The sequence below is a fragment of the Pongo pygmaeus genome, chromosome 22 (assembly GCF_028885625.2).
Source record: "Pongo pygmaeus isolate AG05252 chromosome 22, NHGRI_mPonPyg2-v2.0_pri, whole genome shotgun sequence".
NCBI classification, from domain to species: domain Eukaryota; kingdom Metazoa; phylum Chordata; class Mammalia; order Primates; family Hominidae; genus Pongo; species Pongo pygmaeus.
In genome coordinates, this window is record NC_072395.2 from 44,923,728 (window position 1) to 45,142,921 (window position 219,194).

At 42.6% G+C, this 219,194-nt stretch overlaps 1 protein-coding gene across 3 annotated transcripts; it reads right to left on the reverse strand.

Annotated features, from left to right (window-relative positions):
* Positions 1–23,592: 23,592 nt before the first annotated feature.
* Positions 23,593–210,367, reverse strand: MIS18A (MIS18 kinetochore protein A). Of its 3 annotated transcripts, XR_010125265.1 has the most exons (7): positions 208,007–210,367; positions 204,177–204,243; positions 199,742–199,864; positions 175,713–175,792; positions 30,215–30,710; positions 28,675–29,418; positions 23,593–24,342 (listed from the first exon to the last, which is right to left on the reverse strand). XR_010125265.1 is itself a non-coding variant. In XM_054468494.2 (5 exons), exons 1-5 carry the CDS (start codon positions 208,335–208,337, stop codon positions 86,185–86,187), a joined length of 783 nt encoding a protein of 260 aa, XP_054324469.1. In that variant the 5' UTR covers positions 208,338–210,367; the 3' UTR covers positions 83,949–86,184. The 3 variants fall into 3 exon arrangements, 2 of the variants coding, with proteins under 2 accessions (XP_054324469.1, XP_054324470.1); XM_054468494.2 differs by lacking the exons at positions 23,593–24,342; positions 28,675–29,418; positions 30,215–30,710 and adding an exon at positions 83,949–86,366; XM_054468495.2 differs by lacking the exons at positions 23,593–24,342; positions 28,675–29,418; positions 30,215–30,710; positions 175,713–175,792 and adding exons at positions 198,102–198,438; positions 199,019–199,115 and having other exon boundaries at positions 208,007–208,437.
* Between the last annotated feature and the right edge of the window lie 8,827 nt (positions 210,368–219,194).

Consider the following 219,194-nt stretch of genomic DNA (forward strand, 5'->3'; position numbering starts at 1 on the left):
AAGTCATCAGCTTAAAGCAAATATTGTTAATCTATAAAATTCCTATGACCATGGGTCAGCCACCTTGCTATCCTGTAAATGATAGGGTATTATCTTCCCAAACTCAATAAAGTTTTCAACCTATTTGGGAGTCAGTGACCTCCTTGACAATCCAATGAAAGTGTGAATTCTGCCCACATAACAAAAGACACCTATTCATATTTAATATGTAATAGCAAGAATGCCCAGGAAATCTGTGGATGCCATGTTGAGAACCCCGATCTACATGAATACATGAATCTTCCCTAAACTGAGGTTCTCCCCACCCCTCATCTCTTTGTCTCTTAAAATTCTCAGTAAGAAGGGAGGCACACCTAGGAAAATTATTTGATTGGAGTCAAAGTAATTAAGGCACAAATTTCCTTCCCTTTGGTACTTACAAACATCCATCTTAATTAAAGTGTTCATTATGAGGCCAGTGCTCGGGGCTGCCAGGAGACTGGATAAGATAGAAAACCCCTTAGGATTATGAGAGGTCACTGCTTATTGAACCTGGGATTCTCATTACTGAAGCGACCCTCTGCCTTGGGTAGCTTAAAGAAGATTCTCTCTGGCAGCAGACATGGGTTCTTTGAATTTTCTTTGAAGCCAGTTTTTACCATAAACTGTAGAGTTACCTTATTGCGTGTTATTCAACAAATGTTCTTTCCCTACAGTTCTACCTTGGGTAAGTAGGTTAACCAATTAAGAAATGTTCTGTGACAGTTAGTTTTATGTGTCAATCTGGTGAGACTCTAGTACCTAGTTATTTCATCAAACACGGATCTAGATGTTGCTGTGAACATATTTTGTAAATGTGGTTAACATCTACAATCAGGAGACTTTAAGTACAGGAGCTTATTCTCAATACTGTGAATGGCCCGCTCCCAATCAGTTGGAAGAGGCCTCATGAGGAAAGACTGACATTTCCCAGAGAAGAAATTCTGCCTCAAGACTAGAGGATCACACGCTTGCCTGAGTTTCTAGCCTGCTGGCCTAACCTACAGATTTTGGACTTGAAGGCCTCCATAATTGCAGAAGCTCAGTCCTTAAAATAAATCTCTTTAGATAGATGATAGATAGACAGACAGACCGAGAGAGAGAGAGACAGAGAGAGAGAGATCTGCATCTATCTCTACCTACCTACCTACCTACCTATCGATCTATATCTACCTAACATCTATCTGTACATATGTATCTCCCGTTTGTTCTGTTTCTCTGGAGAGCCTTAACTAATATGCATCCCAAAGAGCACAGTCATCTATGTGGATGACAATTGCTTTGTAATAAATAAAAGAGCTGTATGTTATCAAATGTCACTCGATTACCCATATCCCCTGCTCACAGCCCCTGGAAGGAGTGATGTGAAGTCAGAACGGTGAGCTGGGAGCAAGCAGTCAACTTGGTACTTCTCAGCTTGACTATGTATCAGTGTCACTGTAGTGGGTGTGGGAGGTATGGGGTAGGAAGAGTTTGTTAAAAATGCAGCCTCTCAGAGTTCTACCCTCCAAAGTTCTGAATCTACGGGTCCGGGTCCAGAAGTCTGCATCTTAACAATCCCCCTAGTGATTCTACTTCAGGCGGCCCTTTGGGAAATACAGCTTACAGGATGGCCCCCAAGCCTCCAGACCAGGCCCAAATCCAGTCTCCATTTTCCCATTAGGTCCTTCAAGTGCTGAAGCTAAGAGCAAGGGGGGCCAGTTTTGACCCCCTGGTTAGTGCCCTGGCCTGGCTGTGCCTCTTGAAGTCCAAACACTTCATGCCAGGAAAGGTACATGTGAGGCCTTCTAGCTCCCATGGTGTACTGACTAAGCTGATGGACTCTTTAACCAGACTGTGCAGCGTTCAAATCCCAGCTTGGTCTTTTAATGACTGTTTTTACAACTGCGTGTCACACTATTTCTTTCCTTCTGCAATTGTGGTATCATCTTCTGACTTGACATATGGTGGGCTTGCTCCACTTGCCAATCCAATAGCAGATTTGATTTTACCTCTTCCCACAATTTCAGGTTTAAACAGCAAAATATGAATGTGTTGGTCTGAATACCCTGGTGGCTTCACAGTTTGATACTATCTGCAGCCTCCTTTTATAGTACAATCCTCTTCGAGTCAGTACGATAGGAAGAAACTCAAGACGCACTGCAGGCACTGGTCCTACAACAACCCCCAGCTTTGAGGCTTTCCTTCCCTCCCGAAAAGCTTCTCTGGGTACACACAGAGTAGCTTTGTTCCTCCTCCAACAAAGAAAGCTGGCCCATCCCTGCCCAACCTCAAGGTACATTCCCATTAGCTGATGTGAACCTTGTTTGCCTGTGCTTGAGAATCAAGAAGAATGGGGCCGACCTTACAAGTGACTGGATCTTTATCGAAGTCTTTACCAGGAAGCCAGCAATCAGGATCCTATGAAGGTTACGGGGGCAGAGCAAGGAGGACAGCGGGGGTGGTGGTGCTCATAAAACTTAAAGATAAGGAAGCAGAGGCCTCTTGTTGTGTTTGTTCAGAGTATCTTCCACCCTCCACGGCCTTCCAGTAACTGATCTCCCCCACCTTCCGGCACTTGCCGACCTGCCCTCACCTCCTGGCTCTGGCCTCTTGCAGACACAGACCTGCAAAACATCTGCAAAAACAGTGCTGGGCTGCCCTGGCTGGTAACAGAGGACTCGCAGAGTCTATTTAGTTTTCGAGTTCTGATTTTATCTTGTTTATAAAATCCATACGGAGAGAGAAAGAAAAAGAGAGTAGGGGGAACAAATAACTTCAGGCTATCAAGAGTAGGTTGATAATCAAGAGTAGGTTGGCTTCTGGCAGATGTGGTGTCTCTTTTGGGCCTGGGGTTTGGCTTTGCCGATTCCATTGCTCACAGCTTCTCCTCCGGTCAGTCCAGCTGCTTATTTGAGCATTTTGCAGAAGAGGAAGTTTAAACTCAGAGCTGAACTCCAGGATTGAGGTTGCTATTAACCTTGTCATCTGAGCTTGTCCTCTCTCATCAACGGAAGAGAAGTTGGCTGTATCTAATCTGGACCAGGGCTCTGAAGACCCGATCCGGGTCTCTGGCACCTGCTGGCTGTGTGACTGTATTAGTACGTTTTCACACTACTGATAAAGAAAGGTTACCCAACACTGGGTAACTTATAAAGAAAAAGAGGTTTAATGGACTCACAGTCCCATGTGACTGGGGAGGCCTCACAGTCATGGTGGAAGGTGAAAGTCATGTCTTACATGGCAGCAGGCAAGAGAGAAGTTTGTGCAGGGGAAACTCCTATTTATAAAACCATCAGATCTTGTGAGACTTATTCATTACCACAAGAACAGCAGGGGAAAGACCCGCCCCCACGATTCAATTACCTCCCACTGGGTCCATCCCATGACACGTGGGAATTATGGGAACTACCATTCAAGATGAGATATGGGTGGAAACACAGCCAAACCATATCAGTGACCTTGGATGAGTCCAAGGCCAAGCTCTCTAAGTCTTGGTTTTTCATCTGGAAAATAGAGGTAATACCTCAAGAGTGTTTGTGAAGATCTGACACATAATGAGAGCTCAAAAGATGTTAGCTATTTGGTCTTACTCTTTGTCCCTTGTAATGACTTCATCTTGTAAGTGCCACATGTCCTTCCCTGGCATCACCTTCCCTAACTTATATGGCTGTTGGAGAATTAATTGCAACAAGGGTCACGAACACATCTTGTAAATGTGATTCAAACTGCACACTAATGCCCAGATCACCATAATTACCTCCCTAACCTTCATCTTGCTTTAGTTTATCTTTGCCTCCATATCTGGAATACCCTCCATTCTCCCCTTTTTTCTGCTTAAAAAATTCCTACTGAAGATCCAATCAAGTATCCCTCTCTCTAAGAAGCCCTCTCCAGCCTCCCCAGGCCTCTGGCTGTTTCCTTTACTGCATGCATAGAGTATATTTATAGTTTTCCATCCTGATTCCATCATTTGAATCCAAGTTCTTCTAAGGTCAGAAGCTAGACCATGTTCTTTCACAAATCCTGGGGTCTAGCAAAATACTTTACACAGAGTAAGGACCCGGTAAATAAATGGAAGGGTGGATGAATGGATGGGTGAATGGATGAAAAGATGATGAATGGACAGATGGACAGAAGGATGGGTGGATGGATGGATGGAAGGATGGATGGTTAAGTGGTTGAATGGGTGGGAGAATTTTGTAGACATGTCTCAAGAACCATCAATAGTTGATATCCAGGCTCTCAATGTCTCTACTGTGCTAAAATGATTCCCTTGTCTTCAGCTGACATTTATCAGTGACTGGTACAATGAGCATAGGAGGACTGATGGACTTCTAGCAAAAGGTTAATTCACTCAACTCCACATCTAAAATATGATCTTAGGAGATTTTGGCCTGCAGTTGGTCTTCTCCAGGGGAGTCAGCCTATGGCAGGTTGGATGCTTATCCCAGTTAGAATCACGGTGTCTGTCCAACTCTTCCAACTCCTATAGAAGAACTGCCATGGCAAACCCAACCAAATATGTCACAGCCTTTGTGATCAGGAAGGGTTTCTCGGCATCCTTTACAAATCTCTAAAGCTATGGAAGAAAATTACTACCTCTTGTTAAGATGGAGCGTGGTATTTAACAAAGATCGCTGGGTTGGAAACCAGGACATCTATGCTCTTGGCCTGGTTCTGCCACTAATTTGCTCTGGGATTTGGGGCCAGCCACTTCACCTCCCTAGACCTTAGCCTTTTTGTGAGAAAAATGGGGACTGTATGATTTCAAGGCCCTGTTCGGCTCTGCAAGGCATGATTTTATGTTCTGCAGGGCCGCAGGCTCTAAGATCCCAACTTAGCCCTGCATGATGAACTTCAGAGGCCCTTCCCTGCAATCCTCCTGCTTGGCCCTGCTGTCTGCCCACAGACCTCCCATGGAGAGGAGAACACAGCCCACGGTGGTTACCAGCACGGAGCTTGGCTCTGTCACCCACTAGCTCTGTGGCCTTCGGCAAGTTCCTTAACCTCTCTGTGCCTCAGTTTCCTGATGCATAAGACGAGATAACAAAGGAACCCACCTGCTAGGGCAGTTAGAGGATGAAAGGACAAAATGCACAGAAAGTGCTTATCACGGTGCCAAATGCAGAGGAAGTGCTGGAGAGATGGGAGTTATGACGATGGTGTTTATGACACAGACTGATGGCAGAAGCCACAGATTCTGGCCTCTCATCCATTGAGACCTCCCCCGAGAGCCGCCTCAATACCAGGACTCTTAGATCTGCAGGTCCTGGTTCTTAAAGGCACGTTCAGCCTCCACACTCCTGGTGTGTGCCCGGGCCAAGGAGAGGGAGCTCCAGCAGCTTGAATTAAACCATTGTCTGGATAAAGGGGGAGCCCACATGGAGCAGGGGCCGTTCCTAGCTCTCTGGGCTGCCTGAACGCCCCTTCTTCTATTTTCTCCCCTTGTTCTTGTGGCCCTGAGGCTGCTTTTATCTGAGCAGAGGGGCTCTGACCCCTGACGGGGAAAATGGCCGCCCTCCTCCCCGATGGCAATTATTCTGAACTGCATCAGAGCCAGAGCTCTGGGCCCAGGAGGGCTGCTTTAGCACAGGGTGGGCTTGGAGGAGGCGGCTGTTCCCCATCGGAACATTTTGAAAGTGGCTTTGTCTCCAACCAGCAACCCTTTGGCTGCCGGACTCCTGTGCACCTTCGAGCAACAAGGCAGCAAAGTGGTCCATCCACCCACAGAGGAAGAAAATGCGGCCTTCCCGCCGATGCTGAGAAAAGGAGCGCTCAGCGGGCCTTTCGGTCTGCGGGGGCTGCCGTGACAAAACACCACAGGCCGGGGGCTCACACGGCAGAAATGGGTCGTCTAAGTTCAGGAGGGTGGAAGTCTAAAATCAAGGTGTCGGCAGAGTTGGTTCCTCCTGAGGCTGAGAGGGGGAATCTGTCCCAGGCCTCTCATCTACCCTCTGGGGGTTTCCAGCAACCTTTGGCCTTCCTTGGTTTATAAATGCATCACCATGGTCTCTGGCTTCATCTTCACATGGATTTTCCTCCTGTGGGCCTGTCTGTGCTCAGATTTTCCCCTTTTATAAGGATACCAGTCATATTGGATTTAGCACCCACCTTACAGCAGTATGTATGACCTTGTCTTAATTAATTACATCTGCAATTACTCTATTTGCAAATAAGGTCACATTCTGAGGTACTAGGGGTTAGGACTTCAACATATGATTTTGGGCAGGTGGTGGGGGCAAAATTCAACCCATAGCATTTGGCATTTGGCCTTTCCTTAAAGAAGGAGCTTTTTTCGTTTTTTGAGATGGAGCCTGGTTCTGTCGCCCAGGCTGGAATGCAGTGGCGTGATCTTGGCTCACTGCAACCTCCGCCTCCTGGGTTCAAGCGATTCTCCTGCCTCAGCCTCCCGAGTAGCTGAGATCAGAGGCAGACACCACCACGTCCGGGTAATTTTTGTGTTTTTAGTAGAGATGGGTTTCACCATGTTGGTGAGGCTGGTCTTGAACTCCTGACCTCAAGTGATCAGCCCACCTCCGTCTCCCAAAGTGCTAGGATTACAGGCGTGAGCCACTGTGCCCTGCCTCAAGGAGGGGCAATATTGAGTCCACCTGTGTCTCTACGCTCATGAGAGGCAGTCAGCAGGTGTTTCCTAGGCCTCTGGGAAGAAGGGAGCCTGGAAGTTCAAGATGATCCATCCTCTATTGGCTGGCTACATCTCTGGCCCCCAGCTGGGGACTCTCCATGTGGAGTTTGCATATCTCTAGCAAGAGCAAACTGACTACTCCCCTTCTCCTTGGGCAGCTCTTTAATGCAGAGCGGCCTTCTATGTAACACTTTTTTTTTCTTTTTTTTTTCCTTTTTTTGAGACGGAGTCTCTGTCACCCAGGCTGGAGTGCGGAGGTGCCATCTCGGCTCACTGCAACCTCCACCTCCCAGGTTCAAGCAATTCTCCTGTCTCAGCCTCCTGAGTAGCTGGGATTACAGGCACCTGCCACCACACCCAGCTAATTTTTATATTTTTAGTAGAGACAAGGTTTCGCCATGTTGGCCAGGCTGGTCTTGAACTCCTGATCTCAGGTGATCTGCCCACCTTGGCCTCCCAAAGTGGTGGGATTACAGGTGTGAGTCACCAAGCCTGGCCACACTTTGATTTCTTACTTGAGCTCTCCAAAGTGAGACAGAGTTGAAGGAGAAAGAAAAAGGTGCTGTCAAGGTAGCTGAGACAGAAGCCAAGCAGCAAAAAAGTCAATATTCGCTTTGCAGTCATCTTATTCCACTAAATTTGTTTTAAACTAAGATATTGGTTTACAAGTTCTCTCCAGAAATGACAGACTATTTATTCTTCCATGGAAGGCAAGCTGTTTGAAAGGTTTTTTAAAAAGCAAGGATAAAAGAACAATCTAATGTGCCAGAATACAAGGCTAAAATGATTTTTTTTCCTAGAACAACAAAAGATCCCAATCTATTTATAGTGTATAGCTAATGGATATAAGGAAATCTTTTCAGGAAAATTAATGACAATGTGAAGAGTCATTCCTTCATTTGAAAACTGGGTTAGCTTCCTGAAGGTGGGGAGACAGGCTTTCACACTTTTGGTTCACTGAGAGCCAAGCTGGCTGGGACCACCAAAGCCGTCCCACCAACCCTTCTGATGAAGAGACTGTGGTCTCAGTGGCAACTGCCATTGATTGAGAGCCTCCCACCTTCCAGGTGTTTGACATGAGCTTGCTCATTTAGTTCAACAGCTCTGCCCAGAGGCTTCAGTGCCCCTACTTTGTGGGGGCAGGGCGTGAGAATGTCTCACTTTAGAAGCTGAGATTCTAATGTCTCACTTTAGAAGCTGAGATTCTAAGAACAACTCAGGTGCAGCAGACTCCCTGGGCCTTGCTCTGTGTATCCAGCTGTGTGTGCATCACAGACAGGACTTGAGGTGACTTCTCTCTCATCACGGGCTCCATGCTCCAGGCTGCTTGAGCTAAGCCCACTTCTATCCTGGAAAGCTTTGGGCTGGGAGCTGATAGTAGGAGACACAGGAGGAGGCAAAGAAGGGCAGACACGTGGGCTGCTCAGACCGTGATCACAGGCCACCAGGAGAGGGGCTTGGGGACAGTCCTTGTGAAACCTCCCTGCGAGGCCGGCGAGGCCCCAGGGGTGCATTGGGCTCCATGGTCCAAAGGAGGCGTGAGGGTCCCGTTGGGTCTCCAGCTCCCCAGCTCTAGTGTCTGTAGGCTGCTCCCTTCCAACGCTCCAGTGTCACCCTGTCTGGGAAACTCACAGCTCCTCAAGGTCCCCGGTCCCTCGCAAAGGGTCACATCCAGCCCTCCATGATCTCTTTCAGAGACAGCATTATGACCCATTCGTCTTTTCTCCCTGCCACGGGACGGTGGGCTTCTGCGGGCTTCCATACGTTCTCCACGATGCTGAGGGCCTGAGCCTGCTCCACAGCCTTGAATGTTTAAGGCATCCTCGCTTCCATCCCCCGTGTGGCGAGAAAGCAGTAAAGGAGAAGAGGGAAGGTCTGGAGCCCCACCGCCAAAGGAGGCACCTGCGCAGAGCACACAGCACCGGCTGGCACCTGACTCTTCTGTGGCAAGCGTGCGGCCCGCAACGGCAGCCCAAGGGCCCGGATTCGAGGCCGGTGTGGACTCAGGAGCTCGTGATCTTGGGCCAGTCGCTCCACCTCTCTGGGATTCTGCACTCTTCTCTTTGACAATGTGTGGGTGTTCCCCAGGCACCTTCAGGGCAGCAGAGAAAGCCAAGATGACAGATGATGGAGAATGACAGGAGGCATGGAATCGATGACTTTCTAACACACACACACAACACACACACACACACACACACACACACGGCACTGCCCGCAGCGCCTCATTATTCCCAGATAGGATCGGGGGAGGGAGCCAGCTGCTCTATTTCTCTTTTAATTAAATAATTAATTTGGACTCTGCCTTGTTCTAGAAATTATTAAAACCAGGCAGCCAAAAATCTCCAGTAACATCTTTTCTTCATTACCAAAGCAATTCACTTTCAATGTAGAAAATTTTAAAAATACAGATAATTTTTGAAAAAAAACCAACCCACTCATCATCTCTCCAAGTCTCCTGCACAGTGAAATATTGGATGCTTCTGCTGTTTATTCTTCTGGGCTTCTTTCCCGAGCCTCAATACACTTTAAGATATTTACTTAACAAACTTGGGATCTTACCTGGTTATTGTTTTCCAACTTTATGCTTTACCTAATTGAGTGGTAAATATCTTACAGTATCAATCAACATAACCATACATGCAAATTTGCAATTACAATTTTTAGTAGCTCCTAGTATTTTATTCTAGGACTGTGCCATACATTAATCATTTGTTTTTCATGTATTGGATTTTTCTAACTTTTCACTACTGAAAGTATTAACATTAGATTGAACATCCTTAAACAGAGTGTCAACAGACTTGAAGACAACAGTGAAAATATCATGATTTCTTAGTCACTTCATTCCCTTGTCTCATTCAGATGAAAAAAGAAAACAGCAAACCATAAAGAAAGTTCAACAAAATTCTGGTTTTTCTATGATGCCTACTCCAATCCATTTTTGAAATGTTGAAAATATAATTCTTTTAAAAAACTGATTCTCTCGTTTCGCAGCTATCTAAACATCCTTATCTCTTTGTGCTTTTAACAAACAAAAGGACATTGCTGGGTCAAAGGACATGCATGTTCATATGACTTTGGAGACATAGTGCCAAACTGTTTTCCAGAAACAACCTATCAGTTTATATTTCTTGAGGGTGAACTGACTTCTCCACACTCTCTTTGTCAACCCGGTAGGCAAAAAGTGTCTCCTCCTTGTTTCGTGTGCATTCTATTCACTAATGAGTTTGAATACTTTTTTTCATCCATTAATTGGCTATTTGTACTTACTGGAAGAATAGTTGGTTCTTATTCTATCCTATTTATTTATTTATTTATTTATTTATTTATTTATTGATGGAGTTTCGCTCCTGTTGCCCAGGGGAGTGCAGTGGCACAATCTTGACTCACTGCAGCCTCTACCTCCCAAGTTCAAGTGATTCTTCTGCCTCAGCCTCCTGAGTAGCTGGGATCACAGGTACCTGCCACCACGCCTGGCTAATTTTTTGTATTTTTAGTAGAGACGGGATTTTGTCATGTTGGCCAGGCTGGTCTCTAACTCCTGGCCACAAGTGATCTGCCCGCCTGGACCTCCCAAAGTACTGGGATTACAGGTGTGAGCTACTGTGCCCTCCTATTCATTTTTTTATAGGGCTGTCTTTTTCTTGTTGTCTGTCAGAATTCTCTTTATTTTAAGGATATTAAACCCTGTCTTTGTAATTTGTCACAGCTATTTTCCCAGATGTAATTTACCTTTTGTGTTTTTATTCATGTTTTCTAAAAATTTACGGGTAAAATAGTTTTTATAATCCTATTTCCCAATATGTTACTTTATTGATTTTTCCTTTGGTGTTATGCTTTAAAAGTTTTTCTTACTACAAGTTAACGTAAAATTTTACTTCTTTTTCCTCTCAGTACTCTTATGTTTTTAAAAAATATGTAAATCATATGCAAATTATTACCACATGTTATGAGGAGGGAATCTCACTTTTTTTTTCCAGTTAGCTAATTATTCCAAATCCATTTATCAAATGGTTCATTCTTCCTCACTTAATTGGAACAGCATCTTTAGCTCATCCTCATTACTTATACACGATCAGGGATGTAGCTGTGCTTTTTATACCTATCTGTTTCTAAGATAGTATCATTTTATTTACATTTTCTTTTAAAATATGTTTTAATATCTGGAAAAACAAATACCCCTCTTTATTCTTTTTATTTTTAAAAAACTAACCAGTTTCACGCATTCTGCCAAATTAACTTTAAAATCATTATCAAGTTCCAGAAATAATTTTACTGGGATAGAGACTGTAATTGTAATGAATATATATAGTTAGTTTGGGTTGAATAAACATGTTTACAATGTTCAACTTTCCCAATGCTATTGTGTCTACTTTATGAAGTAGATTTTTAAAAAATTAAAAAATTATTATTCAATAAAGTTTGTAGATCTCTGGTTCTAGATTCTGTACACTTTTTTTTAACCCCTTAATACCTTGTATTTTTGTGAGCAGAATCTTTTCTTTCTGTTTTCTTAACAGTCACACAAATATTTGCTTGTCTCTTATATTTCTCCTCCATTAGGACAGGGTCTATAGGCCATTTAAGATCATCTTTTTCCCCATTAATATCAAAACTAAGAGTTCTGATAGAAAGTTTTTTATAGACTCAAATTTGTCTGAAGCTTCTGGGAATTTGGGGAACACCCTCTCGGAATCTCTCAGTACCCCTAGATGTGACAGCAAAACACAGCTGTCCTGAACATCCTTCATTCATTTCCCGGTGCCGACAGTTGGCGCTCACTTCTCTTTGGTTTTTCCTTAAAGGAAGACCCAGACACCCCAGCCCCACTCTAGGATGTTCAGACTGAAAGCTCCCAGATGGTCTGTTTTACACTTCTGAGCATGTATCATGACTACCGAGGATTTTGTAACAATGGTCACAAAATTAGGACTCTATAAAATAAATACCTGATTTGGACCACCAGGAAACCAAACCCATTTGGCGGTTCTCAACCCTGACTGAATATTAGAATCACCTTTGAAAATTTTAAATACTACCAATGCCTTGGAGATGCTGTCAATCTGTCTGGGATTGGGCATCAGTACATTTCAACCCCTGGCCCCCTCCACTCCCTTGGAATTTGATTCTGATGTGCGGCCAGGGCTAAGACCCACTTCTTTAAATGGTGCCCAACTGATTCATCAAATGCTTATTTATATGCAACAGAAACAAATTATAGGTGATTTAAGCAATAAGGGGGTTTATTTAAATGATATTTAAATACATATCTTTGGCCTTTGGGAGAGCCGAAGAACTAGCCTTGATGTCTACATACCAGTACCAGTTCCGCACATCACACCATAGAACTGACACAGCGATGACACACTGCCTGCTGCTGGGCATACGCACCCAGAGACACAGCTGGGTTTTGGGAGCCATTCTAATGAAAAAATAAAAATCATAAACAGAAAAGTAGGCACCAAAGTAAATATTCATAATGAGAAAAAAATCCCAATTTAATATCATCAAAGTTAAATCTTTAGACCTCATCTAAACCAAATTACCTCCCAAATGCCCCATATAAGCATTACGAAATTTAGAAATATTACATAATATTTTAATTTTTTGCCTGACACCACTCTACAACGTATTTTTCTCCTGTTTCTTTCTTTCCCTTCCTTCCTTCCTTCCTTCCTTCCTTCCTTCCTTCCTTCCTTCCTTTCTCTTTTCTGAGATGGAGCCTCACTCTGTCTCCTAGGCTAGAGTGCAGTGGTGCAATCTTGGGTCACTGCAACCTCCGCCTCCCGGGTTCAAGCGATTCTCCTGTCTCAGCCTGCGAAGTAGCTGGGACTACAGGCACACGCCACCACGCCCAGCTAATTTTTGTATTTTTAGTAGAGGCAGGGTTTCACCGTACTGGTCAGGCTGGTCTCAAACTCCTGACCTCAGGTGATCCACCTACCTCAGCCTCCCAAAGTACTGGGATTACAGACGTGAGCCACTGAGCCCGGCCTCAATGTATTTTTCAATTTCGCTTTTGGCTGTGTCTTAGTCAGTTTCGGCTACTATAACAAAATGTCATAGACGAGGTGGATAAAACAACAGACATTTACTTCTCCCAATTCTGGAGGCTGGGAGTCGAAATTAGGGTATCAGCTTGGTCAAGCTTTGGCCCTCATGACCTTGTCTACACCAAGTTACTTCTCGAATGCCCACTTACAAATATAGTCACAACAGGGGGTTAGGGCTTTGATATATAAATTTTGGGAGGAGAAACCTTCAGTCAATAATAGGCTATGTAAGAATATGCTTATAAAATGTAATTTTATAATATTTTCTGTAGAAAGAATAGATAATTTGGTCTTTCTTTTAGCAAGGTTGATCCAAATTTCTTTTTTAAGTAATCTTTTTGTTTTGTTTTGTTTTTGAGACAGAGTCTCACTCTGTCGCCCAGGCTGGAGTGCAGTGGCGCGATCTTGGCTCACTACAAGCTCCACCTCCCAGGTTCATGCCATTCTCCTGCCTCAGCCTCCTGAGTAGCTGGGACTACAGGCGCCTTGGCTAATTTTTTTGTATTTTTAGTAGAGATGGGGTTTCACCGTGTTAGCCAGGAAAGTAATCTTTTTAATATAGAATAGTTTTATACTTACAGAAAGTTGTGAAGATAGTACAAAGAGTTCTTTCATATTTCTTACCCAGTTTCCTCTGTTGCATATTGGTTACAATGAATGAACCAATATTGATAAATTATTATTAACTAAATTCCATATTTTATTTACATTTCCTTAGATGTTTTCTCATCTCTTTTTCTGTCCCAGGATCTCATTCAACATAACATACTACATTTAATCATCCTGTCTCCTTAGTCTCCTCCAGACTGTGGCAGTTTCTCAGACTTTTTGTGTTTTTGGTAACCTTGACCGTTCTGAGGAGTGCTGGTTAGGTATTTTGTAGAACATCCCTCCATTTGGGTTTGTCTGACATTTTTCTCATGGTTAGACTGGGGTTATGGCCTTTGGGAGGAAGGCCATAAAGGCGAAGTGCCATTTTCTTCCCATCGTATCATATGCTGTCACTGACAATGTCAATCTTGATCATCTGTCTGAGATCCAAATTTGTTTTACATTAATTATGATTTAGAAAAGTCTCCTCTAACTTCATACCCACTATGGGCATTGTCATGTAAAGTTATAGGATTGTCGTTAAATTTGGAACAAACTCTATCAAGTTTCATCTGCAATCTGAGGGTCTAGAAGGGTTTCCCACAGACTAGCTTCTAGCTCTATGCATTTTGGATATTGTTTCCCCTCCATTCCCCACATAATTCCACAGCCTGGTACTCAGGACATATTTATATTGCAACTCAATTTCTGTCCCAGAACCTTCATATCATGAAGTTTGTTAATTTGGCACAGTGGACAGTAGACATTTCCTGGCAGCCATTCGGACCCCAGGGAGGCTAGCAAAGACTGTAGAAGTAATTAGGAACCACATAAAAATGAGGCCACACCGAACTCAAATGAAATGTATCCTAATGCATCTTCCCCTTAGTTTGTCCCCAAAAATGCCAGAGCCACTCCAACACCACATGGCATGAAAGGAAGTGTGACAAATGGTACATCGGAGTGGATGGAGACAATGATCAGCCTTAACAAATTACAGTTCAAATATCTTGCTTTTGCAGCTTTTATAAAAACATGTGAACACATTTCTGGAATACCCTCCTAGGCCTTGGAAGAGGCTTGTTATAGTAAGGCACCTCCAAATTTAAGTCATTAGATTAACCGTTAATCTGGCTCTGCAAATGCCTTAGTGTATGCTGCAGACCCCCTTGACCCTGAACCCAAGACGCTGCAGCTTAAAACACTAGCACTGCTGTCTCTGGAAATCAGATATGGCTGCTGCTGCCCTAGAGAAGATTCTTCACTATGTCTGCTTCGGTTTGTCACCACCTTTCAATTCAAAGTCTGGGGAGGGTGTTTTGCATTGGTTGAGCCTAAATCTTATGCCTTCGCCCTAGCTGCGGGGGAGGCTGGGAATGTATCTGTTAATTTGAGCTTATGGAGTGAAGACAAGTTCTGCCTTCTAGTGTGGCAGCCCTCAAATCAAAGCAGAAAGTTTATTGTTTGTAGTTGCATTAAAAAAAAAAAGCATGAAATGATATAAAAGGAACTGATGAAAGTAGTTACCTGTGGGGGAGGGTAGTGGGAGGAGATTAGGAGCCAGACTTCTTAACGTGAGCATTTTCCTATCATTTTGAGTTTTAAAACATGTGCATATATTATCTAGTCAAAAATTAAAAATTTTAAGGGTGATATAATCATATTAACAAATGTCACAAATCTAAGTAACTTCTCTCTTTAATAAACATTCTGAGCAAGGATTAAAAACATTATACTACTAAGTGCGCTGCTATGCTTCCATCTGTGTTATTTAATGCCACCAAATCTATCAGGCCAATTTGCTTTCCTCTTTTCTTTGCCTATTTTGGCATCCTCCCAAATGGCTCATTTTCACAACATCCCCATGAATTGGCAGTGATTAGCCTTACTGGTAGGGGGAGAAATGGTATGGATTTCCCATACAATGCAAAATAACGTGACTCACTTTCTTGTCGGGAGATTTCAGAACAGTTCCTCACACACAAAGGAGGCTTTTCAGAACCAAACACTGCATTAGGTGCTGAGCTAAAGTGAAGCCAGTGAAGATTTGCTCATTGTCCAGAGATGAATCCTTAGGGTTTGTGAAGTTCTGGGGAAGGAGGCAGGGGAGATCACCATCCAAGGAGTGGAGTGGAAGATTTCATAAAGTGCTTCTGGAGCAATCGTTGTCTATCAGAAAGACCAAAGATTCCTCTTTGAGAAGAGAAAGCCCTTGATGGGGAAGATAAAGAAAGGACCCAGCTAGAAGTGATGTTCAAAATATTTAACCACTTGTATGGGATGGACCTGACCAATCAGAACCTGACAGGTTTGAAAGCTTCAGAGAAGTTTAGAATCCCTGGTGACCAAGAGAAAGTGATCAGGAATAGGGCCAAGAAAGCTGGAAACACACTTTATACGAAAGTCATGGTTGGAGTCTGTTCTGGTTAGGAGGTAGAGAGACAACTGGATCCTAAGTACTAATTCACTATTTATTACAGAGGTTGTGTTGGCTACAGTCTCTGCTGAAGTCTTCCTCCCTCTCTCCCTCCCTCCTTCTCTCTCTCTCTCTTTCTTTCTTTCCTTCTTTTCTTTCTTTCCTTCCTTCCTTCTTTTCTTTTCTTTTCTTTTTTTTTTTTTTGACAGGGTCTCCCAGGCTGGAGTGCAGTGGTGCAGTCTTGGCTCACTGCAACCTCCACCTCCCAGGTTCAAGCGATTCTCCTGCTTCAGCCCCCCAAGTAACCGGGATTACAGGTGTAAGCTACAGTGCCCAGATAATTTTTTGTATTTTTAGTAGAGATGGGGTTTTGCCATGTGGCCAGGCTGGTCTCAAACTCCTGGCCTCAAGTGATCCACCTGCCTTGGCTTCCCAAAGTGCTGGGATTAAAGGCTTGAGCCACCACACCCAGACCTGAAGTCTTTCTAGAAGGATTCTCCACCTTATTTTTGTCCTAGAGACACTCAATACTCAGTAATCTCATCCTGATCCAATATGGCCTACCCTGAGGAATGGAGGAAGAGCTTGGTTCTGGATTGGACTCTTCTGGCAAGGCAGGCATGACAGCAGACCTTGCTATTCATGAGCTTATGAATAATCTTGAGGAAACTTGAGCTCACCTGTGGTCACTCCTTCCCACCCCAAGGAGAAGAGAAGCTTGTCCTCTTGGAGGCAGTTGGGAGCCTACAGCCTACTCCCACACCCAGGCCTCTGTGGCTGTCCAAAGTCCACGTGTCCCCAAGACCATTCTCACTTGGGGAGGACATTGGCACATTAGGGGTGTCAGTCATTCTAGATATAACTGTCTTCTCTATGACCGGGTCAAGCTATATATAGCTTAGAAATTTTCAGGTGCTCAATTAGTAATCACAACCAATGTGATTCAAGCATCTATCTGCTTGGATTTTTAAAAAAAGTGTTTTCAGTCATCCCAGTCCTGGATATTTTAAGCAGAAGGACCCATCCAAGCATCATAGGATAAGCACCCAAATCAGAACAAGCTCCTGGTATCTCAGCCCTAGGTGCAGCTCCTTTCTCATTACTGCCCATCTTCCCTGACCAGACTTTGAGCCTTTATCCCCTGTAATGATCCTGAGATTACCCCTTGGATACAAGGACAGTTTCATTTCGGTCTGATATTCTGCCACAGATTTGATCCTCTGGTCTGCCCTGGGACTAGATCTCCCTGATCAAGAAGGACTCTTGTGCAGTAAATAATTCACCTTGTCCAAAAGAGGTTTGACTTTTGCCCTCAGCACATGGGAGGTAACTTCTAAGCCCTTGAAATGTTTCTGCGGCAGGAGAATGGTGTGAACCCAGGAAGCGGAGCTTGCAGTGAGCCGAGATCACGCCACTGCACTTCAGCCTATACGATAGAGCCAGACTCCGTCTCAAAAAAAAAAAAAGAATGCCTTTGTTTATATGGTTATATGGGGGGCTTGGGATAGCCCAAAGGGTCTATGTTATCAATGTGATTTATGGTGGGGATTTTGAACCACACAGTATCAACCTGACCTCTGGAAGTGCTGGTGACCAAGGTCAGCCCAGCAGATGGTCAATCATGTCTACATGAACAAGTCCCAATAAAAACTGTGCACACCAAGACTCTGGTGAGTTTTTCCTGGTTAATAATACTCTGCATGATGTCAAATGTTGTATCTGAGAGGTCTCTGCACGAATCATGTTTAATGACTTCTAAAATCTGACCTATATGCCTCTTCCCTTGGAGGATTTTAATCTGTATCCTTTCATGGTAATAAAGCATAATCATGAATATAATGACTTTTCTGAGTTCTGTCCATCTTGCTAGCAAATTATTGAATCTGAGATGGTCCTGGGGACCTTCAATTTGTTGTTGGTGTCAGAAGTGAGGAGGATCTTGTAGACACCCGAACTTTGCAACCTTCAAAGTAGAACCCCAGTATCAACTCACCTGGCCGGAACTCCCATGAAAAGCGATTAGCAATCTTCATCCCAGAACCTGGGGACATTCTGTTTTTCCTCCTTTTTTGGTCAACCGGTCTCTTCTCAGCCACTGCACACTAGAACAGTCTGATCTTCTAGTTTCCCTTTGGAGCCTTTCCTACCTCAACCCCAAACCAGGTTAAACCCTCCCACTTTCTGTTCATCCTCTTCTAGAGATATCTCCCTTTTCTGTATCATTACCTTCTCTTATCAGGCACATACCCCAGGTTCATACCTGCCCAAATGAGGTCCTCCTTCTGTCAGTCAACTCCTGAATTATCAAAGCTCACCACATCTTCTGAGCTGGTATTTCCATATCATATCAGTCTGCTGAAAATAAATTCCAATATACAGACACAAGAAGATCCAGTTAAAAGAGCCCAGGAAATTCTCTATTTATTACAGAATGACAAGTAGAGGTCTTGATGTAAATGCAGAAAAGCAGGAGGCCCTGGAATCTCACAGAAAGAAATAACATGAGAATTGGGAAGGACAGTTCTGCAGCTTTCATAAGACAAATCCATCAGACACAAGAGAGAAAATTAGATTTCCTATTCTGCTTTTTCAATAGTGATCCAATTAATTCTTGAGCTAAATACCATCTACAATAGTATCATGTTTCTTTAAATCCCAGATTAAATGTTGGGGAAGTACAATAAAAACACAGTAATTTGGATCCATTGGTAAAGAGCTTGATATGAGTTAATAAAAGTTAGAATTGCAGAATATAGTGGAAGAAACACAATAAAATTACTTCCAAATATTTACGTAGATTTTTAAAAAACAAGTAACCAAGTAGAAGCCTTATGGGTCAATTGTAATAAGTAGACAGTTTTCATGTGCCAGTTCACATTATTTTAATCCAATCAGTGCTACTCAAGTGCTTTAATAATGTGAAAAATAGTTTCCATTCTTAATCAGATCAAATATTTTCCTTCCAAGGCATCTGAGATTGTGTTTAGTAAATTTGTATAAATAGTAATTCTCATCTCTCATTAAGGCAAATTTGAGGGAGGAGGTGGGATGGGAGGAAGGCCTAAGTTAGTGAGGAATTACTTGATTAGAATGAGTTGGCATATTACAGATCTATAAAATCGAGAGGGCTTGTTTTTCGTGGAGAAAAGTAGATTCATACTAACAAATGTGTGGTCCAAGAAAGTACTATTAATACTTCATTTCATTTATTTATGTATTCATTCACACATTGATTTGTTCAGCAAACATTTCTTTAAGACTTATTTCAGGCCCCATATTTGGTTTTGGTGATCAAAGATATGCAAAACACTGTTTCTGCCCTCAAGGCATTTGCAGTCCACTAGGACTCTTCAAATGACAACAATTCCATGTGGCAAATAACTCCTGGTGGGTTCTCAGAGATCACGGAGTGAAGGACACTCCCCTTCTTCCTGAGTGTAGAGTTCAATATTTCCCAGCCTCCTCTGAGGTTACATGTGGCCACATGACTCACTTCTCCCAATGGCATGTAGAGAGAAGTCATGTCTACCTCTGCTGGGTCTAGGCTTAGGAGATGGGCATACCTCCTGCCTCTTTTCCCCTTGTAACTGGGGCAGAATAGTCCAACATTGACCATAGATGAGGACAATGCCATTGGGTCTAGAAGATGATGGAGCAAAGACTTGACAACCTGGAAGAAATTGAGTCCCTGCCCACAAGCCTGGCACTCTTGAATGGGCAGATGGAACAGAACTGCCCACAAACCTGGCCCACTCACTTGAGAACTGTTACTTGAGGGGGAGGAGAAACAGCTATAATTTTAAAACCACTTTATGATGGGGTATTTTTATTCATTTTTATTATGAAAATGTTCACACATATAGAAAAGCTAAAAAAATTGTACAATAGACATTTATATATCCACAGCTTGAATTATACCATTAAAATTTTACTGCACTTTCCTTTTTAAAATTATAGACCTACCTATTTTTCCACCCATCTATTCACTCATCAGTCCTTCTTAATTTCTGAACAAAATTCAAAGTATATTACAGACCTCTCTACATTTCAACCTATATACTTATATACAACGAAATGCATAAATCTTAAGTGTGTAGTTGTTAAGCTTTGACAAATATTACACCCACATAACCCAAACCACTATCAAGATCAAGATCATTCAATTGCCCCAGAAGTTCTATTAGGGTATTTCTGTTACAGCAGCTTAGCTTTACCTTAAATCATATACAGAGTCATAATATTAATAATAGTTAGAAGAGCTGAACATCTTTTATGTGTCAGGGATTATATAATGCATATTTTATTTTTCACAATAAAGTCATGGTGTAGGCATGATTAGCTCTGTCATATTGATAAGAAAAATGAGGTTTAAGAAATTGCCCATGTTCACTCAGCTAGTAAGTGGCAGAGATGAGCTCTGCGTCTAGATCCCACTGATTATAACACCTGGCATCTTTCCACTACTCTCTTTGACTGACTCTGCCTGAGGGCTTCAGGGGGAGCTTAGCTGCACAAAGGAAGAATATTTAAGCTACATCTTGAGCCTCAACCCTGGAAGATTGAGCTGAATCCACTTATCAGAAGGACAAAGCAGGGAAGGGCCTTCCATGCAGAAGAAACATCACATTCAAAGCAAAGAAGGATGAGATTGTAGCATTTGAACAATAGCTGATGTCTCCATCTGCTCAGAGCTTAAAGTAATAATGCAGGGGCAGCAGAAAATGAGAGTTAAAAACTGACCAAGATACTAATGCTTTGCTAAGTGGATTGGATTTGATCCTACAGGCAGTGAAGAGCCACCAAAAGGATTTAAGCAGGGAAGTGACGTAATTAGATTTGCATTTTACAATGCAACTTAGAATGCTGTTGATGCAGAAAAATGGTATCAGAAAGAGACAGGGGCTAAGGAAACCAATGATGAAATAGGTGAAGTAGTCCTTCGGCTTCAAGATCCAAATAGAGCAGTTACTATGGAGACCATGAGCACAAGCTGGAAGACAGGTCAGCTGGTGATTCCCACTTCCAGGACAAGCTTCCATTTTTTCTGTATGTGCTCTAGTTAAGAAATCTTTAAAGGCCAGGTGCGGTGGCTCACGCCTGTAATCCCAGCACTTTGGGAGGCCAAGGCAGGTGGATCATGAGGTCAGGAGATCCAGACCAGCCTGGCCAATACGGTGAAACCCCGCCTCTATTAAAAATACAAAAATTATCCGGGTGTGGTGGCATGCACCTGTAGTCCCAGCTACTCAGGAGGCTGAGGCAGGAGAATCACTTGAACCCAGGAGATGGAGGCTGTAGTGAGCTGAGACTCTGCCACTGCACTCCAGCCTGGGCGACAGAGTAAGATTCCATCTCAAAAAAAAAAAAAGAAAAGAAATCTTTTCCATTTATTGTGTGGTGGGGACTGCTATTGCCTCCCACAATATCTTTCACTCCCTTCTATAGTAATAAAAGTTTCAGCTTGATCAATCCAGCCAAAAACTAAGTTATCCAGCCTCTCTTGAGGCTAAATATGACTAATTGTACGGCCAGGTTCAAGCCCACTGGGATGTGAGCAGAAACAGTGTGTGCAATTTCTAGGGTGTTCCTATAAAAGGAAAGGGGTATGCGCTGCATTCCTTCCTCTTCCCTCTCTCCTGGGTTGGAATGTGGAGGTGGTGGAGAGTCATCTTTGGTCATTTGAAGAAGAAGCCTGTACAGATGGTAAAGCAACAAGATGATAAGAGCCTGGGTCCACATAGAGTTCACCTGCGACCCTGGGCCTCCTGCCAGGACTTTTTCAAAGGGAAGAAACCTTTATCTCATTTAAGCCATTGTATTATGGAAAAATTTTGTTATAGAAGTCCAATGTGTAGCAATAAAATTCTTCAGAGTAGTAAAGGAGATGGAATCTCTCATGCAGGTTCTGACCTGGATGGCTCCCTAAGTGTAAGACATGGTGGGAGACTTTGTGGCAAGAATAGCTATCCTGGGACTTAGAAAGATCGGGATTTGTACACCAGCATGCCACTGGCTAAATGGCCTCGAGCATATTATTTTACCTCTCTGGACCTGTGAGTTTTTTTCTTGTTGCTGTTTCTTTGTTTCCTTCTATAGAATGGGGAAAATGGTAGTGCTATTATAAAGAGTCGAGATGGTATTTACAAAAGTCTGCACCTTAGTCCCTGGCACATGGTGGGCCTCCATAGTGGCAGCCATTGTCATTATGAATAACTCTGGGTGAAGTTGGCAGGGGCAGCTAGCTCACTAGGGAGGGGCATCCCAGGAACTTGAGCATATAGATGCACTTCTCTCTCCAATCTGCATCATACTTGCTCTTTGATTTTTCAACGCTTTTTTTTTTTTTCAACAGAGTCTCCCTCTGTCACCAGGCTGGAGTGCAGTGGCACGATCTTGGGTCACTGTGACCTCCACCTCCCAGGTTCAGGTGATTCTCCTGCCTCAGCCTCCTGAGTAGCTGGGACTACAGGCACGCACCACCACGCCCAGCTTATTTTTGTATTTTTAGTGAAGATGGCGTTTCACGATGTTGGCCAGGATGGTCTTGATCTCTTGACCTTGTGATCCACCCGCCTCGGCCTCCCAAAGTGCCGGGATTATAGGTGTGAGCCACTGCATCTGGTCTCAATGCTTTTATTTCTTTTTGCCATCTCCATAAGAGAGTAGGATTTGTACTCCTCTCTTGAGTCTCACGTTTTAATTGCAGTCTTGTTCCTAGCAAGATAGGCAATCTTGGACAAGATCAATGAGGTTTGTGATCATCTGAACATTCAGGAGTTCTGTGAGACCAATAGCCCTGGTTTGGAGTTCTTCAGTTTGGAAACTGAGCTGCTTCCTCAGTCAGATTTATTGCACATGTCAAGAAGCAATTGACTCCATACCAGCTTCTTTTCACCCTTGTAAGGGCCATGGTTCAAACTGATGAGACTGTTCTTATCGATCCTGCAACCCTGACTAATTGGGGGAAACTTCTTGACTCATAAGCTACAAGGAAGAAAAAGGGAAACAAAGTTTTCCAGGAGGCCAATGGGTGAATGTCTTTTCCTTCTGGGAAGTGTTGCTCTGTATTCCTGCTCTAGAAAAAATCACCTTGTTAAGTAAGAGTTCTTCCTCTCTTTAACTTTCTGTAAACAGACCTTAGACCAGTGAATTTCATGCTCACAGTATATCAGAGTCACCTGGAAAGCTTTTAAGAAAACTCAGATCCCTGCACCCTATTGGCCAAGAAATTGAGACTCAATTGATCTGTGGAGGGGCTCAGGAAATGGTATTTTGAGAGAAGGACTCAAGTCAGTTTTTATAGAGAGTATTTTAGATAGAGTGCTTGGGCTTGATCCTTGGTTAACAGTTTTTATGGTGATTGGCACTCAAACAACATTTCTGATGGACAGAATGGGACTCCCATGCCTTGCCCTGGCATCTGGAAAGCTCAGAGCTCCTGCTCCACCAGTGCTGCTGCTGCACCTCCACCTACACCCCCACTTCACTTGTGTGGAGGGATTTTCAACCTATTTTAGAAGCAGAGGCTTATTAATGTGAAGGCCACTGAATAGCCGTGAAGTCAGAGTTTCCATCCAGATGAACATCTAAAAATTTTCAACCTGAGATTATTTTCCTGACCACAAGAAGAAGGAAGACATAATTTTTATGGTTGACTTGAGAGAGGCAGACTGCCTGCCCCACCCTCTCCTCTCCTTCCAAACTGATCTTTGTTTTTGGTGTCATTTGGCTCTTGGTGGGAGGAGGGGGGAGGAAACTCTTTCCCAGGTGAGAATATAAGCATCCCATCTCTTGCGAGGAGCAAGTGCATTTTGGAAGAAGAGCCCTCCTTCCCTTCCAGGGAAGACTGTGGGAATGTGAGCCCCTATGTTTTTTTTTTTTTTTTTGTAATTCCTGTGGTCTTTGATTTATTCTCCGATTCTAATAGACAACCAACGACTCTGGAATTGGCCGCAAAATCAACTGTGGGAGAGGAGATGAGAGCTTTTGTGTAGAGAGGTAGAAGTGGAAGAGGCCAGAAGGAAGGGAGTTGAAGAGATTCCAAACACATGGCCGCTCCAAAGCTGCAGGGCACTGTCCTAGTGTCCACTCGCCACTCTGCAGCAAGGAGCATGGTCAGCTGACTGCTCCAGCTGCGTGGGATGTGAATGGTCCATCACCTGCCCATGCCCTCGCTCTGGGCTCACACTCTTCTGTCACCTCCCTACAAGTGGGCTCTTCACTGAGCACCATTCTTGTGGCCAAAAACCCCCAAGAGGGGAGGCAATGCCTGACCAGGATCTCCCAGCTCCATGACGGGGTCACCTTCTTCAAAGCCCCCAGCTCTCATTCCAAGAAAACTGTAAGATTGAAGATAGTCAGAATACCTGGTATCCAGGTTCCCTAGGGCTGCCGTGGCAAAGGTACCACAACCTGGGGGGCTTAGACCAACAGAAGTCTACTGCCTCCTGGTTCTGGAGGCCAGAAAGCCAAAATCAAGTTGTCAGGAGGGCCATGGACTCTCTGAAACCTGTAGGGGAAGGGTCCTTCCCTGCCTCTTGCAGCTTTTGGTAGCTCCAGATATTGTTTGGCTTGCAGCAGCCTCACCGTAATCTCTGTCTCCATCCTTACGTGGCTTTCTCCCTGCACCTCTGTGTCTTTAAAAAAAAAAAAAAACAGTCATATTGGATGAGGAGCCCACTCTGCTCCAGGATGATTTCACCTTAACTAATTGCATTTGCAGTGACCCAATTTCCAAATAAGATCACATTCTAAGATATTGAGGGTTAGGGCTTCAAATACCATTTTTTGGCAGGGAGGATGTAGTAGTCTGTTTTCACGCTGCTGATAAAGACGTACTTGGGACTGAACAATTTACAAAAGTAAGAGGTTTAATGGATTTACAGTTCCATGTGGCTGGGTAAGCCTCACCACCATGGTGGGAGGCAAGGAGGAGCAAGCAATGTCTCACATGGATGGCAGCAGGCAAAGAGAGAGAGCTCGTGCACGGAAACTAGCCCTTATAAAGCCATCAGATTTCATGAGACTTATTCACTACCATGAGAACAGCATGGGAAAGATCTGCCCCATGATTCAATTACCTCCCACCAGGTCCCTCCCACAACATGTGGGAATTCAAGATGAGATTTGGGTGGGGACACAGCCAAACCATGTCAGAGGGAGGCACAATTTAACCCAGAACACTTGGGATGATGAGGAGTATGAACTGGAAATGCCTGAGCCCCCTAAACTGGGCTAAGGAGACAATCCCTCCCTCTCTCCTTCCCTTCCTCCTCTCCCTCCCTTTTTTCCCTTCCTCCCTTCCTCTGCTCCCTCCCTCCCTCACTTCCTTCCCCTCTTCCTTCCTTCCCTCCCTCCCTTCCTTCCTTCCCTTACCCCTTCCTCTTATCCTTTCCCTTCCTTCTTTCCCTCCCTCTCTCCTGTCCCCTCTCTTCCTTCTTTCCATTACTCCTGCCCCCATGTCCTCTTCCCCTCCATCTGTCCATCTCCTTAGAAGGCCGCCAGTGAGGTGCACAGATGAGGAATGTCAGGCTGCCCAGGATGGCACCAGCAAGCTGACTGCTTGCAAGCGGCTCCATGGGCCCTAGGGAAGGGAGGAGGCCAGACTCCTCAATCTGAATGCCCTTCTGCTTTATGAGCCTTGCCTCTGCTGCCATTTTTAGCAGCAGCTTAACTTGCAGGGATACTGCCCTGGTCCTCAGCTGCCATCCCAGACCTGCAGGCAATGCCTGGGCACTCCCTCCCTGCTGTCACGGGACACTCACCACCCACTGACAGCCAGCCTGCTTTTTTGACATTGCGAGGCATCTGCCTGGACAGCTGAGGACAATGCTGCAGTTTCTGTGGAAACCTGAATGCCTGTAAGGACTCTAGTGGGGACTCTAACCCACCATTGGGCAGGCTCTGGGAGAGGCTAGAGAATGGTGGTCAACCACCTGAGTGAGGTCTGTCTGATCTGTGACCCGAGGGATGTCACTCACTCTGCAGCAAGGGGCCCTCTCTGGGCCTCAGCTTGCTTCTCCAGTGAGAAATTGCCAAGCCTGGCCACCTGCCTGAAATGAGGGTAAGAGGAGACAGAAGCAGCACGAACACAAACTAACACTTAAAGGGATTATTTTGTCAGTTGCATGGGACTTTCTTTTGCTGTCCATGGAGATAGCTGTAGGAAGAGGGATGGAAAGGTGGAGGAGGGAGTGGGGCCTGATTCCTTGATGTAGAGAGAGGTACAAGAAGAAGCAGAAGGCTTGGTTTTGATAAGAGGCATTTTAGATTTGGCCATCCCAGGGGCCCAGATGATGCAGTAGTGGAGGAAGCCAATCTTGGACTCCCTCTTCTCCTCAATTCTTCCCTGGGTCATGGTGCAGCTCAGGACCTCTGAAGGCTTTGGCTGCTCTCCGTGGAAGACTTTGGGACCAGTCAGCACATGGCCTATTGGCAGATTCACAAAGGTCCTCTCCCATCTCACTCTGCTGTGCAAGTAAATGGTTATGAAGCCTTCAGAGGTGCCACAGAAAGGCCCCAAGGCTGAAGACCATGCATGAACTCTTTTAGCGTGGAAAAACACTCACGAAGGCAGTTATTAGTTATAGCACCCTATTTAGAGACTTTATAAGACACAATTTTTGTTTTATCAATTTGTAGGAACATAGATCATTTACTGTTTGCTGACTATGGTTCTCCCGTGAGAACCTCTCTCTCTCATGCTTCCTTCTTCCTGGTAGTTATAGAACCACTCAGACTACATTTCCCAGTTCCCCCGGCGCCTAACCATGGTCATGTGACTAAATTCCAGCAAATGGGATGCTATGGAAGTGATGTGTGTATAGCTGCCAGGGAAGCTGCTTGCCCTCCACATCTTTTACTAAGGCTAGAAGGTGAATTTGGGGTAATGAACCAGTCCTAATGAGGATGTAACCAAAGGGAACAGTAGAACAGTGAAATGAGAGGAAGTTGGATCCCTGCATGACCTCCCAGATCAGAGCAGCTGCCCTCCATCGTCTTTCCCGAAACTGCCCCGTTCAGCTCAAACTTTATAGGAGAGAAAAATGAACATTCCATCTTGTTTAAGTCACTCTTATTTTTATCTCTGCTAAAGAAACTGAACCAACATATACAAACTGGATCAATAAGTAATTTGCGCGGTGATTTTGCTTATTATCATGCACGTATATTGGTCTCCAAAAAACATGAGTGTGAAATCTTGTCAAAAGTTTGCTCACATGTTACCTGTTTTTTCCTGCCAACCAGCACCACACACCACTTTCTCATAAAGGGCTTCTTAGATCCAGGAAGCTAACCCAGAACCCTTTAAAAATGATCATATTCTCAAACAGCTAATAGAAAGGTCAATTCAGAGTGATTTACCTTCAGAGAGGGACCCTCAGAGAGAACCTTGTTTTGGGGAGTTGTAAGAAACCCTGTGGGCTCTATGACCTTATATCTCAGATTTTTAGGACAATTCTAATTTAAACTATTCTGGCCCAGTTCCCACAAACGTATTTGTAAGTGTACTTGCCATGGTTTTTGTTGAGAAATGTGGTCGCAGTCCCTACGGGCCCCTCAGCTGATTGTCATCCCTTCATGTCATCTTGCCCTCTGGTCTTCCTCCTGCCAACTCAGGAAGGTCTAAACTCAGGGGACAGAGGACTGCTCCCTCCGAGCTCCTCCCCCCGAGCTGCTCCCTCTGAGCTGCTCCCCCCGAGCTGCTCCCTCTGGCCCCCTCTCTGACGGACTTTTTCTATTCTAGGACTGAACTGTACCGCACTCATTTGTAGAGAAACTTTTTTTTTTTCCTTTTTGGAGAAGTTAAGCTTCTTTAGAGATTAAAGTTGGTTTCCTCTAGCTTCCTTGCAAACTCACAGTGTTAAAACTGGGTCATAGAGACATGGTTGTTCCATTTTCTAACCAGACAATAGCTTCAGGCAGTGTCAGAGTTCCCCTCCTCTCTGCCCCCTTTCTGAGCCCCAGGAAGCCGCTGAGCAAGTCCCTCCTGCTGGGAGTGGACAGACCTCCTTTGCACCTGCCCTCCTCCCTGGGCCAAGGGCACTTGCCCTTGTCACCAGCTTAAGCTGTCCCCTTTTCCTTTGTCTCTAATTTATGCTACTGGCCTCCAGGGGGCTCCCCTCTGCTCCCGCTTCCCTCTCCTTCCCTCCTCCCCCTAGGATGCATTCTAATCAAGGGCAAGGACATTTTTTGGGGTCATGGTGCTAGGGGTGGAATTTTTGTCTGTCCTCAAGGGCTTAATGCGTTGAGACTGTCATAGATAGTATCATCATTCGAAAATATTTCCCGGCCCTTCCTGAAGGAGAGGATAGTTCCCTACCCCCTGCCCCCTACTGACATCAGATTTGACATTGTGACTTGCTCTTACCAAGAAATGCAAGCAAAAGTGATGTGACATGTGTCACTTCCAGGAAAAAGCTTTAAGAGCTAGTGTGTGGTTTGCTGTGTGTCTTTTCTCTCTTCCACAAGATGGACTATGGTCCAGAAAGGGGCTGTTTCATCAGCCTTGATCCCAAAGAAGATAACATGAAGCAGGGATATAGTTGACCCATGACAGATGGGCAGCTTGAGCAAGAAATAAACCTCTCTGACTGTAAGTCATTGCAGGTTGGGCATGTTGTTATTGTAGCGTAATCTAACCTGTCCTGACTATTTTAGAACATACATAGAAATGATCTCAGACTCTTTTTCTATGAAGCTATGGTGAGTTGGGCTTGGGTTGGACACGCAAGGAGACTGCTGCATCATGAGAACATAGTGTGGATAGATTAGTCTACCTTTGCTCTAGGCTTAGAAAGAACCCCACCACTCCCCGCCCCCTACTCCACTCTCTTTTCTGGCCCTGGAATGACCGTAATGTTATCTGTTTCCATATGTGCCTGTGTGTTAGTCTGTTTTCACGCTGCTGATAAAGACATACCTGAGACTGGGTAATTTATAAGGAAAAAGAGGTTTAATGGACTCACAGTTCCACGTGGCTGGGGAGACCTCACAATCATGGCAGATGGAGAAAGGCACGTCTTCCATGGCAGCAGACTATAGAGAATGAGAGCCAAGCAAAAGTGGAAACTCCTTATAAAACCATCAGATCTTGTGTGATTTATTCACTACCATGAGAACAGGATGAGGGAAACCACTCCCATAATTCAATTATCTCCACCTAGTTGCTCCCACGTGTGAGAATTATGGGAGCTACAATTCAAGATGAGATTTGGTTGGGGACACAGCCAAACCATATCAGCCTGTTTTTATCCCTGGTCCACCTTAAGGCAGGATGCAGTCTCTCTTCCCAAGCACCAGAAAGAGGCCATTGCATTAGAAGAACTGATGATAAATATCGATTTTACTGAAGATCTCACAGGGAAGACAGAATGTTTATATCATATCCTCAATGCCAACTGCCCATGCATGTCTTCAGCAGTTCTCCATGATACAATGAGCTCTGGAGCCAAAATACTTAGGTTAGAATCTCAGCTTTACCACTTACTGTGTGATCCTGAGCAAGTGATTTAAATTCTATGTCTGAGTTTTCTCTTCTGCAAATTGGAGACAATGACACTTCCTGTCTACTAGCGTTGTTATTCTTGGTCTCTGACAAGCATGAAAGTTCGACTCGAACTAACATCTTCTTGGTAACTTTATTCTTTACCTGTCTTCTCCGCATGACCAGAGATACCTCTGTAAAATGAGACTGAGCAGGAATATCAAGCCTGCCACACAGCAAATACATAGTAAATGTTAGTCATCATCATAATCATTATCATCATTGTTATTTCAGCTATTAACAATCTTCATCAGATATGCTTGCTTTTCTAAGTCCCTTCCTCCCCATTATGCTGTTGGTGGCTGTGACTTTCTTTTTTTTTCTTTTCTTTTTTTTTTTTTTTTTTTTTGAGACGGAGTCTCTGTCACCCAGGCTGGAGTGCAGTGGTGTGATCTCGGCTCACTGCAACCTCTGCCTCCAGGGTTCAAGCAATTCCTCTGCCTCAGCCTCCCGAGTAGCTGGGACTACAAGCACACGCCACCATGCCAGGCTAATTTTTCTATTGTTAGTAGAGATGGAGTTTCACCATATTGGCCAGGTTGGTCTCAAACTCCTGACCTCATGATCTGCCTGCCTTGGCCTCCCAAAGTGCTGGGATTACAGGCGTGAGCCACTGCACCTGGCCTGTGCCTTGCCTTTCATTTGATCTTCTCCTGTGTCGTGTCCAGCCTCATGGGCTCCTGTCCCTCCCCTTCTGAACTGAAGCTCCCCGACCACAATTGAGTCCCTTGTGTATTTGGGATCTGGCCTTCGTGCCCTCCTCTCTCTCTTCCCTCCTACACTCCCCCTCCACCACCCCAACCACAAGCCCACATATCTCTAGCTCTTAACCATCCTACCTTGGAGACATTACTTGCAGAGAATAGCCTGCAATGCTGTGAAGTTCTCTCCCAGGGAGAAAGAGGTCATCTTGACAACTTATATCCCACAGCCCCCAGCCTCCCACGCTGGGACCGTCTCACCTCTTCTGTCCTGGCAAGCAGCCAAGTGTGGCTCAGAGGCTGAGCAGAGGGAAAGATGTTGGCCCTTTGCTCCTCAGCATCAGTGGGCTTAAGTCCGGGCACAATCCAGACCTGGAGTGCTTGCATTTGAAGGCTTAGTTCTACTTGAATGAAACTCTGGTTCAAGGCCTCCCAAGCCAGTGAAAAATTCCAGCCAACTGAGACCAAGCAAATGTGGCTGTATCCACATATTCAGAGCCAGGCCTTGGGCAGGGCAGGTGACAAGGAGCATGTCATTTGGGGGAACCTAGCACTGAGTGAAATCATCACAGTTAATTCTTTACTAGCTGTGTCACAATTTCGGCTCATTTTAATCTTGGTATTCAATGAAGACCCTGAGGTCTTCCTCATGGGTCCCCTGCATTCCGATGAATTTGCCTTTAGTGTCTTAGGAGGCCGTGTGGTTCAGCGCATGGGTGTGGAGTTGAGAGATGTCCAGTCCACTCCAGGTTTCACCCTAAAAAGCAGTGTGAGGTGGAACAAGTTATTCTGAGGCTCAATTTTTTCATCTGTAAAATGATCATTATTACTATCACCGTCACCATCATAATCATCAATCGCCCTGCCCCTGCCTCACAGTCTTATCAGGGTTCAACAGGATAAGGGATGTAAAGTGTTTGGCCCAGGGCCTGGGACCTGTTGTTCCTGCTTCTGCTGTTGTTATTACTATTATTATTGTTTCAGGTCACCTGGCCCTCCAGGGCCTCTTTGTAACTCTTACAAAATGATCTCTGACACTCTGAGCCTGTTCTTATTTGGAATCTTAGGGAAAAAAAGCATTTGTGAGGTCCAGGATTTAATCTTGTTTGTCCTCGGGGCATGTGGCTATTAACAAGGGTTGTTTACGAAGGGCCTGCCCATCCCACTGAGCTTACACACAGCGCCTTGTGTGATCCTCACAGCGGCCCCGCGAGGTCAGCATTATTATTTCCATCTCATGAATGAAGAAGAGGCCCAGGGAGGTTGAGGCACTTGCTCAAGTTCACACATCCAGAAAGGAGCAGGATTGGAGTGGGAACCTGAGTCTGATTCATTTTGCAAACTCTTTTCTAGCACTTTCTATGCTCCTAGCACTGTTTCAAGTACTTTATAATAAGCATTAATTGATGTCATCCTCTTAACAACCCTATGAGGTAGGTACTATGACTGCCCCCCTTGTGTAGATGAGGAAACTAAGGCACAAAGAGGTTAAGCCACTTGCCAAAATTCACACAGATTTGCATGGCAGTGACAAATTCACTTCGGCAGCCTGGCCCCAGCTGCCCCTCAAGGCTGTTCTTTCCCATACACATCACTGTCTCTCACAGGGGTCCCGCTTTTTCAGTGGGTACATAGCCTGCCTTCCTGGCACAGACATAGCCCCCCTTCCCTGGTCCCCTTCAAGCCTCTTAAAAGGGGAGCTGCTGCTCTGTATTCATCCCTCCGTGACCGCGTCCTCTTCTGCTTCCTCCTCAGAAGCCAGTGGGTTTGTTCTGCAAATTGCTAGAGTCAGAGGAGGCCAGGCATTGTTTAGGCTGCTGGTGGTGAGGGTCAGTGCCAGCTACCGGACCAGAGCCAGACCTGCCCCCGTGCCAAACCCACCGCAGGGAGGCCCGCTGCACCTCCTCCTGGGAGGTCTCCCCGGGGTATCACCTGAGAGCACGCAAAACAAAAGCCACACAACCAAACCATTTTTCCAAGGAGGGCCTGCTTGCCCAGCACAGTAAAATCCAACTCCTATTGGCCTGTATTCCAGTAGATGCATTCGGTGTGTCCCTTGGCAAAATAACGTGGTCATTGTTGTAAGAGACTGCCCGCTGCCTTCCCCGGTGGATGCTCTATCCTTCACCAGTGCTCATGGGCTCATGGGTCCTCTTCCATGGCCAGCCAACAGCCCCACTTCTGCACCCTGGCTCATACCATTCAGAGTCTGCACCCTGGACTGACTTAGACTAGGAAAAGATTTTAATCAACTGGTTCCATCTCTCCAACCCACACGGATATCTGGGGACTCCTAAAAACACCATCTCTGCCTGAAGAAATTCCCCTAGCATCTGCTAAAGCAGGCTAGCAAAGAGGGATGGGGGCTCACTCCATCTTTTAACAAATTGACTTATTAGGAAGCATCCTCACATCCTGAGTCAAATCTACTGTATTAAAATTTTCTCCCATTCTCTTCGTGCATGTTCTGGAGCAACAAGATCAAGACTGCTTCCTCCTCTACGTGACAGCCCTTTAATATTTAAAAGCAGCTGTTCTTTTTTTTCAGTCTCTAATTCCCTAGGCTAAATATATCCAGTTCTTCCATCTGTTATTCCAACAGGACGGTTCAGAATTCCTCACCATTCGGGCTGTCCTGATAGGAGAACTCTCAAGATTGCCAATATCCCCTTTAAAATGAGGCCCCAGGAACTGAACCCACTGTCAGAGCTGACTGTCATCTGAGTTCCCTGGGCGTGAGCTGCATTTATTTTCATTAAGAGCCAGGTTGCCCTGTTGGCTCACTCCAATCTGCTCTTCTCACATAAGCTGCTGCTGGTTATGTTTCTCCCACATTCTAAACTTGGACAGGAGGGATTTTAGATCTAAATGCAGGCTTTTATATTGATGACTATTTAAAATCCTCTTAATCCTTTTTAAAGGAAATTCTAGTCAAATTCAACATGTTCCCATATCAACGGCATTATTTTATCTTTTCCACTTCATATAATCTTCAAATCTAAAAAAAAATTTCCCTTCACACATTTGCCCAAGAAAAATACTGAAAAATTCTGCCAGAGCATCTGGGTTATCCACTAAAGAGAATTCTCCAGAAGAAGGTCAGCTGAAGAGATGGCCTGCCACGCTAATCATAAACAAATTCTAAGCAGATGGCTTGGAAATTCGTTAGAAAATGGATGATGTGATCACCATCAGTCAACCAGCTGGTTAACTCAACCAGCTATTAATACTCTGAGTAACATTCCATCTCACCCACAAACATATCATGGTAGACTTTGTCAAATGCTTCGTGGAAATCAAATCATGTCAAGGATCAGTCTCCTGACTTTAAAAACTAATACCCTTGGCTGGGCGCGGTGGCTCATGCCTGTAACCTCCGCACTTTGGGAGGCTGAGGTGGGGAGATTGCTTCAGGTCAGGAGTTCGAGACCAGCCTGGCCAACATGGTGAAACCCCATTTCTACTAAAAATACAAAAATTAGACAGGCATGGTGGTGGCGCACCTCTAGTGCCAGCTACTCGGGAGGCTGAGGCAGGGGAATTGCTTGAACCCGGGAGGCGGAGGTTGCAGTGAGCCAAGATCGCGCCATTGCACTCCAGCCTGGGTGATAGAGTGAGTCTCCATCCCCCCCTCAAAGAAAAATCAAAAACAAAACTAATACCCTTAAAAAACAACAACAAACGATGTTGGTTTGTTTTAAAAAAACATATGCTGATTCCTAGTGATCATTTGTCCACAAACCATCTGTTTCCTACTCAAGTCCAATGGGAGTATTTTATCCCCTTGCCCCATTGATTGAGTCAGAGATGGGCATGACTCAAGCCAGAATAATCAGAGTCAATCCAGAAACTTGTACTGGAACTATTTGGAAAGAATCTTCTTTCCACTGAAATTGCTAAGCTTGGAGGATATAAGCCTGGGGATGTCAAGAGCCATAACATGAGATGGCTGAGAAGGAAGTCAATAGAGAAGCTAGCAGAGAAACTGGCTGGGATGCTACTAAGTCCTCATGGTGATATCTGACACCTGATCTAAATGTGCCTGAAAATAGAACTCCCATTTGGATTTTTCAATTACAGGAGCCAATAACTCCCCCATTTTTGCCAAGCCTCAATCTTTTTGAAATTTGCGTCTAGGCCATTTTTTCGACCCCTGCCCCAAATATATCCATAGCTGTCCCTCTAAGCATGGCTTCAGCTTCCACAAGCTCCAATATGTCACAACTTCATTAATTTTTAGTTCAATATATTTTCTAATGTCCACTGGGATTTCTTATTAGACCCATGGATTATTTAGAAGTGTGTTGCTTAATTTCCAAGCATCTAGGGCTTTTCTAGATATCTTTTGTTAGTATTTCCAGGGCTCTCCAGTCTGTAAATATATGCACAGGATCTCATTTCCCTCAAGGTCTTCCTCAGTGAGGATTCTGCAGACTCCACATGGGTATCTTCCTTACGGCTCCTCATGTGATCATGACAGAGTTCATCTCCTCAATGCCACCTTGGTCCCACCACATCCTTCACAGATTTTCAGTGTAGTGCGGTATTTGCTATCTCCCATGGAAGCAAGGCCTCTGGAGCCTTCTAAATGTAAAGCTGCACCTCATTTAATAGTGGAGGGAGAAGAATGTCCTTAGTAGACATATTTAGTTTGTCCGTCCAGCAGCTCTTCCTTGGAGGAACTATACTTCCTCTCTTCCATATAGTTCTAGTGGGTTTGTCAATCACTGTAAAGTCCCTCCCCACCACACATGCAGAAATGGGCATGTGACTCAAAATGGCCAATCAGAGTTTTAGGAATTTTCCGTACAGCTATCAAAGAAGACTGTCTTTTTCAACTGCAAGGTTATGTGTGGAGGGTTTCTAGGGGCCACCATCACAGCCCATCAGAAAGGTCTGCAGAAGAAATAAAGTCAAACTGAGACAAGCAAAGCTGAGAAACAAAATGAAAGATAGAAAAGAAACCTGCTAACATTGTTCAAGCCTTCCATCCATTGGAAACTTGAACCTCTCTTATGCTTTCCATTTTCATGAACCTGCAAATTTCCCTTTGGCTTATTTTAACTTGGGCAGTGGTCTGTCACATAAATCCAAAAGAGCCCTATATTGTTTGCAAAGGGTTGAATTGTGGCCCCCCAAAATGTATGTCTATGTCCTAATCCCCAGAACCTCTGAATGTGTCCTTATTTGGAAAAAGGGTATTTGCAGATGGAATTAAGTTAAGCATCTGGAGATGAGATCATCCTGAATTACCTGAGTTGACCCTAAATCCAATGGCAAGTATCCTTATAAGAGACACACAGGAGAGAGAGGAGAAGATGGCCGGGTGAAGATGGAGTCAGAGACTAGAGTTTTGCAGCCACAAGCCTAGGAACACTGGCATCCATCAAGTTGGAAGGGGCAAAGAACGTTATCTCCCTTAGAGCCTCCTGAGGGAGTGCAGCTCTGCCGACACCTTGACTCTTGGCCTCCAGAACTATGAGAGAACAGATATCTATTGTTTGAAGCCCCCAAGTCTGTGGGAATTTGTCAGCAGCCTCAGGAAACTAACACGTTGTTCCACTTTTGTATCAGCTGAGGGGAGGGTTATTTGGCCCTGATGTCTTCTAAGGTAGACTGGTACCTGTCCGCGGCCTGTTATGAACCAGGGCTGCACAGCAGGAAGTGAGCAGTGGGTGAGCAAGTGCAGCTTCATCTGTATTTACAGCCGCTCTTCATCACTCACATCACCGCTTGAGCTCTGCTTCCTGTCAGATCAGCAGCAGCATTAGATTCTCATAGGAGCACGAACCCTACTGTGAACTATGCATGTGAGGGATTTAGGTTGCATGCTCCTTATGAGAATCTAATGCCTGATGATCTGTCACTGTCTCTCATCATCCCCAGATGAAACCGTCTAGTTTCAGGAAAACAAGCTCAAGCTCCCATTGATTCTACATTATGATGAGTTGTGTAATTGTTTCGTTATATATTACAATGTACTAATATTAGAAATAAAGTGCATAATAAATGTAACGCACTTGAATCATCCTGAAACCATTCGCCCCCAACCCCTGGTCCATGGAAAAATTGTCTTCCATGAAACCAGTACCTGGTGCCAAAAATGTTGGGGACTGCTGTTCTAAGGCTTCAGATAATAAAGACGGATATGGGACATACCATGCTGTATTCCAGATTCCCTATCCGCTCTGACAACCAGTTTCCTAGCTGGCTTGGTGTGGGCATGCCTACCACGTTCTTCACTCAGAATGAGTTATCTCCTGGGAGATATCACAATCCCCTTACAAACGGACTCCTGATGGGTCCATCACCTGTCACACACACACACACTTTGCCATAGGGTAATGTTAATACCTCAAGCATTAGAGTCAGTGAAGCCAAAATTAGAATTCTACATCTGCTAATTCCTGTGAGACAGTGGAGACAAATTGGTTTACATCTCCAGGTCCCAACTTTCTCAGCTTGCAAATTAGGGATCTCTAGCTCACAGGGTATTATAAATGTTAGGTAATCCACACAAAGCACAGAGCAGTCCATGGTCCATCTTCTCAGCAAATGCAAGCTAGGGTATGTTGCTAGATATTTTTAAAACCTGGCTTTGGGCTTTTTTCAGATATTGAGCAGAAATATGTTCAGGAAAGGTGTACGAAGCTTCATTGGGGCGAGTCATGATTTGCAAAGGATGGTTTAGGATCGGGCATAGGATCTTATTTGGGCCAATGAGATGAGAGGGGAAATTTTTGCTGGGCTTTTCTGGGAAAAAATGATTTAAAAAAATCAGACACACAAAGAGACACCCACTCAGACATTGTGTTTTGGACACTGTGATGTGAAGATACAGTGCATAGAGTGCTGGCAGCCGTCCTGTGACCACGAGGCAAAAGCCCAGAAAATTTCAGTGAGCAGTCATAGAGCCTTGATATCAATAAGCTGCTAAATTCACCGATTCTGCAAATCCAGGCCTCCAGAACTCTTGATGTGTGAGGTCATAAACTCCAAATGTCTATGCCACTTTTGCAGCTGATAGCCTCCTGAAATGTTCCTCAAGGACTTTGTGTGTTATATAGTTGTTTTTGTTAGTGATGCAGTGTTTTTAGACTCAGCGAGTGTATTAGTCTGTTCTCACGCTGCTAATAAAGACATACTCGAGACTGGATACTTTATAAAGAAAAAGAGGTTTAATGGACTCACAGTTGCATGTGGCTGGGAGGCCTCACTATCGTGGTGAAAGGTGAAAGGCACGTCTTACATGACAGCAGGCAAGACAGAGTGGGAGCCAAGCAAAAAGGATTTCCCTTTATAAAACTATCAGATCTCGTGAGACTTATTCCCCACCATGAGAACAGTGTGGGGGAAACCATCCTAATGATTCAGTTATCTCCCACTGGGTCCCTCCCACAACACGTGGAAATTATAGGAGCTACAGTTCAAGATGAGATCTGGGTGGGGACGCAGCCAAACCATATCAGTGAGCAACACCTTAAAGTGGTTTCATGACACCTATTACCATTTATGATTCTCTCCTCAGTGTAAAACCAAATGAAATTTCATCCTCAGGGTTCTGCCTTCTGTTGCAACACTTTCACATCACCTGTGGAAAAACACCCTTTTTTAACCAAATTTATTTGCCCCACAAATCTCAACACATGGGTAATCAATGTCTGCACTGGAAATGTTTTTCACATTAAAATTCAAGCACAACATTTGCTCCATCTGGGGACAGAGTGAGCAGGAAAACAACTTTGAAAACTATGTACCATGTGAGATACAGGGGCTTGGCTGTCTGGACCCTGAATCCTGTTCAGCTCTGACAGTGAGCTTTGTTTCATTTCTTTTCACTCTCTCCTACATTAGTTCTCTTGAACAGTGGCCAGGTTCTTCCTTTCTCCTCTCAGCAACAGGCAGGCCTTCCTGAAAGAGCTCAAGATCCAGGCTGCGGGGTGACTAACGGTCACTAATTTAAAGAGGAGAATCCTCTTGCTCTTTGGTGCATAAATTCTGTCTACTCTGCCTAATGCAATCACTAAGGGGTCATTCTCCCTGCCTCCTAGGAAAACACAAGGAATATGTTCTACTAGAGTAACAGTTAACCCTTAACAGCCACATAGAATATTAAGAGAGTTTAAACTAAAGGATGCTATGGCACAAATGCCAATTTTTCAGAGAACCCTTCCCTTGACCACATAATTACAAAAAGAACTCTGGTCATTCTCTGGTTCCTTACCTGACCCTTTTCTGAAGTCACATTTACTGAAGTATAATTTATATACAGTAACATTCACCCTTTAGGTGTACAGTTCTCTCTTAGTGTTGGGCAGCTATGCAGACCCCACTGCAATCCATCTGGAGAATTTCCTGTACACCAAAATATTTCCTTGCACCCGTTGGTAGAGAATCCCTTCCTCCATTCTAAGTCCTTAAAAACCACAGATCTGATCTCTGTCCCTCTGCTATTGCCTTTTCCTGAATGTCACATAAAAGGAATCACATGGTATGTAGCCTTTGTGAGTTGCTTCTTTCACTTAGCACAGTGCTTTTGAGATTCATCCATGCCGTGTGTATCCACAGTTCATTCCATTTAGTGCTGGGTAGTATTCTTTTACATGGTGATATCATAGCGTGTTTAACTGTTCATGTATTGAAAAGCATTTTAATTGCTTCCAGTTTTGGTTTTGTTTCCAAATAATGATTGTTTCCAAGCTGCTATGAAGAATCATGTACAGGTTTTTGTGCTCATACATTTTTATTTATTTGGGAGAAATGCCCAAGAGTGCAACTGCCAAGCCATAGGGTAAATGTTTGTTTTTTTTCCAAAAATTGCCAAACTGTATTCCAAAGTGGCTGACTGCTTTATGTTAATTTTAATAAAGGCCAATTTATTGATAATTTATTTTATGGATCAAGCTTTTGATGTCATGTCCAAGAGCTCTACCTAAGCCCAGGTCACAGACATCTTCTCCCACATACTCTTCTAAAAGTTTTAGGCTGGGCTTGGTGGCTCATGCCTGTAATCCCAGAACGTTGAGAGGGGGAGGCAGGTGGATCACCTGAGGTCAGGAGTTCTAGACAAGCCTGGCCAACATGGTGAAACCTGTATCTACTAAAAATACAAAAAATTAGCCCGGTGTGGTGGCACACGCCTGCAATCCCAGTTACTCAGCAGGCTAAGGCAGGAGAATCACTTGAACCCGGGAGGTGGAGGTTGCAGTGAGCCCAGTGAGCCGAGATCACACGACTACATTCCACCCTGGGTGACACAGCAAGATTCCATCTCAAAAACAAATACAATTAAATTAAAATGGTTTTAAAATATTAAACTTTACACTTAGATCCATTTTGAGTTAATTTTTTGTATGTGATGTTTAGGTTGATGTTCATTTTTTTTTCTTATAAATGTCCAGTTGTTTAAAAACCATTAGTTCTCTTTTCTCCATTGAATTGCCTGTGCATCTTTATCAAAAATCATTTGGCTGGCATGCACCTTTAGTCCCAGCTACTCAGGAGGCTGAGGTGGAAGAACTGATTGAACCCAGGAGGCAGAGGTTGAAGTGAGCCGAGATCGCGCCACTGCACTCCAGCCTGGGTAACAGAGTGAGATTCTGTCTCAAAAAAATAAATAAATAAATAAATAAATAAATAAATAAAGTGGCCATCCCAGCAAATTATTTTGTGGATATAGACAAACTGATTCCAAAGTTTTAATATAGAAGCAAAAGATCCAGAATATCCAACTGAATAGTGAAGAACAAAAACAAAGTTGGATGACGGATACTACTCACCTTCAAGACTTCCTATAAAGCTACAGTAATCAAGACAGTGTGGTACTGGTGAAAGAATAAACAAATAAATCAACGAAACATAACAGAGAGCCTAGAAATAGATCCATACACATATCATCAACTGATCTTTGACAAAGGAGCAAAGGCAAAACAATGAAGCAAAGTCAGACTTTTCAACAGCTGGTGCTGGAACAACTGGACATCCACATGCAAAAAAAACTGAATCTAGGCCCAGATCTTACAGTCTTCCCAAAAGTTAACTCAAAATATATCACAGATCTAAATGTTAAATGCAAAACTATAAAACTCCTAGAAGATAACACAGGAGAAAATCTAGATGATCGCGGGTTTGATGATGACTTTTTAGATGCAAAACGGAATACATGATCTATGAAAAAACTAATTGTTAAGCTGGACTTTAATAAAACTAATCATTCCTGCTCTGCAAAAGACACTGTCAAGAAAATGAAAAGATAAGCCACAGGGTGGGGAAAATATTTACAAAAGACCTATCTGATAAAGGATTGTTAACTGAAATATACAAAGAATTCCTAAAATTCAACAAAAACAAAAAAAACCTGATTTAATGAGATATACAGATGACAAATAAGCATATAAAAAGATGCTCCACTTCATAGTCATCAGGAAAATGCAAATTAAAACAACAGTGAGCTACTACTACACAGTCCAGAACACTAACAATATCAAATGCTGCTGAAGATGTGGAACAAAATGACCTCTCATTCATTGCTGGTGAGAATGCAAAATGGCACAGCCAATTTGGAAGACAGTTTGGCAGTGTCTTATAAAACTAAACGTACTTTTACTCTATGATCTAGCAATTGTACAGCAAGTGTACGAGGGTTGCTTCAAAAGACATTGCCTTTTGAAAAGACATGTTGAAAATTATGTCCATGTAAAAACCTGCACACAAATGTTTATGGCAGTTTTATTCATAATTGCCAAAACTTGGAAGCAACCAAGATGTCCTTCAGTAAGTTAATGGATAAGTAAACTGTGGTACATCTGGACAATGGGATATTATTTAGCACTAAAAAGACACATCTATCAAGTCATGAAGAGACATGGAGGAACCACAGATGCATATCACTAAGTAAGGAAGCCAATCTGAAAAGGCTGCATATTCTATGATTCCAACTACATGATATCTGGAGAAGGCAAAACGATGGAGATAATAAAAAGATCAGTGGTTGCCAGGGGTTGTGGGGGAGGAAGGAATAAATAGGTGAAACACAGGGGGCTAGGGGGCCAGTGAAACTACTTTGTATGATTCTGTAATGGCAGATACATGTCACCTTACATTTGTCCAAACCCACAGAATGTTACTATAAACCCACAATACTCATAGTGAACCCTAATGTAAACTATGGACTTTGGGTGCTTATGATGCATCAATGTGGGTTTGTCAATTTAACAAATGTACTACTCTGATAGTGGATGTGGATAATGGGGAAGGCTATGTATGTTAGAATGTTGGGGGCATGTGGGAAATCTCTGTACCTTTTGCTCAATATTGCTGTGAACCTAAATCTGCTCTAAAAAATAAAGTCTGTGAAAAGAAAATCACTTGGTCATATTTACAAGGGCCTATTTCTGGACTCTGTATTCTGTTCCATTGATCTATATGCTCATCTCTTCACCAATACCACAGCATTATTTCTCCAAATTTGTATTTCTTTTTAAAAATTGTTTTTGCTATTCAAGTTCCTTTTGCTTGCCATATAAATTTTAGAGTCCAAGTTACAAAAAAATCCTCCTGTGATTTGGATGGAAAGTGTGTGAATTCTATAGATGAATTTAAAGAGAATTGACATCTTTGCTATATGAAGGCTTTCAATCCATGAACATAGTTTATTTATTTGCTGCTTCTTTGCTTATGCTACCAGGATTTTTTTTTTTTTTTTGTAACTCTCAACATAAAGACTCTGTGCAACTTTTGTTAAGTTTCTGTTGTAGTATTTTATTTTGTGGAGGAGGAGCTATTGTAAATTTTCTTGACTTTTAAATTTCAATTTCCAATTGTACATTGCTAGGATATAGAAATATGATTGATTTTTGAGTGTGTTGACCTTGTATCCCACAACCTTACTAAGCTCGGTTAATTTTTCTAGCTTATTTATAGATTCCTTGGGGTTTTCTATGTAGACAATCATGGTGTCTGCTAGTAGGGATGGTTTTCTCTCTTACTTTCCTATCTGGATGTGTATTATTTCGTTTCTTGCCTCACTGCACTGCCTAGAGCCCCCAAAATAATGTTGAATAGGAGTAGTAAGAGAGGACAACCTTGTTCTCAACCTTAGGGGAAAGCATCTCCTTTCATCATTAAGAGTAATGTTAGCTGTAAGTTTTTGTAAATACCACTTATCAGGTAAAATAAGGACTCTTCTGGACGGGTGCAGTGGCTCATGCCTGTAATCCCAACACTTTTGGAGGCCCAGGCAGGTGGATCATAACTTCAGGAGTTCCAGACCAGCCTGGCCAACATGGTGAAATCCCATCTCTACTAAAAATACAAAAATTAGCCAGGTGTAGGGGCACGCACCTTAATCCCAGCTGCTTGGGAGGCTGAGACAGGAGAATTGCTTGAACCCGGGAGGTGGAGGTTGCACTGAGCCAAGATCATGCCACTGCACTCCAGCCTGGGAGACAGAGTGAGACTCCATCTCAAAAAAAAATAAAATAAAATAAAAAAAGGACTCTTCTTTACCTAGTTTGACAAGCTTTTAAAAAAGTCATTGATGCATTTCAAATATTATCAAATTGTTCTTCTACATAAATTGATATTATCATGTGGTTTTTCTTCTTTAGATTATTCATATGATGGAGTATTTTGACTGATTTTTAAAAAAATTTCAATGTCATGATCTTTAGTTTATTATTGCTGTGAATACAATATCTTTGTATTCTCTGGGGATATAAAACGTATTTATTCTAAAGTTCTATTCTTACTGTAATAATGCTCTGTCTTTGGGTATAAGTAAGTTTTTTTTTAATTTTGTTTTTTTCCTTTCCATCTTTTATTTTATGTTCAGGGGGTACATGTGCAGGTTTGTCACATGGGTAAATTACATGTCATGGGCGTTTGCTGTACAGATTATTTTCACACCCAGGTAATGAGCTTGACTTCCTAGGATAAACCCGCTTGGTTGTAGTATATTATTCTTTTTCTGTATTATTGTATTCAATTTGTTAATACCTCAAAATAATTTTTGTATTTATGTTCATGAAAGATACTGGATTTTAGGGTTTTTTTGTAACATTTTTGTCTGGATTTGGTATCAGAGTAATGCTGGGAGGTTTTCTCTCTTGTTCCTTTATTTTCCTTCAGAACATGTACATCTTGGCCTCTCTCCATAGGAATATAAGCTCCATGAGGGCGGAGGTCTCCTCTCTTTTGCTCATTGTTCTAGCCTAAGTGTCCAGAACCATGCATGGACACAGTAAGCAATTAATAAATATTTGTTGCTGAATAAATAAATGTCCTCTGCTTCAGCCAAGCAAAAAGAAAAAGAAAGAAACTAAAAGGGAAAACAGCCAGGAGGATCTACCAGGAGGGCTTTTGCTTGAATGGAACTTGGAAATGTGATGATATAAAAATGATATTGAAGACAGTGTACATCAATAATGGAAGGGGAAAGACTGCTTTGGAGTCAAACTGCCTGGGTTTGGAGCCTATCTCTACCACTGCCCAGCTGTGTGTCCTTGTACAAATTGATTAGCCTCTTGAAGTTTCCATCGCCTCTTCTGCAAAGTGGGGATAATGATAATACCTGCATAGCAGGGTTGAGATAGGTGATGATGTATGCAAGGTCCCTGGCAGTGAGCCAGCACTCAACAGGTGGAAGATAGAGTAGCAATAATAGTAGGTTCTTTATTGAATGGCTGCTAGCAATCTCTTCTACAACCAGAAGTGGATCTGAGCTGAGAATGATCTGGAGCACCCTGGAGGGAACTATACCTAGCTTCTTAATACTCTTGAGAGCTAAGAAAGATTTTATTCTTCTTCAGTTGACCCCAGGTAAGACAGCAAAAGTCACTAGAAAAATCTGAGCTAAGTTATTGACAATCATATCTTCTCTCAGGCCCTATCTCTGACAATTGACCCACGTTCCAGCATCTTGGACCTCACCCAGACCCACTTCTTCAGTAGCCTGTCAGGCAACTGGGAGAGCAAACTGCTGCCTTCCTGCAAAAGGGAGCAAAACCAGGCTCAGAGACCCTCAATAAGAATGTCTGCGTTTTTCAGTGAAAACTGAAAAAGGGTTGGGACACTAAGAAATCTGAGCCACATATTTGGTCATAGTTATCCTCCAGCTCTGCCGGAAGTCAAGAGAGAAGACCTGGAACAAGACTAAGTCAGACCGTTCTTCTAGCCTTGGATCTGAAATGGATGTGGTTGAAGGAAGAGCAGTGGCCTAGAGGGAGAATGCAGGAGACAGGGAATCCATAAATCCACTGGCAGCATTTTGTGAAACATTAAGCCCATGTCCATCTCATGCTGATCCTCATGGAAACCCCAGAGGCTGGGCTGAGTTCCTTAGCCACACCATGCTGTCACCAGCTCTCACGGGGACACCCCCTCCCAGCCCTCTACCTCACTGGATCCTGATACCCAGCCTGGTGTGAACCCCTCTGCCACAGCACACACTTGTTTGCCATTTTGCCAACCAGCATGGTCAAAGCCAACTAGAGAGCAGAGTGTTAAATGGTCATTGCCCTTTTGGTTAGGCCGAAACATCAAAATGACTTCTCTGAATACATTTGGCTCTAATGTAACTACTATTTCCCATGAGCAAAATCACAAGTAAAAGTCAACATCACACCAGGACTCTTTAATTTCCAAAGGTGTTTATTTTTCCTCTGAGGACAAGCAGTAGCTTTTTATTTTGTTTAATTACATACACAGGAGGAAAAAAAGAAACTAGAGATCACTTGAGGTTTCTGTGAGAAACAGGGCTTTCTCCCATCTAAAATGTAGGTTGCATTCCTGGCTTGACATTTAGGCTCTCTGAGTGTGAAACAAGAACCTTGGGAAATTATTGTCCATTTGATGAAGAGCCGGGCTTCCAAGCTTTGGAAGTAGCTGCTGGTTCACTGGAATGGGCATACTTGCTGCTCATCATCTGGGAAACAGAGATAAAACTGGAGTTGACCTCCTCTGCTGTTTTTGGGGCGGCAAAAATCACCGTCTGCTCTAACTCAGTCTTTCTTCTGATGCACACATGTTAGACCAGACTCCTAGGTCCTAGCCCAACTTGTTACAAGGAAGATATCTTTTTCTTTGTGTCAATACACCTTTCCCTGGTTGATTATTTTAGACTGGGCCAGGCACGGTGGCTCACGCTTGTAATCCTAGCACTTTGGGAGGCCAAGGCAGGTGGATCACCTGAGGTCAGGAGTTCCAGACCAGCCTGAGCAACATGGTGAAACCCTGTCTCTACTAAATACAAAAAATTAGCCAGGCGTGGTGGTGGGTGCCTGTAATCCTAGCTACTCCGGAGGCTGAGGCAGGAGAATCGCTTGAACAGAGGTTGCAGTGAGCTGAGATTGCACCATTGCATTCCAGCCTGGGCAACAAGAGCCAAAGTCCATCTCAAAAATAATAATAATAATAATAATAATTTTAGACTGGACACAGGAACTTTTGACTCTGACTCTTACAGAGGAGACTACATAAATAAAGGTATTGTAAACAAGTATTTTGGAGGATTGTATGTGATTTCATAATTTTCCCTTTATGTTTTAACATTATATTACATTCTATCACATCTAAAACTATAAAATCAGATGGTTTCCCATTACCGTCAGCAATGGGAAGATCTTTTCTAAGCAATGGAATTTGTTTTCCTCAAGTGAAACTTTACACAGATCTCAAATGTATAAAACAGATAGAATTGGAGCTTAAACTAAACTCTTCAGAAGTCACAGAGGAGAGATTGGAACCTTGACTGATTCAGATATTGCTTAATCTCTGCTAAAGGAAGAACTAAACATGTGGCAAGATGGGAAGCTTTAGTTGAGCCTAGTTGCTACCATGTTTAAATGATTAGAAGGCCAGAGAGCAAGCAGGAAGGTGAGCTGGGAGCGTGGCCAATGCATTCCGGGCCGAAGACCCCACCCCCACCCCTACTCAACATATGGAAGATCCTTCGTGAAGCTACATGCCCGCTTCTGGGTTTTGGTCATCCTGTGGAGAAGAGGAGGGGCCCGGTCACATTTGCACATGTGGTTCCAATGACTGAAAACCCATGCAAGCCGAATGAGTTGAGTTTCCCAGAACAGCTGCTTCCCTCCTTTTCAGTCGAGAAATCCTTCTCTGCTGCCCATGAGGAAGGGAAGCAGGCTCTATAGAAAATGTGCTCTCAATAATGTTTGCCCATCAAATGAAAACACGACAATCCCTGTGTTCATGAGAATGAGAACCACTCACAGTGAAGTTGAGATTCTGTTCAAACAAAGTACTTCTTTCCCCACTTGGCCAGAGCAAACTATCATTTTGGAACCCATCACACTCTCTAAGAAAGACAAGATGTCTCACTCCCAGCAAAGATTTGAGTACAGGCTTATGGTGGGGGCCCCTACAGAGTCAGTTAACCTTTCTGCACCTGAGTCCTCTCCCCTGTCAAACTAAGCACAAGGTTGGGCTCAAACATTTCAGAATTTCCAATAACAGAAACCAAGGCTCAGTCTGCAAATGCTTTAAAGCACTTAGCTTTAAGACGTTCAGAGAACGAGCTCACATTCAAAAAACTACAGAACTGAAAAGAACCATGGATGTTCCTGTATTCAAATCCCTACATCAGGTTGATGGTCTTTCCTATGTGTCACCTTGGCAGGCTGTAGTATCCAATGGTTTCATCCAACACTGACCTAGGTGTTGCTGTGAAGGTGTTTTGTGGATGTGATTAACATCTACAATCAGATGACCCAATATAATGGAGACTACCCTTGATAATATGAGTGGGCTTCATCTAATCTGTTGAAGACTTTAAGAGAAAAACAGGTTTTCCAGAGAAGAAATTCTACCTCGAGACTGTGACATAGAAACTTTACCTGAGTTTCCAGCCTGCTGGCCTGCCCTAGAGACTTCAGACTTGCCAACACCACAATGGCATGCAGGAGCCAACTTCCTATAATAAAATCTCTCTCCCTCTCTGTCTCTCTCCCTCTCTTTCTCTCTCTCTCTCTCTATATATATCATATATATAATATACATTATATTATTATATATAATGATATATGTGTGTGTATATCTATCATCTATCATCCACTTACCTATCATCTATAATTCTATCTACCTATACATCTATTATCTATCTATCTATCTATCTATCTAGCCATCTATCATCTATCTACCTATTATCTATCTATCTATCTATAATCCTATCGCTTCTGTTTCTCTGGAGAACCTTGACTGATATACCATGACTCTTCAAGGCAAATAGTCTGAGATCATATTATTCCTAAGAAACAGAGGCAAGACCAGGGTCCAAATCTCCTTGGACTCATTCCATGTTCTTTCACCAGGACGCACAGGTTTTCAATTACCCTGCTATAACCTAAAAATACAACTTAAAAGGAACCTCATTTTCTGAAAGAATTAAGAGATAATGCCAGCTGAGCAGCATTTTTTACCCTGACCCACAGGAATAAAAACACTGTAGGTTGCAACCCAAAATACACATATATACAGAGGCACATTTAGCACGTTAACAAAACAAAAAATTCCCGAAATAAGACTTTTCAGATGTAATGCATTTGATAATTTCTATGTTACTCTCTTTTACTTCATTTTTTGAAAATGCTAGTCATAGCCATTAAATTACTTATGTGAGTCTAAATTGCCCACTGTGGCGGGTGCCTCTGGTGCTCCTAACCCATCTGTGAGCCACCTCTGATTTCAGTCACAGTGGTGGTAGACTCCCATGTGAGTTCAGATTCACTTTATTCATAGTGTCTCCTCTGAGGCATGCTGTACACATCGTTCTGCTTTGAGCCCCAGGGTCTTGTGGTAGCTCCTATAGCTCCCACACAAGTATAGCCTGAGAGTGTGGGAGAGTTAATGTTCTACAGGGCAGTCCTAATCCAGTGGGGAGAGCAGTTGGTGTAGAGTGGCCCAGCCTCCACCCTTCTAGCAGCCCATCTGGGGAGGTGTTCTGTACACTCCTCAGGAGGACTTGGAGAGCTGAGCTCCATGCTCATGGCAGTGACCTTGGTAATGCACCTGCTTCCTCCCTGCTGGTTCCTGGGATCACCTCTCGATCAATGAGCTTCCCCAAGTCTATGCCCCAGGCTCCACTTTCAAGAAAATCTGAACCAAGACCCAGCATCCCTGTCACTGAGGGAACTTTCTACAACCCCCCTTCAGATGGTCACCAGTATTTGCTAGAATCTCCAGGGATGACAGGAGTTTGTATATCTCAATTAAGTCTTACTGTTGCTGGACAAAAGAGGGGGACAGGAAAAGGGAGCCTGGGGGTAACCAGGGCCTTCCACGGGTTAAGCACTGCTCTAGTTTATTTTTTCACTTTCATTGTCGAGTAGTAGTTTCTCTTTTTAAAAATAGGCCAATTATTTTTTTATAACAGCTTTATCGAGATATTTATGTACTATGCAATTTACCATGGTAAAGTGTTCAATCCAGTGGTTTTAAGAAGTAGTTAAGTGGTTTATTTTTTTAAGTTAAAAACAGACATTATTTTTTATAACAGCTTTTTTTTGTTTTGTTTTGAGACAGAGTCTCACTCTTTGGCTCAGGCTGGAGTGCAGTCACGCAATTTCAGCTCACTATAACCTCTGCCTCCCGAGTTCAAGTGATTCTCTTGCCTCAGCCTCCCGAGTAGCTGGGACTACAGGTGCGCACCACCATGCCCAGCTAATTTTTGTATTTTTAGAAGAGACAGGGTTTCACTGTTGGCCAGGATGGTCTCAAACTCCTGACCTCATGATTTACCCGCCTCAGCCTCCCAAAGTGCTGAGATTACAGGCATAAGTCACCGCACCCGGCCTTTATAACGGCTTTATTGAGAAATTTACATACTATACAATTCATTTATGTAAAGTGTTCAATTCAATAGTTTTTTAATACATTCACAGAGTTGTGCAACCATTGCCCCAATTTTAGAATGTCCTCATTACGCCGAAAAGAAACCCCATACCTGTTAACAGTCACTCCCCATTTCCCTCCACACCTGAGCCCTAGGCAACCACTAATCTACTTTTCTGTCTCTATGGATTTGCCTATCCTGGATATTTCACATAAATGGAATCATGCAACATGTGGATTTTTGTGATTGGCTTCTTTTGCTTAGTATAACATTTTCAAGGTTCATCCGTGTTGCAGCATGTACTGTAATAAAATGCCACCTTAATCATTTTTGCTAGATCTTCTGGGTAACTTGCTGCAGCTTCTCCATCAGCACTTGCTGCTTTACCTCCTACTTTTATGTTATAGAGATGGCTTCTTTCCTTAAACTTCATGAATCAACTTCTGTTGGCTTCACACTTTTCTTCTGCAGCTTCCTCACCTCTCATAGACTTCATAGAATTTAAGAGAGTTAGGGCCTTGCTCTGAATTAGGCTTTGGCTTAAGGGAATGTTGTGGTTAGTTTGATCTTCTATCCAGACCATTAAAACTTTCTTCATATCAGCAATAAGGCTGTCTCTCTCTCTCTCTCTTTTTTAATCATTTGTGTGTTCACTGGAGTAGCACTTTTAATTTCCTTAATGAACTTTTCTTTTGCATACACAATTTGTCTAACTGGCACAAGAGATCTAGCTTTTAGCCCATCTTGGCTTTTGACATGCTTTCCTAAGTTTAATCATTTCTAGCTTTTGATGCAAAGTAAGAGATATACAATTCTTCCTTTCACTTTAACACTTAGAGCCCACTGTTGGGTTATTAATTGGCCTAATTTCAATATATTTGTGTGTCAGTGAATAGGGAGGCTCACAGAGAGGGAGAGAGATAAGGGAATGGTTTTTCGGTGGAGCAGTAAGAACAGACACAACATTCATCAATTAAGTTTGTCATCTCATATAAGAATGGTTCGTGGTGCCCTAAAACAATTACAATGATAACATCAAAGATCACTGATTACATACCACCATAACAGATATAAAAACAATGAAAAATTTGAAATATTGTGAGAATTACCAAAATGAGGACAAGAAAGGAAAGGTGAATTCTTCCAGGTCACAGGAGTAGATAGTAACTGATCGAGAATTAGGATCCAGGTCTTACAATTCCTACTGTCTTCTTCTTTCACATCCTTACTGAATCATTTCTTTCTTTCTTTTTTTTTTTTTCTGAGACAGAGTCTTACTCCGTTGCCTAGTCTGGAGTGCAATGATGCAATCTCGGCCCGGCTCACTGCAACTTCTGCCTCCAGGGTTCAAGCGATTCTCCTGCCTCAGCCTCCTGAGTAGCTGGGATTACAGGCACATGCCACCACCACCAGCTCATTTTTATATTTTTAGTAGAGATGGGGTTTCACCATGTTGACCAGGCTGGTCTCAAACTTCTGACCTCAAGTATCTGCCTGCCTTGGCCTCCCAAAGTGCTGAGATTATAGGCATGAACCACCACATCCAGCCCTGAATCATTTCTTAAAGAACAGTAATCTTCCCAAACACACTGTCATTAACCTCTAATGACAACTTCCTGGCAATCCAAGAGGAGCACCCCTGAGCACTGCAAATTCTCTTTTGTGTCTTCTTTTTTTTTTTTTTTTTTTTTTTTAGTGAGTTGGCTTAATTACAGGGGCTCTTGGCTCCTTGTAAATTCAGTTTTTCCAGATGGTTCTTTAGCTCCTGTTTTGGCTCCATGGCTAATGAGTTCGAGATCTGCTGATGAGAATGGGAGTATTGGAGAGCCTCTGAGAGAAGCAAATGACGTCTTTGATGACGCACGACCTCATCACAGTGCTTGGTGGACTTAAAAAAGCTCTTCCAAGTCACTCAGATTATTTCCCCTGGTATAGATCTGGCCCAAAATATCCAACAGACCATTCCCAGTGTACTTTTCAAGGCTGAGATACTGCTAAGATAGTGATCTTGGGAAATGCAGCCACTATTACTTAATAAGAGTTGGTACCTTCGTGCTTTGACAGATAAAATCTTCCCTGTTCATTAAGGGTAAAAATAAGAATTTATCAAAATTATTTTCTTAGCCCTGACACTAACACTTTTTGCTCCAATAATTCTTAGAGCTAGAGACGCACCTCATTTTTGTGTCTGGAGAAAAGCAAGCACATGGATTTGGGAATCAGAAAACCCAGATGATGGGAAAACTTTCCCAGTCCCCAACTGTATGCTGTTGGGTGAGTCACCCAACCTAATTGAGTTTCAGATTCTTCAGCTGGGAAACAGCAATTGTAATAATAATAGCTATGTCACAGGCTGATATTATATGTAGCAAAGGAATAATTTAAATCAAAAATAAAAACATTAAATGTCTTCCAACTTGCTTGTTGGGAAAGGTTGATAAAAAAAATGAGCAAACGGAGAAAACCAGGCACCCAGATCTTGAGAAACGAGCCCCAGCTGATTCCCCCTTGTCTCCGTTTAATCTATGTCTACTGCAAAACACTTCTTCGTTAGACCTCAGATGCCATGAAAATTCACTCCAGGATTGATTTTGTGCTTTCAGATTTTGCACATAAGGAAACAGTGGAGCAGGGACTAATGGCTCAAAATTGCACAGCAAATCAGCTGGGAAACATATGTGGATCCTCCCGCCTCCCGAGTGCTTTCCCACCTGAATCTCAAGGCCTCAGGATGTCATGTGATCTTTCTTGGTAGACCAGCTGGATTTCCATTTGTCTCTGGGCTCAGGATTTTGTATCATTTTTAACAGGCACTCCAGGGTCCTTTTGAGCTCAGGTATGTTTTTAAATGTACTCCTTTTAAAAAGCGAGATCATGAATCCAATCATTTATCAAGGATGGCCAAAAAAAAAAAAAAAAAAAAAGCTGGCTCGATTTAACATATCAAAAGACACAGAGTTTCCCCTCCCACCGTTTAGGCAACTCAAAATCTATCAGACTGGCCTGGCCAGGCATGGTGGCTCATGCCTGTAATCCCAGCACTTTGGGAAGCTGAGGCAGGTGGATCACAAGGTCAGGAGTTCAAGACCATCGTGGCCAACATGGTGAAACCCTGTCTCTACTAAAATACAAAAAATTAGCTGGGTGTGGTGGTACGCACCTGTAAGCCCAGCTACTCGGGAGGCTGAGGTAGGGGAATCGCTTGAACCCTGGAGGCAGAGGTTGCAGTGAGATGAGATCATGCCACTGCACTCCAGCCTGATGACAGAGCGAGACACCATCTCAAAAAAAAAAAAAAATCTATCAGATCAAAACCACAAAGGTTTTTCTAGAATACTGCAGAACAATGCAATTTCACCTTATGAGCTTCTTTCTCATCATCTGTCCTCCCCAAGCCTTTCTCAGTTAAAACAGACATGTGAGATTTAAGACTTTGCCCCAAAGAGAAAAAAGACAGAATCAAGCAAAAATGGACTGAAGGAAAATTAGATTTTTCAGAGAAGTGAGCAAACCAGGGCGGCCCATGCAGCGCAAGCTCTCTGCTGTCACGGGCTTGTTAATCACTTGAGACACAGCCTCTGAGTGCTGAGCCCCTAGTTGGTGCCCCCTCCATGGGCAGTGGACAGTGTCCTGCAGGCCTAGGGGTAAGTCATCACCTGGGACCTCCCATGAGCAGCTTCCGCAGCCTCACTCTGGGCTGCATTTAAAACTTTCAACCTGGAAGATAAACACTAGGACCCAAAGGGATTGATCTGGGGGGCCTGGAGCAAGCAGACAAGGTCAGGGGCTGGAGGGAAATGAAACCACCTTTGCAAAATTAAGACTGAGACAGTGAATGAGATCTAACTTAACAGACTCCATCTTGCTTCTAACCTCCAAGCTGTCCTTGTTCATAGGCTGAACTAACTTTAGGAGAAACTTAATTTATAGTTTATAAAAACAAAGATGTTTAAAACTACCCTATAAAACAGGCCTTTCCCAAAGCAGACCTCCTTGCCTGGGGACTAAGCAAAAATTGCCTTTGTAGGACTAACATTAGCCAGAAGATTAGAAATTATGGTTTAGGAGTCATGCAGCTGGAGGTTACAAGAGTCTGACCCTCCCTAAACTGCTCCTAAGATCAGTGCTTGAGATATTTTGCAGACGCTACACTTGATGGATCAGCTGGCACCATCCAGACTGATAAACTGAGTCGTCTGATCTTGTGGCCTCCACCCAGGAACTCAGTGCAAGAAGACAGCTTCCACTCCCTATGATTTCATCTCTGACCAATCAGCACTCCCAGCTCACTAGCTTCCCCCCACTCTCCAAGTTGTCCTTAAAAAGTCTGCTTTCCGAATGCTTAGGAAGACTGATTTGAGTAATAATAAAACTCCGGTCTCTTGCACAGCTGGCTCTGCATCAAGTACTTTTTCTCTGTTGCAATTCCCCTGTCTTGATAAATTGCCTCTGTCTAGGCAGCAGGCAAAGTAAACCCCTTGGGCAGTTACAGAAAGGGCAGTCAGATGTGGAGGTCTCCCACCTTCTGCTACCCCCAGTTCTGCCAGCAGGGTGGAGGATGGGCTCAGAGGCATTGGGGAAAGGGAGAGAGAGAGATGGGATGAGGGTTGTGGAGAGAAGGAAGAGAGGGGAGAGAGATGAAACAAACAGGTACACAAAGACAAAGGGGAAATGAAAGATGGAAGAGGGAGGAGAAAGGAATCACTTGAGAATCACAAGTCAAAAGAGAAGTTTCTCTCAAGAGCTCTGAAACCAAAACCACACAAACTTGCCTTGAATTCTTATTTTCTAAAATTAACAGCAGAGCTTCAGAAATACCCTAGTTTCTGAGGAGTGCAGCTTTAAAGGTATCTGCATTCCCTTCAAGTCCAAAGGGGATCTGCAAAACCGCCTCTCTCTCCCTCTGTACCCCAGAAGCAGCTTCCATTTGCAAAAGAGGCTGCCTTTTATATTCTTTTACAATGTTAATATTTGTTTTGCTCCACTGGTTTGTTTTGGCTTTTCTAAAGTGCTGATGAGCTGCTGTTGTAAGAGTTCTGCCGATACTCTAGTTTCAACCACAATTTGGAATGTTAGGGATCGGAAGCTGATCCGAAGAAGGGAAGGGGTCATTGAGTAGAGGAGTATAAGGGTGAACTCTTAGCTATCCTTTATGCATGAAAATTTAAAGTATATCAAGTTCAGCCAATAGTCTAAGTTCTGGTCACCTGCTCTATTCAATAGTCCTGTCCCCTAGGGATTATCTTGTGTTTCAAGTATTCACTTACTTTTCATGGGCTTTATACTTTTGGCTGAAAATGTTGCTGCAAAGACGTGGGCAGGATTAAGTAACCACATGAGGTTTCAAAGGGCTCCCAGTAATTCTCCACTCCCAAAGAGGCCGACACCTGAGCTTTGAAAGGCTTCTGCCCAAGCATTGGATTTGAGGACTGGAAAGGGCATCCACCTTCAACCCATCATTTTACAGATCAGGAAATATTTACAAATCAGGAGCACAGAGAGATTCTGTAACATATTCATGCCCAAACAGCCAGTCCATGCCATGGTGAAGACTAGATGCTGAGATTCTTTCGGGAGGGAATTCGGCAGTCCTGTGTTTATGCGTCCTACCACACTGCTCTCCATCAGGGGATGGTGCTTCTGAAGCAACCTCCCAGAGAAACATCTTAAGTCAAAAAGACGGTATCTTAGTGCTTGAAAGAAGCAATGCACAATCTGGTCAGTGGAGTGATGAAACCTAAGTGTCTGGGGGTAAGAAAAGGAACTGAGGATCAGGAAGAAAGTGGAAATTTGCAGTCTCAGGATTTGGAGGTCCAAGAACCCAGGACAGCAGGGATGTGGGTGGGATTAAAAATAAGATCAGTGCAAGGAATAGCTACATCTTCCCAGATCTATGCAGTGAAGGGACTGTATCCCTCCCTAACCTAGACCTCCCCAGATCTATGTAGCCAGGAGATTGTTCCTCCCTAACCTGGTAGAAAACTGCAGCAGAGTTTGCTCCCTGGAGAGGTTGAACCCAAGTGCTTTTGACCTCAGAGACATCAGGAGTACCTCAGAGAGGCATGAGATGCTGTACTAAGAACAAGGGAATTAGGTGAAGGCTGGCATGCTCTTTGTCCATTCTTGAGCTCCCAAACACTAGATCCAGATTTATACCCCAACCCAGTCAGAAGAACACCCTTTGCCAGCAAGACTAAACTGTCTTGTCTAGTGGGAAAGGCCTACAGGTACTGACACTTAGCTATCCGTAGCAAAATGACAGGGTTCCTGGCCAATCTCCCAGTACCAGGTCTACCAGTCAATGGTGGACATTCCATACATGACAGAGATTTTACTCTCAATGCAGTTCTGTGCTTTGCTTTAAAAAAATTATTTGTATTGAGGTGAAAATTCAAGTAACATAAAAGCAATCATTTTAAAGTGAACAATCAGTGGTATTTAGTACATTCTCAATGCTGTGCAACTACCACCTCTATCTAGGTCCAAGACATTCATCACTCTGGAAGGAAACCCCTGTACTTCACCTTCCACTGTGGGCAACCGGGAGTCACCAAACATTGGAGGGAAAGCTTCTGACATGAATGACAAACAGAAAAAGACAGACAGGAGGAACGCAAAGGAAACAGAGAGTGAGAAGAGCAGAAGGAAAATTAAAAAGCAAAACTTCTCCTCAGAAAGATGAGAAGTCATTGCATATTTGAAACAAAAAACTGATATTTCAAAAGTGTTGGGGGTATATATTTGTAAAATGTATAGAATGAGAAAGAGCTCTCAGAAATTCAAAGTATGAGCATGGAAATTTAAATAATCTTACAGAAAAGATTTTTTTTAAAAAATGGAGGAGTTAGAAGTTGAAAAGATCACCCAGAAAGTAGGCAACTAATGTAAATAGGAAAGACAAGATAAGACAATTAGAATCTATGAGTCAGTCTAAAAATGTCAACATTGAATAATAGGAGTTGTAGAAAGAAAGAAAGAACAGAGAACATAGAAAGATGCTATTAAAGAACAAATACAGGAAAAACTTCCTAAACTGAACACATTAGTCTCCACATTAAAAGGGCTGCCTGAGTTTCCGCACAAAGAATGAAAAAAGAGACTAACACCAAGGCTCACCATAAGATTTTAGAAGAGCTGGCACAGGAAAATATCTTAAAATTCCCTGGAGGAAAAAAACATAGGCCACATATTGAGGATTTGAAATCCGAATGACATCAAACTTCTCAATAGTAATAATGGAATCTGGAAAACAATGGAACAATGCTTTTGAAACTTTGAGTGAAAATGATGTCTAAACTAAAGTTTATACCAGCCAATCTAGCAATCAGTCGTGGTGGTAGAATAAAGTTATTTTCAGACATTTATGAACTCCATTTATTAATATGCTCCACCAAAACAAGGAAGCAAATTTTTAAAACAAGATGATATGAAGTCAAGGAAATAAAGGATTCAACATGGGGCTGGGCACGGTGGCTCACACCTGTAATCCCAGCTCTTTAGGAGGCCGAGGCAGATGGATCACTTGAGGTCAGGAGTTTGAGACCAGCCTGGCTAATGTGGTGAAACCCCATCTCTACTAAAAATAAAAAAATTAGACAGGCATTGTGGCACACGCCTGTAGTCCCAGCTACTCAGGAGGCTGAGGCATGAGAATTGCTTGAACCCAGGAGGTGGAGGTTGCAGTGAGCTGAGATCACACCACTGTATTCCAGCCTGGGCAACAGAATGAGACGCCATATAAAAAGAAAAAAAAAAAAAAAAGGATTTAACTTGGGAAAGAGGTAAAAGGAATCCCTAGAGTTTCTAGGGTAGTGAAGGGGAATCCTAAGATGAGTAAGGGGAAGTGACGGAATTGCAATCTGGAGTCTTTCTGGAGGCAAGTCCAAAAACGGTCCAGGAGAGACGTAGCTAAGACAAAAATGGAACTTGATATGCTGGTATTCAAAGGAATCTTAAGATCTGGTAGAGGCCATGAATTAATGTAAATACAAAGAAAATTAAGCAAATAGAAAAATGAGGCCATTATTAATTCTAAGAAAACAAAAGCTCTGCATGAGAAAGAAAAGGAACCATGGTCAACTACATGGTTCAGATGTATTTACGTGGTCAAAAGAGTACAACATCTGGATATTGATTTTTTTAATTTTTAATTTTTGTGGGTACATAGTAGGTGTATAGGTTGATGGGGTACATGAAATGTTTTGATACAGGCCTGGAATGCATAATGATCCCATCATGGAGAATGGGGTATCCATACCCTCAAGCATTATCTTTGCATTACAAACATCCAATTATACTCTTTTAGTTATTTTAAAACGTACAAGTAAGTTATTATCGACTATAGTCACCTTGTTGTGCTATCAAATAGCAGGTCTTATTCATTCTTTCTATTTCTTATAGGCTGATTATTGATTTGATCAAACATTGTTATATAACTACATCAGAAGGCTACGAGGGCAGAGGAAGTGTGGGTGAGTACTGGGGTAGTGAGTCTGGTATAAAAGTATCCAGAGTGAAGAAATCAAGAAATGGTAATATACACATGTTATTGAGAAACCCAGATGTAAAGACCATAAGAAGCATTTAAGAAGACTTGGGGCCAGGCACAGTGGCTTGTGCTTATAATCCCAGTACTTTGGGAGGCCAAAGCAGGAGGACTGTTTGGGCCCAGGAGTTCAAGACCAGCCTGGGCAACATGGTGAAACCCTGTCTCTGCAAAAAATACAAAAGAATTAGCCAGGTGGCACATGCCTGAAGTACCAGCTACTTAGAAGTCTGAGGCTGGAGGATCACCTGAGCCAAGGAGGTTGAGGCTGCAGCGAGCTGTGATTGCACCACTGCATCCCAGCCTGGGGCGACAGGCAAGACTCTATCTCAAAAAAAAAAAAAAAAAAAAAAAAAAAAAAGACTTGGCAGTGTTTGCCTCAGTGGAGGAGGAATTATCTGGGGAAGGAGTGGGTCAGAAGACTGCTATTTCAGTATCAACCTTTTAATACTGTTTGGCTTTTTAAACTAGGTCCATAAATATCTTTGATAGAAATGTAGATTAATTTTTTAAACTCCATTACTGTAACAACTTGGCCCATCAACCAAGCTAAAACAAACGAAGTTATACCCAGTGGCATGTGATGGTCCTCTCTGCTATAGCAAGTGGTTCACAGAGGAGAAATACTACTTGCTGTCAAGTCCCATTTCTGAAAGATGTGACCTCTTTTTCAACCCTGAGAAAATGCAGCCACTAAATACAAGTCAAATCTGGTTACCATCAAAATCCAAGTGATGTGTAACCAAAATATTTGTAAGCCCCAGGTAATGGCCTAGTTATCCCAGCATAATGTGTCATAACAGCATCTTCAAATACTAAAAAATGTATAGTAGTTGCTTTCACTCTGGGCTCCTATAGCATCCTACTGCCCTTACCAATGGGTAATTTATCACATTTTTATTGTACTATATTGTTGGGATTTTCAAAGTGTTTGTTAAATTGTCTGTCTTCATGAGGACAAAGACCATAACTAGTTAATTTTGTTTAATCCCCTGTGTCCAACACAGTAACTAATATACAGAAGGCATGAAGGAAATGTTCGAATAAAGAAAGAAAAGACTAAATGAATTTAAAACAAATAAATAAAGCAGCATCCAAGATAATCGATGTATACTGAAAGTTTAGAGTGAAGAGGACCAAAAAGAAGGGCCCGTTAAGAGTGACAAACACTGCAAAATCTGGGGAATAACAAGAATGGCTCGCTCTCACACAGTGTTTGCTATGTGCCAGCATGGTTCTAGGAGAAGCATGGGTAAGAGCTCAATTCTCATAATAACCCATGATGCAGGCTATCACTATTCCCATTTTATAGAGAAGTAAATAATTGGCCCCAAATCACACAGTCCCCAAGCAACAGAGGGGCCATGTTTAGGACCCAGGCCACCTGGCTCCAGAGTCTGTGCTCATAAGCACTTCACATGAAGGATTGAAGTCCTCAGAAGCAAAGGCCTAAGGGATATGGCCCAGGGAGCTGACTTGGCTGGGTACATTCAGCCAGTTTGGACTCGTTAAGAAAGTTCTAAAGGCGAAGAGGTCTTCAGAAGAGAATAAGAGCTTATAGGGTGAGAGCTACCTGGAACCTTTAGATTGGGAGCGAGGCCTCACCTCAGGTTCCTCAGCTGTGAAAATAAAAGCTGGTTCCTGAGAATTTCTGCAGAAAACTGAGAGTGAGAGGACCCAAGGAAGCCCTGATTGGAGAAATAACAGAACTGATGCTGTGGGCCAAATGTTTGCGCCTTCCCAAAATTTATTTATTGAAACGTAATGCCCAATGTGATGGGGTTAGGAGATGGGACCTTTGGGAGGTGACTAGGTTATGAGGGCAGATCCTTCATTCGTTCCCTTTAAAAAAGACTCTAGAGATTTTGTGCCCCTTCCACCATGTGAGGACACAGTGAGACAGCCGTCTATAAACAAGGAAGTGGGCCCTTGCCAGACCCTGAATTTGCTGGGCCTTGATCTTGGACTTCCCAGCCTCTAGAGCTATCAGAAATAAATTTCTGTTATGTATAAGCCACCCAGTTTATGGTAACCTGTTACAGCAGCCCAAGCTGACTGAGACAACCAAGGAGGTACAATTCATAAGGAAACAGATTTTCCACACGGTTGCTGTGGGCCGAGGTTGACAGAACAGAATCTCTTGGGTCCTTCCATGATGCCAGGGCACTGTGGTTTCCCTCAACATGAGATAGAAGCTGAGATAGATTGATTATGAAAATGTCTGCTATTCTTCACCCTTCCTTGTGTCTAGTGCTTTCAATGTTTCTTTGCAGTTCTGATCCCCAAATATGTGAGAGAGCCCAGCCAAGATCAGCAGAGCCACCTCCCTGACCCTCAGCCAACCTCAGATGGATAGATGAGCTCAGGTGAAACTAGAGGGATCATCCAGCTTACCTGTAGACTTGCAAGCAATAACAATGCTTGTTATTTTATCCCACTGAGTTTCTGGGTGGTTGTTATGTAGGTATCATGAACTGATACAGGAACCATGTAGAATACCAGGAAGACAAGAGTTGCAGGACAACTCAGAGCTCCCCCTCTTCCTGCTCCTTGGGGAAGAGATATGGCAGGGAAACAGATGGACCAGCTAGCTAGTAGAGGTTATCAAATGAATTTTAAAAAAAGAAAAAAAAACAGCTACTCTTTAATGAGCACCTACTATGCACATGGCAACTTTGTGAGGTGGGCATGGGGGCAGCCGTCACCGCTAGGTGCCTACCCAATACATAGTCTCCACTTCATTCTTTCTTTTTTACTAACAGAATCTTATTTGGGAGAGGAAACAATGTACCTGTATTAAAAAATAACGTTTCCTAAACTCCCTTGCAGTTAGAGGTGACCATGTGACACAGTTTTGACCAGTGAGATGTGAGTGGATAGGGCTTCTGGGAAAGCTCTGTCAGAGGAAGGCTGTCCCCACTGAAGCATACCTTGTGCTATTTGCTCTACCTATTTCTGGCTCTTAGAAAGACATTGAGGCCAGCCATGGTGCCTCACACCTGTAATCCCAGCACTTTGGGAAGCCAAGGCAGGTGGATCACCTGAGGTCAGGAGTTCCAGACCAGCCTGGCCAATATGGTGAAACCCCATCTCTACTAAAAATACAAAAAATTAGCTGGGTGTGGTGGTGCATGCCTGTAATCCCAGCCACCCGGGTGGCTGAGGCAGGAGAATTGGTGGAACCCAGGAGGTGAAGGCTGCAGTGAGCTCAGATTGTGTCACTGCACTGTAGCCTGGGTGACAGAGCAAGACTCTGTCAAAAAAAAAAAAAAAAAAAGAGAGAGAAAGAAAGAAAGAATGAAAAGAAGGAAGGAAGGAAAAGAAAGAAAGAGAGAAAGAGCGAGAGAGCGAGAAAGAAAGAAAGAAAGAAAGAAAGAAAGAAAGAAAGAAAGAAAGAAAGAAAGAAAGAAAGAAAGAAAGAAAAAAAAAAGAAAGAGAGAGAGAAAGGGCTGGAACTATTACAGCCATCTTATTACCATGAGGGAAAAGCCAAGAGAATTACAGAGACTTACACCATGATATTATTTAGCCTCTGAACTAAACACTACCAAATGCCAAACCCAGATATGTTGCATGAGGGGGAAAAAATCCTCAGTTATTCACACCATACTTTGTTGGGGTTTTTCATTACATGGATCCAGCCTGTTTCCAAGTAATACATCAAAGTTTATTTTCATTTTACAGATCAGAAAACCAACACTTGGAGAGATTAAAAGATTGGCCTGGGCTGCCAGTATATTATTATATTAATGATCTCCAGTGAATTCCACCTCCCAGTATCTATATCTTTCTATAATTCACCCTCCCTCCCATATTAACTCAGAACTTGACCATGTGACTTGCTTTGGCCAATGGGACATCAGTAAATGTAATGCAAACAAAGGCTTTATAAATGCATATGCACTTATAAAAGGGCTTCCCTTTTTGGAATGGTCCCTCCCTCCACCACGGGAAGAAACCTTGTCTTCACATGTTTCTCACATGAGAGACCAGGATGAGAAAAGACGGCATGGAGAAAGAGGCCCACCTGTCCCAGTGATTCTAGACATTCCCGCTGGGACCTGCCAGCCCTTGCTGCAGCCACACAAGTAACCCCTGTAAAGACTGGCAGAGGGGCCTCCCAACTGAGTCCCATCCAAACTGCAGAATTTTTGAACAAATACATGGTTGTTAATTCAAACCACTAAACATTGGGGTGGTTTGTTACACAAAAGTATATAACTGCTATGCCTAGCTAATAAATGGCAATAGCAGAACTTGAATTTAGATCTGTTTGACACCAAGGGCCACGTTTGTAACCACTCTCCTATTCCCCACCACCATACTCCTGTTTTACTTGTTTAGTCTACACACTTCCCCCAGGCCTGAGGAAAGACTTGCATTTCCCGTTCAGATTCTGTAAAATCACTTTCCCACGTTGGTGGCTTTTCCTTTCTACTCTGAGCTCTGGACTCTAAGTTGACAGAGTTCCTGTCCAAAAACAAAGAGCATCTGATGTCGACTGAACCTCCAGACACAATCTTGCTCTGATCTCCATTTTCCTGGCTCCAACGCCTTCAACGCGTGTGCAGAACTGAGTCAATGATGTCAGAGAGGTGGAGCTATTCCCAGAGGGCATTTCATTCACCTAATAATAAAATGTGTGTGTACCTCTCCACCGCCAATCCCTTCTGCAATTAAAGTAGGAACATTTTGCATTCAGGGTGTTCTTGTCACGACTGAAGCCTCAAAGGGCTTTGCAACCCTGGGTGAACCCTCCCGATACCAAGGCCTGCATCTGCCAATCCCTGTCACCAAATACTCCCTTGAGATGACCTCAAGGCATGTATGCTGAATTGAATACCTTTTCCAAAAAGAACCTCTCTGAAGACATCTATTTAACTTGCACATTCTATGGTACTGGTGGGGTTTAGTTAGGGACACGGACCCCATGTGTGTTGAGGATTTGGTGTAGGTTTCACAGTCTGGCTGTTGGTACTAGCTTTCCCTGTGGCACCTCAGTTCATCCCTGTGTGGCCTCTCATCTTCAAGTAGGTCAGGCCAGCTTCCTTATGTGACATCCACAAGAAAATGTTCCAGCTTTGGAAGTCAGACAATGTCACTTTTACCACATTCATTTCATTAAAGAAAGTCGCATGTTTCCAAGAGTGAGAAAATAGACTCTACTTCTTGAGCTGCCAAGCACCTAGGGCCATACTCAATCTTCCATGCCTGTATTCAAGGTGAATTGTTGTTATTGACTATTACTTAGGCTGAAGAATGGGACTGACCTCTTTAAGAGTAATGCTGAGTCATCCAGTCAGCTTCAGCCCAAAGACAACACTCCAAGCTGACAGGCGATATTGAGGACAGTGCAGACACACGGTTTTAGAGCAGAGCAAAAATCACGGGACAGGTTGACAAAGAGAAAGACCGGAGGTGTAAGGACTGCCCTGAAGAGGCACCTGAGAACCTTTCACAGGTGAGAACCACAAAGAGAAACTGAGGCGGCTGGGAGGAGTGGGGAGGGATGAGGGTTGGGCAAGTACCTACCATATACCAGGTGCATGTCACGAAGGCCTCACACAATCCATCATCATCCTCATTGCAAATCCTCACATTATGCTAGTGTCAGGGCTGTCGTGCTAATCACTTTATGCAAATGACTTAGTTAATATCAGCAACAACTCTGAGATAGGTGTCACTGTGTTTCCCATCTCACAGATAAAAGAAAACTAAGTCCCAGAGAGGTTAAGTAACTATCCCAAAGTCACACAGCTAGTAGCCAATGGAGTTAGGTTGGGCCATTATACAGAGGAGAAAATTGAGGCTCAGAGAGATTAAATAACTTGCCAAAGAACACAGAATTGAACTAAGAGTCATGCCTAAATCTTTCTGACTCCCAAAAACGGGGCTCTTACCTTAAATGCACTATGTTGCCTCTGAAGTATTTGCTTCATGAGAAAGATTATTCCAGAGCCTTCCAGAAAGAGAAGACTGGCTGCCATGGAAGAGGCAGACCCAGTCACCCAGACCTTCTTCATGAAGCATATTTAACACGAAATTAACAGTGGGCGTTTAAGAATACACTTAAGCTAAGAATACACTGTATGCTGCACCCCTAATAATACAAGTGAAGTCAGAAAAGGCAGTGTGTGCCTGGTGCTTACATTTCTTTTCTTTTCTTTCCATTTTGATGTTTAATTTCTTGCCAGTAAAGAGAATTAACTACTTCCTGTCTTAAACAAATGTGTACATATTTATGGGAAGCTGTGTGTAAACACAGGTAGGGTTTCACTGGGAAAGCCTTCGCAGTTTGATTCTCCTGTCACCCCTAAGTTCCCAGCTGGACAGTCTAGTCTAAAAATGGCACTGCTCACGCCTGTAATCCCAGCACTTTAGGAGGCCACGGTGGGCAGATCACTTAATGCTGGGAGTTCAAGACCAGCCTGGCCAACGTGGCGAAACCCTGTCTCTACTAAAAATACAAAAATTAGTGGGATGTGGTGGTGGGTGCCTGTAATCCCAGCTACTCGGGAGGCTGAGGCATGAGAATCGCTTGAACCCAGGAGGTGGAGGTTACAGTGAGCCAAGATTGAGCCAAGATCGCGCCACTGCACTCCAGCCTGGACGACAGAGTAAGACTGTCAAAAACAAACAAACAGACAAACATCTCCGACTTCCCTAATGCCCGAGACAGAAGGAAGGGGCCAGTCCAGAAATCCCTACTCAGAGTCGGTCCAGCCTGCAGGCAGCAACAGGATTTCCCCTGAATCCTGAGCCTATCTGTGCCTTCCTTGAGGCAGCGTAGGTGGGTTCTAGACGGAGAAGAGGGAGGGAGGAATTTAGCGGGAAAACCACTGCTCTGGAAGGTGCCCTTGGGAAGGCAGCTTGGACCCTAATCAGACCTAACAAATTCCTGAGTAGAGAAAGAAGAGACGTTGGCATGGGGTCTTTCCAGTCTGTGCTTGGAGAAACGCCCACTTGGGTTTTGGCCATCTGCCTGTTATGTTCTAGAAAATTCCACAGGATCCTGAGGGATGAGGCCATTCTGGGAGGGATTTGAAAAGCAGGATGTGATGGCAGAGATGAGGGATCCCGGCAGGGATCTCGTGCGGACAGAGGGGTGCAGAGCCACCCTCCCTGGGAAGACAGCTCGGGCTTCCCACCCTCAGGCTGGGCCTCAGCTCATGACCCATTCCAAAGATGGAAAAACTTAACTGATTACCTTTTTCATGAAACATCTTTGATTTTTCATTGTCTTAGTGAGCCTGGGTTATAGTGAAGCTTGCAGTTGAGACAAGGATGGAGAATGAGCACTAGGGAGAAGGTGGCAGGGCTGTGTTAAAAATATCTGTGAGTGGCCGGGTGCAGTGGTTCACGATCTGTAATCCCAGCACTTTGGGAGGTCGAGGCAGGTGGATCACCTGAGATCAGGAGTTCAAGACCAGTCTGACCAACATGGTAAAACCCGTCTCTACTAAAAATACAAAAATTAGCTGGGCATGGTGGTGCGCACCTGTAATCCCAGCTACTCAGGAGGCTGAGGCAGGACAGTAGCGTGAACCCGGGAGGTGGAGGTTGCAGTGAGCCGAGATTGTGCCACTGCACTCCAGCCTGGGTGACAGAGCGAGACTCCATCTCAAAACAAACAAGCAAAAACAAACAAACAAACAAACAAAACATTCTGTAAGTGCAGGGGACCTTGCCGCACAACAGGAGATGCTGGTTTGTGGGCCAGTGTCTCTATTAGCATTTCCCTGGAGTCTCCCTTTCCACCTGCCACCATGGCCCCCAGGACATGCGGGGTCCCTGGGGACAGTGGGCAGCAGCCACAAATCCTCCCAGGGCTCCTCCTCACTTAGCTCCCTCCTGCCCTCTGAGCCTCTTCCTTCCCTCTCCATCCCCTCTCTGAGCCGGCATTTCTTCCATCTGCCCAGTCCCTGTCTACACATTATTCCTCTTTTGTGATCTGCATTTAATGGAGTGAAATTATCACATAAACACAGGAAGAGTCTCTGGGCCTCTTCTCCTCTCCCCACCTCCTCTCCAGCATCTATCTCCCTCTGGCATTGTCTGTGTGGGCTGTTGGCCACATCTCACTCCCCGCTCCCTGCGGGCACAACCCCAAAAGCCTCACATGTTTCAGGCCTCAGAGGGAGGGAACAGGCCATGGCACATCTGTCCGAGACCTCCCCCTGCTTTTTGTTTTGGGACTGTTCAGACCAACCCACTTTTTTCTTTTCCCCAGTGCCCAAGGGTCTCACTACTTAAAATCACACTCAGATTTCCACGGCAAGTTGAAGCTTTGGCATCTCAGGTGTCCACTGAGACCTCAAACACCCCACAGTCACCCCCAGAGGATTAAGTAGCTTCGAGCTCAAACTTGGAGGATTTCTGGAGAAATGGGGTTCCAGTAGGTACTGGATTCAGTTCAGTCTGACTTCCCTGGAATCATTTCATCCCCCTAGAAAAGACTTGGGGTTCCCAAAGTATAACCAGGCCCTCTGGAGAGGGCGTGAGGGAGTGAGGTGCATGTAATGGCCCAAACACTGCTGCTGGACTTGAACTTGATCATCATCAAACAGTTTACTGCTAGGATTCTGATTTTCAAGGAGCTAGGAGTGACTCACTTCATTAGAAGCAAGCACACACTATGTACCCCAGCTTGCTCCGGTTTCTACATGACCCCAGCGTTTCCCCAGTGCCTGCAGGAGTACCTGGCACATAGGGGGCTTCCCAAAACGTTTGTTGATTGAAGAAATGACCTCACCCTCTCCAGAGGCTGCCAGCCTCCCGCAGCCCACAGGAAAGGAATCTGGAAGCTCCCTGCAGAGGGGAAGTTGTCTGATGGTCATCTTTTAGTTTGTTTTCTCTAAGCCCTCACAGTGGGTACTGACTACATTCACTGTTCATATTTTACTGAAAAAAATATTCATCACTTCCCTCTCAGAAAATCAAACGCTGCTTTGCATGTTGGAGAAGCAGCACGATCTAAAAATCCCCACTGGGTAGAGCCAGGCAGAGTGATTCATACCCTCTATTCAGAGGCAAGAACGACATATGTCGCGCACATGTGCCCAGCGCCGACCAAGCGGCCAAGCTGGATTCTCAGAGCAGCCCACTCAGAAGAACATTCCTTATTTTTACCCTTTGCCAAAAACAGAAACTCACACCAATGCTCCCTCATAAATAGCCTTGCCATTTCAGAAGGCTGCTTCGAAGTACAAGATGCTCAGTGGAACTGAGACCACGGAAGCACGACTGTGGTTTATAGAAACTGAATTAGACTCATTATCTAAGAATGAAAGCATTCAGCTTCTAAATATACAGTAGCATTTATTTCTGGCCCACCCTCCGTGTTTGTGTACTTTTTATTTTATTTTTTTAGAAACCTATACCTTTTTAAAGACACTCTCTACAGCACTTGCCACAAAGGACCAGTTTCTAAGTGTGGTTTAAAATAGCTGGTGGCCTCTGGTGCAGTAAAAGGGAAAATCGGAGGAGGGCAGCGCCTGAGAAGTGCAGAGACACAGGTGCTTGGTGATCAAGAGGTCTGGGGGAGGATTTTTGTTGTTACTTTGAAAGGCAGCTGGAGACTCCACAGCTGTAAGAAGAGCAAGAAGAACAAGTCCTTGCAAGGAACATACTTGGTAAATATAATGATGCTTTATATCAACACGATTGTCCCAAGACAGGAAAAATGACAACAAAACCATTCCAATGGCTCCTTTGGGAAGAAGTAACTATGATGCATCACCCTCTCTTGATTTGTAATTGGGGAAACTGAGGCTAACTGAGATGAAGCATTGTTCCCAACGTTGTGCAGTAGATGCGAGCCCTCGGTTCTGGCTGTTTTCCGCTGATTCGTCAGCCATGAATCTCAACAGTGGGGTGAGATCTGGCTCTCATCTAAACCCTGTGCCAGCGGAAATGATCTTTGTTTGTGGGCAGAGAAGGCAAGAGTAGGAAGGGGACAATGATGGTGTCCACTTTGACCCTGGTGGGAAGCATCATTCGGTTGTTTCTCCTCCGTGATTACTCACAACCTAACTGCAATCCATTCTCCCCTGTTTTGCAGAGGTTCTCATCCTGAGTTTCCCCAAACAGCTCCTATTGGACCAAGTCTAGTCTTACAATCCCATGGTGGGGAGAAATGGCCCCCCAGAGATATGCCCACATCCTAATCCCTAGAACTTGTGGATATGGCCTTATTTGGATAAAAGGTCTTTGCAGATGTAATTAAGTTAAAGATTTTAATGAGGAAATCATCCTGGGTTATCTGGGTGGGTCTTAAATGCAACACAATGTCCTTACAAGGCACTTACACAGGGAGGGAGATTTGACACAAAATAAGAGGAAAAGGTGATTTGAAGATGCAGGTAGAGATTGGAGTGATGTGGCCACAACCCAAGGGAAGCCAGCAGCCCCTAAGGAGCCGGGAGAGGCAGGGAACAGGTTATCCCCTAAAGACCCTATAGGGAGTGTGGCCCTGAAAACACCTTGACTTCAGATTTCTGGCCTCCAGAACCGTCAGAGAATAAATATCTATTGTTTAAGCCACACAGCATGAGGTAATTTGTCACAGGAGCCACAGGAAACTAACATAGACTACATCCTGTCTAGAATTCTGTTAGATTTGCCTAAGGGCTAAATTGCAACTCCCAAAATCTGATACAATGGAGGCTTGCTTTCCTGTTTTGTCATTCTCTCAACAGTTACTTAGGAGTGCTTACTAGGCACTAACAGTGAGCTAGGTGCTGGGATAATGATGGGCAAATAGACACAAACCCTGACTTCATGCAGCTTACAGCAGGGGAAATAGGAAGCAAATACCAACACCAACTGCATTATAATCTGTAATAAAGGCTGAGAAGGCAAAGTGCAGGTGGTGTGACAGGTGATGGCAGGTAATGGCCTCATGTGAAGATGAAGAGAGTGAGCTTGAGACTGAGCCCTGAGGTGTAATAGGAAAAGGGGCTTTCCCGTTAGAGAAAACAGCCCATAGGGAGACCCCCAAAGCAGGAAGGAGGTGGAAGCTTTCAAGGATTGACTACAGGCAGAAAGCAAGGAAGGGAATTTTAATCTCTGTCCTTAGGACATGGGGAAGCCAAGTGTTTTATGCAGAGGGGTGGCCCAATAAGATGAAAGTTTCCAGCAGCTCAGTCCAGTTGTGAAGGAGATGAGAGTGGGCCAAGACCAGTGAGAAGACTCTTGAGAAGCCCAGGCAAGAGATGGTGGTGGTTTTGATACGGGATGGGGGCAGGGAAGTGCTGGGTAGAGAAGAGCAGGGCTCCTAGTGAGGGCTCCACCCTCGGTCTTGTGCCCATGGACCTAAGTGAGAACCAGCACTCCTGTTTCCATGCCCAAATGTTGCATTGTCCAAGACTACTCCGAACCACCTCACCCCCGATCCTGTGCCCATAAAAACCCTGAGACCCTAGCGGGCACAGACACAAGCAGCTGGACGTCGAGAGGAGCAGAAGATCACACAACAGACACCAGCAGACACTGGCAGGCCATTGACAGCACGACAACATGGAATTCAGTCAGGGGCAGTCAGAGGAGAGTCCGGCTGCTGAGTGGCCCACTCCAGGGAAAGACCACCTTCCCACCCCAACCCCCTTCTGGATCCCCATCCATCTGCTGAGAGCTACTTCCTCCACTCAATAAAACCTTGCACTAATCCCCCAAGCCCACGTGTGATCTGATTTTTCCAGTACACTTGGGCAAGAACCCGGGATACAGAAAGGCCTCTGTCCTTGCGATAAGGCAGAGGGTCTAACTGAGCTGATTAACACAAGCTGCCTATGGATGGCTAAACTGAAAGAACTCACTGTAACACATGCCCACTGGAGTTTCAGGAGCTGTAAACATTCACCCCTAGACACTGCCGTGGGGTCAGAGCCCAAAAACACTCCCCACAACCTGCCTGTCTGCATGCTCCCCCTAGGAGTTTGAGCAGCAGGTCACCGACAAAGTGAGCCACACCCCTGTCACACGCCCTGTGAGGGGGATAAGGGAACTCCTCCCATTTCAGTTTGTACAAGGATGGGAACTGCTGAGATGGGGAGAAGTGGGTGGATTCCAAAGGAGTTGGTGATGGGTTGGAGGTGGGTGGTGGAAAGGATATAAACCGGGTTTCTCAGTTGTACCACAGCCAGGATAGAAGTGCCAGAGCCATTGGGAATATTCAAGAAGGACTCAGATTTGGGCAAAGAAAACAACAAGTATTTTCATTTGGAATGACCATGCATCTCAGTTTTCCAGGGACAATCCAAGTTAAGCCTATCATCCCGAAGTCTTGTCTGGTTTAGTTTAGAATTTGTTATTTTCAAAAATGCCCTGGTTTGGACCAATGCATTTAACAGTCACTCTAGGCTAAGACTTGTGTGATTTGAAAGGCCTTGGAGACATCTGAGAGAAGATTTTGAGAATCTAGAATGAGAAGAGAAGGAGCCCAGGAGTGAAGCTTTCTGAACTTTAGTATCTGAGGACAGGCAAAGGTCGCCAAGTAGGCAGGGTCCGAGAGTAAGGAGGCCAGAAATGTTACGGGAGGTGCATGCCCTGTCTTCTAGTTTTCCTAGAAAGCCTTCCTCTAGATTAGGGGCAGGCAAACTTTTTCTGTAAAAGGCCAAATGAACATTATTTGGCTTCCCAGGTCTAATGGTGTTGGTCGCTGAGATGGTTTGGCTTTGTTTCCCCACCCAAATCTCATCTTGAATTGTACTCCTGTAATTCCCACATGTTGTAGGAGGGACCCAATGAGAGATAAGTGAATCATGGGGGCTGTTTCTCCCATACTGTTCTCGAGATAGTGAATAAGTCTCACGAGATCTGATGGTTTTATCAGGGGTTTCCATTAGCTCTGCATCCCCACCCAAATCTCATTTTGAATTATACTCCCATAATTTCCAAGTGTTGTGGGAAGGACCAGGTGGGAGATAATTGAATAATGGGGGCAGTTTCCCCCATACAGTTCTCATGATAGTAAATAAGTCTCATGAGATCTGATGGTTTTATCAGGGGTTTCTGCTTTTGCGTTTTCCTCCTTATCTCTTTGCCTGCTGCCACATATGTAAGACAGGACTTGCTTCTCCTGGCCTTCCACCATGATTGTGAGGCTTCCCCAGCCACATGCAACTGTAAGTCCAATTAAACCTCTTTCTTTTGTAAATTGCCGCATCTTGGGTATGTCTTTATCAGCAGTGTGAAAACGGACTAATACAGTCTCTAATACCCAACTATGCCATTGGAGCAGCTTTAGGCACTGCATAAATCAACCAGTGTGGCTATGTTCCAAAAAAACTTCATTTACAAAAACAGGTATGAGCTACATTTTGCCCACAGGGAGTAGCCGGCAGACCTCACTTTAGAATAACACTCTGGGCCTCTCCCTTCTTTATTCCTCTCCAGTGGAGGTGGGAAGGGGAGCAGGGCATTGGCACTGATGGGTTTTACTGGAGAGCTTAGGCCATCCCCTCTTTGGGGAGCTCTGTCTGAGTGCAGAGAGCTCCACGATGCTGGAAGTCATAGGGGGCGGGACTTCTAGGAGGGCCCTAAAGCTGTTCAGTGCTGACAGAAACAGATCTATGATCCAGCCTAATTCTGGGGTGAGGCATTAGTAGTCCCACTTGGCTAAGAGCACTAACTATGGTCTGCAATCCTAGTTTTGTCAGAAATGGAAGTGAAATTGTGACTCCATCTGCATGACATTTTTGCTCCAAACTGGGACGGGGAGGACTAGGTACATTGGCCACCACCCTGGCCAACCCCAACAGTAAAGGAAGTGTCTATTTCTCAGTTCCACTGTATTTTGGGTTGGATCTTTTTGTTGATGACTTGCCACTCTTTCAGGCAACTTCAGAAATACTGCAGTCACTGTAGAGTCTGGTAGCATCTATTCTCTCTTCTGCTAAATGAAAACACACGACGGCCTGGTTGCTAAGTAATACATGTAATGCATGTTGATGTAAACGGTGGTCGAGTGGTGGAGTTGGGGTGAGACACAAATGGGGACATGACCTTGAAGGCTTTGGAGAATCTCCTAGGTGGGGATGGGGGCTAAGTTCCCTCTCACTTCTGTCTGGCTTTCAGATGACCACCCTCACTCAAAAACATCATTAGGTTTGCAGCAATTACCCAAGGACTACACATCCTTTATTATTATTATTACAAAATACAAACAAGCAAAGGAGAAAATAAAAACCACTTTTAATCTCCACCCAGAGATACTTATTAATAATGGTTTGGCATGCATTTTTCCGGATGCAAAAATGAGATCATACTATCCATGTTGTTTTGTGGTCTGCTTTTGACATTTAAAATATAATAAATATCCTTCCCTGTTGCAGAGAAGAACATACACCGTGATTTTTATGACACGATTCATCTAGCCAATCCTCTGTGATTGGCCATTTAGCTTGTTTCCAAGTTTTCCCAGTAAAAACAATGCTACAGTGTGCATTCTTATAGCTAGTTCTGGGAGCACTTTTTGAATTATTTTCTTAAACTGAATTCCAAGAACACAAGCATGATTGCAGAAGACCTCATCCTTCTAAGGGAGCCTTGACTTGAAGTAGGTTTAAGTTTCCTATAGAGGAAGAGCAGGCTTGGCTGTGCTTACATGTTGGTTCCAGCAATCTCTTGACAACTGCTGTGGTGGGTTATAGAGTTAGAGCCTCACTCTAGAAGAATCCCTGACCCGCTAGGAGAGTACAATAGTGTGGAATCTCTGCTTCCATCTCTCCAGGGAAGATGGGGCCTTGTCAGTTGCAATGGAGAGACCAGAAAAATGCAAAGATCAAGAGACTAGGTGAGTCCCAGCCATTTAGAAGAAGATGAGGTGAGAACACCCCAAATATTCCCTCTCTCTGCACTGCAAGAAGTGGGGAGTCTGAAGTTTTCTCCCTCTTTTTGCCATATTTTAAACTATGTCATCAGAGCTTGGTAAAGTTCCCTTAGGGGCCAGAAATGGCTCATTTGGAGGCCCCTCAGTTATTCAGAACTCACTGAAGCAGGGGTCTAGGAGAGGGGCAAGCACCTGGCTCCGGGCTTCATGGAGGAAGGCAGTGAACCCTAGGACTTCCTTCTGGACCATCCAGCCCAAGTCAGCAGGTCAGGAAAGAGCTAGACTCAAGGCAGAAGTCCTGCCAGGAGTAAAGAACATGTCTTTGGCTTCCATCTTCCTTATTATTCTTTCAGATTCAAGGAGATGTGGCAGGTGGGCTGCAGCAGCCACCTCAGAGGGAAGGGCTCCCTGAAAAGGGGCTGGATCTCCACATCAACTCCAAAACTCTGCATCACCTAAGATGCTCCCACAGAGGTTCTCAGCCCCACCATGCATCCAGGTCACAGTGAGCAAATTTAAGGCACAGGTGCTTAGACTCCAGAGGTTCTGACTTAATAGGCCCAGGGAGAAGCCTCAATGTTGGTAAGACTTTAAAAGGCTTCGAAACCACTGAGTAATTGCTTTAGATGGCAGGGAATGGTGTAAAGGCAACTCAGTGGGCTTTGGAATTGACTGATTGATCTGAGGGCCTGGATAATGGGAACAAAAATAAACAATAGTATGTACCTCTATAAAGTGGCTTCCACACAGTAGGTACTCGAATGGCAACTTAACATGATGAGTATTAATTACTTGCATGGCTGCAAGAGGATATATAAAAGGGAATGGAAGAACAGGTGGTGAGAGAATACAGCACAGTCACTCTTGCTTGTCAAATCTGACCTAAGAGTCTTGGCATCAGAAGAGAACTGGAACTATTTGTTTTGCAGCAAACGAAAGGTAAAGGGCTAGTCTTAAATGTTGGCCCTGGGATCCAGAATTCCTATTTGTACCAATGTGCTGTGCAAATGGTTTAAGGATTGAGTGGCCATTTACCTTTATCTTCCCTTCCTGGCCTGCTGTTAGATTGGAGGGCTGGGGTCTGCTTTGTGTTAAAGATTATCTCCCTGGAGGGAACGTAATCTGCTATTAGTATGTCTTGTAGGAGGAGGCCAACTGCTTTCCCACAGTCTAAATCTGAATCCTGTTTCCCCACCATTCTATTTAGTAACAGCCATTGGCTAAGGGGAAGAGAATGAAGGATTCCAAGACAGGCTTAAAGCTTTCAGTCTAAAATGAATAGGTGTTTCCTCCTGCAGGTTTAGGATGATCTCTTTGTGTAACTCACAAGGAGGCTAATCCAATTCCAGGTCTAAGGTCATCATATCTCCGCTTTTAAGGTACCCTGAAAAGTCCACGGTAACTCAAGCAGTCTTTCTCCCTTAGATGCTTTATACTTCAAGATTCTGGTCTCTTGACTTTTTAATTGATCTTCACTTGGCACTTCATACTTGGAACACATCAGCTGGAAGGTTCTTTGTCCCCTCCCTCAGAAATTAATGATGTGTGGGGAAACTTTTAGATGCCCCAGGGGAACGCTAATTAAAAGAGGCCTGCACGAGACCTTCTGCAAAACAATCATCCTTTGAATACGTGGCTGCTCACCCTGCCCCAATCTGTCTGCTTTGTACATTTGGGTTTCATGTATTAAGAGTTTCTTAGTGTAGGACTCACTTTTGAACCTCCTTTGGGCTCCAAGATAAAGCCTTGAGCTGGGTCTGCAGGGAGCAGTGTGAGCCAGTTAGCATGTGGTGGTGACGGCCACAGCCTCCAGCTGGGCTCTAAATCATGGCTAAAACCCCAGAGCTAAAAGCATCACCCCTTTCTGGCACTTTCAATTTAAAAGCCATCCTATATTTTTGTTTCCAATTATAGAAGGAGAAAAATAAAAGCATCTGGAACTCATTACTGTCCCTTTATTCCACGCCATAACTTTAAGAAAGCAAAATAAGCACAAGAAAAGAGAGGAAGCAATGACTCCAGAACTAAGCCCTCACACCCCAGACCCCACTCCCCTGTGCATCTCTGTGCCCATATTGCAAACACATGGAGCGTGGGGTTTATGACGGAAATCTTGACAGCTTGCCGGCTCACAGGTCTCCGGCTCTTGCAAGGAGGAAGCTCAAGGGAGTCTGCAAGTCACCCGGCTGCTCAGGACACTGGCTCCCTCTGTCTGGCCATTCCTACTGTGCAACGCTTGACCCCAGCCCAAGAACTCAAGCCCAAAAAGGTCAGGCCTTCTCCCGAAACATCTGCGTGGATGGCAAGGATTCTGGTTCCAGGAATCCAAGACTCCAGTGGATGATAGGAAGAACTCAACTTGCAAAAAAGGCAAGGTGGTATCTGCTTTCACGCCACACAGAAGAAGATTGACACATGACTCCTGGGGGCCTTGGGACCCAAACCTGAACTCCTTGGCATGCCACACAAGGCCCTTCCTGGTCTGCTCCTTGTTGCTGCCCCGGAATTGTTATCATTGTGCTCCCTGAGCACACTGTCCTCTCCCAGATGATAATTTCTTTCTCTAAACAAACCGTGAACAGCCTTGTCCTTGCCCAAACAGCTCCCCAGTCTTCAAAGCCCTTCCTCGACCCATTTCTATGCCTTTGCCCATGCCTGATAACACAGTTCATAAATAGTGCCTTCATTCGAAATGCACTCTAAATAGTTATTGACCTCTAACTCCATGCTCAGTGTGGTGGTGGGGTTGGGTCTCAGAAATACAATACCCCCAAACGTGGAATCTCGGAAATTAAGAAAACAGCAGAAGCAGAAAGGTCATTCTCTGGCTTTTTTCCACCTTCCTGTGTAAGAGCTGGCCATAAAGGAATTCTCTCACCTACCTCTTCTGAAAGTAGGTCACAAGACCCTATGTGACAGGTGTCCTGCCCTATACCCAGAGGAGAGGAATGCTACACAGAGAGGCCAAGAGGGATCTGAACAAACAGGCCATGCTAATTCCCTTCCATTTATTATTATTAGGTCATACCCCTCTTGTCTGATCATATTTCTACCTAACTGCCCATTCTTCATGAAACATAAGCATAAAAATATAGTTTTCCCTGGGTCTTTACTTGTTCATTTCTTTGAAAAAAAAAAGCCTTTAGGAGACAGGGTTTTACTCTGTCACCCAGGCTGGAGTGCAGTGGTGTGATCATAGCTCACTGTAGCCTCAACTCTTGGACTCAAGTGATCCTCCTGCCTCAACCTCCCAAGTAGTTGAGACTACAGGTGTGTGCTGTCTCACCCAGCTAATTTAAAATGATTTTTTTTTTCAGAGATGGGATCTTGATGTGTTGCTCTGGCTGGTCTCAATCTCCTGGCCTCAAACGATCTTCCCAGCTTGTTGGGATTATAAGCTTGAGCCACAACATCTGGCCTAATTGTTCATTTCTGAAGACTCTCATGTCACGGGAAAGCTTGGTTAAATAAATTTGCTATGCTTTTAGCTTGTTAATTTGTCTTTTGTTATGAGGGTATCAGCCAAGGACCCCTTGATGGGTGAGGAAAAGATATTATCTTTTTTTTATCTTTTTTTTTTTTTTTTTTTTTTGAGACGGAGTTTCGCTCTTGCTGCCCAGGCTGGAGTGCCATGGCATGATCTCAGCTCACTGCAACCTCCACCTCCCGGGCTCAAGCGATTCTCATGCCTCAGCCTCCCGAGTAGCTGGGATTACGGGCATGTGCCACCTAGCCCAGCTAATTTTTGTATTATTAGTAAAGATGAGGTTTCTCCATGTTGGATATGGCCTCGAACTCCCGACCTCAGGTAATCCGCCCGCCTCGGCCTCCCGAAGTTCTGGGGTTACAGGTGTGAGCCACTGCGCCTGGCCGATATTAGCTTTTCTCGGCTGCAGTAGACACTAGAGCTACAGAAGAGAAAAAGACAGGGTCCTTGGCCTCAGAGAACCTAAAGGGGAGTGCGCATTCAGTTTGGTTTATTTTTAGCCAGTGATTACGAGGTATCTGGCACTGTAGGGGTGTTTTGGTTTCCTATGGATGCTATAACAAACTTAATAGCTCAAAACAACCACAAATTTATTAGTTTACTATTCTGTTGTCCAGCAGGAGTCTAGGCTAAAATCAAGGTGTCAGCAGGAGTGCATAACTTTCTGGAGGCTTTAGGAGAGAACTGGTTTCCTTGCCTTTTCCAGCTTCTAGAGACCATACTTTCCTTGGCTCCTGGCCCCATCCTCCATCTTCAAAGCCAGTAACAGCAATAGGGGACTTTGCATACCACATCACTCTCTCACTGTCTCCCTCTTCTATTTCTAAAAACCCTTGTCCAAACCCTTGTCTAAAAACATTTGGTCCCCATAGATGATCCAGTATAATCTCTTTAAAGCCAGATGATTAGCAACTCTCATTCCATCTGCAATCTTAATTTCCCTTTGCCATGTAATGTAAAACATTCCTGTGATTAGGACATGGGATGGACGTCTTGTGGGGATGCATTATTCTGTCTACCACAGGGGACCCAGTGATAAAGGGAATACTGTCATTCCCCTTAAAGAGACATTTTTGCAAAGCCTTCCTTAAAAACACAAGCAGGATTAAGAAACTCCTTCTATATTCCCATTACACTATCTGCACTTTACAAACACCACTTTTATAACATTTAACATGCTTAAAGCAGTGTTTGTCGGAGCATAGGACAAGTAATACTTGATAGTTTGCATTTAGTCATTTTGCACTTCAATAATTATGCATTTATTTTAATGTGATTGAAGAGCATAAGCAGCATATCCAACCTGTGATACAATCTTTCCTTTTAAATTAAATTCATTTAAGCTTTTAAAGAGTGAGACATGTAAAATATGAATTAGTGGTACATATTGTATAGGCCAAGGCAAAAAAAAAAAAAAAAGGAAAGCAGTACTTGAGATGACTGCAATATAGGAAAAACTCTCCTACAGTTAATGTTTTCTGGATAAATTCTGAGTTCCTTAAGGGCAGAGATTTGTCCATCTGCTTATTACTGTATTAATTTTCATATTTCTGGAATCTGGCATCTATGACGGCATAGGTGCTCAAATGTTTATTGAATGAATAAATAAAGTAGGATTGTCTTGTAGACTTCCATTTGCTTCAACTTTACACCTTTTGAATTACTTTCACATTATGGAAATGCAGCTAAAGTAACAGTTGAACAATCATCATCTGCTATTTTAGTTATTTTATTTTAGTGAGATTTTGCTACAATGTGTACTCTGTGGAAATAATATATGAGGGCACAAATATTAAAGATTAAATGTGGCTGAGGCTCAGATTCTTGTTAGTGAATTAACAAGTGAAAATTATACCAAAGTATAGGAAGGTGGAAGCTGATATATACACTAGATTTCCATCTTTTCCCTCCTGGTGCCTGAATCTTAGTAAAAGTGTTCTGGTTTGGGGATGTTTCTTGAATTACATGGTTCATTAGCTCGTTCATGCATTCAGCACTATGGCAGGTCCATTGTCTGCTGAGAATAAGCAAGATGTGGAGGACACAAAAATAAGACCCAGTCACTGCCTTTGAGAAGATTTGAAAGCAAGATACACTTAAACCTATTACTGCCACATAATCAAAGAGCTATACCAGGAATCACAGTTCCTGGGCTTGGAAACATTCAAGCTGAGTTTGCAGTTTGAATTCAATCAAGTTAATTAATGCTACACCAAAGAAAGCAAAAACAAATAAACTCCTGTGAAAGAATATAACAGAATCCAGAATTCTACAACATAAACTTTGTAATATGCAGGGTACAATTTAAAAAACTATTCAACATATGAAAAGCCAAGGAAATGTTACCCATTCTTGAAAGAAAAGACAATCATCAATGGGGATCAAAACCAGTTGGTGAAATTTGCAGACTTGGGTTTTAAAGCACCTTTGAGCCACATTCATTGACTTAAAGGAAAATATGCTTGCAATGAATGAAAAAATAGGAAATCTCAGTGGAGAAATATAATCTATAAAAAGACCCAAATAGAAATTCTAGAACTGGGCCGGGAGCAGTGGCTCACGCATGTAATCCCAGCACTTTGGGAGGCCGAGGCAGGTGGATTGCCTGAGCTCAGGAGTTCGCAACCAGCCTGGGCAACATGGTGAAACCCAGTCTCTACTAAAAAATTCAAAAACAAATTAGCCAGGCATGGTGGTGTGCACCTGTAGTCGCAGCTACTCAGGAGGCTGAGGTAGGAGAATTGCTTGAACTCAGGAGGCAGAGGTTGCGGTGAGCCAAGATCATGCCACTACACTCCAGCCTGGGTGACAGAGCAAGACTCTGTCTCAAAAAAAAAAGAAAAAAAAGAAAAGAAAAGAAATTCTAGAACTGAAAAACACAACATCTGAAATTTAAAATGTACTGGATGTGCTTGAGAGCAGAATGGGAATGATACAGGAAAGAGTCAGTAAACTTTAAGATAGATCCATAGAAATTATTTAATCTTAAAAAAAAGGGAGAGGAAAAAAAGGTTTAAAAAATAAATAGTCTCAGGAACCAGTTAAAAAAAGTTTAACATATATGCATTCGGAACCTCAAAAGGAGATAAGAAAGATTATTTATCTTTCTTAATTATTTTTCTACTGCCCTTATTTGGAGGTAATGGTTCAAAGAAACAATTGTAATAAATAATGGATGAAATTTCCCCAAATTTAGTGAAAGATATAAATTTACAGATTGAAGAAACTCAGCAAACCCCAAGCAAGGTAAATATGAATAAGTATGAAGAAAACCATGGCTAGGGGACATCATAGCTAAATGCTGAAAATAAAAATAAAGGGGAAAAACCTTAAAAACAACCAAAGAGGTTGGGTGCGGTGGCTCACACTTGTAATCCCAGTACTTTGGGAGGCCGAGGTGGGTAGATCACCTGAGGTCAGGAGTTCGAGACCAGCCTGACCAACATGGAGAAAACCTATCTCTACTAAAAATACAAAAAAAATTAGCCAGGCATGATGGTGCATACCTGTAATCCCAGCTACTCGGGAGGCTGAGGCAGGAGAATTGCTTGAACCTGGGAGACGGAGGTTGTGGTGAGCTGAGATTGCGCTATTGCACTCCAGCCTGGGCAACAAGAGCAAAAGTCTGTCTTAAAAAAAAAAAAAAAAAAAAAAAAAACAAAGAAAAATAATATAATACATAGAGGAGACAAAGATTTGAATGATTTTTGACTTCTCATTAAAGACTCTGGAGGCCAGAAGACAGTGGAAGAACATCTTTAAAGTGCTGAAAGAAAATTCACTTGGCAAGCATTCCATGAAAATATTCTTCAGAAACGAAGGTGAAATAAAGATTTTTTAGATAAAAAGAAAAGAGAATGTGCTAACAGAATGACACTACCAGAAATAAAAGAAAAATTTTAAGTTGAGGAGAAATAAGAAAAGCTGGAACATCAAGTCCTTAAGAAGGAATAAGGACTGTCAGCAATGACAAATATCTGTCTAACTATCAACCCCGTAACTGGGAACTATATCCCTCCTTCCCTATATGAGTTCTGTTTAAAGTTGAACACAAAAGGAATTCCATGATATCTCTGACATGGAAAGGAAGCAGTAACCACTACTCCCTGAAGGCTTAGAGTCAGATGCAGTGACTGAAGAAGAAACAACTTGGGCTTGGTTTACAGATGGTTCTACACAATATACTGGTACCACAAAAGGAGAGCTGCAACACAACATTGCCACTGAAGGACAGGGGTAAACAGAAATTCTCTCCGTTGGCAGGAATTTAAGCAATGTACTTGTTGTTCATTTTGCCTGGAAGAAGAAGCGGCTAGAGATACGTATGTATACTGGCTTATGGGCAATGGCAAATGGTTTGGCCAGATGGTCAGGGACTTGAAATACAATTAGGAAATTAGTGACAAGAGGATCTGGGGAAGCGATATGTGGATATGTGGATAGGCCTCTCTGAATGGACACAGAGGACAAAGATATTTGTGTGCCACATGAATGCTTGCAAAAGAGCAAACTTACCCGGGAAGATCTTAATAGACAAGATGGCCCATTCTGTTGATGTCAGTCTCGTTGCCAACTTTCCCTGTCTTTGCCCAATGGACTCACGAACAAAGTGAACGTTGTAGCAGGGTTAGAGACTATGCATGGGCTTTTGCTTACCAAAGCTGATCCACCTACAGCCACTGCTGGGTGCCCAACCAGCCAACTGCAGAGATCAACAATGAGCTCCTGATAAGTTATCAGTCCCAAAGGAATCAGCCAGGCACACGGTAGCATATTTTTTACATTCTCTATCACTTCCATATGGCAGGGATAGCACTTTGGTCTCACCAAAATAGACACTTACTCTGTATATGGATTTGTCTTTCTTGCCTGCAAACCTTCTGTTAAAACCATCATCTCTAGGCTCGCAGAGTGCTTTATTTAGCGCCATGATATTCCATGTAGCATCGCTGCTGACAGGAGAGCTCATTTTATAGCATATGAAGTGCCACAATGGACTCATACTCATAGAATGCCCAAGTCTCACAATCATCCTAAAGCAGCTGGCCTGGTAGAATGATGGCATAGCCTTTTGAAGACTCAGTTGTAGCGTCAGCTGGGTGGCAACATTCATGGGCCTCCAGAATGTGATACTTGCTCTAACTCCATATAGGCTGATGTTTCTCTCAAAGCCCGAATTAAGATGTCTGGGAATCAAGGGGTGGAAAAGGGAGTGATTTCTCTTACTATTCCCCTAATAATTCACAAGCAAAGTTTTTGCTTTTTGTCCCCATGATTTTGGGTTCTGCTTGTCTAGAGGTGTTTGATTCTGACAGAAGACACAACAGTGGTTCTATTAAACTGGAAGCTGAGACTGCCACCTGGCTCCTTTGTGTTTCTCATGCCATGAACCAACAAGTGGAGAAAGAGCTTACTGCACTGACTGGGGTGCTCGATCCTGACTCTCAAGTGGAAACTGGGTGGCGACCTCACATGAGGGCAGATGAGCGTATGTCTGAACCATAGGAGATCCTCTTGGGCATCTCTTAGCACTCCCATGTCCTGTGACAAAAGTTAGCAGGAAACGACAACAAGCCAGTTCAGACACGATTGCCAGTGGCACAGAGCTTTCAGGAATGATGAAAGCATGGCTGCTGAGGTGCTTGCTACAAACAAAGAAAATATGGACTGGGTGGGGAAGAAGTAAATGATGAATGTCAGCCATGACCATGTGGCCAGTTGAAGAAAACAAAGACTGTCATCATGATTAGTAATTTCAAAAAGGGACTCAGCTAGAAGAGAAATGAGCATCACACAAAGATGGACAAGAGGAAGATTTGTGTATCCTCTTTCAGGGAGAGGATGACATGTTTGGGGCGTTCAAGTTGTGCATCCTGTTAGGTGGAGGCATTATTTTTCTACTGCTCTTATTTGGAGGTAATTGTTCAAAGAGGTGTGTGTGGATACCAGGTTGATATGGAGTCCAGGGGTGTCCTATCTTTTAGCTTCTCTGGGCCACATTGGAAGAAGTATTGTCTTGGGCCACACATATGACACATTAACACTCATGATAGCTGATGGGCTTTAAAAAAAATTGCAAAAATAATCTCATAATGTTTTAAGAACATTTACAAATTTGTGTTGGGCCATATTCAAAGCTGTCCTGGGCCGCAGACCTCAGGCCACAGGTTGGGCAAGCTTGGTGTAGCCTGTGTTAGATTGCCCTATTGACAACTTGGTTGAGTTGGAAATTTCACTCCCAGAATCCTCTTCTCTGTATGGTTCTGGGTTAAATTTGGCCAAAAGGGGAACTTGAAAAAGATCTGGGAGGCAGAGGCCAGGCGCGGTGGCTCACGCCTGTAATCCCAGCACTTTGGGAGGCCAAGGCAGGCAGTTCACAAGGTCAGGAGATCGAGACCATCCTGGCTAACACAGTGAAACCCCATCTCTACTAAAAATACAAAAAAAAAAAATTAGCCGGGCATGGTGGCGGGCACCTGTAGTCCCAGCTACTCGGGAGGCTGAGGCAGGAGAAAGGCGTGAACCCGGGAGGCGGAGCTTGCAGTGAGCGGAGATCACGCCACTGCACTCCAGCCTGGGTGACAGAGTGAGACTCCATCTCAAAAAACAAAAACAAACAAACAAACAAAAAATCTGTGAGGCAGAAGTGAAGCGGCATCATTTTTGCAGGGTATCACAGTCACATGCAGAAACAGCAGCACGGAGGTGCCAGAGATCCCGGCTTGGCCTTGCTCCCTGCTGCTCCACGCCCAGCACATCCTCCTGAGAGTAGATCCCCTGACCAATAGTGGCCCTGGGGCCACCACCAGACTCTTGGTGGCAGATCCACAGAGTGGTGGTTGTGCTTAGGCAGCAGCCTCCCATCAACATGTCCCCCACTTCATGGTCCCACTTGGTGGCTGGATGTACCTGGTCCCTCAGATTTCTCCTGAAAGCTCCAACTTGTCCATCTACACCAGTGCTTCAGGGAAGGCTGGTTAATGACTTCATCTCTAGCCCTCTAACTCTCCTTAACTACCTTCACCTCCCCAGTTCCTCTCTCATCATTACGTAAGATCTAATTCCTGAACTAAATGTCTTATTAGGTTGCTGCAAAAGTAATTGCGGTTTTTGCCATACTTTCAATGCCATTACTTTTTAAAGGAATGGCAAAAACCGCAATTACTTTTGCACCAACTTAATATCTAATAATATTCATAGTGGTTCCACTTCCCTGGATGTATTTTGGCTTCTATACCAGGTGGCATGGGGGAGGGCAGGTTAGGGGGTATATTAGGGTTCCTTAGAGAAATAGGGCCAATACTATATATATAATATAAAATATATATGTGTGTGTGTGTATATATATACATATTATATATATGATTTCTTATGGGAATTGGCTCATGCAATTATGGAGACCAGGAAGTCCCATGACATACTGTTGCAAGGTGGGGAACCAAGAAAGCCAGTGATGTAATTCAGATTCCACAGGCCTGTGAAACAGGGGAGGCAATGGCCTCCTAGTCCGAGGTCAAAGTCCTGAGGACTGCAGTAGGGACAGGGGAGGCCTGGAGGGTAAGTTCCAGGGTCCAGTGCCTGGAGAAGCAGAAGCATGGAAGTCTGAGGGTAGGAAAAGATGGAGGTCCCAGTGCAAGGAAAAAGAGAATGTGCCCTTCCTCCCCCTTTTTATTTTATTTCAGGCCTGCAATGGATTAGATGATGCCTACCCACAATGGGAAGGGTGGGTCTTCTTGACTCCATCCACTGATTCAAACGCAAATCTCTCTCAGAAACACCCTTGTAGACACACCCAGAAATAATATTTTACCAGCTGTCTTGGCCACCCTTAGCCAGGCAAGTGGACAAGTAAAATTGACCATGACAAGTAGTGAATTGCACACTTGTGCTGGAAGTTTCCATCCGTCAAGAGGTACATCATTTCTGCTCAAGCCTCATTAGCCAAAGCAGATCCGATGGCCACACCTAACTTCAAAAATGGCAGGGAAATGCGATCCTATTGAGCCTAAAAGGAACTTGAACCAGAATATTTGTGAACATGTGAAGGTGGCCACCATGCATAGGAAATAAGTAAATGACCAACAGATATTTGGATATTTGGATGAATGTATAGATGTGAGATTTTAAATATTTATGAAGGTCAGTAGAAATCAACAAAGAGGAAAACAAACTTATTGATCAAGTCTCATGCACTAACCTTGTATAAAATCACTTACAAGCTTTTCATTAGACCTCAAAAACTCCTATAAAATAAATTTCCTTCTCATTTTACAAACTCCATGAAATCAGGAACCATGCTTTTTTTTAATGGACTGTATTTTTTACAGCAGTTTTATATTTACAGGAAAAACATTGAGAAGATAGTCTGGAGAGTTTACATAATGTTGATGAAAAGAGTCAAACTCTATAAAATATTTGAAAAGATTCATTCCAAGCCAAATATGAGTGACCATGGCCTGCGACACAGCCCTCGGGAGGTCCTGAGAACATGTGTCCAAGGTGGTTGGGGTACAGCTTGGTTTTACGTATTTTAGGGAGGCATGAGACAGCAATCAAATACATTTAAGAAATACATTGGTTTGGTTTAGAAAGGCGGACAACTCAAAGCAGGGGCTTCCAGGCTATAGGGAAATTTAAACATTTTCTGGTTGACAATTGGTTGAGGTTATCTGAAGACCTGGGATTGATAGAAAGAATATTCATGTTAAAGATAAAGGATTGTGGAGACCAAGTGTTATTGTGCAGATGAAGCTCTTACCAGACTTTAGAGAGAGCAGGTGGTAAATTGTTTTATATCAGACTTAAAAGGGCGCCTGGCTCTTAGTTGATTATCTCCTGGATCTGGGAAGGAAGGAAGGAAAACCAAGGGGAAAGGGGATTCTCTATAGAATGTGGATTTTTCCCACAAGAGACTTTGCAGGGCAATTTCAAGGTATGGCAAGGAAATATATTTTGGGGTAAAACATTTTGATTTTCTTCCTTGTTATGCCAGAGTCAGATTGGAAAGTCACGAGATACAGGATTAAATAAAATCCATTTGATGAGAATTTCTGGTTTTTAGGGCATGACTCCCCAGATCCCTTAGAAGGGAATTTGGGTAAGGTAAAAAATCAGAGTTTAGTCCTCAGTCCTCCCTCTTGGCCAAAAAGCATTCACAGGAGCATATGCAGGCCAACAGCAGCAGACTGCATGGCTCTAGGAGCGCTTATTCCTAGAGTTGTCTGATCCGGTCGTTTGGCGAGGTCCCACGGTGCTAGGAAGGCTTATTCCTATTGTAGTCTGGTTGATGGTAGTTTTAAATATTAGCGATTTGGATAATGGGGGGAGGACACGGTCTGACCTGATGCAATAGCCAATTGTTTACTGAGTGAGATGGAGTCAGGCCTAGGGTTTAGTCTAAAAAAAACCATCCCGGATCAGACCTATTTTCTGAGTTATTATGATCCAGGTCTTTAATTGTGTCTTTCCTTTTGCTGTACCTGGCATAACATTTACAAGAAAATGTCTAACGTTAATATAGTAACAAATATTATAAAGATAGTGAAGGTTTGGGCGTCCAAGGTTGTAGTTAGAATCAGAGGATAGTAACCAACCCAATCAGCCAGAAAACCCCGCATGCATCATCATATTTTTGATCAAACTCACAATGTGTTTACCTTCCTTATTAAGGGTTATTTGGACCTTGTGATAAATCTTACTTGAGAATTGTGGGACAAACATTAAATTAGAATTTAATAAATTTAATCTCTTTTCTAGCCAATGTATTTCCATAGGTATAGCATCCTATGCATATAACATAAATTAAATACCAGAAACACTTGGTCCTCAGTGTTTAAATCGTGATAGACTTGTTAACAGTAGATAAATCTGTTTCCTGCCCACTGCCCCCCGCCAACCGACTTTTGTATTGCACCATATACTGGTATTTGGAGAGAAAAGGTTTTGTCACAGGAGAAGTTATATAATTCTACAGTGTTATTTTTTCCTTGGCAGGACTTCCTGTGGCTGAGGACCATAAGAGTTAAAAGACTTATAGCCAATTAATTGTTCTAGGCCAGATAGGAAGGGTTGTGGACAGCCATTTGTTACTTTTTCAAATTATTATTTTAAGTAAAAAGGCCAGCAGAAAAACCAAAAGGCAAAGTTGCAAGACTGACTTATTTTTAACTTCTATGTGTTGAGCTGCTGTGAGTTTGGTTTTTGTTACAGACTTACAGCAATTAGCTACACAAAACATAAGCACTGTTCTGAAAAATTAAAAATATATATGGATAGATAGGTTTATTTTTACCACTTATCATTGGGAGTATTATACCCAGGAAGCTTTGTGGTAAGGTATTTTATCCTGTTAGTAAATGTTTTTCTTTAATTCTATAGTAAAATTTTATGGTTGGGATGGATGCAAAAGTGACACATAATAGTTTAGAAGACAACCAAGCTTGTTTTACCAGCTGTTTAGGCATTTTTTTTTTTTTATCTCCTTCTTGATTTGGAGGGTTTGATCTCATCCTAATTTTATCCCTCAAAACTGGCCCTTACAATTGCACATGCCCACTTCTTCTGTGATAGTCCCTGGACCTAGAGGCAGGCAGCTTGTGTAGTTCTGGCAGCAAAGCATTAGCAGTGAAACAGATCCAGACCCAGTGGATGTCAAATGAGGGAGATTCCTATCTCTGGTCTTCAGAATACCATGATTTTCATTTCCTTGGAAGTAAAACAAAAAGAGATAAATAACATTTATAGTTTGACAGTTACAACAGTAATTTGCATGTTAGAACAGAAAAAGGAACCTGTTCCATTAGGGCACCAACTGAAAACATGAAGAAAAATTATAATCTGGTACTTTTTAGAGGATTATTGTAGCCAAGAAATAATGATTTAATCTGTACGTAAAAAGTGAGGGTTGAAATGTAGTATTAAGTGTTACACTTTGCCCTTCAAACACTTTTTTTGCCGCCTTTTTTATTAAAGAGAATTTTATAGCCAGGCCAATTTGTGTGCAATGCTGGTTTTAGGCTTATTATGCTTGCCTGATTATTTGCATAAAATGCAGCAAGAAATTGACTGGCCATATAGACTCCTTTTAAAGTTGATTTTGCTGAAACTTTACCTAAAAATAGGCTGTACTAGTTTCAGTCTTGGTAAAATAACCAGTGCCACCAATTGTTAGGAAAAAAAAAACTATTATTGAACTTATGCAGACAACTATATTGCCATAAAATTATAATCTGAATTTTGGAGGATTCAGAAAGGGAAATTTGCTTACAAAAACACACTTTACCCAAATAATTTAAAAGAAAAAATTTCCTTGACCCTTTTTTAACCAGAGCAGCAGCTTTTAAAACAAGATGTTCGTTTACCTTGGAAATGCCATTTACAAATCAAACAGCTCAGGAGAGCTATTAGGCATTGTGGAATTTAGCAGCTCCTTACAATTAGTTCTAGAAAAGAGCCTCTCTGCTTATTAGGTAGCAAGATTTTATGTAAACCATTTTTATTTTATTATGGAACTTTTTGGGAAACATTATTTCCATTAATATAGAGGTAGCTTTAGTTAATATTCCATAGCAAGCCAGTAAATGCCCTATCAAAATACCTCAGTTGTTGTTATTGAAAAATACTCACAGTTTTTGCCATCAGCCCTGATAAATGTTCCACACAAAAGTCTATGCAGTGGAGGATTTACATGAGCAGATTTACATGTCTTCAGTTTTATAGTACTAGAAAGGGGAAAACTTCCCCCAGTGAGTTACATATAGTACCCATTTTTATAAGACATTTAGGTAAAAGGGGTTACAACTACCTTACGTAAAGCTTGTTTAAATATTTTACATTTTATACTTCTATTAACCTATATATTTTTATGTTCTGGTCCCAGGAAGCGTTTTTACCCCCAAACCATTTTACCTTTTCTGGAGAAAAGGATTTGGGTTTCCAGCGGGGGGCTGCATCTGTGAGATCTATGAGGGATATCAGATTTGATAAGGCTTCTTAAACAGACCTATGATTCTGTGGGAGGGGCACCCATGTAAAAGAGGCCCCCTTAGCCCCCAGATTGACCATGACTCAGGTAATAGACATATTAGATGGGAGGATATCCCAGTTATAAAGCTAGTCCAACATGGCTTGCATTTGAAAGATATTAACTGCTTCATCTAGGTACTTCACTTGGTATTTTACAGGGAGATTTGGGCAGTCCCCTTCTCAGGGCAAACAGAACTTATATGGCCCACTAGGCTGATTGCATTTTCTTTCTTTCTTTCTTTCTTTTTTTTTGAGATGGAGTAGTCATATTCTGTCACCCAGGCTGGAGTGCAGTCGCACGATCCTGGCTCACTGCAACCTCTGCCGCCCGGGTTCAAATGATTTTCCTGCCTCAGCCTCCTGAGTAGCTGGGATTACCAGGCACCTGCCACCATACCCAGCTAATTTTTTTGTTTGTTTGTTTTTGTTTTTGTAGTTTTAGTAGAGACAGGGTTTCATCATCTTGGCCAGACTGGTCTTGAACTCCTGACCTCGTGATCCACCCTCCTCAGCCTCCCAAAGTGCTGGGATTACAGGCTTGAGCCACCGTGCCCGGCTGTTTGCTTTTTCAGGAATAAACCTTTATGCATTAGTGATTGTTCAGTAGTGAGCTCTGGGTCCTGCAAGCTCTTAAATTTTGTAGCATTTAAAATTAAGAATTTTGTACTTAAAGTGGTTAAGTGGTTATTTTTACAATTTACTATAGTAAAGTTTGTTGTTGTTGTTGTTGTTGTTTTTAAAGAAGCTAAATGACACCAATCTACAAAGTAGAACAATTCCTTTACATGACACCCTTTGGTTTTAAATAGTTACTTGGTTTTGCCCTTCCCCCATATCAACTATTTTCTTGGTAAACATGGGGCTCAGAGTTTTGTTGCCCTAGATGTTTATTTTTTTCATTTAGTTTTATTTGTATAACTTCCTTTATTATAAAGCAACTCTTAAATAGTTTCTTAACCAAAAAGAAACTTATATTTTTTTGAGAACTGACACTATGTTTACACAATTTTAACAAAAGCATATTTTATGCTTCTACTATTTTAACTGTTTAGTAACCCAAATTTCCAGTGGGGGAAAAGGAAAAACCTGAGGGTTTAACATGACTTTGAGAATTTTAAATTACTGGAGAGTTTTGAGATTAAATTTACCAAATTAATTTTTACCAAAGATTACCAAGGTCATGTGAATTAAAATGTATCTGACCTGTGTTTACCAATTTGATAAGCATTTACAATTTTTTAAGTTACTTGAGTAGAGCTTTTTCATGTGGTTTGGTAGTGAAATATCACCTCCACATGACACATATAGAAATAGAGATATAACAGGCATGCAGAATTAAAAGGCAGGTCTTTATTTGCCTGTTTTCAAAAATAATTTTTCTTCCTTACTTAGATAATTAGTAAAAGTTACAGGAGCCAACAAAAGGTGAAGGAGAGAGCCATCATTCAAGGCCTTTTCAAAAGAGAAACAGTGGCACTTTAAAGATATCAATCTGAAGAATGTTAAAGAAACAGATTATAGAATTTAAAAATTTAAAAACCTTTTGCATTAAAAAAGTCAATATTTGTAACAAAATCTTGTTTTAACCAATTGTTTAGTTTTGTATTAGTGCATTTTTTTAGTATTAAAGACCCATCTCTAGAAAGATTATTATGATTTTTGTTTCTTTTTGAGGCAGAGTTTTGCCCAGGCTGGCATACAATGACACAATCTCGGCTCACCGCAACCACCGCCTCCTGAGTTCCAGTGATTCTCCTGCCTCAGCCTCCCAAGTAGCTGGGATTACAGGCATGCACCACCATGCCCAGCTAATTTTTGCATTTTGAGTAGAGATGGGGTTTCTCCTTGTTGGTCAGGCTGTTTTCGAACTCCCAACCTCAGGTGATCCGGCTGCCTTGGCCTCTCAAAGGGCTAGGATTACAGGCGTGAGCCACCGCACCCGGCCTGATTTCTTTTTAATTATAGCCAACACCAGCTGAATTATACAACACCCTTAAAAATTTATTTTACTAACCTTATTACGACTTACCTAGACCTTTAACAATGGTTAGACTTTCTGTTTTATCCTAAATGTCTCTCTTCCTTGAACAACCCAGTTATTTTATTTTAGGGCAAAACTTCACCACACAAGATTCTTTCTTATATAAAACTACTTTCCTTTTTACTTTCTTTACCAAATTACCTCCTTATATCTTTAACTTTTTTCATCTTTTATTTCCTGATTTCCGTACCTTGTTTTATACATAACCCTTAAATAATGTTTGAATTGGACAAAGATATTGTACCTCTAATAAGAACGTTAAAAAAAATGTTTTCCTACAATTCTTAAATTGGAAATTACCCAGATACTTAATATCAAATAATAACCTTAGGTCCTAAATTATGACAACTTTGTTTACAAGCATTTATTCCATTACATTTACCTCATTAATTTTGTAGTTTACCTAGATTGTTTACAAAAACTGTGAGAGCCAATATTTAAAGTTATTTTTCTATTAACCATTTTTATAGCTGTGAATTTCAGGTATTTACTTTAGTAATAAAACTTACAGTTAGTTTTAAAAGTATTTATACCAATAACTCAGTATTTAGCTGTTTTCATTTAAGCCAACAATATTTCATGAGCATATACAGGCAAAAATCATTTTGTCTTGGTCTGTGTTTTATAGTTTATAACCCTTATGGCAAACCTTACAGTATTCAAGAGTCAAACTCTATAAAATATTTGAAGAGATTTATTGTGAGCCAAATATGAATGACCATGACCTGTGACACAGCCCTCAGGAGGTCCTGAGAACATGTACCCAATGTGGTTGGGGTACAGCTTGGTTTTATGTATTTTAGGAAGGTGTGAGACATCAATCAAATACATTTAATAAATACATTGGTTTGGTTTGGAAAGGTGGGACAACTCAAAGTGGGGGCTTCCAGGCTATAGGGAACTTTAAACATTTTCTGGTTGACAATTGGTTGAGGTTATCTGAAGACCTAGTCAACAGAAAGGAATGCTCAGGTGAAAGAAAAGATTGTGGAGACCAAGTTTTATTGTGCAGAGGAAGCTCTTAGGCAGCGGACTTTAGAGAGAGCAGGTGGTAAATTGTTTTATATCAGACTTAAAAGGGTGCCTGACTCTTAGTTGATATCTCCTGGATCTGAGAAGGAAGGAAGGAAAACCAAGGGGAAAGGGGATTCTCTATAGAATGTGGATTTTTCTCACCAGAGACTTTGCAGGGCAATTTCAAGGTATGGCAAGGAAATATATTTTGGGGTAAAACTTTGATTTTCTTCCTTGTTATGCCAGAGTCAGATTGGAAAGTAAGTCATGATATACAGGGTTCAATAAAACCCATCTGATGAGAATTTATGGTTGGTGGGACCTGACTTCCCAGACCCCTCAGAAAGGAATTTGGGTAAGATAAAAAAATCAGAGCTTAGTCCTCAATAAACACCTCCGCAACACATACATACACACACACACACATACACCATTTCCTCTATTATTGATATCTTACATTAGTACAGTATGTGAACCCCAAATATCTGAGACAGGTCACAGTTAATATAGAAAGTTTATTTTGCCAAGATTGAGGATGGGCGCCTGTGACACAGCCTCAGGAGGGCCTGACAACATGTGTCCACGGTGGTCAGAGCACAGTTTGGTTTTACACATTTTAGGGAGGCATGAGACATCAATCAATATATGTAAGATAAACATTGGTTTGGTCCGGAAAGGTGGGACAACTCTAAGCAGGGAGGGAGCTTCCGTTCCAGGTAGATGAGAGACAAGTGGTTGCATTCTTTTTTTTTTTTTTTTTTTTGAGACGGAGTTTCGCTGGAGTGCAATGGCGTGATCTCAGCTCAGCTCACCGCAACCTCCACTTCCCAGATTCAAGAGATTCTCTTGCCTCAGCCTCCCGAGTAGCTGGGATTACAGGTATGTGCTACCATGCCCAGCTAATTTTGTATTTTTAGTAGAGACAGGGTTTCTCCATGTTGGTCAGGCTGGTCTCGAACTTCCAACCTCAGGTGATCCGCCTGCCTCAGCCTCCCAAAGTGCTGGGATTACAGGCGTGAGCCCCTGCGCCCGGCCAGTTGCATTCTTTTGAGTGTCTGTCTAGCCTCTCCAAAAGAGGCAATCAGATACGCATTTATCTCAGTGAGCAGAGGGGTGATTTTAAATAGAATAGGAGGCAGGTTTGCCCTAAGCAGTTCCCTGCATGACTTTTCCCTTTAGCTTAGTGATTTTGGGACCCCAAGATTTATTTTCGTTTCACAGTACATTCATCATAATTAATGAATCGATAGTGATACATTATTATTAAAGTTCATACTTTAGCTTGATTTCCTTGGTTTTTATCTAATATCCTCTCTTCTTCAAGAATCCCATCGAGGATACAAATTACATTTCATTGTTGTGTCTGCTTTGTCTCTTTTTGGCTGTGACCACTTCTCAGATTCTCAGGCTGTCCTTTGTTTTTGGTGACCTTGATAGTTCTGAAGAATACTGGTTGGGTATTTTATAAAATGTCCCTCATTTGAGATTTGACTGATGTTTTTCTCAAATCAGACTAGTGTTATGGGTTTTGGGGGTGACCGTTTACTTAGGCAACACAGGGCTGCATTTGGAAGCTTGTTTTTTGTTTGTTTGTTTGTTGTTTTTGAGATGGAGTCTCACTCTGTCACCCAGGCTGGAGTGCAGTGGCGTTATCTCAGCTCACTGCAAACTCCGCCTCCCGGCTTCAACAGATTCTCCTGCCTCAGCCTCCCAAGCAGCTGGTATTGCTGGTGCCTGCCACCACACCCAGCTAACTTTAGTATTTTTAGTAGAGATGGGATTTCGCCATGTTGCCCAGGCTGATCTCAAATGCCTGATCTCAGGTGATCTGCCCACCTTGGCCTCCCAAAGTGCTGGGATTACAGGCATGAGCCACTGCACCTGGTCAGAAGTTTTTAAATAAATGTTTTTTGACTAAATGAATATACCAGTAAGAAAATAAATCCAGAAAGTTTAAGAAATGTGTTGAAAGATACCTTGCTCATCAGAGGCAAAACTAGGATCAGAACCCAGGACTCTGACTCAGAAACTCTACTTTCCAGTAGATTATATTAACCTCAAAATAATGATAGCAACAGCTTCTAGACACTGTCCTAGTTAATATAGTATATATTGTTTCTAATTCTGTCAACAACATTCGAAGGAATGCATTATTATCCTATTTTCCTGAAGCTCAGGGGTATCTGGAGCATCTTCTCCAAGGCCACACGTGAAAAAGTGGCCTGGGTTTTGAACCAACTGTGGCTGCCTCTAGAGTTTCTGCCCATACCATTACCATTGCAGTGAGCTCTCAAAGACAACCAAGTGATTCTTCCCACCTCAAAACTCTCCAAAGCTTCACCGACACTGCCAGTGAAATTTTGCCTGCCCTACGCACGCTCACTTCCCACTTCCCCAACTGCACTTCCTACTCCAGGCATGGGAAACCCCTGGCCACTCCCCTAATGGGCACATTGCGTTCAGGATCTTTGTAAGTGCTCTTGTCATGCTTAGAACACCTTTCCTCTCCCATCTCTTGCCCCTCTGTGGGAGACAGGGGATCTTATTTATATTTCACCCATCAGTTTCAACTCTTAACTCTATGAAACAAACCTCTGATCCATCCAAGTGGACTTCATCCTCCCAACATTGTGCGTCTTAGTTCATAGTACATGCCACTATTATTGTACTGATCGTATCATGGTGATGTTGTTCAATTATAGCTCTTACTCTCTAACCAGACATGGAACTTCTCTGGGCAAGGATACTTTCCTATCCATCTTTATACCTACCATAACCTAGTAGAGTGCCTGGCACATCACCAGTGTTCAATAATGAGTGAATGAATGAACAAATAAATGAGTAAATATGGAAGAGTATATAACAATCTTCCACGCAGGAATGTACAGCTCCCGAAAGTGAACTGAATGCTGCCTCCAGACTCCCTTCTCCTCCAAAGCCAGGGGCACATGGCCAATCTCTCCAGGAGTTTTCCATCTTGCTATTAAATGCATCTTGTTGAATCCATGGACGAGTAACACCAAGGACCTTAGAGTGAAGAATTGGCTTAATCTCAGTATCTAAGCGAGTTAATGAGCCAGAAATCCAGCAGAGCCTCTTCTGTCATTTCACAAAGAAAACACAGGAAAAGTCCCATCATAAACTACCTTACAGGCCAAGTATCCATTCCACAAAGACATTCTCATCAGCTCTGTATAGAAGAATCAGATGCTGGTTTAATCCCCTTTCCCTTTTGCTGTCCCTGAGCAATTCAAAGTGGAGTGGAAACCTGGCAGTTAACCAATTAGCTTGATTGGAATAAACAGCCAAATTAGATAATTAATGACCATGTTTGCCAAATTTCCACTTCATTTTTTGCTGGGTAGATACATCCCTGAGGCTACAGATACATTTACAAGCAAATTGCCCAATTTTCCTGCTGAATCCTCCTGTTTCATGAATCTCACATCTACCCCTTCTGGTTCTTTTCCATCACTTTAGAAAACAACTAGAGAAAGAGTCATGCTCACAACATCACAACACTGGGAAACTAACCCTCACACCTAGTTCTTGGAAGGAGACTGGTGTCCTCGTCTGGCAGGTCAACCCAGGCCAAGGTTATGACCTTGCCTTTGCTTTCTACATCAATATCTGCAAAGTGACTGCTCTGCCTGCCCTTTGACACAGGAGCCAAGAAAAGTGGGAGATCCCCTCCTACAGGTCACATACTGGATGTGACTTGAGGAATTGATATCCTTCCTCTCCAGATTGTTTCATCTCGCTATTTGCATGACTGGGAGAAGCTATGTCTATTGCTTCCCTAAGGCTCTTTTTGGCCACTATTGCATTGATGGAAAGTTGAGTGGCAGGACATTTCTAGATCAAAAAAAGATTTCTGGAGGTCTAAAGGTCTAGAGGTCTAAAGGAGGCAGTTTTTTGTAATGGAAGTAACATGGTGGTTGTCTTCATTTGTTTGTGTTGCTATAAAGGGATACCTGAGGTTAGGTAATAAGGAAAAGAGGTGTGCAAGAAACATGGGGTCAACGTTTGTTTCTGGTGAGGCCTCAGGAAGCTTCCACTCATGGTGGAAGGTGAACAGGAACAGTCATCACATGATGAGAGAAGAGGCGAGAGAGAGGAGGTGCCAGGCTCTTTTCAACAAGCAGTACTTGTGAGAACTAAGAGTAAGAACTCATTCATTACCATGTGAGGATTGCACCAAGCCATTCTTGAGGGATCCACCCCCATGATCCAAACACCTCCCACTAGCCCCCACCTCCAACATTAGGGTCAAATTTTAACATAAGACTTGGTGAGGCCAAACAAACCATATCCAAACCATAGCTGTGGTCAACAAGATAAGGATAAAGCATCCTGCACAGATTTTAATCAGGTGCTGGGAAGCTGGAAGATGGGGGATAGAGAGAGTTGCAGAGCTAGTATTAGCATAGTCAGTCCACCCTGTAGCTATATTCAATTACTGGCATTAGAGTACTCAGGAATTCTCAAACCTTTCGAGAAGCATACTTTCTTTTTTCATTATTTAGAGAATACTTTATTAGTTTCTGTAATCAAACTCATGTAGATAAGACCTTACATATTTAATATAGTGTTACCCCTGTACAAATGGAAAAATATTAAGTTTAATGTTTCTAGACCAATATGGCTGTTAATTTCTGTATAATGCCAACTTAACACAGTAAACTGGGATACTTTTTCCAAAGGTCACAGCACAGCTGAATTTTCCAAAAATTCAAATTACATATATATACGTATATATATATTTATATAAAAAGACCAACAATAGCAATATGTTATGCATCAGTAACAGCAACAGCTTTTCTAGGTCCTGTGGTCATCTGAACAAAATTATAGAGACATCCAGCACATGCCATTTAAAAAAAGTCAGGGGGTGGGGGAAAGGTAAAAAACAAATCCCCAGAAAATTGCAAAGTTCTGTTATTGTTATGGTACCTGTCACCATTTTTTAAAATTAGCTTCTGAATCATCATCTGGAAAGAAAACATTCTAGAATAACATCCTTAAAAACAGCTCTGATAAAGCATGGTCACTACTATATATCAAAAAGCAGGTACAAGACATTTTACAACCACAGAGGTATGACACAGTACCGTCCTATGCCAATAGATAGAGGATACAATTAAAAAGGCATTACTTGGCCGGGCACGGTGGCTCATGCCTGTAATCCTAGCACTTTGGGAGGCTGAGGCAGGCGGATCACCTGAGGTTGGGAATTCAAGGCCAGCCTGACCAACATGGAGAAACCCTGTCTCTACTAAAAATAGAAAATTAGCTGGGCGTGGTGGCACATGCCTGTAATCCCAGCTACTTGGGAAGCTGAGGCAGGAGAATTGCTTGAGCCCAGGAGGCGGCAGTTGTGGTGAGCAGAGATTGCGCCACTGCACTCCAGCCTGGGCAACAAGAGCAAAACACATGAAAAACATAGAAGCCCAAATTGAGAGACATTCCACAAAATAATCAAAAATTCTCAAAACCCAATGTCATGAGTACTAATTAATTAATTAATTAATTAACTAAGTAACATGATCTTAAAAAAAAAAAAAAAAGGCATTATTTGAGACTTGATTCTACTTTTCCAGCAGAGGGCCCAAAGGATGGCATGACACAGCTCTGTAAAGAAATGCACACTCTTAGGATTTCCTTTAATTAGTGGCACAGTTCTAGGTACTCACTGTTCTTCATGAACACCAGCTAAAAACCGGTTTAAAAAAAAAAGAAAGAAAAAGGAAAGGAAAAAAAAAAGAAAAGAAAACCCCCAAACCATAGGATTCATACAAAGATGACTGAGTGGGGGCAAGGAAGACTCAACCTAACTAGTATTTTACCAAATCTGACATGTTTGAATGATGAGAGCTCCATGGAAGAAAGGAGATGCTAAGTAGTGAATAAGCACACTTTTAATGGTCACATTCCTGTATTACATTGGGCCCTTATTGGGATTTTATGCATTAAAAAATATCTTTTTAGTGTCTACCTACCTCATGCTAATTGCTATTCTACAGACACAATGAAAAACAAGACAAATAACTTATAATCTAGTGAACAGGCATTATCACCTTCTCACTCCTGCAAAGCTGATACTAAAACCCCATCTTGGTCATCCCTGACCACTCCAAGGTCTACAAACCAGGTAGAGATGCTAGGGCTGGAACTAAATGCAGAAAACAGATCAGAGTTGCCAGCGGGTGAGGGGCAGGTTGGACAACTACAAAAGAGATGCACAGGACAATTTTTAGGTGAATGTAGTGTTCTACATGGTACTATGGTGATGGATACATGACTCTATGCATTTTCAAATGCCATTGAAATGTATCTCACAAAGAATAAAGTTCAATGTAGGCAAAAATGTTAAAAATCAACCAGGAGGTCATGGAATCTCAGGAGGGAATGCAGACTGTGATAAATTGTACTACAAATGTATCACATAATCCAGTTAGCAGCAAGCACACCAACACCAGATATTGGCTTCTAAATACCATTCTCCGACAAAAGAAACCAGAGCACTGGAGAAATGTTTGATTCTAGGGCTGGGACAGGGAAAATGCAAAATGAGCCTGGAGTATCATGTAGTATCAAGAAAGGAAGTGCTCAAAAAACAGAAGGATGGAGGCAGGTCAAAAGGACACAACAGCCAAACTGAAAGAGTTCCCAGTGGCCAAAGCTGGAACAAATTGAGTACTAAATTGATTAATTAACTAACTAAGTAACATGATACTAAATTGCAATCCAAAGCATAAAATAATTATACATGAATCCATACTGATATAAATTTATTCATATAATTAAATAAATATGTAAATAAGGGAGAAAAGATAAATCTTTCCTAAAAAAGAATTCCAAATAATTATGTAGCTACTCCCCTTCAAGAGATGGAGTCTAGTTCTACCTCCCTGTGCTTGAACCTGGGTGGATCTTTATGACTTGTTTCCAAAGAAGAGAATATGGAAGGGGGAAAGGATAACTTTACAGTGGAGAAAACTTCCAATTACTACCTTGACTGAGTGATCAAGGAGAGGCAAGGGCTGAAAAACTACCTGTTGGTTAGTAGTTCATTATTTGGATGATGAGCTCGATAGTAATTCAAACCTCAGCACGATATAATGCTTAGCATTTATTACCATGTAATAAACCTGCACATTTATCCCCTGAATCTAAAAGAAAAAAATTTAAAAGAAATTTCCAAATTCTCAAACTGAGCTTAACAAAGACCACAAATTAGTCTTGAATTTTCTCAGTCCCTGATTGGATTGAGATGTTCTTCTCTTCTGTTGTCTGCCAGAGTATAGGGTGAATCTTCTTCGGAGGTAGATAATATGATCCAGAGCTCTATAATTTATTATGTACAACATCCAGCCTTCAATTGAAAATTATCAGACATACCAAAAAACAAGACCAAAAGAACAACTAGAGAATAGACTTACAGGTTCCCATATGCTGAAATTATCTGACATAGATTTTAAAATAACTGTAATTAATATGTTGAGAAACTAGATTACCAGATGAAGTTTTCACCCAGATAATTGGAATTTATTTTTTAAACACAATGGAAATTATAAAACTAAAAATTACAAAACTGAAATTAAAAACATAACATGAGGTTAATAGTAGATTAAACATAGCAAAAATGAAGATTGGTGAGCTGCAAGACAGATCAGCAGAAAATATCCTTACTGGGGCATAGAGAGCAAAATGAATAAAAAAACCAAAAACAGCATAAGAGACATGTAGCACATGGTGAAATAGTTAACATCCATGTAATTGTAACAATATATGCAGAAATAATGGTCAAGGATTTTTCCAAATGAATTAAAGACATCAAACCACAGATTCAAAAAGTATTACAAACTTTAAGCAAAACAAGCAAAGAAAATCATACCTTGGCACATAATATTAAACTGTCAGAAGCCAAAGACAAGGAAAAAAGTCTGTTTAACTGCCTGAGAAAAATATATATATTATTTTCCAAGGAGAAAACATAAGACTGACATCTCAGCAAAAATAATGGATACAGAAGACAATAGGACGTTGTTATGGACTGAACGATTGTGTCCCCCCAAAATTCTCATGGTGAAGCCCTAGTTCCCAATGAATGATGTTTGGAGGTGGAGTCTTTGGGAGATAATTAGGTCATGAAAGTGGAGCCCTCACAAATGGCCCTCACATATGTCTCTTATGCTTCCCTTATATGAAGAGATGTAATAGAGATGATCAATCTCTCTCTACCACATGAGGAGACAGCAAAAAAGGCAGCCATCTGCAAGCAAAAAAGAGGGCTCCAACCAGGAGCCACACTGGCTTGCATCTTGATACTTGCTGGCCTTCAGAACTATGAGAATTAAATGTCTGTTGTTTAAGCCACTCAGTTTGTGATATTCTGTTATGCCAGCCCAAGTAGACAAAGACATATGTCATCTTCAAAGTACTAAAAGAAAATAAATGTCAACAGAGAAATCTACATCCAGAAATAATATCCAATAAAAATGAGAAAGAAATAAAGGAGTTTTTCTAATGTCTACCAGGAGACTTACATTAAAAATGGACCTATTTAGACAGACAGAAATGTATGAAGGAATTAAAGGGAATAGGAATGGTAAATGTATTGCTGAAATTAAATTTTATATTGACTAGATGAAATAATAATAATGTGTGGTACAGTTTCTTATATTGTAAAATAAAAATACATTGTAAAGGGTAGAAAAGAGGGAAATCAAGTCAAACTGTTGTAAGGCCCTAGCATTATCTGGGAAGGGCAAAGGTGCTAATTAATAGTAGTCTTTAAAATGACAGTTGTGATATTTAAAGTGATTACTGAAAGAGTAGTAAAAAAATACATGTAACTAATAAGCTAGCATTGGGAAAAACACTAAAACACAATCTTTTTAAAGCACAAAATGAGGAAAAAAGGAAAAAAGAAATATGCAGCAAACAGAATATAACTAGTAGGATGATGGATATGTACCTGAATATGTCAGTAATTTAATCAGTGTAAACAATCTACATACTTCAATTAAAAATCAAAGATTGGTAAGGCATTTCTGGATTGATGGGGCCCTCCAAAATTCCACTCCTCCGTAAAAGCGCAGAGAACAACAGAAGCAGAATTGGTCAAAATCACCTATGTCAGAACTCTGGAAATAAACCAAAGGCTAACCAATATGACGTGCATTTATTCAAGAAAAACAGCTGAATCTTAGTAAGGATAACAATCTTTGTGATTTTTTAACTTGCCCTGGTCTCACTCCCACCCCTACCTTTCAGCTTAAAAACCGGCAACCTCACAAGCACAGCAGCTGTGAAGAACAGCAGTCTAGCAGCCACTGGAAGAGGCATAACAGATTTGAAACCCCCTAAAAAAAATCATTCCCAGAGAGTTGTCACTATATGACCCTTCTAGCAACTCCCTGGAAAAGCCCCATTCATAAAGCCCCTCTTTATTTGACCTGACTCAGAGCTCACTCAGTGGGCATTTGTCAAAATCATCAGTGCCAATTAATTAACATCACAGCTGCCTCAAGTGGCAAAACTAGTTGGGCCAAATGAGAGGCTGGCAGAAAACTCAAAAGGAAAATATGGAAAACGAGATGTCCACAGGGAACTTTGAAAAATCTAAAAGGCCATGAGCATGGCTAGGATTTCATGAATGCCCAGGAAATATCTGAGAAAACCCTAATCTCTTACCTGTGTCTAACCTTGAGGCTTTGTACAAGCAGGAAATGAAGGCAAAGTCCGAAATGTAAGCCACTGGAAAACTGGAGATATACCCCGACACACACACACAGAGCCCCTCAACTTAAAATGAGAGATATATTGGTTCAAGGCATTTGAGGAAACCTCTGTCTAATAATTATATGAACATTAAGTTAGTCAAGTAGAAGCTTCAGTGGCCACACACAACAAAGAATAAAACTTTACAGAATAAGTCCAGGAAAGTCACTAGAAAAACAAACAACAACAACAATAAAAAACAACCACAAAACTTGAAGAGCAAGGAAGAATCTGACTTCCAGAGTGGCTGCATTCTATTATTTTTAATGTCCAGTATTCACAAAAACGTTTAAGATATGAAAATAAATAGGAAAGTATAGCCTATATATAGGAAAAACAGTCAACAGAAACTATCCCTGAATAAGCCCAGATATTGAACTTGCTAGACAAATACTTTAAACAAACTATTATAAATACGTTCAAAGAACTAAAAGAAACTGTATCCAAAGACTTAGAGAAAATTATGACAACAACATCTCACCAAAATGAAAATTACTGGGTATATACCCAAAGAAAAATAAACCATTCTACCAAAAAGACACCTACACTCATATTTTTATCACAGCACTATTCAAATAGAAAACACATGGAATCAACCTAGGTGCTCATCACTGATGGATTAGATAAAGAAAATGTGGTACTTTGGAATACTACAGAAAATCCCCATTCATAAGGCCCTTCTTTATTTGACCAGACTGAGAGCCCACTCAGTGGGCATTTGTAAAACACCATCAGTGCCAATTAATTAACATCACAGCTGCTTGTGATGTTATATTTATATAGAAAATATAAGAAATGGAAATTCTGGAGTAGAAAAGTAGAATAACTAAAATGAAAATTTCAGTAGAGGGGCTGAATAGAAGATTTGAGATGGCAAAAGAGAAAAATAGACTGAAGATACATCCGTTGGAAGGACATAAGGAATAGAAAGGGGAAAAAATTAAGAAAAACTAACATAGCCTTATAGACTTGTAGGACAACATCAAGCCTACCAACATACACATAATGTGAGTCCCAAAAGGAATACAGATGATTCTATATTATAGAATAGATATAGAATAATATCAATAAAATACTAGTGAACAAAATCAAGCAGCATATAAAAGGATTATACATCAAGACCAAGTGGGATTCATCTCAGGAATGTAAGGTTAGTTTAATATCCAAAAATCAATCAATGTAATATACAATATTCATAGAATAAAGCTGAGGGGGGAACACATGATCATCTCAATAGATACAGAAAAAGCATTTGACAAAATCCAACATCTTTTTATAATAAAACACCCTACAAACTAAGAATAGAAAGAAACTTCTTCAACCTGATAAAGGGCATCTAGGAAAAAACCTACAGTTATCATTATACTTAATGGCGAAAGACTGAATGCTTTCCCTTAAAGTCAGGAAGAAGACAAGGATGTCCATTCTTGCCTCTTCTATCCAACATTATACTGGAGGGTTTAGGTAGTGCCATTAGTCAAGAAAATGAAATAAAATGTATCCAGATTGGAAAGGAAGAATTAAATATCTCCATTAGCAGATGGCATGATCTTCTGTATAAAAAGATCCTAATGAATCTGCAAATAAAACTATCAGAACTAATAAATGAATTCATCAAAGTTGAATTCAACAAGATAGTCTACAAGATAAATATACAAAATTCAATTGTAGTTCTATACACTAACAATAAACAGTTTGAAAAACATTTTATAAACAATTCTATCTATAATAGCACCAAAAAGAATAAAATACTTAGAAACAATTTTAACAAAACAAGTACAGTTATGTTTCACTTAATGACAGGGATACATTCTGAGAAATGTCTTTAAGACAATTTCATCATTGTATGAACATCATAGAGTGTACTTACACAAACCTAGATGGTATAGCCTATTGCTCCTAGGCTACAAACCTATATAGCATATTACTTGACTGAATACTGTAGGCAATTTTAATACAATTATAAGTACTTGTGTATCTAACCCTCTAAACACAGAAAAGCTACAGTAAATATACAGTATTATAATCTTATGGGATCACTGTCATACATCCAGTCCACAATTGACTGAAACATTGTTATATGGCACATGATTGTACAAGATTTGCACACTGAGAACTAGAAAACATTGTTGAAACAAATAAGAGAAGACCTAAAAACATGCAAAGATACCACCCGATGTTCATGGATCAGAAAACTTCATACTGCCAGAAGGACAAGACTCCCCCATATTGGTCTATGGAACTTAATAGCAAGAACACAAGCTTATTTTAAAATGGGCAAAGGACTTGAATAGCCATTTCTCTGAAGAAGACATAAAAATGGCCAAAAGGTATATGAAAAGGCACTCAATTTCACTAATCAACAGAGAAGTACAAATTAAAGCCACAAGGAAATATCACCTCACACCTTTAAGGATGGTTATTATCAAAAAGACACATGATAACAAGTGTTGGTGAGGGTGTAGAGAAAATGAAACCCTTGTACTCTGTTGATAGGAATATAAATTGCTGCAACCTTTATGGAAAATAGTATGTAGATTCTTCTAAAAATTAAAAATAGATCTATCATAGGATACAACAATCCTTTTTCTGGGCATATACCCAAAGGAAGCAAAATCAGTGCTTCATAGAGATATCCGTGCTTCCGTGTTCATTGCAGCATTATTCACAATAGCCAAGATATGGTAACATCCTAAGTGTCTGTCAACAGATGAATGGATAAAGAAACTGTGAATAATATTCCATTTGACTATAGTAACACTTCACTATGTATATCAAAACATCACGTTGTACACCCTAAGAATATACAATTTTTAAAAACCAAACTGATGTATAGCTTCAAAGGAATTGCTATCAAAATCCCAGATGCGTTTTTTTCCTTTTCTTTTTCCTTTCCGTTTTTTTTTTAACAGAGACTAACAAGATGATCCTAAAATTCGTATGGAAATGCAAAGGACCCAGAATAATCAAAACAATCTTTAAAAAGAACAAAGTTGGAGCACTTACAAATCCCAGCCTCAAAAATTAACAATAAAACAGCATGGTACTGGCATAAGGATAGACCAAAATATCAATGGAATAGAATTGGGAGTTCAAAAATAAACCTTCATATTTATGGCAAATTTATTTTTGACAAGAGTCTAACACAATCCAATAGGGAAATTATCTTTTCAACAAATGGTGTTGGGACAACTGGTTATCCATATAAAGGCAACAGAAGTTAGATTCCAACCTCACACCATAGCCAAAATTAACTCAAAATGGATCATCACCCTAAATGTGGGAGCTAAAACTATAAAACTATGAAACTGTTAGGAGAAAACTGTTGGGGTAAATATTTGTGACCTTAGGTCAGGCAGTACTTTCTTGGTTATGACACCAAAAGCATAACGAAAAAAAGAGAAATCATACTTCATCAAAATTAAAGTCTTCAGTGCTTCAAAGAAGACAATCAAGAAAATGAAAAGGCAACTCACAGAATGGAAGCAACCATCATAGGAATGAATGCTCAGTATCACTAGTCATTAAGGAAGTGCAAATCAAAACCACAATAAGATACCACTTATTAGAACAGCTAGAATCAAAATCGACCGTAACAAATGGAGCAAGAATGTGGAGAATTTGGAATCCTCATGCAATGCTGGTAGGATTATAAAATGGTGCAGTAACTTTGGAAAACTGTTTGGCAGTTCCTCAAAATGTTAAGAATAGAGTTATTGTATGACCGAGCAGTTTCACTCCTACAAATATACCCAAGAGAAATGAAAATATATTTTCACACAAAAACTTGTATTTGAATGTTCCTAGCAACATTTTTCATAATAGCCAAAAAGTGGAAACAACCCAAATGTCCATCAATGGATGAATAAACAAAAGATGGTATATACATACTCTGGAATATGATTTGGCAGTAAAATGAAGTACTGATGATGAACCTTAAAAACATTAAGTGGAAGAAGCCAGTCACAAAGATATATTGCATGATTCCTTTTATAGGAAATATCCAGAACAGGCAAATCCATAGAAACAGAAAAAATACATCAGTGTTTACTAGGGGCTAGGGGATGGGGGTAATGAACAATGACTGCTAACGGATATGGGGTTTCTTTTGGGAATAGCAATGAAAATGATCTAAAATGAAATAGTTGTGATGATTGCAAAACTCTGTGGATATACTAAAACCACTGAATTTTATACTGTGAAGTGGTAAATTTTACTGTATGTGCATTATATGTCAATAAAATATTACTTTTTAAGTTTTTTTTTTTTTTTTTTGAGACAGAGTCTCACTCTGTTACCGGGCTGGAGTGCGGTGGCACGATCTTGGCTCACTGCAACTTCCACCTCCCGGGTTCAAGTGATTCTCCTGCTTCAGCCTCCCGAGTAGCTGAGACTACAGGTGCCCGCCACCATGCCCAGTTAATTTTTGTATTTTTAGTAGAGACGGGGTTTCACCATGTTGGTCGGGCTCATCTCGATCTCCTGACCTCATGATCTGCCCGCCTCAGCCTCCCAAAGTAGTGGGAGCAACCACACCCAGCCTTTTTAAGTAATTTTTAATATCAAAAATTGTCAGACTGCATTTTTAAAACATGCATGCTGCTTACAAGGTGCCCTATGTAAAAGAAAGTTGAAAGTAAAAAAATGAAAAACATATACTATGCAAGCACTAATCAAAAGAATGCTGACATAGCTCTCAAACAAGGTAGACTTTAAGACAAGAAGCACTGCTAGAGCTATAGATGAACACTACCCATGGCATATGTTTACCCATGTGACAAACCTGCACATCCTGTACATGTACCCCAGAACTTAAAATAAAAAGATGAACATTTCTCAATGAATAAGTGGTCAATTTCCCAGGAAGATACAACAAAATTTGCATGTGTTTAATAACACAGCTTCAAAATATACAAACAAAATTGAAAGAGCTAAAAGAAATAGTAAACAAATCCACAATCACAGTAAGTCATTAACACACCATCCTCAGTAACTAATAAGACAAGCAGAAAAATGACAGTAAGAGTGATGAAAACTTGAACACGATTAGCCAACTTCACAAGTGACACACTGAGAACATAATATTCAATGACATAGAATATACATTCCCTTCTCAAGGACACATAAGATATTTATTAAAACAGACTATATCCTGGTCATATCACAAATCTCAAATATAAGAGAACTGAAATCACTCAGAGTAAATTTTCTAAACACTATGGAATTAAGCTAGAAATAAATACAGTCATGGATTGCTTAACAACAGGGATACATTCTGATAAATATGTAGTTGGACAAGTTTGTTATTGAGCAAACATCATAGAGTGTACTTCCACAAACCTAGATAGTATAACCTACTACACACCTAGGCTATATGGTATAGCCTATTGCTCCCAGGCTACTAACCTGTATAGCATGTTACCGGACTGAATATTTTAGGCAGTTGTAACACAATGGTAAGTATTTGTGTATTTAAACATACCCAAACATATAAAGATACAGTAAAAAATGATATTAAAAATATCAAAATGGTACACCCATATATGGCACTTACCATGCCTGAACAGAGCTTGCAGAACGAGAAGTTGCTCTGAGTGGGGAGTGAATGTGAAGGTCTCAGACATTCTTGTACGCTACTGTAGACTTTACAAACATTGTACACTTAGGCCACACAAATTTATAAAAATATATTTTATTTCTTCAAGAATAAATTAACCTTAGCTTACTGTAACTTTTTTACTTTATAAACTTTTTAATTTTTTTTAACTTTTTGGCTCTTTTGTAATAACACTTAGTTTAAAACACAAACATACCGGCTGGGCACAATGGCTCACTCCTGTAATCCCAGCACTTTGGGAGGTCGAGGTGGGTGAATCATGAGGTCAGGAGTTTGAAACCAGCCTGGCCAACATACTGAAACCCGGTCTCTACTAAAAATACAAAAAAAAAAAAAAAAGTAGCCAGGCGTGATGGCGGGTGCCTGTAATCCCAGCTACTTAGAAGACCGAAGCAGGAGAATCACTTGAACCTGGGAGGTGGAAGTTGCAGTGAGCCAAGATCGCACCATTGCACTCCAGCCCTGGTGACAGTGAGAGACTCCATCTCAAAGAAAACAAAAACAAAACAACACATTTTACAGCTATACAAAACTTTTTTCTTTATATTCTTATTCCATATGCCTTTGTTTTAATTTTTTTATTTTTAAACTTTTTTGTTAAAAACTAAGACACAAACACATACATGAGCCTAGGCCTACACACAGTAGGATCCTTAATCCCACAGTCTTCCGCCTCCACATTTCACCCCACTGGCAGGTCTCCACACAATAACATGCATGGAGCCGTCTATGATAACAATGCTGTCTTCTGGAATACCTCCTGAAGGACATGCCTGAGGCTGTTTTACAGTTAACTTTTTTAATAAGTAGAACGAGTACACTCTAAAATAACTAAAAAGTATAATATAGTAAATACATAAACTAATAACATAGTTGTTTATTATCATTATCGAGTATTATGTACTATACGTAATTGTATGTGCTATACTTTTATACAATTGGCAGCATAATAAGTTTGTTTACAGCAGCACGTAGTTCATTGATCTATGATGTTACAATGGATATAACATCACTAGGTGGTAGGATTTTTTCAGCTCCATTATAATCTTATGGAACCACCACCGTATATGCAAACTGTCATTGACCAAAATGTTATTACGCGGTGCACAACTGTAGCTAAAAATCCCTAGGAAATCTTCAAATATTTGTAAGCTATATTGTTTAATTTAAAAAATTCCATTTTAAATGCATGATAATGTAAACACGACCTATCAAAACTTGTGAGTTACAGCTAATGCTGTAAAGAGGGGGAATTTATGCTTTAAAAGTGTATATATTAGAAAATAAGAAAGGCTGAAAAATCAGTTGTCTAAAGATCCATCTCAAGAAGTTAGAAAACAGCAGGAAAATAAAACAAAAGAAAGTGGAAGGAAGGTAATAATAAAGACAAGAGCAAAAATTAACAACATAGAAGACAAATGTATAACAACTGAATATCAACAAGGCAAAACTTGATTCTTCAAAAATCAAGTGAAAAAAAAAGTGAAAGAAGAAATAGCACATATATTACACAAAACTATCCCAGAGAATAGAAAAAGAGAGTATTCATACAAAACCATTTTATGAGGATGAAATAATATGGGTACCAAAGCGTGATGAAGACATTACAAGAAGAGAAAATTACATCCATGGGATGAGCTGGGGGTAATAAAAGAGAGTGAGAAAGAGAGAGAGAAAAAATTTCAGGAAAATCTCTCTCATGAAAGCAGATGCAAAAATCCTAAATAAAATAGTAGCAAGTAAGATCCAGTGATAAATAAAAAGGAGAATCCTTCATGATCATGTGGGTTTATTCCAGATAGACAATGCCTGTTTAAAAATTAAAACCCAGTTAATGAGTTTACCATATTAACATAATAAATAAGTTAAATTATAAGACCATCTTAATAAATGCAGAAAAGCATCCAATAAAATTTCACCTCTATTCATGGTAAAACCTTTAGCAAACCAGGAACAGAAAATAACTTTCTCAATCTAGTAATAGTATCTTTAAAAAAAACACCTACATCAAATATGATACTGATGATGCATTACTGAAAACTTTCTATCTGAGATCAAGAATAAAACAAGAAACCCTGCTTTCACTATAACTATATTGTACTAGAAGTCCCAGCCATTGAAAAAAAGGCAGGAAAAAATGCAAGTATTGGAAAGTAAGAAATGAAACGTCATTATTCCCACACAACATAATCGCAACATAATTGTATGTATAAAACTCCGAAGAACTTGCAGACAGTTGAGTAATTTTAGCAAGGTCATTGGATATAAGGTCAATTTAAAAATCAATTGTATTTTATATACAAGGAATGAACAATTAGAAAATGAAATTTTAAAAACAGCATTTACAATAGCACGGAAAATCAGAATCGTGGGAATAAACCCAAAGACAATTTTTCCATACAGAAACTACAAAACTAATATTGCTAACATTATATTATTAATTAGTAATTATTAGTAAGTAAAGAGAGAGATGACGTTCATGAATGGAAAGACTCAATATTATGAAGATGTCAGTTATCTCCAAATTGATCTATAGATTCAGTGTAATCCCAATAAAAATCCTGGCTTTTTTCTTTCTTTCTTTCTTTTTTTTTTTCAGATACCCAGGCTGGAGTAGAGTGGCACAATCATGGCTCACTACAGCCTTGACCTCCAGGGCTCAAGAGAGCTTCCCTCCTCAGCATCCTGAGTAGCTAGCTGAGATCATATGTGCACGCCACTATACTAGGCTAATTTTGTTTATTTTTTGTAGAGACAAGGTCTCACTATGTTGCCCAGGCTGGTCTCAAACTCCTGGGCTCAAGCAGTCCTCACATCTCTGCCTCTCAAAGTGCTGGGATTATAGGCATGAGCCACAGCACCTCATTTCCAGCAATTTTTTTTTTATTCCTGGAAATTAAAAAAACTATTCTAAAATTTACATGGACATGCAGAGAGACCAAAAATAGCCAAGACATTTTCATAGAAGAAATTAGACATTATTGCTGTTGTTGTCGTTTTTATATAGTCATTGTTTTCTTAGGTTTATTCACATATTTACATTTTTGTTTTTCTCTATTTTTTCTTGCATTTCAGACTTTCTCCTGGATTCATTTCTTTTCTTCCTGAATTATATTTTTTAAAGTTACTAATAAATGTCTACTTACTAAACTATCTCAAGCTAGCTCTCCAATTCTAGGTTTACAATTATTTCTTTAGCATTTTGAAGACAGAGTATCTTAATGTTGTCTTGATGATTTTGAGAAGTCAGCTATCAATCTGTCATCACTTAATAGGTCATCTATCTTTTCTCTTTTAAAATCTTCTTTGTCTTGGTCTTTGACTAAGTACAAGGTACTCTTTCCTTATCCTGTTTGGAATACATTGAGCTTGTTGAGTCTGTTAATTTATATCTTTCATCATTGAGGGAAAATCCTAAGCCATTATCTCTTCAAATATTGCCTCTCCACCATTCTGTCTAGTCTCTCCTTTTGATTAAACTCATGTGAAACCTTTTCGATCTGCCCTCTGTGTCTCTTATTTTTCTTTTTTTATCCTTTATTTCTCTCTGCTGCACTTTCAGTAATTTCTCAGCATCTATCTTCAGCTGCTTCAGCTGCTTCATCTGCTGTTTAACCCAACCATTTGCATTCCTAATCCCAAGTATTATATTGTTCATATTTAGAATTTTAGAATTTTATTAATCTTACCAGTTCTTTATAATAGTGTCTTGTCCCTTAGTTTTATTTTCAATACTCTCTTTTATTTTTTTAAATATATAAAATATATATATCTTATATTTCTCTTTGCTGATTCCAGTATCTGGAATATGTATCTCAGTGTGATGTTACTGGATTTCAGTTCCCAACCCACACAAGAACTTGAAATTAGGAACTCTCTAGACTTTCTCTTTTCCTCTGTACTCAAAGCGAAGGCCAAGATCACCAAGAATCTTCACTTTTTACTTCTGTGAGACAGGCTTCCTTCTTGGGATTCTTGGCTGTCTTTAGGAGAAGTCCCAGGTTTAGTGGAGGTGAATGGTCTCTGATTCAACTTCACACTTTGTGTGGGCCAAGATCACCTCCTATGTCCCCCTTCATGCGCACATGCACACACACACAAGCACACAAACGCATATATACACACATCTACACTCTAGTCTTCCAGGAGCCTGCAGATGACCCCAGGGTAACTGTCAGCTGCAGCACTGATGTGCCCTTCTAGATTCACACCTAACCTTGAAGGATTTCCCTCGCTTTACTGCCAGATCACCCGTGCATTCATTTTTCATCTATTTTATCAGTGTTTTAGCTGCTATGTACTGAGAGTTTCTCTCCAGAAATCAATATCACCAATTTTATTGAAAAGGAAATACAAGCTTAAGGGTTTCTATTAGATAAATGAGGAGTAGCCCATTGTTGGGTCAAATTACTTTCTTGAGTTCAGACAATGTCACTCACTAAGGAATGTGGGATAAAAAACAACAACAACAACAAAGAGGAGTGTGAATGGGGTGGAGGTTGAGATGTTCTCATGAAACTGTGTATACAATGTTCCAGTAATGGAGTTAGGAATGAAATCTACACCTCCTAATTTCCAAGGTTAGTCCTTAGCCCAGGATTTCTGACAGCTCTTTCTTCAGGAACACAGGTAGAATACGTACAAGAGATTCCACAATAGAGCAGACACAGCCAATAGCCTATTGAACATGAGTGTGTTTCAAAGAAACCCAGAAGTGGCTTATCAAGGTGAAGACTTCATAAAGCCCTAAATTCAGCAAAGTAAGCAAAATGTATTGGGGGGAATTAATGAAACAAGTTCCCTCCTCAAGGAATTTCATATACAGACACCTAGGCCAGTTCTTCGCTTTCAGACAGGTGAACCTACACTGAAAATACAGCATGGTCTTCTGTGGATCAATTTCAGAAGTCACCCAAGCTGGAACTCTGCTTCTACTGAAGCCAAAGCTCTCTTCATCCAAAAAACAGGACAGCAGCCCAGCTCCTAAGGTCTCTGCTGCCAGACCCCGTTATGCCACTTTCATTTCCCAAGGCTTCCCTCTGCTACCCACCCTGCTTTCCATCTATAGCTGACCATCATTTTCCCTTCCCCACCAAACCTCCACAGTCCCTCTCTCTCACAGCCCTCTTCTCCATGATCTTGTGAATGCATTGTTGTTTCTAATTTTCACTATCACAGCTGCAATACACGTTCTTGTACATGTGTCAGTTTCTCCAGGAAAAATGCCAATGAGCGAAGTTCATTGACCATAGAGTGTGCACATTGTTCACTTTCCTAGATATCACCAAAGACCTCACCAAAGTGGTTTACCAACTGCACTACCAACCACAGTGTATGGTGGAATCCTTGTCCTCCATATCCTTGCCAACACATGGTGTTATCAGAGTTTAATTCTTAAGGAGTTTCTCCCTACAAGCCTATCCAGTGAACTACTCCCTTCTGACCTGCTGATGGGTAGTGAATAACACATTTGCACTAGTTCAGTCTCTTCTGAACAATGGTTCTTAGAGCAGGGGTCTATAACACTTTCTGAAGAGTGAGCCGAGATCCGTCAATTCCTCCCAGCAGCTGACTGGGAGAAGGGAATGTGATGGTTAATTTTATGCGTCAACTTGATTGGGCCATGGATGCCCAGATAGCTGGTTAGACATTATTTCTGGGTGTGTCTGGAAGGTTGTTTCCAGGAGATAGTAACATTTGAACCGGCATATAGAATCAAACAGATGGCCCTCCCCAGTGTGAGTAGGCATCATTCAAATCACTGAAGGCCTGAGTGAAACAAAAAAGCAGAGAAAGGTTGAATTAATTCCGCCTGACTGCCTGAGATGGAACATCAATCCTTTCCTGCCCTCAGCACTCCTGGTTCTCTGGCCTTCAGAGTCAGACCGGAACCTACACCACGCTCTCCAGTTCTTAGGCTTTTGCACTGTATCCCTGGCTTTCCTGGGTCTCCAGCTTGCAGGTAGTAGATCGTAGGACTCTTCAGCCTCCATAGTTGCATGAGCCAATAACTTATAATAAATCTCTTTGTAGATGCAGATATAGACATTAATATGCTCTGTTGGTTCTGTTTCTCTGGGGAACCCTCACTAATACATGGGGAATAATGACTCCATCCTACTTTGAGTGACAGCATATGCCAGTGAGAAGGAGAAATGAGGCTTCTACCACCCACACTGCTTACCAGCATGGGTCTTGGAGGTAAGGTCACAAATAGCACTGACCCTTGAGCCAGGGAAACTGCCCCACCTGCTGCTGCTGGGACACAGTGCCCAGATAATGGGAACACCAGGTCCTGCAGCCAAAGGGTAGAGAGACATTTGGCCTCAATGATAGACGGCAGGGCAGAGGAGGCCAAGCAAAGAAGGGACAAAGAAACAGGAATGAGGGCAGTGAAAGGCCTGGGAGATCTCTGTGCACATCTGGATCTGAGACATGTGTTTGTCCATCATTCCATTTGTCAGTGTCAAGAGGCAGCAAAGGGGGCAGAGTGATTAAGCATGACCTCAGGAGGTAGCTAAGCTGGGGTCTTCTACCTACGAGTCCATGATCTCACACTGACCACTTACCCTCTCCCTGCCTCTGGTTCCTTGTTTGTAAAATGAGAATATTTGTACATGTTTATAAAGTTGCCATGAAAATAAATGAGATAATACCAGTAAAATGCTTAGCAAGGGTCTGGTGCATAGTGAGGACTCAGTAAATGTTAGTTGTTATTCTTATCACCATCATTATTGCTATTTCAAATCATAGACTATGACCAGCTTCCTTGGAGCAAACCGCAAATCAGGACTGGCATCTATCCATCAATTCTGATTGACAGTGGTTGTCTGCTGAGGATTCCATGGTCACCCTTGTGCTCATCTGAAAAGAACAGTGGACTGTGATCCATTGGCAATGTCTGCCATGGCTCTAGACGGGCAGCAATAGCAGAGGCGCCATGCACTTGACTCCCGTGGTCTACATTTCACAATTTATCTGGCAGGAAATACTGATTCAGGAATGTTCCCATTGTAAGTTTTTAAGAGAGTACCTATGAACACCACCCCCCACCCCCCCGCCCCCACACAAAAGGACTGGTTTTTAAATGAGGTTAACTGCACATGGCTCTTTTTAAAACTACTGAAAGCAGGTTCTCCCTCCTTTTCTGCTCTGTAGACAATATCCATTTCATCATTCCCGGCTGCTCAGCCGCATCCCCGCCTGCAGTGGCAGGTGAGCCTCAGGTGGGCTTGTCATAAGTGGGGGCCACACATAGTTTTTCACAGCTGGAGCTACTAAAGCAGACAGCCCTAGGGTGCCAAGAGATTCACATAAGAACACAGTGCAATAAAAAATGCCTGGGAATCCACAGGCCTGGATTCCAGGTTCAGCAGAAACCCACAGTGTGAAGCTGGGTGCGGCAAGTGACTTCACAGAGGCCTAGTTTCCTGTCACCAAAATAGAGGTCAATGATCTCCAAGATCTCTTCCAATTTTGTTATTCTGTTCTAGCAAAGGGAATGCACCTCCTGTAGTTACTGTGTGTTTGAAAGAGGGAGAAACGTGCAAAGATGTACACTTTAGTAGACCCTTGACTTTCTTAAAGGGGAAGCTCCAAAACGTTCCTAGATTCCCAAATGACGAAATAGCACTCCAGCCCCCTTTCTTCTGGGGATTAGTTTTTCACAATGATCAAAGGGTTTATCAGTATGAAAGATGATATTATAGAAAAGCAAGAACTAGAAAAATGGATTCTGGGGAAGGAGCTCGTCCTGTCTTAGTATCTATTCCCCCACCCATCCTGCCCCACACACCTATACTCACACACACCAACTTCTTAGTCCATTGAACCAATGCCATATTTCAACAAAGTTATAAATTAGTGCCTATCATGGACTTCTGCTATGAACACTACAACTGTTAAATTCCTCACCATGAGGCAAGCATCCATTGAATACCACATACACAAAGTACCTAGACAACCATAGCTATGTAGTCTGTTTTGGTAATATGTCATCAAGCAAATGTGCAATTGCTTTTGCCAACAGCTACACACTGAAAACATCATGATAATTTCCCAAAACCATAATGGATTTTTGCATCTGTCTTTTCTCATATACAATAAGTATAATATGTAATGATTTATCAGCACAAACTCATATAAATGACTTTTCAAAACCATCCAGGTCCTCTCATCTGAGTGAGAAGTGTCCCTTTCCAAACAACCCCCTCCTTGGGAGTGGCTGTCCTCACTGACATGGTGTGGTCATTTTTGGTCCTTCTCCTTAGAAACTGCTTTTCAGAGCCAGTGAAGGAGTCTCAGAAGGAAATTGGATCCCAGCTGCTGACACACCTTGTTTTAGATCCAAAACAATATTTCCAGATCCATTGCAATGACACAGTTCACTTCAAGTCTCAAAAACCATGTGCAGAGATTTGCCTGTGAATGGCTCTTTGCTGTTGTCCAAAACCCCAATCTACCCTTTATGGAGGAAAGTGGTCACCACTAAGGTTACTGGAGAAAGTGCACCACATCTGAATGCAGTTCCTCACGGACAATATCAAACATGTTTTAGACTTGGGCAGCACACACAGGATCTGTTGATACCATCCTTAAAGCGGCTGTATTTAAGAGAAGGACATTCATTTGCGTTTTTCAAAATACCAAGTTGTATATGAGTCTCAGGGATTACCGAGTCAATTTCTAAACCCCCACACTGTCTACACTCATTCAGCCTCACCCTCTCCCTGACTCCTGTTAAAGTGGCTGTGTCAAAATAGCCACTTCAGAAAGCCCCCAGCATCACAACTGCCACCTGGGCATGACTGGGCTATCATCTGCTTATCATCCCCGGTCAAGAAATTCTGTAGATTCTGCTACTGCCCTCCAGATGCAACTTGCTTGTTTAGCCACCTACTCACAGGGTGAGGCTGTGCAGCAGGGCATTTTCAAAGACATCATCGGGAGAAGCAACAAACCGGGATCTCGCTTCCATACTGAGAAGATAAAAGAGGAAGCGACAAATAAAATGTCCAAATGTCACCTTCTGACTCACTTATAATTCTGCCACCAAACTGAATAGAAAATGCCAGACCCAGGTTACATGGGCTCCTCCTTTAGGAAACAGGACATTTGGAATTTTTTCACAATCTCTGTTCTTACATGGGCTGTGGAAAGGTCGTCTGAGACATCCCAATTATCACCCTTAATGGTTTCCAGTCTGCACTCATCTGACCTGGTATCCGTGACATGTGACACCTCCCCATCTCCTTCTGCTTCCTGCATCCCTTCTCAGTTGCACAACCCCCTCCTGTGTCCCAGTCTCATACAACCAACAGATGTCCCACTTGCACTTCATGCCTGAGATGCAGAAATGCACGCTCGTCCCCACCCACTACAGGTTGGGCTCCCTCCGCTGACACCTTAGTTGCTGTCCCTGTAGCATCATGGTCTGAGTCCTCTGGGCACAAAACCTCGACTGCTCATTGCCACTCTCTCCTTGTCCCTCACGACCAGCCACAGGGTCCCGGTGATTCCGCCCCTCTGTGGCTCCCGGCCACCGCAGCCAACTCCCCAGCTTGGGCACTTACAGCCTTAGCTCAGGGCCGGCTCCCACCAGCCTTTCTCTTACTGTCCCTTCTCCCAGGATATCCACTTCACATGTCTGTCACAGATTCATCTCCCTCAAAGGCTGCTTAAAGCATTTCCCAAAATTTTCCATGGCTCCCATTGCCTACTATGTAAGTACCCCAGCCCCTCTCTGTCAATCAAGGGACTCTTCACATAGTCCCCATTTAACCTTACCCCTTCAGGCGGGCCTCTCCACTGCTCCCTGCACGCTTACTAATGGGGATCCCACCTCCCCCACAGCTGTTTTCCACCTGGGGCAGTTTCTATAAACACCCTGATCCTCCTGCCCCTCACTCACTCCTCCCCAGGAGGGACTTAACTGATTGGTTAGTTTGGGAGAAGAAATGGAGCACTCCCAGCCCAGCATTTTTCTCTTCCCTCTTTACCCTGGGAGCTGAGCAGCCCATTGGGCTCCTCCAGGCCATGCTTCCAGAGGCAATGCTCCCACAGGGAGGCCTGTGGTGCTCCCATGGGAAGGTCTGTGGTGCTCCCGGGCTACCTGTGATGCTGTCAGGAGCCCCCTTCCCTGTCAATGTGGCATGCATCCTCCAATATCAGACTTCTCAGTAATAAAAGTGATCATGGTTTTGGACTCCCAGGTGCCATATTCCTTTTGATTCATTCTCAATTAGTGTAGAACCCTAGGGAAGAGAGGAGCTCTTGATGGGGCCCTTTTATACACCAACAACCTGGAACTTTGCTGCCTCCGGGTCTGGCACTTCTCATTCCTCCCTCCCAGGAGCACCTTCCCCTCTCGCTCTGTCTAGTTCTTACCCACCTTCAAGACCCTCTTAAAATCCAATATCACCTGAATCCTCCCTGGGCCCCTGCCACCTCCCCTCCCTCTGAACTCACAGTTCCTGGCTAGACTCATCACTTGGCAACCATGCACCGCCACATCATATTTCCGCTAACTTCATCCTGCTTTCTAGTGCAGGGGTCTCACCTGTTTACGTTTTGCCTCCCTGGTAAGTTACACCTGAAGACAGGTGCATTCCCTTCAGCCTCATTATCATGCTTCCCCTCCACAGCACCTGCCCAGGGTCTTGCTCAAGGTAAGCTCTGGGTGACTGTTTAATTTTGCCGCTGACAATGCACAGGCAGCTTCCCACCTTCTCATCTCAGCCCTAGACAATGTGAAGGTCCAAATTATGGCATCACGGCAACATTGGCATGGTCCTTTTTAACTCCTGACACTTTGATTGTGGCCTTGGACAGTAACTCTCTACCTGACAGATGGAGAAACGATCACAACGACTTGAGAGATTTCCAGACTCTGTTCTCTGACAATGTGTCTATCCTGTACCAAATAACTTTGCCTTGAATAGTGAGTAAAATAGAAGAAGACAACAAACACAGAGCACAGGCGTGCTAGCTTTGCATTGCCCATGAGCCTGCAGCCTCCTTAAGGCTAGGCCTTATGTTCTTTTCTTCTCCCTAGTACCCTAGTAGCATGGATGCTGTGTCCAAGGTAGGTGCTCAGGAAACACTTGTTAGCTCCACTTATTTAACAGTGGGAACGACTCCAAACTCTGACATCAGGGTCACATTTGCTTTTGATTAGGTAATATGGTATTTTGTTACTTGAGGTTAAACTTTATGCTTTAGTTGCAGATAAAATAAAGAAGAGGGTGACACATCTACAACTAGCTTGTTGGGGGCAGCTGTGTGAAAGAGAGAGAGCAAGAGTGAGAGAGAGAAAGAAATTAAGAGCAATAAGGCCAGTCTTTAAACAAAGTACCATTCACACGAGCAAAATCGCTCTCATTACAGTTATTTTGCCCTCCCCTAAGCCTCCATGAGCACTGAATGGGTAGAAATACCTCTTTGATTCAAGGCAATGGTTGGCGAAGTAAACCATATGCTCCTGGCTGGTGCAAGGAGCTCAGAGAGAGCCCATTCTAACCGAGAACAAAAGTTCGGGGAAAAGCAGTTTCCCGCACAATGCAGCTGAATGATTGACAGGCAGATTATTATTAGGCTGAGTTGGCCTCATCTGGCCTTTTTTTAAGTGCAATATGGTCTGCATAACATGACATATGAATGCTAAACTCCTGGCAGGTCCTGCGAAGGGGACAATGGAGCTGGCAGCCTGACACCGGTGCAGCTGGGAGGGGAAGGCTTGGTTTCTGCACATTAACACATTTGACATTTGGTATCTAAAGGAAAGGGCTAATAAATAACCTGCCAACGATGACACTCTGTAATGACAGCTTTTATTACCAGCCAGTTAATCCTCCACTCCAGCTCTGTCCTTTCAGGCCATCTGGTGCTGAATTCTTATTTACTTATTTTTATTTTCCTGTAGTTTGAACTTAGGACATTTGCCTCCTGCCAGTGTCATATTTTGAAGTCGATTCAAGGGCCAGGAGGGTGGCAGACTGATTGTGGATGATTCCGCACCAAGGTCTGCAGAAAGTGGAGTGAATGGAGTTTTTAGCAGGTGACCTTGGGTTTGGGGTTCAGCTGCATGAAACCAGTTAGTCATCTTGGGTCCAGAGGGATGGGGGAAATTCACCTCTTCATTACCACCTCTTTCCAGAAACAATATGCATGGTTTCTGCCTCGATGGATCTGACACACATTTTCTGAGCATCCACTCTGTGCCCCATAAAAGGATGTGTTCTAGGGATGTTAGTCCATCCCTTTAAGGCCAAAGCTGACAGACCAGAAGGTGAGACCCTCACATAATAAATCTACATAATAGGATCTGAACTCTAATAGGAAGAAGCATAAAGTGCTAGGGGGTGGGAGATGACGAGGAAATCCCTTCTTAGAGGATTTGAGGAAGTTGTCCAGAATTATAAAGGATCTGAGGTTTTACCCTATTTGGATGCTAACAGGTTAGCTGGCATTATGGACTGAATGCCCCAAAATTCGTATGTGAAATTCCCAACCCCAAGTGTGACAGTATTTGGACGTGGGGCCTTTGGGAGGTGCTTAGGTTTAGATGAGGTCATGAGAGTCAGGCCCCTATGATGAGATCAGGGTCTTCACAAGAAGAGAGACCAAAGAGCTCCCTTTCTGTCTCTCTCTCTCTCTCTCTCTCTCTCTGTCCCTTTCTCTCTCTCTCTCTCTCTCTCTGTCCCTTTCTCTCTCTCTCTCTCTCTGTCCCTTTCTCTCTCTCTCCATCATGCGAAGACACAGCAAGAATGTGGCCATCTGCAAGCCAGGAAAAGGGCCCTCACCAGGAACCAACCATTCTGGGACCTTGATCTTGGATTTCCAGCCTCCAGAGCTGAGAAAAGTAAATGTCTGTTGTTTAAGCCACCCAGTCTGTGGTATTCTGTGTTGGCAGCCCAAGCTGACGAAGACAGCCAGCCACAGTTTCATGCAAGTTGGCAGAAGACACAAGACACCAGGGTCAGAGACAAAGGACTTTATTACTCACAGCATTGGCAGTAGCCAGAATATCAGCTTTTGTATGGATTCTCCAAGCTCAATTCCCACAGAGTGACACAAAGAAGGCCAGATGACACCTGCACACATGGCAAGTTACATTGCAAGAGAAGGACCCTGGAGCTAGGGAACCCAAATCTTTCACAGTGGACAGTAAACATGCCCCATTTTTGCACTGGAGGAAGACACTGACTCTGTCTTTAGTCCCTTGTAAACTCAGACCCATGACATCAAGCACCGGGTGGAAGAGAAAATGAGGGTTATTCCCTTAGTGAATATTTGTTGGGTAAGTGCTCAGGGCTGGGTCCTTTGCTGGGAGCAGAAAGAGGAAAAGACATTGCTCCAGTTATCCCAGTGACTGGTGTGGAGAGAAATACATGCAGATAACTAAGAACAGTGTGGAAGGGCAGTGACAGGCTGGGCACAGAGGATGACAGGAAGCACAAAGAAAGCCATCTCCTATAGCCTGAGATGATCAGAGATGGGGTGTCCACTGGACAAACACCCATGAAAAGAGAATGGAGAACAAGGCAGTGAGTGCCTCTGTTCACAGATGTGCAAAAACACAAGAGACCCATGGAGAATTGTCTCCCAGAAGAGGCCACCAAATCAATGGATGTCAGTTCCCAATCAAAGGACTTTTATAAAGGCCAAGATATGTTCAAAGAAGGAAGCAGAAATTTTCTCAAGGTTATGTTTCTCTGTGGTTGGGCTGTCTATAGGACCCCCTTAAAATACAACCCACAGTGGCACTTCTGGACAAACTCCCTCAGATGTCACCTCATGGAAGAGGGGAAGCGGCCATGGAAAAGCAGGCGGTGTGCGGAGCGCCGCCATGACTCCATGTGCAGGTGCATCAGAAGGGAGATAGGAAGAGGTATTCAAGGTCCTTCACAATGTGGTCCTTGCCCAACTCCCCTGCCTTGTGTCTGGGAACTCCCTGCCTCATAGTTCATTTTATTTTATTTATGTAATTTTTGAAACAGAGTCTCACTCTGTCACTCAGGCTGGAGTGCAGTGGCATGATCATGGCTCACTGCAGCCTTGACCTCCCAGCCTCAGGTGATCCTCCCATCTCAGCCTCCAGAGTAGCTAGGACCACAGGTATGCACCACCACACCTGGTAAATTTTTATAATTTTTGTCGAGAAGGGGTTTCGCCATGTTGCCCAGGCTGGGCTCAAATTCGTGGGTTCAAGCAATCCATCTGCCTTGGTCTACCAAAGTGCTGGGATGACAGGCGTGAGCCACCACTCCCAGCCATGCCTCATGATTTATACTTTGCTATGATCCTGATTCCGCACCTTGCTGTTTCTCCCATCCCTTTACCTTTTATCATGCAGTGCTCTCTGTCTTTCCCACCCTAAAACTCAGCTCCCTTGACTCACCTGTGTCCTTTAGGACTGAGCTCAAATACTGTCACCTGCAGGCAGTCCTCCTAGATCACCTCAGGCTGTGGGAGATGCCTTTCTTTTGCTTCCTATCATCCTCTGCATCCACCCTGTCACTGCCCTTCCACACCATTCTTAGTTATCTGTGTGTATTTCTCTCTGCACCGACTCTGGGATACCTGGAACAACGTCTTTTCCTGTTTGTGCTCCCAGCACAGGACCCAGCCCTGAGCAGTTACCCAACAAATACTCACACAAGGAACAACCCTCACTTTCTCCTCCACCCAGCCCTTGACATTATGAGTCTTGGTCTACAAAGGTCTAAGGATCCATCAGCAAATGTGAAAATTACAGAAGAAGGTAACCATGTGCCACAGAAAACTCTGTTATTTTCAAATAGCCCCCAAGGGCCGTGAGATAGTGAAATTGATTTTTTCCACTACTTTATTTTCACCTTCTTCCTCTCCTGAAATGCAAACAGCAACTGCAGCATCATCTCACTGTCTCTCTCTCTCTCTCTTTTCTTCTTTTTCCTGCTTCCCTTCTTGTGGCATGATTATATTAGCTGCATGCAATGGTATTGCACAACGCCTCTGGTAGCTAAAGGTGCCACCCACCTCTGTTCTACAGAGAAAAATGAGAAATGGAAGATGCTCGATGATTAGACGGTTCCAAACCTTTGTCTGTGTTTTGAGAATTGGTAGTGAGCATTCCTGATAGACACCCCTGAGAATCTGATGAAGTACACAGTTCCCTCAAAATGCATATGCCCATCTACCCACAAAATTTCACAGACCATTGCTAGGAGTTCATACAAGCCCGTGGTCTCCAGCTATAAGAACACATTTTTTAAAAACACTAAACAAGACACCCACATATTAAACCCACATGTTTAATTTTCTAAGCTTCCATAGCGATGAAGCACAGTGTCTCAGAAGAGGGCCAGGTCCTGCAGCTCCTGTCAAGTGAGCCAACCGTGGGATCTAACAACGGGGACTGAGGAGCAGATGGCATGTGACTGTTTGCTGTGGCCTCACTGCATGTGGGTGATAAATAGGCAGAGAAGCTATGAGAATAGTTTTCAGTAATCTTTAGACCAACGAAAGTTCAGCCCAACCTGGAAAGTCCGCATTCATTAATTCCACCTCCTCCTGCTCCTGGACACCGCGATGTCCGTCTGCCACTGCCAGTTGTACTGAATATGCAAAATGGAGTCAGCTGTGTCATACATACATTCCCCCACCTGTGCCCACATCCTGTGAGGCACACGGCTTTCCCTGAAAGTGAACCAAAAGATGTGCAGAAAGAATGAACCAGGTGGATTATATTTTGAATGTGTAACCTGAGTTCAGCCCACCAGGCTATCTGCTCTTGGAGAGCCGTAGCCATCTCTTGTTCGTGGCTGCACTTCCAGTCAGCACCTGGCATATAATAAGTGCTCAACAAATAAATGTCCAGGGGATAAATGCATGAACGGACAACGTAAAGTGCACCATAAATTCCCAGTGCCCCCACAATATCTTTTCTCTATGAAAGTACAGAAATTTACTGTATCCCAAAGCCCGAAATCCACCTCAAATTTTCAGCATAAAAGTTCTGCCCTTGGCTGGGCATGGTGGCTCACACCTGTAATCCCAACCACTTGGGAGGCTGAGGTGGGAGGATTGCTTGAGCCCAAGAGTTCAAGACCAGCCTGAGAAACATAGCAAGACCCCATTTCTACAAAAGACTTTAAAAAATTAGCCAGGCATTGTGGTGCAAGCCTGTAGTCCTAGCTACTAAAGAGGCTGAGGTGGAAGGATCATTTGAGCCCGGGAGTTCAAGGCTACAGTGAGTTATGACCCATTCCAGCCCTGGGTGACAGAGCAAGACCCTTTCCCTTAAAAAAGAAACAAAAACAAAACCAAAAAACAAAATTGGCCAGGCATGGTGGCTCACGGCTGCAACCCCAGCACTTTGGGAGGCCAAGGCGGGTGGATCACCTGAGGTCAGGAGTTCAAGACCAGCCTGGCCAACACAGTGAAACCGTGTCTCTACTAAAAATACAAAAAATTAGCTGAGCATTGTGGTGGGTGCCTGTAATTCCAGCTACTTGGTAGGCTGAGGCAGCAGAATCGCTTCAACCCGGGAGGTGGAGGTTGCAGTGAGCCAAGATCATGCCATTGCACTCCAGCCTGGGCAACAAGAGTGAAATTTCATCTCAAAAAAAGAGAAAGAAGGAAAGAAAGAAGAAAGAAAAAGAAAGGAAGAAAGGAAGGAAGGAAGGAAGGAAGAAAGAAAGAAAGAAAGAAAGAAAGAAAGAAAGAAAGAAAGAAAGAAAGAAAGAAAGAAAGAGAAAGAAAGAAAGAAAAAATTATCTCCCCTTATCCCCTTTTACCCATGCTCTTTCTCCTTCAAACTAAGGTGACACAAATGTTTGGAGACAAAGTAGAATAAAACCCATTGGAAGGAAGGGAAGATATCTCACCAAGTCCTGATGCCATCAATCATGGTGCTGATTGAATTGAGCTTGTATCCTCTTTCTGGACTCAGTAGACTCCTGTGCCCCGATGCACCCCACTCACTGTTCCAGTGGAGTCCCCTCTGTTCCCATAGGCAGCCCCAGGACAGGACAAGCAGTCTGGCGTTTGCCCTGTGGACGTATTTTGCAAATGCCATCATAGGGACCCTCACACCAGGCCCTCCAGCCCGACTGCAGAACTGCAGCCCCACCCCAACCCTGCCCTGGGGTCTCCTCGCGTGGCTGCGTCTCCGCTCTGCTCAGGAACAATGTCACTGAGGTCTCCTTCCTGGCCTCCATATGGGTACTCCTTTGTATCTGTCCCCCACCCCCCACACTCCAGGAGCTTGGCAAATTCTGCTGGGGAGCCCAGGACCCCCAGGCCACCAAAGCCACACTGAAGTTGTAGGGGGGGTCAGAGACTAGCCCCCTTTCCAACTCCATCATCTGGTTATGCTACAGTCTCACGTGGTCTCTCGTGGATTCACCTCCCTCAGCCTCTTGCCCTGATCCTGCCCTCCAAGAAGCATCGCGCTGCCCATTAGCAGGGAGCAGGGGGAATCATGGTGGGAATATCAATGCTTCACTTCTCCCCACTTCCCCCTCCACATCTCAGATGCCTCCAAACTCCTCCTTCCTCTTTTAGTCCAAACACCCAAGCTCGGCTGAATAACCCTCTTGTAGGAGCAACCGCTTGCAAGGTGGGAGCCACCCATGTGGCCCCCCTAAGAAGCTCTGGCGGTCTTTGTGAGAGTTGCTTCTAGGAGCTATAAGATGTCACTAAACAGATAACTACATCCCCAGCTTGAGGTTGACTGTTATCCCCATCTCTTGTTTGCCTGATTAAATCAGATTAAAATCAACATCAAAGGCTGCCTGTGGACACACGGGAAAACAGAGGGTCAACACCTTGGTTTCTTGATCATGAAAAATGAGGGAAGACAGCAAAGCTTCCATGCCCAGAATCTGCCTTACATTTTCATTTCGTTTTGTTTTATTTTAACATGAGCTGAAGCAATTCCCTTGTGCTCTGTCCCCTAAGCCATTACCAGGGACAGGCAGCACAGCAAGAGGCGAGGGCATGAGGAGGCCAGGCCCGGCGCTCCTGGTGCTGTTTCCCAGGGACAGTCCTGTCCTTAACTGCAAGGAGAAAAGGCCTCCCACATCCTGAAGAGTTCATGGACAAAGGACTGTGTTCGTGGGTTCTTCCCACGTGGCAGATTACAATCAGAAATGCACGGCTAGATCCTGGATCAGCAGTGGAAACAGAAACTCACACGTTTCAGCCCAAAGAGAAATTACCTCGTTCCATTTTACCAAAGTTCAAGAAATCTGTGCTTGATATAATAGGTTGATGATAGATGATAGATAGATAGATAGATAGATCTAATCGAGCTAAAACCATAATGAGCTCTGGAATTGCATAAATAATTTTAAGAAAATAAATCTGTAGGAACTAATGGTTTCTGTTTCATTTTTGCCCTCAATCAGCAGCCATTCTATTTCTCTAAAAAATGTGTTTTATTTAAGAGGTCTACTACTGTCAACTATAATCTGTTAAACTATTTCTTTTTTTTTTGCACAGCAGATTTGTCATGCTTTGGTTTTATTTTTCTGACGTTTTCATGGGTACTTCTGCAAATGACCAATAAACAAACTAAGAAAGATTTGGTGACAATTTTGGCATAAAACTCTGAAATGGCTTCTCAGCATTGGCTCTACTGGTATTTGGAGTCTGCTCATTTTTTGTTGTAGGGTAGGGGGCTGTCCTATGATTGTGAGATGTTTAGAACATCCCTCACCTGTACCCACTAGAGGCCAGTGGTACCCCCTTGCCAGCTGATAACCAAAAATGTCTCCAGACATTGTCAAGTGGGAGGCCCCCAGCTGAGAGCCCCAGTTCTGAAATGATGAGGCTGTGGAATGGGGAATCTCAGTCACCCAAACTGAAATTTGGGCACCAATATTTCTAGACTCCCTGGAAGTTGGAGGACCCACACCTGTGCCTTTCCACGCAAGCTCTGAGCCTGTGTGGAAAATGGGAAAATGACCATTGTCTTCATGAGTAAGTCCTTCTGTACTTTTGTTTATCACAGCACTATTCACAGTGGCAAAGTCATAGAACCAATCTAAGAATTCATCAATAATTGGATAAAAAATGTTGCATATATATATTCTATATATATGATATATATATATATATATATATAGTAGATAAATAGATATAGATATAGGCCAGGCATGGTGGCTCACGCCTATAATCCCAGTACTTTGGGAAGCTGAGCGGGGCGGATTACCTGAAGTTGGGAGTTCAAGACCAGCCTGGCCAACATGGAGAAACCCTGTCTCTACTAAAAATACAAAATTAGCCAGGTGTGGTGGTACATGCCTGTTATCCCAGCTACTCGGGAGGCCGAGGCAGGAGAATCGCTTGAACCTGGGAGGCAGAGGTTGCGGTGAGCTGAGATCATGCCACTGCACTCCAGCCTGGGCAACAAGAGCAAAACTCCATCTCAAAAAAAAAAAAAAAAAAAAAGATATAGATATAGGCACCATGGAATATTACTCAGCCATAAAAAAGAATGAAATCATGTCTTGCAGCAACATGGATGGAACAGGAGGCCGTTATTCCTAGTGCAATGACTCAGAAACAGAAAGTCAAAAACCGCAACTTCTCACTTACAAGTGGGAGCTAAACAATGGCTACACACAGACATACAGAGTGGAATAACACACATTGGAAACTCCAAAGGTGGGAGGGTGGGAAGGGGGTGAGAGATGAAATACCATCTGTTAGCTACAATGTACCCTGTTCGGGTGATCCTGCACTAAAAGCCCAGGCCTCTCCAGTCCACAACATATTCACATAACACAATTGCACTTCTAACCCTAAACCCATTTAAAAAATTTAAATAAAATAAAATCATAAAATTCGTAAAGTAAAAAGCAGAGGGTTACAAAATGCACCAATTCTACGGAAAGACAGTTATCAAAAAGATTTGAATCTGTCATATGGCAGGCCTCATCATGACTGTACTTTTAACATGGTGATGAGCTCAAGTAACATTTTGAGATGCTTCTTAACTGTAATGTGATATAAAATATGTCTTTGGTGTCTGTTGGTTTCAAAGTCACAGGCACTATTCATACCACTGAACTGTATGGCCTATGTGCGTCATTCAAGAAAATCCTCGATTTCAGTTAGAGAGGATAGTTGAAATTAAAATGCAAGTTCTCAGACCAAGTTCGCACACCTCCTGAATTCTGAAGCCTTTAAATTCCAGTGGCTTCCATGTCCCAAGGCAGGAGCTCTTCTTCCCTCACCACGGGGGCTGGCTGGCGCCCCATGCTAGCCAGTTGGAAGCCCCTCCCTGAAGACCTAGTGAGTTTTTCAGGGATAGGCACTTGACCTGAACCAGACCAATCAGGTTCCTTTCTGGAACTTTCTGACAAATTTCTCAAGGTAGATCCTCTCTTTGCACAGGGGATATTGTGAGTGTGTTTATTTATTTTTAATTATGAGCTCCGTGCTCCAGAGCAGCTTAGAGGAATGGAGGTGGGAAGCAGGTGCCTCAAAATTCTAGTCTATCTGGGCCAGGCACAGTGGCTCACACCTGTAATCCCAGCCCTTTAGGAGGGAGAGGCAGGTGGATCACTTGAGGTCAGGAGTTCAAGACCAGCCTGGCCAACACGGTGAAGCCTCGTCTCTACTAAAAATACAAAAATTAGCTGGGCATGGTGACACACGCATGTAGTCCCAGCTACTCAGGAGGCTGAGGTGGGAGGATCGCTTGAACCTGGTTGGAAGAGGTTGCAGTGAGCTGAGATTGTTCCACTGCACTCCAGCCTGGGCAACAGAGTGAGACTCCATCTTAAAAAAATAAAAAAATGCTTGTCTGTCTGTGATGGTTACTTTTATGTGTCAGCTTGACTGGGCCATGGCGGCGTCCAGATATTTGGTAAAACACTATCTGGGCGTGTCTGTGAGAGTGTTCTGGAGGGGATTACCATTTGAACTGGTACACTGAGTAAAGCAGGTTGCCACCTCCATGTGGGTGGGCCTCGTCCAACCTGTTGAAGGACTGAATGGAAAAAAAGGCGGAATAAAGGAGAATTTGCTCTCTCTCCCTGCCTGTCTTCAAGCTGAGACATTTGGTCCTCTCCAGTCTTCAGACTGGAACTCAGACTGGAACTCATACCATCAGCTCTACCGCCTCTTAGGTCTTAGGACTTAGGTCTCAGCTCTCCCGGGTTCCCAGCTTGCTGCCTGCAGATCTTGGGGCTTCTCAACTTCCATAATTGAGTGAGCTAATGTCTTTTTTTTTTTTTTTTGAGACAGGGTCTCTCTCCGTTGCCCAGGCTGGAGTGCAGTGGCACAACCTCAGCTCACTGCAACCTCCCAGATTCAAGCAATTCTCTTGCCTCAGCATCCCAAGTAGCTGGGACTACAGGTGCACGCCACTGCGCCCAGCTAATTTTTGTATTTTTGTAGAGATAGGGTTTTGCCACATTGGCCAGGTTGGTCTTGATCTCCTGACCTCAAATGATCCACCCGCCTCGGCCTCCCTAAGTGCTGGGATTACAGGCATGAGCCACCACGCCTGGCCAAGCTAATGTGTTATAATAAATTTCCTTAGAGATAGATTGATGATTAATAGAGAGATAGGTCAGATAGATAGATAATTGATTGACAGGTAGTTAAGTAGATTGATAGAAAGATAGACATCCTATTAATTCTGTTTCTCTGGGGAGCCCTAACTAACACACAATCTAAGCCTGAAGTCCATGCTTCACATATGTTTGTGTAAGATGCAGTACACACAGAGAGTTTACATTTTTCCCAATGTACAATCCTGTCATTAATATTTTAATCTCAGGACAGCAGGATTTAAAAAAAATAAATAAAGACCTATTGAGAATAACAGAACCTATTGTACGAAATGAACTGATACAGGTTTATTACACGGTAAATACATAGTCCCATAAACTGAGTATAACCTACCAAGTAGTTCTGAAGTCCCGATCCCTCGGGATAGCTTCTGGAAAGAAGGAAATTTTGAAGCCAAGCACCTTCTTCACAATGTCTTTCCTTATTAGGTCAAAAAGACATTACCCTTTGGTAGTTCCTTATGTTATGCTATCACATTTATTATCCCCAGAGCTGTAGCCGTCTGAGGTTTTGCTACCTATTTCCTGCCCACCCACATGGGGCTGACATTTAGACATTCACTGCCCACCTATAGCTCTTGCACGATACATGGATTTGAATCTCCGCATCTGACCATCGGTTCCAGCCATGCCAAGCAGATAATGAGCCCAAGGATCCAAGAAGAAAGGTTTTTTAATGGATTCAATATTTCTGGTTCACTTGTACCATCTGGGAAAAGGTCTCAGGATCCCTGAGGCCGAAACTGAATATTTTGAGCAACTATGCACTAATGAAATAATCAGATCAAAATTAGAACTATTTAGATCATTTCTGTAGAGACGTCTGCCTGCTCTCTGATCAAAGCACAGCAGAGGAAAAGTTTCCTTGTAACTTCCTCCCTTTTCATTTTGAGGGTGGGAAGAATGTTTCAAAGATCCACTGGAGCTGTAAATCAAGGAAAGATAAAAGAATCCACACCTGAATTCTAGGAGGACTCATTCCAGACACAGAGCTGTTTTCTCCACCAGCACCTCATGGTTGGCCCCAAACAGGCTTCAGTTGTTTTTAGTGCCTTGTGCATCTAATTCCAAAGAAATGTCTATTTTATTTGGCTTTTATTCTATTACTCATGCAGTGCAACATGTCTGTGCAACCACACATCCAAGAAAGTGAAATATAAGAGATTAAAAACAGATCTGTCTAGTGAACAGGTGTCAAGCATTATCTAATAGCAAACTAAATATAAAAACGGAGCCTAATTAGAGTTCTGGCATCTCTCCTGCTTTGGGCTTCACAGCTCTTTAACTCTTGAAGTTGCTTCTCAGATCAAAGACCAGAATTCATCAACAAAGGGAGGCTGTGATTTCTGTATTTAGGAGGGTGTGCACGTGCATGTGCACATATGGGAAGGGAAGGAAGAGGGCCTGGGAAGGGGCAGTTTTGCCAGGCAGTGCCAAACAGTGAGCTACACTGATAAGAAGTTGCTTTTCTCTCAAAGGCATTGAATGAGAAGAAAAATAAAATAATTAAAAATAAATTTTAAAAAAGAAATTGCTTTTCCTGAAAAAGACTTCTAAATACTTGTTCCTCAAAGCGTGTTCCTTCCTGGGTGTGTATCAAAAATGAGAATAAGAATTTACCAGCGACTCCTTTGGCAGAGACCTGGGCACACTGGCCAGCAGAGAGCTGGGACCTGTTAGTGCAGAGAAGGCAGGGTCCACGCTGCCACTGCCTCCCCTTGGGTGCTGCTGCCCCGGGCCCGAAGCACTGGGCAGTCTGCCCGGTTCTGCCCATGGCTTCTGCTCCAGAGGAGCCCAGCAGGGACACTCACAGTGGAAGATTGAGGGGCTGTCCCTGCGGAGGCCCTGGCTGCTGCCCTCAGTGGCACTGTCTCCCAAAGGCTTTGGAGGCCCCAGAGGGCAAAGGGGCCGAAGACCCAGCTTTGAACGTAGTTGAGAGATTCTTGGAGCAGTGATGCTTGTTACAGAAGAATTTACCGGGAATTGAAAAGGTGGCTTTAGTCCATATGTTATTAGCCTGAGATGATAAGGAGTTTTAACCAGTTGACCCCATGGTATGGCATGGGCCTGGGCAACAGAGTGAGGCTCTGTCTAAAAAAAAAAAAAAAAAAAGAAAGAAATACAGCCTTGAGCACCATCCCAGAGGCACTGAGTCAGAACGTGTATTTCTAAGCACTGATTGCCAGTTGATTCATATGCATATTAAGGTCACAAAAGTGTGTTTCAGGAATTGGAATGGATTGGATTGGGATTTGCAGCAAGGCGGGCATGGGGTCAGGCTAAAGTAGGCGTTTTTCTCATGGTATGGAAAAAATTCCCGACGGGAATATATTTTATATGGATTTGCATATTTAACAAATGTTCGTAAAAGCCTATATCTGTGCCTTTAACGGGTTTAGGCATTTTAGAGTAGGGTGTGGAATGGATTTCCAAGATGGGAGCCCTGATTTATACCGTTGTGCTGTGGAAAAGGATTGACTTGCCTTCATTATTCAGGACCAACTGGAATGGGAGTTGGGGCTACCTTTGCTTAAACGCTCCCTCTTACTTCTTCCATTTGAATCCTGTTACACTTGGGTTGAAAAAAATCATAAAACATTTTGCCTTGAAAACAAAAAAAAAATATTTTAAAAAATGAAAAGGAACTAAAAAAAGAGTGTAGCCTCAGACCACAGCATGCCCTAGCAGCTTGTTAGAAATACAGTCTTGGGGCCAGGCATGGTGGCTCACGCCTGTAATCCCAGCACTTTGAGAGGGGGAGGCAGGCAGATCACCTGAGGTCAGGAGTTCGAGACCAGCCTGGCCAACCTGGTGCGACCCTTCCTCTACTAAAAATACAAAAATTAGCCGGGCATGGTGACACGCACCTGTAATCCCAGCTTCTCTGGAGGCTGAGGCAGGAAAATCCCTTGAACCCAGGAGGCGGAGGTTGCAGTGAGCCGAGATCACACCACTGCACTCCAGCCTGGGCAACAGAGCGAGACTCTGTCTCAAAAAAACAAAAACGAACAAACAAACAAAAAACAGTCTTGGGCACCATCCCAGAGGTACTGAGTCAGAACCTGTATTTCTAAGCACTGATTGCCAGTTGATTCATATGCACATTAAGGTTACAAAAGTGTGTTCCAAGAATTGGAATGGATTTGTTTGGGTTTTGCAGCAAGGCGGGAATGAGGCTGGGCTAAAGTTTTCCTGAAGAGGCAGATTTGAGTGGGATACTTGGCAGTTGCCTGAGGCAGAGGTCAGCAAGCTTTTCCTGTAAAGGTCCAGACAATAAATACGTAGGCTTTGCAGGTCATACAGCTTCTGTCACAACTAGTCAACTATATCACTGTAGTGCAAAAGCAGCCACAGACGTTATGTAAACAAGCAGGCATGACCATATTCCAATAAAACTTTATTTGCAAAAACAGGCGCTGGGTCCAGTTTGGCTCATGGGGAGTAGTTTGCTGACCCCTGGCCCAAGAGAACAAGTGTGTCTTCATAAAGTGTGGAACATTCTAGATCAATTGTGGGTTGGGTTGTACCTGGTCCCAAGACTCAAGGTCTCACTAGCTTCTGAATCCAGCTCTGTTAATGGAGCAGAATACTTTATATCAAGGCTTTTTCTTTTTTTCTTTTTTTGAGACGGAGTCTCACTCTGTTGCCCAGGCTGGAGTGCAGTGGTGCGATCTTGGCTCACTGCAAGCTCCACCTCCTGGGTTCATGCCATTCTCCTGCCTCAGCCTCCCGAGTAGCTGGGACTACAGGCATCTGCCACCATGCCCGGCTAATTTTTTTGTATTTTTTTTTAGTAGAGATGGAGTTTCACCATGTTAGCCAGGATGGTCTCAATCTCCTGACCTCATGATCTGCCCGCCTCGGCCTCCCAAAGTGCTTGGATTACAGGTGTGAGCCACCACGCCCGGCCCAAGGCTTTTTCTTTAAAAATTAAGGAGATGTGATGTAGTTCTATTCCTCAACCATGCTCCTTATTCTGAAAAATGTTCAAAACTCAGGTTACTGTACACTTAGAGCACTCCTAATTATCTACTACTTAAAACTCTCCTAATTATCTTTTGATAACCCTCAGGAGGCAGGAGAACCAGAGGATGATGAAGTCAACCTACCTGTGCCTATTAGTCCCTTTAGCCTTGCTATAAAGGAATACCTGAGGCTGGGTAATTTATAAAGAAAAGAGGTATATTTTGGCTTATAGTTCTGTGGGCTGTGCAGGAGACATGGCACCAGCATCTGCTCCTGGTGAGGCCTCAGGAAGTTTACAATTGTGGCGGAAGGTGAAGGAAGAGCAGTCATGGCGAGAGAGGGAGAAAGACAGAGAGGGGACAGGTATCAGATTATTTTTAATAAGCAGAGCTCACATGAACTCATTGCTGCTGGGAGGGCACTAGCCACTCATGGGGATCTGCCCGTATGACCCAAACATTCCCACTGGGCCCCACCTCCAATATCAGAGCCGACCCCGAGACAGAGGATAAATAGAGGAACCAGGTGGAAAAAAACAAAATACACTGAAAGTCTGTTTACAGACTGGTGGAATCCTTATATTCGTCCCCCACTTACCCTCAGAACTTTGGAAGGCAATTTAATAAGCTTTTCTCTTGAGATTTTAAAAGCCCCAAAATAAAGACCTCCAGTATTGACATTTTGGGATCCCCAGTTGTCCCCCAAGGCTACATGACATCTACCCATCAAAAAGTTCCTTGCAGGCTGGGCACAGTAACTCATGCCTATAATCCCAACACTTTGGGAGGCCGAGGCAGGAAGATCACCTGAAACCAGAAGTTTGAAACCAGCCTGAGCAATATAGTGAGCCCCTGTTTCTACATAAAATTTAAAAATTACCCTGGCATGCACCTGTAGTCCCGGCGACTTGGGAGGCTGAGGCAGGAGAATCACTTGAGCCTGGGAGTTCAAGGTTGCAGTGGAGCTATGACCATGCCATTGCACTCCAGCCTGGGTGACAGAGCGAGACCCTGTCTCTAAATAAATAAATAAAATTTAAACTAAAAAAAAAATTTTAAAAATCCTTGCAACACAGGAAATGTCCTTTCAACTTTGCGTTACCTTTCTTAAATATAAATAGAAAGCCGAGTATTACCTGATATTCAAGGAAGGCTGTCAAAATTAAAGGCATATACCCAAACATACAAATCAGGGATAAAGAAACCCTGAGGCCAGGTGCAGTGGCTCATGCCTGTAATCTCAGCACTTTAGGAGACCAAGGAAGGTGGATCACTTGAGCCTAGGAGTTTAAGACCAACCTGGGAAACATGGCGAGACCTTGTCTCTACAAAAAATTAAAAAATTAGCTGGGCGTGGTGATGCATGCCTGTAGTCCCAACTACTTGGGAGGCTGAGGTGGGAGGATCACCTGAGCCTGGGAGGTTGAGGCTGCAGTGAGCCGTGACTGTGCCACTGAACTCCAACCTGGGTGACAGAGTGTGACCTTGACTCAAAAAAAGAAAAAAAAAGAAAAGAAAAGAAAAAAAAGAGCTCTGAGTTCTAGAAATTTGTTTTAAACTTCAAAGGAAACAAATCATTACTATGAAAGATAAGAGTTTGAATTCATGAAACAAGCACAAGATGCTATGTAAAACAATTAGAAAATAGCAAAGAGCTCTTGGAAATTTCTGTAATCAAAATACACATAACATAAAATGTACCATCTAAACCATTTCTAAGTGTTCAAGGGTATCAAGTACATTCATATCACTGTGCAACCATCACCACCACCTTCTATCCCCAGAACACTTTTCATCTTGCAAAGCTGAAACTTTGTACTGATTAAACAATAATTCCCCATTCCACATCCCCCCTTGGCAAAAACCATTCAACTTTCTATGTCTATAAAGTTAACTACTCTGGAGACTTTACATAAGTGAAATCAGACAGAATTTGTCTTTTTATGACACACTTATATCTCTTAGTACAATGTCTTCAAGGTTCACCCATGTTGTAGCATGTGTCAGAATTTTCTGCCTTTTAAGGCTGAATTAATATTCCATCATATGTATATACCACAGTTTGCTTATCCATTCACCCATTGATGGACACTTTGGTTGTTTCTACCTTTTGGCTATCGTGAATAATGCTGCTATGAACTTGACTATACAAATTTTTCTTTAAGACCCTGCTTTCAATTATTTGGGGTATATGCCCAGAAGTGGAACTGCTGGGTAATATGGTAATTCTATTTTTAAATTTTTGAGAAATCACCATACTGTTTTCTTAAAAATTTGTAATGTAATAGAAAATTTTAAAAGTACCCCCCAAATAAAGATGAAAGAAAATATTAAGAAACTCTTCCAGAAAGTAGAACAACGAGACTAGAAATATAAAACAGAAAAGAGAAAAAAAAAATGAGGATCGCTCCATAAGGTCAAATATCCTACTAAGAGGAACTCCAGAAAGAAGGAATAGAAAAAATAAAGAAGAAAAAAGTATTATCTAAAGAAATGCAAGACATTTACCCTAAAACTTAAGAAAATTAGTTTCTAAAATGAAAGGGTCACTAAGAGCTTAGTACAAGTCATGATGAAATCTCAGAACCCCAGAGATAAAGAAAAGATATTACAGTTTTTAGAGAGTGATGGGAGGAATCAGTTTACATGCTAAGGGGTGAAACTCAGAATGGTACCTTACTTCTCAATATCATCCTTGGGAGCTTAAAAAAAAAAAAAGGTAGTGTTACTTTTAAAATTCTGCATAAAAACGCATTTCCACCTAGCAATCTATACCTAGCTAAACTATCAATCAAGTGGAATAAAACATTTTTTAAATGCTTTTTTTTTTTTTTTTTTTTTTTGAGATAGGATCTCACCCTGTCACCCAGGCTGGAGTGTAGTGGCATGATCACAGCTTACTGCCTTTAATTTCTGGGCTCAAGTGATCCTCCCACTTCAGCCTCTTGAGTAGCTGGAACTACAGGAACATGCCACCATGCCCAGCTAATTTTTTGTATTTTTTTGTAGAGACAGGCTTTCACTATGTTGCCCAGGCTGGTCTTGGACTCCTGGGCTCAAGTAATCTGCTGACCTCAGCCTCCCAAAGTGCTAGGATTACAGATGTGAGCCACTGTGCCCAGCCCAGCAAATTTTTTGAAGAATGAGTGAGCTTATAAATGGAAGACAAAGCCCAATCATTGGACTCATGGATTCAATCCTGTAAGAGAGAGGAGCACAAGAATGTCTCAGGAAGGAAGTAAAGGGCAGGACAAGAACAACTAGTCTAGCTGAAGGTGTAGAGAAGCCCTAGAAGAGAGGTCAGCAGGAAGAGGATATGAATCAAATGAATTGAAAGACATATTGCACATTTGTAAAATAACAAGCTGCTGATGGAGCAATTAGAGGGGTTCATAGAAAATGAAGCAAATGAAAAAAAGGAAGGCCAGGCACAGTGGCTCACGCCTGTAATCCCAGCACTTTGGGAGGCCAAGGTGGGTGGATCATGAGGTCCACAGTTCAAGACCAGCCTGACCAAGATGGTGAAACCCCGTCACTAGTAAAACTACAAAAATTAGCCAGGCACAGTGGCAGGCGCCTGTAATCCCAGCTACTCAGGAGGCTGAGGCAGGAGTACCACTTGAATCTGGGCAGCAGAGGTTGCAGTGAGCCAAGATCTCGCCACTGCACTCCAGCCTGGGTGACAGAATGAGATTCCATCTCAAAAAAAAAAAAAAAAGAAAAGAAAAAAGAAAAAAAGGAAGCAATTATTAACTCTGAGGAAAAAATCCAAAGGTACAAGAAAGGAAATAGAAACATGTAATTGCTACACTGAATGTTGCAACTTGACATGTAATTTAGGCCAGACATGGTGGTTCATGCCTGTAATCCCACCTCAGATGGGTGGATCACCCGAGGTCAGGAGACCAGCCTAGCCAACATGGTGAAACCCTGTCTCTATGAAAAATACAAAAATTAGCCAGGCATGGTGGCAGGTGCCTGTTGTCCCAGCTACTTGGGAGGTTGAGGCAGAAGAATTGCTTGGGCTTAGAAGGCAGAGGCTGCAGTGAACCAAGATCATGCCACTGCACTCTAGCCTGGGCGACAGAGCAAGACTCTGGCTCGAACAAACAAACAAACATGTAATTTAAAACAACAACAACCCTAGACTATAACTATCAACAATGAAGAACTGGAGTTGAAAGATAAATGGCACAGCCTCCCACTCATTGGATGGCCAATTCTAGGAAGTATTCTCCATTCTCCACCAAAGTCCTGGCAAGATTGAGCCACCTTTGCCTACCTCAGTGACTTTACTAATTACACCCTTATAAGAACTTGTCCTTCTTTTTTTTTTTTTTCTTTTTTCTTTTTGAGGCAGAGTCTCACTCTGTCTCTCAGGCTGGAGTGCAGTGGCCCAATCTTGGCTCACTGTAAGCTCCGCCTCCCGAGTTCACGCCATTCTCCTGCCTCAGCCTCCTGAGTAGCTGGGACTACAGGCGCTGGCCACCACGCCCGGCTAATTTTTTGTATTTTAGTAGAGACGGGGTTTCACCGTGTTAGCCAGGATGGTCTCAAACTCCTGACCTTGTGATCCGCCCGCCTCGGCCTCCCAAAGTGCTGGGACTACAGGTGAACTTGTCCTTCTTATCTGTCTCATTCTCCCTGCTCCCTCATTCCTAGTTTCTGGGATCATATTGCAGATAGAGCACCTGCAATGAAAACAAACCCCATTTTCATTTTTTCCCCCACCTCTACTTAAATCCAGCCTACACAGCCTCACCATTTGAATAAAATCTAAGACAAATCCAGTGATCTCTTGTGTGTGTATTGGGGGTGGAGAGGATCTTTATTAAGTAATTTAAAGCTTGCTGGCCATCTAAAATAAGAAAAAATGACTTGTTTCAGTGTTAAAATCTCCAGATCTACCTAATGATATGTATTTTACTTAAATTTAGAGCTCCACCTTCTCTGACTGTCCCATTCTGGGCCGGATGGCTGTCTGAGGGGGTTGGCAGCTCAGCCTTGCGTTTTCTGCTTTCTACTCTCAGCTTGTTAAACAAGGGTTCTGGCCCCTTCAGGATGGGAGAAAGGAGAGGTAAGGTTCAAGGGAGCAAGAAAGGTCAGATTTGCCATAAGATGGCCAAGCTGCTTCTGGGCTGGATAGAGGGGTTTGAGAGACCCCCCCCATTCCAATCGTTCTTGGGGTTTTTCTCACCTGCAATTCTGTTGATACTGGCCAATGCCTTTCCCTGGCTGACCACTCCTTGTTTTCCCTTCTGCTCCTGGGAATCCAGTGGTCCCCCCATCCACTGTAGTCACCAGGTCCTCCAGGCCAAACTCTTAGAATTCAGATGACTCCTCTTGTGTGGTCCCATCTGACTCAGTCTCACTTTTAGATTTTTTTAAGTGTGATTCAGGCACCACCTAATTGGTCTCCACAGGCTCTTGGAGACTTGCATCAAGGACCCCTGGAAACCCCTTTCCCTAGGCTGGGGGTGAAGGAAAAGTATTTTCCATCCCTTCCATGTGTGTTAGGGTGTATATTGGGTGAGGGGGGATTAGTGTTAAGATTCTCAGCACTCTGACAGCTCTCTCCAAAAGGACTCATCTAATTTCCAACTCCCTACACTTCTACGGTCTTTTTGTATAGACTGGAGCCGGGTGGTCAGTTAAGAGCAGAATCTCATTATTGGATTCTCCATTGCAAGTCCTGCTTGGTGGCCTCATTCCTCACTTTGAAATGTGGGATTCATCAGCCTCTTTTGTCTTGGAGTTTTAGCTTAAATGGAGGGAGAAAGTATCCTATTTTAACATCCTGTTACACATAATACACAACTTGGTTCAGCACTAAATAACATTTACATGGTTGTAATAATGTAAACACTGAAGACTGATTTAACAAAAAATGATGATGGCACCATAACGGGAGATGGGCAGAAGGGTGAGAGAGCCACAGCTTCATCTACCAAGTGTGAAAGTCAAGGCTCTGAACTGCAAACAGCAGACTTTCCCTGGCTAGTGAAAGCAGGAAATGAGGTTATTAAAGGAGATCAGGTCACTCTCCAGCATCTTAAGGAACAATGCCCAGCCACACCGCGGGCTGCTCTGTGAATGCCCCGCTGTCTCTAGTACCCAGCACCCACACTACACCTGATACATCACACCACTGATGCCTGGGACCATATACCAGAGGCTCTACCCGTTCAGTTTCACAAACGCCAAACTGTGCGCCACCCACCACGGCTGCCAGAAGATTCCTTCCCCTGCACGCCCCTTTCCTCATGGGCTTACTTTGGGATCAAAATCTTAATAAGGGGCATCTGATTGATGAAGTCTAAATTCCATGCCTGCGCCCCAGCTGTAATGTAATGACGCATTTTTTTATGACTTCTATCTTGGGAACTCAGGAAATTACCAGAATACGAGGCATGTTCAAAAAATGTCGAGCTTCTACAAGTAACAAATGTCTGCTTCAGGAAGTCAACAGATAACGAGGAAAATGGATAAATGCAAAAATTGCAGATAAGCATCTCGTCTAGAAAGATAATGGTAAATACCAAAAGAAACAGCTCAGGGATGAAAGTCCTGGAAAGAAGGATGAGGGGAGACAATGGTGGGTCAAGGGCAGACGTTTTTTACATAAGTTGTTGGGAAATGTTAAATTTTTTTATACCATGTGCATGTGATACCCTGATAAATATAAAACTGAGAAAGGGGTCACATTTCATAAGCATCAGATTTTAAAGGTGAAGCACCTCAGGTACTGCAGTCCAGCTGGCCTGGTACAGCCGCTTGCCAGGATATCTGGCATGTTGCCAAATCATGCATTTTCTGCTAATCTGCCTGCAGCTGTCTGTGGTGGAGGGGCTGCTGCCTCTCTTGCTAACAGTTCAACACTGGCATAAATAGGGAAACAGATTGGTTCGTTGGAATTTTTTGGTTTCTTCTTTTCTTTTTCATTTTTTTTTTTTTGGTTATCCACCATAATCATGAAGGTCGTGTTGAAACTTTAAAAATTATAATACCAAGTTCACCAAACATTTATTAATGCAGGATATTACATTTTACAAGGCTGTGCTTTCAAAAACAGACCAGAGAGTCCAGTGTACCTCTTGGCTTCCTGGGCCCAGGGTCTACTTCATGAGCAAGGGATCCGTGCAATGGCATAGGGGCCTATGCTCGAGCTTGGTTTAATGTTTAATGCTTGGTATTGCTGTCTGGAAATCCTTAATGATGTTTGAACAAGGCACCCTGCATTTTCATTTGGCACTGGGTCCTGCAAAATATGTAGCCAGTCCTGCATGTACCTCAAAGTCCAGGACCAAATTTAGGCATAAACACACAGGTCTCATTAGTCAAGGTTTAGTGTACTTCGGTTTAGTGTACTTCTTTTCTACTGCCTCCTCATCTGCCTTTCGTCTCTCTCTCTCTCTCTCTCTCTCTCTCTGACACTCTTAACTTGGGGACTCCACAAACTGCAGACAAACATTTCTGTGGACATGTGAATGTGAATGACATAGTTTGGATCTGTGTCCCCACCAAATCTCTTGTCAAATTCTAATCCCCAGTGTCGGAGGTAGGGCCTGGTGGGAGGTGACTGGACCGTGGGGGTGGATTTCTAATGAATGGTTTAGAACCATCCCCTTGGCTCTGATCTCAGGATAATGAGTGAGTTCTCGTGAGATCTGGTTGTTTAAAAGTATGAGACCTCCCCCGTCTCTTGCCCTTGCTTCTGCTTTGGCCATATGAGGTGCCTGCTCCCCCTTCACCTTCCACCATGATTGTAAGTTTCCTGAGGCTTTCCCAGAAGTTGAGCAGATGCCAACACCATGCTTCCTATACAGCCTACAGAACCATGAGCCAATTAAACCTCTTTTCTTTATAAATTACTCGGTCCGAGCTATTTCTTTATAGCAATATGAGAATGGACTAATACAGTGCATTTTTTGGGAAAGACCATCTCCTTAGACTTTATCAGGTTCTCAAAAGTGCTGTGGCCTCCAAAATTTGAGAACCACCAATTTACGAGAGCTTTGGCCTTCTAGTTTGTCTTTAACCACTCAGCATAAATGTGGATGTCATCCTATGTCACCTCCAAGCCTTACTGATAGCAGGTGGCACATAAATTATAACTACATGGAGTGTTCACTGACTAGGCTGAGCCGTGTCCTTGAATTTCTCATCACCAGGTGTCTCTCCCAAAGGAGAAGACTGCACCAAACAGTGGGCAAACCTCCTTTGTTTAAAATGGCTAGAAATGGTATAATTACTAGTCAAACTCTCTCCTGAGATCAAAAAGCAGTTGCTTGAAAGCAAAGTTCTCGCAGTAGCTCTCTATCTAGAAGGAGGCATTTTATTTATGTAGGGAAGTCACCTAAAAGAAAATTCATTTATTATGGTGTGGCTTTAAGAGTTACTTACTTTTAATGGAATCCCCCAGATAATAATAAATTCTGAAAAAAAAATCAGAATCATGGCATGTTAAAACTGCATACATTCCTAGAAATAGATAGAAACTGCTCTTGCAAAAAGCTTAGCACATGTTAAAGCGTTTTAGAAACAATTTGCCAAAGTTTATTTAGTCTAGTGATTTTGACAGGTTAAATGGACCCTTTGAGATCTTTCTTCCTCAAGCACACAGGCTCACTTGCTTAATGAACACAGTCCCAGAAAAGCAGGGGGCTGAACCTTGGCTCTACCATCTTACCTAAGATTCTAGAGTTAGCATAGGGTTTCCACAAGCCCAAATTATTATGTTTAATCTTTTCAATTATCTGTGAAGCATTAGGTTGGTGCAAAAGTAACTGCAGATTTTGACATTAAAACTGGCAAAAACTGCAATAACTTTTGCACCAACCTAAGAACATATCCCCATTGTTCAGGTAAAGAAATTGATATGGTTTTGCTGTGTTCCCACCCAAATCTCATCTTGAATTGTAGTCCCCATAATCCTCATGTGTGGTGGGAGGGGCCCATTGGGAGGTAATTGAATCATGGGGGCGGTTACCCCAGTGCTGCTGTTCTCATCATAGTGAGTGAGTTCTCATGAGATCCGACGGTTTTTTAAGGGGCTTTCCCCACTTTTGCTCATTCTTCTACTTCCTGCCACTACATGCAGAAGGACATGTCTGCTTCCCCTTCCACCATGATTGTAAGTTTCCTGAGGCCTCCGCAACCCTTTGGAACTGTGAGTCAATTAAACCTCTTTCCTTTACAAATTACCTAGTCTTGGGTATGTCTTTATAGCAGCAGGAGAATGGACTAATACAGAAATCAAAACTCAGAAAAGTTGTATAACATGCTCAAGGCCAAGAATGCAGCAGGATGAACAGAGTTGTTGGACTCTGAATCAAGTGCTCCTTTCACTACCACACTACCAGAGACAGTGATGCTTTCCCCAAATAGCTTCTCTGCAAAGTCTCTGCTGAGTGGCTTCATAGGGAGGTGCTGGCACTCACTTCTTAGCTGTGTGATCTTAGGCAGGTCACTTAACCTTTTCTTGCCTGTTTCTTCAGGCTTGCAATGGCAATAATAATAATCTCCATCTCACAGAATTATTGTGAGGATTAAATGAGTTGTTATTTGTACAACTGTATTTTAAAAGGCCCTAGCTTATAGTAGGCACCGTGGTGTTGTCATTATTAATAATACTATTATTATCCTTATAGCTCATCAGTACTGGAAATTATTTGATTTGCACACTTGGACACCTAGAGAGGCTAAACTCTTCATCTCTAGTAGCTATTTGTGCTATTTTGTGAGTTGCCTCAAGTGTCCTCATGCATTTTTGACAGTCGAGAAGGGCTTCAGGCTGACGGTGTGCATCAAATGGGATCAGTGTATTTTAATGTGCCTCCTCCCCACTGCCCCCCATCTGCATATTGAACATTGACTTTATGATGTCATGAACACAAAGGTCCCTTGAAAATTAAATTCATTGTTCACTTGGAACAGTGTGGGGGGAGCAGGAATGTTTGTGCTGACAACTCAGGGTGTTAACAGTTTCATAACTGTAAGGGAGAAGACAAACAGTGTAACCCACTCATTGTTAATAGAAGCATTAAAAGGTGGATGGACTTCTATTCCTATAAAGGTGACTTTTAAATTCATATGCAATCTACTGCCTTTTTATCACATCACCATTCTTGCCTTCCTTCTGACCAAACCATGAGTGTGGGATTTATTCTCATCTCCTACTCAGCCCATTTTCTTCTCTTCCATTAATAAAATAAATTCTGGAAAAAAAAAAATACTTTCCTGAGTCTGCCTCCCAAATAACTCTCAGGTCATCTTGATAGCCCTGTGCCAAGTCAGTCAGTCACCAGTCCACACAAGCCAACCAATGGGCAAGATTTTTTCTTTTTTTCCTCGACATGGAGTCTTGCTCTGCCGTCCAGGCTAGAGGGCAGTGGCGCAATATGAGCTCATTGCAACATTTGCCTCCCGGGTTCAAGCAATTCGCCTGTCTCAGCCTCCCGAGTAGCTGAGATTACAGGCATGCATCACCATGCCTGGCTAATTTTTATATTTTTAGTAGAGATGGGGTTTCAACATGTTGGTCAGGCTGGTCTCGAACTCCTGACCTCAGGTGATCCACCCACCTTGGCCTCCCAAAGTTCTGGGATTACAGGCGTGAGCCACCGTCCCTGACTGGGCAGGATTATTAATTGGAGAAAGGAGGAAAGGGGAAACATGCAACTGTTCCACCAAATCATGCCTCTCTCTTCTTTCTCTTTCTGAATTTCAATTGGGAAATGACATGCATCCCCTGCCAGCTGTATTACTTAACTGCCACCTCAGACACCATCTCCTAATGAGAGGCTGTTTTGGGAGATGGCTATCACCTCCCTATGATTCTGTTTCCAAGATCCCAAAAGACAGATTAGCTCAGTGTCCTCCCTGCCACCACTGAGTTACAATCTGAGAGAAATCCTAGGCATGCAACCCACGATGGAAGTCTTAGGAGAGGCTCTGTTTTGAACTAGAGATTAGAAACTTCTCACTGGTAGTTTCTGATTACTCTCACTGACCATTAGGCCAGACATTTCCATGATGCACTTCATAATCATGCAAGCTGCAACAGCAAAAATAGAATGAAAAGAAAATGACCAGAATGCGGCATACAAAGGGCACAGCCCAAATTATATGATTTTGTTCCCATCTGCATTGAGAAAATCACTTTGCATTTTTCAGAGACTAAATATCTAAAACCCAAGACTCTATTTTCTCCCCTCTTAGGCCTCTCCCCAGGCCCATACCCTATCTCTCTCCTGCCACTCTGATTTTGATGCAATGAATGCATTTGAGGGACTATATGATAAATAAGAAGTTTTTGGTATGACAGAAAGTCTAAAATTAATAATGCCTTTTTACCAGCAGTGAGTATGGGCTGATGATGCTACTCGTGAAATAAACCTGGTGGAGAGAGGCAGGACAGAGGTGAGTTAAGTCAGAGAGGAGAGGCTTACATCAAGGCAACCCGGTATGCTTTTTATTTGAATAATTGGATGGCTTCCTCTTATGTAAAGTTGTTACTCAGATTACCGGGAGAATTTGATGAGTGTCAAATGCAGCACAATCAGAAGGCATGACTTTAATATGTCCTGAAAATGCAGTCATGTCTCCGTCCTCCTACTTCTCGAGGTTGGCAGGAACCTGCGGCAGCTCACTGCCTCCATCCTGTCCCTGAATGCCCCAGACTTTGCATTCTCAGCTGCAAGGGTCTACATTTTATCCAGCCATGAAGAATGCTGTCAAAGAAGAAGCTGGAGAAGTCAGACTCTCACACCTGCACCTCCAGGAGGGCTGAAGCTGAAGGGGGAAGTAGGGGTGCTACTCAGGTGTGCAGTGACTGAGGACACAGGACAGGGGCCCTTCTGGGCTTGGAAGCTGGTGATCCTTCTCCAGCTTCTGTTTCAAGAGTGCATCAGGTCCCCAAGCTTTCACCTATTGATATGGTTTGGCTGTTTCCCCACCCAAATCTCACCTTGAATTGTAATAATCCCCACATGTCAAGCTGGAGGCCAGGTGGAGATAATTGAATCATGGGGGCAGTTTCCCTCATGCTGTTCTCGTGGTAGTGAAAAAGTCTAATGAGAGTTGATGGTTTTATAAATGAGAGTTCCCCTGCACAAACTCTCTTGCTCATCACAGTGTAAGAAGTCCCTTTGCTCTTCCTTTGTCTTCCTCCATGATTGTGAGGCCTCCCCAGCCATGTGGAACTATGAGTCCATTAAACCTCTTTCCTTTATAAATTACCCAGTCTCAGGTATGTCTTTATTAGTATCATTAGAACAGGCTAATACACTTATCAAGCTTGTAGAAAAGATCAAATCAGATAACTGGGGCTGGGGAACAGCTACTTTCAAACATTGCTGCTGGGAATGTGAACCTTTAAGGTGGGCAACTCAGCCATATCTAACCAAATTTAAAAAAAATGCACATGCCCTTTGGCCATCCCCCTTCTGGGGTTTAATCCTGTAGATAGGCTTATACATATACAAAATATAACATTACTAAGATAGTCACTGAAATATTGTTTGGAAAGAGATTGGAAACAACCCAAATGTCCATCACCAAATGGCTGATTGTATGAACGACAACACATAGATAGACACAAAGGAAATTAACACTGCTATTAAAAAGAAGAATCAGCACTGTACATTCTGATATAGAATTCACTCCATGATAATATAAAGTAAAAAAAGAAAGTGCAAAATACTGTGTATAATATGCTACTCTTTGGACAAAGTGTACTTTATGTACATATATGCTTGTTTATGCACAGAATACCTCTGGAAATATCCACAAGAAACTGATTAACTACAGTTCCTTCTAGGGAAGAGAAACCAGTGGCTGGGAGATGGGAGAAGAGAGTCTTTCTGCATTGTGTACCCTTTTCTACCTTTCAATTTGTGGATCATATTCAAGTATTAGTTTTTTGACTGAAAAAGAAATTAGCTATAAACAGCAGTATAAAGACTATTACCAGGAACTCTTCTAATGTTCTCAGGGTCAGAAGTCCAAAATCAGTCTCATGAGGTTAATGCCAAGGTGTCAGCAAGTCTTGTTCCTTCTGGAATCTCTAGGGGACAAGAGGCTCCCTGCATTCCTTGGCTTGTGGCCACATCACGCTGACCTCTGCTTCTGTGCTCACATCTCTTCCTCTCTGACTCTGACCTTCCTGACTCCCTCTTATCAAGATCCTTGTGGTTACATTGGGATCTTGGGTAAACCGGGATAATTAACAGATTCTGGGAATTCTAGGACTGAATATCTCTGGGGGTTCTTTATTCAGTCTACCACAGTGGGTATGGGAGGAAATACTCCTGTTCTCTTTTCACTCCATTTCCCCTGTCCCCTAGGAAACCAGAGTAGAAACTCTGACATCCACCAGCCAGGGCTCCCCAGTGGAGGGATTTCTGTGTTAAAGGCTGTGGTCCCTCGCTCCCATGGTGCCCATGCCCTTGACGCCACACCCCACCTCTCTTCTCTGAGGAACATAGCTATGAGGTCCACCTTGGAGGCCAGAAACCCCCATTCTGAGATGGGACATGAGAGGATCCACCACATTCCTCAGGAGGTTCATTCAGAGCTCCACATCTTGGCAGTTGGTGGGGTCTCATCTAGAGAGTGCATTGGACCCAGAAAATTCTGACAAAGTCACTTCCTTTGGCAAGAACCTTGGAGAGGCGAGAGCTGGGATTCAGACGAGTTGCAAGGGTCCCAGTCAGGGAGGTTTGGTGCTGCACTTTCCAAACTTTAATACACATATATGGTTGACTAGTGATCTTGTTATTATTTTTCTTCCATGAGCTCTTGGATTTTAAAAGCTTTTTGTCTTCTTAACCATCTACATTTAGTAAGTAGTAGCCTATATGTTCTAATCACAGATTAAGGCATAATTTCCATTAAACTTTTAAAAATCTTGAAAAGAAGCAGGCAACTCCCAGTACCATATTTCGAAATAAACCCTTGACAGTCTCCGGAGTCCAGATTGGAAAACAAGGATACAGAAATAACAGCAATGACAATAGCAATGTTACCTACAGCACAAGGAGCTCTGGGCTGAGGGACAGGATACCTGCAGCCCGGCCCTTGCCCTGCCACTCACTCACTGTGCCAAGCTAAGAAACCACTCACCTGCCCAGTGATCACAAGCCCCAGCCCTAGAGCTTCTGGTTTAAGTGGGCCAGGGTGGGATTCCCCCAGGTAAGTCCAGTGTGAGTCAAGACCACTGGTTGGACAGGGTCTAGCTGCCCCAGAGAACACTCCAGGCTGAGTCTCCCAGAGCCAAGGGGACAAACTCGGGACTCTGTGAGAGGGAGGGCAATAGGACGGGGACATAAGCAAGCCAAGCTGCACCCAGGGCCTGTGAATGTTGACATCTTGTGGGCTCAGGCCACCTGGTGAGGCTAAGCAGGAGAGCGCTTGGCTGTTCTGACACTATTCATCAAGCCAGGGACAGACAGAGACTAATGTGATTTAAAAGCCTCCAAAAGACACACTGCAAATCAGGGTCACAGCAAGAGCCAGCCAGCAGCCAGCCCAGGCTTGCCCTCTCTCCCTCTCACCCCTCCTTTCCCCCTGCACTCACCTTGTCTGAGCCAAATTGTTTTTCCACCAAAATTTACAGGGGTAGCACTGTGGGGAAACATTTGGGAGAGATCTCTGGCTGTGACCCACTGTTAAAAGCATCTCCACTGGCTGTTGCTAAACAGAAAAGATTGTGGCTTCCCAGCAAGGCTGATTTCCCAGAAAACAGCCCTGGTAGGCCAAGGGGTAGGAACACGAGGTAAGTGGTTATCTCCATGTGCTGATGTTCACTAGGGAAGCCAGGGATGGTCAGGATATCTCACCCCAGCTGAAATCAGATGACAAGCTGGCATCCGTCTCAAAGGGAGCTCTAGAGGACAAGCAGAGGCAGGCTGAACATAGGTATCTTCTTTCTGTTGAAACATAAAGATAGCTGCTGCCTTTCTTTCTTGCCCTCTTACTCATAATTTTGTCCTGGAGAGGATCAGGAGGAGCCTCCCTGGATTATTCCAATTAGTCATTAGTCACTTGTTTCTCTGGTATGGGATAATCTGGTTCTATGATTACAGTGACCTAGAGTACCTGAACCAAAAACTGAGAGGCACATTTTAGTACAAATTATTTTGGTGGGAGGTTTTTCCCACTATTTGTCATTCTATGAAAACAAAAAGTTTGCAGGCTAGAATACAAAAATTTAGATCATAACAAAAAGGTCTAAAATTCCAAGATGAATTTCTAACGCTCTGTGGTGCCATCACCATAAGAAGATGTGGGGGATGTTAGTGGACGTGGTGGACTAAAGACCTCTAAAACTCCTCTTCTCCATAAAAGCAACAAAAACACTAACCCAAAAAAAGTCAGAATCAAATTTTTCAGAAATTTAGAAATTAACCAAAGGCTTGCAATAATCTGAGGTGCATTTATTCAGTAACAATGGCTGAATCTTGGTAAAAAATAGAAAGCTTTGTGGTATTTTAATTTGCCTATTCCCATCCCTTACCCGTACCCCCAGATTTGCAGCACTCTGGAAAACCAACAGCCCACAAGCGCAGTGAAAAATCTCAAAAACCTAGTCTGACAGCCACTGGAAGGAGAAGAACAGTTCTGGAGCCCCCTCAAAGTTCCATTTCCAGAGAACTGTCATCATTCCACCTGTCTATTTTCCTGGAAGACCCTACCAACAATGCTCCTTATGTGATGTGACTCAGAGCTCTTCCAGTGCGAAAAGCCTTTTCTTCAGAGGATATTTGTCTAAAATAAAGCATCTTGACTGCCTGAGGCAGTAGATAGCAGTTGGGGCAAATAATAGGCCAATCAAAGAGCTTAAAAGGAAAAGCTGGAGAATGACTTGTTCATAGAGAGCTTTTAAAAGCTCTGACATATTCCTGTTAATCTAAAATACCACAGATATGCATATGACAGTGCGCATGCCCAGAGCTATATCATGCCCAAGAAAGACCTGAGAAGGGCTGACTGACTTTAAAGCTCTGTGGAAGCAGGAAGTAAAGGCTAAGGCAGAGTTTTTAACTTCTTGACTGAATGTTAAAGGTGTGCCCCCGATACACAAACAGAACCTCTCAGCAAAAATTGGGAGACTTATTGGTTCCAGGTACTTAAGAAATATTTGACTAATTATTAGTGTACCACTAAGCCAAACAAGCGGAGCCTTCAGGGGCCACCTATGACAAAGAAGACAGACTTTACATAATTAGTTCAGAAAAATCACTAAACAAACATTTACAAAACAAACAGCAAGAACAAACCCTGGAGAGGGGCGAAGATCTGATTTCCAGAGTTGTCATATTATATTATATAAAAATTCCAGTTTTTAATAACAATAAAAAATTATGAGACATACAAAGAAACAAAAAGTATGACCCATACAGGCTGAATCAGTCAAGAAAAACTGTTCCAAAGGAAAACTAGATATTAGACATACTAGACAAGGAGTTTAAACCACCTATTTTAAATATGTTTAAAGAACTGAAGACACATCTAAAGAACTAAAGTATGAAAATTATGTTTCACTATACAGAGAATACCAATAAAGAGACAAAAAGAATAAAAACAACCCAAATAGAAATTCTAGAGTTGAAAAGTACAAAAACTGAAATGAAAAAAAATTCACTCAACAGCAGACTTGAGCTGACAGAAGAAAGAAACAACATACTTGAAAATAAGTTAATTGAGATTATTCAGTCTGACTTACAGAAAGAAAAAAGAAGGAAGAAAATTTAACAGAGCATAAAAGACCAACAAACACATAATTGGAATTCCAAAAGTAGTGAAGAGAGAGAAAGGGTCAGAAAGAATAGTTGAAGAAGTAATGGCTGAAAACTTTCCAAATTGGATAAAACACATTTACCCACACATCCACCTAGCTCAACAACCTTCAGGTAGGATAAACTCAAAGAGACTCACACATAGACTCATCATGATCCAACTGTCAAAAGATAAAAAGAGAATCTTGAGAGCAGCAAGACAGCAGAGATTCATCATGTATAAGGGATCCTCAAGAATGTTAACTTTCTCATCAGAATCTATGGAATCAGGAAGGCAAAGGGTGACATAGTCAAAATTCTGAAGGAAAAAAATAAGACTATCAACCAAGAATTTTACATTCAGCAAAACTATCCTTAAACATGAAGGTGAAATTAAGACATCAAGATAAACAAATAAGCTGGGTGTGGTGGCTCACACCTGTAATCCCAGCACTTTGGGAGGCCAAGGCGGGCACGTCACAAGGTCAGGAGATCGAGACCATCCTGGCTAACATGGTGAAACCCCGTCTCTACTAAAAATATAAAAAATTAGCCGGGCATGGTGGCGGGTGCCTGTAGTCCCAGCTACTTGGGAGGCTGAGGCAGGAGAATGGCATGAACCCAGGAGGCAGAGCTTGCAGTGAGCCGAGATCGGGCCACTGCATTCCAGCCTGGGTGACAGAGTGAGATCCCATCTCAAAAAAAAAAAAAAGATAAACAAATAATGAAAGAATCTGTCACTTGCACCTAAACTACAAGAAATACTAAAGGGAATCCTTCCAGCTGAAGTGATAAGACACAAAATAGTAACTCATGAAGAAGCAACCACATGAAGAAATAAAAAGCACTGGTGAAAATAACTGCATAGTAAGTATGAAAGACGGGATAAATGTATTCTTTTTTGTGTTTTACTCTTTTTTCTCCAGATTTAAAAGACAACTGCATGAAGCAATAATTATAAGCCTGTGTTAACAACTAAACATAATATCAATATGCAATTTGGATAATAAAAGCACAAAGGAGCAGAGAGGAAATAGAGCTATAATAAAAAGAGTTTTGTATGCTTTTTTAGTTAGGTTGTTACGAATTCTAGCTTGTCATAAATTAAGATGTTAAATGTAATCCCTAGGGCAACGACTAAGAAAAAACTAAAAAACATATAGTAAAAGAAGGAACAAAGGAACTAAGTTGGCACACTAGAACACGGCTGTTTAACATAAAAGAAGGGAGTAGTGGAGCAATAAAAGAACAAAAAAAGATATAAGACTTACAGAAAACTAATATCGAAATGGTAGAAATAAATCTTATCAGCCACTTTGGGAATCTGAGGCTAGTGGATCACCTGAGGTCAGGAGTTCAAGACCAGCCTGGCCAACATGGTGAAACCCCGTCTCTACTAAAAATGCAAAAAAAATTAGCTAGGTGTGGTGGTGCGCACCTGTAATCCCAGCTTCTAGGGAGGCTGAGGCAAGAAAATCATTTGAACCTGGGAGGCAGAGGTTGCAATGAGCTGAGATCGTGTCATTGCACTCTAGCCTGGGTGACAGAGTGAGACTCCGTCTCAAAAAAAAAAAAAAAATCTTATCAGCAATTACATTAAACATAAGTGGATTCACATTCCAACCAAAAGACACAGATTGGCAGAACTAATTCTTAAAAATGCATTATTCAGGGGCTAGCAAGATGGCCGAATAGGAACAGTTCCAGTCTGCAGCACCCAGTGAGACTAACACAGAAGGCAGATGATTTCTGCATTTCCAACTGAGATACACGGTTCATCTCCTTGGGACTGGTTAGACAGTGGGTGCAGCCCACAGAGGGCGAGCAAAAGCAGGGTGGGGTGTCGCCTTACCCAGGAAGTGCAAGGGATTGGGGAACTCCCTCCCCTAGCCAAGAGAAGCCATGAGGGACTGTGCTGTGAGAGATGGTGCTATCCGGCCCAGATACTACGCTTTTCCCACGGTCTTCGCAACCTGCAGACCAGAAGATTCCCTTGGGTGCCTACACCACCAGGGCCCTGGGTTTCAAGAACAAAATAGGGCAGCCGTTTGGGCAGACACAGAGATAGCTGCAGGAGTCTTTTCTCGTACCCCAGTGGTGCCTGGAATGCCAGCAAGACAGAACGGCTCACCCTCTGGGAATGGGGGCTGAAGCCAGGGAGCTAAGCGGTCTTTCTCAGAGGATCCCACCCCCACAGAGCCCAACGAGCTAAGATCCACTGGTGTGAAATTCTCTCTGCCAGCACAGCAGTCTGAAGTCAACCTGGGATGCTCAAGCTTGGTGAGGGAAGAGGCATCCGCCATTACTGAGGCTTGAGTAGGCGGTTTTCCCCTCACAGTGTAAACAAAGCCTTAGGGAAGTTGGAACTGGGCAGAGCCCACCACAGCGCGGCAAAGCCACTGTAGCCAGACTGCCTCTCTAGATTCTTCCTTTCTGGGCAGGGCATCTCTGAAAGAAAGGTAGCAGCCCCAGTCAGGTGCTTATAGATAAAACTCCCATCTCCCTGGGACAGAGCACCTGGGGGAAGGCGCAGCTGTGGGCGCAGCTTCAACAGACTTAAACGTTCCTGCCGCTGACTCTGAAGAGAGCAGTGGATCTCCCAACACAGCACTTCAGCTCTGCCAAGGGACAGGCTTACTCCTCAAATGGGTCCCTGACTCCTATGCCTCCTGACTGTGAGACACCTCCCAGCAGGGGTCAACAGACACCTCATACAGTAGAGCTCTAGCTGGCATCTGGAGGGTATCCCTCTGGGACAAAACTTCCAGAGGAAGGAGCAGGCAGCAATCTTTGCTGTTCTGCAGCCTCCACTGGTGATACCCAGGCAAACAGGGTCTGGAGTGGACCTCCTGCAAACTCCAGCAGACCTGCAGAAGAGGGTCCTGACTGTTAGAAGGAAAACTAACAAACAGAAAGCAATAGCATCAACATCAACAAAAAGGACGCCCACACAAAAACTCCATCTGAAGGTCACCAACATCAAAGATCAAAGGTAGATAAATCCACGAAGATGAGGAAAAACCAGCACAAAAAGGCTGAAAATTCCAAAAGCCGGAATACCTCTTCTCCTCCAAAAGATCACATCTCCTCACCAGCAAGGCAACAAAACTAGACGGAGAATGAGTTTGACGAATTGACAGAAGTAGGCTTCAGAAAGTGGGTGATAACCAACTCCTCCGAGCTAAAAGAGCATCTTCTAACCCAATCCAAGGAAGCTAAGAACCTTGATAAAAGGTTACAGGACCTGCTAACTAGAATAACCAGTTTAGAGAAGAACATAAATGACATGATGGAGCTGAAAAACACAGCACAAGAACTTTGTGAAGCCTAAACAAGTATCAATAGCCGAATCAAGCAGAAGAAAGGATATCAGAAATTGAAGATCAATTTAATGAAATAAAGTGTGAAGACAAGATTAGAGAAAAAACAATGAAAAGGAACAAACAAAGCCTCCAAGAAATATGGGACTATGTGAAAAGACCAAACCTACATTTGATTGGTGTACCTGAAAGTGACGAGGAGAATGGAACCAAGTTGGAAAACATACTTCAGGAAATTATCCAAGAGAACTTCCCCGACCTAGCAAGATAGGCCAACATTCAAATTCAGGAAATACAGAGAAAACCAGAAAGATACTCCTCGAGAAGAGCAACCCGAAGACACATAATCAACAGATTCACCAAGGTTTTAATGAGGAAAAAATGTTAAGGGCAACCAGAAAGAAAGGTCATGTTACCCACAAAGGGAAGCCCATCAGACCAACAGGAGATCTCTCTGCGGAAACCCTACAAGTCAGAAGAGAGTGGGGGCCAATATTCAACATTCTTAAAGAAAAGAATTTTCAACCCAGAATTTTGTATCCAGCCAAACTAAGCTTCATAAGTAAAGGAGAAATAAAATCCTTTATAGACAAGCAAATGTTGAGGGATTTTGTCACCACCAGGCCTGCCTTACCAGAGCTCCTGAAGGAAGCACTAAATATGGAAAGGAAAAACTGGTACCAGCCACTGCAAAAACATACCAAAACGTAAAGACCATCAACACTATGAAGAAACTCCATCAACTAATGGGCAAAATAAACAGCTAGCGGTCCAGGTGTGGTGGCTCACACCTGTAATCCCAGCATTTTGGGAGGCTGAGGCAGGTGGATCACAAGGTCAGGAGTCCAAGACCAACCTGGCCAAGATGGCAAAACCCTATCTCTACGAATAATACAAAAAAAAAAAAAAATAGCCAGATGTGGTGGAGGGTGCCTGTAATCTCAGCTACTCAGGAGGCTGAGGCAGAGAACTGCTTGAACCCAGGAGGTGGAGGTTGCAGTGAGCCAAGATCATGCCACTGCACTCCAGCCTGGACAACAAGCAAGACTCCAAAAAAGAAAAAAAAAAGCTAGCATCATAATGACAGAATTAAATTCACATATAACAATATTAACCTTAAATGTAAATGGGCTAAATGTCCCAATTAAAAGACACAGACTGGCAAATTGGATAAAGAGTCAAGACCCATTGGTGTGCTGTATTCAGGAAACACATCTCACGTGCAAAGACACATATAGGCTCAAAATAAAGGGATGGAGGAATATTTACCAAGCAAATGGAAAGAAAAAAAAAGCAGGGGTTGCAATCCTAGTCTTTGATAAAACAGACTTTAAACCAACAAAGATCAAAAAAGACAAAGAAGGGCATTACATAATGGTAAAGGGATCAATGCAACAAGAAAAGCTTATGATCTAAATATATATGCACCCAATACAGGAGAACCCAGATTCATAGAGCAAGCTTTTAGCGACCTACAAAGAGACTTAGACTCCCAAACAATAATAGTGGGAGACTTTAACACCCCACTAACAATATTAGACAGATCAACAAGACAGAAAATTAACAAGGATATTCAGGACTTGAACTCAGCTCTGGACCAAAAGGACCTAATAGAAATCTACAGAACTCTCCATCCCAAATCAACAGAATATACATTGATCTCAACACGACATAGCACTTACTCTACAATTAACCACATATTTGGAAGTAAAACACTCCTCAGCAAATGCAAAAGAACGAGAATCATAAAAAACAGTTTCTCAGACCACAGAGCAATCAAATTAGAAATCAGGATTAAGAAACTCACTCAAAACCAGCCAAGCGTGGTGGCTCATGCCTGTAATCCCAGCACTTTGGGAGGCTGAGGCGGGTGGATCATGAGGTCAGGAGATCAAGACCATCCTGGCTAACATGGTGAAACCCTGTCTCTACTAAAAATACAAAAAAATTAGCCAGGCATGGTGGTGGGCACCTGTAGTCCCATCTACTTGGGAGGCTAAGGGAGGAGAACGGTGTGAACCTGGGAGGCGGAGCTTGCTTGCAGTGAGCTGAGATTGTGCTACTGCACTCCAGCCTGAGTGACAGAACAAGACTCCATCCCAAAAAAAAAAAAAAGAAAGAAAGAAACTCACTCAAAACCTCACAACTACAAGGGAACTGAGCAACCTGCTCCTGAATGGCTACTGGGTAAATAACAAAATTAATGCAGATATAAAGAAGTTCTTTGAAATCAATGAGAACAAAGACACAACATACCAGAATCTCTAGGACACAGCTAAAGCAGTGTTTAGAGGGAAATTTATAGCACTAAATGCCCACATGAGAACATGGGAAAGATCCAGAATTGACACCCTAACATCATGATTAAAAGAACTAGAGAAGTAAGAACAAACAAATTCAAAAGCTAGCAGAAGACAAGAAATAACTAAAATCAGAGCAGAACTGAAGGAAATAGAGACACAAAAACCCTTAAAAAAAAAATCAATGAATCCAGGAGCTGGTTTTTTGAAAAGATTAACAAAATAGATGGACAGCCAGCCAGAGCAATAAAGAAGAAAAGAGAGAAGAATCAAATAGACACAATAAAAAATGACTAAGGGGATATCATCACCGATCCCACAGAAATACAAACTACCATCAGAGAATACTATAAACACATCTGCACAAATAAACTAGAAAATCTAGAAGAAATGGATAAATTCCTGGGCACATACACCCTCCCAAGACTAAACCAGGAAGAAGTCGAATCCCTGAATAGACCAAAAACAACTTCTGAAATTGAGGCAGTAATTAATAGCTTACCAACCAAAAAAGCCCAGGACCAGATGGATTCACAGCCAAATTCTACCCGAGGTAAAAGAGGAGCTGGTACCATTCCTTCTGAAACTATTCCAAACAATAGAAAAAGAGGAACTCCTCCCTAATTCATTTTACAAGGCCAGCATCATCCTGATACCAAAACCTGGCAGAGACACCACAAAAAAAGAAAATTTCAAGCCAATATCCCTGATGAACATCAATGCAAAAATCCTCAATAAAATAATGGCCAACCGAATCCAGTAGTATATTAAAAACTTACCCACCACAATCAAGTTTGTTTCATCCCTCAGATGCAAGGTTGGTTCAACATACACAAATCAATAAACGTAATCCATCACATAAACAGAACTAATGACAAAAACCAGATGATTATCTCAATAGATGCAGAAAAGCCCTTCGATAAAATTCAACATTCCTTCATGCTAAAAACACTTAATAAACTAGGTATTGATGCAACATATCTAAAAATAATAAGAGCTATTTATGACAACCCACAGCCAATATCATATTGAATGGGCAAAAGCTGGAAGCATTCCCTTTGAAAACCGTCCCAAGACAAAGATGCCCCCTCTCTCCACTCCTATTCAACATAGTATTGGAAGTTCTGGCCAGGGCAATCAGGCAAGAGAAAGAAGTAAAGGTATTCAAATAGGAAGAGATGAAGTAATTGTCTCTGTTTTCAGATGACATAATTGTATATTTAGAAAACCCCATCGTCTCAGCCCAAAAACTCCTTAAGCTGATAAGCAACTTCAGCAAAGTCTCAGGATACAAAATCAATGTGCAAAAATCACAAGCATTCCTATACACCAATAATAGACAAACAGAGAGCCAAATCATGAGTGAACTCCCATTCACAATTGCTACAAAGAGAATAAAATACCTTGGAATACAACTTACAAGGGATGTGAAGGACCTCTTCAAGGATAACTACAAACCACTGCTCAAGGAAATAAGAGAGGACACAAACAGAGAGGATATAAGAAAATAAGAGAGGAAAAACATTCCATGCTCATGGATAGGAAGAATCAATATCATGAAAATGGCCATACTGCCCAAAGTAATTTATAGATTCAATGCTATTCCCATCAAGCCACTATTGGCCTTCTTCACAGAATTAGAAAAAAAAAAAAACAGTTTAAATTTCATATGGAACCAAAAAAGAGCCTGTATAGCCAAGATAATCCTAAGCAAAAAGAACAAACCTGAAGGCATCCTGCTACCTGACTTCAAACTATACTACAAGGCTACAGTAACCAAAACAGCATGGTACTGGCACCAAAACAGATATATAGATCAATGGAACAGAACAGAGGCCTCGGAAATAACACCACACATCCACAACCATCTGATCTATGACAAACCTGACGAAAACAAGCAATGAAGAAAGGATTCCCTATTTAATAAATGGTGTTGGGAAAACTGGCTAGTCATATGCAGAAAACTGAAACTGGACCCTTTCCTTACACCTTATACAAAAATTAACTCAAGGTGGATTAAAGACTTAAACGTAAGACCTAAAACCATAAAAACCCTAAAAGAAAACCTAGGCAATACCATTCAGGACATAGGCATGGGCAAAGACTTCATGACTAAAACACCAAAAGCACTTGCAATAAAAGCCAAAACTGACAAATGGGATCTAATTAAACTAAAGAGCTTCTGCACAGGAAAAGAAATATCATTAGAGTGAACAGGCAACCTACAGAATGGGAGAGAAATTTTGCAATCTCTCCATCTGACAAAGGGCTAATATCCAGAATCTACAAGGAACTTAAACAAATTTACAAGAAAAAACAAACAACCCCATCAAAAAGTGGGCAAAGGATATGAATAGACACTTCTCAAAAGAAGGCATTTATGGGGCAAACATATGAAAAAAGCTCATCATCACTGGTCATCAGAGAAATGCAAATCAAAACCACAATGAGATACTATCTCATGCCAGTTAGAAAGGCAATCACTAAAAAGTCAGGAAACAACAAATGCTGGAGAGGATGTGGAGATACAGGAAGGCTTTTACACTGTTGGTGGGAGTATAAATTAGGTCAACCATTGTGGAAGACAGTGTGGCGATTCCTCAAGGATCTAGAACCAGAAATATCATGTGACCCAGCAATCCCATTACTGGGTATATACCCAAAGGAATATAAATCATTCTACTAGCAAGACACATGCACACATATGTTTATTACAGCACTATTCACAATAGCAAAGACTTGGAATCAACTCAAATGCCCATCAATGATAGACTGGATAAAGAAAATGTGGCACATATACACCATGGAATACAATGCAGCCATTAAAAAGAACGAGTTCATGTCCTTTGCAGGGACATGGATGAAGCTGGAAACCATCATTCTCAGCAAACCAACACAGGAACAGAAAACCAAACACTGCATGTTCTCACTTATAAGTGGGAGTTGAACAATGAGAACATATGGGCACAGGGAGGGGAACATCATACACTGGGGCCTGTTGAGGGGTGGGGGGCAAGGGGAGGGATAGCATTAGGAGAAATACCTAATGTAGGTGATGGGTTGATGGGTGCAGAGAACCACCATGGCATATGTATACCTATGTAACAAACCTGCACATTCTGCACATGTATCCCAGAACTTAAAGTATAATAAAAAAAAGTTTTTCATAAAAAATGCATTACTCAACTATATGCTGTCTACAAAAGATGCATTTTAAACGTAATGACATAAATAGGTTGAAAATAAAAGGATAGGAAAATATATACCATTCATACAAAAGAGAGTTAGAGTGGCTATACTAATATCAGACAAAATGGACTTTATACAAAAATCGTTACTAGAGACAAAGAAGGACATTTTATAATGATAAAAGTATCAATCTATCAGAAAGAAACAACCATCATAAACATAGAAGGACCCAAAAACAGGGCCTCAAAATACATAAAGCAAAAACTGACAAAATGGGCAGATATGAAAGAATAAATAGACAAGTCAGCAATAACAGTTGGAGTCTTTCAACCACACTTTCAATAATATAGAGGAAAACTGGACAGAAGATCAACAAGAAAGTAGAAGACTTGAACAGTACTATGAACCAACTAGACCTAATAGACATCTACAGAACACTTCAGAATACATATTTTTCTCAAGCACACATGGGATATTTTCTAGGATAAACTATATTGCCATAAGACAAGTTTCAATAAATTTAAATTGATTAAAAATACACAAAATACTTTCTCCAACCATAATGAAATGAAATTAGAAATCAATCACAGAAGAAAATTTAGAAAATTCACAAATAGGAAAACAACACAATTCTAAAAAAATCAGTGGCTCAAAAATAAAATCACAAGAGAAATTGGAAATTGAGCAGAATGAAAACAAAACACAACATATCTATGGGATGCAAATAAAGCAGTGCTGATAGGGAAATTTATAGTTGTAAGTGTCTATATTTACAAAGTAGAATGATCTCAAATGAATAACCACTGGCTACCTTAAGAAACTGGAAAAAGAACTAAACCCAAAGCAGAAAAAGGAAGGAAATAATAAATATTAGAGATAAAATAAATGAAATAGAGAATAGAAAATAATAAAAATCAATAAAACCAAAAAGTAGAATTTGATAGGATCAACAAAATTGACAAATGTTTCCCAAAACTGAACAAGAAAAAAAGAAAGGATTCAAATAACTAAAATTGGAAATGATATAGGGAATGTTACTACTGACCTTACAGAAAAAAAAAATAGGATTATAACAAAAAACAATGGGCAATTGTACACCAAAAAATCAGATAACCTAGATGAAATGGACATATTCTTAGAAAGATAAAACAACCTAAACTGACTCAAAAAGAAACGGAAGTCTGAATAGAATTATAAAAAATACAGAGATTGAATTAGTAGGGAAAAACATTGCAAAGAAAAGGTCAGGCCCAAATAGCTTCACTGGTGAATTCTACCAAAAGTTTAAAGAATACTTGACGTCTATCCTTCACAAACTCTTCCAAAAAATAGAAGAGGGAGAACGTTTCCCAACTCATTCTATGAAGCCAGTATTACTCTGATACCCAAATCAAAGACATCACAAGAGAAGAAAACTACATACTAATATTTCTTGTGCATATATGCAAACTTCTGAACATACTATTAGTAAACCAAATCCAACAACATATGAAAAGATGTGTACACTGCGACCAAATGAGATTTATCCCAGAAATGCAATGTGGATTCAACATACAAAAATCAAGCAATGCAATATGTCATATTAATAAAGGACAAAACCACATGGTCATCTCAGTAGACATGGAAAGCATTTGATAAAATCAACATCCTTTCATGATAAAAACACTCAATAAACTAGTAATAGAAGGGAATTTCCTCAACCTCATAAAGCGCATCTACAAAAAAAGTTAACATCGTCTTTTTTTGTTTGTTTGTTTTGTTTTATGAGATGGAGTCTCTCTCTATCACCCGGGCTGGAGTGCAGTGGCACCATCACAGCTCACTGCAACCTCCGCCTCCCAGGTTCAAGTGATTCTCCTGGCTCTGCCTCCTGAGTAGCTGGGATTACAGGCATGTGCCACCAGATCTGGCTAATTTTTGTATTTTTAGTTGAGACGGGGTTTCAGCATGTTGGTCAGGCTAGTCTTGAACTCTTGACCTAGTGATCCGCCCACCTCAGCCTCCCAAAGTGCTGGAATTACAGGCATGAGCCACTGCACCCAGCCATTAATATCGTCTTTAATAGTGAAAGGCAGTGCTTTCTCCCTATGATCAGGAATAAGGAAAGTATGTCCCCTCTCTGCACTTCTATTCAACATTTAGTGGGAGATTCTAGCCAGGGCAACAAGCAAGAAAGAGAAATAAAAGACATCCAGATTGAAAAGGAAGAAGTAAAACTCTCTATTGGCAGATGGCATGATTTTGTATATAGAAAATCCTAAGGAATACACACACACATGCACACGCACCCCAACCTATTAGAGCTAATAAAAGAGTTCAGCAAGGTTGCAGGATAAAAGATTAATAAACAAAGCTCAATTATATTTTTACACACTACAATGAATAATCTGAGAATGAAATTAAAAAGCAATTCCATTTATAATCAAAAAGAATAAAATGCTTGGGAGTAAATTTAACAAAAAAAAGTGCAAGACTCATACAGTGAAAATTATAAAATATTGTTGAAAGAAATTAAAGAAGGCTAAATAGATGAAAAGACACAATGTGTTCATAGATTGGAAGACTTAACATTATTAAGCTGGATTATGAAAAAAATCACCTATATATGCTTCTAGTTTTCATTTTCAAGTATTTAAATCTTTTATTTTCTTTTATTTCAGCACAACCAATCTAGTTTTTTTTCCAAATGGCTGCCACTAATTCTAGTGTTATGTATTAAATGTATCTTTTCCTCACTGATTTGAAATACTGCCCTGTAAATTCCCAAAGTAGTTCTTAATTACTATGTTTCTTAGTCCCTTGGGATTCTTACAAAACCTGTGTTAACTGGCTATATGTCAAAAAAACAAATAAGATAAATAAGAGAATGGAAATATTCACCTAAGGGTAAGTCAGTAGGAAAGTTCTTCAAGGACACAGTCATTTTAACCAAGTGCTATGTCTAAAGTTCAATTAGATGGTCTGCATCTGCAGCAGGTGCCAGGCAAACAAGCAAGAGGGCAAGGATCTAGGGCAATCTGGGGTTTTGTGGCCCTCTTACTGTAAAATCCTTCCCATTAGAGTTCTTGGATTTTTGCGAGAGCATGGTGGTTTTTAATAAGCACATAACCGAAAGAAGGCTTTGCACTTCAAAGCCTGTTGCAATGACCCGCTGCATTAGTAAAGTAAGAAGACCAGTTGCAACAAGAACTTCAAGTGTTTCATGGCATCTCTCTGCAGCAAGACAGCCTTTCTGAAGGTGACTGCAGACAGACATGGTCCTGCATCTTTGCCAAATACAGAATCAACTCAGCATCTCACTGACACTAATTATCAGCTTGTATTTATTCACATCACAGAAAAGAGCTTAATTTACATAATACGTACTGGTCAATCCTTCACTTTTGAACTTTACCTTTGCCCATCAGCAGATCAATTTGTATTTAATCTTCTGTTTTAGAACTGATTTTAAGACTCACAGTAAGAGGCCTAGATTTCACAATCATTAATTGCTATTATCAGCCCCTTTTCATTTCCCAAACATCAGCAGTTTCTTAAAGTTCTGCTTTCATTCCTTTATGAAGTTATCCGTTCTTGTTCATCACTTGGTTCTGTTGTGTCTTTCAACAAAGTACAGAGTTTACAACTAGCCAATAATGTAAAACAAAAGAATGCTCTGAAATTTTCCATTGATTCTCCATTCTATCTGACCTCATCAACAACTGCATACAAAACTCAAGTCGTCTGACCATTTCCTGATGGATGCTATCAAGTACTTCCAAAGTTCCAGATAGGTCTGCCAAAGGGTAGAGGACTCAGATTCTTCCTTTCTCTCTTTTAAATAAGAACTGAATTATCATCTTTGGATGGCTAATTATTCTATATATTGCAGCGTAACTGGTTTCTCCCTAAATTTTCATATTTTCAAGTATATCAAAATATACTATACTCCTGACTAGCATCAGGAGAATCTGCCATTCCTTCACCTCCTAATTCAGGCAAGTCACTTAATCTCTCTGGGTCTTAGTATCCTCATCTGTAAAATGGATTAACAATAGAGCATTTTTGGAAAGTATATGATAACCTGAATAATGTATTTTACACAGAGCCTGGCTCCCAGGACAAACAAGGGACTCAAAGCCCAAATGAGGGACTGTCCCTGTTAACAGTATTGACATCACTGCCATCACGTAGACTAAACAAAGGGTAGTAACTGAATGGAAAGGAGTCATCTGACTAAATGGTCAGTTGTGTTCATACCTGCCCTCATATTTACCCTCAACTGATTTTCAACAAGGGAGCCAAATTAATTCAATGGAAAAAGAATATTATTTTCAACAAATTATGCTGGAACAACTGGGTATCATCATGCAAAAGAATGAAGTTGGACTCCTATTTCACACCATATACAAAAATGAACTCAAAATGGATCAAAGACCTACATGTAAGAACCAAAACTCTTACAAGGAAACACAGGGGTAAGTCTTTGTGAGTTTCAATTAGCAATGGTTTCTTAGATATTACATCAAAAGCACAAATAACAAAAGCAAAAATACACATATATGATTGCATCAAAATTAAAATATTTTGTGCTTTAAAGGACTTCATCAAGAGAGTGAAAAGACAACCCACACAAGCTGGGCGCAGTGGCTCATGTCTATAATCCTAGCACTTTGGGAGGCTGAGGTGGGCAGATCACTTGAGGCCAGGAGTTCGAGACCAGCCTGGCCAACACAGTGAAAGCCCGTCTCTAACAAAAAATACAAAAATTAGCCAGGCATGGTGGTGCACACCTGTAGTCCCAGCTACTCGGGAGGCTGAGGCAGAGAATCCCTTGAACCTGGGAAGTAGAGGTTGCAGTAAGCCGAGATCGCACCACTGCACTCCAGCCTAGGCAACACAGCGAGACCCCGTCTCAAAAAAAGAAAAAAGAAAAAAAGATAACCCACAAAATGGGGGAAAGTTATCTGCAAATCACATATCTGATAAAGACTTGTATCTAGGATATAAAGAATTCCCAAAACTCAATAATAAAAAGACAAATAATCTATTACAAATTGGGCAAAGGATCTGAACAAATAAACCATGAAGAGAATACAAATGGTCAATAAACACACATGAAAAGATACCCAACCTCACTAGCCATCAGGGAAATGCCAGTCAAAACCACAATGCGATATCACGTCACACCCACTATGATGGCTAGAGCCTAAAAGACAGATAATAAGTGTTGGCAAGGATGTGGAGAAATTTGAATGCTCATATGCTGCTGGTGGGAATGTAAACTAGTGCAGCTACTTTGAAAAACAGTCTAGCAATGCCTCAAAGTGTTAAACATAAGAGTTAATCCCAGCACTTTGGGAGGCCGAGGCAGGCAGATCATGAGGTCAGGAGATCGAGACCATCCTGACAAAGACCGTGAAACCCCGTCTCTACTAAAAATACAAAAAATTAGCCGGGCGTGGTGGCGGGCACCTCTAGTCCCAGTTACTCAGGAGGCTGAGGCGGGAGAATGGCGTGAACTCAGGAGGCGGAGCTTGCAGTGAGCCAAGACTGCGCCACTGCACTCCAGCCTGGGCGACAGAGCGAGACTCTGTCTCAAAACAAAACAAAACAAAAAAAAGGAGTTACCATATGACCCAGCAATCTCTCTGCTGGGTACATTCTCAAAGGAAATGAAATCAGCACCTTGTAGAGACATCTGCGTGCCCATAGTCACTGCTGCATTATTCACAGTAACCAAGATATGGAAACAACCTAAGCATCTGTCAACAGATGAATGGATAAAGAAACTGCGGTATGCACATGTATGTATATATCTATCTCTATCTCTACATATCTATACCTATAGCTATATATCTAGATATATCTAGGATCTGAGCAAATATACCATGAAGATCTATATATTCAGATATAGAGATCTATAGATATATCTAGATATATAGATATATGTGCATACCACAATTTCTTTATCATTCATAGATATAAAGATATATCTATAGATATAGCTATATAGATAAATATATGTGCATATCACAATAGATATATATCTATGTGGTATGCATAAATACACATTATATATCTTTATATTACATATATAAATCTTTCTATCTTTATATTACATATATAAAGATATATATATCTTCAGAGTATCCATCATTTTTAAGGCTGAATAATATCCATTGTATACTGAATAACATCCACTGTGTACAGAATAATATCCATTGTGTGTATATATAATTGAATATTATTCAGCCTTTAAAAAATACAAATATTATTCATCTTTGTGACAACATACATGAACTTGGAGGACATCATGCTACGTGAAATTAACCAGACACAGAAAGAAAAATGCTGCATGATCTCACTTATATGAGGAAACTTTTAAAGAGTCAAATGCATAGCAACAAAGAATTAAAACTGTGGTTACCAGGAAGCTGGAAGGAGAGGGAAGAAATGAAGAGCTATAGGTCAAAGGAGACGAAGTTGCAGATAGGCAGGATGAATAAAATCTAGAGACCTAATGTACAACGTGAGGACTATAGTTATAATATTATATTGTATACTGGAAGCTTGCTAAGAGAGTAGATTTTAGGTGCTCTCTACAGGGTATTAGAGTGAGCAGAGATGGAGAATCACTGGGAACCTAAAAATGATCATTTTATCTGGTCCAGCTTTGACATACACAGTGAAATTGTTTCTATTTGAAAACAGGAAAGGCAGTAGTCTAAATTCACTTAACCTTTATATTCTGGGCAAACAAATAATTGTCCAGTTTACAAAAGAGCAACAGGTTTCTTTAAATAGGCCAGTGTTTAATTGCTTTCCTGGATGAATTCCTTGTTTTCTGAATAAAGGCATGAGTCAATGAGTTCAATGAGTTCAGCTCAGTTCAGTGAGCATCACAGCTCTTTGCTATGTAAATGACCTATTTAGAAATGAATTGCATTTCTGAATTTTTCTCAGCAGCAGTTGTTTTTAACCAAGGTCTTGCACATCAATTGTTCTGTAATCTTCAGGGTTGGGATGGGGAGAGAAACAAAAGAAATAACAAATTAATTGTACCGTGTAATCGTAATAATCTACAGTTTGAGGGTTTGCCATTTTGTTGATAGGAAAAAAAATTGCTATGTGCAGTGATACTGTAATCAAAATGACAAGCAATGGAAAAGGAATTTCAGGCATACTCTCCTGTTTTAAGCTGAAGCACAGAGAATAAAGTATGTAGCAGCCATGGCTTTGATTCTGGTCAGAATTACTCAGGTTTCTTCTCTACAATTGCTTAATCTTGGCCATCAAATTTTGTGCCACTTCTTATGCTACCATTGTGGGCATATGGAATCATCCTCCTGGGAGCTGTAATTCGTTTCATCTTATCTTGCAGGCAGGGGACCCTGATTTCATTACCAGGGTTGTAGGCACAAAATAGGAAGGCTAGGGTTCACAATGACCCCCACCCCAACCATGGACTTGTTCTGCTCCCACTCTGCCCCGGCCATGGCAAATTGATCCAAGGAGGAAGACGCTGGACTCAAACTGAGCCAAAATTAAAGGGGAACACAAAGTAAAGGATATTCTACAAACACCTCACCAATGCTCCTCAAAACTGTCCAGTCATCAAAAACAAGGAAAGTCTGAGAAATTCTGTCTAGAGAAGCCTCAGGAGATATGGCTACTAAATGTAATGCAGTGCCCTGGATGAGCTTCTGGGGCAGAAAAATGATATTAAATAAAAACTAAGGAAATCTGAGTAAACTGTGGAATTTAGGTAATAACAATGTGTCAACATCCATTCATTATTTGTGACAAATGTACCATAGCAGTGTTAACAATAGAAGAAATAGTACAGGACTCTTTCTAATATTCTTGCAACTTTTCAGTAAACTGAAACTATTCTAAAATTATAAGTTGGTCAAAAAGAAGGAATCAGAGAGACCAGAGGTGGTTGGAGAAGAGGGTTCTGGCCCCACCCTAGAAAGCAGTCCTGATGCTGAGGATGCTGGAGTGGCCCCAATTCCTGCTCAGCCTTATGGTCTTTCTTTGATCCCGTGAGCTCCCTCAATGTGCTTCCCATAGTCCTAATGTCTAACGTGCTGAAGTTACCCAGGAATGAAATCTGTTGCTTGCAACCAAAGGTTCTTACCAGAAGCTCTGCTTCTGAGCCCTTAGGAAAGAGGTAGTGCCAGCTCTTAATTTATAAGGCAATGGTTGGGCCATGATGTGGTGTGGATGTTTGTCCCCTCAAAATCTTCTGTTGAAATGTAATCCCCAAGGTTGGAAGTGGAACCCCTCATGACTGGTTTAGCAGCATCCTTGGTGATGAGTGTGTTCTCACTCAGTTCATGTGAGAGCTCCTTGTTTAAAGGAGTCTGAGACCTCCCCCTTGGCTCTCTGTCTCCCTCTCTCATCATGTGACAAGCAGGATGACTGGAAGCTTCCTGAGGCCTCACCAGAAGCCCAGCAGATACCGGCACCATGCTTCCTGTACAGCCTACAGAACCATGAGTCAAGATAAAACCTTTTTTCTTTATAAATTACACAGCCTTGGGTATTCCTTTATAGCGACACAAGAACGGACTAATGCAAATCTTATTATATAATTTTCATACTTTTCCTCAGTAAACGTTTTACCAGAGCTCTTGAGACAGGGGAGCACCTATTTCATTCTTTCGTCTCCTCTCCTCCCAGCATGGGTCTCCACAGAGATGGTGCCCATGCCCATGGCAGACATAGCTAATTGATCACAACCACTCATTCCCCGATCATGAACGCAGAGGAGTAGATGCTGTTGGTATTGCTCCCAGGTCCCTTTTATCAGCAAGGGCACCCATTTCCTGGCTATGAATGCCGATACTGGATACTCACAGCTGCCCCCACCTCCAGAGAATTGTCTTCAGCGTAATTGGAGGATCTTCACCTGAAGCAGCCAGCAACAAATAACTGACTCATAAAGTCCAGCCCTCTTGCCTCGAAGTGGGTACAAAGCTGAGGTGTGATTTATGCTCTAGAGGCCAGCATGGGATTAAGCTGAAATTCAGCTGCAGCTGAGACCACATCTCTACGTAGCTCCTTCTCCTGCCCTATCTGGCTTCCCTCACTCCCTTTCTCCAAAGAGCCCCTTTCAATAAACCCAGTGCATCTGAATCCTTGCCTGAGGTTCTGCTTCAGGGAACCCAACACAGTGACTCTGGCAGCCACTACCAATACATAAGTGTTGACACATGAGGTGAAACCTATTTGACATCTCTACTAGGAAAAATACGAACAAATGGGAGAAATTGTGCCAGCAAAAAAGGAAACATCAACCAAGAAGCTAGAAGCCTATTTAACCACTGGCCCCTGCAAAGGCCAAGGCGAGTGTACAGCCTGCACGTTCTCTGTGGAGACACCGCGTTCAGGCACGGTTTGAGACCTGCCCACTATCATCCATCATTGGACTGCCTGTCCTCAACCCACCATGGAGAACAAGCTTTTCTATGGGAAGGACATCTGCAGGATAAAATGGGAAAAGAGTAAGGTAAAGAGGGACAGCTCTTACTTCCAGGAGCTGTCCTGTCTGATCTCGGAAGGCATTTCTCCTTCCCTTTGAAGAGTGTCCTGCTGAAGAAGCAGGCTCACTGTCTCAAGAGCCCTCCTGCAAGTGGCATCAGGGAACTCTCACGCAGTTGGGCATTTTTATTACTAAATATAACCTGGCCTTTTTTTCCCTGCTATTGTTTAATGCCAGCTGTGTTTTATTGAAAATAAAAGAAGAGTGGGCCGGGTGCGGTGGCTCACGCCTGTAATCCCAGCACTTTGGGAGTCCGAGGCAGGAGGATCACGAGGTCAGGAGATCGAGACCATCCTGGCTAACATGGTGAAACACCGTCTCTACTAAAAAAAAAAATACAAAAAAATTAGCCAGGTGTGGTGGCTGGCGCCTGTGGTCCCAGCTACTCGGGAGGCTGAGGCAGGAGAATGGCATGAACCCGGGAGGTGGAGCTTGCAGTGAGCAGAGATCGCACCACTGCACTCCAACCTGGGTGACAGAGCAAGATTCCCTTTCAAAAAAAAAAAAAAAAAAGGAGTGTACTTGGGCAGGAAATGTGTATGTAAGACTGATGAAACAGAAACCCAAAATAACATTGGTCAAAAAAAAAAATCAAAATCTATTTATCTACTTCTGTCTTATGTAGAAGTCCAGGCTAGTATGGCAGCTCAATGGCATAGCTCTTGAGAAGGTAGAGATTCCTCCTCATGTTGCTTTGCCATCTCCAGAGCATCACTCTTGTCTGGTGAGTCCAGCGTGGTTCATCATTGCATCTGGACTTCAGCCAGCAGCAAGTGGGAACAGGTAAAGGGGTGGATATGCCCCTTCCTTTTAAGGGCATGACATGGATCACACATCATCTTAAGGCTGTATTTCATTCACCAAAAAGTTAAATACACAGCCACATCTACCTGCAAGGGAGGCTGGCAGATGGTGGGTTTAACTTGGGAGCCATGAGTCCATCTACCAATGGACTGTTCTATTGCTATGAGCGAAAAGAGAATGGATATGGGGGTACAGTTGGCTGGGCAATGAGATATCAGGAATGCAGGCAAGGGTTTGAGAGCAGTGACACATTCTTAGGGAAACTGGGCTGACTTGAGGGTCTCAGACACCCCAATTCATTGCCTCCAGTGGATTTTATTACTGTTCCCCCAAATTCTACTTTCCTCTCGTGGTGCAACACCCCCCGCCTCCGCCCCACAAAAATCAACTGCTTCAGCCAATGAGATGTGGGCAGAAGTGATGTGTGTTGCTTTCAGAAGAAAGCTATAAAGGCCAGGCCATGATTCATGGTCTCTTTCTTCTCTTTGCCACAAAACCAGCAATGTTCCAGACAGGCTGTTCCATCAGCCTTGGAACTGCAGATGATGTGGGCAGAACCAAGCCTGCCTGAGAGGGTCATGCAGCATGAGAAAGAAACAAACCTTGATGCTGCTGCAAGCCCCTGAGGTTGCCAGGTTGCTGATGTGTTAGCACAGCATAACTCAGCCTGGCCTGCCAGGTACAGTCCCATGTCCGCCTGCCAGTGAATCCACAGTGGAGTCAATGTCCAAAAAGTACAGCCAATTGCCATAGCTTAATAGTACTAATGGCTGCCTTTCACTGAACATTTACAATGGGCTAAGCCTTAATAATTTTAGTAACATTAAAGAAACCATTTAAGCTTCACTTGGAGTTGATAACCAAATTAAAGATAGTTCCTAATGTTTTCATTTCATAATTGATCACTGAAATGCACATGGGTAACTCGTATTTGAAACAACTCTAATGAGTCCTTTTATAAAATAAGAGTCTTTGGGGAAGAAGCCCTGCCCCTAAATATATTTTATGAGTTTAGCATTTTACAAATTGCAAAATTGTAGAATTATATTCCTGATGATTAGGAAAAATGATGATTTTAATTATTTTATTGTTAACTTACTATTAGATGGACAGCTAGGATACTCTGACTGTGAGTAGGGGAGGAACCAACCAGAAGTAGCTAAAAGGCTAAGGATGGTCTTAACAGACCCAATCAGAAGTACAGAGGCAGGGAAGCTCCAGGCTTGGTTCAGTGGCTCTACGGTGTCATTAAGGACCCAGATGCTCTCCATCTTTCTGCCCTGTGATCCCTATGTCAGTAATGCCTCTCCTTATGGTCACAAGGAGGCTGCCACAGCCCCAAGTACCATATCTATATAATGTGACACCATCTGGCAAAAGGAGAGGGGAGAATGGCAGTGTCTCCACACTCATCTCTTCTTCTAAGGCAGAAAAGCCATCTTCTAAAGCCCCATAATAGATTTCACCCAACCCCTGTGTCACTTGAACACTTTGCCCATGCCTAGCCATGAGCAAGATGAAGAAGGCAAATTTCTTGTACTTGTAAGAATCCACATGGCTAAATTAGTTAGGATAGGATAGGTTGTGCTGCAGTGACAATAAACCCCCAAATCTCAACGACTTTATACAACTTAGGTTTGTTCCACACATTCATACTACAAGTCCAAGAAGTCTCTCAGGGATCCAGGATACACCAATTTTAATGTGAGGCCTCCCCATTTCCTACAGCAGGGGATGAGACAGCTACAGGGTCATACACCAGCTTTTCTTTACTTCAGTCTGGAAATAATTTATGCTCCTTCTACCCACTTTAATCATAACTTGCTCCATGACCCCACCCTGCTGTAAGTGCTAGATGCTGCACAGGGACAGATGAAATTCTGTGTCTGCCATGCTGGCTTTTCCCCATTATCACCATTCCCTCTCTGTTATCCCTTTGGCCCTTCCTCAATCAACACCCAGTACCACTACCTCTATGCCCTTGTTTGTGTGGTCCACGTCACACGTCACTCCTCCCTTCCTCAGAACTCTGTGGGTCCCAAGCCCTTCTTGCATCTTTGTGACTCTACCACTCTAGTGACTTCTGTAAGTCAAAAGCATTCTTTCCTCTGCCTGTTGCTGCTGTCAAGAAGAGGTGGGGTGATTTTTGGGAACCATGAATAGAGGAAAAAGGACATAAAAAATTCCTGTTCCAATGTACAATTCGATGTTTGTCAAAGCGTCTAAATAATCATTCCAACCTCACAGTGTGAGGATTTGTTTCTTGGGGGGGAAAAAATACCTCTTTTAGTTTTACATAAGACATACGGATTCCACCTAACATAACATTGTCTTTAGAATTTCAATTGTGTAAGAAAAAATTTATATATGTGCACTGGGAAAAAAATCTTAGCAAAATATTAACAGCATTTACACCTGTGCAATGGGATTATGAGTAACTTATTTTCTTCTTAACATACAAATGTCATCCTTCAATAATGGAGTGGGGGAAGAACTATTTTAAAGAAGTCAAGCTTTTTCATCCCCAAGGTATCACTTCTCTACATTTGCTTTCTGTCCGACCTTGAGAAGTTAATTCCCAGCACAAATACCAAGTATTATTACTATTAGGGGTTAGTTTTCTGGTGGGGAGGCAGGAGCTAGGGACAAGGGGAGGATATTTTACCTGAACTTAAAGTGGAAAGCATTTATGCAATTTTTCATTCCCAGGAGAAATCTTCCAGCTGGACTAAAAATTCCTTGGAACCTAGCTGATACTGATAAGGTTTGACAGAAAATAAAATCCCAATCATTTTCACCCAGAAATGTTGAGTAGAAAACTGAAGTGAGAAAAGAATTTCTATCACCAAAAGCTTTCTTGTGCTGCTCTTTGTTATTTATAAGATTCTCACCATGAAATGTTCCCTACGAAGGGGCCATCGCAACCAGGTATGTGCGAGCCGCCTCAGAAGAAAAATGGATTCTTTGACTGACTGTGAGCCATAGGAGGCTTTTATAATATTCTGGCCATAGAAGAGCCACGAGAAAGAAAACAGAACGGGAAAAGGGCTCAGCGTGAGTTCCATCCTTAGGTTTGGTATTTTCTGTTGCTGCTTTTAAACAAAGAAAGCTCAAACTCTATTTAGCCCTCTGAGGAGGAAAAGTGCTACAGGATTGGCACATTAATTACATGCCAAGGCCATTTTCCTAAGGAGAAAATCTTTGGTGGTTTCAAAGAAAAATACACTGCTGTTGACTGAAAGGGGTTGTTGGGTTATTCCTGATCACCTTTCCTGAACCACAGACATCTTTTTCTTCTGGGTACTATTGAAACAAAAGAAGTTATAAATAAATAAGTAGGCATCCTTAAAGCAGAATTCCATTTGAATTGTTGGGAATTATGTACAAATACGCAGTTCAGGTCTGTGGGGGACATGATGATGTCAATGTCACGGTGCTGCGAACGTTGCATTGCATTGCTACAATGTTGATTCTGGAGACAGCAGAACCAACATCAACCAATTACATGATGTATGGACTGAACCTTTGTGTCCCTTAAATTCATACGTTGAAACCTAATCCCCAACATGGTGGTACTGGAATGTCTTTGGACAGGTGATTAGGTCATGAAGGGGAAGCCCTCATGAATGGGATTAGTGCCCTTATAAGGAGCTAAAGAAAGGAGAGTTGTCCCTTCCACCACATGAGTACCCAGCAAGAAGATGCCATCTAGGAACCAAGAGCAGCTGCCACCAGATGCCAAATCTATGGGGCCTTGTTCTTGGACTTCCCAGCCTCCAGAACTGTGAGAAATTTAGTTGTTTATAACCTAGTTGGTGGTATTTTCTTATAGCAGCCAAAACAAACTAAGACAGTGACCCTGGGCAAAATCAAGGGATACAGCCAGACTTAGTTTCTTCTCCATCTATAGGATGGTGATAACAATAGCACACAACAATGCTGTAGAATTAAATAAGACTTGGATATATAATATATGTTGCTACACTTACTCATATCTATACGTGAATGCCCTGGTCTTTGTACACAAACATCTGTGTCTGCAATGAACTGCCACAGACACTGACGCCCAAAAGATGTGGTTTTGGTTTTTTTTAAAGTACCTACTCAAGGAAATTCGTCCAGCAATCCCTTCTCAGTGAACTCGTACTGCAGAGCGTATTTGCATCCCTCTCCCTTGGATTCATTTATTTGCAGTTTATTTTTCTAGCAGTCACTACAATTCCCATAATACAGGAAGTCTCATTCATGGCTCACGTCTGGGAGACTTGACAGATGCTGCTTAAATATTTAGAAATTTCTCTTTAAAGAAAGCAGCTGAAACTGAAGCCTGTCAAGCCGTTAAAATGTGGCCCTGTTCCTCAAGTTCACATTTAAATGTTAAGATTATATTTGGCTTTCAGCGTTTCTAGAGAGACCATAGTGATTTTTATATGTATATTTTTTCAAAGTCAACATAGATGGCACTTACCTTTTCATAACTTTCATATACAATGTCATGACTGAAAACTAAACACGTAACTGACTGTTCACTTTCAATTTAAGTAAATCATTTGGTGTGGTTATTACGAAAGTAGAACTTCAAATTCTTCTCCATCCAAAGAAAACACAATTAAAATCCGAGCAACATTCCAGTGGAGTACTGCTTTATTTGAAGAAGCAAAATGTCTAGCTGACAATAAAAAAAATAAATAAATAAATACTCAAGAAAGCGAGAGAGCCAACTGTCAAGGATGTGACACCAGATGGTAACTTAAGTGTCATTCTTATGATTCTGTCTCAGTGAAGATGGTACAGCAGGGTGATGGGCTACATCCTATTTCCCTTTCCTTAGAACGAAGGAACATGGAGTTCCTGAGAATTTAGGAAGACTTGGAGCCAGCTACCTCGGCCTTGTTGCCTGTCTGCTAGACCAGACTGTCTGAAGCAGAGATGTGAGAAATTAAACATCAGAGAAGGAACTAGGGCTTCTCAGGCTGGGTTTCTGACATTCTTTCCTCCCCTGGCAGGTGTAATAAAAGACACGTATGTCAACCCTTAACAGCTCAGAGGCAAAGCAGGTAACATTTCACTATAAAGAGCACAATTATGGAAAACTGCCTTATCGAGCTATTTTCTTGTCCCACAGAAGACTCAGAGAAATTCTTCTGTGTTGCTCTCTTGACAATTTCATACCAGAAAGGATTTTTACAGCAGCAAGAAGCAGCCTGAGAGCGACTGAATTTTCCAATCAAACCTGAATCCACTTCAGGAGGAGGGATGATAAGGCTCCACAGCCTGTCGCTTTCCAAAGATGCCTGGATATGGCCATTTCGGAAGGTGAAAGCCAGTGCCTGTTTCCTCATCATAACTTCTACTGAGTAAAATAGATAATCTTAGGTATAAATATGTGTCATTTTTTTCATGGCATTTAATATAATTATTTCATTTTGGTTGGGGAAAAAGGTCATAGCCCATAAGTATATTTTCTTCATCTGAATTAGACTATACTTAAAAAAAAAAAAGTTTTTGAGTGCTGGAGCACAGCAAAAATGTCTCTGCTCCCTGTTTGTAAAATGGTCACTCTGTGATTAAAAGCCTCCTTCTAAATGTGACTTCTTGTCTGTATTCTTGAATGTCGACAGTATTTAGCCAGTGAATCATTAGTCATTTTTTTCCCACAAATATGATTGAGCACCTGCTATGTGGCAGGTCCTGTGCTGGGCTTATCAAAAAGAATGTCATTATCCCTGCCCTCCAGAAGCCCCCAGTGTTGTGGGACTCTGATGGATGGACAGGGGTAGTGAAGACCCAGACATGGTGGGGCCACTTTGAACTGGTAATGTTTTAAAACACTTCTTTCAGTAAAAGTGTAGCCAGACTCCTAACAAATGAGTGAACTATTTATCTACCTCCCCAAAACAGTGTGGTACTGGCAGAACAAAAGAGAGCACCTGGAAACAGACCCACACAGATAGAACAAATTGATTCTTGACAAAGATGAAAAGCAATTCACTGGAAGAAGGATGGCTTTCCAACAAACGGTGTGGACCTATTGGACACCCAGAGGCAAAATAAATAAACTTCAGCATAAACCTCACACCTTATTAAAAAAATTCAAAATAGATTACAAACCTAAATGAAAAACATTAAACTTTTTAGAAGCAAACATAGGAGAAAATCTTTGTAACCTGGGATTAGGCAAAGAGTTCGTAGATATGACACCAAAAAAGATAAAGTTGCTAAATTGGGCTTTATCAAAATCAAAAACTTTTGCTCAGTAAAAAGTTAAGAGAATAAAAAGTCAAGCTACAGACTGGGAGAAAATATTTTTTAAATACCTAACAAAAGAGTTGGATCTAGAATATAAAAAGAACTACCAAAGTGCAGCAGTAAGAAAACAGACAACCCAGTTTTTAAAAAATGGTCAAAACACTACAACAGGTGTGTTACCAAATGGTATATATATGTGACAAGCATATGAAAAAGATGGTTATCATAGTCATTAGGCAGATGCAAATGAAAATGATCATAAGGCACCACTGCACACCTATTAGAATAAATTTTAAAACCTGACAGTAACAAGTGCTGGTGAGGATGCAGAGAAACTGGAACATCTAAACATTTCTTACAAAGTTAAACACAGACTTACCATATGACCCAGCAATCCCACTCATAGGGGTTTACCCAAGAGAAATGTGAGCCTGTGTCCACTCAAAAATTTGTATGCAGATATTCATGACAAGTTTTATTCATGACAAGGCCAAGGGCGGTGGCTCACACCTGTAATCCCAGCACTTTGGGAGGCCAAGGCAGGCAGATCACCTGAGGTCAGAAGTTCGAGACTAGCCTGGCTAACATGATGAAACCCTGTCTCTACTAAAAATACAAGAATTAACCAGTGAGCCGCAATGAAGTGCAGTGAGTCGAGATCGTGCCACCGCACTCCAGCCTGGGCGACACAGCGAGACCCTGACTCAAAAAAATAAAAATAAAAAAGAAGAAGAAGTCATAACAGTATAAAACTGGAAACCATCCAGATGTCCATCATCAGTGGGTTAACAAATTGTAGTACATCCATACAATGGATCACCAGCAGCAATAAAACGGTACAACCTAGTAATTCCTGCAATAACATGGATGATCTCAAAAGCATTCTGCTAAGTGAAGGAAAGTCAGACACAAAAGACTACATACAGTATGATTTCCTTCATATAATATTCTAGAAAAGGAAAAAACCATAGCGACAGAAGAAAGCACAGTGGATTGCATGGGGCCAGGGCTGGGGAGGAAATTGACTCCAAAAGGACATAAGGGAATTTTTTTTTTAGGTGATGTAAATATGCTACATTGTAATTGTGAGGTGGTTACGTGAGGGTATATATGTGTCAAACTCATCAAATTGTACATTTCATTTTTTACTAATTTGATCCTTTGTAAAATATGCCACAAAAAGCTGACTTTTACAAAATCAATGGGGGCCAGGCATGGTGGCTCATGCTTGTAATCACAACATTTTGGGAGGCCGAGGTGGGAGGATCACTTGAGTCCGGGAAGTTGAGATCAGCCTGGGCAACATAGTGAAACCTCATCTTTACAAAAAATCAAAAAAGTAGCCAGGTGTGGGGGTGCATGCCTGTAATCCTAGCTACTTGGGAGGCTGAGGTGAGAGGACTGCTTGAGCCTGGGAGGTTGAGGCTGCAGTGAGCTGTGATTGAGCCACTGCACTTGAGTCTGGGCAACAGAGACCCTGTCTCAGAAACCAACCAACCAATGGGAAGTAAAAATCCATACATGAAGCCAAGAGTTTTTTGGAAAAGGCACAATGATGGAAGGATTTTATATAGAAGATATCAAAATGTGGTAACTATAAAGCAACCATATTTTTAAAGTATGCTACTGGTACAGCAATAGACAAATGGATCTGTTGACATAAAATAAAGTCCAAAAATAGAGCAATGTACATATTCAGTAAATAGTTTAGGCAGCAATTTAAATTTGCAGGAAAAAATGGACTGTTCACAATTCAATAAATGGAGTTGAAATCTGGATTTCATTTGGAAAAAGAATTGTTAGTTCCATAATGCACATCGTTCTCAACAATAAAACCTTAATTGATTAATTGATCATTGACTTACTTGTGAAGGCTCGCGCCATTGATTTCACGATCCTATTTAATGTCTGGAAGACCACTTCCTGGATTATGGTAGGCAGGACCCTACAATAAACGAAAAGAATGCTCCTGAACACCAAAACTGATGGTGTCACTTCTGCCTTCTAGCGGGCATCAGTCATCGCACTGGGAAGATAAATACCTGAAGTGTTCCCTTCCACCTACACAGATAAAGCAGACAGAATGGAAACCCTGAAATGTCAACATCCCTGCTAGCTCTTCCGAGATGCCGAAATAGATATGTGCTCGTGTGTGAAGCTGAGCCCTTTAATGTTCCTTAGATGTCCAACAGAGGGACGAAGAGTCAGAATTCTCTGCATCATAAGAGGAATTCAGGAGAAGCACCTTCCAGGAGGGAAGGCTGTAGCAACACCAGAGGAAGCTGCAGCTGGGAAGGAGGCGGCAAGGGAACAGTTCTTGGTGGCAGGGCCAAAGGACTTCCAAGACAAGGAGGCCAATGGCTAATACTCAAGGTTAAGCCATCAGTGTCAAGCAGCGTGAGCCCACCCTCTGTCCTTCCAAACCTTCAGTAAAAACCTAACACCTGACTATGCTGGGTGAGTTGTTTTGGGGTAAGTGGCAGTGTTGTGGGAAAGCTTTTCTTCCTATTCCTGATCTTTGCTTCTATGAGTCAGGACATCCATTCACCTGACACTCAGCCTCCCTCTGCCCCTGGACACCTGTATTAGGCCATTCTTGCATTGCTATAAAGAAATACCTGAGACTGGGTAATTTGTAAAGAAAAGAGGTTTAATTGGCTCATGGTTCTGCAGGCTTTACAGAAAACGTGATGCTGGCATCTGCTCGGCTTCTGGAGTGGCCTCAGGAAGCTCATAATCACGTTAGAAGGCAAAGGGGAAGCAGGCATAGGGCCAGAGCAGGAGCAAGAGATGGAGGGGGAGGTGCTACACCCTTTTAAACAACCAGATCTCACAAACTGACTCACTATGGTGAGGACAGTATCAAGGGGATGGTGCTAAACTATTCATGAGAAATCCGCCCCGTCATCCAATCACCTCCCACCAGGCTCTACCTCCAACACTGGGGATTACATTTCAACCAGAGATTTGGGCGGAGACATGTATACAAACTCTATCACCACCCCTCATTTGCTGGAAAGAGAAGCTGGGCCAGCAGAGCTCAGCTGCTGCTCCTGCTTGTCTTTCAGAACCAGCCAGGTGTAGACCTGGGACTGCACACGCCCTTCAGTACGCTCCTTCTTCCCTGGCCTCTGAGTCTCTGGTTTCTGTTAGGAAACCCACTACTGTGCCTGCCAGGCACATTCTCCTCTCCTTTTGTCTTGGTTTAGGAGTCTGGCAGGGGGGAGAGGGTATGATTTATGGAGCCCCTCAAATCTCAAGAAGAGGTTCCATGTGTAAAGGAAAAGCCCCAAGATTCATCCAAGCACCCAGGAAACCGAGGACGCAGTGTCCTTGTGGGAACTCCCTGAGACACTTTCATTCCAGAACTCAGAGTTGAGAGCATCTTCCTTCTCTTTATCTTATCTGACTCTTGTCCTAAATCCTTCGCTTTGTCACTGGAGTCCTGACAGACCCTTTCCAGCGCCTTCTCTTTCAGTCACTGGCCTTCAGAACCTCAAGAGCAGCAATCCCAGCTCTGCCAAGCCGCCAGCAGTGTCTGCCAGAGCGGGAGCTGGGGCAGACAGGCTGATGATGGAGGGAAATGAGCAGAAACTGCTTTTCTCTGAGACTTCCCTCCAAAATATGTGCTGCTTTGGCTCTGAAGGGCAGAACTTTATTTTATTTTATTGTCAGAAGAAAAAGAGACGAGTTGCTTCTAACCAAAAATATTCAGTCAGTCATAGATGATAACTGGCTCCAACCCAAACACAGATTATGGGAAACACTCCATTTTGAACAAGCATAAAGGCTTTCCCAGCAACTCTCGTCAACACCAATTATTTACCCCTCACTTTGGCGCTCTGCCCTTAACCAAGGCAAGGCTTAGAATCACTGAATCATAGGATCATTGGGCCCACTTGCCTATACCTATCCACCCCATTTCATCCATGAGAAACTGACCCAAAAGATGACATCTCTTATCCGGACCAGGATCCCAAACTCTGGAGTCTCAAGTCTACACTCATCCCGTGGCTCAGGATTTGTTTCACAGCTCCAGGCATCATCTCCCTTGGGGAAAAGGAGTTCCTTGGTGGGAGAGAGCTAGTACTTTGCAAAGAGAAGAAAAGAGTACCAAAATTTGAAGAGCGCCTGCTATGTTCCTGTTGCTGGGCTAGGGACATGGCTAGAGTGGACACCTTTGGGAATGTCTTCCTAACAAGCCTCTCTGTTGGAGGACGTTGTTTTGGGCTGAATTGTGGGCCACAAAAAATTCATATGTTAAAGTCCTAACCCCTGGATCTCCTGAGGTAACCATATTCGGATGTAGGGTTATGAAAGAGGTAATTAAGTTAAAATGAGGCCGTTAGGGTGGGCCCTAATCTGACCACAGTCCTTATAAAAAGAGGAGATTAGGACACAGACCCATACATGGAGGAAAAATGTGTAAAGACACAGGGAGAAGGTGGCCATCCACAAGCCGAGGAGAAAGGCCTCAGAAGAAACCAACCCCGCCCACACCTCGATTTGGACTTCCAAGCTACACGACTGTGTCTAAACAAAGCCCAGTTGTTTCAGCCCCTCAGTCTGTGGTATCTTGTTGGGGCAGCCCAGAAGACTCATACAGGCACCCAGTCCCCATCCTACTTAGGCTTCCAGGCTGGGAGCCTGCCCCTCTGGCCAGAGCCAACTGAACCAAACAGACTCTATGTGAAGAGCTGGAACTGAGAGTGGCACAGAGATTGCCGCACGGAAGAGCCTTATTAGTGGAGACTTTGGGGTGAAGATACCCCCTCCTTGCTGCTGAGAGCCCCAGAACGGCTCTGGTCTTCTCTGTCCCCCGTGTCGCTCCCAGGCTACACTTCCCGGTAAAATCCAGAAGAGACCCCAACACCCTTCCAAGAAATTCCCTTTCTTGGTTATGTTTGCAGTGGGTTTTGTTACTTGCAACCCAAAAGACTTTAGCTGTGACATTCACATGTGTCACCTCATACAGTGTAATTTCTCCCCGAGATATTACTGCCCCATCTTACAGACCAAGGAACTGAGATTCAAGGATATTAAGCAGCCGGTCCAAGATCACAAAATGGTGGAACTATAAGGATCTGCACTCAAGCTTCTTCCTCTCTCCACGCTGTCCTGGATGCTACACTTCTTCCTTGTCCCCCTGAGCGCTCAGCTAGGAGTCAGGCATATGGTAGGTGCTCAATAAAAGCTTGTTAAATGGAATAGAGCCCACAGGCATATGTTCCATCTTTAGACTAAAATGTAGATAAATATGCTGCCTGTTCACACAATTGGAGCCACAGGTAAACAAAACCAGTGTCAGGAATTCTTACATCTCGCTACCCTTCTCTATTCAGACCTAATGAGGCCAGAGAGCTTAACCCAGGCTTTCAGTGGAACCCTTTGCTTCACTCAGTAACACCAAGATAGTCTGGTCTCATTGAATTCACAGATTCCCTCTAACTCTTCCCATCTGTTCCATGTTTATTTAACCGCAGACCAAGGCAGCTACTTCCCCAGCGGAACTTCATAGTCTCCAGAAAGAGAGATCTGAACTTCCTCCCCTCCCCCTTTTGTCTTGTAGCAAAAGGACATAAACCACCCTTTGTTAGGAACAGTAAACTTGCCTTTCTTCAAGGCTTAGGACTTTGTAGGAAGCAAGTAGCTGGGGAGAAAAATGAAGAAAGGGCTCCACTGGCAAGGGCTTTCAGGGTATTTTTCTCTTCTTTATAAAAATAAAATTACTTTTCCCCTGTTGCTTTGCAAAGGCCCCAAAATAAACCTAAGAGCACTTGCATAGCTGTCATTAAACTTCCCAGGCTGATGGAGACTCTGAGGCTCCCTGGCAGAGAAAGATGGTTGATCTGGCCCTGCCATCTTGTATTTCAACGTGGATGCTTCAAGCTCGGGAGGGGGCCCTGGCCTCTTAGTGCAGCATCACAGAGCAATGAGAGAGCAATGCGTTATTCTCTGACATTTTACAGACTAGAGGAGTGAGTGTAGGGGTGCTTTTCCCCACCATGAAACCCTCCACGTGGAGGAGCCCTCAGTAGAGAGATGCAGCCTGTGCCTCCTCGTCTTCCACCCTCTAACACAGGATGACCGGGTGGGGAAAGACAGCACAGGTGCAGTGAGCATGCCACGTAGGCACTCATCCACACTGCTTGTGTTTCTATTATACGTAGCCATAATTAACCATGAAGACTTCTGGGAGGAGCCATGGATTCCAGCCTCAGCAGGGGAAAAAACACACCAAAATTATATTCCAGAATTAGAGCCGCTGACATTTACGTGGCAATTTACAAAGTAATTTTTATGGGGCTGTGTTAGTCCATTTTGTGTTGCTATAAAGGAATACTCGAGGCTGAGTAACACATAAAGAAAAGAGACCTGGCACCGGCATCTGCTTCCGGTCAGAACCTCAGGAAGCTTCCACACATAGGGGAAGAGGAGGAAGGACGAGAGGCAGCTCTTTTAAACAACCAGCTCTCCAGTGAACTAATAGAGCTGAAAACTCACTATCATGGGGAGGGCACCGAGTCATTCATGAGGGATCCGCCCCCATGACCCAAACACCTCCCCCAGCCCCCACGACCCAAACACCTCCCCCAGCCCCCACTTCCAACATCGGGGGTCACATAGCAACATGAGCTTTGCAGGGGACAGACATCCAAACTATATCAGGGTGTTTTCATGGAAGCCTCTCAACCACTCTGTGAAGGATGAATTCTTGGCACCCCCATTTCACAGAGGAGAAAACCGAGGCTTAGGACACAGCTGCCTCCTGAGACAAAGGAGCAGCCAGAAACAGAAGTGCTATCTCTTAACCTGGGACTCGACTTTCCTTCCCGCAGCACTGTGCCCAGCCCATGAGCCAGCCAGCAGTGCGGGTGTCACCAGCCCCCAACATCTGAACCTACTTCAACCCTGATTCTTGCCCCTTTTTTTTCCAAATTGGAAATCTTGATATTAGATTTTTCCTAATTATAAAAGACGCACTTGTAAAAGAGATTTTAAATAATACAGAAATTCTATACTAACAAACTCTCCCTGTCCCAGTTAAAAAATAAAACCCTAAAGATAATCAGTTATCTTTATAGATACGTAGATGTAACCAGCAATTTCCATTTTCCCTTTCGAGCAGCTGGGATCCCAGCAAGGTCACCCTCACACTCATGATCAGATTGCCAGGACTCTGAGCCCCCATGCACGTGACTATGGGACCTCACATCCCTCTCCCATCCCCAGGTTGTTTCTCAGTTCCCAAAGGGCTTGAATACGGGCTGTCCCCTAGAGCCCATGGGGCAGCTGCCTCCACTTTCTTCTCCAGCTCTGGCTCCCTAGGCTGTCCAGAGGAACTCTCAGACCTTCCAGAAGGAGCCTTGCTTCTCATAGGTGGATTGGACAGATGTGTGTAAAATCTCATTTCTGTCTACCCATCTAGACGCCCTTGGCCAGGCCACTCTGGCAAAACCCTTGGACAGCACCCATCCCTCCTCTCACCTATTTCCCAGCATGAGAAAGCCCAATAGAATTGTGAGCCCTGGATGTGGCAGAGGGGAAGGAAGGCTTTTAAACAGATTTCTTGAAGGCTGTCTCTTAACAGGTGATATGGTTTGGCTGTGCCCCCACCCAAACCTCATCTTGAATTGTAGTTCCCATAATCCCTGCATGTGGCAGAAGGGATCCAGTGGGAGGCAATTGAATCATGCGGATGGTTACCTCCATGCTATTCTCATAATAGAGTGAGTTCTCACAAGATCTGATGGTTTTATCATGGGCTTCCCCGTTTGCTTGGCTCTCAATCTTCTCCTTCCTGCCACCATGTGAAGAAGGATCTGTTTGCTTCCCCTTCTGCCATGATTCTAAGTTTCCTGAGGCCTCCCCAGCCCTGAAGAACTATGAGTTAATTAAACCTTTTTCCTCTATAATTTACCCAGTCTCGGGCAGTTCTTTATAGCAGCGTGTGAACAGACTAATACAACAGGTAACACAAAAATCTCAGTGATTCTTTCTCTCACCTACATGAAAGCAGCCTTGAGAAAACAGTATTTTGGGAGGATTTTTGTGGCTCTTAAATGTACCAATTCAACACCCAGTCTCTCTCTCTTTCTCTCTTTCCTTTTCTCTCTCCTTCCCTCTCCCACCTCCCAGCTCTCTATCTCTGATTATCTCTTCCTTTCTCCCACACTCCCCCTCTTCAGGTTGGTTAACCCCAAATCCTTACATCACTAACCACTCCTTCTCTTAAGAAACTATCATGTATCCCTCCCCCACCACCCAAGCACCCCATGCCAGTGTCTAGGAAGCTCAGATACGGGTGTGACCTTTAACCCTGTCAGCCCCCAAAGAGAACGTGTGCATATCTGTTCTTGAATTTGTCATTTAAGAGAATGAACCCAAATAAAATATGTCCCTCCCTTTATGATTTGTCAACAATGAAAAGATGAATCACCAAACAAAAATACAAACTTCATATTTGAAGGCAACCAAAAAGTTAGATATTTACTCCAAACTAATGTCTTTTGCCAGGCTCTAATTACCGAAGGTGGGAGACTGTCTAAGGGCACAGGGTAATGTCTCTCAGAAACATTTATGCACTTGTGTTTATGGTCCATAATATAATTCTGTCTCTCATATTTATCAGATGCTACAGTCCTCTCTTTGGACTGTAATAGCAACTAAAAGTCCATCTTACAAGCAGCACTCCTCTTCTTCCAGATTTTCATCAGTATAGTTTTAGAAAATTACCACCCTAGGCAACATAGCAAGACCCTGTCTCTACAAAAAGAAAATTAAAAATTATCTGGGCATAGTGGCATGTGCCTGTAGTCCCAGCTACTCAGAAGGGTGAGGCAAAAGGATCACTTGAGCCTACAAGTTTGACACTGCAGTGAACTAAGATTACACCACTGCACTCCAGTCTGGGCAACAAAGTGAGAAAAGAAGAAGAAAGAGAAAGAAAGAAAGAAAGAAAGAAGAAGGAAGAAGGAAGAAGGAAGAAGGAAGAAGGAAGAAGAAGAAGAAGAAAAAGAAGAAGAAGAGGAAGAGGAGGAGGAGGAGGAAGAGGAAGAGGAAGAAGAAGAAGAAGAAAGGAAGGAGGAGAAGGAGAAGGAGAAGGAGGAGAAGGAGAAGGAGAAGAAGAGGGAGAAGAAGAGGGAGAAGGAGAAGAAGAGGGAGAAGAATAGGGAGAAGGAGAGGAAGGAGAAGGAGGAGAAGGAGGAGAAGAAGGAGAAGGAGAAGAAGGAGAAGGAGAAGGAGAAGAAGAAGGAGAAGGAGAAGGAGAAGGAGAAGAGAGAAGAGGAGGAGGAAAAAAGGAGTAAGGAAAGAAGGAAGGAAGGAAGGCAGGCAGGGAGGGAGGGAGGGGAAGAGTAAGAGAGAGGAAGGAAGGAGAAGAAAAGAAGAAGAAAGAAGAGGAGGAGGAAGAAGGGGAGAGGAGGAGGAAAAAGAAGACATGTATGTATTAGTACATTTACTTGGTCAGCATTGGATAACTGCAAGGGAGATATCTACAGCAAAGCAAAAATATATTTTCTTAATGTAGCATTTATTAATCTCTGCTTCTGAAGAATGAGTGTACTCTCATCCCCTAGGCTCCAGCATACCTGCTGTCAGAAGTATCCCTTCCTTTCTCCCTCACTTAACTAAGTTGACCCCCTACCACACTGAGTTCAAGTTTGGGGGCCTAACCAGGAAAGAAATATATGTCAGCTTAACAATATGGCTTTCAGAAAACTCAAGTGATGTCTTTCTAAATTTAGATGTATCTATTTTTTTCTAACCCAAGATGTCTTCCTTCATGGGTGAGAATACAAACGATTTTGTTTAGGGATACCAGAGAATGACTGTGAAATTCCTGCATCGTTGGCAGACAGGTGGTGCAGAGATCTCCCACTTCTGGGTCTGGTGCTACTCACTCGTCCATTTGGTGAGCGCACAAGGAGCATCTACTCTATGCCCAGATCCCTCCTAGGCTTAGAGAACTAAGGAAGGGGAGCTGCCCTCGGGATCTCTCCACCTAGGAAAGGATGGAGGGATGGAATGTGCTTTAGGGGAGCTGTGCTCGGGACCTCTCCAGCTGGGCGAGGACGGAAGGGTGGGATGTGCTTTAGGGGGTCACTCCATTGAACACCATGCAGATGGTGCCCCCCCAACACGACCCCCAGCACCAGAGTTGTGCACTGATGGCCTGCAGATGAGCAGGGGAGGGAAGGAAGGCTGTATGCCGCTCTGCGTGTGGTCAGAGGCATTTCTCCCAATGCTTCTGCATCCTATTGGTGAGTGACAGGTACACAGCGGGCATGCGCAGTTTCCAGCTGAGGATTGTCCCTTTGGAGCTCATTTGGCCTGCAAGGTTTCCATTCATGTTACCTACTCACCCTCCCCACACCCCTCATTAGGTCTGCTCCCAGAATTCATTATTAACATATTTTTCTTCTGACTCCACTTCCAACAGCCATTTTTATCTCTGACAGCAAGCTGGCCTCTGCCTCTGGGGCTGGACAGCATCATGCCCAGATCACTCCATTTTCAGAGCAGGCTTTAGCAGACTCCTGGCTGATGGGAGCCCCAGGAAGGGGAGCGGGAGAGTGAGCGACCTGCCCCCACTGCGATCACACAGCGAGGGTTACTTCCCCCTCCACCAAGTGGGACCCTTTGCAAAGCATTTGCTCCCTCTGCCTTTGGGTTGTCGTAATTCAGAAGGCAGGCTGCTGTCTGATTAGCCCAAAACGCTCCTAGAAGCTTCTCCCCAAAAGCACCCATTCAGGCACCACAGCTTCCAAATTACTCAACATTCAATAGGTTCATAAAAATTTGTATTCCTGGAGAAAGTAAAAAAATTGGAAATAGTTTTAGTTGATTTAATAGAATTTTTTTTAAACAGCATTTTGAAAAAAAAAATCATAAATCCCTACAGAAGTAAACTGCTGGCCAGGCGGTGGCTCACGCCTGTAATTCCAGCACTTTGGGAGACCGAAGTGGGTGGATCACAAGGTTAGGAGTTTGAGACCAGCCTGTTCAATATGGTGAAACCCCGTCTCTACTAAAAATACAATAGCCGAGTGTGGTGGTAGGTGCCTGTAGTCCCAGTTACTTGGAAGGCTGAGGCAGGAGACTCACTTGAACCTGGGAGACAGACGTTGCAGTGAGCCAAGATCACGCCACTGCACTCCAGCCTGGGCGACAGAGCGAGACTCCAACCCCCGACCCCAGAAAAAGTAAATTGCTTTGGCCAGGCGCAGTGGCTCACGTCTGTAATCCCAGCACTTTGCGAGGCAGAGGCAAGTGGATCACCTGAGGTCTGGAGTTCAAGACTAGCCTGGCCAATCCTGTCTCTGAAAATACAAAAAGAAATTAGCCAGGTGTGGTGGCAGGTAGCCAGGTGTGGTAGCAGTTGCCTGTAATCCCAGCTACTTGGGAGGCTGAGGCAGGAGAATCACTTGAACCCGGGAGGTGGAGGTTGCAGTGAGCCAAGATTGCGTCATTGCACTCCAGCCTGAACAACAAGAGTGAAACTCAGTCTCAAAAAAAAAAAAAAAAGTAAACTGCTTTATAACTTTAAATGGTTTTTCACACCTTTACCATATCTAATCCTTTCAGTAAACCAGTTCAAGATTTCATTAATTATGTCCAACTTTTGTCATGTTGTTATAAATAAGAAAACTAACCAGAGGGAGGTTAAGTAACATGCTCAGGGTTCTATGCTGGGCCGGACCTAGAATCCGTCTCCTCTTTTATTCTTATTGTGTGTTCATTCCACATCTTAATCCAGGCCCAGATTTAACAGCCTCAGTTCTCTCACCAAATTCACACAATCCAGATTCATTCATTATATGGCACAAAGATTTCACTAGATGTTCAAAACTACATTGTTTGTAGTACAAAAAAGTCTAGAAACAGCCTAGTACATAATGCTGGGAGTTTGGTTAAGTGAATTATTCAATATTGTGAAATATTATGCAGTCATTGAAACAAAGTTGCAAAAGTATATTTGGTGATATAGCAAACTATTCATAATATAGTAATATAGAATATGCACAGCAAGCTGTCCTTTTTATAATTATATGTATAAATAAAATGCATAGGAAATCATGTGGAAGGATATACCCTAAGATATCAATAGTGGTTACTTATGGGTACTTGGATTATAGTTGCTTTTATTGTCTTCATTTCAGTTTTCTGTAGAATCTTCTAATTTTTCTAAGGTAAAAATACATTTCTTGGGTACTTTTTTTTTTCTTGAGATGGAGTCTTGCTCTATTGCTCAGGCTAGAGTGCAGTGATGTAATCTTGGCTCACTGCAACGTCCGCCTCCCGGGTTCAAGCGATTCTCCTGCCTCAGCCTCCTGAGTAGCTCAGATTACAGGTGTGTGCCACAATGCCCGGCTAATTTTTATATTTTTTTAGTAGAGATGGGGTTTCACCATGTTGGCCAGGCTGGTCTCGAACTGCTGACCTCAAGTGATTTGCCCACCTCGGCCTCCCAAAGTGCTGGGATTACGGGCGTGAGCCACCGCGCTTGGCATTCTTGGGTACCTTTTAAAGTTTCAAGGTTATTTCAGCAGGAAGACCCATCTGGTTAAAGAATAAATGTGTATTTGGCCAGGCGCGGTGACTCACGCCTGTAATCCCAGCACTTTGGGAGGCCGAGGAGGGTGGATCATGAGGTCAGTAGCTTGAGACCATCCTGGCTAACACGGTGAAACCCCATCTCTACTAAAAATACAGAAAAAATTAGCCAGGCGTGGCAGTGTGCGCCTGTAGTCCCAGCGACTTGGGAGGCTGAGGTAGGAGAATGGCGTAAACCCAGGACGCAGAGCTTGCAGAGAGCCAAGAACGCGCCACTGCACTCCAGCCTGGGTGACAGAGCGAGACTCCGTCCCAAAAAAAAAGAAGGACAAACGTGTTTACGCCTGGGGTAAGTACATTTAATAGTGTAAAAGTTCAGTCATTTCCATCTATTTTATCTCATCCCTAACTGGCTATGGATGGTAAATAAACTCAGTTGACTTCTTTGAGGATAACCACAAATGTGTTTCACAAGCTTATTGATGTCTACTTTTAGTAAATTTCTTTAGGAAACAGAAGATTCATTATTAAACATTTTTTTCATGTCTACTATGTTGGGATTGTTCTCCCCAGAAACCTCGTGTATTGCTGCTCAAACCTAAAGAGAATTGCTATACTCTTTACTGGACAAAATCACAAAACCATTGACTAGGCCACCCCAAATTGTGTTCCCTCAGAGAGCACCATTGCCTTGAAGTCTTTTTAATCTACTTCTGCTTGATCTATCATCAGATTTCCCTGAGCTGCTGTTCAAACCTGTCCACATTTCTTTCATTTCTCTACTCCATTCCCACCTAACTCAGTTTCATCGGATGACTTGGCCTCCTCCTCTCTCATTTGAGCCTCGTGGCTTTCACACTCCGGTAGCTGAGGCCACCTTTGTTCAATGGCTCTCTACCGGGAGGCACACAAAGTACAGTGACACAAGTGCTGGTTTTCCCAGGACAGTTGACATCTGTCATCCCGACTTAATTATTAGATGTTCCCTCTTTCGCAAATGTGCCCTGATTTGGACAATAATTTTTATAGTCCTACTAATGATGAGAAAAACATTGAAGATGGAAGCTGTTCTCAGTGGGGACTGTCCCTTGCCCCTTTTTCGGCCTCTGTGTCTTGGCTCATGCTAATCTTTCTTGTACTCAGTGACAAAAATGATCTCTTGTTCCTGTGAGAATTCTGACTTTATTACTTCTTAATCTGGATGATCATCTAGTGCTTCTCAGACTGATGATCTGTGTATATTTTCTTTTAACCACCCATCTCAAACAGTTCATTCAAATCCTCATTTCAGAGCTACAGAAAAATGCATGTGAATAAGACTCATTCTTACAGAGAAAAAAAAAAAAAAACAGGCTAGAACAAAAGTCTGCTCATTCACAGATTGTTTTCCCCCACCCTGGCTCCCTTAACAGCCACATCAGGACTGGATTCTCCCAGGTTTTCCTTCAGAGTGGAGAGAAACACAGCAGTCGTTGCCTTGGAAACTCTGTCCAGGGGCTGGCATCACGGGACTTGGCTCGCCTGCTCTATGGCTGACATCCAAAGCTGACTCACTTAAGTTTTGATTGGTTAAGGCTTCGCTAAGGGGGACATAGCGATTGAGGAGAGAGGACAGGGGAACTTGAGCAAGTGAAATGACTATAGCAAGACATCTGTCTTCTTCACAGAGAGTAACTCAAATGATGGCAAAAGAAATAACCAGTGCACTTTAATAATGAAGATTCTTGATGAAATGTTGGCAGCCAGAGATGCTGTTAAATAAAATGTTCACATGCCCGTGTTTTAATCCAGTTCAGAATTTCATGAGCTGATTCAAGAATTTCTTTAAGACATGCACCTGGTGCCACCTACAACTGTTCATTACACAGCAGCAGCAAATGTGGGCGGCTCTTCTATTCTAAGCTTCTTTTGTGGTCTTGGTTCTCTAATGGGCAGAATATTGTCAATGTCCATCAGATTACAGATGCTTTAGATGAGCCTCTATCAGCTATTAATCAAGGTTTCCATTTCAAATCAATAATTAAAATAACAAAACATTTCTGATTGCTTTTTTAGATTACTTTTAAAAGGAAACCTACGGAGCATCCTAATCCAACCCCTTCTTTCTACAGATGAGGAAACCTAGCCTGGGAGATGGACGCCAGGGATGTGAAATTGCTCCAGTTGTTAGAGGCTCAGTAGGACACAGACCCCAAGGCTCCAGGACTCCCAGTGTGCTGGAATCTCACAGAACTACCACTTTGCCTCTGCTACATTCTGTGGAGTATAATCAGTTTAATGCATGAGTATTTTTTTTTAATCTGTTTCAGCAAATGGAAGTCTGGCATAAAATGTAGTTGCCTGAGTTCACTTTAAAGCTTTGGACAATGTTGTCATCTAAATAACGTGCTTTGGATGTCTTGACCCATAACAAGATAGCACTGTTCCTTAATCTTTCCAAAGGAATCTATAGCATTAATACAGATGGAGGGTTCCTGCCAAGTCTCGTGTGAGTCAGACACATTAGCAAGGTGATCAGAAATGTACTTATTCCGGAAGACTGCCACCTCTCAGCTGGCAACTCCAAACCGAGCTGGCAAACACAGCATTAAGGACTCAGAAAGCATTGGGGGAGGGGATTTAGTAACAAATCTGAGTCATGAAAACAGAAAACAACTGAAAGAGAAAACATATTTAACTTCCAGTGTAGAATGCTAGTGCCTTGGGGAAAATCCTGTGCGAGTGTAGATGTAAGCAATTTTAGGGACGAATACCGAAAAAGCTGTTAGCAGTCTGATGGGGGATGCATCGGGGACGGGGGGTCCTTGACTATTATTTTATTTTAATTAAGAATCTTGGTTACAAGAGTGAAGGGATAAAGTCAGGTTGCAATGAGGCAACCTTCCTGTTGGACAGGGCCTCCTGCAGCTACTGAGCTTCCCACTGTGGTTGTGAACAGGCTGGACACGATGAATGTTTACATGGTGAAATGCGGCCCCTTGTGGCCTGATTGGGGAAACAAAACAAAAACGTCCGACTCACAGCCTGAGAGTGATACTAACCTACTTTACAGCGTGTCAAACAGTGACACTGAAAAAATGACTACGGTACTCAGCAAAAGTAGTAATCACACCAAAACGCACCAACATATAAAAGAACCATTTTATTCAAGAAAGCTGGGAAGAACTGTCCCCTAAGCCAGCTCATGTCACACTTGAACGTGCCTGGGGACCACATAGCATCTTGTTGCAGCAGCACAGGTTTGGTTCAGCAGGCCTGGATGAGGCGTGAGGGTCTGCATTTTATTTATTTACTTACTTACTTACTTAGAGATAGGCCTGTTGCCCAGGACGGAGTGCAGTGGCGAGATAACGGCTCACTGCAGCCTCGACCTCCCAGGCTCAAGCAGTCCTCACTTCAGCCTCCAGGGTAGCTGGGACTGCAAGTGCACGCTACCACACCTGCTAACTTTTTTATTTTTTCGTAGAGTCTTGCTGGTCTTGCTATGTCGCCCAGGCTGGTCTCGAACTCCTAGACTCAAACAATCCTCCTGCCTCGGCCTCCCAAAGTGCCAGGATTTCAGGTGGGAGCCACCGTGCCCAGCCAGGGTCTGCATTTCTGACAAGCCTCAGGCAATGCCCACCCTGAAAGTGGCCAGGGGCTCGAGGGAAGGGTTGGCCAGGTCTCCTCTATCAGGGCCTCCTCACTCCAGGACCGCAGGCCTCTAGAGGGCATTCTCTGCCTCACCTTGGCCTCCCAGGGGTTACAATTCTTTCCCACACCCAAGCACTGAGAAGGCTGGGGAGCCACTTTTCTTTCACATCTTCAAGCTCAAGGGCCTCCTTACCTCAGCTCGAGGTCATCATTTCCCCCTAAGAAAGAGTGTCCTGTGAGGAGACAGCCCACTCCCTGACACCTTCCTAGCCTACTCTGGACCTTCCTACTGCAGGAAGCAACCATTCCAGGCCAGCATCTGACTGTGTCTTATGGATTCCGCATTCATGAAAGCCACAGGTTTCTTTCTTGATCACTGAAAGCAGCAGGTGGTTTTCAATGCCATTGCCTCCAAGTCTCCTCTTGGGATGTGCATGTCTGAAGGTGGCGTTAATGTGTATCTGCTGGGATTCTCCCTCGCACCCAGACAGCGCACACTGAGGCCCACTCCGGCATCTTGTTTCCAGTGTCAGAGTGGCATTCACACCCCACCCCACCCCCAATCCCAAGAATTCATTGTATTTGGTTATGAAGAAAATCTTTAATACAAAGTATTTTTAACCCAGTGTGGGAGGAGAAAGACACAATAAATACAACAGTAGAATGATCACAGATGGGTAATTACACATGTAAATGAGCTCAATTTGGTAAATTTCCCTTGAGTTCCTATTTACCTGATTAACATTTTATGCTAGCCCCACAGCACCACTGCAGTTTGGGTTACTTTCTTTTTACTCTTATATGTCAATTCTGAAATATGAAAAGCAATTTTTGAATACTTTGGCGGAACCATTTTTCTCAGCTTATTTTTTTTTCAGATTTTTCCATTTACCATCATAACTGGTCTACAAAGTACGAATTGCCTCCAGTGTACAAGGTCCCACAAGATGTTGGATCTCTGGAAAACACAACCCTAGTATTCCAGGAACAGTTCCCACAAAACTAGAATACAAAATCTAAGTAATAAGGTCAGACCATGCTGAAGTCATTTAAAAATAATGAAGTGGGAGAAATGACATCTGGCTGAGAAATCAGCAAGGGCTTCCTGGAGGAAGTGGCACTCAAGCAAGATCTTGAAGGACAAGCAAGAACTGTATATATAGAAAAGGGTCAGGTGTGAGACACAGAGAGTACACAGGGCATATTCAGGGGATGTCTGCAGATCATTAGAAACTCAGGACCAGGGACCCGGGGAGACAATTGAGGGCTGTGGGAATTAGAGACACAGGAATGATCACTGAAATCCTGGCAGGACAGAAGTATCCAAGAGAGACTGCAGAGAGAGAAATGAGGGCAAAGGCAGAGCCCGGGAGAAGCAGGAGGAAGATGAACTCCGGCAAAGCAGCAGCAAGGAGGCAGGAGGCCACCAGGCAAGTTGGACGCCATCCATGCCCAAGGATGAAAGCAAACTTGTTTGTTTTTGGTTTCATAAAAATTGTCAAACAATACACAGGCCAGGTGCGGTGGCTCATGCCTGTAATCCCAGCACTTTGGGAGGCCAAGGTGGGAGGATCACCTGAGGTCATAAGTTCGAGACCAGCCTGGCCAACATGGGGAAACCCCATCCCTACTAAAAATACAAAAATTAGCCGGGCGTGGTGGCATATGCTTGTAATCCCAGCTACTTGGGAGGCTGAGACAGGAGAATCACTTGAACCCAGAGGCGAAGGTTGCAGTGAGCCGAGATGGCACCACTGCACTCCAGCCTGGGCGACAGAATGAGACGATCTAAGATAAACCACACACACTCAAAAGTGCAGATATAATGAACCCCCACCCATGCCCATTCATAAATAATCAGCAGAGATTAAGATGAGGGCCATACTATCCCTTTTGCTGTGTGGTTACTTTACCAACATTTTACCACAAACCCCAGGCCCCATGGCATCCAGCCCCTGCATACGTCATTATGCCTCACTCAGAAATGCGGGCAATCAAGAAGAAAATGTTAAAGGGGAGGACAATTTTAAATTGTTGGAAATTTTAGCGATTTCAGACAGCCAGTAACACTTTGTAGGAACTCACTGGCAGCCTTCAAGAGAGTGGTTTCAGCAAAATGCCTGGAGCGACGACCAAAAGCCCAGAGTTGAAGTGTTGAGTGGGCAAAGTCAGTGCGGTTAAAAATAAGAGAGCAGTTCAGCGAGGTGCCTGGGCTACGGGAGGGCTCTTTGTCACCAAGATGAGACCTAGGTATGCTTGCGGGTCAAGATAAAGAATCAATAGAGTGGTTAGAGAATGAAGCTGTGAGTAAACAGATGGTCGATGCAGCAACATTCATTTGTTCCATTGAAGATGGAATGAGCATGTATTACAGGGCTGCATTCTTTTTAGCCCAGGCCATGAGACGGATAAAATCCCTGCCCTCGTGGAGCTAACACTCCAATGGCAGGACAGACATTAAACCAACAAACAAATGTAAAATATAATGCCCAACAATGATAACCGCAATAAAGTAAAATAAATGACTCAAAGGAGGTGGCACACGACACAGCCAAGAAGACACATGAAGAGGTGAGAGCTTGAAAGAGAGGCCAGACGGCACCTGTGGGCAGAAGAGGGGCTAGGGGATCTGGTAGCCAGAGAATCTCAAAGGAGGGACAACTGCAGGGAAAGGAACTCATGCTGAGTTCACTGTGTTCTACAGAAGAAAAAGAGAGCAGCTCAGGATTTCTAAACCCTTCTAGACGCTAAGATTGCTAATACTACATTAACTGACGCAATGTCCCTTTATGTGTTTTACTGCTAAAAAACAAGCTCAGAGTGAGGGAAGAAGACAGCCATGCACAGAAGGAAGGCACTAGGTCTGCTTATTAGCCAAGTGGGTCTTCAGGCAATTCAAAGTCTCTGAGCCTCAGTTTCTGCATGTGTAAAATGGGTATGATGCTTCCTACAGAAGAGGGTTCTGTGAGAATGAGGTAGTAACATACATGGAGCCCCAAGCACAGTGCTCGGCACCTCCTAAATGATTGTTAAGTGCTATCTTAGAAAAGAAAAGCCATCCCTAGGGAAGCAGTTGTGACAGTCAAAAAGCAGCTGTCCTGTTTTGGGAAAAACCCTTGGAAGGCTTCCTAAGGTTTCTCCTCAAAATGGCTACATGCTCTTCTTTTTGGTTTGGAAAATGTTATGCAATCAAACACGTTTTACTTTCTCAAAATTTCTACTGTTCTCAAGAAGCCCCCAAAATGACAAGCCCCGCAGCTCCTAGTAAGGGTGGACAACGGTTAACGGAGAGAAACATGAAAGTGACGACATCCTGGAGAGACCTAAATTATCTCATTTTCTCAGATCCACACAGTTGGTTCACGGTCTCACTTCCCCCCTTTCAACATTTCTCATTTCCTTTCAGGGTTACGTGAATTAGAAGGTTGAAGAGCCCTTGAAGGATCACCTTGTCCATCTCTGCCTTAAAATTAGATAGAGAAGAACTAAAAACCATGGTGGTAATTGTTCAGGGAAAAAAACAGTTATAGAGTTCATTTAATTTTAAGCTAATTAGCAGAGGTCGGCAGAGCCAACTTGAATGAAATGAGGCCAGTTCTATTTGAAATCATATTTAGGCCAATAAAACTCTGGGCCCCAGCACATCCATTCTTCATCCCATCCTCCCCTCCCTTCTCTACCTTCGAGCTTATCACTGGGATTTAAACAGGTATGACTATCCCAAAGAAACTACAACTCTATAGACTGGCCATGACTGCACTCGTGCCCTCATGATTAGCTGCCTAAATAATGAATTAGCCTACAGATAGAACTCAGCTCTCACTAAAAAAATTAATGATCAATACCCGAAATATGTCAGATTAGATCAAAAAATAAGTTATTCTCCCTTAGTTCAAAAGTGATTGCCAACAAACTGTCTCTGGGTGTTCACTGGCAAGCAACTGCCCAGTTATTTATCCTATCTGGGGAGAGCAAAATAGATGTACATAACATCAACTACTTATATAAAATTTGAAGTAATTTGTTTCAGGTATTTTGGGTTTTCTCCAGGAGAGGTGGAGAATGTGGCTGTAATCCCTAAAGTCTTAGAATGAGACTGGGCACAGTGGCTCACGCCTGTAATCCCAGCACTTTGGCAGGCTGAGGCGGGCAGGTCACTTGAGGCCCGGAGTTTGAGACCAGCCTGGCTGGCCAACATGGTGAAACCCTGTCTCTACTATTATAAAAATACAAGAATTAGCCTGGCGTGGTGGCACACGCCTGTAGTCCCAGCTACTTGGGAGGCTGAGGCCCAAGAACCGCTTGAACCCAGGAGGCAGAGGTTGCAGTGAGCCCAGATTGTGCCACTGCACTCCAGCCTAGATAACGGAGTGAGACTTTGTCTCAAAATAAATAAAATCATATTTCCAGACATGGCTAACTTTAAAAAAAATGTAGTCCCAGCTACTTGGGAGGCTGAGGCCCAAGAACCGCTTGAACCCAGGAGGCAGAGGTTGCAGTGAGCCCAGATTGTGCCACTGCACTCCAGCCTAGATAACGGAGTGAGACTTTGTCTCAAAATAAATAAAATCATATTTCCAGACATGGCTAACTTTAAAAAAAATGAGTTTCATTTTAGACGTACTAAACGAAAAGATGTTAGGACTTGTTCTTTCGGGTGTTGAAAAGAGAAGTCACTTTCTCTTTTCAACTTTAAGTCAAACAGTATAAAAGGAATACACAGCAATATGCTGCAAACCCAGCAGGGGTGGGGGAAGCCTTCATTTTTTTTTTTTAGCACTTTCTGATTTCTCAGGTGTAAATATCCCCATCATGGCCAATTTCAAGCTACCAACAGTTTAATGACCAGCTGACAAAATTCCTGAAAATTCAATAATTGGCTCTCCCCTGCACACCACTGGAGCTAGACAAAGAGGTGAGTGGTCTAAGATTTCTTTCATGCCCTTTTATTTGGTTAGTAAACTCGGTTGTTAAATAAACCACTAAAAAGTGTGAATTTCATACTGTATAATCACATTTAAACAAGCTTTTAAATATGGTTCTCATCCTAGGTGATCATTAAAACTCAGGTTATAAAATAATATTCGATTACATAGAAATATTTTTAGGAAATATTTTAAGTGAAAATAGTGTGACCAGTATGATCCCAAATTTGCATATAAAAATGACTAGAAGGGTATACCCCAAAATGTGAGTAATTATTAATTGTAAGATTATGTGCTTTATTTTCTTCTTTGTGCTTTTTTCTATTTTTCAAATTTTGTGGAATGTTTACAACTGGGAAAAAAATAAAGCCAATAAATGTTATATAGTTTAGAAAAATATATAGCATTTCAGATTATGTCATTAGAATCTTACAAATAGATTGTCTACAAGACTGAATCAGATTGACTTTATTTAAATAAGGCTAAATCTTTAGCCTTTATTTTTATGATGTTTTACTGCTTTCAAAGTAGTGTCATATGCATTATCTAATTTGATCATCCTTGACGCAGGGAAGACAGGTTATTATACTTGCATTATACGGATGCAAAAACAGATGATTACATGATTTATCCCTGATCACATGGCTAATAAAGCAGTTAAACTGGGACTTTGACCCTGGATTTCTGGTTGCTACCCCCAAGACCCTCCTTCAAAAACAAGCTGGGGGAAGCTTTGCTCATGGCTCCTTGGTTCAAGAAGTTCCTACTGAAAACCTAGATCTGATTCTGCAAGGGGTCCCTCTCCTGGTCTTGAGCGTGTCCCATGCTTGACTAGAATCATCCGGGTAGGACACATGCCATTCAGGCATCGATGCTACACAGAATGATGCCTCCAGTGGACTCTTTAGCTTGGAAATGTATGAGCATGACTGGAGAACTTGCCGAGGACAGCACCGACACTCCGGGATGAAAACCATGCACAATGTTCTACAAACACCCAGTTACAACAATCTTTAAAGGCCGCATACCAGGTTCTGCAATCAGTTTCCATATCTGCTCCCTAAAGAACTAGGGAGTGCCCTTTATGAGAATGGCCGAACGAATAACTTCTGGGAAGATGTCTGAAGCCTCTGCTGGGTCCCATGTGGTTTGGGCTGGGACATGCGTCTCCTGCTTCTGGACCCTTACTCCTGCTCACAGGCAGTGCTTCGCCGGGGCTCATTTACCAGAAATGACCACACACTGGGTTTTCCAATGATAAGAAACAAAAACTTGTTGCCTCAAGTAGTAGGTTTTAGCAGGTGGATATATGGGACAAGTTAAACACAGACACACACACGTTCTGATGAGATCTCACAGAAAGCCAGAAAAGCCATACCACCAGGCTTCAGAGAAACAGGTGGCCCAGGACAGGGTGGCCCACAACAGGGGAAGTCTCCTCTCCTGCCAGTGTCACCGTGCAGCACAGACAGGATGCAGCACTCCCACCTGGACCCCAGCCTTGGAAGTCCCTCTCACTGTGATGGCAAGGCCACCCCTTCAGGGATGCCACAGGTTGAGGCCAAAGATGAAGACTGTCTTATGAAACACAGTGTTTCCTGGATTGACTTTTAGATGCTTCAGTGGAGACCATGTAATACAAATGTGTGCTGGCTTCTGTCTGCAGCCCAGGGGAGCCTCGCTAACTTCATGTGAAGAACCCTAACAGGAACACACGTGCAGGGATGGAAAGGTAATCAAAGGCCCACTCTAGAGGCAGCCACTAAGGCATGAGCTACATTTATCTTCTGATCTGTAACAGAATCTTAATTAGCACCAGGATATTAGAAATTACTTTTCATTGGTGAAATGAGTTTTCAAGATGAGTGAACTGGCTACAAATATTGTACAGCCCCTTCCTTCCCTAGTATGAACAGGGTATAACGAATCGGGGAGCCAAATTGCCTATGGCTTTGGAATGGAATCTGAAAATGCTTGCTGGAGTACTCTGTAACCTGCACAACCAGAGAGTTAGCTGAGGCTTGTGGCTAAAATACTCTCTCATCTGTTTGGAATGCATTTTCACACAAGGTGCCACCAAAGCACCTAAGAGGACAGACACCTGGGACTACATCAAGCTTACTGCAGCTGGATGTTGCCTTGTTGCCAGCGGGTGTTGACATTTGCTTCCACAGCACCATAGTCTGTTAGTGAGAGAGGAGTCTGCGAGAGAGAACACCTAGAGGACTCACTCAACATTAACTGAGGTTGTCGACAATCTCTCAAAAAGAACACAAGAATCCTGCATGATCCAGTCAATGCGACTTAGGACCTTTTACTCTGAGAACTTTAGTATTCTCACAAATAATCAGGGAACTTCTGAGCAGACGCTGAGTGAGTTACTCATACCACTGAGTACTGTTCCGTGACCTCACTCGCACCCAGAAACAAAGGGGTCTGGGGAAATTTGGGGTTACCTTTATATTCCTGAGCAGGCCTTCCACACTGCCATGCTCAGTAATGTGTGGATTTCACAGCACCAGGATTTCCGATCTCAGTTAAATACAATTCAGTTTGTAAAAATCAATCTTAAAGCACTTTGTTTTAGTCTTTATTCTCTTCAATTATAAAAATACATACTACAAAAGTTTCACATTATAGAAAACAGAAAAAACAAAAATTCCCCCAGAATCCCACTCTCAGAGATGGTTATTCCTCTTTGGTAAGTATTCCTCCAGGTTTTTTAAGCACATAGTAGTACATAAACAGGAAAAAGTAAAACCCTACTATATATATGCAACTGCTCTTGAGCAAGTTTTCAAATGGTTCTGACAGATCATTCTGACCAATTTCTCCAGGGAACTTTATGCATTAGTTATCAGAGAAGATTCCATGACACTGTGGGTAGACAAACCTCTAAGATTTTTCTTATCATTTATAATAAATATCGTCCCAAGTGTTAAAGGTCAAATAAAGTTTTTAAAAATAGTAAATAAATGTGATACAGAGGAAAAAAAGTTCAGAAAATCATCCCAGTTTCTTATCAAAATCAAAACTCCTAAGTCCCAATTCCAACAAGTACCATAAAATGGCTTTAAAATGGGATTTTGAGAAACAATCACTTCTTTACCATAAAATATAGCTATAAGAGTAATTCTACAATTTTGGTTTTTTTTTTTTTTTTTTTTTGAAACAAGGTCTCACTCTGTCGCCCAGGCTAGAACGCAGTAGTGGCATGATCAAGGCTCACTGCAGCCTCGACCTCCCAAGCTCATCTGATCCTCCCACCTCAGCGTTTCGCATGCCTGGCGAATTTTTTTTTTTTTTTTTTTTGTAGAGACGACGTCTCACTATGTTGCTTCATTTAACAAATAAGGGGAGGAAGGGCGGGGGCAGAATGGAGGACACAGCCTAGAGTTCAGCTTTTACAAGTGGCAGAGGACAATTTGGATTCGGCCTCCCACAGCTGTATTTGTAATGCTTTCAAGACATCTTCCATCTATTGAATTGAAAAAATAAAAAAATAAAGAAACACACATATAATTAAAAATTATACATGGTTAAATATAATTAAGATATACACTTAATGCAATTTTGGATATGTCATACATTACATGGTAGATAGTGTTTAACAAAACTATTTAGAGGCATAAATTTTTTAAAATAAAGCATAATTCTATCAACAGTAGTTCTCAACCTATAATCTACATCTCTTTTATACAGTCATCACCATCTCACCTATCTGGCAATGAGAAAATGTTAACATCCAACAACAAGGCTATTTATACCACAAGAATTGAATCAAACGAAATATTGATTTGAATCAAAGATGTATTTCTAGCTTTGCAGTATTCGAATATATAGTTTTGATTTTGACATGAAATGTCTTCCTTATTTTGTTGATTAAGCTTTAGCTTCGAGTTCCCCAAAAATCAACTTTACTAACAACTGAAATGAAATAAGCACACTCTTCCTGCGATCAAAACAGATGACATTATGAGAATTATCGTTTGTGGGGGAGCACTTATTCACTGACAAATTGTTCATACAAAGATATAAAATGTACAGAATAAAATTACCTGTGTTAGAGACTTTTCTATTTCAACTCTGCTTTCAAGATTAAAAAGCTCTTTATCTTCTGACACAATTTGCTTTTCAGAGGACCCTAAAACATAACTGAAGTACGGTACAACATTAAAATACGAGCTGGGTGTGGTGGTGTGCACTTGTTCCCAGCTATTCAGGAGGCTGAGACAGAAGGATCATCTGAGGCTAGGAGTTTGAAACCAGCCTGGGCAACACAAGACCCCGGGCAATATGCCTGTAGTCTTAGCTACTTGGGAGGCTGAGGCAGGAGGATCGCTGGAGCCCAGGAGTTCAAGGATGCAGAAAGCTATGACCACAGCACTGCACTCCAGCCTGGGCGACAGAGTGAGACCCCGTATCTTAAAAAAATAAGTTTTAAAATACATAAAAATAAAAAGCTGGGGGCGGGGGGCAATTTCCTACTGAACTATGTTCAATTTTTAAAAACAACTGAATATACTTTTATTCCAAAAAAATTTCTCATAGTGTTTTCTCCTACAATTTAGAGTGTCTGACTTTTCCAATACCAAAGAAAGAAGTAGGTTAAAGCAAAAAAATAAAATAAAAATAAAAAATTACTGGCTTGTTAGAAATCATTACTTGAAAATATATTTAACCAAACAGTATTTAGTTCTGACACTTCCATGCCAATTTCTCTGCAGACTTAACTTTCTGAAACACCAGTTGTGAGGTAAACATTTATATATCAAACTTACCTTTCAATGGCTTCAACACTGAGGCAAAACAAGTCTCTCTTGTAATCAAGATTCTTGGGTGTGCATCTGTACACGTAGCCAAGATTGAGTGAGCACCCCGTGCAGCACAAAGTCTCAAGGATGCTGCAATAAAGAAATGTCTTGCTTTAGAAAATGAAGCAGCAACTCTTTATAATAAAAATCTCACTGTTAAAATCCATAAACACTTCAGTTTCTAAAGTATGCTATTCTCACCACACTAGGTCATACATAAAGGATAGGAAAAAATGATAGAAAAATATTTACAATAAAAATGTAAAGACAGTCATCTCCAGGCCACGATGCCTTAAGTGTCAGATGACAAGGGACATACAAAAAAGTGACAAGAGAGGATATTGAGGTGGTGTTTTTCTAGAATATAAATTCCTCAATCTGGTACTAATGTAACAAAGTGGAGAATAAATATTTTAGGCTCGCCAGCTATATGGTGTCTGTCACTACTCACCTCTGCCATTGTAAAACGGAAGCACCTATAGACAATACTAACTGAATAACCTGTGTTCCAATAAACTCGTATTCACAAATGGGTGCCTGCCCCATCGGCCACAGTTTACCAAACTCTGCTCTAGTGGAAGGTAATACTGTTTGGCTTAATAAAAAGAAAACTCTCTAAAGTTAGATGACAACCCATGTAATTGTTCCTTCATTCTAGTTACCTCTCAACTCAGGTTCCACACACTTGAATATACCCTCACCCAAAGCCTATTCATGTCTCCTTAAAACCTGGCTTAGAATCCAGTGTCTCCCAAACACCTTGTTGAACGGACCCATCCAAATTTACCATTCTATAAATATACTAAAATTACCATTCCAACACATAGCAAAATGATAACTGGAGATTTAAATCTAGTAGTGATCACAGTAGTAAAACATACACCACAAAGGATTTTTATTGCAAAAGTATTATAACTCCTACTCAGTACGTGAAACACTTGTAATCACTAAATATCCATTCCTGCTATCAAGCAAAAGGGAGCTACCCAAGACTCACAGATTACAGACTACATCATTGTTTACTTACAGATACTGAGACACTGTTAATTATTACAGCAACATGTGGAACAAAGAATAAAATGGATCACCATCTGATTAAGTAATGAATTCTCACTGATGATGTGATTAGCTGGATAGTATGCCACTGATTATATATTAAGTGTCTATGGGCTTTTATAAGCTTCTGTACTTTCTTTAGTTTTATAGTAGAAATAGTCTTGCTAAGTTGCCCAGGCTGGTCTCAAACTCCTAGCCTCAAGCAATCCTCCATCTTGGCCTCCCAAAGTGCTGAGATTACTAGCAGGAGCCACCATACCCAGCCAGCTTGTATACGTTTTTATATGAGAAATATAAAAGCGTGTTGGTAAATTCCACCTAAATTACTCACAGTGAACAGGCAAACCTACATGCTATATATCAAACCTCATTACCATTATGAGACCACCTCACACCATTACCAAGATTGCAAATTAGTTATCTAATGTCATCAGCCAAGAAAGGACACTCAGAGAAAGCAGAGGCTTGAACTCCCCAAATCCACTGAGCCATGAATAAGACTGTTTTATCCCGAGTTATCAAAATCAACCTAAACACCACCAAAAATAGGACCAAACCCATTCACACTTTTAGAATCATCTTGTGGAACAATGAAGAGATGGTAGCTACTACTAAGGCAGCATCTTTCTGCTTTCACAGTTGGCAAGAATTTGGCCAGCATTCACCCTTTTCACTGAACAATAATATTGAGAAGGCAGTGCCAACAATCGTAAGGTAATGTTAGACAAGTAATAATCTGACTGTAAGATCCTCAACAAAGGACAAAGTCAGACTTAAGAGAGAAAACAGCACTGGTACGTTCACAACATATTTCTAAAGCCCACAGTGCTCTTGCTGACCATCAGCAGAATGGCTCAGGCAGGTATTCTGCAGGATGAGCCTATCAAAAAATTCACGAGCATCCCAAAGCAATATGGGAGTGTGGAGCACACAACCCTAGTGAAGTTCAAGACAACTGAAGGCAGTCTAATCGATGGGTTTAGGTGATACAAACAAACAGTATTAATAACTCCAGATCAAAGACAGTGAATTCTCTATCAATCCTGATTAGAAAAAAGAAGAAAGGCTCGGTTTGGTGCTAGACTGTCTTTGATACTTGTCTCATAGTTGCACATCTTTTAATAGTAAGAGAACAGACCTCAGGCAGAGAACCAGCCAGGCAACAACATCTCAGCTAGAACTAATAACGTTTGTTTTCACTGTAATTATCTTCAGTTACTTTCTAGTTATGGCAAATATATATTTACGATAGGAAAAATAATCCTTTTAAGACAAATTTGAATAAAAATTTTGAGTTGATTTAATTTTAAAAATTTAGTATGTAACAGCACAGTTGGTAGCTGGTACACAAATAGGACAAAAATGATGGTGCAAAATGGCCAGAGCTAGAAAGTGGAGAAGAAAGAGCACTTCGAAGGCAGTAAGGAAGGATAACAAGCATTGTCCTAGCTCTTACTGCTAATTAGCCCTGTACCTTAGCAAAGTTCTAGCCTCCCTGGGCCTAACTTTCTTCAACTACAAAGTGAGAAATGATCTGAGGTGGGTTTTCCAAATTTTTATGGCCTGCATGCCAGCACCACAATTTCTGTCACATCCACAAACTATCTGTACTATTACTAATTTATCTTAAATGGAGAAACTTTTTTTTTTTTTTTTTTTTACTTTTATGGAAGAGATACATAGGGCAAAGGTTACAGAAGTGGGACACAGAGCTTCCAAGACCTTTCTAGGTACACCACCCTCCCGGCATCTCATATTCACCAATCTAGAAGTTCTCTAAAACCCATGGGTTTTTTGGAGGTTTTATAACACAGGCATGATTAATTAAATCATTGCTGATGTTCTCTAGCCCCTCTGCCCTCGATGGAGGTGGGAGAAGAGGTTGGGGTAGGGCTGAAACTTCCAACCCTCTAATCATACCTTGGTCCTTCTGGCCCCCAATCCTGAAGCTACATAGGAGCCCCCCCAGCCACAGTCACCTCATTAGGATTCAAAACGACATTATTATCACTCCAGAGATTCCAAGCATCTTAGAAGCTCTTCGGTCAGAACTGGGGACTAAGACCAAACATGATAACAAAAGATACCCTTATCACCCCATCACTCAAGAAATTGAAAGGGTTTTAGGAGCGACTAAGTATTGAATGTTTCTGTCCCCTACCACATGTAGAAGTTGAAATGGCAGCTCCTAATGTGATGGTATTAGGAGGTGGGGTCATCAGGAGGTATTTGGTTGTAAGTGCACAGAGTAATTTTTTTTAAATTGAAATATACTTTATTTGATAGGATACTCTAGAGTCACTAAAAATGAAAAGCCAGTATTCTTAATACACATTAAAATATATACATAATTAATTTTTGTTTAACCATGTACCACCTAAAGTTATTTCATATGCAAGTGTAAGATACAGTTTACATTTGCAGCAACAATTATATAGGGTAGCGCTTCCCACTCAGTTTGCTTAGGCGTCACTATGGCACATGGGTGGCAGGTATGGCAAGATATTTGTCCCCTCTACCCTTAAAGTGGCCACACAGGGCCTCAGATTGCTGGAGCTCCTGTGTTGTTTGCTCTTGCCACAGCCTTGTCTGTTTACCCCAATAGGCTGTGTGTGTGACAGCAGCATTTTATGTGTGCCATAACATGAGAACGGTGGGCAACATTAGCCTAAGGCACCCTTTAACACTGAGATTTTATAATACAGGTATTTCCTTTTCTTTTTTTTTTTTTTTTTTTTTTTTTTGAGAAGGAGTCTTGCTCTGTTGCCCAGGCTGGAGTGCAGTGGCGATCTTGGCTCACTGCAACCTCCACCTCCCTGGTTAAAGTGATTCTCTTGTCTCAGCCTCCTGAGTAGCTGGGATTGCAGGCCTGCACCACCATGCCTGGCTAATTTTTGTATTTTTAGTGGAGATGAGGTTTTGCCATGTTGACCAGGCTGGTCTCGAATTCTGACCCCCGGTGATCTGCCTGCCTTGGCCTCCCAAAGTGCTGGGATTACAGGCGTGAGCCACCGTGCCCGACCTTCTTTTTCTATTTTTATTTTCGATTTCCTTCAGCACCAAGCCCAAAGATCCAAAAAGGGACTGTCAGAATATGCTTTTAGAAATCTAGAAACTTTAACTTTTCAATATCTAAAGGTGACCACAACCACTCAAGAACTAACATACTCCTTTCTAAAACAGGATATAGAAAAAGCAAAAAAAGAACTGATATATGGGAATGACTGATTTTTTACTATCATGAAAAGTTTTATCCCAAGTAACCTTACTACTAGTAATGACCTTTTAAAGATTTTTATTAAAAAAAAATTCTCTAACATATTCATATAAATACAGTTTTACTCACCAACCATTTTCCTTTTCACGTTTGGATAGCTTCTGTTCCTTATCCACAGAAACATTACAGGAAACACCTAGAAACAGAAAGTAACAATAATTTATTAATGTGGTTCGTTATAACATACATGCAGACAGAGAATTTCTAATCCAACTTTTTAGAACTCGGAGGACAAAAAATAAGCCCAAAGTCAAATACACAAAAGAGCTGTTCAAAACTAAATGTACTGAGGTCTTCTGGGAAAAGATAACAGAATAAGAGTTATTTCCAACGAGGCGCAGTGACTCACACCTGTCATCCCAACCCTTTGGGAGGCCAAGGTGAGAGGATGGCTTGGGGCCAGGAGTTCGAGGTCAACCTGGACAACATAATGAGATTCCATCTCTACAAAAAAAATTTTAAATAAAAATTTAAGAAAAATTTTAAAAGGTTATTTCCTCCCTTTCCCTGAAAACCACTAACATTAATAGAATGGCTAAAATTAGAGGGAAAAATTCATTCCACAGTAAACTTGGAACCATTAGAATCTCAAATCACAGACTGCAAAGAATTATCTGCCAGATAGTGAAATTGGGTTCCAAACCTAGGAAGATGCAAACAGCCAACACATATATCTCCAGATTTCAAACACAGGGCCCATTTCTCTAAAAGTAATTGAGAGGGTCCTCAGGATCCCAGCCACACATCTTTTACTTGAACAATGACTTGGACAGAGGTCACTGCTGGACTCCAGAGGCAGCAGCAAACATTCCCAAAGAATCCAGGTCTAGGAAACACTAAAGGACAGGGTAGAGGGTGAAGAGAAATGAAGAATGGACATCTGACCTAAAATGGCCAAAACAGACTCTTGATTTCACGGCCTCCTACAGTCTACCTTAACTCGGTAAACTCCAACTCCATCTACCTGCTTGCTGAAATCAGAAACCAGGGTGTCATCCTTGATTCTTTGTCTCCTCATCCTGCTCCCCCGTATCTACTCCACTGATCCATCCCATCAATTCTATCTCACAAACCTCACTCCAGCCCCCAAACCACCAGCACCACCTCTTACCTGGACTACTACTCTGGCTCTTCACTGACCTCCCCACTTCCATACTTGTTCCTCCTTCAATGCTTTCTCCAAAGAAAATGCAGGGTCACGTTACTCCCCTGCCTAAGCGAGCATAATAACGTACTCATTAGAACAGATTACTAGTCTTTAGAACAGACTACAACGCCTTGCAGTTTCTGGTCTCTTCCTTCCTCCCTAAATCTTATCTTTATTCTCTTTGACCATACTCTAGTCGCAAGGCTTTTGCACCAGCTGCTCAGCACCTGTCAAAAGCAAAGAGCATGACCAAGAACTGTACCTGCAGCCAAGCTAACATTCACGTACAACAGGAAAATAATCCCAGCACTTTGGGAGGCAGAGGCGGGCGGATCACGAGGTCAGGAGATCGAGGCCATCCTGGCTAACACGGTGAAACCCCGTCTCTACTAAACATACAAAAAAATTAGCAGGGCATGATGGCGGGCGCCTGTAGTCCCAGCTACTCAGGAGGCTGAGGCAGGAGAATGGCGTGAACCCGGGAGGCGGAGCTTGCAGTGAGCCGAGACTGCACCACTGCACTCCAGCCTGGGCAACAGAGCGAGACTCTGTCACAAAAAAAAAAAAGGAAAATATTTTCTAGCACATAAACTGGAAATTTTCTTGGAGATGTGGACGTGGGGAGCACGAATGATTGATCAAACAACTCAGGAATGAAAACGCTATTAAGAAGCTTTTTTATGTTAATGAGTACTGGAGTTGGGAAAAAAATTTATATAAACATTATAGGATCGGGTGCTATAACTCACATCCGTAATCCCAGCACTTTAGGAGGCCGAAGCAGGGGATTGCTTGGGGCCAGGAGTTTGAGATCAGCCTGAGCAACATAGCAAGACTCTTGTCTCTACAAAAAATTTAAAAATTAGCCAGGTGTTAGTGTGCGTCTGTAGTCCCAAGCCACTCGGGAAGCTGAGCCGGAAGGATAGTTTGAGCAGGCGTTCAAGGTTACAGTGAGCTACGATTGCGCCACTGTACTCCAACCTGGGCAACAGAGGGCTGTTAACCCACTATAACCCTATTAAAAAAATAACCTATTAAATAAATAATCCTATTTAAAAAAATCATAGTAAAGCTGTTATGGCTACAGAACAGAATGTAAATGTACTGAATGTAAATGTATAACCCTTGACAAAATGAAAATAATTAAACCAATTCAAACTGGGTAAGGAAGGAATGGAAATGAATCCGAGTTCATTTATTTGTCTTTACTGGGGGGGAGGGGAGGTGTTAAATCCTAGTATCTAAATCTGATAAATCAGAAAATGTATAGTTCTTTAAATTTTAAACTGTTTACTATTTTAGAACTATGTTTTAAATTTAAAAGCTATTAATATAAAAATTAAATAACAAAAATAACAGCCTTTCTATAAGTAAAGCAAAACAATGAAAAGAGCCCACATGGCAAAAAATACACTATCAAAACAAAGTACAAATAAAATGAAAGATGTAACACCAAACATGTTACTCCTTAAAAAGATGTAAACAAGGTAACCTCATTTAAACAAAGAGCTTTTCCTACTGGATAAAAAAATGTTTTTTTGTTTTTTTTTTTTTGAGACGGAGTCTAGCTCTGTCGCCAGGCTGCAGTGCAGTGGCGCAATCTCGCCCCACTGCAACCTCCGCCTCCCGGGTTCCAGCGATTCTCCTGCCTCAGCCTCCGGAGTAGCTGGGATTATGGGCGCACACCACCATGCCCGGCTAATTTTTGGTTTTGGCGAGGGTGGTCTGGAATTTTTGTATTTTTAGTAGAGACGGGGTTTCACCATGTTGGCCAGGATGGTCTCCATCTCCGGATCTCGAGATCCGCCCACTTCGGCCTCCCAAAGTGCTGGGATTACAGGCCTGAGGCGCCGCGCTCGGCCTGGTTTGATTTTAATAGGTGCAAAGAGTTAATCTCAACTTTCAGTTAACTACTGGACACTGGTGTGCTCCTTTATTCCCAGTATTACACCAAGGAAAACGTTCCAGAAACGTCGATAAGCCGGTGGTGAATTACTGCCATCGAAACATTTAAAGCATTCAAAGAGAGAAAAAACTTCATCTTGAAAAACCACAATCCAAAAACAACAGCCATTCTTACAACAATTCAGAAAAAATATGTGAACCACTTTATCCCTAAATACTGGAAAAATATCAAAATGAGGGAACAGTGGAACAACACAGGTAACTGCTAGAACCAGGATTAGAAACTAATTCCTGCCTTCTTCTGAACTCTTTTGCTACACCCTCCTTCCTCGCCAATTTCGATGAGGTTGTTGGTGCTTTTATTGCAAGTTTCCTTCCCTTTCTTCCCCGTAACACTGTGTTCCGACAGCTCTACGGCTCCATCACTGGGAGACTGTAGAGGCATCCGCTGATACACCAACAGCCCGCTAATTTCTGTGGGGAGTAATAGTACTGGCTGCACCTCAAGTGCTTACAGTCTAGTTGACCATTTGTTTTTCTTTTTTCAGGGTCTTTAAAAGTGTTATTCTTTGTTGCCCTTTGTTTCTGAGTAATGCTCACGATGATGCTGACTCAACCGCTGCTCTTCTGGGATCGGGGACCCCAGAAAAGAACCCGCCGCCCGAGAGCCAAAGTGGAGGGGGACCCTCCTCCCCTTTTCCTGCGACAGCTCACACTCTCAGACTTTTTGCTCTTAAAGTCCCTGGGCAGCCCCAAGGAGCCCCCGCCTCCTCCCGGGCCGCCCACGCGCGGCACCCCTGGAAGAAGGCGTCCCCACGCCCCCCCTGCCCGGCTCGACCCAACTGACAGCGAAGCAGAATGCAGTTGGTGTCCTCCTGGCTGGCCACCCAGCTCAGCGAGTCGCCCAGCGGCCGCCGGCAGCCGGAGCACAGGAACACCAGCGGCCTCTCCTCCGCAGCCGCCGCCTCCTCTAGCCGCGCCCTTTCCGTGTCGGCCACCGACGCGTCTTCGCTCATGGAGCTCCACATGCTCGCCCACTTCTGCAGCAGCTGGTGGCGGCTCGAGTCTTCGGAGAGTCTCTTGCCCAACAGCGAGGAGTCGCTGCATTTGCCCTTGTCGCCGCACTCACAGCCGCCAGCGCATCCTCTGCTACACCTCAGTGACCCAACGCCCGCCATTACCTACAAATCTCCCGCGCCCCAGAGCGCCATGGGAAAAAAAACCGCCGCTGCCCATGCGCGGAGCGGGGCGCGGTGGCGGAGGCCGAGAAGGGGCAAACGCCTGAAGGGGGTGGGACGGCGGGCGGCCTCTAGTACTCATGCGCACCGTGCGGCCTGGGCCTGGCGTGATAGTCACTGCGCCTGCGTCAGGTTTTCCAGCCTGAAGAAATTGACGTTGCAGACCTGTTTTCTTGTCTTCCTAAGGATTATTCACCCCTTTCCGTGGGAGAGGCAGCGTCACTGAGAAAGTTACGGGCTGCAAGCTTGAGTGTCTAAGAACCACCTGGCGAGCTTCTTAAGCAGATCGCCAGGTTCCATCTTCACAGACTCTGGTTCAGCAGGTAGCAGGTTAGCCCGAGAATCTGCATTTCTAACAAGCTCCTAGGCGTGCCCACGCTGTCAGTATTGGCAGCCCAACCTTTTTGGGGGGTGGGGGGGAGTCTTTCTATGTTGCGGCTCTCGAACTCCTAGCCTTAAGCGATCTTCCCGCCTCGGCCTTCCAAAATGCCAGGATCGCAAGCGTGAGCCACTGTGCCAGACCACCACCCTTTTTCTTTTTTGTAAGTGAACTAATTATAGTTGTATATAAGCAGCTCCACTTTTGATGACCACTGGTCTATTTTGTCGGCTTCTGGGGGCCTCCTTTCCATGAAGTGGAGAAGGAAGGGGATAGAGGAGTCCCTCATCACAGGGTCCTTTTGCGCATTGCTATTCCTGGAATGTGACCCTGGGAAGGGCCCCGGATCACTCAGGCTGTCTGTCACTGCAAGGAAAAAGTTGAGGAAGCAGCAGTGCCCCTGGAAAGCCTGGAAGTGTCCCTGCTGCTTGGATCAAGGAACAATTCGTCCTTGCAAGGAAGAAGCATCGCTTGTTGATGATAAGGACAGATTTCCTCAGCTGCCCCAGAAAGCCAGCCTCTGCCTAAAACACCGAAGGTCAAGAGAGAAAGCTGGCGGGGAACCAGCCAGCTGCACCACAGACAGTCTGGTGGTATACCTGGGAAGAAAGCTACCTGCAAGGACCTACCTCTGTTCCTACTACGCTCTGGGTGTCCCCCAAGTCACTGCCTACTTTGCTTGGTTGCATAAACTATTTACGTAAATGTACTTCCAAGTTTAGTGCTTACAGCCACTAGCAAAAAGCAAAAGCTTTGGAGTCAGTGGTCCTGGTAACTTACCCCTCCCTCCACAAGGTAGTAACAGTGTAGGGAACTGTGGAAAAGGCTGTTTGCCTTCCCTGAGTCTAATTCTTCATGGAGTAAATGGAGTCTGTTTCTTCAGTACTACACCAAGTTGTTCATGAGGATCAAGTTTTCTAATATTCATGAAAATACTTTGTAAACCTTGGCACACCATGCTCATGTTAATCAGCTTCTTACTGGAAGAAAATGCTTTAGATAATTTAGGCTTTTTTTTTTTACCCATAGAATTCCCTTCCTTCCTTCTGCTTTTTTTTTCTTTTCTTTATTTTTTCAGAGATGATATTTCAGTATGTTGCCCAGGCTGGTCTCGAACTCCTGGCCTCAAGCGATCCTCCTGCCTCAACCTCCCAAGTAGCTGGAACTACAGGCATGCATCACCATACTTTGCCCCTTCTGCTTTTGTGGAGCCAAGCTTGACCTTCCTGGACTGTTGTTTTCAAGCATAATATCTCTGGTACAACATTGAGACAATCCACATGAGTTCTTTAAGTAAGTGGCTAGTTACTTTGGGATTCAAAGGATCATCTTGTCTCAGACTTTGGGTTCCTATTGTCAATACTTAAATTCTATGATAGGATGCCCCAGGAAAGAAGGAATACAAGGCCAAGCTACATGGTGACTTTCAGGGGCCCTATTTTTGCCTTAGTAGGCCTTTCTCTCCATAAAACAGTTAATAAAAATTTCATTTTATAGTCACGTTACTATGAAGATGATTATATTAAAATGATAATCATAAAACATTTTTAGACCTGTAAGTTCATTTATTTCTCTTGATTAAAAAAATTGAAACATTTTCATGGTCCTTCAAAATATCATGGTTTGTAGGCATGATGCCTCCTGCACGTCATGGAGAAGTTGGCTGATGCAAAATGAATTCCTCTATAGGCACAAGTGTGTTTGTATTAATATTATGAATATAAAAACAAGGCTAGCCATGGTGGCTCATGCCTGTAACCCCGGCACTTTGGGAGGCTGAAGCGAGAGAGTCACTCGAGCCCAGGAGTTTGAGACCAACCTGGGCAACATAGAGAGATCCTGTCTCTACAAAGATTTCAAAATTAGCCAGGCATGGTGGTGCGCCCCTGTAGTCCCAGCTGCTTGTGAGGCTGAGGCAGGAGGATGGGTTGGGCTTGGGAGGTCGAGGCTGCAGTAAGCTGTGATTACGCTATTGCACTCCAGCCTGGGTGACAGAATGAGATCCTGTCTCAAAAAAATAAAAAACAAAACAAAACCTCAGCTAACCACAAAATCATCATATTTATGGGAGGACAAAATGAGATGCTTGAAAAAGATGACCTCATAGTTCGTGGTTGTGGTTGCTTCCTAAACTACATTCTCACCGTTCTTCCTAGTTATATAACTAGGAGATTTGGATAAGGTTGAGTCCATCTCCACCAATCTCACCACCAGTTCCGGGAATGAGTCCCTAGAGGTTTAACCCGATCAATCAGGATGACCATGACTCTTCCATAGTGATTGGGGCAGGGATGGCACCTACCCCTGGCTACCCATGCTGCTCCCCTGGCAATAGGGATTGGCTCAGAATAAAAACTTGGCCTTGTCAAGTTCAATTTTGCCCAATCTGAGTAAGGGAGTCACAGAGAAACAGCACCCAATCTCTAGATCCTTCCAGTTGTGTGAGCCAACCAGTTCCAGTTATTGTGGAAGCCAGTTTCAATTGTTTTGTTTTTACTAGCAACCAAAAATGTATGGAACAATCTGTTACAGTATGTTAAAATTGAAGTTTCCACTAAGACTCCAAGATTAAGTAAAAATGAGATATCAAAGTGTCTGTGAGACAGATTGCCCTCCTTCCTGGAGGAATCTTCAGAGTAGATTTAAGAGAGATGATTTCGTCCTGCTTATTATTATTTTTTTTTTTTTGGAGTCTCACTCTGTCACCCAGGGTGGAGTGCAGTGACATGATCTCGGCTCACTGCAACCTCCACCTCCCAGGTTCAAGGGATTCTCCCACCTCAGCCTCCTGAGTAGCTGGGATTACAGGCACCCACCACCACACCCAGCTAATTTTTGTATTTTTAGTAGAGACGGGGCTTTACCATGTTGACTAGGCTGGTCTTGAACTCCTGACCTCAGGTAATCCACCCACCTCAGCTTCCCAAAGTGCTGGGATTACAGGCATTGGCCACCATGCCTAGCTGATTTCCTCCTTCTCTTACACCTCTCTCACACACTTTGGGAATATAAAGGAAGTGAGAAAATGGTGACCAAGATGACTTCACTGGAAGGATCTCTTTGGAGATGGGCCCCTCCCCAATAGAGAAGATGAGGGTATCTGCCTCCTTGCCTCAATTTGGCTGACAAGAGACTTTGAGGAGACACTTACATACCTGTTGGTTCCCAGGCACTTGGGGACAGGGTGACCTGCAGGAGCGTCAAGCTGCATGTGTTTTGGTAGCACAACAAAGGCAAACAAGGTGGGTTGTCAGCCAGATCTGAACTTTGCTGGCAGGATGTCACCTAGAGTCTTAATTTCTGCCTAAGGAGCTAACCTGGAAGCACGAAGACATCCCAGGGGTGAGTCAAGTGTGAACAGCACTCCTGGAGAACCAGGGCAGAGGGAGAGCCAGCCTGAGATGAGGCCTTGCCCAGTGGGTCATGGGCATGCACCTGGCATTTGGGAGGTGCAGGGAGTCCCCGATGGGGCTAGGAGAGAGGGTCAGGTCTAACTAGATCTAACGTAAGAGTGCAAAACAAAGTTAGAACGAGTTCAAGTGTGTATTAGTCTGTTCTTATGCTGCTATAAAGAACTACTTGAGGCTGGGTAATTTATAAAGGAAAGAGGTTTAACTGACTCACTGTTCTGCATGGCTGGGAAGGCCTCAGGAAACTTGCAATCATGGTGGAAGACAAAGGGGAAGCAAAGCACGTCTTACGTGGCAGCAGGAGAGAGAGAGCAAGCCAAGGGGAGGTGCCACACTTTAAAACCACCAGATCTCGTGAGAACTCACTATCATGAGAACAGCCTGGGGGAACTGCCGCCATGATCCAGTTACTCCCGCCACGCCCCTCCCTCAACACATGGAGATTGCAATTCAAGATGAGATTTGGGTGGGGACACAGAGCCAAACCATATCAAAGTGAAAACTGTCCTATCCCCCACTTTCCCCATCTCAGGCTAGGCAGAAATGAAAACCGCAGGGAACAGGTGAGGTGCGAAAGAACAGGGCCAGACACAGCCCCTTCCCCACCTGAGGCAGGGAAGGCTGAGGCAGCCTATGTCCTACCTGGGGCAAAGGAAAAACAATTCTCATCCTGTAGTGAAGATTGCTGTGTTGATTAGTATCTTGGACTGATGCTACCATTTCTTCACTGAGATTCTGTTTGCAATGAAAGTGCCTACAGAATTGTCTATTCCCTGAGAGGGCCTTAGAAGAACACAGAGAGCATGCACTAAAATTCTGCTAGTATGGGGAGGGTTTCTTTGCAAAGGTTTGTAGGAGAGAACCATGAGGGATGGTACAGGAATCCAAGTTAGCAGTACTGAAGCCAACACCACCCTTCCCTCGACCTAGAGGGACGCTGGGCGAGGTTACCAGAAGGAAGGAGAGTTGCGAAGAGCAGACCACCTTGAGACAATCACCTTCCATCCAGGGTCACAGCCACCAGCTGGGGTGACCTCAGGGAGGGAAGCAGGAGATTAAATTCTCTGACCTTGCTCTCTTCTGTCCCTCCAGTTTCCTGCTGGAACTCGCCATTGCCCACATCCAGCCAGAATCCACAGGGCACGGAGCATATTGATGTAATCGATACAAGTTCACCATAGTCAAGAGCAGGGTGGAGCGTGAATGGGAAGGAATCCCACACACAGACTGCCCTTGTGCTCATCTAGGGCCACAGGGAAGGCGGTCATCACCGAAGAAGGTCTAAGGGCATAGCAGAAGGCAAAATGTGAAAGAGAGTTCCATTTTTATTGTAACCTGCAGTCTTTTCTTGCACAACATATGGGTTACTTGAACTACCTGATTCAACCCTAATTTTTGGCTTGATTCAAAAGCTTTAGTGTAAATAACAAACAAATGCTCATCTAATTTATATCAATGGTTAGCACTAGAAGGGAGAGAGAGAGAGCAAGAAAATATAACTGGAGGAGAGAAGGAAAAAGAGAAGAAACAAATGAGATCTTGATAATTTGGGAGAATTATGGCCTTTTAAGAGTGCTCTGGCAATTGAGGAAAATCAGAAATTAATGGCTATAGGCCGAGCGCAGTGGCTCATGCCTGTAATCCCAGCACTTTAGGAGGCCAAAGGGGTGGATCACCTGAGGTCAGGAGTTAGAGACCAGCCTGGCCAACATGGCGAAACTCCGTCTCTACTAAAAATACAAAAATTAGCCAGCTGTGGTGGTGGCCCCCTATAGTCCCAGCTGCTCAGGAGGCTGAGGCAGGAGAATCATTTGAACCCAGAGGGTGGAGGTTGGGGTGAGCTGAGATTGCACCTCTACATTCCAGCCTGGGTGAAAGAGTGAAACGCCGTCAAAAAAAAAAAAAAAGAAAGAAAGAAGAAAAGAAATTAATGGCTACAGAATGCAATCGCAGGCTATATTTTAATTTCATTCCCTTCCTTTCACTAACATGATGGATGACAGGTAGCTGGAATCAGTCAGCTGGCTCCTTTAGTGCGTAAAGAGTTGGCTGCAGCTGCATCTGAGGACCAGTTGATCCAATTCTTTTTTTTTTTTTTTTTTTTTGAGACAGTCTTAGTCTGTCACCCAGGCTGGAGTGCAGTGGTGTGATCTCAGCTCAGTGCAACTTCCGCCTCCCAGGGTCCAATGATTCTTGTGCCTCAGCCTCCTAAATAGCTGGGATTACAGGCACATGCCACCACACCTGGCTAATTTTTTGTATTGTTTGTAGAGACAGGGTCTGGCTATGTTGCCCAGGCTGGTCTGCAACTCAAGTGATCCCCCTACCTCGGCCTTCCATAGTGCCGGGATTATAGGCATGAGCCACCACACCTGGCCTGATCCAGTTATTGGTAGAAATATGTCTAGGGGCCAAATGGCACCCAAAGCTGCCACCTTCCTGGTCACAGCAACTGGTTCAAGGTGAGCAGAACCAAGCTAGAGCCAGTCTGTGTCCATCCTGGGATTTTTCATGCCAAAGCTTGAAAGGAGAGTCCTCTGCTCATCCTTTCCTCTTGAATCACGACTACAGAGCTGTCATCAGCCATGTCCCTAGCCACGTGGAACAGCCTGGCATGACCTTGACCCTCAGAAAGAGACAAGATGCAAGGCGGAGCCCGGGAGTCCTAGCAGCAGCCACGCCCCACTGCTCCCCATCGAGCTCCACGGCCCCCACCTCACACCATGGTCCCATTAAACCCCACTGGTGTTTAAGCCACTTACAATTGGGTTTCTGTCACTACCAAAAGAATCCTGACTAAATGCAGATTCCAGTCCAGAACCTGGGTCTCTGGACCCCAAGTCCAGTGGTCACACCAAACTGATGAAATGTAACACCGTATATCTGATAGGGCCTTGTAGTTTTCAAAATACATCTTTCAGTGGGCTAACTCTGAGGAATTCCAATATCATGTAAGAGAAGAATATGTTTCCAATGTAAAATTCTTTTTTTTTTTTTGAGACTGAGTCTCACTCTGTCACCCAGGCTGGAGTGTAATGGCGTGATCTCAGCTCACTGCAACCTCCACCTCCCTGGTTCAAGCAATTCCCCTGCCTTAGCCTCCCGAGTAGCTGGGATTACAGGTGCACGCCACCACGCCCGGCTAATTTTTTTGTATTTTTAGTAGAGACGGTGTTTCACCATGTTGGCCAGACTGGTCTCGAACTCCTGACCTCAGGCAATCCGCCCGCCTCGGCCTCCCAAAGTGCTGGAATTACAGGCGTGAACCACTGCGCCCAGCCTCTCAATGTAAAATTCTTCTATCAGCCCCTCACTTTCTTTCTAAGCACTCCTTTGTTTCCCCACAGTTCTGTTCTTTTTTTTTTTTTTTTTGATACAACTGGAGGAAGATGGCTAAGACTGATCACCAGGGCTATGCTATAGCCATTAGAGAATAATAGGTTTTAGCCTCTATGCCAAACACGTAAATCTCCCTTTTAACTAAAAGGGTATTTTCTAAACACAGCACAGACTAATCAGAAAGTGAGTTTTGTGACTTCTGAATCTGGAATAATATCAGAGATGCTTAAGATTACAAATCAAGTATTATCGGAGAGATTCAAGAAACATCGTATCCATAGCTGAAGGATTGAAAGATAAAGGAATTCACAGAATATATAATCAAATAAGTACGAAATGTAAATGGCCAAAGAAAAGACAAGAGGCATAGGTCCAGGAGGTTCAACATCTGACTAACAGGTGGTTCAAATATACAGGGAACACAAAATAAAGAGAAAAAATCATTTAAAGAAAAAATGCAGTTGACTGGGCACAGTGGCTCATGCCTGTAATCCCAGCACTTTGGGAGGCTGAGGTGCATGGGCCATTTGAGGTTAAAAGTTCGAGACCGGCCTGGCCAACCTGGTGAAATCCAGTCTCTACTAAAAACACAAAAATTAGCTGGGCGGTGGTGACGCATGCCTGTAATCCCAGCTACTCAGGAGACTGAGGCAGGAGAATCGCTTAAGCCTGGGAAGCAGAGGCTGCAGTGAGCCAGAATCATGCCACTGCACTCCAGCCTGGGCGACAGAGTGTCAAAAAAAAAAAAAAAAAAGAGAGAGAAAAGAAAGAGAAAGAAAGAAAAGAAAAGAGGAAGGAAGGAAGGCAGACAGACAGACAGACAGAAATTTTCACTGCACTCCAGCCTGGGCGACAGAGTGAGGCCCTGTCAAAAAAGAAAGAAAGAAAGAAAAAAAAGAGAGAGAGAGAAAGGAAAGAAAGAAAGAAGGAAGGAAGGAGAGGAGAGGGGAGGGGAGGGGAGGGAAGAGGAGAGGAAGAAGGGAGGGAATGCAATTGCTAAAAGATGAATCTTCAGATTGGAAGAGCATACTAATTTCCTGGCACAAGAAATGAAATAATCTCATACCAAGGCTTAACATTGTAAATTATCAGAACTCCAACCTTCAGAGAAATTTCTAAAAGTTTCAGAGAAGAGGGAAAAGGTGCAAGAATCAGATCACATTGGACTTCTCATCAGCAACCTGACTTCAGAAGCCAGAAAGCTCAAAGTTCAGTGGGCAGATGATTTTCAGACTAGAGTTATACACCCATTCCAATCATGATCCAGGTATAATTGACATTTTCAGATGTAACAGAACTTGAAAATTTTATCTTTTACATAGCTTTTTTTTTTTTTTTTTTTGAGACAGAGTCTTGCTCTGTCACCCAGACTGGAGTGCAATGGCGCGATCTCGGCTCACTGCAACCTCCACCTCCTGGGTTTAAGTGATTTTCCTGCCTCAGCCTCCCGAGCAGCTGGGATTACAGGTGTCTGCCACTATACCCAGCTAATTTTTGTATTTTTGGTAGAGACGGGGTTTCACCAGGTTGGCCAGGCTGGTCTCGAACTCCCGACCTCAGATGATCCACCTGCCTAGGCCTCCCAAAGTGTTGGGATTACAGGTGTGAGCCACTGCACCCGGCCACATAGCTTTTCTTATTTGAAAATATGCTACAACAAGAAATGTAGAAAGATAGGTCGCTGTAAAAGAAAAGCAAATATTTAATATATGAAAAGATTCTCTGCCATGCTCATTTTTAAACAACACTAAAAACCAATAGCTCACCTACCACTTTGATAAAATCCAGAAGTTTGACAACATAATCTGTTGTCCATACTGTTGCCCTAGAAAACAGGCACTTTCATACATTGTTGATAGAAATGCAAGATATTATAACCTCTATGGAAAGGAATTTGGCAATATCTAACACAATTGCATACATATGTATCCTTTCTCTGTCTCGCTCTCTCTCTCATACACACACACACACACACACACACACACCCCTCACATCTAGGAATTGATTCCAAAAGTACACTGGCAAAAATATGGTAAAACATGAACACAAGACATTGCAGCACTACTTGAAATAGAAAAGACTGAAAACAACCCAAACATTCATCAAGTGGGAAGTGAATGGATAAGATGTAGTACAACCACATGATGGAGCATTACGTACCTGTGAAAAAGAAAGAGGCTTATCTCTACATGCCATGGAGGGGACACCAGAATAAATGGTTAAGTAAAAAAAGGCAGGCTGGGTGCAGTGGCTCACGCCTGTAATCTTAGCACTTTGGGAGGCCGAGGTAGGGGGATTACTTGGGTCCAGGAGTTCGACACCAGCCTGGGTGACATGGCAAGACCCTGTCTCTACTAAAAATACAAAAAAAGTTAGCTGGGCATGGTGGCACATGCCTGTAGTCTCAGCTACTCAGGATGCTGAGGTGGGAGGATTGCTTGAGCCTAGGAGGCAGAGGTTACAGTGAGCCAAGATTGAGCCACTGCACTCCAGCCTGCACAATAGAGCAAGACCCTGCCTCAAAAAAATAAAACAATATTTTTTAAAAATGTAATTTGCCAATGGACATCTAAAAAAAGGTAGGGGAAAGACATTAATATACATACATATTTACTTATATTTTTAAAAATTGAAGGATATACCAAAAACTTTTTTAAAAAGTGCCTCCTTAGCTGAAAGTAACAGAAACACAGAAGAGGAATAGGAACTACGGATCCACAAGTGTACTTTGTCTTGTATATTTGACTTTGGAATCATGTAACTATTTGACATAATTTTAAAACAAAATCTTTTTTTAAAAAAACCTCTAAATATGTAGATATTGAATATATCTAGTGGATGGCATAGCTGCATAGAGAACTATTTTGAGTAATTTTAAAACATGAACTTGACTATACATATCTCATGAGATATACCCTAAGTACCAAAATAAATGAATAAATTTCTGCCGTCTCTTTCCCAAAAAGATTTTAAACCATTTTTAGTAAGCATGTTATTGTTGTTAGAATTGATATTGTTAGCTGCAAAAAAAATAAAATAAAATACTTAGGAATATACCTAACCAAAAAGGTGAAAGACCTCTACAAGGAAAAATACAGAACACTGCTGAAACAAGTGGAAACACATCTCATGCTCATGGATGGGTAGAATCAATATTGTCAAAATGACCGTACTGCCAAAAGCAATCTACAAATTCAATGCAATCCCCATCAAAATACCACCATCATTCTTCACAGAACCAGAAAAAACAATCCTAAAATTCATATAGAACCAAAAAAGAGCCCACACAGCCAAAGCAAGACTGAGCAAAAAGAACAAATCTGGAGGCATCAAATTGCCCGATTTCAAGCTATACTATAAGGCCGTAATCACCAAAACAGCATGGTACTTGTATAAAAATAGGGACATAGACCAATGGAACAGAATAGGGAACCCAGAAATAAACCCAAATACTTAGAGCCAACTGATCTTTGACAAAGCAAACAAAAACATAAGGTGGGGAAAGGACACCCTATTCAACAAATGATGCTGGGATAATTAGCAAGCCACGTGTAGAAGAATTAAACTGGATCCTCATCTCTCACTTTATACAAAAATCAACTCAAGATGGATTAAGGACTTACATCTAAGACCTGAAACTATAAAAATTCTAGGAGATAACATCGGAAA

Bases quoted from the DNA above. Each gene is read 5' to 3' on its own strand.
- MIS18A (XM_054468494.2), bottom strand. From the start codon at position 208,337: ATGGCGGGCGTTGGGTCACTGAGGTGTAGCAGAGGATGCGCTGGCGGC. The intron at 199,865-204,176 runs GTGAGTAAAACT...TCTTTATTGCAG, and splicing joins CGTGAAAAGGAAAATGGTTG to CATCCTTGAGACTTTGTGCT. The intron at 175,793-199,741 runs GTAAGTTTGATA...CGTTTATTGTAG, and splicing joins AGTGTTGAAGCCATTGAAAG to GGTCCTGCCTACCATAATCC.